The sequence below is a fragment of the Hylobates moloch genome, unplaced genomic scaffold (genome assembly GCF_009828535.3).
Source record: "Hylobates moloch isolate HMO894 unplaced genomic scaffold, HMol_V3 SCAFFOLD_4, whole genome shotgun sequence".
NCBI lineage: Eukaryota > Metazoa > Chordata > Mammalia > Primates > Hylobatidae > Hylobates > Hylobates moloch.
In genome coordinates, this window is record NW_026652279.1 from 42250372 (window position 1) to 42538729 (window position 288358).

A 288358-nucleotide genomic window follows, 5' to 3' on the forward strand; every position below is an offset into this window, starting at 1 on the left:
CTGGTTTTAAGGCATTTTTAAAAGCAGATTGGAAGGGTCTTTAGAAACTCTGCATTGGGGGATAACTGCTTACTGGACATTGGAGAGATCTGTTTTGACTGGGATATAGTGAACCCATGGCTTCAGCTGTGGATAGAAGAATTCTAGCCACTCATCACCAACATGGAAAACAAGTGAGCCACACAAGAAGAGGTGTTTAAACCGGAAACTTGCAGCTACACCTCGAAAATTAAACAGATACCTGAGGAAAAAAGAACAAAATACGTTTGATACTATATGCCTGCTGCCACAAATATGAACTTTTATGCTTATTCTCCCCTCCCCTTCTTTCCTTTTATGATCCCTCTCCATTCTCTTTCCACTTTGAGTTTTCAAGGACACATTAATATGTTCCTAAGTGGTTTCTATCAACTCTTTGCTTTACCAGTGCTAGGACTACAGGTTGTTCTGGGAATGTCAGGGTGAGGAAAAATAGGGGATATTTTCCCCAGACAGCGCTAGATAGGGTCAGGAGCTGCGTGCCAGGTAGAGTGTATACAAGGCTCAAAAGGAAATGACAGCTTGTAGATTTGGAAAATATTTGAGAAAATAAATGTTCAATGGTAAACACAAAATAAAAAGAGTGAAAAAAATTTCACAAGCTTTTCTAGGCCTAATGTCTCTAACTAGTCATGGCCTCCCAAAGCCTTGCTTTTCCTCTAGTGTACCCCATCTGGTCGAAGGTCTCCACTGCTTCCTGGACATCACCCTCTTCTCTTAAAGTATAGAGCAGCAGTCCCCAACCTTTTTGGCACCAGGGACTGGTTTCATGTGAGACAATTTTTCCATGGATGGGTAGTGTGGGGGAGATGGTTTTGGATGAAACTGTTCCACCTCAGATCATCAGGCATTAGTTAGATTCTCATAAGGAGCATGCAACCTCGATCCCTTGCATGCACAGTTCACAATACGGTTTGTGCTCCTATGAGAATCTAATGCCAAGGCTCATCTGACAGAAGGCAGAGCTCAGGCAGTAATGCTCGCTTTCCCACTGCTCACCTCCTGCCATGCAGCCCGGTTCCTAATAGACCAGTACCATGGCAGGGGGTTGGGGATCCCTGGTATAGAGAAGAGAATGAGGAAAACCAAATCAATTTTCAGAGATTGCCCACAGGGGAAAAAAAAAAAAAAAATGCTGTCTTCTCAGCATTTCTTATGCACGCACCTGTCGCCAACCAGAGTTGCTTTCACCATATAGCTCCTACTCTGTGTGTCACTAGCACTCCTAACTCTGAGCCACCCCCACCACCACTGCCCTCCTCTAGACCTGGTTTTACCTGTTCATCTAATTCTTAGTCCCGGAATTTTATTTTATTTCTCTTAGAGACAGGGTCTCACTATGTAGCCCAGGCTGGTCTTGAACTCTTGGGCTCAAAGGATCCTCCTACCTCAGCCTCCCGAGTAGCTAAGACTACAGGAGCATGCCAGCACACCAGGATAATAATTCTAATATTTATTAACTGAGAAATATTTATTCTAACTTCAACGATTGGGTGGGTGGGGCATATGGAGAGGTAATTCCATTACTGTGATTACTAGCTAGCACGAAGCTGTCTGGAAGCAGGAACCATGTTCCATTCTTCTCTACAGTCGCCACAGAACTCAGGTTAGTGCATACAGGCCCTCAGGAAAAGCCAGTGAAATGAATTAATGCAACTTTCATTTACTCCGGCTGGGCCTTTTTATTAAAGTTCTCACCCAAAGTGAAGCTATTTCAAAAGCAGTATGGAAACCAAGAGTCAGGAGTCCTGCAAATCTTACTTGTATTTGCAGTGATCCACAAGATGGACATCCTTAGCAGCTGGCTTTCCTAAGGTATCCTTTAAGTGGAAAGGAAGTTATTAGTATTAGCAGCAACAGCATTTATTGTGATCACTGTGCAGCGAGCATTGTTAAACATTTCATCGACATTATCTCATTTAAGCCTCATAACCAATAGACTCAGGAGACATTATTATTCCCATTATATAAATGCAGAAGCCAAGGCTTTGGAAGTTGAGATTTGCTCAAGGTCAACGTGGCTCTAAATAGAAGACAGAGTTTTAACTGGGGCCTGTCTGATTTTAGAGTTTAAGCTCACCTAAAGCCATGTTGCCCTCCTTTGAATTCAGATGTCACAGCCTGCAGCACACTTCACTCTGTGTAAATTATGTATGCAGAGAAGGTCCCAAGTGCTGGCTGATGGCCTTAGGGGTGTATATAGCCCATGCTCAAATTTTGTTGGGCATGCAAAGTATTTTTAAAAAAAAAGTCAAATCATTGCCAACATTTATAGGTGGTAGGATATTTCTTGTAAAAATCCAGATTTCCAATCTTTCTTGGAGAATAAAAAGGAAGATCTGGCAAACTGGGCTCTTATTAACATTTGGAACTGTTAGTATTCTCTCTTGCTCACCTCTTGACATCACCTGCTGGCCCTTGGGGACACTGAGTTTGAGATCCCCACGTACATTCCATCCACCTTAGCAGATGGTAAACTCCTTGATGAGGGGACAAGTTTTGTTTGCTTCTGCAGCCTCCCACAGTAGATGCTAACAACTTGTGTTCTAAATGAATAGATTTTTTCACATTTTTATTACTCAACAAAGTTTCTTAAGCTCACTTGCTCCTATCTGACTAAAACTGTATGAAATAATACATGCACCTCAGATTTACTTAGTTTTCTTCCAAGAAGTCTAAAGCTTTTCCTCATAGCATCCTCATATGGTATATGGAAATTTCATATAAAGCAAGTTTAGGGCTTTAATTTCTTTGATTAAGGCAAAAAGCCATAGAGTTAAGAGGAGAGTGGACTATAAACTAACGGTCCCATTTCTGGCTTCACCTTAGAATCACTTGAAAAGTTTTAAACAAATGAAGATTCCTGGACACCATTCCCAGAGATTCTGACTCATTTGATTCATTTTTTAAGCTCTCTGGTTGTATTGCACAGCCAGGGTTGAGACCATTGATTTAAACCAGGGGTTGGCAAACTACGACCCACAGGCCAAATTTGACTCACTGCTTGTTTTTGTCATGGACTAAAAAATTTTTACGTTTCAAATGGTTTTAAAAAAAAGGTAAAAGAGTAATATTTTATGACAATTTAAAATTACATGAAATTCAAATTTCAGTGCCCGTAAATAAAGTTTTTAGTTTTTATTCTTTTTATTTTTATTTATTTTTGAGATGGAGTCTTGCTCTGTTGCCAGGCTGGAGTGCAATGGTGCGATCTCAGCTCACTGCAATCTCTGCCTCCTGGGTTCAAGCGATTCTCCTGCCTCAGTCTCCCCAGTAGCTGGGACTACAGGCACATACCACCATGCCCGGCTAATTTTTGTGTTTTTAGTAGAGACGGGGTTTCACCATGTTGGCCAGGCTGGTCTTGAACTCCTGACCTCAAGTGATCCACCCACGTCAGCCTCCCAAAGCGTTGGGATTACAGACGTGAGCCACCATGCCCGGCTGTAATAAAGTTTTTATAAAAACACTGCCAGGCTTATTCATTTACAAACTGCCCATGGCTGTTGGCAACTACAATAGAGACCATACGACCTGCAACACCTACAACATTTACTATTTGGCCCTTCCTGGAAAAAGTTTGTGACCTCTGGTTTAAACCTTCAAAGTAGTGCAATATACTAGTCATAATATGGCCAGAAAAGCAATGCAAGTTTGAAAAAGGAGAATTCACATATATGCTAATGATGGCTCATGGAACTTTCTTTACATTCACCTCACCACTGAGAGGAAACCTAATCTCAAATTCTACCCAGGTGGCAATGTTCTTTAAGTGAGAATGTTCACTGCTGTAGTTCTAGTCAGATGACTGGTGATTACTTTCATAGATTTCCAGGCCTGGTTTTTGGTGTATTCTGCATCAACAAGTTTTGGATTTTTCCGAGACAGAAGAATGAGAGGATCTCGTTCTGGACTTGTCCTGTAAAAGAAACATGTGACATAAACCTGTGTGGTCTGTATTAGAATACTGTTCCCAATCCCTGAAAGGTGAGCAGGACTAGGACCCAATGCAATGACTCTGCACAAATGGACAATTCACTGGTGCCGTGACAGCAGAGGAGGGGTATACTGGGTACTGCAGCATCTAGGTCATCCAGGGCTGGTCCCCTCTGTACCTTTAGGGCTGGGGGGTGCTTGGCCCTTCTTTGCTTGCATTTGGTCTTGAAGGGTATGTTGTTCAGGTCACTGTGGTCAAATCCCAGGGAATGATTTCCCTTTTAGGAAAGTTCATGTGGCTTCTATAATCACTGGTGCTCATAACTGTGAGGCTAGGTAGTCACGACTCACTAAAACAGCTACGTGACCTTTGTTTTGTATGCTCTGTACAGTCCAGTATAATATTTAATTTTTTAAAAATGCACAAAAACCAAAGGGCTTAAAAACCTGACGACTATATGTGGAAGAATTTCTAGTGATGTTCCAAGTAGCAGAGGGTCTTGACATGTGAGGCATCATGGATTCCTTGATAATCTGTTAAGAACTATGAACCAACCCTCTCTCTTTCCCAGAAAAATGCACATATCCTCACATAATTTCAAGGGAGTCCTAAAACTCTTGAAGTCCAGACATGGTCCCCAAATTAATTTGTGACTTCAAGATTTAAGAATCAGAGAAGTTGGTAAGAAACAGGACATAGTAGCTGGATAATCCATTTACCTCCTGAAGTCTAGCTCCCAAGCGAAGAGGAGGGTGAAGAGAGAGTATAATCTCTGGCAAGGACTCACTTGCTAAAACTACAAAACCCTCCTCCCTTCACAGTCTTTTCTATTCATCTGCTCCACAGATATTTATCATATATCAACACGCTAGGAACCGTTCTTGGCACTGGGACTATGGAGCTGAACAACACAGGGTCCTCCTACTACCTTTGCCATTTTTCTCTTCTCTTTCTTCCCTGCTCCCTTCTTCATTTTCAGCAGTCTCAGTCTGTGCTCTTAACCACTATTTGGCACCACACGGTCTGATAAAAAAGGCAGTCAAGAGATACGGTGATGAGTCCTGCTCTGCATTAACCAGCAGAGTGACCGTGGCATGATCATAAGCTACTCCTAGAAACTGATCATAAGCTACTCATAGGGACTGTAAGAAGACACCCATCTGTTGTGTTTGGCGTCACATAATCAATGCCTGACACATTTGTGACACTATGTAAAATATCTGTTAAATGACTGAAATGGATGAACTTTACTTCTTTGACTATCAACTCAATCAATGGCGATTTCGGCAAATAATGTGAATTATTCTCGAATCTAAAATTGTGACTCCACATTTCTTTCTTTATTATCTTAGCTTTCCCTTTGAACTACAGAGCTTGTCATGCCCTCGAAGTTACTTACATTTTACATTACTTGGAAGAATATCTGTGTAAAATGTCAGAAAATAACTCACCTTGATCCTCGGAAATATGCTGTAGAGTTTTTCTTTTTCCATGGCCACTGTGCTGCTGACCTAAGAATATAGAATTTAATTAGTTTCAATATCTCTTTTTCAACTATATAAGAATGTGCTTTAACCATTTCTGAAGATTAGTTCAGAGCTTCATATTTCTAAATAAATCTAATCAAAGCCACTCAAAAGAAAAAGCCCTAAAGGACACTTTGTTTCCTTTTGCTACCATTTCATTGCTCTGGAGGTGCTACCCAGTTGTATCTACAAATCTACTCCCCATTAACAAGTTAACAACATTGAAAGAAAAGCCCCCAAACCCTGAAGGTTATGATTAGGTCTGTTTATAATTTGGCAAATGTGGATTTCCTCTGTACTTTAAGTAGGGTGCTACTGATGAAATTAATTATGTGAACAGAACTGCAAAAAAATTAAAAAGCATCAGAAATGGAATGAAAGGAAAATCACTCTCTAATTTTATGTTTTCCATAGGTGGGAAGTGTCATCAGATTTAGTCTGATATTTGAAAAGCACCTTCGTATTCTTAAAGCTAGACTAAGTGCTCTATAAAGATGAAGTCCTTGAAACTCAGATCTCAGTACACATTACCACGACCAGCCTTCCTTACTGAAACTGCTAGCTCACAGATGCATCATTCTTAACTTGCTTCGTAGGAACCCTCCCTGCACGGAAGTCTGCACAGCATTTTCTCTGAAAAAGGAAGGGAAGGCTGAACTGAAGTTAATGACGGATTGGTGGGCTGGATTACAGTAATGGAGAAACTGAGGATATAAACTTTCTAGGCACAGGTCCTTTTCAGATACATATAATGTCATGCTGCTCATTTTCAGCTGAGAACGCTGCTCAGTATTTTCCAGGCCCTCAGACCTCCACCTTCAGCCAACCTGGCTCATCCTCTGACCTTTTCTGGATGGATCACCTTTACCTGATTCTCCAGTCTAAGGCCAAAAATATCTTGTTTTCCCCATACTTCTTCCTGCCCAAACAGAGACACTATAGCACTGGATTTTTGTTATTTTGTTTTTAGTGGAAAATGTTTCATGCTCCTTGTGCAAAGTTCTCATGAAAAAGCATAAAGATAAAAGTAAGAAGTCATCTGGAATCTCCCTTTCCAGAGGTAACCATGTAACATTTTAGCCAAGAATTTCCTTGCAATCATTTATTCATATTAGTAGCTTTCAACCTGGGGTAATTTTGCCCTTCCCTCCCACCCAGGGGACATTTGGCCATGTCTGCAGACACTTTTGCTTGTTACTACTAGGGAACTGCTACTGGCATTTAGTGGGTAAAGATCAGAGATGCTGCTAAACAATCCTACAGTGGTCAGGACAGCTCCCAGGACAAAGAATTATCCAGCCCAAAATGTCAGCAACACTAATACTGAGAAACTTTGCTCTATGTAACAGAGGTCACACCATACATACTGTTAGGTAACAATCTTAATAGGAAATATAAATAATAATAACAGCCAACATCTATATAGCACTTCACTATGTTACAGACATTATTCTAAGTGCTTTGTAAATATAAAATCATTCTCACAATCTTAAGAGGTAGGTTTTATCATCCCTGTTTTACAAATGAGGTCCTTTAGAGGTTAAGCAACTTGCACAGAGTCATGTAGCTAATAAGAGCCAGGATTTGAACCCAGAGTTTTTAAAACCTACGCTGCCTTTCCATTCATGCACGATATTCCATTTTATAATCTCTGGCAAAGACTCACTGCAAAAATTCCATTTTATAGTCATGTTATGATTCACTTCATCCTTTACTGATGGGCTTTTAGGTAGTTTCCAACTTTCTGCTCTAAGAAACAACACGGTAGTAAACATCCTTGTACACAAATCTTTGCACATTTGTCTAATTAATTCCTTAGGATACATTCTAGATGTGAAACAGCTGGGTCAAAGGATACACAGTATACATTTCCAATTTTGATACATATTGTCAAACTATCTAACAAAAAATGTATCCATTTATACTCAAAGTTACTTCTCTTTATTTCCTTGGTTCCTGGGGAAGCTGTGGTTAATACACACAGACCCAAACTGTGTATCACTGTTCTCTCTCTTTCATTCTCCTAACCCACCCATCCTCCCTCAAAAGACCTAGGTTAGGACTTGTTTCTCCAGGCAAGTGCTAACAGTGGCCACCACAGCCTGGTGCTACTCCAGCCCTCTTTTTTAAACCCTCTCTGACAGTAACAAATGAAATATTTGATCTGTAAAGAACAATGAATTATTCTACAGAGTGAAATATAAATCAGTGGGCACAAACTCCCAAAACATCAGAAAAATAGAATGAACAGTGGCAGGCAGACGTCAGTGCAGATGGATAAACAAGCAGATTATTAAATTTTCAAGGTAACAAATGAACATCACTAGAGATTCTAAACAGAGGGTTCCAAAAAACAAAATTGTAATTCTATAACCATGAATAAATTCAATTGAATAAAATGGGAAGGTATCAAAAGAAAAATGTATTCATACAAGATTAGACTTTAAAACATTCCATCTGCCTAAAAATTGCTTACTAGTTTACATGGGGGAAAATGGTATTACTAACTACACGGTGGAGTAACTGGATAACACCTTGACCCCAGGAGTTTGAGTCCAGCCTGGGCAACATAGTGAGATCCTGCCTCTTAAAAATAAACAAACAAACAAACAAATAAATAAAGTGACTGTTTCATATGTACTGACATGAAACAAAGATATGGAAAGATTACTTAGATACACCAATAAGTTAGGGGGAAGTTGCCTAAGTTATACATATTTGTAAAATTTTATGGGCATATATAGGTTTCATAATCAGTAAAAATGTTTTTAAAGATTTTAAAAACAAGGCAGCTGCATGACAGGTGGGAAAAGAGCTACAAAAAGAAGAATGTGAAAAGAGTATTTGCAAGTACCTGGGGGGAGGGGGGAGGGAAGGATTAGAAAACTAAGGCCAAGGCCAAGAATAACTTTGGGAAAAAAAAGTTTAAAACCTTTTTTCCAGCTTAGTGTGGTGGCTCATGCCTGTAATCCCAGCACTTTGGGAGGCCAAGGCGGGAGGATCACTTGAGCCCAGGAGTTTGAGATCAGGCTGGGAAACATAGCAAGACCTGTCTCTACAAAAAATTTTAAAAAACAACCAACAAACAAAAAACTACACCTTTTTCCCCCCTCTTTCAAAATTATGTTCAAAACCCAAAAATAAACAAGAAATGACAGTCTCAATGTCAGGAAAACACAAGGAATATTAACCAGTAAAGTAGGTTGGATAATGCACTTGGAAACCGGGTCTTTAGGCCTAGATTTGCTTCTGACCTTGACCAGATCACTAAACCTTTCTGTGCCTTCATTCCCTTATCCCTGAAATAAAGGGTTGGACAAAGACAATTTCTAGTTCCAGTTCTGTAAAATATGAGACTAAGTTATTATTTTTTAAAATTTCCAAATTATACCCACTAGAGAAGTTTGTTTTTTAACAAAGGGATCTACCCGCCACTGAGGACTGCAGCCCTGTATATTTCTTCAGGAAGGGAATATTACTTTAATCCTTTTTGAATCTTCAGCCACACTTGGGAGAGGTGATACGTATTTATGGAGACAAGGTTGAATTGTTTGCTTTCCTTATACCTGAGAGAAGGCCTATAATGACTGTGTTTCTGGAAGTTCCCTAACTAAGCACCAAAGTTGTTTGAATCATGATGTAAAATGTAGCTAGGTAAGAAATATCTACAGCTTGGATGAGCTACACAATCTAAATTCAGAAATCATAGCAGGATGGAGTCAACAGGCCAAGGCATGTCTCAGTCATGAATCAGAGAGGATCTGGAATAAGCTTGTACTTGAGATGCTTATGGGACATTTATGCTCCCTCAGCCCTGCCTAAAGTACTTAGCTCTCAATTGCCAAGTACGTTTATATTCTTCCAAATAATTTTCTATCCCCCCTATGACGAGGTCATTAATTTTTTCTTACTATGAAAGAATGCACTCTTATTTAAAGAATCTCAAGTATAGAAAAATTGAAAATACTGACTGAGCACAGTGGCTCACGCCTGTAATCCCAGCACTTTGGGAGGCCGAGGTGGGTGGATCACTTGAGGCCAGGAGTTCCAGACCAGCCTGGGCAACATGGCAAAACCACATCTCTACTAAAAATACAAAAAATTAGCCAGGCGTGGTGGCACACGCCTGTAATCCCAGCTACTCAGGAGGCTGAGGCAAGAGAATCGCTTGAACTCGGGAGGCAGAGGTTGCGGTGAGCCGCGATAGCACCACTGCACTCCAGCCTGGGAGACAGAACGTGACTCTGTCGCAAAAAAAAAAAAAAAAAAAGAAAGAAAGAAAGAAAGAAAAACTTAAAATACAAAAGTCTCTGATAATCCCTTGCAAAGAGGCATTGCTGATAGTTTAGTATAGACTATTCTGCCCCTTTCTATGGATATGTAAATATTATTAGACACACACAAAATTGTTTATGTTACAGTTTTCTGTCTTTAATTTTTTACTTAAAAATTAGTCACTTAAAAGTAAATAGGCTGGGCATGGTGGCTCACGCCTGTAATCCCAGCACTTTGGGAGGCCGAGGTGAGCAGATCACCTGAGGTCAGGAGTTCGAGACCAGCCTGACCAACATGGAGACACCCCGTCTCTACTAAAAATGCAAAATTAGCCGGGTGTGGTGGCACATGCCTGTAATCCCAGCTACTCAGGAGGCTGAGGCAGGAGAATCACTTGAACCTGGGAGGCGGAGGTTGCGGTGAGCTGAGATCATGCCATTGCACTCCAGCCTGGGCAAAAAGGGCGAAACTCCATCTCAAAAAAAAAAAAAAAGTAAATAATTGGTTATATTATATGGCTTATTTCAAGAAAACCCAGAAAGAGGAAAAAATAAAACCTCTTTAAAGGACCTACCTTACCAGATCTTCTCTGAAGAGGTCCCACCGTCCAAGACCTGTAGGATAAATTGGCCAAACAGCAGGTCCCCCTTCCCAAAATGTCCAAGCAGGATACATGATATCATGGTACTCTGATGTCTTCAACAAAAACAGACAGGTCGTTCTAAATCAGTCTTGGAACAGAGTGAAAAGAGGCAACTGCAATCATGCCACAGGATCTGGACAGCCTTGGTTTAGTGTCACATTGTCAAAGATATATTTTCCCTATTTTCCAAAGTCTAGCCTGTAGACATTAAAAGGCAAAAGTGACTATGGATTAAAAGTCATGGGCTCACTGAATTCCAGAATTTAGAATCACATTAAAGGTCAGCTTTTTCAGTTCCCCCAAATTCTGTTTTTCCAGAGGATATATACTGTTAAGATTTCCAATTTAAGGAAACAATATGCCCAATTCTGAATAATCACAGAGCTCTCTCATTGTTTAACTATTACACTTAAGAGTTTACACTGTCTTATCAGTTTTTGGTTATTTCCCAATGGGTTTTTTTGAGAGCAAGAGCCAAGAAATACAGTGCAATGGTTAAGAGTGTGGGCTCCTGAGGTGCATCATATGGGTTTGGATCTGACTCCACCTCTTTACAGTGCTAGGCAAGTTACTTAATGGTTCTATGCCTCAGCTTCCTTATCACTGTAATGGGGGAAACAATAATATCAATAATATGATCTACCTAAAAGGTTTATTTTGAATATTAAATGAGTTGATACACGTAAAATTCTTAGAACAGTAGCTGGCACATTGTACATACTTGGTAAATATTGGCTAGTGTTATCTCATACTATGGCACTGTTGGGCTCACATTGATTGGTCAATAAATTCTTGGTTATTCACTGATCAGGGTCAGAAGTATGGATGAGCAAAATGAGAAGAAGAGGTGTTATCACATATCTTTTGAAAGAAGTTTGAGGCTGGGCACGGTGGCTCACACCTGTAATCCCAGCACTTTGGGAGGCCGAGACAGGTGGATCACCTGAGGGCAGGAGTTCGAAATCAGCCTGGTAAACATGGTGAAACCCCGTCTCTACTAAAAAATACACACAAAAAAATAGCTGGGCATGGTGGCAGGTGCCTATAGTCCCAGCTACTCAGGAGGCTGAGGTGGAGAATCGCGTGAACCCAGGAGGTGGAGGTTGCAGTGAGCCGAGATCGCGCCACTGCACTCCAGTCTGGGCAACAGAGTGAGACTTTGTCTCAAAAAAAAGCAAGTTTAAAGCCATATGTTCCCCCCCCCTTTTTTTTTTTTGATCCACCTGCCTCGGCCTCCCAAAGTGCTGGGATTACAGGCGTGAGCCACTACACCTGGCCTCCATTTGTTTCCCTTCTATGGTTACTTCTGTTAAAAATCTGGCCACTGATAAACCTCTAACTCTACTGTTTCTTCCACTGGAAATACATGCGCAATATGCTGTTTGCCATCTCTCAAATATGTAAAAAATGATGTGATTCATCAAGCACCTTAAACATAACAGCTATTCAATAGAAGCTGCACAATTAACTATAAAGTCGACAGTAAAACTCTCCCTTGGAAACTAGAAGTCACTGATTTAAAAAACAGGAAGGAAGTAAAGATGAACAGAAAGTCAGTATACCAATGATCGTACTTTATTATCCACAGAAACAATAGATAGATAACAAACACGAAGTCCCTACTGACTTACATGGGAGCCTCTATCTGTTCTTCTGAGTGAGTTTCATGACAAACAATGGAACCAAGCACTTTTGAGAAATGAGGCTAGACCATGGGAAATGCAACACACATGTGGCCTCTGCCCACTTGCAACACAGGAAATAAAACAAGTCTAGGGAGAAAGTAAACTGTGATAAAGAAAAAGTGGGGATAAAAGGTCCCTCTGCTTTGGACAAACCAAATCAGAGATAGTGTTCCTTTTCCCAAATTCCATGGGGTTTTCCTCAATTCACTCTTACCCCATAGAATCTTCCATCCACTCTCTTCTAGCCTTCCCACCTTCACCCCCAAATGCTTTCCTTGTCTCTGGGGAACCAAGGCCCATCCCTGCCAATACAACATTTACATGAACCCGAGCACTGACAAGACATTCCTTGCCTCCAATTCCCCAAGCCCACAGGTGTGTCCTAGCTACTCCAATCTTCCACGATGAGTCTAAAAGATCACCCTCTTGCATAGCCCTCTAGGCTATCTCCAGCCTATCCCTTCAATGCACTGCTTGCACACACACCGTGTGGAGTTATCTGGCACCTTCAGGTTCACTTTTAGCCACCCTGGGCCCCTGGAATATGGTGACAGATGGGACAGCTGATACCCAGCACTATGGCTGAATATATACATAGTAGGAGCTCAACAAACTTTTGGAATGAAGGTGTTCCCTAACCCCAAGCTTTCTTGGACCCCTTCCTCTCATGCTCTGTAGGATCTTCAAGACCCACCTCTAATTCCTGGAGGTTTCTCGGGCCTCTCACGCCCTAGCCTCCATCTCTAGCCCTATCGACACTCAAGCAATCTTACATGACTTACCAGTTCTCAACGTCTTCTCCTATGTCTTTTTGCTCAATCACTGTAATGCTAATAGAGACACAGACCCATTTCTGGACCTCAGTCCTCATCCTTACCATTACCCATCAGACTATGTCACCGGACAACGATCTCATGCTCATATCCTAGAGGACCACCCTCCATCCACCCATGTGGCTCTCCCTGTACTTACCTTACTGAAGGAGAAGACTGGGATGGCAGGCTCCATCCATTTAGGAACCTGAGGATAATCTCGTACATTGATCACCATCTCCATGTCAGGGAGACGCCCAATCACTTCCAAAATAAAGTGCTCAACACCACTACACCTGTCAACCAGACATACCATAAGTTCAGCAGAGTAGTGCCTGCAGGCTCTAGGACAAGGTGAGGTCCTATTCACATTTTAAAGTAATACAAGCCAGTATTCCAGATCATCAGCCTACTGCAAAGTGTCCTGAAAGCAATGCTTCTAAACGGGCTATTCTGCTTTTTTGTATTGTGCAAGTTCACTCCTAGCTAAGCTGCTCCAGCTTACAATACTTAATAAAATTTTCCAAACAAATCATCAAAGCTTTGAAGGGAGGATTATTGCTACTTCTACCACTTTATTCATTCCAGTTCTTTTATTTCCCTTATATGGAATAGTTTAATTAGCAGGCAAGATACAAACTCTCGTAACAGCTGAAATAGCTAATTTTCTATCTGTGTTCCTTTGGCTTTGCTCCTCACAAAGACACCATTTTTATTTCCATTTTAATTAAGTCTCCTAGTTTATGAGAACAGATAGAAAACCTTTCATTACCTTCAACCCGAGTAAAGAACATTATCAAAATCAGTTCTGCAAGCCAGAAAAAGTGTTATATACATAATCATAAATACTGTAATATAGCTTTCTGACTAGATTCCCTGGGAAATCAGGGATTTCTTGAAAGAAAAAGAAGATACACTGACAGTTTAGCTTGTTTCTGCCTCATCCTTTGAGGTCCTGACCAGCACTATGCTAGGGGCAGCATTCAAAGGCTTGATCAAAATTTTCTGGCAGCATGGAAATAACTGATTTAAAATATTGTTTTACTACTTGGGAGACTTAGGCAGAAGGGTTATTTGAGCCCAAGAGTTCTAGACCAGCAACATAGCGACATAGTAGGCAATATAGTGAGCTCCTCTAGCCAAAAAAAAAAAAAGTGTTTTATACATAGGAAAAATATCAACGGTTCATAAACATAGGAAAAGATGCTCAACTGTATTAATAATAAAGAAATATCAGTGAAACTAGATACCAATTTTACCAATCAGATTGGCAAAGATCAAAAAGTCCAATAGTGCAGTGTTGGTGAGGGTGTGAGATCTATTCACAGCATATGATATATGGGTTGTGGAAGTGTTTAGCCTCTTTGTAGGACAGTTAACTTCTATTTACCAAGATTTCTCTTTTTTTAAGGTTTTTTTTATTTGAGGCAGGGTCTCTCACTCTGCCACTCAGGCTGAAGAGTGCAGTGGCATGATCATGGCTCACTGTGGCCTCAAAAATCCTAGGCTCAAGCAATCTTCTCACCTCAGCCTCCTGAGTAGCTGGGACTACAGGTGTGTGCCATCACACCTGGCAACTCTGTATGTGTGTGTGTGTGTGTGTGTGTGTGTGTGTGTGTGTGTGTGTGTGTGTGTAGAGACAGAGTCTTGGTATGTTGTCCAGACTGATCTTGAACTCTTGGGCTCAAGTGATCCTCCCACCTCAGCCTCCCAAATTGCTGGGATTACAGGTGAGAGCCACTGTGCCCAGCCTATTTATCAAGTTGTTTTTTTTTTTTTTTTTTGAGATGGAGCCTTGCTCTGTGGCCCAGGCGAGAGTGCAATGGCGCAATCTCAGCTCACTGCAACCTCCAACTCGGGTTTCAAGCGATTCTCCTGCCTCAGCCTCCCGAGTAGCTAGGATTACAGGCACAGGCCACCATGCCCAGCTAATTTTTATATTTTTAGTAGAGATAGGTTCTCACCATGTTGGCCAGTCTGGTCTCGAACTCCTGACCACAGATGATCTGCCCGTCTCAGCCATCCAAAGTGCTGGGATAACAGGCATGAGCCACCTCACCCAGCCTATTTATCAAGATTTTAAAATGACATTAATTGCCCTAGTTATTATACTTTTAGGAATTTAGCCTACATATATATTTACATGAGTGTTCACAGTAACAAGGATGTTCACTGCAGCATTGCTTGCGTTACCCAAAAAGCAAAGTGATGTGGTAAGGGATAATTTAAATGTCCACTGATAGAGGGCTGAATAAAGAAATCCATATAATAAGTTATTACGCAGCCATGAAAAAGTGAGGCATTCTCTATGGACTCTTATGGAACAATCTCAAAATCTACTGTTATATGGAAAAGAAATCTAAGTGCAGAACAGAAGACAGAGCATGTTTTAGTTTGTTAATGAGTCTAGATGCTTGTAAATGTACAGACTATTCTAGAAGGATATACAAGACACATAATTCTAATTGTCTTTTGAAAAGAGGTCTCAGGAACTAGCGGTCTGAGGGTCTGAGGTGGAAGAGAAACTTCCTTTTCACTGAATGTCTTTTGGAGGTATCCAAATATTTTAGCATGGTAAAATATTTGGGTATTTTACATATCCAAACTGCATGTAATACTCTTTGACACTAAAAGAAAAAAAAAACTAGTTAAAAAATGTAAAAAAAAATTGCAGCACAATTTATACATTACAGCTAAAATGGTCGTATTTCTTTCACATTTGGCTTTTAATTTAATTTAATTTTTATTTTTTGAGATGGAGTTTCTTTCTTGTTGACCAGGCTGGAGTGTAATGGCGTGGTCTTAGCTCACTGTAACCTCCGCCTCCCGGGTTCAAGCGATTTTCCTGCCTCAGCCTCCCAAGTAGCTGGGATTACAGGCGCCTGCCACCATGCCTAGCTAAATTTTTTTGTATTTTTAGTAGAGTCGGGGTTTCACCATATTGGCCAGGGTGATCTCAAACTCCTGACCTCAAGTGATCCACTCGCCTCAGCCTTCCAAAGTGCTGGGATTACAGGTGTGATTCACCATGCCCGGCCACATTTGGGTTTTAAAATAGTACTCTCTTATATGATTCCATTTATAGAAAACCAGAAAATAATGTATAATTTGAGAAAGTAGTCAGCGGCTGCCTGAAGGTGGGGCATGGGGAGGAGTGGGAGACAGGGAGACAGGGAATGCAAAGAGGCAGAAGGAACGTTTTGGTTGTGATGGAACGTTCATTATCTTGGTATAAACATACATGAAGACTTATCAGTGTACACTGTAGGTTTTATTTTTAATTGATAAATAATAATTGTACATATTTACAGGATACAATGTAATGTTTTGATATATGTTTACATTGTGGAATGAGTATATGAAGCTAATTAACACATCCTCATATACTATTTTTTTGTTGTGGGAACATTTACATTGTATACTTTATATGTAATTTATGTTAACCACACCTCAATAAAGCTGTTATTAAAAAATACCATTACTCCTCATCTTTGAAATGACTTATCTCTAGCATTAATTAGATAAACCTCTGGTTCCTCTGCTCATCCTTGAAATGTGGAGTTTATATTTTATTTTATTCAAAACTGAATTTTTAAAATGTCACATAGATTTCTGATACTGGATGAGTTAAAAGTATCTAGACCTGCCTGTAATCCCAGCACTTGGGGAGGCCGAGGCAGGCAGATCACGAGGTCAGGAGTTTGAGACCAGCCTGACGAACAAGGTGAAACCCCGTCTCTACTAAAAACACAAAAATTAGCCGGGTGTGGTGGCGGGCGCCTGTAGTCCCAGCTACTCAGGAGGCTGAGGCAAGAGAATGGCTTGAACCTGGGAGGCGGAGGTTGCAGTGAGCCGAGATCAGGCCACTGCACTCCAGACTGGGTGACAGAGCGAGATTCTCTCTCTAAAAAAAAAAAAAAAAGTATCTAGACCTAGAAAGATATTATTTCTAGCTATATGGGAATCTTTGAGATATCATACAACTGTGTGCATTTCATTCAGGGTTGTGTTTTGGAATACTGCATCCTATTTGTATTTTGTCCCTCTCTGTTTTCCTTAGTTGTATATGTAGCTAGGATAGGGAACATTCAGTGTCATTGGAAATATATATTATTTTATTGCTAATGAAGGTCCTGTACTCCCTTCAGAACATTTCTAAGCTCATGATTATGACCAAAATGTTCTGAGCTCAGGAAGAAGAGAATTGTGCCTTTCAGAAACTTTGAAAGCATCTCATTTCATTTGGCAATTGTTCAGCAAACTATTAAACATTGGGTAAGCTTTCAAAGTCCAACAATGTCTATATTCTTATTTTATTTCTCACTTGTGGAAATTAAAAATTCTCCTAGACTCACAATTTGTATTTAAAGTCTCTATTATTGAGTTCCAAATAATGGAACAAATGTCTGTTTAAAATATCTTAACCGTCTTTTCCTCTACAACCTTATTTCCTCCAATATCTGATAGCCAAAGGGTAACTGATTTTCTCAGGGTTGTGAGATATTAAATAATCTTTCTTTTTTATTGTTCTTTATTATTATTTATTTGAGACAGGTCTTGCTCTGTCACCCTGGCTGGAGTGCAGTGGCATAATCATGGCTCAGGCTTACTGCAGCTTTGACCTCCTGGGCTCAGGTGATCCACTCACTTCAGCCTCCTAAGTAGCTAGGAATACAAACACATGCCACCACACCCAGCTAATGTTTGTATTTTTTGTAGAGATGAGGTTTTGCCATGTGGCCTAGGCTCGTCTTGAACTCCTGAGCTCAAGCGATCTGCGTGCCTTGACTTCCCAAAGTGCTGGGATTATAGGCACAAGCCACCGTGCCCAGCCTGTTTTCTTGTTTACATTTATTTATTTATTTATTTATTTAGACAGTTTCGCTCGTTTCCCAGCCTGAAATGCAATAGCACGATCTCAGCTCACCGCAACCTCTGCCTCCTGGGTTCAAGCGATTCTCCTGCCTCAGCCTCCTGAGTAGCTGGGATTACAGGCATGTGCCACCACAGCTGGCTAATTTTGTATTTTTAGTAAAGACAGGGTTTCTCCATGTTGGTCAGGTTGGTCTCGAACTCCTGACTTCAGGTGATCCGCCCGTCTCAGCCTCCCAAAGTGCTGGGATTACAGGCGTGAGCCACTGCACCCGGCCTTGTTTACATACTTATAAGAATAAATGTTAAATTGTTACAAAGTTATTAAATACAAATAATATAAATATTTATGTACAAATTGATAATTTTTTGCAACTCTGCACATTTATTTTACTTTTAATGACAGAATAGGGATTGTTTAGAAAGATGCTCTTACATAAGGGAATATTATGCCCTCTGAGTTTTGTACCTTCTAATTTTATAAAGATCTGAGTTTAAAAAAAAAAAAAAAACCTCCAAAAATAAAGTTTATATTTTGGTATGTGCAATGCTGCCTAAACCCAACCTCCATGCTCAGCCCATGACCCTCCCTGCCTACCACCCTGCCTTCAGCCCACTGACATGGTACCTCAGGTCTCACACCTGAAGTTCTGAAGTCCTGGCTAGTGTAATTTGCAGCACTAGTTACTCCTCTTTTTTTATTTATTTATTTTTTAATAGACAGGGTCTCACTCTGTTGTATTATTTGCCACTCTGCCGGATTATTTGCCATAATCCAACTCCTGGGCTCAAGTAATCCACCACAAAGTGCTGGGATCACAGGTGTGAACCACCAAACCCCATCTAGTTACTCCTCTTGACTCTACCACCCCCCCCTTGAATATTCAGTATCTAGAACTACACTGGCCCATGACAGACATTCAACCAATTCCTCTTCCTCCTTCAGCCCAGCTCCCTCCTGCTAGGCCTGCTAGGCCTCATCAGCCTGTGTCCTGCTACTATATCCCAGGGAAGGAGCAGAAGAGGTAGAGCCACCAACAGTACAACCAGTGATGAGCCAAGCCTCAGGAGACAGGCTTCGAGAGGAGCTCGCAAGAAAAATTCCCAGGCAAGGAGAAGAGCTCGTCACTATTTCATAGTCTGCCTGAAATGTGAGGAGGGATCTGCTTGTTAGTCCCATGAATTGGCTCCTCTATAAAAGGGTATCAAGCCCATATGTAATAAAGTCAGAAGATATATCTACCTCGTAACTCTTACCTTGAGGGGAACATGCAGTCATTTTCCCGGTACAGTCTGTTCTTAGTGATCTGATAGTGGGTCCCTAGCTTCCGTCTGACTACCTCTGCCATCGTCTTCCTGGAGATGCCTCCTCGGAAAGGAGTTAGATCCTCTTCTATGACACTGGGAAAGAATGGGAGTCATCAAGGAAAGCAGGCCAAGAGAGTGGTGCCATTCCACCTACTTCCTAAGTGCATTTAGGTTTCGTATTAGAGAACACAGTAAGTGGAAGGAAAGAATTGAGAGTGAGAATGAACAGCTCTTCCCTAGAAGCCCTGTAGGTAATTTGAAACATCAAATGCAATAAAGCAATAAAAAGTAAAAAGCAGGTCAATGTCTCTTCTTCCTCCTTCCATCTGGATTGCCCCTCCCTTGGCAGTTCTGTATTCCTCTTTCGCTACTCATGCCACACCTGTGTCCTTCTAGTCACTTCAGTCCTCCTGGCATCTCCTCCCAATCCCACAGGAGGTGAAGTTTATGCCTTACAGTCTAGCACTGACTCTCTTGTTCTGGTCTGTCTGGTCCACACTCTCCCCCACAACCCCTTACTCTAGTAGCGTGACAGCAGTAACCAAAATTACACTATTTTGTATTCCTTTTAAAGTGAGTGCATAGTAAGTTTTCAATAAGTATCATAAGCATCCAAGGAATTTTTTGAGGAGTCAAAAATAACATAAAAAGGAGCTTAAAAGACCCTGTTATTTAGCTGATGAAGAATCTGAGACCCAGAGGAATTGAAGTGGCTTGGCACAGGCGTAACCAGTGGGAGTACCGGCACTAACACCCAAATCTGTTTTCAGAGTTATCTTTCTACCATACCTCATCCCGGCCCTGATGTGCATTCTCTCTCTTTTTTGAGACAAAGTCTCACTCTGTCGCCCAGGCTGGGGTGCAGTGGCATGATCTGGATTCGATGCAACCTCCGGGTTCAAGCGATTCTCCTGCCTCAGCCTCCCGAGTAGCTGGGATTACAGGCACGTGCCACCATGCCCAGCTAATTTTTGTATTTTTAGTAGAGACAGGGTTTCACCATGTTGGCCAGGCTGGTCTCGAACTTCTGACCTCAGGTGATCCACCTGCCTTGGCCTCTCAAAGTGCTGGGATTACAGGCATGAACCACCATGCCCAGCCTGATGTGCATTTTCTAAAGATAACCATCAGGAAATTTAGGACTAGATTCAGCGATAGATGGGTTTATTTCCTCAAAAATATTTATCGAGCACGCACTGAGGGCTAACACCAGGGAGAAAACAGCAAAAAAGACACAGACCCTGACCTCAAGAAGCTTGCAGCCCAGTGGGAAAAACAGATGCACGTGCACTGAATCCCGCAGCGAGTCAGTGGTTAGGTTGACACCACCTGAGCCTTTCGCATCCCAGAGCATTTTTATTCCCCAGAAATAGAAAAACATCCTCGCCTTTCTGACCACTGCAACCAAAATCTCTCAAGGATGTTAGAATACTTCCTGTGACAGCAACTAAACTCTCAAAGACACATCAAAGAAAAGAACTCACCCATGGTAGCAGCTGCAGTTTTGACTTGAACATGGTTCGTAATTCTCCAAAGACCTGTTAATTTGGTCAATAAATACTTTCCATTTTGAACCTTTAAAAAGTGAAGTAAATGAGAGTTAAAAAAATTTTCCTGAGCGTTATTTGCTGACACCACACAGGCAGAAACAACAGAAGACCAAAACTTTCAGAAATCCCCTTCCCATCCCACTGATGGAAACGAAACGCCAGGGAGGAATTTTTGTGTGTGCAACCCCCACGCTCACGTCAAGTCTGTTCCTCTATCCGGCTGTCAGGTGTCCAAGAAACTGGAAAATTCCTAAGCTTAATGCCCAACCCTCAGAACTCTACGGATAGTGACGCGGACTCTCACTTTCTACTAATCAAATTGAACTCCACAAAGAGGATCAGTTAAAAGCTACAGACATTAAACCCCTCTTCTCTTCTGGCAACGCATATACACACACGCGCGCGCGCACGACATTTGCCCCCCTCCCCGACTCCTCAGTGTTTCAGGCAGGTCCAGGGTAGCCAAGCACGGGCGACGCCTCCTGCGGGTGAACGGGGAATTCCCTCTCCTCCCTGTCATTCTGAATTCCGGGGAATGGGTTACTCTCCAGGGTCCAGAGCAGGAGCAGAGACCCCGGGCACCTCACTCTCCGCCGCAAGCGCCCCGGTGCCTTCTGCCCAGCTCCGAGCTACAGCGGCCGCTGCATCTTCCCGGGAGCCGGCCGCGCTGGGAAGCGCCTCGGGACTCCGGCCAGACCCCGAGCCCAAGGGGCAGGCTCGGCACTACCCGGAGCCCACCTGACTCCTTCTGGCGGCCCTCCGCTGGGGGCAGGAGGAACAACAGCAGCCAGAGCCGAAGGGGCGAGCTAGCCCACCACTCCATCGCCAGCGGACCTACTGCAGATTCCCCGCTGCGGCGCTGGCGGAAGCGCGGCCCCGCACAAAGATGGCCCGGGAGCCGCAGCACGTGGGCGGCGGGTCGCCCCGCACAAAGATGGCCACCCTGGCCCCACCGCCCCTCTTCCAGTCCCCAGCCTTGAGGCGGAGTTTCTCTGAGAAGGCTGCGCCGGGAAGATGGGGAGAATAAACGAATGGACCAGTTGCCTATCCTCCCTCCCTGGCACCCCTGGAAAAATAGGTCTGCAGCCAGAAAACTGAAGGTCAGAGAGGGTATGTTTCACAGTTAGTGGCACAACCAAGGCTTGGCATAGAGCCTAGGCCAAACAGTTTTTCTCTTGACGTCAAATTGCCTCTTATCAAATAGCATAGATTTGTTGAGCGTGTGTGTGTGTGTGTGTGTGTGTGTGTGTATACACACAGCATGGTTAGACCCCAAAGGTTGCAATTAGCATAGCAGGGATCCCTTTGTAATAGGAATTTGTAACAGTTGGGGTGACTTAGACGTAGGAAAAAAAATCAATGGTGTTAAATAAAGTTTATGGGAGGTCGTTGTTTTGGACAGAACTCTGGCACTAGGCCTCAAGAGAGTAGACAAAACCAGAATGGAGGCATTTGTCCTAGGTGCCAGGTAATGAAACTCAACTTTAAAAGAGGCCAGTTTTCCAACAAATAGGAGAAGGGGCCCATATACCTGAGCTGGCATGATAAAGAAGTCCCCTCTGATGTAACTCTTTAAGGAAAGTAACTTCAAAATGACCAATCTGATTTTTGTTCTTTATCTCTGCTTTCTTCAGCCCTTTTCTGCCTATAAGCCCAACCCCTTCTGCTCAGCTCATTGGAACACTTTTCTGTTTTATAGATGAGATGCTGCCTGATTCATGAGTCACTAATAAAAGCCAATTCGATTTTTTTTTTTTTTTTTTTTGAGACAGAGGACAGTCTAACTCTGTTGCCCAGGCTGGAGTGCAGTGGCACAATCTTGGCTCACTGCGACGTCTGCCTCCCGGGTTCAAGCGATTCTTCCATCTCAGTCTCCCGAGTAGCTGGGGTTACAGGAGTGTGTCACCATGCCCGGCTAATTTTTGTATTTTTAGTAAAGACAGGGTTTCACCATGTTGGCCAGGTTGGTCTCAAACTCCTGACCTCAGGTGATCTGCCCACCTAGGCCTCCCAAAGTGCTGGGATTACAGGCGTGAGCCACCATGCCCAGCCAAAAAAAAAAAGAACTTTAAACTAAATTTGATGAAATTTTGTTTCTTGACAGTGGGCAACATGATACTGGACAATATAGGTATATAGTATAGTACAGGTATATATCTTTATACAGGTATATATAGGTCAGTGTAGATATATTTAGTGATCATAGAACTACAAATATTTATCTATTTTTTCTTTTTTTTTTTTTTTGAGATGGAGTTTCACTCTTGTTGTCCAGGCTGGAGTGCAACGGCTCACCGAAACCTCCGCCTCCTGGGTTCAAGCGGTTCTCCTGCCTCAGCCTCCTGAGTAGGTGGGATTACAGGCATGCGCCACCATACCCAGCTAATTTTGTATTTTTAGTAGAGACGGGGTTTCTCCATATTGGTCAGGCTAGTCTCGAACTCCCGACCTCAGGTGATCCACACTCCTCAGCCTCCCAAAGTGCTGGGATTACAGGCGTGAGCCACTGCGCCCAGCCATATTTATCTATTTTCTAAAATGTACATGGTTATATCCCTAAGCCTTGTGGAAATATGGAAATACAGGGAAGTACAAGATCGAATCTGTGCTTCCAGGAGTTTAGAACTAGTAGGGAAGACAAATATGCTTCCTTAGAGATAGTTTACAATTTAAGGCAATAGTTAAGTGCCACTGGTTTCAGTGGAAGAAAAGATCAATATGAAGTGGAAATCTGGAGAAAGGGGTAGGAGGGGTATATTTTGTACTGAAGAGAAGGAAATGTTACAGTTAAGGAATATTGTGCTGGACTCACTAAAAATATGGGAGCCATAATTTGCAGAAGGTGGGGATCAAATTTAGCTTGACAGTAGTGGAGGCTTTAGGATGCATGTTAAGGAATGGTGGAAGAGAAAATAATGTTGATTACCTAGGAATGGGCCGTATCAGTCACATATTACACCCATATGAGCATTTGGTCTATATTCCACCAGGGCAGAACCACCCAGTTTTTGTATGAGTGAGGCTCACTTTGGGTGAATAGACAGGAAGAAAAAATGTATATCCCAAACTATAGCATATTTCTTCTGGAATCCAAATGAAACTTTAGTCAAAACTTTTTCTACTTCCAGGAAGGTGTGCAGTACAGTCATGTGTTGTTTAACAATGGGAATATGTTTTGAGAAATGTGTCAGGCAATTTTGTTGTTGTGTGAACATCATAGAGTATACTTACACAAACCTAGCTAGTATAGCCTACTGCATACTGAGGATATTTGGTATAGCCTATTGCTCCTAGGCTACAACCCTGTTCAGCATGTTACTGTACTGAATATTACAGGCAATTGTAACACAATGGTAAGTATTGGTGTAGCTAAACATTGAAAAGGTACAGTAAGTGAGTAAAAATGATACACCTGTATAAGGCACTTATCATGAATGGAGCTTGCAGGACTGAAAGTTGCTCTGGGTAAGTCAGTGAGTGGTGAGTAAATGTGAACACCTAGGACATTATGCTACTATAGATTTCATAAACACTGTACAGTTAGACCATACTAAACTTATAAACATATTTTTCTTTCTTCAGTAATAAATTAGCTTACTGTAACTTTTTTACTGTACAAACTTTTAAGTTTTTTTCCACTTTTTGATTTTGTAATAACTTAGCTTAAAACACAAGCACATTGTACAGCCATACAAAAATATTTTCTTTCTTTTTTCTCTCTTTCTTTCTTTCTGTCTCTCTCTCTCTCTTTCTTTCTTCTTTTTCTTTCTTTTTTTTTTGAGACAGTCTCGCTCTGTTGCCCAGGCTACAGTGCAGTGGTGCTATCTCAGCTGACTGCAACCTCTGCCTCCCAGGTTCAAGCAATTCTCGTGCCTCAGCCTCCTGAGTAGCTGGGATTACAGGTATACACCATAACACCTGGCTAATTTTTGTATTTTTAGTAGAGACAGGGTTTCGCCATGTTGGCCAGGCTGCTGTCAAACTCCTGGCCTCCCAAAGTGCGGGGATTATAGGCATGAGCCACTGCATCCGTCCTATTTTCTTTCTTTCTATCTTTATTCTATAAGCTTTTTTCTATTTTTAAAATGTTTTATTTTGTTTTTAGACTATTTTGTTGAAAACTAATATGCAAACACACATATGTGTGTTTGGGTCAGGCCTACACAGGGTCAGGATCATCAATATCACTATCTTTCACCTCCACATCTTGTCCCTCTGGAAGATCTTCGGGGCAGTAACACATATGGAACTGCCATCTCCTATGATAACAATGCCTTCTTCTGGAATACCTTCTGAAAGACCTGCCTGAGGTTGTTTTACAGTTAACTTTCATTTTTATAAAATAAGTAGAAGGAGTACAATCTAAAATAACAATAAATGTATAGTATAGTAAATATATAAACCAGTAACAAAGTAATTTATTATCATTTAATATGTTATACTGTACATAATTGTATGTGCTATACTTTTATACAACTGGTAGTGCAGGTTTGTGTACACCAGGATACATTGCACTACAACATAAAGACAGCTACATCATTAGGCAATAGGAATTTTTCAGTTCTATTATACTCTCATGGGTTCACCATCATTTATGTGGTCTTTCATTGATTAAAACATCATTATGGGACACATGACTGTATTTAAAAATAAAAAAAACAGAACGGTTGTATGAGTACTGGAAGTACAGTTTCTACTGAATGAGTGTTGGTTTTGCACCATCATAGAGTTGAAAAATTGTGAGTCAAACCATCCTAAGTTGGAGACTTGTGTGTATTCCTAAGTGACAGCTCTGTGGTATATTAGGACATTAGGAATATTTGGGAATATTAGCAACTTTACTGGTTTCGATATCAGTCATTCTGGCTCTAAATTCTGGTTCTGGCACTTACTAGCCAGGCTATTTTCTTTTTTTTCTATTATTATTATTATTTTTGAGACAGGGTCTCTCTCTGTTGCCGAGGCTGGAGTGCAGTGGCACAATCTCGGCTCACTGCAAACTTGACCTCCAGGGCTCAAGTGATCCTCCCACCTCAGTCTCCCAAGTAGCTGGGACTACAGGTGTGAGCCACCATGCCCGATTGATTTTTTTACTTTTTTTGTAGAGACAAGGTTCCACTATATTGCTCAGGGTGGTCTCGAACTCTTGGGCTCAAGTGACCCTCCTGCCTTGGCCTCCCAGTGTTGGAATTACAGTCATGAGCCACCCCGCCTGGCCAGGCAGGCTATTTTCAACAAGCTACTTAACTTCTCTTAACTTCAGTTTCTTCTGTAAAATAGGAACCATAGTAGAAGCTATCAAAATGTGAGATTTAAATGAAATGTGTAAAGCTACTAATCCAGTGCCTGACACAACAAAATTCTTAATAAAGGTTAATCATTCAGTCAACACAAACAACTTTCTATTAAGGAGCTTAAAATCTCTGGAGTGAAGGATTACACAAATGCTCCTTTTGACACTCTTACTCTTCTTCTAATACCAAACTATTGGCAATTCCTGAACTCATCATGACTTGCTCACAGATCTTTACCTTTTTATCTGCCACTTCTCCAGGAGGACTGCCATTCTCCCACAAAGCCCCTATGCCTTTGTGGAGTCTTGGCTGAAACCCCAAGCTCTCTGCAAAGCTTTTCTTGGTATTGACATCACCACCATCCCACAGAATTCATTAGTGTTACATGCTATCTCTGGACCTTGGACATACTTTTAATATTGCATTTATTGTAACAAATGGTAATTACTGTATTTTCTTAGTGTCTCCTCTCTTCCACTAGACTCTGAGCTTTTGTGGTATTCACTTTGTAACCACAGCATCTGTCTAGTTCTTAGCAAACAATAAGCGCAGGGTTGAATGCTGATGCATGACTTCATGACTTGGGCTCCCTCACTTAGCAGTGACGTGACCCTAGGTGACACCTCCTAATCTACACTCATCTGTAAAATGGCGGTGATAACTTGTACGTGGTTATTACATGGAGTCCAGGAGACAGCAAGAAGGATCAGTAGCATGGTGCCCGCACCTCCTAGCCGCCAGCTGACCGAGGCCGAGGGAGGAAATGCTTTGGCCAACACTGGCCGGAAGGGGCGGGACTGCGAGTTAAGAGGAGCAGGCGAGCCCCACTGCGCAGGTGCAAACGGGAGGGGTTGGCGTGCTGGCTGGTTCCGGGGGCGCACTCGCGGCTGGGGCAGACCGCGGTCGCGTAGCTGACGTCATCACTTTGCGCTGCCACGTCTGCTCAGCTCCGCGGTAATGGAGGCTGGGGATGGGTGCAGAAGTACCAGGCTCTGGCTCTAGCTTTAGCTCTGGCACTGGAACTGCCTCGGAGTCTGGGTCTGAGTCTGGCAGCCCGAAGCCTGGACACCTTTTCTTGATTCTCTAGGCGGGGGCTGCCTGCGTCCAAGCAGCTGGTTTGCAGCGTTTCAACGCGGGGAGGGAGTTCCCTTACTTGGGGTCCAGTCTGTAAAGTTGTCGCCGCTTTCTAGGGATCCCGCCCCACCGGCTGGGACTCTTCCATGCGTGAGTATTACTGAGCTGCCGCAAGGTCCGGCTGTCCTGAACCTGCCTCGGCCCTCTTGGGTGTGCGGCGGAGACTGCTTTGTCGACCTTTCTGCCGACTTGTCTTAGGGACCAGTCTGTTGAAGTTTGTGGTCTCCTGCAGTCCACCCCACCGCATACTCTCACCTCTTCCGTCCCAGTTTTTTCCATGCACTTTTCTTTCCCTTTGCTCGTTAATGGAGCAAGGACCAGCAGCCCCTGCATCCAGCGGTTTGAATGCTTTTACTCGGGGTTAGTTTACAGCTGAAGGCTGTTAGGAATAGGGAGCATTTGAAAACAAGGGTTTTTTCCAGTGTCATCCTTGGGTTTTAGTTGTATTGTTTAGGAAACATTGGTATCCATGTTGGCAGAATCATGATTTTTGCCGTAGAATGATGAAAACAGCTTTTTTTTTTTTTTTTTTCCAGTGAGGATCTTTATCTTTTACTTGCCTCTTAATCTTGCAGTTTCAGTAATTTCTCTATGATTTTACACCAGCTTTTCTGGAGCGGGCATCCCCTTGAAGAGTTTCTTTCAATGTTTTAACCCTAACATATAGAGATACCACTTGAACAGTTTTACTTTTAAACAGTTAAAAGAACTACTGGTGGTACCCTTTCATTCCACTTCCTCAGTCCTGACAACCTCTACAGAACAGGAGACACTTCCCTCTCCACCCGCCCCCCGCCAGTGAAGAAACACACTCAGAAGTTAACTTATCCGGATGAGGTCAGATAATATGTGACCATCTGAGCTCACAACCCATATCCCTTGATAACAAAACCTAACGTTTTATAAAGTGCCGATTCTTCTATATTTCAAGTAGTTTAAGTGTGAAACATTGAGCTGGAAATGTATAAGGTGTGATGTTTCTTGTAAACTTCTATCTGATTATAATATCTTAACAGATGATACAAATCAGTTGACAAAAGACACAGGTCATCACTTGCCTAAAGCTGAACAGAGCTTAGATCAGAACTTAGGCTTTTGACCCATTAGAGTCTGAATAGTTCTTTAATTCGAATAACGTAGGTAGTAGACACTGGGAACATTCGTTTGAAAATCTTCTTTTGTAAGGCCTGCTCACTCAGTGTTTCTCGTTGTTTTGTTGCCTACTTTAAAAATAGTCTACTGATATTTAAATGTTTTTGTTGTCGTTCAGAGTTGAAACTGGTTGACAACCATTAACCTGGGTTGCAACTACAGGTGGCACTGGAAGCAGACTGGTTCCTGGACATGCCCGGTGGAAGGAGGGGCCCTAGTCGGCAACAGCTAAGCCGTTCAGCTTTACCTTCTTTGCAGACTTTGGTTGGTGGGGGCTGTGGCAATGGAACAGGCTTGAGAAACAGGTAAAGAAAAAATAAGGCTATATATAATTTTAGTGTCCTATGATCAGTAAGACTAACATAAAAGTCATCGTGTCATTCAGATATTTGCTTATTGATATTTATTCTTGATACTGAGGTAGAATCCTGCCCTTCAAGACAAAATTCAGAATTTCAAAATACTTTGGAGGTAAAAAGATGTGACATGGGGCCCACAAAGTGAAAGCAGTCACATTCTTTCTTTTGGCTGATCATCTAAATTCTGGTTATCCCCTTTTTGTCTATTAGAAGAAGGGAGAAGTGAATGAAAATACAAGGTAAGTGTGATGGTTTATCTACTTATAAGCATTCTTTTTTTAGAGGGCAAATTATAAGTCAAATTCCATCAAGGGTTTTAAATTGTCAGAAAATTGTTTGGTCTTAATAAATGTTAGCAGTTTATTAGCTGGGGTAGCCCCTGCCATCAGGAGGTTTAATAATGTAGCAGTGCAAAGAGATACTTTTACCTAATCAAGTATTTGCTCAAGATAATTTCTGCCAGCTAATTTCTCCTTCCTGCCTGAAAAAAGTTTTTCTCTTGTCTTGATTTTAATTTTCAGAGCTAGCAATCAGTACTACTGTGTTTTCAGGCCTGTCTAATGGTATTTATGCACTTTTGTTTTCTAGGCCTGACCTTTGCCCTTTTTTTTCCTGATTTTACAATCCCTATTCCACCCAATCTTTAAAATTAGTTCTGATCTCATCATTTCAGTGGAGCTCTCCCTGAAATTCCAGTTTGAAGGGATTTTTCCAGTCTCCAATTCTCATACCAATTTTTAATCTAAGTTTTGCTTATGTATGTATACAGAGTGACTAGTTTATGCTAGAGTATTTTTTACTCTGCTGTTCGTTGGATTTCCTTATTTTAAAAATGATGGTACTGTTTGCATCATAGCAGGATGTTGAAATAAATGAAGTAGTAAATTGCAGTAACTTTAAAAAACTTTACTGAATTTTACAAAATTTCTACAAATATTATTTTATGTATTTAAAAATAAGAATGAGAATATGCGAAAATGCTTTTGAAGAAAGGTACTATCTAATATAGGTATTGAGATAAAAGTTGTTTGCTATTTGAGGTACGTGCCTTAATTTTATTAATATATGCTATCAACTTATTGATTCAGTACTTTCAAATTGTGATAGAAAATCTTAGCTGTCCCTAACTAGGATTCTAGCTAGCTAAAAAATTCTAGCTTTACCTCCGTATTAACTCTAGCAGTTCTTTGTTCATTCTCTTTGACTTTGGCTTTGAGGATTCCTGTAGATAATTATGTTCTCTAGATAAAAATGTTCTCAGACTGTCCCGTGAAATCCCTCTTCAGTGTCTCAGGGGTTGCTGTAGGAGGGCTTAGAAGGGAAAATGGATCAGGCAAGCCTAACAGTCTAGGCTTGAGGTTTCCTAGTCTTCTCTTAATTAGACTGACTCATTTTCCTATGTGTTTTAAGATACTATGTAAAATATCATGAGGAAAGGAAAATAAAGTGTTCTGCTATTAAAAAGAACTGAAAGCCAATGAAAATGTCATTTGTAGATGCTTCTGCTTGCACTTGGAGTCTGCAGATAGTATACTGGGAAGAAGTAGGAACATTCGGAAAATACCTCTGCTCTTGACTGGGTTTGGTATTCTTTTCTCTGCCTTCACTGTAGCTCTTCTATCCTGGTATCGGGGTTCCAACCATGGTTGCTTTAATCTGCCTTTCTCTCCTCCTTCAACATATGTTTATTTAGCAATTAACTGGGGGGAGGGAGGGGGTGGGTAGAAGAAAGTATTTTCCAACATTTTAAAATGAAAGAAATAATTGTTTATGGTTTGAAAAGTCACCAAGACTATTATTGAGTGATTATTTGTGACATGTTTACCTAGAGAAATTATTTGGGGAAAAGAAAGCTTTATATTTGTTTCTTGGTGGGAAGCAAGCAGCTGGAATAATTTGTTATAAAAGACCTGGGGAAGAGGTATGAAAACATGAAAAAACTAGCAGATAGCTTATAATACAGTTTTAGGAAGGATATATAGAAAGAAGGAGTGTCCAGATGAGAAGAACTCACTTCTGGAGTGTCTGTAGAGTATTGAAGGGAAATAGATAATTGCTTCAGTATTACATACTTTTGGATGATACATGTGATGCTGCAAGACAGACATAGGTCAGCTGGAGAGGAGAGCATTTGTCCCTGTTTGGTAGGTGCTTATGGTCTGATTGGTGAAGTTAAACTTTAGAATGTCAAGGAGCTAGTTTGGTAACACAGTCAAGGTTGAAATTGTAGTTCCTTGTCCTGCTGTCCACATCTGGGGAGCAGGGATTTGTTCTTGCAACAGTGTATTTAAAGTATTATCCTTTTAAAAAAGGAAGATATATTGTGTATTTCTGGATTTCTTGGAGAGTTCCTGGTTGAGGGAGAATCTTATTTGAGAACTGTTGTTTTCTTTGCTTATTCCTTGCATATACTTTGTTAATAATATCACCTGAACATGTCCAAATGACCACTGCTTTCCCTGTCTCTTCTATTCCTCTTTATGCCTTTGAATCTTTCTTCCTTCATCCATTTGCTTCCCTAAATTCTGCTGCTTGCTGGCTCCATACCAGTCAGTCTCAGGCCTGCTGTGTTAACCCTTTCCCACACACAAACTTTATATACAAGGACAAAACACAGGTGTTCAGCATAAACCACATTGTTTATGTGAACAGTTTAGGCACAGTGAGCCACTCTTGTTATTTAGGGAAAGTTTATATCACTGTAGGGAACTGTTTACTAGTCATGGTTCCCAGATGTAAGCCTTATAAGCAGGCCTTCCTAAGAGTAGCTGTGTTGAACACCTGCTTTCCTTTTGGGAGTCTAGAATTTTGGTACTGCTAGAAAGAAGGTGCCCATGTGGCCAGCCCCCAATAAAAACCCTGGGCATCAAGTCTCTAATGAGCTTTCCTGGATGAGTAGCACTTCACATGTGTTGTCACAACTCATTGCTAGAGAATTTATATGGGTTCTGAATAGATTCTTAAATCTATTTTTATATTCTTTTTTTTTTTTTTTTGAGATGGAATTTCACTCTTGTTGCCCAGGCTGTAGTGCAATGGCACTACCTCAGCTCACTGCAACCTCCGCCTCCTGGGTTCAAGCAATTCTCCTGCCTCAGCCTCCCAAGTAGCTGGGATTACAGACATGTGCCGCCACGCCTGACTAATTTTGACCCACCTGCTTCAGCCTCCCAAAGTGCTGGGATTACAGGCGTGAGCCACTGTGCCTGGCCCTATTTTTGTATTCTATTAGAGGAATAATACTTACATTTTTTCCTAAATAATACCTCTGTGACTGATTTTCTGAGATATATTGACAATCTTTATTTTAGTTTTAAAAATGATCGTATCTCTTCTCAAGTTCTCAACTTCATAGATCAGATAGAGAAGACGTAATCTCATAGATTCTTTTTATATAGGAGTACTTTTTTTCCACTGATGCTCCAGATCTCTAGATCTCGTTTATTTTATTTATTTATTTATTTTTGAGACAGAGTCTTGTTCTGTCACCAGGCTGGAGTGCAGTGGCACGATCTCGGCTCATTGCAACCTCTGCCCCCTTGGTTCAAGCGATTCTCATGCCTTGGTCTCCTGAGTAGCCAGGATTACAGGCACACGTCACCACACCCAGCTAATTTTGTATTTTCACCATGTTGGCCAGGCTGATCTCGAACTCCTCACCTCATGATCTGCCTGCCTTGGCCTCCCAAAGTGCTGGGATTACAGGCGTGAGCCACCGCACCCAGCCATATCTCCTTTTATTTGACCTTGGTCTCTTTGTTTTCTGGCTTGACATTTAATAGTCAAGGCTGTATAGAGTATGACAAGTGTAGGTCTTTTCTACTTTGTTTTGAATATCTTTTTTGAGGCCCAGCATTTTACTGACTTTGTTAATGGTAAAAACACATTTGTCTACTTCACTTGGGAAAAATTCTGTAAGAACCTTTTAACCCTTAAGTCATAACAAGTAATTTAACATGTGTTCCGCCTTAGTGTATTTTTGACTGAAGGGAAATAAGAATTTTTAGTTTGTCTGGAGTAGAGGCTCGTAATCATGTAACTTCTCATCAGAGTTTTTAATTTCATAAATCAGCTGGAGTGAGGGAATAGATTGGCTTCTTGTTGTAATCCTCTTCATGCAAGTCTACCAACTTGTAAACTTCAGAGGCTGCTTTTCATGTTGTATTTTGTGGAATGGTGCCTCCTGGAGTTTTTACAGTGCTGTGGCCCACCTCAAAGACTGGTTTGTGATTGATCAGGTATGGTTCTGAGACCTACTGGTGGTTCACAATGTGTTACTCGGTAGGCTTGCTCTATTGGAGTATACTCTGGGAATGAAAAGAAGAAACTTATAATCTTTTCCATACCCTCCTCCCCCAGTTCCTGTTCTTCCCTTCTAGGTCTTCTGAGTTTCTGCCATAGTATTCTTAACTGTTCAGAATCAGCAGAGTTCATATTCCCATGGGTCACTTAAAGTACTGTAACTGCTACATACCAATTTCTGTATTTGGAAATTTTAGAGTAGAATGATAACGCGAATTTTGTTCCTTCTCTCAAATCTTCTTTGGAAGTATCTAAGCCAAGCTTCTTTTCTTTGGTCTGTAAATAATAGTAGACCCTTAGATCTCTGTAAGTATTCCCAGTCATATAAACAAAGGAAACTTTTCTCTTACCTCCATCTTATACCTTTAGGTAGCCCAGCTATTTCTGATGTGTAAAAGAGCATGGAATAAAGAACAATACGAAGATAGGGATTAAAGTCTCTGCATCTTTTTGTGTTTTAAGGGATATCTCTCTTTTTCATAACTGTATTCGTCTACTGCCTTCTCAACCTAAAGGTACATATTTGCGGTGAATTAAGAAAAGTATAGTCTCTGTTCTTAAGATTATGATCTGGTAGACAACACATAGATGCATACAAAAAATTGTGTAACAATATGAAAAGTACAGTAATAAAGGTGTAGTTAGGTATTATGGTGGCACAGAGGAGAGATGAATCAGTTTTGATGGAATGAGAATAAGCTTCCCAGAGAATGTGTTTGAGTAGCTTAAAAATCTTGAAGAATGAGTTAAAAAAAAGTTTGGAAGGATTTTGTCAGTAAATATGTATGTGAGAAGTTAAGGAAGGTGATTAGTACATTTAAAGGGAATAACATGTGCAAAAGAAGAGCATGTATGTTCCAGAAAGCAAATAGCATAAGTATCATATAGGGTACATGTGAAGGAGTGATGAGGTGAAGCTAGTCTGTTAAACTGAGGGACCTTGTAGGGCTACTAAAAATTTTTGGCTATTACCCCACTGGTAGGAGAGAGCCATTAAAGGTTTTTAGGTAAGAGTAACACTATCAGAGTTTTATCTTAGAAAGATCCCTTGAAGACAGGTTGGAGAGTTTGGTGAAAGTGGAATTGAGTATAGGAGGATTACTGCAATAGTTTTGGTGAAAATAGTGAATGCTTGAACTAAAGCAAATGAGTTCAAAGAGGAAGGTACAGATTGGACAAAGTTTTATAAAGTAGAATCTAGGAGAGTTAGAGAGTGATTGGACATGGAGAGGCAGAAGAAAAGTTTTTTTTTCTTTTTTAATTTTTTTTTTATTTTGAGATGGAGTCTCGTTCTGTCACCCAGGATGGAGTGCAGTGGCATGATCTTGGCTCACTGCAACCTCCACCTCCCTGGTTCAAGTGATTCTCCTGCCTCAGCCTCCCAAGTAGCTGGAATTACAGGTGTCCACCACCATGCCTGGCTAATTTTTGTATTTTTAGTAGAGATGAGGTTTCGCCATGTTGGCCAGGCTGGTCTTGAACTCCTGACCTCAGGTGTTCCGCCCACCTTGGCCTCCCAAAGTGCTGGAATTATAGATGTGAGCCACCGCGCCTGGCCAAGAAAAGTTTTAATATGACTCCCAGGTTTCTGATGTGGGCAGCTAACTGAGTGGGCCATGAACTAAGGTCAGGACTGTAAGAGGGAAGAACACAGAGATGTCCAGTAGGGAGTTGAATAATGTGTCTATAATTTAGCAGTGAGCTCTATGGAGAGAAATTATAGTCTTCATCATGTAGGAGATAATGGAGGCCATAGCTGCATCTTAGATCACTGACAGAAAGTGTGGAGGGAGAAGAGAAGAGGATCCCAGGATGGAGTCTTGGGGGGAAGACCAACAGTGAAGGGGTAGATGGAGGAGACAGCAGGAGCCCTTTATGTTCTGTGATAGTGGAGGTTATCACCATTTGAGTTAACCATAGTTTTCTCTTTCAGGAATGGTAGTGCTATTGGCCTTCCAGTCCCACCTATCACAGCCTTAATCACCCCAGGTCCTGTTCGTCATTGCCAAATTCCTGACTTGCCTGTGGATGGGAGCCTACTCTTTGAATTCCTTTTTTTCATCTACCTGTTGGTTGCTCTTTTCATTCAGTACATCAACATTTATAAAACAGTGTGGTGGTATCCTTACAATCATCCTGCTTCTTGTACATCACTGGTAAGTCTTACTCAGACTTTAAGTTCTTCATGTTACTTACCCAAGAAACTACCTGGAAAGCCTTTCTGTAGAAATTGTTTTTCTTAGTAATTTTTCTTTTAATAAAATGTTTTTCTGCTAGGCCACAGATTACTTCCAGAAATAAAATTTCATGATAAGATGGTTAAATTATAAGTACTACCAGAGGAAGTAAAAATATAAATGAAAATGCAGAAAACATTTAAATAATTTATTATAATAATATCACTGAAAGGTTTTGGTATTTAGTTTTCTCTACACCATTTTAAATTCGTAAGTATGAGGTGTCAGTGTTACAGTCTTAACACATTCTAACAACTCTACCCTTTTAATGGCTGAATTAGGATAATGGTAGCTTCTGTAACAAATAAACTCTGAGGCAGTTGTCCTGGTTGCCAGGAGTTCTTCAGGGGACCCAGGCTGATGGAGATTCTACTGTCTTCCAACATGTGACCTCCAAGGTGGCTGTGGCCCATCCCTGTCAGCCAGAAAGGGAAAGAGCTTAGGGCAATATAAAGGACAGTTTCTCATGGGCCAGGCTTACATCATTTCCACACATGTCCACTCCTAACTACAAGAGAAGCTAAATATAGTCCTTTAGCTGGATACATAGTGAACTTAAATAAAATTGGGAAATTGGGAAGTGAAATTGAGAAATTGGCTGTCTTTGCTGAAGTACATAAAAATATATTGTAGGTTTCTTCTGTTCTCTCTCCATTTATTAAGAGTACCATGATAGGCTGGGCGCGGTGGCTCACGCCTATAATCCCAGCACTTGGGGAGGCTAAGGCGGGTGGATCACAAGGTTAAGAGATCGAGACCATCCTGGCTAACACGGTGAAACCCTGTTTCCACTAAAAATATAAAAAATTAGCCAGGTGTGGTGGCAGGTGTCTGTAGTCCCAGCTACTCGGGAGGCTGAGGCCGGAGAATGGCATGAACCCAGGAGGCGGAGCTTGCAGTGAGCCGAGATCGAGCCACTGCACTCCAGCCTGGGCGACAGAGCGAGACTCTGTCTCAAAAAAAAAAAAAAAAAAAAGAGTACCATGATAGTCTTGATGCAGAGAAGGTTCACCATAGAAGGGTATATAAAAAAATATTGGTAAGGCCTGGGCATGGTGGCTTATGCCTATAATCCCAGCACTTTGGGAGGTGAAGACAGCAGGATTGCTTGAGCCCAGGAATTTGAGACCAGCCTAGGCAACATAGTGAGACCTTGTCTCTACAAAAAATAAACAAAATTAGCTGGCCATGGTAGTGCACACTTGTGGTCCTAGTTTCTGGGGAAGCTGAAGTGAGATGATTGCCTGAGCCCGGGAGATCGAGACTGCAGTGAGCTAAGATTGTGGCCACTATACTAAGGCTAGTCAGATGACTTGACAGATAGGTTGTTGGCAATGGCAGATTTGAATGAGTGATAGAGATAGGCTCTAGACGAAAGAAGACTATTGTCTTCTTATATATGTGTTTGGGACTAATAAAGATTAAAAAGCCTCCCTAGCATGGTGAACATAGAAAGGAAATGTGGGCCAAAATCCTTAAGATAGTATGGAAAGAGAATAAAAATTTTTGTTTTAAATATTTGTGTCATTTGATTGTTCCTGGTATCAACTATTAAGAATTTTCTTAATAGTTGACCTTATATTGACCTTCTGTCTACTTAATATCATGTGATAAGAATGTCAGTTTCTGTGTTGAAAAATTGCAATGATATAGTGCCAAATTTTTTTTTTTTTTTTTTTTTTTTGAGACGGAGTCTCGCTCTGTCGCCCAGGCTGGAGTGTAGTGGCGCAATCTCAGCTCGCTGCAAGCTCCTCCTCCTGGGTTCACGCCATTCTCCTGCCTCAGCCTCTCCGAGTAGCTGGGACTACAGGCGCCTGCCACCACGCCCGGCTAATTTTTTTTGTATTTTTAGTAGAGACGGGGTTTCACCGTGGTCTCAATCTCCTGACCTCGTGATCCGCCCGCCTCGGCCTCCCAAAGTGCTGGGATTACAAGCGTGAGCCACCGCGCCCGGCCCCCAATTTTTTTTTTTAATAGTCTTTTTTTCTTACCTGCATTAAGAGCTTATTGAGTGTAGGAACTGTACTTCATTCATCCTTTTTGGCCATGGTGTTTTAAAAAGAAGTTGGATTGGATGTTCTTTAAGGCCTTTTACAGCTATATAGTTCTATAAATACATACTATCTTAACAGTGTCAATAACAAACACACATTAAAATATTTAGTAGATTATTTACAAGTATTATCTCATTTACTCTTTATAAAAATGGATAGGTACCGTTATATGACTCCCATTTTATATATGAATGTAAGACAAAATGGGTAGGTACCATTATATGACTCCCGTTTTATAAATGAATGTAAGACCTATAAACTGGTTCAAAAATCACATAGCAGCATAGTGAGTGCCCAAGTCCAGACCACTTACTATGCTTTACTTCCTGTTTTAGTTCTACATTTATTCTGTAAGTGCTTCTTGGGTAATTCATTATAAAATTTCTACTTGGTTTGACATTTCCCTGGAAACTTCTCATTTGTTGAATTTTCAGTCTCATCGAAGAGTTCTTTGCCCAGTCTAACATATCTGACTATAGATCTTTAGAAAGTCACCTACAAATACTGCCTTGAAACAGGGAGCCAGTGTTCTTGTCATAATCAGGAACTGCTGTTTAGCTGCTGACTCCAGAATTAATGCTTCCTTTGCTTTGACCCTTACCACCAAAAATGGATGCCTTTTGCTACCTTTCCCCCTAACTTCACTCACTTCTATTCAAGTTTTATATGATGCCTGTGGTTGACAGAACCTGAATCGTATCTAGAGTCTGAGTTGCAAGAAAGTTTGGAAATGTCATTTTTAGCTTTCCAGCCTCTGCAGTAGAGGAACGCACACTTAATGGAGGTTGTAGAGTAGATTGGCTCACTTATCTGATGCACATAATCTTTGCTAACACAAAGCTTAAAATTGGATTGTGAAGCCAAGAGTAACATGTGAAATAGCAAATAAGAGTTTAGCCCATGAATCTGAAAGGAGCCTGTATCAGTGAGTTATTCAAAGATAGATTGGACTGCCGGAGATCAAGTTATTTCCCATCACTGAAGGTATTGAAGTGTGGAAGGTGGTTACCTGGCCAGGAGGCGCTAGCAAGGACTTCTGTCCCAAATATGTGGTCTGTCTTTTAAGTTTTCTTCTGTTATGAGAGTCTGGGTCAGATACTTATAATAATTTTGTCAGATTTATATATTAGGTTTTTATTTTTCCATTTCAGGACCTTAATATCAAAAAGAAAATGTGGACACCTGAATATGTGAAGTATCATTCTAGCTGTCAACCAATTAACTGAATGAGTCTTAACCCTAAGAAACAAAAAAGCTAGAAGTAGTAAATTATTCAGAATAGCCAGGAATAGAGGGCTCTGATTAATCAAATATTCTGGGTTACAAAGAGTTAATCATAAGCACATTACCGTTTTCATTGATTTGGTTTTAACATGATTTGCTTAACAAAAAGATGTATTAGGCACTTAAATATTTTGATTTTTTTTTTTTTTTTTTTTTTTTGAGATGGAGTTTTGCTCTGTCAGCAGGCTGGAGTGCAGTAGTATAACCTCTGCTCACTGCAACCTCCGACTCCCTGGTTCAGCGATTCTCCTGCCTCAGCCTTCCGAGTAGCTGGGATTACAGGCATGCACCACCATGCCCAGCTAATTTTTGTATTTTTAGTAGACACAGGGTTTCACCACATTGGCCAGGATTGTCTTGATCTCCTGACCTCATGATCTGCCTGCCTTGGCCTCCCAAATTACTGGGATTACAGGCATGAGCCACCGCACCTGGCCAATATTTTGATTTTTAAAAATGTCTTAGATGGACTTGTGATGCATTAATACGACCCAGACATCAGCCAGGGGTCGAGTGAATCTGCATGCATTATTTTGGAGGAGTAGGGTAAGCAGGGAGGAGTCCTAAAAATAGGAGGGGATAAATACTGTTAGAATCCATTATACTTAGGGAGAAAAGGAAATGATCTAAGGAGTGGAAAGCCACTCTGTTGACATTCTGGCTGTACTATCTCTAAAATGTATACTAAATTTGGCCAGTTAATTCCATATCCATTGCTACTCATGCTGTTCAGTCTGTTATCATTTTTCACTCGAATTAAAAGCAAGAGCTTCTTAACTGATCTTGCCCCACTACAATAATTGTCTCACTCCAGCCTTCTTGCTGCTTTTTAGACATACTAGGCATATATTTTCCTGTCTTAGGGCCTTTGTGATTGCTTTTTCTTCTGTCTGGGGCCCTTTGTCCCCAGAGCTTGTAATGCCAGGTGCCTTTTTTTTCATTCAGCTCTCAGCGCAAATGCCATCCTCTCAGAGATAGCCTCCCTAACTACCAATTTAAATGGGCTCTGCACCTCCTTCTTAAGTCATTATTTGTTACTGTTTTATTTCTTACAAGCAGTTTTAACTATTTACAATGCTTTTGTTTGGGAGCTTGTTTATTGTCATTACTTGCCCTGCTTCTCCAAACAAATTTATTGAAGATATGGGTTTAGCTGCCATAACAGGGTGGCTAAAACAAAATAGAAACTTATTTCCCTATTTAATAAAAGTTTAGGTGGGTGATATAACATCAGCATGGCAACTCTTTGTATTTATTGCTCTTCCAAACCATGGTCCAAGGCAAGTACTCTAACTCCAGTTATCATATCTGACCAGCAGGAAGGAGAAAGAAAAGAGAAAAGGGGACAGCTCCTTCTAGAAGAGTATGGCTTAGAAGTTGTGCATATTACTTTTTCACTCATCCCTTGGCTAAAAGTAGTTTTGCACGGGAGGCTGGAAAATGAACCTTTAGCTGGCTAGGAGTCAGTGCCTAGTTAAATTTTATGGTGATGCAGAAGGAACGAATAGTAATCTCTTCCATTTCCTTTCCCTCTCACACCACAGTAGAAAGTAAGACCCAGGAGAGCAGGAACCTTGGCTGTCATCTTCCACACTGTATCTTTAGTGTGAAGGAGAGTACCTGGCACATTGTAGATGCTATGTATAGATTTATTAAATTAAGTAATCGAGAAATTTAATGTTTCATTCTGGAAGGAATTGTGGAAACCTACAGACCTTTTGATCATCAAAATGAAAATACATTCTGATTCTGGTGGTTCCTGGGATATTGTTGCTAAAGACTTTTCATTTGCTTATTACCACAGTTGTATATACAGACTTAGAACTAGAAGGAACTGTAGACAGCATCTAGGTAATGCTATTATTTTATAGAAGAGACCAAACATAAGGCATACTTCTAAATCAAACTAGAGAGAAACACTAAATGAGTATAATTGATACACCATCTAGTAGAGAGTTTAGTAGATGCCCAATTAGATTAACATAAGCTTGCGTAAGAAACGAACAACAGTAACTTCTGAAGACTGTGAATCCCAACTGATCTATTAAGTTTGACACATTATAAATATGGCATTTTATATAAATTATTCTTGCCATAATTCTGCAGGTTATAACTTAAAGCTGCAATCTTCTCCTTTTAGTACAGTAATACTTTTGAAAAGGGAGAGGAATACATTCCAGGTAGTTTAAAATAGTGTTTAAAAACTTAAAGCAATTTGTTATGAAAGAAGTAGTAGAAGGTACGTAGTCTCTTCAAGATCTCTCATATTCCCATAATAGGATAAACCTCTATTCTTGTAGTAGTGCCGGCTGAATACACATCATATTTCTTTCTGATGTAGTTATTTATTTCTGTTGTAGAATTTTCATCTCATTGATTATCATCTGGCAGCATTCATCACAGTGATGCTTGCGAGGAGGCTTGTATGGGCTCTCATCTCAGAGGTAACAGTTCATTCACTATATTCTATCACATGTAGCTAGAGTTAGTTACTAGAATGGGTGCAGGCTGAAAACGTGACATGTCCCAGTTTAATGAAACAATAAATTACTTTACTCCCATGTGAGTTGTGCCAGCACTTTAAAAAAGGTTTCCCTGCAATGTAATTTTTTAAAATTCAAGTATCAAAAACTTAGAAAATTCATTCGTAGGGTCCGAGCTTGTGTTCCGCTATTGAGTTTTTCAGTACAATTTAAAAAATTTAAATAGTTTCAGTAAAAATAGGATGAATTTCAGGTAACTATTAATACGAAGTGTCATCTGTACACATACAGTTGCACCTAAAACATTCAGTTCCAGATAATATTCACTTGATACTGTTTATTTATATATACCATTTGAGAACATTGTTAGCAAGAAACATTTGAGTTTCTTAGAATTTTAAAAAGCAGTGAGTATCAGAATTAGTATAGGATTAATCTGAAGATTAGAATCTAAGTTTAGTGAGCAGAATGAGAAAGTATTAGAACATTAAATGATCTTTTTAAAATTAAAAGTTGTTGACAGAGCTAGACCATTGGTATCATTTTTCTTTCCTTTTTTTTTTTTTTTTTTTGAGACGGAGTTTCACTCTTGTTGCCCAGGCTGGAGTGCAGTGGCATGATCTCGGCTCACCACAACCTCCGTCTCCTGGGTACAAGCGATTCTCCTGCCTCAGCCTCCCAAGTAGCTGGGATTACAGGCATGCGCCACCACGCCTGGCTAATTTTGTATTTTTAGTAGAGACGGGGTTTCTCCATGTTGGTCAGGCTGGTCTCGAATTCCCAACCTCAGGTGATCCATCTGCCTCGGCCTCCCAAAGTGCTGGGATTACAGGCGTGAGCCACCGTGCCTGGCCTCATTTTTCATATATTTGTAAATCCCAATGAGGCAGGGAAATGTGCTTTCTTAAAATATTGTTATCTTGTGCCCTGTGATTACAAAAACAAAAAATGTTAATTTAGCTGAAGTGGCTAATAATTTTAATCTTGGAACTTATAATTCAGTGTGAAATTTTAAATGAATAGTTACTATAATCACAGATAATTGAGAGTCAACTTCTTTTTCCCAAAACATACATGGAAAGTCTGTGTGTGTAAGCTCTGATTTTCAGGAACCCTATTTCTGGAAGCAGAGTAATTGGAAATACTAAGTCAAGATCTGAAAACCATTTGAAGTTAACCAAAAAGCACAGGTAGTAGGATTCCTTGTTTTTCACAGTAGGAAAGTCTGTTTATAATCTTTTCTTTCAGAGTTTTTATTTAGAGGATGAAAATAGAAACTCACTTTTCGTTATATTGCGAAAGCATGTTCTTTCTTTAGAGGGTCTCAGTGGAATTTTATGTTTTCATTTGTTAAAATAGGAAATGATTTTGTTTCATCCCTTCAGTTACTTGGAAATGCTACTTGTACATGTCCAATTAGTATGCCTAGTTAGTGTGTAACCCTTCAAAACTGGGATTTCTACCTTGTTGCTGCAAAGATTATAACTTAAATGGCCTAAAAGTAGTATAGCAGCTTTTGCATAGCCTTAGTTGGAATAGGCTTGCAATTCTATTTTTTTTTTTTTGAGATGAAGTCTGGCTCTGTTGCCTAGGTTGAAGTGGGAGCGCAGTGGCGCCATCTCAGCTCATGCAACCTCTGCTTCCCAGGTTCGAGTGATTCTCCTGCCTCAGCCTCCTGAGTAGCTGGGATTACAGGCGCCCACCACCATACCCAGCTAATTTTTGTGTTTTTAGTAGAGACAGGGTTTCACTATGTTGGCCAGGCTGGTCTCGAACTTCTGGTCTAAAGTGATCCACCCACCTTGGCCTCCCAAAGTGCTGGGATTACAGGCGTGAGCCATCGCGCCTGGCCAAGGCTTGCAGTTCTTAATGGGAACAGAATACTTAAGCTAAATTTAAACATAGTTTTATCAAAGTCTTAATTCTGTAACTTAATGTTCATCAGTAAGGGAATGTTTAAATAATTTTGGTACATCTACATAATGGAATAGCATACAGCCATTGACAACATGAAAATGTGTTGATGTGTTGACCTCCAAGATGTTAAAAAAGCAAGGTGCAGAACAGTGTTTAAAATAAGACAGGAGGAGGGAACAAAATATATTTGCTTATATATGAATAAATTGTTTCCAGAAGGACATACAAATTAATAACAGGTTGCACAGTTGGTGGCTAGGAGACAGAATCAGCAGGTGGGAAGCTTTTCACTACAAGCACTGTTACATGTTTTGTGTTTTGAGTGATGTGAATATATTACCTATTCAAAAATTTAAAATAAGAGCTGTATAGTGATTTTCTTCCTAAAATATCTAAATTAGATGGATAAAACCTATCATAAATCATCTTTCTTTCCTTCCATTAAAATATGTTTTCCTCCTTTTTTTGCATATATCACAGAAAGGATCCCTACCCTGAGAAAGACCAGTAATATTTAAGGAGAGGCTGCTGGTAATTAATTCATAAACGGAAATGCTATTCAGAGAGGACTACCTCTCCACGTAGGTAGAGTCTGTTTATTCACTTCCAGGCCAGCTCTGCCTGTTCACCTCCAGGGTAACTCTACTTCTATACTTGCTTCACAAGACTAGAAGTAAATTTAGCTATTCTTTCACCAACCTGAAGCAACTCTCTTTTTAAAAATTGTTTTTCTAAATAGGAAAATAGTATATTTTATTGAAAAAAATTTGAAAAACACTAAAATATAAAGCAGGACATTTAAAAATTGCTCACAATCTCATTATTGAAGACCACTTTTTGGGGGGGGGTAGGGGGCAGATGGAGTTTTGCTCTTGTCGCCCAGGCTGTAAAATGGCGTGATCTTGGCTCACTGCAACCTCCGCCTCCTCGGTTCCAGCGATTCTCCTGCCTCAGCCTCCCAAGTAGCTGGGATTACAGGCGCCCACCACCATGCCCAGATAATTTTTGCATTTTTAGTAGAGACAGGGTTTCACCATGTTGGCCAGGCTGGTCTCAAACTCCAGACCTCAGGTGATCCACCCGCCTCTACCTCCCAAAGTGCTGGGATTACAGGCATGAGCCACTGCGCCCGGCCAAAGACCACGTTTTGCTATATTTTCTTCTGATCTTCATATGCATATGAAGATTTTATATTTACATTTATTTTACTATATTTGAGAATTATTTTTATACGGTTTCATATCCTGTACTTTAAAATTAATATAATGTCATGAATATTTTTCTGCCCCTCACCTAGCGAAATCTTGCTTATCCTTTAGGTCTCAGCTTGAATATCGTTTACTAACAGAAGCCATCTCTAGAATAGGATCTCCTGTTATTTACTTTCCATAGCAGCCTACTCTTCCTATAGCACTCATTACAATTTAAAAAATGATTAGATATAAGTTTAATACTTGTTTTTCTTGGTTAGTCGGCTTCATAAACACAGGGGTTTTGTTTGTCTTGGTTACCACTGTGCCCCTAGGACCTGGTAAAGGGTCTGTCACATACAGCACAGTGATTAGCAGCTTGGGGCTCTGGAATAAGGCAAAATTAATCAACAAATCCAAGCTCTGTGCTCTGATGACATTGGGCAGAAGTAGTCTTTTTTATTTCTAACCCTGAACTTTTGAGAAGGAGGTAATGGAGTAACTCCAATAGCTTAAATAACTTTACTAAGCTTTGATATGTTAGGTAAATTGGCATGAAGGTGTGTATCAGGGGAGTTATGTGAAGCTATGTGCCAGGCTATGGCTGAGAAGAGCTTGAGCCATCTTCACAGTTTGAGGCTTAAGCCGTTCATTATGGCATTTATTTAACTGCTGCTTTGCATTTTAAAGTAACTATATATTACGCATATATGCTGTGTATATATATATATATATATAGTATTCAGTATACAGTATATTGCATATATGTTATAGGTACTCCACAATATGATCTGTAAACTAAGAAACGAATATATAGGAGGGACCTGAAAAGCTCCTTATCCCCTACCATGTACTGTTGACTCTAGATAATTTTTTTCTCCTTTCTGGGTTCCAACACTACTCTCTTAGAGGTTATGGGGATCCTCCATTTTCCCCTACATTTTGCTCATTCTCTTCTCCCTAGTTCATTTAGAAAGAAAATGGCATTGCAGAGTTAAGTTTTGACAAGTACTTACTATATTTAGTCGGTTTTAAAGATTTGCAATTGAAGAAGCATATTTGAATAGCTGTGAGAAAAAGAATTGGAAGTGATTATGCATTATTTCCATGTTTGCAAAAGTTAAAAAAGAAACTTATTTATATAGGGATCTGTCAAAGAAGATTGGATTATTTTTTGGAACTTCACTAATTTATTAAACATTAATTCACCAAGCAAATTAGAGGTGAGGATTCAAAGAAAAATTAAAATATTGTTACTGCTGTTGAGGCCCTTTATAGTTTAGTGGGAAGTAAGACAGATAAATTAGTGGCTCTCCATGTTTATGTACATAAAAAATCAGGCCAGCCACAGTGGCTCACGCCTGTAATCCCAGCACTTTGGGAGGTGGGTGGATCACAAGGTCAGGAGTTCAAGACAATCCTGGCCAACATGGTAAAACCCTGTCTCTACTAAAAATACAAAAATTAGCTGGGCGTGGTGGTGCACGCCTGTAATCCCAGCTACTCAGGAGGCTGAGGCAGGAGAATCGCTTGAACCGAGGAGTCGGAGGTTGCAGTGAGCCGAGATTGTGCCACTGCACTCCAGCCTCGGCAACAGCAACAGAGCGAGACTTCGTCTCAAAAAAAAAAAAAATTTAAAAATAAATAAATAAATAAATCACTGGTTAAGTTGTTAAAATATAGGTTGCTTGGCTCAAGATTTTATTCCTTACCTCTGGAGAGGAAAGTTGTTAGGAGTTTACATGTCCAATTAGTAGCCCAGGTCATTCTGATGGAACAAAATAATATGATCCATGGAACATACATTGAGAAGCTCCAATGTTAATAAATTAGATGATATAAAAAGACCTTAAAAGAGGTCTATAGATGGCACTATCGGGGTGGAAGAAGGAAACAACTGTGCCTGGAGAAGTCTGAATTTTCAATTATCATGAAGATAAGGTGGGATGGGGCAGTTTTTCTTTTATTTCACTTTTTAAAGACACATTTTAACTTCCACTAAACCTAGTAAGTTCTTACTTGAATTACAATGCTTTTGAAGAAGATCATTTATAAAATGTTCCTTTTGGTGCTTCCAAACTTTCAGGCTACTAAGGCAGGTGCAGCGTCAATGATTCACTACATGGTTCTGATATCAGCTCGCTTGGTACTACTCACTTTGTGTGGATGGGTACTTTGTTGGACCCTCGTCAATCTCTTTCGAAGCCATTCAGTCCTCAATCTCCTTTTCCTTGGCTATCCGTGAGTACTCCAGTTTTACCATGTTATTAGTAAACCTTTTGAAATTATTTCGGTCATGTAAACGATACTTTAAGAGAGTGAAAAATGAAATTTTTCAAATATAAATGAAGCATTTAGAAAACTGGGAAATCATGAGCATGGTGAACATACAATTTGTTTTCTAAACTGGAGTACAGTTGGGACAACAGGCATAAACCAGGATTGTCCTGGGAAACCTGGAATGTAGGGTGTCTTGCCAGTGGAGAATATTTTAATTATCTCTCTTCACCAAGTAAAGGCCCCTCTTGCTATCTATAATTGGGCAAACATTAGTTAATTTTAGATGAATGCACTGGTTTGAAAACCAGTCTTACCCTTGGTTGGTCATATTACTTTGATCTTCTGGTTCCTGTAACAGAAGTACAATAAGTAGTCCTCCCTTATCCATGGTTTTGATTTCTGAAGTTTCGGTTACCTGCGATCAACCAAGGTCCAGAAACATTAAATAGAAAATTCCAGAAATATGTGACAAGTTATGTTTTAAATTGTGTGCTGTTCTGAGTAGTACGGTGAAATTCCTCGCCATCCCATTTTGTCCCACCAGGATGTGAATCATCTCTTCGTCCACCATGTCCGTGCTGTGCATGCTACCTGTCAATTAGTTGCTTAGTAGTGGACTTGGTTATTAGATGGACTGGCATGGTGTCACAGGGCTTGTGTTGACGTGACTTTTTTTTTTTTTTTTTTGAGACGGAGTCTTGCTCTGTCGCCCAGGCTGGAGTGCAGTGGCGCAATCTCGGCTCACTGCAAGCTCCTCCGCCTCCTGGGTTCCCGCCATTCTCCTGCCTCAGCCTCCCGAGTAGCTGGGACTACAGGCGCCTGCCACCACGCCCGGCTAATTTTTTGTATTTTTTAGTAGAGACAGGGTTTCACTGTGGTCTCGATCTCCTGACCTCGTGATCCGCCCGCCTCGGCCTCCCAAAGTGCTGGGATTACAAGCATGAGCCACCGTGCCCGGCCTACACATGACCTTTATTTTACTTAATATGGCTCCAAAGTGTAGTTATGCTTACAATTCAGGTATGCCAAAGGAAAGCTGTAAAGTGCTTCCTTTAAGTGAAAAGGGAAAGTTCTTGACTTAGTAAGGAAAGATGAAAAATCATGCTGAGGTTGCTAAGATTTACTGTAAGAATGAATCTTCTATCCGTGAAATTGCAAACAGTATATTGTTATAATTGTTCTATTTTATTACTAATCTCTTAATGTACCTAATTTATAAGTTAAAACTTTATTGTATGTATGTATATATAGTATAGGAAAAAACATAGTGTATGTAGGGTTTGGTACTATCCATGGTTTTAGGCATCCACTAGGGTGTTGGAATGTCTTCCTGCAGGTAAGAGGGTCTACTGTATGCCATATTCAAGTGCTGTAGACATGTATATGTATTATTATTGTAACTAACATTTTATTACAAAACCTTTTAAACATTCAACAAGATTGAAAGAATTTTACAGCTATCACCAGTGTAATCCTCACCCAGATGATTCTGCCTATTAATGTTTTACTATAATTGTGTAATACTTATCTGTCCATCTCTCCATCCCTCTATCCATTAGTCCATCTTACTTTTGATGTATTTCAAAGTTTCAGACCTCAGTTTGCTTCCCCCTCAATACTTCAGCATGTGTGTGTCATTAACTAGAGCTCGATATTTGTTGACAGCTTTTTTTCTTTTGAGATTAAATTCATATAAATAAAATTCCCGCTGGGCGTGGTGGCTCAAGCCTGTAATCCTAGCACTTTGGGAGGCCGAGGTGGGCAGATCACCTGAGGTTAGGAGTTCGACACCAGCCTGGCCAACATGGCGAAACCCCGTCTCTACTAAAAATAAAAAAAATTAGCAGGGCGTGGTGGCACGTGTCTGTAATCCCACTTACTTGGGAGGCTGAGGCAGAAGAATCACTTGAACCCAGGAGATGGAGGTTGCAATGAGCCAGGATCGCGCCATTGCACTCCAGACTGGGCGACAAGAGCAAGACTCTGTCATAAATAAATACATACATACATACATACATACATACATACACACACCCCAAATCTTGTGTATATGGAATTTTATTAACTGTGGACACACCTGTGTGACTTAATCCCCTGTCAATAAATAAATAAATAAATAAAATAAAAATAAAATTCTCAAATCTTGTGTACATGGAGTTTTGTTAAATGCAGACACACCTGTGTGACTTAATCCCCTGTCAAGACTTCAGAGCGTTACGCATACTCCACAAGATTCTGTCATGCCACTTTCCCATCAAACCCCACCACTGTCCAGAGACGGTTGCTTTTTTTTTGAGACAGAGTTTTGCTCTGTCATCCAGGCTGGAATGCAGTAGAGCAATCTCAGCTCACTGCAGCCTTGACCTCTCAGGCTCAAGCAATTCTCCCACTTCAGCCCCCAAGTAGCTGGGACTACATGTGCACACCACCATGCTCCGCTAATTTTTGTTTTGTTTTGTTTTGTTTTTGTAGAGGCAGGATTTTACCATGTTGCCCCAGGCGGAGGAGTAAGGTTTTTTTGATTCCAGAGTCTTTTGTCTTAATCATTATTATATCAGTAGTTCTCAAAATGTAGTTTCTAGAACAGCAGCATCAGCATCACCTATAAATTTGTTAGAAATTCTCAGAATCTACCCCAAACCTACTGAAATAGAAACTGGAAAGTAGGACCTAGCAAGTTGTGTTTTAACAAGCCTTTGAGGTGATTCTGATGCATGCTCAAGTTTGAGAATTACTGCTTTATATTATTATTGTGCTGAAGTGTTAGCGTGAATTTATGTGGGTAATTACAAAGTATGAAATCAAGTCATAATTAGAGATTGTGCTAATAAGGATGACAGAAACAGTCTTTCTATTGGTTATACTATAGTAGGTCTGATTACATTGTTTAAACAGTTATTTAAGTCACTCATCAACTGAATTCATTAATATTACCCTTGTTTTCTACAAAATGAATTATCTGTTACGAACATTTTTCATGACTGATTTCATATGAGGAATATATTTTACATGAATTGTTTCTATATTTATAGATTAATATTTCAGCCATTTGAGTTGAAAATAAATTTTTAGTCATTCTCCTTACTGGTTGAATCAGAAGATTAACCGTATCTAATTTGAAAGGCTAATTATGGATATATTGAAGAATATTTTGGCCAAGTTTAAGAGGATTACTATTATCAAGATGGCTAGCAAACTTTTCTGTTTCAATTTAAGCATATAAAGAAACTTACTCTTAGAGGCTCTCCACACCCCTTAAAACAATGAAATAATTATGTAATTTAAATACATTTTAGTTTTAAACATACAGGCATACCTCAGAGATGTTGTAAGTTCTGTTCCAGACTGCTGCAATAAAGCAAATATCACAAAGCGAGTCATGTCAATTTTTTGATTTCCTAGTGCATATGAAAGTTATGTATACACTATACTGTAGTCTGTTTTGTTTTATGTTATGTTATGTTATGTTATGTTATGTTACGTTGTTATGTTATGTTAGAGACAAGGTCTTGCTGTGTTGCCCAGGCTGGAGTGCAGTGGTGCAATCACAGCTCACTGCAGCCTTGCCCCCCTAGGATTGCTCAAGCAATCCTTGGGGACTGGGACTGTAGGCGTGTGCCACCATGCCTGGCTGATTTTTAAATTTTTTTGTGGAGATCGGGTCTCGTTTTGTTGCCCAGGCTGGTCTTGAACTCCTGGGCTCAAGTGATCCTCTTGCCTTGGCCTCCCAAAGTGCTGGGGTTACAGAGGTGAGCCACCATGCCCAGCCTTATACTATCTGTATTCTATTAAGTACACAATAGCATTGTGTCTTTTAAAAGTACATATGTTAATTAAAAAATACTTGATTGCTAAAATATGCTGATGAGCATTTGAGCTTTCAGTGAGTTGTAATCTTCTTGCTGGTGGAGAGTCTTGCCTCAATGTTGATGGCTGCTGACTCATCAGGGTGGTGGTTGCTGAAGGTTGGGATGGCTTTGTCACTTTCTTAAAATAAGACAACAGTGAAGTTTGCCACATCAGTTGACACTTCCTTTCAGGAAACATATCTCTGTAGCATGTGATGTGTTTGATAGATGATATGTTACCCACAGTGGAACTTCTTTCAACATTGAAGTCATTTCTCTCAAACCTTGTTGCTGCTGTAACAACTAAGTTTATATAATATTCTAAACTGTTTGTCATTTCAACAGTGTTCACAGCATCTTTATCAGAAATAGATTTTATCTCAAGAAACAACTTTCTTATCCATAAGAAGCACTCCTTATCTGTTTAAGTTTGATTGTGAGAGAGTGCAGCCACATCTTCAGGCTTCACTTTTTTTTTTTTTGAGACAGGGTCTCACTGTTGCCCAGGTTGGAGTGCAGTGGTATAATCATGGCTCACTGCAACATCCGTCTCCTGGGCTCAAGTGATCCTCCCACCTCAGCCTCTCAAGTAGCTGGGACTACAGGTGTGTGCCACCATGCCCAGCTAATTTTTGTATTTTGTTTTTTTGTAGAGGTGGGGTTTTGCTATGTTGCCTAGGCTGGTGTCGAACTCCTAGGCTCAAGGGATCCAGCCTCCTTGGCTTCCCAAAGTGCTGGGATTACAGGCATGAGCCACTGCACCTAGTCCAGGCTCCACTTCTAATTCTAGTTCTGTTGCGTTTTCTACCACGTTTGCAGTTACTTTCTCCAGTGAAGTCTTGAACCTCTCAAAGTCATCCGCGAGGGTAGGAATCAACTTCCTCCAGATTTGCTTATGTTGATATTTTGACCTCCTCTCATAAATCACAAATGTTCTCAATGGCATTTAGCATGGTGAATTCTTTCCAGATGGTTTTCAGTTTACTTTGCCTAGATCCATTGGAGGAATCTCTATTTAATGCAGAAATAGCCTTACAAAACATATTTCTTAAATAATAAGATTTGAAAATCAGAATTACTTCTTGATTCATGGCTGCAGAATAGATGCTATCTTAACAGGCATAAAAACAACAATCTCCATCAGAGCCTTTGGTGACTAGGTACATTGTCAATGAGCAGTAAGTACCTTTTTTTTTTTTTTTTTTTGAGAGGGAGTCTCGCTCTGTTGGCCAGGCTGGAATGCAGTGGTGTGATCTCAGCTCACTGCAACCTCTGCCTCCCAGGTTCAAGTGATTGTCCTGCCTCAGCCTCCCAAGTAGCTGGGACTACAGGTGCGTGCCACCATGCCTGGCTGATTTCCTTGGATTTTTAGTAGAGTCGGGGTTTCACTATGTTGGCCATGCTGGTCTCGAACTCCTGACCTCAGGTGCTCCGCCTGCCTCAGCCTCCCAAAGTGCTGGGATTACAGGCGTGAGCCACCACGCCCAGCCGTACATCATATTTTTAAAGGAATCTTTTCTAAACAGTAGTTTCAACAGTGAGCTTATTCAGTAAACCATGCTATAAACAGATGTGCTGTCATCCAGATATGTTGTTCTATTTCTAGAGCATTGGCAGAGTAGATTTTGCATAATTCTTAAGGATGGTAGGATTTTTGGAATGGTAAATAAGCATTGGCTTCCACTTAAAGTCGCCAGCTGCGTTAGCCACTAACAAGAGAGTCAGCTTATCCTTTGAAGCTTTGAAGCCAGGCATTGACTTCTCCTCTCTAGGTATGGAAGTCTAGATGGCATCTTCTTCCAATACAGTATAAGGCTGTTTTGTCACCATTGAAAAGTCTGTTAGTTTAGCCACCTTCATCAGTGATCTTAGCTAGGTCTTCTGGATAACTTGCTACAGTTTGTACATTCACATTTGCTGTTTCACGTTGTGCTTTTATGTTATGTGACAGCTTCTTTCCTTAAACCTCATGAACTAACCGCTGTTAACCTTCAGACGTTTCTTCTGTAGCTTTCTCACCTCTCTGGAAGTTCATAGACTTAAAAACAGGGCTTTGCCCTGGATTAGGTTGGTTTAGGGCAATGTTGTGGCTGGTCGATCCAGACCATATCAGCAAAACTTTCTCCGTATCAGCAGTGAGGCTGTTTGGCTTTGTTACCATTTGTATGTTCACTGGAGTAGCACTTTTAATTTCCTTGAAGAACTTTTTCTTTGCATTTACGATTTGGCTAGCTAATACAAGAGGCCTAGCTTTCAGCTTGTCTGGGCTTTTGACATGCTTTCTCACTAAGCTTAATATCTACCTTTTGATTTTTAGTGAGAGATGTGTGATGTCCTTTCACTTGAACACTCGGAGGCCATTTAGGGTTATTAGTTGGCCTAATTTCAATATTCTTGTGTTTTAGGGAATAGGGAGGTTGACGTGAGGGAGAGAGATGGGGAATGGCTCCTTGATGGAACAGTGAGAACACACATTTATCCATTAAGTTTGCTGTCTCATATGGGTGCAGTTTGTAGTGCCCCAAAACAATTACATTAGTAATATCAAAGATCACATTTCGCATAACAGATGTCATAGTAATGAAAAAGTTTGAAATATTGGGAGAATTATCAAAATATGACAGAGACACAAAGTGAGCACTTTGGAAAATGGCACCCCCCAGATATGCTTGATGCATGGTTGCCACACACCTTCAGTTTGTAATAAATACAGTATCTGGGAAGCACAGTGAAGTGAAATGCAATAAAATGAGGTCTGCCTGTATTTGCCTTTGTTACTTTTAAGAAGTTGTATAATCCACCTTTTATCTAAACTTCAATTTAAAAATCAAAAGTGCGAGAAATTTAAAATACTAGATTATGACTATAGCAACATATTTAATTTCCTGTTTATTCATAGGTTAAACTAAGAAAGAGGCCCTTTTCTGCCTCTTTTTTTTTTTACCCCTCAGTTCTCAAATAGCTTCTCATTAGGGTAAATTAGTCTAAAGTCTAACAGTTGTGGTTCCTAAGTGTATCTTGAATTGGTCCAATGCTCTCCATAGTTTTTACTACTGCATTATCAACCTTCATCTGGTCCTCTGATAATGCATTCTTATTCCCCTCCATTTCATTTTTATTGTAGCTAGAATGATTTTCACAATGGGAAATTTAATCATGTTACTAACCCTCTTTAAAATCCTTTAATGAATTATTTTCTTTACCTCACAAAGCCCTCCATTGTAGAGCCCAGTATGGGGATAGGGCAGGTCGCCTTACCCATAGAATGAGGGCCACGCAGTTATGTGGCAGTGAGACTACAAAGAAGGGTAAAGAATTGGGGCCATCATTGCAATCTACCACACACTCCAGCCTCTTATCCCCACCCCTACACCTACACATGCAGGTTGTGTTTTGGCAACATTGAACTTCTGATGACCTGCTCTAGCCATCACAAATATGCACATGTGAGAGTTTTTTGTCTAATACTTCTCTGGCTGGGTGTGGTGGCTCACACCTGTAATCCCAGCACTTTGCAAGGCCCAGGCGGTAGGATCACTTGAGCTCAGGAGTTCAAGACCAGCCTGAGCAACATAGGGAGACCCTGTTTCTACCACAAATAAAATAATTAGCCGCGTGTAATGGCATGTGCCTGTAGTCCTAGCTACTTGGGAGGCTGAGGTGGGAGAATTGCCTGAGCCCAAGAAGTTGAGGTTTCAGTGAGCCGTAATCTCGCTACTGTACTCCAGTCTGGGTGACAGAGTAAGACCTTGTCTCAAAAAAAAAAAAAAAATTAGAATTAATACTTCTACCTCTACCCACTCTTGTCCTCCCAAGGGCACATTCACAGTAGATCCCAGAGCTAATGCTAAGAATGTTCTTAATTAGTAACATCAGTTCTCCCTCTGTAGAAAACTATGGATAAGTGTCATCTGTTCATTTTGTTATAAAATGTATAACTAAATATCTTTTTTTTTTTTTTTTTTTTGAGAAGGAATTTCACTCTTGTTGCCCAGGCTGGAGTACAATGGTACGATCTCGGCTCACTGCAACCTCCACCTCCAGGGTTCAAGTGATTCTCCTGCCTCAGCCTCCGAGTAGCTGGGATTACAGGCACGCACCACCACACCCAGCTAATTTTTGTATTATTAGTAGAGACAGAGTTTTACCATGTTGACCAGGCTGGTCTTGAACTCCTGACCTCAGGTGACCCGCTCGCCTTGGCCTCCCAAAGTGCTGGGATTATAGGCATGACGGACTGTGCCTGGCCCTAAATATCTTTTTATTTGCCATTTTTCATATCTGAATTTATGTCCATGAAATGACCATTTAATTTATAATACCTAGGTCACAATGTGGAAATTACTTGATGAGGACTTGAAGTATTTTAAAAAATTTTAAGGAACCAACAGTTGGAATACTATAAGAAGTTATCAAAAGTCTCAAAAATGTTCACTTCTTTTAACCAAGTAATTTTACTTGTAGAAATTCATTTGTACTTCCAGAATTTTTTTTTATTAATGAGACATTTATTGCATACTTAAACAGTGTTACAGCCACTATCTGAGGTACCAGAGTTACAGCAGTGAATTAATTACGTTGAAATCTCTGGCTCATAGAGCTTAAATTGTGGTGAAGGGAAGATTGACTAAGAAAGAAAACAAACAAAACTACCCCAAAGTTAAAAATCGAATAAACCTGGTAAGATCTGTGGAGAAAAATAAGCAGGAAAGGAGAAGTAGGGTCGCCTGCGGGAGTGGGATGAGTGATACAGTAGGGAGGCAGGAGGGCCCCCTGCTAAGAAAGGGACATTTGAAGTAAAGAACAAGCTGTACTAAAATCACCAAACATATACAAGTGTTGGGAAAATCCTTATCACACTGTTATTTATAGTAGTGGAAAATAAGAAACAGCCCGTTTCCAACAAGAGAGAAATGGGTAAATTATGGTATTTCTGTATGAGAATACTATTGTATCTTTAAAAATTTCTATAGAAAAATATTTAGACTTGAGAAAATAGTACACAGGGAAAATACTCAATATACACACATGCACACATACAAAGTTTAAACAGCAGGATACAAGACACATTGTACTGTATGAGGCCAAACACGAAAAAAGCATATGTAACTGTAATACAAAGTTTACAAACTTTATATTGGAAATATGTGCATCTAGTTATAAAAATGATTATTGCTAAGTGATGTGTGTTTTGCCATTGTGGTTTTTCTGTAGGTTCTTAATAATCTACAATGAATGTGCACTGCTTTTATGGAAAGAAATTGAAGAGCTCCCCAGATAATGAATTTACTGTCAGCAGTGTCCCTCTTGTTTACTCATGCGGGTCCTGACTATTTTATTGACCTAAGTTATAAGTTATATTGACATAAGTTATAAGGTGTGATTTTAGGTGGTTATCTGTGGTCTCATTTTCACACTTTGTTTTACAGGTTTGGTGTTTATGTTCCTCTTTGCTGTTTTCATCAAGATAGTAGAGCTCATCTTCTTCTCACAGACTATAACTATGTGGTTCAGCACCAGGCAGTAGAGGAAAGTGCCTCGACTGTGGGAGGCTTGGCCAAATCCAAAGACTTTCTCTCCTTGTTGCTGGAGTCGCTAAAAGAACAGTTTAATAATGCCACACCCATCCCCACCCACAGTTGTCCCCTATCTCCAGACCTCATTCGCAATGAAGTAGAATGTCTGAAAGCAGATTTCAACCACAGAATCAAGGAGGTTCTGTTCAACTCCCTCTTCAGTGCCTACTATGTTGCATTTCTCCCCCTGTGTTTTGTGAAGGTAAGTGGTTATCTTACTTTTATGTGCTTCCTGGATTTGTGTGTGAATTACATAAACTGGGTATTTCTTGTTTAATCCCCCTTTTCTCTGTCTCCCCTTTGGCAGCCTGGATGGTGGAGTTCGGCTGCATCTGGAGTGCACTAATACCGCTCCTGGTTGGCGGATAGGTATTTCCATATATGTGATGCACCCGTGGTGGTTCCCTCTTTTTTTCTTTCTTTTTTTTTTTTTTTTTTTTAAGTATTTTTAGTTTCTGGGGAGAATCAAAATGTACTTATAATAGAGTCAGTATGTAGTAGCTTAAGAGTACCAAGGTTTCAGTAAAACCCAGCCTACTGTGGTTGATCTTAACATGGTTTTCAGGAGTTTCCTTGAATTTAATCTAACCTTTATCTAAACTTCAGTTTATTTCAATAGAAAAGAAAAATGGTCTGGATGTCACTTGGGCCCAAAATCTTTTGGTACATTTTAGTGCCCTTTCTTCACCCATTCAGAAGTACTTCTGCAGCTGGAATGGTCCTTCAGAGAACACTCAGTTCTTCTAGAAAGGAGACACTTAAAATATAATTGCCTCTCCCTCCCACCCCTAACTCGTACAGCCAGAAAGTCAGGTTGAAGGATTGTGGAGGACTCTGCTCTTGAACTTTCTGCACGGACAGCAGGACCACCAGTGCATGTGTGACTCAGTGTGACATTTGTCTGCAGGGCATATGTACACAAACCCATCCCTGCCTCTTTTTACCAGTGCATGGATCATTTCTCTCTCTTCTGATCTCTTCCAGAGTACCCAGTACTATGACATGCGCTGGTCATGTGAGCACCTCATTATGGTGTGGATCAATGCTTTTGTCATGCTCACTACGCAACTGTTGCCATCCAAATACTGTGATTTGCTACATAAATCAGCTGCTCACCTGGGCAAGTGGCAGAAGCTGGAACATGGGTCCTACAGCAATGCTCCACAGCACATGTGAGTAAGCTAGAGGGTAAAACCATGTAACACTTTCTACATGCTGCTGATCATGTTTATTTGCTTTGTATGTCATTCTTGTTCTTGGCTTTGAACATTTAATTTTTAGTTTTTGTCTTACATGGATGCTTGTCATCATGCTAAACTGAATACAAGGGACATTAACTCATTTCCACCACCACCCCAGCTCCTTAAATGCGTTCTACCTTTTAGCTGCCCAGTCACTCTAGAGTGTGTAATTTGTCTCCCAAGCAATGCACTTGGAGTTCTCTTTCAATCTTACCCCTTTGCCTGAATTCAAAGAGTCATGTATTTTATTTCTTTTTAGAAGACTGTAAGATTTGTCTTCTCATCTTCATTGCCACAGCTGAGTAGTTGCTAGCTACTCATCTCACACTTAGCTGGAATATGATTCTCCCATTTTTTCTTTCTAATACATGCAGCTTTGTTCTAGTAATTTTTCTTACCTGTACTTTTTTACTATTATTTTTCTAAACTCTCTACTGAATATTTCCCTGCTTCTCCTGTGTTTAAGTGAGAACTATGTCTGACTGTGAGTTCTTTGGAAGAATTTTTCTCATTGTGTCCCCCTTATCAGTCATTACTCCACATGGCTCTTATGATCCAAAATGGCTAACATTAGGACCGTTTTATTCTGTCACTTCTGAGTTCCTCATCATACTTTTCTTTCAGACCCAAACCATCTTCATCTTCCCCCTTTTGTAATTCGAACATTTCACAAATTTCATCTAGAAATTTTTCCCTAGTTAAGTGGGACAGATTGAGGTGACCTTCCCTTTCCCTCTCCCCCTGAGAGTTCTCCCTTCAATTATCTGCCTTGATGTCTGATACAGATTAGCACAGGCCTTCAAGCCCAGGAACTGAAAGAGATTGGGCCAGGCTGAAAAGAAACCCGACTGTGGGCAAAGGACAGATTTCAATAAAAATTGAAAATACAATCCACAGTACTAGTACTGTACATCTTCAGGCTACTGATGGCACATGGCCATGAGGTGTATCATCACTTTAATGCTGGTAAGTGTGAGCAAGGCCGGTGGAACATTTTCTGAACTGGGAAAGCTTTAGGGTGCTAGAATTTTTTTTTTTTTAATAACATATCTAAACTCCCTCCCAGTTCTTATCCTAGGAAACTAACCTTGCCAAAATCAGGAAGAGATTAATTAACTTAGATTTTTTTTTTTTTTTTTTTTAAAAGCTTAACCTGAAGATCCGTGTCCCCACCCAAACTCCATTATGCTGGAAAGAATGAAGCTGCTGCTTCTGTAACTTCTTTTCCCCCAGAGAAACCTCTATAAAAATAAACCACGAAAGCAGTGAAAAGTCTGTGTGTGTGTGAGATGTGTCACTGTGTTCTACTGTATACCTTCTTAGAGTTGTGAGGTATTTGAATTGTATGATAAGCAAACTGATTTCCTATAGTTTTTTGGGATGTAATTCTGCAGTAAATGTCATGCTAGATTGACAATGTGCTAATTTCTCTACTATTCTTATTACCATCAGCTTTCTCTTCTTGTTTGTTCCCTCTAGCATTTCCACCAGTAGACTCTGCTCACTTGGGATGGAGATGACAGTCAGCCTGCTTACACACTATTTTCTGGCTTACACATTTATGTCTGCTCATTCTTCTAAGCCTCTTAAGTCCTTTGACACTGAGTTAACTATATTTCTTTGCAACCTCTGTTTACTATATAGCAATGAAGTTAAAGTAACAAATCCTTTCTAAAAGTACTCCAGTTTGACCATGGAATTACTGTATTTTCAGAATTCAGGCAGATGAAGCCTTGATTATTTAATTCCTTCCATAAAAATACAGCTGGCCTTGCCAGATACTATCTTATCTGTAATTGCCAATATGCTAACATTGCATTTCTTTCTCCCTTAGTTGGTCAGAAAATACAATATGGCCTCAAGGGGTGCTGGTGCGGCACAGCAGATGTTTATATAGAGCCATGGGGCCTTACAACGTGGCAGTGCCTTCAGATGTATCTCATGCCCGCTTTTATGCAAGTACCGCTTATTTATTTTCAAACATAAGCTTAGGGGTAAGTGTTAGGAAGCCGCTCTATATGGGAGCATGTAGCATAGCGTGTAGCACATACTAGGAAATTATTACATGGTAATTATTGCTACTAGCGTAACAGTGGTCCCTGTACTTTGGAAATGTCTTTTGAAGGGCAGTTTGAAGATCATATACCGTTATTCCAGTTTCAGTAGCTTAGCTGGTTTCTCTAGTTACATTGGTATTTGTTGAATCTAGTATTACTTGAAACAAGCAGGCAGTTATCTAAGACTCCTTTTTCATCTTACCATTTTTGTTTTGTAAGAGTTTGGTTTAGTGGTATTGTTAAGATATATTGTATCTGTGTATCCATAGTGACATTTAATATATTAATAGTGTGGTGGTTTTATTTTTAGGTATTTGTCATATATATTGTTTCTTTAAAAAGGCTTTAGCTTACCCTTTGGAAGTCAGACAAATGCCATGAAAAGGAAAAAAGCTTAAAAGTTAAAAAAGGAAAAAGCAATAGAAACCCACTACATTCCATTGAACTCATGCGTTTGGTTATGATCTATTTGGTCTTGCAGCCTTCCAGAAATTGTCTGTACAAGGCAAAAGTATATACTTATAAAAGAAAGGCCAGCTGACTAATGCAGGTGGGGAAAAGCAGGTGCCTGCAGGGGACTGTTTATAGTAAAAATGCCCATAGTGCAGTGCATTGCTTTTAAAAGGGGATCATATTCTAAACAAGAATTGGAGATCTTTTTTAAGATACTTGCATCTCTTTCTCCCTCTGTCCTTCTCAGTTCCCGTGAGGGTACATGGACTTTCTGGTTCTGCAGGTGTTTGTTACTGAGGGACACTTCAATTAAATTTTGGGAACTTGCCCCAGGGCATGATGCTTATAAATACCATGGTAGGGGAATGCAGGGTGGGGCAGGTTGGGAGGAACATGGGGAAGGTGAAAGGACCTTGAATGAGAAAACAACAAGCATCTCCTTCTTGACGCCAGTGGAAATGCCTTAAGGTGGAGGAAAGGACTTACGTCACAAGTACATGAGCACTTGATTTCTATATAGAATATTTAATTCAGCCAGCTGAATTCTCTAGGCCATTAATGACTTCTATTGGTCCTTGCTGTCTCCTTGAGACCTGTGATAGCCAAATAGTTCATTAGAATTTTCTGCTTGAAAATTAAGTAGTTTCCTTGCTAGCTTTGGACAGCTGAAAAATCAGGTGGAATCCATGGAAAAAAGATTAGGCAAGTTGATTTATTACTGATTTTGCAGGACTGGATAGATAGTTAAATCAGTGCTTCTCAAAGTGATCCATGGGCCACCTGCTTGTAAACCACCTGGCCCACTATTTTTAAAAAGTGATTCAGGGCCCCTATATCAGACTCCTGAACCAGAATCTCTGGATGATCCCAGAAATTGGCAGCATTTGTGGATTTGGAAATGATTCTTAGGCACACTGAAGTTTGAAAACAGTCATTTAAAATGTGCCTATTACCTATAGCTGTCAGACTGCAGGTTAAACATTTTCTTCCTCTTGAACCTGGAAGCTTTTTAAAGCTGTCATGATAATTTGGCTTCATTCTGAGATGTAAGCTCTTAAGATCTAAATTAGTTCTTTTAGATCTGATCACTGCTGTTACTGCACTCTTGTCTTCATCTAGAGTTAGGATTAGACTGGTTACACTGAATTGTTAATGTTCTTTTACAACTTGTGGCCTATATGTTTGTATTCATAATAACTTTGTATTAGAAAACCAGAATTTAGCCTTTTAAAGTGGAGAATTTAGTGGGAGTAAATATAGTAGTAAGCCCTATTTTAGTCTAATTCTGACTCATTTTTCCTTCCTTCCTCCTTATCCTGTCTTTGTGCACCCTACTTCTCAATATCCAGAAAAAAATCAGTAATTAAACACACAGGTATATGGTGTAGAGGATTTCAGTCAGTGACCATGGTGGGTAAACAGTTTAAGGAAAAATTAAGAAACTATTGTATTGATATTCAACTTGTAACCTCTCTTTTCCCCAAACTTGTCGAGTGTTGGTATTTATGTCTTAGTTTACAAGCCAAGAATGGTTTTTACATTTTTAAATGGTTACATAAGTACCTATGTAATATCCTTAATTTTTGCCTCTTGACTTACAAAGCCTAAAATATTTCCTGTTTGGTCCTTTATCCACCTCTATCTTAGATGAATATACTTTTATGTTTATCCTAAATAAAATATATACCTAAGATACAATCTAAGAAAAATGTTCATAAGTAGTTTTCTTTTGGGCATAATCTCTTTTCATGTCTCGGGGGCATTGAAATAAAATTATTTCATTATTTCTTGAGCAAAAAGGAAAAGGTTTCAATCTTTATAGCAAGAAATAGCCTGATTGATATTAAATAAATGGATCTATTTGTTATTATATATGGGAACCTGTAAATATTAAATTATTTTAGAAAAATCAATGCAAGAATAACTACAGCCATTACTTTTATATGAAATAACATTTTGCTTTTTTAACTTCCTTACAGTTCTTATTTCATCGACCATTAAGGCTGTTAAATCTGCTTATCCTTATTGAGGGCAGTGTCGTCTTCTATCAGCTCTATTCCTTGCTGCGGTCAGAGAAGTGGAACCACACACTTTCCATGGCTCTCATCCTCTTCTGCAACTACTATGTTTTATTTAAACTTCTCCGGGACAGAATAGTATTAGGCAGGGCATACTCCTACCCACTCAACAGTTATGAACTCAAGGCAAACTAAGCTGCCTCTCAACAATGAGGGAGAACTCAGATAAAAATATTTTCATACGTTCTATTTTTTTCTTGTGATTTTTATAAATATTTAAGATATTTTATATTTTGTATACTATTATGTTTTGAAAGTCGGGAAGGGTAAGGGATATTAAATGTATCTGTAAACAAGGTGATGTGATCTTTCATGTGTTAGTATATTCGAATAATATACATATGAGAGGTATGCCTGTCCAGTAAAGAGATTGATTTGTTTGTATGGCTCTGGAATAACTCATTCGTTTATGAACACATCTCATGTATTACTTGACACAGTACCTTTGGTATGTCTGCTTTTCTTTCAGTCCTCTATCTTTAGTCCTCAGCTGGCCAGTAATTATTGCTAAAGAAAGGGAGATCAATGGAGTTGCCTACCAGCACCCACTCTCTTTTAGTTCAGCTGGCTAATAGTATTGGAATACATTGGGAAAAGAGTGGGTTAAAGTCCTAGGTGGGGTTCTCTTTGTTGCCTACCAGAAGGAAGCAGTAGGCTTCCTTTCTAAGATAGGGACTCAGCTGCTTTATTCTACCCTGTGACATTTAAATATACTTTTGAATAAGCTACTATCCTGAGGCTCAGGGTTTTGCTGCCACTTTTCCTGTTTTTCTACTTCTGCTTCCAAAGATTTTCCTCTTAGTTGTTTGAAATAATACTAACAAGACAGGAAGTCTTTAGACTGCCCACATTCATGAAGAAGATGATGTGTGGCTGGATCAGTAGAAGAAGCTGAGTGCAAATGCCATGTGGGCTAGAGTATGGGAAAGTTGAAAATTCCAAGTAACTGGGAGAATGGGCAAGTCCTCAGCTGAACAATCTTGGATGTAGTCTAGCAGCAACCCACCTACAATGGCATTATGTTTGGAGTTATGAGGGGAAGTGAAAGATAAGAATTACCTACAGCTTTGTATTCAGATAATTTATATCCAAAATTTGTGTTTTAAATTTCATACTCCAGAACTTTCATGTTTATGAGTATTAGCCCTTTAAGTTATGGGAGGTGATATACTTAGTCCATTGATGTTGTCACTTGTCATCTAAATTTATGAGACCTTGTCTTAGAGAATCTAAAATATATTGTCATTTGTTTTCTGTGCTGAGTTTGGTTTGTTACACTGTGAAGCTTTTGGTGAAACAAAATAAGACTTATGAAGTAAAAAGACCAATCATGCAGTTGACAAGCTGGCCCTGAAAATAATTCTTGCAGAAGAGTTCCTGAAAGGCTTCACCAAAGGAAGCATTGTGAGGAGTGTGTATAAAACCAAGGTACCCAATATCAGTTTTATGTTTAAATCAATAATTGTTTCTTTAAATATTTGATGTGTATACTTTTTTTTTAAGTTAACATTATTTGGTATTCAGTCTGAGTCTGTTCAACCATTCAACAAATATATATTAACCACAAGGCACTATATTAGGCCCTGGGTATAGCAGTGAATGAGAAATGCAAAGGTTCTACTTGCAGAGAGCTTACAATATGCATGGGGGTGGGGGAGTTAGGTGGTGCAGAAAATACAGCAAATAAATTTATGTATAATATAACATTCCCTGGTAGTAGTGATAAGTGCAGTAAAGGGAAATCAGGGCAAGGAAATAGTGGTAAAAATAGCACTGCTAGAAGGTATCTTTGAGGAGATGATTTTTAAGCAAAGAAAAAGCAAGACTGAATCATATAAATAGCTTTGGGGAGAATTCCATGTTACAGTAGCAGCAAGGGCGGCAGTGCCCTGAGGTGGGGACAAGTTGGTATATTGGAAGAATAACAAGAAAATAAGTACGTTAGGTTAGTTGCTTTTTAAAGTAGTTCAGCCTAAATATAGTGGTTCTTGAGGTAGGGGTGGGAAGGGTAGGGAATCTGCCCTCTCTGTTGTTTCCGTAGGATCTTGAAAATATGCTTCTCTTGGCAGCAACATTTTCATGAGATTACTCAGCACTTTAGAGCAAAATGGGTGGCATGGGCGCAGAGATATCTCATCAAAATTGCCCCAACTTGGCTCTAGCTTGGAAAAGTAACCCAGATAACCCTGATTAGAGATAACAGACCAGTCTTATAAACTAGTATGATGCCCCTTCTGGCTTCATCTGTCTTGGTCCTATCCTAAGGGAATAGCACAGAACCAGATGCTGGGTTGGCTAAATAAATAAGTAGATGTAAGAAATAAATAAAAATTAATTTTGGCTAATGGAATTGCAAAGTTCCTCCTACCCTCACCTCCAGATCTGGCAGCATACAGGGCATAAGACCGTTTAGTTCAACGTGTTCCACACATTCCAGCTGTTTTTGTTTGTTTTGTTGTTTTTGTAGGGGCCACGTTCATGGAAGAGAGAAAAATTACTAGTTACCTGGATATCCTTTTATAGTTCATGTAACAGAAGGGACACTATATTTGCTCACTGATAGTAGAAAAATGTGTAATCATTAAAGAATGACCTTTTTTTGTAACTATTTGTTGGCAAGTTAAAATTGTTTGTGGAAAGCATGGTATAGCAAAAGTTCAGTTGGGTGAACTTGGATACTGGAAAAGGAAAGAAGATACTTGACTAGTCTGAGTGGTCTAAGGTGGGTAAATAAAGGAGTAGAGAAGGGTAGTTCACAGGAATGAGCATGACAGAAGTTTTCCTCAATATCCTGTTTACTCTGATTTCATGTTTATATTCCTAATCCTCCTTTCCTTCCTGTCCCTATCAGTCACCACCACTGCCACCTGCTCTGCCATTTCTGTCTCTTTTTTTTAATTAATTCTTTTTATTTCTATTAAACAAGCTAGCCAGGCATCTCATTTCTATGTACTGGGCAATTATATGCCAAACACTGCTGGGTGCCAGAGATAGTGATGTTCGAGTTCATTAACAAATAGAAGACAGACAAGTAAACCAGTTGTCACACAAGGGTGTTCGTTAATAGAAATATGTATGAGATATGTATTAGATATCAGATCTATTAACAATCTTGAGTGTGAAGCCCAATAAAGTGCTTTTTTCATAAGTACTTCAAATAAGCAGACAGATGTCTTGGAACTTTTGTAGACAGAAGACAGCTAATGAAAGATTATAAGCTAAGAATAACTTATGATCCACTGGTTTCTAGTTCCCAAAGTAATCTCTAGATCAGCAGCATCAGCATCACTTAACTGGAAACTTGTTAGAAATGGACATTTTCAAGCCCTACTCCACACCTACTGAGTAAGAAACTACATGGAGCCCAGCAATCTGTTTTAACATGCTGTCCAGGTGATTTTCAGGAATGCTGAAGTTTGAGAACCACTATCCTCTCTTAGACAACTTTGGCAGCAGTATGTAGAATAGGTTTGGAGATGGAGCAATGTTGATGAGACTACAAGCAGGAGATTAGCCAACTCTTTTTTTTTTTTTTTTTTTTTTTTGAGACGGAGTCTTGCTCTGTCACCCAGGCTGGAGTGCAGTGGCGCAATCTCGGCTCACTGCAAGCTCCGCCTCCTGGGTTCACACCATTCTCCTGCCTCAGCCTCCCGAGTAGCTGGGACTACAGGCGCCCACCACCACGCCCGGCTAATTTTTTTGTATTTTTAGTAGAGACGGGGTTTCACCGTGGTCTCGATCTCCTGACCTCGTGATCCGCCCGCCTTGGCCTCCCAAAGTGCTGGGATTACAAGCATGAGCCACCACGCCCAGCCTAGCCAACTCTTTAAAAAGTCCATGTAAGAGAAAAAAAACAGAGCAAGACACCAGAGTAGGAAGTCTCAGGCTCCACTTGCTTTCATAGAAAGTTCAACTAGCAACTCCACAGACTAGAACATCTTTTTGAAACCCCAACACTTAGAAACTAGTCTGAGACACTAGTATGGTCCATAAAGCTGAATGAAATCTGAATTCAAAGGGTAAGAACAGTCTCACTTTGACTATATTGCGCCCTCCTTTCCCCCAAGTTGACATAATGCCAGATGGAGAATTCCCTAGGCCAGCAGTTTATACAGGGGGAAAAGAAAACGAGATCCAGTTTCCCTAGCATTCCAAGATGCTTCCCAGGAAGTGCACTCTGATCTCATCTCATGAGAAGCACTAGGGGAAACAGCATGGCTAGACTGCCTGGAGTCAGGTACAAACAAAGAAAGGAAGCAGAGGTAGTGACCAGCATGCAGATACTGGTGGTACCTCTGTGTTCCTGCTTGGCTGAGGTGCCTGATAAAACATATCAGCCGCCGGGCGCGGTGGCTCAAGCCTGTAATCCCAGCACTTTGGGAGGCCGAGGCGGGCGGATCACGAGGTCAGGAGATCGAGACCACAGTGAAACCCCGTCTCTACTAAAAATACAAAAAAAAATCAGCCGGGCATGGTGGCGGGTGCCTGTAGTCCCAGCTACTCGGAGAGGCTGAGGCAGGAGAATGGCGTGAACCCAGGAGGCGGAGCTTGCAGTGAGCCGAGATCGCGCCACTGCACTCCAGCCTGGGCGACAGAGCAAGACTCCGTCTCAAAAAAAAAAAAAAAAACATATCAGCCAATCTCATAGCCCACCTGCAAGGCTGAGCTGGTCACCTTCAAAATTTGCACAGTGGGGGCTGGGTGTGGTGGCTCATGCCTGTAATCCCAGCACTTCAGGAGGCTGAAGCAGGTGGATCACTTGAGGTCGGGAGTTCAAGGCCAGCCTGTGAAACCCTGTCTCTACAAAAAATACAAAAATTAGCTGGGCATGGTGGCTCACATCTGTAATCCCAACTACTCGGGAGACTGACACAGGAGAATTGCTTGAACTCAGGAGGCAGAGGTTGCAGTGGGCTGAGATTGTGCCACCACACTCCAGCCTGGGCAACAGAGCAAGACTCCATCTCAAAAAAAAAGAGAAAAGAGAAAAAGGACAGTGGGTAGTACAATCTAGCCTGAATCCCTACACTACTGGTCTTCCTGCCTAGCTTCAGAGCCAACTCCCAACAACCCTGCCCAGGAAGGGAGATGCCTGCCTTTTATTTTGGAGAGGTGAAGGGGCTAGACCACCTTGACCTTAGAAGTCAAGCAGCAGCTCCACCAAGCCAAAAAGCACTTCCAGTGACCCTACCCAGGCAAGGAGACTTCCACCTCCACACATCCAGAAGAAGCAAAGTGGCTAGACCTGCTTAACTCTGGATATCAAACAGCCACTGAGCCAAAATTTCACTCCATGGCTTCATCCTGACAGGGAGGCAACCCTTAATTGTGCATTTCTAAGGAGTACAGCCTCTGGTCACACATGTTATGAGTAGTGACTCTGCCTAACCTTGTATCCCAGTCTACAGCCCTGCCAAATTACAGATGCCAAATATCAGAATTTATCAGCCAGGCAGTACATCTTATGGCCAGTCTGACCAGAAGTCATTGCAATACCCAACCAGCAACTCAACAGAGCAAAAGCAGTGGCCCAGTCAGCTAGAGAACCCGCAAGAAGCTCTGCCTGCCTGGGGTTGTCATCAGCTGACCCTTCCGGAATCATAGGATAGACTAAATAGTGAAGGTCTATCCCTTCCCAGGAACACCTGTAATGGCCAGAAGAGGGGGCTGTCTCCTCAAATGCACAGACAACAATACAAGAACATACAGATTATGAAGAATCAGGGAATCATGACACCTACAAAAGAAACTAATAAAGCTCCACTAATAGACCCCAAAGAAATGGAGACTTATGAAATAACTGACAAAGAATTCAGAATAATACCCATAAAGAAGTTCAGCGAACTATTAATGTATACAGATAAAAAATTTAGTGAAATTTGAAAACAGTACACTAAAAAGAAAGTTGATACATAGAAACAATAAGAAAGGGATAGAAATTCAAGAGACTGAAAAATTCAACAGAAAGCTTCAACAGCTGACTCAGTCAAGAAGAAAGAATCAAATGCTGGGAGAACATTTGAAATTATCTAGTCAGGAGCAAAAAAAAAGAACAAAAGAATTTCTAAAATTAAAGCTTACAGATTATGGAACACCATCAAGAGACCAAACCTTCACATAATAGTGGTTGGAGAAGGAGAAGAAAGAGGTGCCTAAAAAGCATATTTAAAGGGGCCAAAAAGCATATTTAAAGAAATAGCACCTGAAAACTTCCTTAATCTGTGGTAGATGCCAACATCCAGGTACAGGAACTGCAGAGGTTTCCAATCAAATTCAACCCAAAGAGGAGTACACCACAACACATAATAAACTATCAAAAATCAAAGGCAAAAAATTTTGAGAGCATCAAGAGGCAAGAAACTATCACATAAAAAGGAGTGCCATACAACCATCGTCAGAGTTCTCAGCATAAACCCTCAGGTCAGGAGAAAGTAGAATAAATTGAAAGTGCTCAAGAGAACAACTGCCAACCAACAATACTTTATCCAGCAAAGCTGTCTTTCATAAATTAGGGAGAAGTAAAAAAAACAAAAAAGAAAAAAGAAAAGTTTGTTTTCCCAGACAAACAAAAGCTAAAAGAATTCATCATCACTAGACCTGGCCTTGTAGGAATTGCTAAATGGAGTTATTTAAACTGAAACAAAAAGCTACTAATTCATAACATAAAACATGCACGAAACTCATATAAATAAAGCAGAGTCCATTCAGAATACTATTGGATTGTAATGATGGTGTAAAAGTATAGAGTTATATGCAAAGTTAAGTTGTTATAAGCTTGAAATAGGTGGTTACAACCAAAACAAAGCAAAAATCTTTAGAAGCACAAAACAAAAATATCAAAGCATACTACTATAGAAAACAAACCACAAAGGAATACAGCAAGAGAGGAGGAAAGAAATGAAGTATGTACAAAACAATCAGAAAACAACTAACAAAATCACAGTAGTAAGTCCTTACCTAGCAACGATTGAATGTCAATGGATTAGTTTCTCCAATAAAAAGACACAGAGTGGCTGCATGGATAAAATAAGACCTAACTATATGCTGCCTACAAGAGACTCACCTCACTTTTAGACATAGACTGAAAGTGAAGGGATAGAAAAGAATACTCCACACAAATGGAAGCCAAAAGAGAGTGGGGTGGCTATATTTATATCAGACAACATAGACTTTAAGTCAAAAACTCTGAAAAAAAACATAAGGACATCATATGATAAAGGGGTCAATTCATCAAGAGGACATAACAATTGTAAATGTATATGCACTCAATGTTGAAGTACCTAAATATATAGCACAAATATTAAAGGATCTGAAGGGAGAGATAGATTGCAACACAAGAATAGTAGGGGACTTAAGTACCCCATCTCAACAATGGACAGATCATCCAAACAGAATTAAGGAAGCATTAGACTTGAGCAACACTGGACCAAATGGACCTAACAGACATATACAGAACGTTGCATCTAATAGCAACAGAATACACACTCTCAAGTGCACACAGAGCATTCACCAGAATAGGTCACATGTTAGGGCACAAAAAAAGCCTCAGCAAATTTAAGAAGACTGAAATTATATCAAATATCTTTGCCAATCACAATGGTATGAAATGAGAAAAGAATACCAGGAGGAATTTTGGAGAATTCACAAATACATGGAAATTAAACATTCTCCTGAACAACCAATACGTCAATGAATAAATTAAAGGGAAAATTTTAAAGGATCTTGAGACAAAAATGGAAACAAAACATATTAAAACTTATGGGATGCAGCAAAAGCAGTTTTAAGAGTAAAGTTTATAGCAATAAATGCCTACATCAAAAAAGAAGTTCTCAAATAAACAACATTATAGCTCAAAGAACTAGAAAAAGAACAAATAAGGCCCAAAGTTAGCAGAAAGAAGGAAATAATTATGATCATAGCAGAAATAAATAAGAGATAGAAAGGCAATACAAAAGACCAATGAAACAAAAAGCTACTTTTTTGAAAAGATAACAAACCTTTAGCTAGACTAAGAAAAAAAGAATAGATCAAATAAATAAAATCACAAATAAAGGACATTACAGCTGATACTCCAGAAATACAAAGGATCAGGAAAGACTACTATAAACAAATGCCAACAAATTGGAAAATCTACAATAAATTGATAAATTCTTAGATGCCTGTAATCTGAAGACCAAATAATGAAGAAATAGAAAAATCTGAACAGACCAATAACAAGTAAGGAGATTGAATCAGTAATAAAAAGTCTGTCATCAAAGAAAAACCCAAGACCTGATGAGTTCACAGCTTAATTCTACCAAACATTTAAAGAATTAATACCAATCTTGTTCAAACTCTTCCAAAAAAAAAAAACTGGGAGAGGAGGGAGTACTTCCAAGCTCTTTTTTGGAGGGCAGCATTACCCTAATACTAAAGCCAGACAAGGAAATTACAAGAAAAGAAAATTACAGGCCAATATCCTTGATGAACATAGAAGCAAAAATCCTCAACAAAATACTAGCAAACTGAATTCAACAACATATTAAAAGGATTATCCACAATGATCAAGTAGAATTTATCCCTGGTATATGAGGATGGTTAACAATATGCAAATCAATACATGTAACATATCACATTAACAGAATGAAGGACAAAATCTATATGATCATCTCATTAGATGAAGAAAAAGCATTTGACAAAATTCAACATCCTTTCATGATAATAACTCCCACCAAAATAAGGAATAGAAGGGTTGTACCTCAATACAGTGAAGGCCACATAGGAGAAGCCCATAGCTAACATTATACTCAATGATGGAAAATTGAAAGCCTTTCCTCTAAGATCTGGAACAACATGAGGATGCTCACTCTTGCCGTTTCTAGATTATACAGTATTGGAAATCTTTGCCTGAGCAATTAGGCAAGAGAAAGAAATAAATAGCACACAAATAGAAAGGAACAAGTGAAATTGTCAGTTTGCTGAAATGACATAATCTTATAGAAAATCCAACAGTCTCCACCAAAAAACTGTTGGAACTAATAAATACAGTAATGTTGCAGGATCCAAAATTGACACACAATATCAGTAGCATTTCTATACACTAACAACAAACTATCTGAAAAGAAATCAAGAGAACAATCCCACTTACAAAGCTACAAAAAGAAATACTTAGGAATAAATTTAACCAAGGACTTGAAAGACCTGTACACCAAAAACTATAAAATGTTGGTGAAATAAATTGAAGATGATACAAATAAGTGGAAAGAGTTCTTGTGTTTATGGGGTGGAAGAATCAATATTGTTAAAATGTCCACACTACCCAAAGTAATCTATAAAGATTTAGTGCAATCCCTATCAAGATTCTAATGTCGTTTTTATAGAAATAGAAAAAATAATCCTAAAATTCACACAAAACCACAAACACCCCCAAATGGCCAAGGCAATCAAGCAAAAAGAACAAGCCTGGAGATGCCACACTACTTGATTTCAAACTGTGCTACAAAGCTATAACAATTGAAACAGTACAGTACTGGCAAAAATAGACCCATTGACAAATGGAATAGAGTAGGGAGTCCAGAAATGAACCCACACATGTACATCGGTTGATTTTACAAAAGTTCCAAGAATATCCAACGGGAAAAGAATGGTCTCTCTAATAGATGGTATTGGGAAAACTGGATATCCACATGCAGAAGAATGAAATTGAACTCTTATCTTACACCATATACAAAAATCAACCTAAAATAGGTTAAGAGATGTGAATGTAGGACCTGAAACTATAAAACCACCAACCCTGTCTCTACTAAAAATACCAAAAAAAAAAAAAAAATTAGCTGGGCATGGTGGTGGGCGCCTGTAGTCCCAGCTACTCAGAGAGGCTGAGGCAGGAGAATGGCGTGAACCCGGGAGGTGGAGCTTGCAGTGAGCCAAGATTGCGCCACTGCACTCCAGCCTGGGCGAAAGAGTGAGACTCCATCTGGAAAAAAAAAAAAGAAGAAGAAGAAGGAAACATATGAGGAAAACTACATGACATTGATCTGCGCAATGATTTTTTGGATTTGATCCAAAAAGCACAGGCAACAGAAGCAAAAACAGACAAATAGGATTACATCAAACTAAAAAGATTCTGCACCACAAAGGAAACAATTAACAGTGTTACAATTGGAAACAACTGCACCATAAAAGGGAACAATTAACAGGAAACAATGAACAGCAGAGACAACCTATAGATGGGGAGAAAATTTCTGCAAGTTATACACCCAATAGAGAGTTAATCTCCAAAATATATAAGGAGCTCAACTCAATTGTAAGAAAACAAAAACTGAATTAAAAAATAGGCAAGAGATCAAAGTAGACATTTTTTCAAGGAAGAACTGCAAATGGCCAATAGACATATGAAATATGGCTCAATATTGTTAATAGAGAAGTGCAAATTAAAACTACAACAAGAGATCACTACACTTTTCAGAATGAGTAGGATGGTAGTTACAGAGGCTGGGGAGGTGATGGTCAAAGTGTACAAAGTCTCAGAAGGAATATGGTCTTTTTTTAGTTCTATTGCACAGCATGGTGAATACAGTTAATACAGTATTACACATTTCAACATTGCTGACAATAAATTCCAAATGTTCTCACCACAAAAATTTTAACCAGTTCAATTTATTTAACATTATATTCATAAATCATATCAGTTTGTACCCCCAATAAAAGTATGCAATTATATACTTTCAATTTCCATGCAAGAGAAAATAGTGGTGAGGTGGGTCACCAGTATGAGGGTGGTAGAAGCAGCTATGGGCATAAATAAGATAGTGCAGGGAAAGCATATGAAGTGAAAAGGGAAAGGAGGACAGAATTCTGACAAATAATAGCTTTTAAGGAAACTTGTTTTAGGGAGACAGAGTCTTGCTCTATTGCCCAGGCTCAGGTGATTCTCCTACCTCAGCCTCCTGAGTACCTGGGATTACAGGCGTGTGCCACCAAGCCCAGCTAATTTTTTTGTTGTTGTTGTTAGAGATGGGGTCTTCCTGTGTTGCCCAGGCTGGTCTTGAATTCCTGGGCTCAAACAATCCTCTTGCCTTGGCCTCCCAAAGTGCTGGGATTGCAGGCATGAGCCACAGTGCCTGGCCAGGAAGAGGAACCTTTTAAGTGAACAAAGCTAAGAAAATGAGTGGCCCTGGAAGGAGGCAAAGCAGAAAGAGTTTCAAAAGAGGAATGATCAATAGGATCACATATAACAGGGAAGTCTAGAGACTGAGAAGTGAATGTTGGATTTGGATATTAGACTACTGGTGACATTAGCAAGAGAAATTTTAGTGGAGCTATGTGGGCCGAGGTCAGGCTGCCATTGGTCCAGAATAGTGAATTGTAATGAAGAAGTAGAAATTAAGCATTGATGACATTCATGACTCTTCCAAGAGCCTAGACACAAGGTGGTAAAGGTGGACAGAATTGAGGAAGACTTTTGTTTAAGATAGAATAGGCTTTGGCATGTTTATATGCTGAGGGATTAAAGATCAAAGAGGGCAAGGCTCAATACATAGGGAAGAATAGTGGATGACAGGAGACTGGGAACACAGAAGCCTGGGAGCTCTTGGAAAGAGGGGTAACACTTCCTCTGAACTAGAAGGAAGGTTAGGTACACACATATATGGGTAAGGGGAAATAGCAGTGGGAGCTTGAATAAAGATGTCTGATATTATAAACTTATGAAGCAATAACAGTTATTTGTGGGGAAGAAAGAGTTGTCTAGGAGAGAGTCAAGAATAGTGGAATAGCCATTGTGGGTTGTGGACTAGCCATTGAAGGTTTTGGAAATGAGGCTGCTCTTGAGGTGGTGGACCACAAATATCTAAAAGCTTTTATATTGTGGTTTTATTGTTTTCTCTGATCTAACCCACAGACACAGTTAAAGGGCAGAGATGTGTGATAACAGTCCAGGTTCCAGGTTGGAGGTTTGTCAAGCAGGTGTGGCTAAAGGCCTAGTGGTTAAGGGAGTTAATGGTCCTGGTGAGAACAGTGGGGATGATGCACCTTAAGTCTGCAAAGGCTAGGGAAGGAATTACGAAGTGTGGTGGGAGTGCTGTCTATCAGAGGAGGTTGTGGGGGCAGGCATGGTAATCTTGCACAAATACAAGGAATAAAGTAGTAAGGTTAGAGAAAGTTCTGAAAAAGGAAAATGAGAATTTAGGATCACAAAATTCTCTATTGTGAAATAGCCTGATGTGTAACCCTAGAAGCAAATGTTCAAAACTGAGTAGATGTAAAAAGCTGTAAGCAATTATGGCAAGGGTATTGGGTGGGCTTTACTCTAGAACACTGAAATCATCCAGGATGATGGTGGGACATGAGGTAGAAGGAAACAGAGAGATTGGTACCCAAGACTGGGGAATCTGGGACAGTAACTATAACCATGGCCACAGATGATAAAAGTTAAAATAGTTGGATCCATACATTTTGGTAATAAGGGATTTTTGTATAGGATGGGAAGAAGCAATGGTGCAGAAGCAGAAGTGAGGACCTGGGAGAACATCCTCTGACCGTTTGTACAAGTCTGCATAATATGGGCACGTAAGCACATGTTCAGCCTTTTGTGGAGGGAAGGAAGTGTTCTCACGCGAGTTTTCTTGAAGTCCAGGAAGTGGCAACAATATTCAGTGAAGAGACTGGGACTGCAGGGGAGTTTATAAGGAGAAAGTGACTCCAGAGAACATGGGAAAGACTGGAAGTGAGGGGAACTGTGTATTGGACTGGGGTTGGGGGAAGTTCAGGAGAAAAACCAAAGAGTGTGCAGATCGGGGAGTATATAGGAGAAAAAGGCATTTAGGGCAGTAGTGAAGGATAGCAGGAGCAGGCCTGAGTAGTGCAAGGTTCTAAATAGAAAGTTGTTGCCAAAATGGCAGTGTTTTCATCCCCTTGGCAATGAAAGGGGAAATATCACTACAAGTGTTTCACTGCAAATATCACTAGGTTGTGAACCTAGGTTGTATCATTGTTCACCTCCCCCTCCCCACCTTTTTGGTCATATATCTAACAGGATATATGCCAGGACAACAAATGTTTGCCTTTCCCCCTAGAGCATCATTAACATAATTACTCAAATAAGAGTCCCCTTTGATTGATTCAAGTAATAGAAAAGTTGAGTTCACATCTGTGCAGGTGGACCCATGTGCCTCCATAAGCTGTGGAGTTTTGAGAAGCAATGAGCTTTTATTCTTCTCATTTTTCATTATGATATCCTGGACTTATGCTGGGTTTCCTGAGTGACATGACTATGTGTTTGCAACAGTAAAAGGGTGAAGTTGCAGACATCTGGCAATTATTAGTATGTAAAATAACAAAAACAAGAAAAATGTACTGAAGCAAATCATCACGCACTTTTTCTGTGAGATCAAACATTGTAGTAACAAAAAATGACATCAAACAGAACAAACTAAAACAATGAGCCTGGTGCATATAATCTACTTTTCTGATTATTGATTTTGGTGACCCCATGTACTCCTCTAGCTCATAGTTCCGTCATAAGCATTATATTTTATATCATTTATTAGAGTATTTTTAAAGCATAACAATCTGTTTTAATTACACTTAAGTGTCTCTGGATAGTTTTAATATTTATATTTTTAATCAATAGAGTTACATCTTGATTATGTCTTTGGAAATGTATTTGTAGAGCTTAAAACACAGCTGAAATCATGTGGCTTTCCAATAGACTCCTTTGAAAAAGTGCTTTACTTTGCAGAATTATAAGCCAGAAAGTACTATGGCATTAAGTTATTGCAAAGCATTGTGATTTATCCAGTAAAACACATGGCTACAGACCTTGTAAGCTTCTTATATTTAGCTACATCCCCCTTACCCTCAGAGAAAAGTAATCTCTGCATTATTAATGTACCTCAAGATTACTAAATGATCTACACAGTAGCCAGCCAATGTGTGGTGGCCCCCAATTTTATGCTATCTGTACTGGCACTGATTTCAAGCAATCACCCTTCCACCATTGCCCCCTCCTCTCCATGCTTGGAAAGATGCTTGCTCCCTCTTCTGGCCTTGTTTTGCTAGGAAAGGTTTTGGTAATAGAGCACACATTCTTTGTCATGCCACATTTTGAGCTGACCTTCCTGCTGGACATGCCTAAAATCATACTCTTAGCAACACTTAACCCCGATTCATGTGGTCATCAGATTCGACTGGCCATGGTAGAATGTGGCCCAAATAAATCCTGATGGGACTGGACTTGCTGTGAACTTCTCCCACTCTAATACTGGACAAAATAATTGTATGCTCCCCAGTATCTCTTCATGCAGGAATGGAAGGCCTGTGTAGACAAGTGACTGACCCATCCAATTTTAGCCAAATGTGGTTATCATATGCCAAACACTGACAAGAACAATTTATCTTGAACAGTTTATCTTGGGGGCCTACTGCTTCATCATTAACTAGGAGTTAACCTGCTTTGTGATGACAGAAGTCTCTAAAATCCCCTTTTCAAGCACTATGGAATACTGATCTTACCTGGCTCATTTGCAGAGATCTCACACTTCACCAAACCAATTATGACCACATGAAACCTCCGAACTACTTATTCTAACCTAGTTGCCACTTTCCAGTTTTCTAAATCAAGCGAAGTTCTCAAACACCTGAGCGTCTCACTGAGATGTTCTATTGGATTTGCAATTGTGTTCAATTTGATTATTTGAAGTCAGTAGGTCACTTGAATACCATCAACTATCCTATTAAAAGATGCTGGTTGCCACACTTTTTTCCCCTTCTGCTTTCGTTTGGCAGCTTAATGGTTCTCAACCTTGCTCCTGGTTGTTTATGGGGGTATTTTATTTGCTGCCATCCCTCCCCCTTTTTCACTAGACTCTTGAATGATTTGGGAGTGCTAAGGTACCCAGTGCACTATTACTAAGCTCCTGATAAATATTTGCTGAGGATGATGATATTTACATTTTTAATGTCTTCAGAGTCTAGAATTTTGACTTGGACAATATTTTGAATTTTAGGGTTTAGATTAGGTTAGGTGTCTTAATGGGGTTCTTGTTCAGATTTCTTCATATTCCAAGTGTAGTAGAAAATATAGGTTACTATTTTCTTAAGCAACCACTAATGCTGAAAGAAAACATCAGTACATGCATGCGTTTCACTTCAAATTCATCATTTAACATCAGCCACCCCCATTTTGAGGACTGATAGCTGATTTGAAGGAGCCCTCTGAGAATTTGATTCCATAGTCCTTTCTAGGGCACCAGGTAAATCCTCCTAAAAACAGCAGCTCCTGTTCTCTCCCTCTCCTGAATGGAAGCAGACTATCTGATTCCCATCCAGCCATTCTCAGGGAGTTCATTTTTCAGAGACTCAAATGAGTGGTGAAATAGGTAATCCCAGAGCATTTGGGGGAACAATTTGTGGGGGGGAATATGAGTTTTCTTTCTTTAGAATGGAATTTCATCAGTGCCAGGCTAGCCCAGACCACAGGAAGTTTACGAATGCCTTTGTGATGGCTGGCAGGCTGGGCGAGAGTCAAAGTGGAGGTCCGCACTTGAGCAGCAGGACACTGGCTGAGAAGGTGAGTCAGCTTCTAAGGCCTTTTGGACTTGACTAGCAAGGAAAGCTGAGAGTAGGGACTATCTCAGCTGTCAGTGTGTCTCATGATGACATCCACAGAATTGTGTTCCTGAAGGTGATGCTATAAATGTCAGAGTCTAAAAGATCTTGCAACCATTTTATAAATCCACACAGGCACCTCAACCCTTAGAACTGAAGTCACTTGTTAATATGTAAATGGTGGCTTCTCAGTCTATCCTCAAATAAAAATATATCTTATAAATGTTACCAAACATTTAAAATAATCATAAAATAGTTTACATACTTCATTATTTGGCTCAGAGTTCTGATGGTGAAGCAAAGTGCAGCTCTTTCCCTCCCTCTCATTCTAACTGGAACATGGTCCTTATCAAAGCACCGACACCGCAGGAGCACTGAGGCTGACATAAAACCTGTCTGACACATTTTCTGATAAGGCAGGAATGTACTTTTCAGGTCTCTTGAACATGGCCTTTCTCATCTGTCACCACTATATTTCTTCACTTTACTGGCCTAGGGGAAAAATACTATATTCTAGGACTTTTCTTACAGGTTCATATCTCATTGGCTGTTGGTTCAATGTCTTGCTCACCCAATGAGAAGGCCAAAACGCTGATGAAAGGCCTTGCTCACTCAGTGCTCTCAGAAGGCAGAACTCATCAGCTGACTTGCCAGTCACCCTCGCCACAGACACTGGCTTAAAAGGTACAGAACCAGATTTCAAAACTGTTTGTAAGGCTTATTGGAGGGGAGGGAGGGAGAGAGAGGGAGGAGAGAGAGAGAGAGAGAGAGGGAGAGAGGAGTATGTATCTGTTGCAGGGCATCAGCTCCCAATTTCTCACTGGAGGAGGTGACTTCATCCCAGCCCCCACTAAGCCCAGAACCAGCCTTGGTTGTGATGCCTACCCAGAGGTACTACCAGCCCTTAGAGAAATTTCTGCAATGACTGAGCTTCTGGACAGAATTCGGTCAGGCTTGAACCCGAGAAGAGATGCCCCGTGAAGTCCTTTTTTGGGCAGCACCAAAAATCTGCCAGCAGGTTTATTAGTTCTCCTTTCTCTCGCCAGCTGGAAAGGAAAGAACCATTGAAAGTTATAAATAACTGAAAAGAAAATCAGATTGGTTTATTGCTTCTGCTTGTATACAGAGTTGAAGAGTAAGTTTGAGTGAGTGCCTGGAGTGGGTGGTGGATGAGGGGAATTATGGAAGAGAGAGGGGTTCTTCAAGTCTGTTATTTTTCAAGAGATGGGGTCTCGCTGTGTTGCCCAGGCTGGTCTTGAACTCCTGGGCTCAAGCAATCCACCCATCTCAGCCTCCCAAAGTGTTGGGATTACAGATGTGAGGCACCGCACCTGGCCTCAAATCTGTTCTTGAGCAGTAGAGAGGAAAGGAGAAAGGAAGGGACCCATTGGCTAAAATAAAATACATTTTTAAGGACAACTCTCAGTGAGTGGTTGTGATGGCCACACCCTGCTAGGGCTCTTCCCTCGCCTCCTGGAGCCCCTCCCTTCATCCTCTCCTGTACTGCTGGGCCCAGCCTAGTGTGGAAGAAGAGTAAAGCTGAGCTAGAAGTATTTTCTGCTGGTGCCCCACCAATTTAAACACATTAAATTTGGAGTGTAGTTCTCCCTTTGTATGAGGCTGTTATCTATGATGACATCCTGTTCTTGAACTCTGATACTGTAAAGAAAGCAGATGCCTTCACTTCACGATTGCATACCTAAATGAAGATTTAGTACATTTCATTATGGTAATCCTCGGCTCAGCCTCCACCCTGCGTAGCTACTGGATTTATAAATTACAGTCCAGTATAGTGGCAGTTGGAGTCCCAAATTACTAAAAGCCAGAGCCAGGAAATCTTCTTGGATTGTGCCAGTCTCAGAGTTTGCTCTTGATTCTGATTTTCTATGCTGGTATATGGAAATCATCTTGGACAGGTCTCCAGGGATTCCAGGGAAAGAGCATGGGTAAGAGTGGCTAAGCTTACCCACTTGGATATCTAAGTGCATGTTAGTTTGCATTTCCAAATCCGCTTCTAATTTGGATAGTACACTTTACAAAGCTTATTAGAAAACTGGTCTAAAAGAACACATTTGAAAGAGCATTAAAAAGCACGAAGAGGAGGCCTTCTAACCCCAATAGCAACATTTTGAGGTTTGACACAGTAAGAGATTTTTCTTTCTTTCAAAGAACATTATTTCTTTCTTTCAAAGGACAGCCAGCTCTCAAGAGTAATAGATAATAGCAATAGGGGAGCAATCCAACTCACATACAAGCTCCAAAGTTCATTGGAGGCAAGCATTCCATCCTCTCCCCTTACCTAACATTCTCTCACTTGCTCACATAGACTTAACTAAATTTCATCTCTCATTTTTCCCTTGACCACTCTTCTAGCAAATGGACTAATTAATAAGTGGTCAAAAGGCTGAAGAAAGAGAAGTCAGAGGCCACAATAGGCCCAAATTTGATAACCTGTGCCTGGAATATGGCAAGCTGGCCCTGTAATAACTTCCAGATGAATCACGGTTTTTTTCAGACACCAGCAGGTGAACTGAAATCATTCTATTTGCCTCCCACTTCTTCCATCCAGAATTACTGATCTCCGCTGAGGCTGGTAAAAACAGCTGGCTGAGGTCTCTAGTCTCTGGCCATTCTTAGGGATGGTCATTTTATTCCTAAGTGTAACCCCTTCTGGTGTGACCCATGTGTTTTCTGCCAACTCTCCACAAAGAAGGCCAGGGGAAACTGTCTGGGTGGGACTTCTGATAGGGGACAGCAGGACCTTGGAATCTGTCACTGTGGATGAGGGGGGCAGGTGGTCCATAATGGGGAAAGGAGGACTGAATAAGATTAGGCTCTGAGGTCTTCCTGGCCTTGACCTGTGGAAAGGCTTAGAACCCCCAGATGGTCGCTCTAGTTTTGAAGAAAGAAGGTTGTCCCCAGACGGCTCTGTCTCTGACATGCGTTTTCTGCATTGCACTGTTGCATCCTGGGTGGAGAGCAGGTTAGACGAGCCTGGTTCTGGAGAAAGGGTGGGTCCCTCGCACATGCAGGGTGCAGTGGCATCCACTGGTGAGGACTTAATGGCTCCGGGATCTTGCTTTGGTTTTTCTTCCTTTGGGCTTTCCAGGGAGGAGGGAGAATCATCTTTGGCAGGTTTCTGAGTGGTCCCACTGGTTGAGCTGGGTTCCTCCTGGCTCCTCTCCAGAGGCTGAACCCCATTCTCCCCTGAGCTCTGAGAGGGCAGGGGCTGTGGGATCTGGGTGTACTGAATCTTGGGAGGGATGACTGGGACCGCCCTGGCCTGGCACATTTTGACCATGAAGGAGGTTCTCACAGCTGACACACTCACAGGAGCTGAGTTACGGCGGCCTGTCAGTGCATGAGCAACAATGTCCAGGTCCTGGGGGTCCTGGGGGTCCTGGGAGTAAACGCTCCAGGGGTCTGCTTTACAGTAAGATGAGGTCATCCATGTGACCTTTGGGTCTCCTGGCTCAGAGACCTGCATTCCAGGTGAACTAAAAGAGGCCACGTTCTCAAACCAGAAGAGGTCAGCAATGGGAATGGCAGGGTCCAAGTTGAGGGAAGAAGGCCTGTTTTTCCCTTTTGGGGGCCCACAATCTGTGCTCTTTAGCTGTAACTTTGCGGGGTGCTCTCCAGGCGAAGGGCTGTCCTGCACGCTGGGTGAACTCTCCTTGCTGCTCTCTGGCCCAGGAACACCACCTTGCCTAATCTGTGGACTGCTGTGCCCCAGGTGTGTCCCCAGCTCCTTTCCCTCTGCTAGGCTGATGGGGCTGGTTTCTGCTGGCTTGGGTTGCACACCACTTGGTCCCTTCTGGTTGGGAGGAGCCTCTGCCCCTTTCAGGCCAGAGAACTCTCTGAAGGACCTCAGAGCTTTCTCATCCCATCCAGTAATCTCTCTCCTGGGTGCCTGGGGCTGAAGAGGGTCAGAATTCCTCTGTGTTTCAAGATTAGCACAGCTGCTGGAGGAGGGAACCTCAAGAGTCCACTGGCTTTTAACCGTGGGTTTGCTATCTAGAGAATGGCTCTGGCGAAGGCTGGGCCTGTGGGAAAGCCTCTTCTCCAACTGGTGACCGTGAAGGCCCTGTACCTGGGCCTCGTGCGCATCTTTCAGGGTGGGAGAGTGAAGGGGACTCGTCACCCACTGGGGTTCCTCCCAGGGCTCCACCATCTCCAGGCCATGCTGGGCAATGTCTGTCACAGTGTCATCTTCATCACAGTCTGAAGGCTCCTGTACTGAATGGGTTACATCCTCCTCTTCTTGTGAGACGATCTCAACCTCCCTCGTTGGGCTTGGAAAACCACAGCCTTTCCCCTCGGAAGCAGCATTCTTTGAATTTTGCTTGTCACTGTGTCTTGGGGTTGCCTCCTCTCCCTGACAGAGGCTGGAGATCTCAGGGCTGTCTTGGGACTTCAGCTGGTCTATGTAGAGATCTGTCCTCAATTTCCTGGATGAGTCTTCTCTCTCCGGGCTGCCCTTTGAAAGCAGGACTGGAGGTGACTCCTCCAGAGGAGTTGGAGGGGGAGGAGCAGGTGGGAGTGGAGGAGACAGATTCCCTGGGCCTCCTACTTCCGCTGTTGCTTGTGGAGATGCCTTCTCAAAAGGAACTATTTCCAGAGGAGCCAGGCTGGCAAGGTCTGGGTGCAGGCCCTCCTCAGGCACCGGCTTCTCTCTGCTGGCTGCTGTGGAAGCCCCCTGTGTGCTCTGATTGGCTGGATCCCTAGTCCACACCTCCAGAGGGGCGGAGACTGGAGCAGGGAAGGAGCCACAAGGCAAGCTCCCAGGAGGCTCTGGGGGAATAAAGGGCCCCAGACTCGACTCGAGAATAGGCTGAATTGGGCTGGTCTTCAGAGAAGGAGGTGGCAACGATAAGAGCTCCTCCTCAGATTCAACGATTTTCAGCTCCTGTTGAATCTCAGGCCAGATCAGGGCATTGACCAGATCATCTTCATCCTGAAAAACATCAATAAACTGATTGTCTTAGAACCAAGTACTCTGGGTGCTGACATCAGCGTTTCCAGTGAGAGGGAAGGGATTCATAGCGTCGGCCTGTGCCAGTTCAGCAAATACAGGATGCAGCACCGATAATACCTGTGGCTATCTGAGTGCTCACCACGCACCATCACATACTTTAGCTGTATCTTGTGTAATTTTCCCAGCTACTCTAGGAGATAAACACTACTATAATTACTCCCATTTTATAAATGAGAGGTCTAGGTTCAAATAGGTTAAACAATTTACCTAAGTCATACAGCAGCACACCAGGATTGAAATCCAGTTCTGTCTACACCAGAACCTAAGTACCTAATCTCTATGCACTGTTGCCTTATAAAACAACAAAAACCCTGGTCTCGTTTAACTTCAGGTTCACTAGAAGGCACACAAGAATGAGAGTCTTCCAGTGGAATGAAAATGTTAAGTCTTACCCTGACACCTGCTTTCCAAATAAGTAAATATAGTTCTTTTTTAATTTTTTTTTTTTTTTTGAGACAGAGTCTTGCATTATCATCTGGGCTGGAGTGCAATGGTGTGATCTCAGCTCACTGCAACCTCTGCCTCCTGGGTTCACACGATTCTCCTGCCTCAGCCTCCCAAGTAGCTCGGATTACAGGTGCACACCACCACGCCTGGCTAATTTTTTGTATTTTTAGTAGAGATGGGGTTTCACTATATTGGCCAGACTGGTCTCAAACTCCTGACCTCGTGATCCACCCACCTTGGCCTCCCAAAGTGCTGGGATTAACAGGTGTGAGCCACCATGCCCGGCCTTTAATGTTATTTTTTTGAGACAGAGTCTCGCTCTATTGCCCTGGATGGAGTGCAGTGGCGTGATCTCGGCTCACTGTAGCTTCCACCTCCTGGGTTCAAGCAATTCTCCTGCCTCAGCCCCCCAAGTAACTGGGATTACAGGCATGTGCCACCATACCTGGCTAATTTTGTATTTTTAGTAGGGATGGGGTTTCACCATGTTGGCCTGGCTGGTCACAAACTCCTGACCTCAGGTGATCCACCCGCCTCAACCTCCCAAAGTGCTTCGAAAGGTGTGAGCCACCATGCCTGGCCCAGTTTCTTTCATTTCTTGCCTCAAGGCCTAATTCTGTCCCAGGGCAAGGCAGCTGGGGGACGAATCTCCATCCTGGGATGGCACAGGCCTTTGTGAAAGTAATTTTTGCTGCTGACCTCTTGTCCCTTCTCACCTAGCTCTAATCACTTGTTTCATATTACAGTTACTTTAATGCTTGTCTTATTATTCCCAATGGACTGTGAGCTTCTTGAGGTGAGGATTATGTTTATTCATCTTTGATTCATCAAGGCCAAAAGGTGCCCGGTATACTGTGAATGTGGGCTCAATAAAGGGTCTGCTGAACTGTAATGGATTCAGTGTTTTCTTTTGGATTATTTCTTTCACATATCTCTGTGGGATTACTTTGTCAAAATTAATCTGCTTCTACCACACTGCATTTATTTGTGAACATTTCTATTTTGCCTACTAGACTGTGCTCTCCTTCAGAGCCAGGACAGCCTCATCTCTTTACTCTCCTCAGCACCTACATTAACTGAGTTCTTACTAAGAAATCAATACTAAGAAACCATAAATTTAGATGAACAAATGAATATCTAAATTCCCTTCCACTTCACTCTGCCCTCTCAGTAAGCGGACCCACAGTGCATCTTTTTGCTCAAACCAGAAACCTATAAGGTGCCTTTGACGTTTCCTTCTTTCTCAGCCTTTATCTAATCCTTCAACAAGTCCTGTCCATTCTACCTTCTAAATAGTGATTGTAGCCCTTCATTTCTATCCCCATGGCCCCACACTAGTCTACACCTCCAGCTTTTCTCTCCTGGCTTACCACATACTCCCTCCTGATGCATTTGTGCCTCCTTTCTTCAAGCCATTCTCCACACAGAATAGAATGACCCATTAAAGACAAAATTCTGAACACCTCATATGCTTTCCCATTGCCCTTAGGTTAAACCCCAAATCCCTTCCAAGAAGTCCTGGCTCCTGCATCCCTCTGAGTCTCACTTTCTCCTGCCCAGCTATCCCAGCCTTGCTCCCATTCCTTGAATGGGAATGCTCTTTTCTACGTTGGATTCATGGCACATCTTATTCTTTCTGCCTGGAGGTCTCTTCTTTCCTAGTCCACCCACTGCCCCTTTCTTCCATCTAAGTTATCTGCCTAAATATGCACTCTACAGAGAAGCTTTCCCTGACCCTTGTGGCATGCCTCCTCCCTCTGACTAGGTTGGGTCCTCTTGCTATGTGCTCCCATGCACTCCATGCTTCCATAGCACCCCGGGTATTACTTGTTCAATCTTTCCCCAACTAGGCTGTTAGCTCCAAGAAGGCAGGGATGGTTAAAGCCTTGTTCACTACAGTGATGCCAGTGTCTGGCACAAAGTTCATGTTAAATACATGTTTTGAATGAATGAATGAATGAACTGATGTCTTTACTTGTTTCCTTGAATCCACCCGGTTCTCTTTTCAGCACTAACTTTACCTGCTTCTCAAAGCAATGTCATTCGTTCCTACAGGGTCCTCCCTGTAATAATTCAATCAATCCCCATATGAATCTCTTCATCTTTCCCCGTCAACAAATGCAAATATATCTTATAGAGACCCTAGCTCAGCCATCCTGAGGCCTCCATGGCACTCCACTCTGCCCTAACTCCCAGCACATGATTCTTTTGTGCACATCCTGAAAATCAAGACTCTGGAAGCAAGTTCAAAGGCATCCTCCTTTCTGGTACTCTCCTCTGGTCACAGAGCTGCCTCTCAAATGCAGGACTCTTCCTTGGGTATCCCTGGAAAACCTCCTCACACTTTCTATGGAAGGACATTCCATAAAAACCTTCTTGGAAAATTCCACCTCTAAAAGGTAGACAAGGTTTAGTCAGCTCCAGCATTGTATTTTAACTTCTCCAGAGCCCATGGAAGGAAAGAATGGATCCTGGAAATATTTATTGTTTTGGAAATAAGTGTAGACAACTGCCCATCCAGGACATCTGGAAGAAGAAGGCTGGACTCTGTGAATGATCATGATATTTGGGACTGGGGTATGACAAGCAGGTCTTGTGCTGCTTCTGGGATTGAATGTCATTACATTCCAAGGACATGTTACTGGCTTATGGTGACATCAGGTCAGGAATATTTAGAGTTGAGTCTGTATTAGGGAATCTGAACAGGATGTTTCCCCCCCATCACTGCAGGACTTCTGAAAAGTCTACTGCAAAACAAATCTCAGACCTTCATTAGAAGTTTGTCTCTTAAAGTCCCTTTGGCAGAAACTGATTTTTCAAAAAAAATTTTTTTTTCAATTTACTTTAAATTTTACCAAGAGCCCTTGGGAAAAAATAACTCCACCTGGCTGGAGCAGGTGGAGAGTGCAACTTACTATCTCATGGAGAAGCACAGCTTTGGCTGTGGCCCTGGGGCTCTCCTGCAGCGTGCTGGACTCCATCTCACCAGCCTCTCGTCCCTCCTCCACCACCTTCTCCGGATTTGGCCTCTTCTCTAATTCATTTGAATGTTGAGAGCTCAAGGAGATTTCTGGGGTTTTCTTCTCCTCCAGGTGGGCGCCTGGCTCCTGGGACAGGCCTTTGCTGCATTCCACTGTCCCAGGTGCTTCAGGTACAGGCTTGGCATCCTCAAGACCTGCCTTCTTAGGTACAGAAGCTGCAGTGAAAATCAGAGTTATCAGTTAAAGGAGACTTCATTTCAAAAGAGACTGTTCCCAACACAGTCACTGTCCTGTCTCCTGGCCCTGTTTCAGAAGGATGAAGGGAATTCCCTCAGCTCACCACCCCTTGCATTTACTCTTTTCTCCTAGCAATGTCCTGGCCTGAGTTCCCAGAGTTACAGATTGTCAGAGAAGGAAGGGACCTCAAAGATCACCTAGTCCAGTGGTTCTCAGCCAGGGACCATCTTGCTCCTACCGTTTTCTTCTTCCATTTGGCAATGTCTGGAGACATTTTTTGGTTGCCACAACATTGGGGAGGGGTGAATGCTACTGGCATCTAGTGGATAGAAGCCAGGGATGCTGCTAAATATCCTCCAGTGCACAGAACCTGTCCCATGACAAAGACTTATCCAGTCTAAAATGTCAGTAGTGCTGAAGTTGAGACACCATGCTCTATCCCAGTCTCTGACTTCTCAAATAACTAGTCAGACTTTGAGAAGTCTATCTAGGTGCCCAAGGTTACAAAAATCTATTATTCACATCTTGCTTCTTATAATTATGATTAACAACTTCCTGTGTGACTCTTCCCAGGGGTTATCTCCTGTCAGTTTGGATCTATCCAAAGTGATTAAGCTCTGTTCTTAAACATCTACGAGATCAGGAAGAAGCAGGCAGATCTCGTTTGGCCTCTATTGCTTTGCATGAAGGAAAGCCCCATTTCTTTGCATAAAGCTGTTTCCACACTCTGGATTAAAGACTGAGTGAGTACTCAGGACTGTGCTCGGCACATAGCAGGCCCTCAAGAAAAATTACCATTTACAGTAGTATTAAAGAAACCTGGGTTCAAATGCTAATATCTCAACGAATCTTGTAATCTTGGTACAAAGGCATCATAAGACTTGCTTTTCAGGGCTGATGTGAGGATAAAGTAGACAATGGAGACAAAGCATATAGCAGTGTCTGGCACACAGCACAAGCTCAGAAAAGTTTGTTGATTAAGATTGGTTAAGACCAAACCACTCATTGCCATTGTTTACGCTGGTGTCTTAACTCTGAGGTGTCTCACCGCAAGGCCAACCCAGCAACTCAGATCTAGTGACAGCATCCTGATGTCTGAACTAAAATGCTTCAGAATTCATGACAGTGGTATTTCCTTTTGCCCGTCACTTTGCAGGCTTATTTCCTGAAATTCAATTTTATCTTTGAATATGTAAAATATTTACAGAGTTCAAAAGTTAAAACTACAGGTCATTCCTTGGTGTCCATGGAGCGACTGGTTCCAGGACCTCCCCCCAGTACCAAAATCCATGTGTGCTCAAGTCCCTGGTATAAAATGGCATACATAGTATTTGCATATAACCTATGCACATCTTTTTGTTTTAAATCTTCTCTAGGTTGCTTATAATATGTAATACACTGTAAATGCCATGCAAATAGCTGTTATACTGTATTGTTTAAGAAATAATGGCAAGAATAAAATCTGTACATGTTTAGTACAGATGCAATTTTTTATTCTGGAGATTTTTGATCTGTGGTTGGTTCAATCCATGGATGTGGAACCTTTGACTGTCGGGGGCCCACTGTATATAAAAAGGCCTCTTCTTGCTGGCCCAGCCACATATCTGCTATTCTACCAGTCCCCCTGCCAGGCCTTGCACGCTTCTGCTCTGGTCCTCCCTGTGGTTGCAGTCCAACCCATTCTTCAAGACAAACCTAACAACACCTCTTTCAAGGCTTCCCAGACCAACCTCTCCTTGGTCACCCACCATGTGTTTATTCCTGTTGCTTCTGGTTTGTTCCACACTCCCACTGTCTCTTACAGATAACTACTTTTATTAGTTTATTGGTTTATTCTGCCAGAATTTATTTTTGCATATTTAAACAGATACTTGTATATATTTTTGTTTCCCATCCTTAGTACACAAAATACACTATGTGATACAGATTGTTGTTTGCTTTACATTTTCTCACTTAACATATCCTGAACCAAGCCCATGCCATGTTAGTAGAGAGGGAGATTAGTCATTTTTTTTTCTTTTTTTTTGAAACGGAGTCTCACTCTGTCGCCCAGGCTGGAGTGCAGTGGTGCGATCTCAGCTCGCTGCAATCTCCGCCTCCTGGGTTCAAGCGATTCTCCTGCCTCAACTTCCCTAGTAGCTGGGACTACAGATGCCTGCCACTGCACCTGTCTAATTTTTGTATTTTTTAGCAGAGACAGGCTTTCATCATGTTGGCCAGGCTGGTCTCAAACCCCTGACCTCAGGTGATCCACCCGCCCTGGCCTCCCAAAGTGCTGGGATTACAGATGTGAGCCATCGCGCCCGGCCTGATCATTCTTTATGATGTGGCCTAGTTTGGGTTTCCTTCAAAGCAGATCCTGAAACAGGGTCCTAGTAGCAGGTGGCTTATTTAGAAGGTGGTCCCAGGAAGCAGAAATGAGAAAGTGAGAGGGACGGAGGAAAAGTCAATAAAGAGTATTTTGTTGATTTGGTTCCCATTTTCAGCAACTGGGACTCAATCCCTGGTAACCCTAAGAAGCACTATGTAGAATGTGCCCCACAACAATCCCACCAAACGATGAGAAGGTGAGTCATTTATCCACCGATTCCTGGCTTGTATTACTTGAGAGCTACCCCAGTTAATTCTCCATGCTTCTGGGCTGCCCCACGCAAAGGCTGAGTGAGCCAATCCCTTCATAAAATGCTCTGAGGCAGAAAACCAGAAACGCAAGGCAGACATCTGAGACAGGTGTCTTTCATGTGCACAGAAACTGTCCCCGACAGATGTGCAGGAGTTTGGGGGAATGTGGTGCAAGGCTCACAAAGCTATGGACTCTATAGAACTTCACTGTGTGGATGCACCCTAGTTATTCAACCAGACCCCTAAAGGGGGGCATTTGGGTTGTTTCCAGTCCTTTGCTATTACAAATAATGCCATGATGTGCAAACATTATTTTGTATTTATGCATCCATTTATTTAAGATAAATTCTTAGAAGTGAAACTTTTGGGTGAAAGGGTAAATGCATCCGTAATTTTTAAACATATATTTTTTAACATTCTCCTAAAATCTAGTAGTTGGAGGACTTGCCAGTGTCCCTTTTTGTAGAGCTTCTTTCCATTGACCATGACCATTAATATGCACTCCTGTGTGAGGTGTGGAGGAAGGGCCCGCGCTAACCATGAGTTTGTACCTATCACTCACTCCCTTGCTGAAAACCCTCAATGGCTCCCTATTGCCTCCATTATGGCATGCGAAGCCCATCTCACTGTGGCCCAGCCACATGTCCTCTCTTCTCCCACTCCCCTAACAGGCCTTGTTCTCCCCTGCTTTGGTCCTCCCTGTGATTCCAATTGAATCCATTCCTCAAGACATAAACCTAACATCTCTTTGTAGCTTTCTCATACCATGTCCCTTAGCACTCAGTGTTATTATCTATGTGCTGCACGGTCCTCAGGTTACCATGATCTCTTTTCAGGTACATGGCTTCTACCCTTGGGTAAGTTCTTCAGAACAGAGGCAGTATCTATTCCTAAAAATTACCTGAAAATCTCCAACAAATTTTTGTTGGCTGACAGATTTGGTGGCCACTTCTAAACTACAAGAAATCTCTATAGCTCAAAAGGGAAGGGCATTGTCACGTTCCCAGCATGTGACACATTATACACAAAGCGGGTGACCATAGAGGCAGAGATTGATAATCGTTACCCAATATCTATCCTCTTCTTTATTTGGAGCTAGAACCTCCCCCACCCCCCAAGTTTTAGCTGGACACATGGCTTTCCATCTAGTGATATTTCTCAGCCTCCTGAGGGTAGTGTGGCTATGTGAAATACGTTTGGCAGATGGGAGGCAGTGGAAATGATGTGTGCAGCTTCTAGGTGACATCCTTAAGTGGAAGCTGCTTGGCTTCTTCCTCTAGCCCTTTCCCATGGGTGGGAATGTGACTGTGGGGGTGTTGAGCCTACTCTGACCATGCAGACAAGGACAACACCCCTGGGTATGGCTGAAGGAGCCTGGAACCCCAGATCTCCTGGATCACAGTCACCTTATTCTGGACTTGTGTGTAAGACAGAAATAAAATTTGAGCCGCTGTATTTTTGATTTTCTATATTATAGCAGCTTAGCCTGTACCTTAACTAATAGAATCAACTAATGAGTTTATAAGGTAGGCTTGCTCCTGATTAAAAAAAAATAGGGCAAAACAAATTTTTATAGGTGTTACAGAATCATATTTCAGATGCACTAAAATAGAACTAAGAGAATTCTATTGTAAGTTCTTTAGTAAAGGAATGAGGCAACTCCTAATATCTCTTAGGGAAATTCTGGATTTTCATTTGTCTAGTTTCTGTAAAGCTATATGTTTATTCTGATCTTCCTTAACAAGCATTTCTAGAAGCGAATGCAGAGAGTGTCAGTTGTAATTTTTAAACCAGCCCATAAGCTCATCCTTCACTTTCAGAAGGATTCGGTTTGTTGTTCTTTCTCCCCACCGGCTGAGGATGAGGTTAGCAGGACATGCTCTTGAATCAGGTAAAAGTCAGATAATCAACCATGATGATTACATTGATTAATCCTTCAATTTTTTCATTCAGAGTAATCAGTATTTACAATCATTTAACTTTAGTTAAAATGCACTACTTACTCGGTATCTCTACGCTTTGGGTCACACTGGAATTTCACTTAGATTGGCCAAAAGTGGGAGAGTTGGTTTGACCAGAGCAACTAAAAGTTTAATTGGGTAACCTGGAAAATTGCCTTAATTCTTTTGCTTTTGCCCCCTGCTACTGCACAACAGAAAGAAAAATATTTAATTAATGAAGGTGAAGTTCTCCACATGGAATAATCATGGAAGAAGATAAGACACTGAAGTTAGCCTCACCCCGTCAGAGAGCAGGGTGAGGGGACCTGTTGCCCCTGAGCTTTTCAGCAGCCCCCTTCCACCCTCAGTCTCGGATCTGCATGGCTGCCTTCCACAAGGCCCCTCTTTCTGCCCTGATTGCCCATTGGCCGCAGGTAGGAAGGCAGGCTGGAGTCTCCATTAGTGTCTTTCCCACACCAACTTAATACAAAATGGGTATTCTTATTTATAGAGAGGAGAGAGGGGGGAAAATGGATAACAGACTGTCTCTAAAAGACCCCATGGGGCCCAGAGACCCACTCTTGCAGAGAGGATAACAAATCTCACAAAAGCCTTTGGAAACACTGTTTGCCTCAAAGCCTTCACTCCCTCCCCTATCCCTCATCCTGCTGCACCCACGCCAGCCCATGACACCGTTTTCCAGACAAGGCATCACTTGATCCCCCGAGATTTGCTCATCTGTGTACCCATCCTGAAAGGAAATGGGAGGAAGGGACTAATATTTACTCACATCTGCTGTGAGCCAAACTATGGACAGGTATTTTATGGACATTTTCCCATTCAGACCTCACTACAGCCTTTGGGATAGGAGCCTCCCTAGCTTTGCAGATGAGAAACAGGCTCCAAAATTTCCCATTGCCAAACTGACAAAAAGCAGTAAAGCTAGCATCGGAATCAGCACGGTTGGGTTCCAAAACCTACATACTTCCCACAACATGTAGCTGCCCGGAATGCCCTTTCTCTTCTTTTCTGCATGGAGAAACCCTACCCATTTATGAAGGCTCAGTCCAAATGTCACCTCTTCTAAATCTTCTTGGAATCCTCCTGAGAGGACTGCCTCTCCTTCATGCCCTTGCCATCTGTTATGAACACCTCTTTCATGATGCTTTGGGTACCTAACCCCTCCCTAATTCCAAAAATCCTGAGGAGGCTCTTATGTGGCTTCCATAGGCTGACCCTGTGCTGAACTTCAGTGCAGAGTTTCAATTTCCCTTCTTAGTTTGTGAGCTCACTGTGGGGAAGGGATTACGTCTTAACAATCTTTGTAACTCCACAGCCCATAGTGAACACAGGAGGGAGTGTGGTATAGTGTTACAAGCATAGATTTTTTTAAAAGTATGGATTAAAATCCTGGTTTTTCCACTTCCTTGCTATGAGTGATTGAGCAAATAACCCATTCCTCTTTAAGGAAATGGGGATAATAGTGACTACCTATATCATAGGATAGAAGGGAGAAATGAGGTAATATTTGCAGGACACTTAGGAGAGTGCCTGACAACCTAATAGGTGCTGAAAATGACTAATATTAACTGAAAAGAAACATTCCTAAATCACCATAAACATTTGTTGGTTTGATTGTCAGCCATCCTTTCCTTTGGGGTTCTCCCTGCTTCTATTTTATGTGGCCCATGTTTGCTTGTTAATTAAAGAACCTCTCCTCACTCCCGACACACCCAGAGACTCAAGTGTGGCCAATCTCAGAATCCAATTAGCTGGGAAACAGTGATTGGTCCAAGGCTGGGCATGGGACTCAGGCAGATACAATCAGAATCCTTCCTACATTTGATATCAGAAAATTGGGAGAGGGATGCTCTTTCTTGTTGCTAGACTTGCTAGCCATGTTGTCTGCAAATATAAAGTGGAAATGAGGATGGGTGGATGGCGAGAGAAGGAGACTGGAAGAACTGAATCCCCAATTCCAGCTCTGCAGCTCTGCATTCTGTGAGTTTTTCTCCTGCCTTCTCACTCTGTGAGCAAATAAAATAATAATAGGTAACATTTATTATATACCTATTGTATGTAGACACTGTTCTGAGAGCTTCATATGTATTAAATAATTTAATATTTACAACAAACTTATGAAAAAGGTATTATTAACATAATTATTCCCATTTTACAGATTAAGAAACCGAGGCACAGAGTGGTTACATTAACCTGCTGAAGCCACGCAGTGAAATGGCAGAGCGTGGATTTGTACCCAGTCGGGCTCTAGAGCCCACAGGCTTAACCACTGCACTATATTGCCTTGCAAACTCGAAGCAAATTTAAGTCTGATTTTTCTCTCTTGCAATGGAAAGAGACCCTCTCTCCTCTACTTACCTGCAGAAGTCTCAGCTCCCAGCGGTTTCTCTTCTTCTGGCCAGCCTCCGCTCTCTGATCCATGAAAAGAAAACTCTTCCAGGCTGGAAAGAGACTGCAGCTCCTTTGGGGGTGTTCTGCACGGCGTGCTGTTGGTGCTGATGACGGCGGACACGCGGAGCGGCACAGACACCGCAAAAGGCTCGGAGATGTTCAGCGCCTTGCGCTGGTGACGCGGCGAGGGCTCCATCTGGAAGAGGCTGCTGGTGAAGACGGATTTGCTAGGGCTGTCGTTCGAAGTGTAGAACATACCCAGCATCTTTGGGGCTGTTTGCTCGCCCTCCGGATCCTCAATAGGCCGGAAAACCTTCAGCTGTTCCGGTGGGGGCCGGGCCTGAGCGCCCTGGAGATGGCTGCGATCACCGCTCACATCAAAGCCACCCTCAGCCCCCGGAGGCATCCCCTCCTGGCCCCATTCGCCCTCCTGCTTAGTGAGGTCACATGAGCTGCCGGTGCCAGTGGAGTGCATCTTTGTTGCTGGAATGAAAAATCCACCGGTGGTAACTGTTCGATTGAAATTTCCCTTGGTTTCTTTTCCTAGTAAAAAGGAACAGGTGTATGGTCAGCAGCCTGGGCACACATACAATAGCAGGCCTTCCAGTAAGGGCAGGCACACGGCATTTGAATACTAGAGAGGCACAGCATTTTAACAGGGTCATAACCGCCCAGATAAAGACAAGTAACATCTGGATGACAAAAGAGAAAGCACTTCCTCATATGCACAGAATTTCAGCATGATGCTTCGGTAGGTTCATTTGCTGTCGTGCCATACAGATCACTTTTAAACTTTGCAGGTAGAGCAGTTTTCAAAAAAAGATTACTGCTAAAGTTGCTAAACAGAGCCATCATCTACCAGGCATTAAATGTAGACCATGAAAAAATAAAGAGACAGATGGGAGGCGGTAGGATGATGTTTGCTCAAAATGAAGAAGACAAAAAGGAAAAATAAACAGAATCTTGTCTTATTTTAGAACTTTAAAACTTTTTGTTTTAAGTTTTCTCTGGCAGATGGACCCAGACAGGGGGGTTTGATTTCCCAGCAAGGAAACAAATGCTATTAACAACTAGACCTTCCCCACCTTTTCTCAGGCTTCTTCCTGTTGATTCAGAGGATGAGAAACTAGAAATGTAAATTAACTAAATGTTAGAAAGCACAGCCGTGAGGAGTGAATTTTTTTTTTTCTTTTTGAGATGGAGTACTGCTCTGTCGCCCAGGCTGGAGTGCAGTGTCGTGATCTCGGCTCACTACAACCTCCACCTCCTGGGTTGAAGTGATTCTCTTGCCTCAACCTCCTGAGTAGCTGGGATTACAGGCACCTGCCACCACGCCCGGCTAATTTTTGTATTTTTAGTAGAGAGGCGATTTCACCATGTTGGCCAGGCTGGTCTTGAACTCCTGACCTCAGGTGATCTGCCTGCCTCGGCCTCCCAAAGTGCTGGGATGACAGGCATGAGCCACTATGCCCAGACCAAGTTCTTGACTTAGAAATGAAGGCAAGGAAGAGAAAAGCCTACATGGGAAGTAAATAAGCTTGGAGGTGATATGCGAGTTGCCAGGAATCTAGAAAATAGTTTCTAACTTGGTACTAAGCACTAAACTGGGCATCTTACATAACTGTATGCTTAAAATTCTTATGACCACCCTGTAAGGAAGTGTAATGATCTTTAACACATGAGGACATCGAGACTCAGCAGTTAGATGACCTGTCCAATACTCACATGCCATGTATATAATGACCTATACGTTGAAATACTAACTCCTGCAAAACTGGGCAAGAAGTTTCCAAACCAAAGCAAATAGATGAATATAAAAGTAAGAAATGCTGAAAGTATCAAGTTAACTTAAGAAGATCTCACTGAGTATTATACAGGTTCAGAATTATTATTATTTATTATTATTTTTTGAGACAGGCTGGAGTGCAGTGGCAGAATCTCAGCTCACTGCAATCTCTGCCTCCTGGGTTCAAACGATTCTCGTGCCTCAACCTCTGCCTCCTGGGTTCAAGTGATTCTCGTGCCTTGGCTTCCTGAGTAGCTGGGATTATAGGCATGCACCACCACGCCTGGCTAATTTGTTGTATTTTTTTTTAGTAGAGAGAGGATTTCACCATGTTAGCCAGGCTGGTCTTGAACTCCTGGCCTCAAGTGATCCGCCTGCCTCAGCCTCCCAAAGTGCTGGGATTACAGGCATGAGCCACCACACCCGGCCCAGGTTTAGAATTATTTTTAAAATGTTGTTCTAAAGATTTTCTGTATTATTTTGGTCTGACCCATTTTTGAAAGAGAAAAATGTCTTGTATTAAAGGGGCTGGAAAGTCATGGGATAAGTATAGGGGAGTTTTAACAGTCTGTTGCCAGACAAGTCCTTTGCCTTGTAATTTGTGATGGTGCTTGTTGGTTACTTAACAGAAATAGAAGAGAGAGATACAGGCAAGTCAGCCCTGAAGGATACAGCTGTGAGAACAAATGTTACGTGTTATTTTGGTGGTGGGTGTTACCTCGTGTGCAACTGTAAGGATACTCCAACAAAGGATATTGTGGTTTGCACATGGCTGATACATAGCTGGTGCCTAATTAATGTTTAATGATACATAATAAATGAATGAATGAATAGATACATGAATGAACCTACCAACTGAAAATCATGACTTGACACAAAAACTAGGAAGCGAATGCATATGGAAACAGCCAAATTCAAGATACATAGGCCTCTAGGCATAAAACCATAAGGCATAAACCAATGCTTGGCTCTTTCTTTCTGCCCAAAGGGGAAGCCTCTTCTGCCTTAGGTTTCAGGTGTTGACCTTTTACCTGGTTCAGGTTTGAATGAAAAGTAGCATGGACTTCAGCTGTGGCTAGAGGAAGGATGGGCAAAGAGGATGGCTCTTTAGGCCTAGCCCTGGAGTAAGGTAGGGGAGGTTATGGGGCTATGTGAACCCCTTGAGTTAGGGTAGGGTCAGGGAGGGATTTGGGACTAGGTAGTTGTGTGTGATTGTGACTATAGAGAAGCAGGCATGACAGCTTATAAAGGCAAGTGAGCTCCAGCCTCCTAGTTGTAATCTCCAACTCAGAAACTACTTGTAAAATCTTACCTTCCACAGGCACTGAACACAGTGAGTCCATGCTTTTAGCTGGTCGGATAGTAGCCTTTTCCACTAAAGACAAAAGAAAAAATATCCTTGATAATGCATATTAACAGAAAGCATTCAGAAAAATAGGTCAGGCTGTTTAAGTACACAAGACAAAATTCTTTAGGAAAGTTTTTCAAGTATAATTGATCCCCTTGTAAACATTCCTCTACCCCACCCTAGATGTTCCTACTTTCTTAATGGGCCAGACCTAATAAACTCAAGGCAGTTATAGATCAAAGTTTTATTAATATTTTACAATAAAGGTAAATTGCAATTTTGTCAAATAGCTCATAGCAAATGAGGAGTCCTGAACCCAATTCTACTCTACAAAAAGTATTCAAGGATGAATCCAGGGGTAGAATCCATGAGGCTCCAGGCCATTCTTCGTATTCAGCAGGCCAGAGAGCAGAGAGCTGAGACCACATCTCAGCTACTGCAAATTTGGTACAGCAGATGAGAGGGCCCAAGGGAACTGGAGTTAGGTTTCTGCCGGATGCAGCTCTGTTCCTTGAGGCCTGCAGGCTGGGTGCTCCCCAATGATCTCACCCCTTAGCTTCACCCTGAACAGATCCCAGTAAAACCTTTTTTGCACACCCACTCTGTGACTGGGTATGCACCATGCATCTTTGTAAGCCACCTTAGCAGCTTTTTGGAAGAGTGTGGTTTAAGTGAGTAAAAACTTATTCCAGGCATAGCATTACATAGATGCATTCACAAACACCATCTCTTTTCAGGGAACAGAATTGGCTGAAAGGTAGTTCCTTCTAGGTCGAGCTTGTCAGGAGAGGAAAGAGGGCACTTGGAAGCAGGAGGCCCAGGACTAGTAGCCCTTAAGGTAACTCTGAATTCGGAAACTTCTGGGTTTGAATTCCAGCTCTGCCACTTTTGGGCTGTGTGACCTCAGACAAGCAGCTAAACTTTTTTTTTTTTTTTTTTTTTTAAGACAGGGTCTTATTCTGTTGCCCAGGCTGGAGTGTGGTAGAGTGATCATAAGCTCAAGCAATCTTCCTGCCCTAGCCTCTGGAGTAGCTAGGACTATAGGCACACACCAACAAACCTGGCTAATTAAAAAAAATTTTTTAGAAACATGGTCTCACTATGTTGCCCAGGCTGGTTTCAAACTCCTAGACTCAAGCAATCCTTCTTCCTTGGCCTCCCAAAGTGACAGCTAAACTAAACTCCAGTCGTATCATGTGTAACATCAGAAAAAAATAGAGTTGTTGTGAGGATTAAATGGGTAATGACTATAAGGTAATTATATTGTACTAATCTGCAATAGAGTAAGTACTCATTAAAAAGTAACAATTATTGATTGTTGTTGCTGCTATTCAGGATGGATTAGGGCTCAGCAACAAAGGGGAAGACAGGAGAAGGTTCTATGAGAAGCAGTTAGAGTTGGCTTTAACCAAAATTGAGCCGTAACTCAAGCCTGTTTTTGTCTCTTGTTTAAAGTTCCCCTGTTCTTCCTCCTTGATCCAAACCTGCTCCTTCTGGGAGGTTCTCAATTAGCCCCTTGGTCTCCCAGCTTGGGGCCTCTCTCTTTCTGGGGCCCACTGTGGGACGCCCAGCCATCTCCATGCAAATCCTTTGCAAAAGCAGAGATCGCCTTTCACCTCTTCACTTCCAATGTGCCCCAGAATTCTTATCCTTTGAAGATCTGCTATTTCCACAAATCTATAAATTGATTTACTGCCCTGAAACTACCTGGTCAGCATCCCTTTGTTTGTGTATTCTAGGAGATGCACTGCCTTTGTTTTCCAGGAGCTGTATTTCTGGAATTTCTCTGGTTTCCACGTGTCAACCTTGACAGGCAGTGACCAGGAGCCCCTGACTGTGTCACAGAGGCCGGGCAGTAGCTCTGTCTGTAAGTCCATCGGTGTCCACCTTTGGGGTTGAAGCCTCTTTCTCATGACGCAGTTCCTTGTGGCCTTGCGGAGCAGAGCAGCACATCAGAGATGTGGCTTGGGGGACAGTCCCCAAGCATTCCCTGCCCCTCTTTCTGGAGAGTAACTAAGAGCTCAGGCTCCTGTGGCCTATGACTATATTTATATTACATTTTTCTGTCTGGGACCTTGGCCTGGCCTCACAGAGGTGTACTCCCCAGTTTTCTGGCAGCCTTTGTGTCCTTGAGTCCTCCTCTCTTAGCTCCGTTACTCAAAGGTGAGCCTGGACCTGCTATAGCTGTATGGCTTTGAGATTTCTCTGCTCACAGTTCATTTTGGAGGGTTCCCTGAACTCTTCTTTCTCTTTAATAATGTACAAAAAACTTAAATGGAATCAATTAAAATACACGTATCTGGGAGGCTCTAAAGTTTATGCGTCTTAATTCAATTCTCCATTTTTTCCTATACTTTATTTCTTACCTGTTTCATTTTCTAGATATGGTTAAACACCCTCTCACCCACTCCTCCCCACCCAAAACAATCCCAATACTATTCATGGTGAATTAATTTTTTAAATGTCCTTAGTTATGGTATTTTAAAGCATGTTATTTACATATGTTAATCCACTGGTTCCCCTTTTCACATGCATATTTCAACAGCGAGCTCACGTGCCATTTACAGAGACCACACTGGTGGATTACATTTGTTACAGGGTTCAATGGCCTAACTTTAATCACAGATTCCACTAAAGTTATGACCATAAAGCCTATTGGTCTTTATTTTCCAGAGTTGCCAGCAATATTCTTCTGGTAAAAAGAAACCACTTCAGGCAATAGTTAAGGCCACAGGGAGCCACTTATATTGACACTGACAGTTCTTGAATTTCACCCCTGCATCCAGTTAGTGAAGATCTGATTAGTTTGTTCATAAGATCATAAGCCAGTGACTTTCAACACTGGCTGCATATCAGAATCATCTCAGGAGCTTTTAGAAAATTACCAATACTCAGACCTCCCCACAGACATTCTGAGGCAAAATTGCTATGGTGTGATCCACTCTGTGGGCGATTCTGAGGTCCAGGTGTGAGAAGCCCTGGCCTATGAGTTTACCACCATTTGATCCAGTGCCTTGGAATTGTTCTTTTTGAAAACCACATGCAGGTGGAAATCTTCCTAAGTAAAGATCAAAGCAAACCATTTATTTCCTTTTTGTTGTTTTGTTTTGTTGTTTTTTTACTTTTCATTACTGGTGAACCTCTTTCATAGCTGTACCACTGATTCTGCAACTGAAATTCTCTCTTTGACGTGCTTAAGCAAATCTCTTTTCATAGATTAGGACTTTCTGTTCAGGTACTCTTCTCTCCATTTTCTCCCTTAAGAATCCTATTTTCTGATTTGTATCTGTCTTGCCATACTTGTGGCAACCTGTCCTCTTCATTCAGGCTATCTTTCCATTTTGTGCCAGCTGAGTTTTGCCATACGATGATTACAGATGCAGACCCAGAATCCATTTCCCTTCTGCCCTTCGCACATAGCTCTTGTACTTCTTGGGTGTGAGTCCCATTCCTCATGCGAGGGGTTGGCTCAGGATCCCAGGCCGAAGCCAATCAGCACAAGGCACACCATTGACAATGGGGACTGAACCATGTGGCTCAGTGAAGGATACCGAGACAAGGGGAATTTTGATGAGGCCTTCTGGAAAAGAAGGGTCCCTGCTCTTAGGAGTAAGCTACCAGAAATGTTCTTTCTCCCTCTGGACCTAGTGGGATAGTCAGAGGGAAAGCCTAGAACTACTACAGCCACTTTGCCACAGCAAAGGAAGCAAGTTTGGGGATGAAGCTGACCCAAAGGAGGACACAGCTGGGGAAAACATGGAGAAATCATGACAGAGCTCCTGTATTAAACCCCCTGAAGCCTTCCCTATATCAGGGTGTTCAACTGCAGAAGCCAGTAAATTCCCTCACTGCATAAGTTGATTGAATTGATTTGTCATTATTTATAGCCTAAATCATTGTAACTGCTGTACTGTGACACCCCTCCTTACTCTAACAGGCAAACATGAAGATTTCTAACATCTGGACTTTCTGATCCTTGGCATGTGATTATCACCCGGTTTGAGGAAAGTCCTTAAAAATATTATCTCACATTTTTCCTATAGGAATTAATTTTCCCCCAATCTCTATTAAAAATTTCAAACATTTAGAAACTTACCACTCTTAAACTTACCACCTAGTTTTGATAATTATTGACATTTTTCCATATATTTGCATTATCTATTTCTATATTGATATTTATCTACCTACCTATAATTTGCTAGTTATTTGAAAGTGTCAATATTTTGCTGCTTCATCCTTGAATACTTTAATTTTAGTATATGTCTCCTAAGAACCATTAGCACACTATGAAAATTTATAATTCCTTAATATCATTTAATATTCCAGTCTATATCCACATTTTCCCTCTTTGTTCCCCAAATTGTCTTTTGTAGTTTGTTTTTGTTTTTTAGAGATGTGGTTTCGCCATATTCCTCAGGCTGGTCTCGAACTCCTGGGCTCAAGTGATCTGCCCACCTCAGCCTCCCAAAGTGCTGGGATTACAGGCCTGAACCATTGTGCTCAGTCAGCTCTTTTTTTTTTTTTCCAGGATCCAGTCAAAGTTTGCTCATTGCATTTGTACATTTCTCTTTTACACCTTGGTTTCATAACTATTGCCTCCATTTTTATCATACTTTCAATCTATGACACTAAGGATCATTATGAAAAATTTCCTTGGTCTTCTCTTTCCTGACATCATATTCAGCTGCATTGGTTAAATTCCCCACTACATATGGTTCCCTCAGTTCCTTCCTGTATCAATTTCTATTCACTACTCAGAAATAAGTCCCATGGGGTAGCATCCTTCTTTAAAAATCACGACCCTGGGGAAGAAGGGACAGGTCTTTTCAGCAGAATTCCAATTAATAGAAAATCATCATTTAGCAAATGCTATAGGAATAATTGTTACATCCATGAACCATTAGAGGATCCTAAAATTCATGACAAAGAGCACTTCAACCAAGGGATCACAGTTCTCTTCACACACAATAAGATATTGATATCATGTGCCTCCTAATATAACACACTGAGTCAGGCACAGGATCACTTCTGTAGGATTTCTGCAAAAATTCCTAACATCAGTCTAACCATGAGAAAACACTGGACAAACTCTCCCTGAGGTATATTCTACTAAATAAATGGCCAGTACTCTTCCAAGTTATCACGGTCAAAAAGACAGAGGAATTGTCCTAGATGGGCAGAGGTTAAGGAGACATGACAACCAAATGCAGCGTGAGATCCTGGATTGGATCCTAGACCAGAAAAAGAACAGCATTGGGACAGCTGGCCAAATACGAATAAGATCTGCAAATTTGTTAGGAGTATTGTATCAATACTAATTTTTGGCTTTGATAACTTATATAAGATGTTAACATTGGGAGAAGCTGCATGAAGGGTATACAGGTTCTCTGTGTACTATTTTTGCAATTTTTTTGGTAAGTCTAAAACTGTTTTGAAAAAAGACTCCTCTTCCCCCAGTTAATGTATAAGTTTCTCTTTCAGAGCTAGTGTGTTCGATATGATCAAACCAAAGACTTAATAAGCAGAGCTAGAAAACAAATATTTGTATCATAAAACAATTGCTGTTGATTCTTACCCGAGAGCCTCTGTCCTCTCACAAATACACTCCCATTTCTACTCAGTTTTGATTTGGAGTCTGATCCAGAACGTCCCAGGTTAAATATTGATTTCCACTTCTTTGATTTACTGGAGAGCTTTCGCCTAAAAGAACCAAGGCATAAGGAGTTAGTTTGTTAACTTGTCTTTTCAGGAGGACTTTTAAATTGAGACCAAATATTCCAATTATGTCCTTACTTATGAATGGCTCTGATATTTCAGGAAATTCCCCTCTAAAATCCAAGGTAAGCTTGATTCTCACCTTGTCTAGAGATGCCCGAGGTGACCAAGCAAGGCTTTCATGACTCACAGCAAACTGTATTTCCCAGGGCAAGAGGTAAAGGTGTGCTATTAAAGGCAGAGGTGGGGGCAAGCAGATGAAAGGATCGGCAGGAATCTCAGCGGTCACAAGCAAACACATAATTCTGGGAATTCTGATAAGCACTTTTGTTCTGGAATTTCAAAGACACCATTCATTCATTTCATTCATTTATTCATTTATAGAGATGGGGGTCTCACTATCTTGCCCAGGCTGGTCTTGAACACTTGGCCTCAAGCCATCCTCTCGCTTTAGCCTCCCAAGTGCTGGGATGACAGGACTGGGCCACCCACTACACATGGCCAGTTTTTATACAGGAGTAAACACTAAAGACCATATGGACCTGGGTCCTGTTAGGCTCCTGCACTACAGCCACACTGCTGGGACATCCACAGGCAAAGAGAGGGCTGGTGAAGACTTTCATGGACTGAAAAGGGTTGGATGAGAAAGCCGACCTGGAAAAGAGTCTGGTCTGGTGAGCCTGAGGAGAGTAGCAGCCTGCAAGGTGTGGTCAATGATCACTGCAGAGAAACGCAGAGGGTAGTCAGTGTGTCTCTGGCTTAGCCTCACAGCAGGCTGCTTTGGTGAGATGGGGAAAGGGGAGCACTAGGCTGGGTGGAGAGAGCCTGGCACCCCAGGGGTCACCATGGAGGCCTTGCCCTGCTGTGGCTCTGCCCAGCCATTGGAATGTATAAAGTTTCAGGATGAAAACCTGCAATCTGTGGGTCCCACAAAGGACCTATTCTCTGCAGGGCTCTCATGGAACATCCAGATCTCAAGCCCACCATGTTTGTTGCTGTTGTTGTTTTTCAGACAGGGTCTCGCTCTGTTACCCAGGCTGGAGTTCAGTGGTGCAAACAAGGCTTACTGCAGTCTTGACCTTTTGGGCTCAAGCAATCCTCCTGCCTCGGCCTCCCGAGTAGCTGGGACTACAGGCACATGCCACCACACCCGGCTGATATTTTTATTTTTTGTAAAGACTGGGTTTCACCATGTTGCCCAGGCTGGTCTCAAACTCCTGGGCTCAAACGATCCTCCCACCTTAGCCTCTCAAAGTGCTGGGATTACAGGTGTGAGTCATCATACCTGGACGCGGGATGTTTGTATGATCCATCTGAGATAGCTTTGCAGTGCTTGGTGGTTTCCTTTGGACTTGGCCTGCATTTTGTGAAGCTTTTATCCTTGGGGAGTATTTTATAGGGTAGCCTACCTTTGGGTATGGTGCACCCCAGTTGTGGTCGAAAGCACAGAGAAGATGCATTTGATAGTCTTTCCAAGGTATTCTTCCTGATCTCTGGAGGATCAGGGAGAAATGAGACTTATTCTCCAGGGACTTAGGGAAAGGAGCAGTGGGGCTCAGTCTCAAGAAAACACAATCCATATACTTTCCAGCACACAGATGGGTTTCTCACCAGATGAGTTCCAGATATGCCATTCCTATAGCATGCGGCATGACTGGCATCTCCTAGTTGTGTAAGGTGGCAGCCTGTGCAAGAGGTGCCTGTTTTCACTGACCAAACAGTGGGGATGACACCTTCAATGGAAAGGTTGCCTTTCAGCCCCTCCACCTACAATCTGCTTAGAATTTAGGACTCCTGTTCAGTCCCCGCTTCTTTCTACCATGGGGTACGAGTGATGGGGTGGGTAGAGACCCAGGTGGCAACAGAAGAAGTGACAGGGAGAAATGAGGAAAGAAAATATTCTACCAATGAAAACAATGCTTGATTTGTTTTGGAGATGAGGGAGGGCTCTGACAGGCTCTGACAAGGACACCAGGTTTGCATGTCCCCAAGTGCTGCTCACCCAGAGCTATCAGCCTAGAGTGACACCATTTGTCAACCCTATGCTTTTTGTATCATCACGTGGGGATGGAGGGTCAGGGGAAGGGGTCAAAGTTTTGTCTTTAGTAAACTTCCTTTTGTAAACACCAAGCCTGATTTGTCTACATTAAAAAGTCAGGAATTTCAGTCATGACTTGTGATGTGACCCCTATAACACTCTTCCAAAATGGTGCTTGCTCAATGGGAGATCAGGGGTCTTGTTAACTTTGGGGCAGTGCATGGATAAAGGCATCAACTGCTGGTGAGAGAGTTGTAAAGACAGCTCCCTTCTCTTCTGGAATGTTTCCTTAAACCCCAACCCAGATGGTACCTCCAACCCACACTGGCATCTTGGTCCTGAGACTGTATACCTCTCCTCCTCTTTCCTCTTCAACCACACATCTCCTAGAATTTTTTAAAAGAGTGTCACTTACTTGTTGTCTGGTAACTCAAGGACAGTGTGGAAGAGGGTGCCCATGGGAGGGACAATCTCAGGCAGGCTGTTCTCCCTCCTTTCCTTGCGAGCAGGATGGTTAGTGGCCAGGCTGCGGGCTTGAGCTTCCTCAAGGCTCACCAGCTTCATAGGCAGGGAGAGGGCTGGCAAGGTCAGGCTCTTCATGATGGGCCGGTTTTCTGTAAAGGCAATGGAAGAGCTCAGTGTTGGAAGAGGCCTGCCCATCACATCCATCCAGATTCCCCATCCACAGTCCCTCCATTCTTGATCCTATGATGGGGGCTGAGTGCCACCCTGGCTTCTCTTGGGCATGGTGGGGCCTGGGGCTGAGGCTGCACACTGGAAACTGATGACTCTCCTGGCCAGACCTGCCAGAGGACAAACAGGGGCTTCAGGCGGTAGCTGCACCTTCCATACTTTTCAGAGAGGGACCACTCACTCATTCATTCATTCATTCCTATAACAAACATTTATTGAACACTCATTGTGAGCCAGAGTGACAACAATGAGTCTTTACTCCTGAAAACTCTGCCCAGTGCTTCGGCCAGATGGGAATATGTCTGTCCAGCCACAGAGATAGCCTAACTGCCACAGTAGGGCAGGAGGCTGCCTCTCCTCCCCACAGCTGGAGAGCACATGCTCCAAGGCCATTTCAAGTTAGAACCTCTACTTTCCCAGATCATCTAGGCTTATATCCCTGCCACAGGAAGATATTTTACAGCCTATACTATTCACTGTGGTTTTTTTACTCACTACCCGGTTGTCTTCTAGTGTATGTAGCTGATCCTTTCCTATTCTATGGCATTTTTTTTTTTTTTTTTAAAGAATGGAAGTGATGATGAAAATCACTGATGCACAGGATTATCTTTTTTCTCCAAGTCAGTGGTTCTCACCTTGAGGTGATTTTGTGTACCACTCCCCTCCACACTCAGGGACATCTGGCAATGTCTGGAGATATTTTTGATGGTCATCAATGTGTGTGGCAGTGCTACTGGTATCTAGTAGGCAGAGGCCAGGTATGCTGTTAAATGTCCTGCAATGGAAAGAGCAGTGCCTCACAGTAAGAATCATCCAGCACTCAATATCAGTAGTGCTGAGATTGTGAAGCTGATCTACGTTAAAAATAATCTAAGTTTGCTTCTGTTTAGTTTTTGGTGACCTTGCCAGTTTTCTATGACTTCTGAAGTAGTAAAGAGACTCAAGGATAATTTAGACCAGTTGAAATCACTTTTGGTGGAGGACTCACTGTATTTTCAGAAAGCAGATTGATGGCACTATTTCTCTTCACAGAGCATGACCCTCTGTGGGTGGGAAGAAGTAAAACCATTGAAAAAGGGCCTCACGGAAAATGAAGACAACTGTTACGTGACAATGGGGTGTTTCGGGGGAGGACTAGCATGGCACTCATTCAGTAGGACTACTGTTAAATATAGCCTGGGATCCTGAAAACTTTTCAGTAAACTTTCTGACTTTAACACAGTATTTTGACCCAGTCCAAAGAGGGTTAAAAATATTTAAATTTAATCTACTTTGAATATTTGTTCAAAGACTCTCACATATTCTAGATTATTTGTGATTATGTATTTGCTTAAAAATACATAAAAATAAATACATACATTAACTCGCTCTGGGAGCAACTGCAACAATGGGAAGAACATGAATTGCAGGGTCAGAAGACCAAGTTTAGAGCCCACCTCTCCCGTCAGCTCCAGGCTCCTAGGACTAAGGCCTGCTCAGCATCTCTGATTAGATGGGGTTTTTTTTGTTTTTTAGTTAGTTAAGTTTTTGTTTTTCAGGTTTTTTTTTTAAACAGAGTCTCGCTCTGTTGCCCAGGCTGGACTGCAGTGGTGCAATCTCAGCTCACTGCAACCTCCAACTCCTGGGTTCAAGTGATTCTCCTGCCTCAGCCTCCTGAGTAGCTGGGATTACAGGCACCCACCGCCACGTCAAGCTAATTTTTTGTATTTTCTAAAATAGTAATGGGGTTTCTCCATGTTGGCCAGGCTGGTCTTGAACTCCTGACCTCAAGTGGTTTGCCCGCCTCAGCTTCCCAAAATGCTGGGATTGCAGGCGTGAGCCACTGCGCCTGGCCTCTGCTTAGGCATCTCTAACTTTACATTTTGTAATAGAGTTTGCAATCTGTGCTCCTCCGCTCTATTCTGGTACCTCCTCTCATCTTCTCTGTGTCAGTAGGTGGCACCATGGACCACCCAGTGCCTAAGCTAAAGCCTGGGGTTGTTATTTTTTATTTATTCTTTTCCGTAATGCATCTCTCCTTCCATATACAGCCTATAAGCAAGGCTTGTAACTCTACCTCCAAAATACATCCAGAACCCAGCCGCTTTCCTCCTTCCCACTGCTAAGATGCCGGTAGAGGCTGCCATGATTTCCCATCTGCTTTTGCCATAGCTTCTCAACTGGTCTCCCTGCTTCCAGCCTCTCAGCCTCTCCTCCACACAGCAGCTGGAAGGCTTAGATCCTGCACTGGCCTGCTCAAAACCCTCCAATGCTTTCCCAAGGCACTGAGAACAAACCCATCTCTTCGCGTGACCTAAAAAGATCTTTCACCTGCTTCCCCTTTCCTGTTTGCCCACTGGCCCAGTAGTCTACAAAAATATAGCAAACATTTAAAAATGTATACATATATATATATATTTGTAAATTATACATATATATTATATATATATACATATATGCCACTGTGTCATGTGTAATCGCAAATATATAAAAAATAATAGAAATTACACAGTGTAAGACAAAAATAAATGGAAAAAAGAAATTCGAACAGTTTCTCCCAACACCCATAACTCATTACTCTGGTCTTTGGTACCCACCAGAGTGGGGCACCCCACTTTGAAGGCCACATTGACTTCAGCCACATTGGCCAATGTTCTGCAACACTTCAAGCTTTCTGCCTCAGAGCTTTTACAGCCTCTGTTCTCTGTCTTTGGAACATTTGCTCATAGATCCTCACATGCCTGGTTCCCCATGTCATTCAGGTCTCACTTCAAAGATCACTTCTTTAAAAACCATGACCACTCTGTCCCAAAATTATACCCCCAAGTCACTGACTATTGCCTTACTCTGCTATGTTTTCTTCTTGGTATTTATTGTCTTTGAAGTGATAATATATTTATTTGTAAACTTACATATGATTGTCATCCCAACCAGACTATAGTTCTATGCCAGGGAGGGTCTCTGTCATTTTGTGCATTGATGTGTCTCCAGTGTCTAGAACAGCACCTAGTTCATAGGAGATATTCAATACACATTTATTTTTTAGTGAATATTAGAGATATCACAATCTCTTTGGCCTCAGTGTTCTCATCTATCAAATAAAAGTATTGGATTCAATGCCTTCTGCTATGCTGTGAATGTTTCTGTCCCCTCAAAATTCATGTTAAAATAGAATCCTCAAAGCAACAGAATTAAGAGGTGAAGACTTCAGGAGGTGATTAGGTCATGAGGGTGGAGCCCTAATGAATGGGATTAGTGATCTTATAAAAGAGGCCCAAGGGAGCTTGTTTCACCTTTCCCCATGTGAGAACACAGTGAGAAGGTGCCGACTGTGGGGAACGGGCCCTCACCAGACACTGAATCTACGGGCCCTTGGATCTTGAACTTCCCAGCCTCCAGAACTGAGAGAAATAGGTTTATTGCTTATAAGCTAACCAGTTCATGGTATTTTTTTTATAGCAGCCCAAATGGACTAAGACAACTTCTAAAATCTTTTCAGTTTGAAGCAGAACTCTGTCCAAATCTAAAATTACCGAGAATAAGGCTTATTGCATTTTGTGTAAATATTAAGTATGGCATTTTACCAAAGTCAGTAAGAATTTATAATAAGAACTTTTAAATGAAATGTATGTGAATAATGAGCACTGGAGGCAATCAAGAGTTAAAGGCTAAAGAGTAAACTGGATTTATTATGCAGGACAAAAAGATGGTTAAGGCAATAGCCATAAAGAGAAAAGTCACTTTCAGGTTGGAATTAGGAACAGCCTTAACATTAACAGTCATGGATGGGATTTGCTGTCCAGAAGAACATTTCCCAAAAGCCCTAGTTCTCCACAATGGTTTATTTATCTATTTTCATATTCTTTTCCCCACAGAGGCAGAATAGAGTTAAGGAAAGGGCATGGGCTAAAAGATACGGGTTCAGTAGTCCACATGCAGCGAGTTACGCACTAGGTGGCTTTGGGAAGTTACTAAGCTATTCTGGTTGTCTGGTTCTTCAGGTATAAAATAAGGTTCATAACAACTTTGTCATGTTTGCTGTAATAAATCAATGAAATGCTGCATGTGGAATACCTACAACAGTTCCTGCTGTAGAGTAAATCCCCAATAAATTTTCTGGGGGCTCAAAAGTGTGAATGAATAAATGTATGCATATTACTTCTATTTTACTTTCAAAAGGTTTTTATATAGTTTAAAAGAAAAAAATCTGTAACTGGAGAGTTGAAATAAAAAAGAAAGGCCAGCCCCTCCTACATATATCATGAAGAGAATTGAAAACATATAGTCAAACAAAAACGTGTACGTGAATGTTCACAGCAGCATTATACATAATCACAAAAAGCAGAAACAACCCGAACTAAGGAATGGATAAAAATGTGGTATATCTATACAACAGAATATTATTCAGCCATAAGAAGGAATGAGGTACTGATATATGCAACAACGTGGGTAAACCTTGAAAACATATGCTAAGAGAAAAAAAAGAAATAGTCGGCTAGGCGCAGTTGCTCACACCTGTAATCCTAGCACTTTGGGAGGCCAAGGCAGGCAGATCACTTGAGGTCAGGAGTTTGAGACCAGCCTGGACAACATGGTGAAATCCCTTCTCTACTACAAATACAAAAAAAATTAGCCAGGTATGGTGTTGGGCAACTGTAATCCCAGCTACTCAGGAGGTTGAGGCAGGAGAATGGCTTGAACCTGGGAGGCAGAGGTTGCAGTGAGCCAAGATCATGCCACTGTACTCCAGCCTGGGCAACAGAGTGAGACTCCATTCAAAAAAAAAAAAAGTCACAAAAGACCATATATTGCATGATTCCATTTATATGAAATGTCCAGAAAAGGCAAATCCGTACAAACAGAAAGTAGATGAGTGGTTGCCAGGGCCTGTGGGGAGAGGAAAATGTGGAGTGATTGCTTAATGAGTATGGGGTTTGTTATGGTTTGAAAGTGTCCCCCAAAGTTCACGTGTTGGGAACTTGATCCCCAGTGCAACACTGTTGTGAGGTGGGACCTTTATGAGATTATTAGGTCATGAGAGATCTGCCCTTCTAAATGGATTAATGTCATTATTGCAGGAGTCGGTTCATTATTGTAGGAGTGGGTTTGTTATAAAACCAAGTTCAGCCCTCACTCTCACACTCTCTTGACTTTCCATCTCCCACCATAGGAGGACACAGCAAGAAGGTAAGGCCCTCACCAGATGCCAGCCCATTGATTCTGGACTTCCCAGCCTCTGGAACCATGAGAAATAAATTCCTTTTCATTGCAAATTACCCAGTCTATGGTATTCTGTTATAGCACAACAAAACGGACTAAGACAGGTTTCTTTTTGGACTGATGAAAATAGTATGGCATTAGACAGCAGTAATGGTTGTACAACTCTGTGACTACATTAAGAACCACTGCATTTTACAGATTAACATGGTTAAAATGATGAATTTTATGTTATGTAGATAAAATAATTTTTTAAATGGTCATAAACTACATAGAGGACAGGGTAGGGATGGGAACAGTTATACAAGGAATCAAAATTTGATACTAATTGCAACTGATTATTCTGATATCTGGTTTTTCCAAAATATAGGATGAACTGGAAAGGAGTTCTTTGATCAGCTAAAAAATACATCGCAGATATAGTTTTTTATGCACCAGTGATTCTCCAAGTGTGGACCTGAACAGCAGCATCAGCATCACCTGAAAATATGTTAGAAATGCAAACTATCAGTCACACTCCAAACGTATTAAACCAGAAACTCTGGGGATGAGGTCCAGTAACCTTGGTTTAACAAATTCATCAGGTAATTTTGATTTACACTAATGTTGGAAAACCACTCTCATGTACCAAGCTTCTTGGTCAGCTGGATTTCTGGTCTTTACCAACTGGGTTCATGGGAGTTTAATTCACTCCTAGGGCTTATTATATTCATTACAAGATGCCCACAAACACACTCATTTTTGTATGCCTACTGCCTGGCATAGTGCAGAACAAAGCACTCAAGAAATTCTTGAGAAGAGAATGCATTCTGAATATATGTGTGAGTATGAACATGCTGCCTCTTAACTTGTTCCTCTAAGACTTCAAAGTGAAGGCATAAAGGTCTTCTGAAATATGGTGAAAGTAAAGATGAAGTCTAACAGTCAACGAGAATGCCGGCAGTACCTCTTTTGGAAAATAACTCAGAGTTTAAGAACTCACTAAAACCAGTAGAACATTATTCTACTTCTATTTCACCATACCACATTCACAGGGTAGGCCATGTATGTAACTGATTAGAAACATGCTAAAGCCACATGCAAACACACGATAGCTTCACTTTACACATACAGATGTATATATGCACAATCCTCAGACACTGACACACAGTAGTCAGCATACACACAACCAACACTCAGAGCTAGAACTAAGCCCACACTCACTTTCTGTTGAGTCCCACCACTAGTTGCAAGAAAGAAGGATAGGCTGGTGGAGTGTATGCTAGGAGGAGTTCTTACCATCATTCTCCAGAGAACCAGGTGCACCGTTGTTAAAGATTTGATCTACGTGATTCAATATGAACTCAATCACCACCTGCTGGACCCGGACTGCAAGGAAGGCTGCATCGCCATTGCAGCCAGTGGCTTCAATTTCTTTAGACCTACAGTGTGGAAGAAACATTCAGTGAGTGAGTTTGCCTTACAACCTGAAGCAGCAAGGGGAGCCAGTGGGCCTTTTGCACAAGGCTCATCTCCTAAATTGATACAGTTCATAGGATATTTTAATTATTTAGGGCCAATTAAAGGAACTCTCCAAAGGCTGTGAAGCCCAATAAACTGAACAAATTTGAAACAGTTACCAGGTACTCTACATTGCAATACTATAAACACTATCCTGTAAACATACAGAAATTGACTTTTGTTTCCTTTATAGTATGCCTTCCCACTCCCACCTAACTGTTCTATGGAGCAGGTCATTATTTATGAAATCATATGAAGCAGCTGATTCTGGTCGTAGCCAGCTGTGACTCCACCAAAACAAGCCAGTGAGCCCCCAAAACAATAAAGGCCTTTTCAAGAAATTGTAACATACAGACCCATAAGTTCAGCCATATTGTAGCTGTAGCCAAAAATGTCTTAGAACTCAGAGTTTCCAAGTTAGCAGGCAGAGAGCTTAGGCTATTATCACCTAAATCACCTTTAATTCATATGTGCTATAAATGACCATTTAAGCCACAGATTTGTTTTAAAGGGGGTTCAATTTGAAGAATCCAATCTTCATTTCAATCGGGGGCTGCTCTGAGCCCCCTGGGCTGGTGACAAGGGGAGGGTACAGTGGTTACCTGAGGAGGTTTGGTGCCCACACCAGGGCCAGGTTCCGGGCGTGCATGTTGGTCTTGCTGCTGAAGGAGGCGATATGGGCCAGGTGTCGAATCAAGTATTCCAAGGTCCTAGAATGGTTTGTGTTTTGACAAAGTAAGACACTTCAGTGCCCGTGTGAAGCCTGACATACGGAGATAATTTCTAAGTTTGGATTTAAGAGACTCTAAATATTTCTATCTTAATGAATTGACATTGGAAAGATGTCAAGATTGACAGAAGTAATTTTCTTGGCCCTAGGCACATTGACTCAGGGTGGGGAAGGGGGTCCATCTTGTCAGATGTAAGCAGAGGACCCTGGAGCACCCATCAGAGACAGAACCAGGGAATCACAGCACCTCAGAGCCTGAAGGCTTTTTTGTTTTGTTTTTTGAGACGGAGTCTTGCTCTGTCGCCCAGGCTGGAGTGCAGTGGCACGATCTCAGCTCATGCAAGCTCCGCCTCCCGGGTTCACGCCATTCTCCCACCTCATCCTCCTGAGTAGCTGGAACTACAGGCGCCCGCCACCACGCCTGGCTAATTTTTTGTATTTTTAGTAGAAACGGGGTTTCACCATGTTAGCCAGGATGGTCTCGATCTCCTGACCTCATGATCACCCGCCTCGGCCTCCCAAAGTGCTGGGATTACAGGCGTGAGCCACCGCACAGGCCGCGAGCCTCCATTTGTTCGTCCATTCAACCAGGGCAGGATGGCCTCCAAGCAGTTTTGAAATAGGCTCTCATCTAGGCTCGTTTTAATAAAAATTCTCCCAGCTACAGGGATCTTGGTACTTGTTAGGGAGCTAATTTCACGGATAAATAACATTTATTATTGCTAGGAAGTTCTTTCTTATACCACATCAAAATCTGCCCCCTTGTAAAAGATGGACAGGCATAGGGAACACTGGGAAAGGTGGCAAAATTAGGGGCTAAACTGAGAATGAAATGAAAGGGTGGGAGATCATGGTAGGAATGGTACTAAAGAGCAAATAGAACAATCAGCCAACGCTCAACAGGCCGCAGTCAAACTCTGTTGAAAAGCTATCTTGGTTGCCATAGATTTGGTTATGCTACAAATCTGGGTATGAACCAAGAATGCCACCAAGAGGCTAGTATGCGTCATTGGAATGACTTCCTGAGAGATTCTGAGGGGTGTTTTGCAGGTGATTTGGAGACGGGCTGCTCCTTGCTGCCAATGTCCCTGGTCAGACACCAACTCACTTTGATAATAGTGACCTGTTCACCAACTTCAAAATGTCCTTGGGAAAGCCTAAACTGGCTACTGTCCACACATTGTTTCCTTTCCATGATACCAGCCTGTCTCTTTGGTATTACACTGCATTGAGAGGCCACACGTTTCTTTTCCCAACCATTCTTACCTATAGTGGGATGGAGGAAGCTCCTGGATAACATTTTGGATTCGGGCCAGTTGGCCTTCTTCAGGGCAATGCGACACTGCCTCCTGTGGAGAAGAACACAAGACAGCCTGGTAAGTGCTTGACAGCAGGGACAGCCATCTGCATGTGCTGGGATCACTCAGGCCCTCATACTCCAGCCTTACAACCATGCCTAGAGATCACCCTTCCAAGAGGCACGCTTTACTATGAAAACAACCAGCCCACTGCAGTTTCTGTTGGTTCTGGATGTGTGTGCAGGGTCTCACCATGTGTGCACAGTGGGCAGTGGGCTGCCTGGGACTCTGAGGTGGTTGCTAGGTGTCTGGTAAGAATGTGTAGAATCTCAGGTGTGTCTTGGGGGTCAAGAGACACAGAGACTCACACACAGAGAGATAAAGAGATAGAGACAGGCCCAGCATGGTGGCGCACGCCTGTTATCCCAGCTACTCAGAAGGCTGAGGTGGGAGGACTGCTTGAGCACAAGAGTTTGGATCTAGCCTAGCGACATAGTGTGAGTGGTCTCTAAAATATGAATGAATGAATGAATAACAAGCAAGTAAATAAATGAATAAAAGAGACAGATACAGAATGAAATGGAGATGACAGGGCGATACCAAGTCCACTCAGCCAGCTGTCTTTGTGGGTGCAAACAGCTACTGCCTACCTAGCCTGTGACTACTCCATGACCTCAAGGACTCAGCTGCTGCCTGTCCTAGAAGCCAGGAAGCAGGGAAGATGTGCCTTCCTTGGCAGGGATAAGAGCGTTATCCCTGAAACCTGGTGGCCTTGCCCAGACTTGCTCTCCAGTTATTTTCTGTCTGGGTATTTTGTTCCCCCATCAGCCCAAGTGCCTTCAAGGAGAGGCAGGAATAGCAATAAAGGCAGTGTGATTACAGGCTGGCCCACGTCCATCTCTCGCCTGCTGGGGGTTGCTGCACGATGCAGGCATCCCTGGGCAGATTCCCCTGGTCCCAGCCCTGCACCCCTGTTCTGAGAATCTGTCCTGCGGTGCTCACAGCCCCTCCCACTGCAGTGTGAGTGCTCATGAACTGCCAGCATGTGAGCAGTGCCTGAGCCTAAGGTCCACGGTAACCACAGCCATCTTTCATTTTTCACTGAGATATAATTTACATATATTAAAAATGTGCAGATCTTAAGCTATAGCTCCATGAGTTTTTTTCATACGTATACACCTAGGTAACCCACCTAGATCAATATATACTTTAAAAAGGGCTCTAAGATCATGAATTCACAGGCACACATCACTTAGTCTTGTATTTCCCCCCAGTGCTGGAAACTTGTTTTAGATGGATACACAACGAAAGGTACAATCATGGAATATCTTAATTAATTTGATAAATATTGTCCCTTGCCATACAACCCAAAATAAGATCCTAACCATGGTAATGGTTTTCTTATGTTGCTCACCTCTGTTCAACCTTTAGCTGCCGTGTTCATGTTGCATGTAAATACTGAATTTCACACTGTCAGTAATGAGAATTTTTACGCACAGAAAAGTGGAAGGGAATTAACTTTACCAGTGTCTTCAGTTCCTAGGACACACCAGCTGAGTGTGATCTGTTTTAACCTAGAGGAGACCACTGAGGTCCTGCTCCAGCCTGGGCCTCCCAATCCCTCCCACTTTTTCCCCACAGGTCTCACTGCCATTACACTACAAGAATGCACTTATTTATTGGAATTATTGCTTATTGTCTGTCTCCCTTGCTAGAACATAAGCTCTGTGAGTGCAGGGACATGATGAATCCCTGTGTCTAGAACAGTGCCTGGCACACAGTAGGTGTGAGACAGCAGGCCAGGGCTTTGCCCACCAAGTTTTTTCTTTTTTACCTTTTTTATTTAATTGAAGTAAAACAAATATACAGAAGCCCACCATTTTTTAAGGCAATCCAACTTCTCTATGTGGTACTCTTGAGGTCTCGCATTTGAAGCAGAAGTGGGGAGAAACGTGGGACTGTGAGGACTATAGTCATAGGTGTCCCAGTCTTCTGGCGGGTTTGCCAGCCTGAGAACAAGCCCAGCCTAAGCAAGATCACTGCTGCAATACTCGCCGTGTGAGATATGCAGGGTGTAGGGTAGGGGCAAGAATGCGGCCTCCAGTAAGCCCCCTGACACCTCCCTTTTCTTCCCTGGAGCTGTCATTTGGAAAACATGATTGTGGAGAGGACCCTGGCTCTGCAAGGCAGTGAGAACCTCACAACGGGGAGCCAGGGAGATGAGGGAGAGAAGCTCCGGGGGAGGGAAGGGCTGCGGGAATGCTCTGTGGACTCTCCCACATTCTACCGTGCACACAGGGAGGGGTGGGGAGCTTCTCTTCATCTCTCTGCAAAGCCGGAATCATGCTTCACAAACGTTGTACCACTAACTCCACCCTCCTTTTAAAAAATGTGTCTGGGGAATAAAGGTGTAGGTCAATTTAACAACCCTCATGGAAAGTTCCTTTAATATTTTAGGAAGCTGTTAGTCATCTTTGTTCTCCAAGAGGCGGGGCAGGCTCATCCCCGGATGCCTGCAGGTCCCATTTGGGACTGGTGTTTATTTCATTATTTGCAACCTCTCCCCATCCTACCCCAACCCTCTCCAGAAGCTTTCTAAATCCATGTTTTCCTTCTGGAGGGGCCTGGCCACTGCAAACTTATTTTGAGCTTCTCTATGTTGTCCCATTAGGACCACAGAACCCACAGCTGGGGCAGTTGGAGGATGGGAGTGGAAATTTTGCCTACCCCAATTTTTTGCCTGTGAGAGAATTTCACTCAGCAATAGCCAGGCCAAGATGGCTAATGGTTAAACCTTAAAAGATCTAGGATGAATCTGTGACTATTTGTTCTTTTCAAATCAGTGTCAATAAGGCCAGCTTCCTGCCCTTGGAGGACGCTGGCAGAGGCTGGGCTCTTGTCCTCTGTGGTAGGACCCTCACTCTGGGTTTCTGTTTACTCAAAGCCACCACAGTCCCTGAGCTCAAGTCCTGCTGCCCGGGCAACCCTGTCACCAGGGTGGCCCAACACAGTCTGAGGCTCTCCCTTCCAACTGCACCCCAGGTGCAACTTTAAATTTTTATTCATTACTTTAAAATTATCAAACCATTTTTATTATTTTAAGGTATTTTAAGCTATTTACTAGACCTTTAAAAAGTAATTCATGCATATAATTAAAAAAAAAAAAAAGGAAAGCATCCAAAAGAATGTACAAGGAAAGTTAACCTTCCTTCCAACTACAGACTCCAGAGGGACCACTGTGTGTCCTTCAGGGCAGTCTTTATAGCTATGTCTTTGTTACACCTGTGGAAGCAAGCACTCCTAAGTGAGCTGGTCCCTCTGCAAATTCCCTTGCCCCATCTCCCATCATTTCCACCTGCCTTGCTCCATACAGGCCACACTGGCCTCCACATGTCCTCTAAGCAAGCTCAGCGTGTCCCCGCTGTCCCCAAAGCCTTTGTACCTGCTGTTTCTTCTTGGCACCCTGTTTTCCCCGATACTTGCAAAATTTGTTCCTTCACTTCATCTTTGCCTCTGTTCAAATGTCACCTCCTAGAGACCTCTGATTATCCTATCTAAAACAGGAGTCCCCATCATTCTCTCCCCTGTGCCCTGCATTATTTTTCTTCATAGTACTTATCAACAGTTCTCATTATGGATCTATGTCTTACATTTGTGTATCATCTGTCCCTTCCATTAAAATGTAAGTTTCACAAGCACAAGGATTTTCTCTGCTCTATTCACCATTAAATCTCCGCATCTAGAACTGTGCCTGCCAAATGTATGTAGTAGATGCCCAATAAACACTGTTGAATGGAAGGAGTAAGTGAATGAGTCAATATTTTGCTTTGTGCTTAAAAATGCTGAACAGCCACATTTGGGCCACACTTCCAGAACACTGCCATCCTGGGATCATTCCCCATCGTGATGTACACCAGCACTGCAGAGGCAGCTCCTTTTCACTCTGGGCTCCTGGCAGGATGACCAATATCCTGGTTTGCCCAAGACAGAATTTTCCTGGAACATGAGATTTTCAGTGTTGAAACAGGGAGAGTCCCTGGCAAACCAGGACAATTGGCTACTGTCCCCATTTGCAGCCGTCTTGAGCTCCCAGCCAGCCTGACTTTGCCTGTTGCAAGGTGTTAGTTGTCTGCCCTAAGTGACATTGCCTTTTTTTTTTTTTTGAGATGGAGTCTCACTCTGCCACCCAGGCTGGAGTGTAGTGGCACAATCCTGGCTCACTGCAACTTCCACCTTCCAGGTTCAAACAATTCTCCTGCCTTACCCTCACGAGTAGCTGGGATTACAGGCACGTATTACCATGCCCGAATAATTTTTGTATTTTTAGTAGAGATGGGGTTTCATCACGTTGGCCAGGCTGATCTCAAACTCCTGACCTCCTGCCCGCCTCAGACTCCCAAAGTGCTGGGATTACAGGCGTAAGCCACCAAGCCTGGCCCTAAGGGACATTTCAAATGATAGTTGCTAGTCAACAAATCTGTCAGTAAATATTTCCTAAGTAACAGTTACAACATTTTCCGGTAGCTAGCAAGCAGGGAAACACAACAATAAATAAAAAACACAGTTCCTGTCCTCGGGAAGCTTACAATTTAACCCAGGGAGACTGACGCGTAAAGACATTATTTCAGGCAGGGCTTGATGGCATACGCCTGTAGCTCTAGCTACTCCAGAGGCTGAAGCAGAAGGGCTGCTGGAGCACTGGAGTTTGAGGTTACAGTGAGTTATGATTACACCACTGCACTCCAGACTTGAGGAACAGAGTAAGAGTGCATCTCTAAAAATAAATAAATTTCAAAAAATTTAAAAGATTTAAAAATTTTTTAAAATTTAAAAGATACTATTTCAGTATAAATTAAATATACATTCTGACAGGTGAAAAGTTTAATTGAAAAAAGAAAAAAGGCAAATACATAATTTAACACCTCTCTAAATGGCCTTCTCTAAAAATCTCAAGTCAGCAAAGTTTTCCTGCTTTGGGTGTAATCATTTTAGCTGGATCAATCTGAACAAAATTGAATTTTTCCTAAAATAAATGTTCTTATTATTTTCTGATAAAAATGAAATGTAGTAGGTTGAATAATTGCTCCCGACGATATCAAATCCTAATCACTGGAACCTGTAAGTGTTACCTTATTTGGAAAAGAGTCTGCCTATGTGGTTAAATTAAGGATGTCGAGTGGGGACATTATCCTCGATTATCGGGGTGCGTCCTAAATGCAGTCATGGGTAACTATATAGGAGCAGGGCAAAGGGAGATCTGACACAGGCAGAAGAAGAAAAGGCAATGTGGCCCTGGAGGCAGAGACGGGAGTGACGAGTGACACGCCAACAATCCAAGGAACGTCAGCAGCCATCAGAAGTTGGGAGGGGCAAGGAACGGCTTTTCCTCTAGAGCCTCTGGAGAGAGCACGCCCTGCTGAAACCTTAACTTCAGCCCAGTGAAGCCGATTTCAGACTTCTGGCCTCCAGAGCTGTGAGGGAATAGGTTTCTGTTGTTTAAGTCATCTAGTTTATGGCAATTAGTTACAGCAGCAACAGGAAACTAATACATGCACTCAAAAAATAAAAAATCCCTTTTTATCACATCACCCAGAAATAACCACTACTAACCTACTTATAGGTGAAGAAAAAAAAAAAACACAAAAAACAGCAGCTTGATCAGGGCCTCCAAACACCAAACATGAACACTGGCTTTATTTCCTATTTAGTTACAGATATTGCTTTTTTCCCCATTTAACTTTATATTATGGTGTGTTTGTCTGTTTTTGTGTCACTATAAAGGAATACTGTATTAGCCCTTTCTCACATTGCCATAAAAACTACCTGAGACTGGGTAATTTCTGAAGAAAAGAGGTTTAATTGACTCACAGTTCCACAGGCTTAACAGAAAGCATGGCTAGGAGGCCCTGGGAAACACAATCATGGCAGAAGGTGAAGGGGAAGCAAGCATGCCTTACCACGGCGGAGCAGGAGTGAGAGAGAGAGAGCTAAGGGGGAACCGCCACACACTTTTGAACCATCAGATCTTGTGAGAACTCATTCATTATCATGAGAAGAGCATGAGGAAAACCGCCCCCATGATCCAATCACTCCCACCAAGTCCCTCCCTCGACATGTGGAGATACAATTCGAGATGAGGTTTGGGTGGGGACAGAGCCAAACCATATTGAATACCTAAGACTGGGTAATTTATATAGAAAAGAGGTTGAATTCGTTCATGGTTCTGCAGGCTGTACAAGCATGGTTCCAGTATCTGCTGCTGGTGAGGGCCTCAGGAACCTAACAGTCCTGGTGGAAGGCGAAGGGAGAACAGGTGATGCCACGTGGCGAGAGAGTGAGCACAAGAGAGAAAAGTGGGAGGTCCCAAACTCTAAGCAGATCTCACATGAACTAACTAAGCGAGAACTCATTCGTCTGCAAGGGGATGATGCTAAGCCATTCATGCCATTCATGAGGGATCAACCCCCATGATCCAGTCACCTCCCACTAGGACCCCACCTGCAACATTAAAGATTACACTTTAACATGAGATTTAGAGGGGACAAGCCTCCAAACCATATCATATGGTCAGTAAACATTTTTCAGAACTGTGACTTTTCATGGCTACACAGTTTTAACAATAATAGATTTATCATTTATTTAAATCATCTCCCATTGTTAGACATGTACTCTCCAAAATGTTGATATTGTATATAATATTGCAATGGACATATTTGTACATCAACTATTTGTGTGCACATCTGATTGTCACCCTAGAATGCAATCCTAGCAATAGAGTTACTGGATTAAAGAATATGAGCATTTGAGTATTCTTGACAGTAATTTCATATGACTTTCGGAGACGTCCAACCAATTTACACTTCCAACAGAAAACTATAAAAAAGCCAGTCTCAGCTGGGCGCAGTGGCTCACGCCTGTAATCCCAGCACTTCGGGAGGCTGAGGCAGGAGGTCAGGAGTTTGAGACTTGCCTGGTCAACATGGTGAAACCCTGTCTCTACTAAAAATACAAAAATTAGCCGGGCGTGGTGGCGGGCACCTGTAATCCCAGCTACTCAGGAGACTGAGGCAGGAGAATCGCTTGAACCCAGGTGGGGGAGGCTGCAGTGAGCCGTGATCACACTACTGCTCTCCAGCCTGGGCGACAGAGCAAGACTCCATCTCAAAAAACAAACAAACAAAAAAAACCAAAAAAAAAAAAAAAAAGCCAGTCTCACCATGGGCTTGCTAGTGTGAAATGATAACATTAAAAATTATTTATTTAATGTGCAACTATATTATTCTAATATATTGATACTTTTTAAATAATTCAATTTCTTTTTTTAGGAATTATCTGTCAAGGTCCTTCGCTTACTTGTTTATTGAGGTATTATATGTTTTACTTCTTTTTATTGATAGCTTCCTTATAATTAAAGAACATTAATCCCTAGTCATCTTTATTGTAAATAGTTCCTATATTTAGTAATTTGCCTTTAATTGTGTTAATATATTTTTATAAAGAAAAATAGTTTACGTGTAGTTCCGTTCTTAAGTTTGTTTTTTGTGACTTTTTTCCTTTGCTTTTATGGTTAGGAAACCCTTCTCCACCCTGAAATCTGCTAAATGGTAAAGATGAAACTTGATTTTCTCCTTTTGCAATAGATAGCCAATTTTCCTAGTACTGTTTATGGCATTGTTCCTTCATTACTTTATTTCATATTAAGTTATTTAACACTTGAGCCTTAATTAAGTGTCATTAACTCTACTTTCAAGTAGTGTGGGAGTTATGAGACAGAACTACATCTTTACCTCCACCTACTAGCTGTACCACCCCAGGCAAGAGTAACCCTGAGTCTCATTTTAATGATCTGTATAACAGAGACAATAAAACCTACCTCATAAGGTTATTTTGAGAATTAAATGAAATAATATTTATAATGAGTTTATCATATAGTAAGCACTCAATTAATGACAGCTATTATCATTATTAGTATTATTAGTCCATTAATATTTTTTCTAATTCTCTCATCATTCCATTAAGATATTCTTCTATGGCTATTATTAAAAAGTCAAAAACAGGCCGGGTGCGGTGGTTCACGCCCGTAATCCCAGCACTTTGGGAGGCCAAGGTGGGTGGATCACCTGAGGTCAGAAGTTCAAGACCAGCTGGCCAACATGGTGAAACCCCATCTCTACTAAAAGTACAAAAATTAGCAGGTGTGGTGGCGAGTGCCTGTAATCCCAGCTACTCAGGAGACCGAGGCAGGAGAATAGCTTGAACCCAGGAGGCAGAGGTTGAAGTGAGTTGAGATCACACCACTGCACTCCAGCCTGGGCGTCAAGAGTGAGACTCCGTCTCAAAAAAAAAAGTCAGAAATAACAGACGCCGGTGAGGTTGCGGAGAAATGAGAACACTTATACATACACTGTTGGGAGTGTAAATCAATTCAACTGTTGTGGAAAGCAGTGTGGTGATTCTTCGAAGAGCTAAAAACAGAACTATTATTCGACCCAGCTATCCCACTAATGGGTATATATCCAAAGAAACATAAATTGTTCTACCATAAGACACATGCACACATATGTTCATTGCAGTGCTATTCGCAATAGCAAAGACACGGAATCAACCTAAATGCCCATCAATGGCAGATTGGATAAAGAAAATATGGTGCATATATACCATGGACTACTAAGCAGCCATAAAAAAGAATGAGATCATGTCCTTTGCAGGAACATGGATGAAGCTGGGGGCCATTATCCTTAGCAAACTAATGCAGGAACAGAAAACCAAATAGTGCATGTTCTCACTTATAAGTGGGAGCTAAATGATGAGAACACATGGACACAAAGAGAGGAACAACAGACATTGGGGACTACTTGATTGGGAGTAGGCTTAGTACCTGGGTGACAAAATAATCTGTACAACGAACCCCCGTGACACAAGTTTACCTATATAACAAACCTGAACATGTACCCCGAACCTAAAATAAAAGTTAAAAAAAGGTATTATTCTACTTTAGCTGTGCAAGTAGTTTTAAGTAAACTACAGGGAGAATGTGTGACAATGTAATAGAGCTATTTCCATACCCCTGAAGGTTTACTTATATTATCTGTGATCAAAGAAATCTATTAAATGATACATTCCCCAACATAGTTAACTTCACTAGGTCCTATGTATATAGAGTTAGTTGTCATAACAAAACATCCCTGTTTTTTAGTGTCAAATGAACTGTTTAAATACAATGTCAGATTTCCTTCAAATCTGACAGCAGGTTGAAAAGCTGCCTTGGTATTTTTCAGTTGCTGTGAGAAAACAGAATGATTAGCAATATCAGGGAACAGGAGAAGGGAGAGATAAATACGGGTCTCATTCTGAGCCTGTAGACAAGGGCTAAGGAGAAATTGTATTTCTAAAGTTTCCAGACAAAGAATTCCTATCTACCCCCAACTATAATAGAATGAGATATTAGTTAAAAGAAATTAGACTGATTCAGTTCATTAACATAATGATATTCCATTCTGTCATATTCAAAGATGATAATATGGTACTGATAACAGGATTACGACTATATTGAAAACAATAAAGTCTTACACACAAATTAAAGCAACAATAAGGTATTATTTTTAGTTGATTCAGGTCAACAAATAATTTAATCAATTGGAAATACCCAGGGTTGGAAAGTCTGCAGGGGAAAGAGCATTCCTTGTCTTTCTGGAGGACAGACTGGCAACTTGTGACAAAATTTTAAACAAGAACTTTTTACTCAGCAAATCTACTTCAATGATTTTTCTCTAAGGATATAAACAAAAAAACAGTGTAAAAATATAGGTGAAAAAAATGTGTATTATAATGTTTATAAAAGGAACGTCTGGAGAAATGAAAAAGCTAAATGTCCATCAGTGGGAGCTTGGTGTCAGAAATCATGGCACATATGAGAGAATGCTGTAAACACAGTGTCTTCCTGTATTTCTTAACACTCAAAGATGATCACACTGTTGAATTAAAAGCATCCGCCAAACAGCAATATGTAGTACTGACAAGTGAGTGTGTGTGAGTGTGTGTGTGTTGAGATCTGTTAACATCTATTACTACAGATATAGTTAGTATCTGTTCGATCTGTTAATAGCAAATATGCCTGGAGTATGGAATTCCAGGTGATTTGAGATTTATACTTTCTCCTTTATACATTTCTGTATTACTTTAATTTTTGCAATAAAATTTTATTTTGATTTTGGAAAACAAAACACAAACCACAACAAAAACACTATGGAAAGAATACCCACAACATGTTAACTGTAGTTGTCTTTGGTCTTTAAGGAGACAGACCAATGGTTCCTTTCTACTTTCCTTAATTTTTCATAATGTCTTTTATTAAATAGGATTACTCTTAAAACGACCAAATACTTACATATGGTGAAAGTGATTATAATCTGACAGACCCACATGAAGCTCACACCTTTCTTCTTGGTTCCTAGGAAAGACTCTTCTGTGGTTCCATGGGTAGGGGATACCATTATTTACAACTTAGCCATGCAGATAGGAGGCTTCTTTACCTTCTGCCTTAGATCTAAAGGAGAAGGGTCCCATAACCAATGACAGCTCTATGCCAGCTGGTACATGTTGACTTCTCTAGAGGTCAACATTTATGCCCATTTTTTAATGTGCTTTGGACTATTTTTTCTTTTTTTTAATCTTCATTTCTCCCCCCATTTCTTGATTTTGTTTTTCCTTTTTTAAATTCTTTAAGTATACATAACCAGAAGATGGTTTTGTTGTTGTTGTTGTTTGCTAAAAACTAATATATTTTTAGTGGGCAAAATTATGAAAGTTAAAGAAACAGGAAAAACCGTCTGAAATCCCATCACTGAAATGAATAGCTGTTAGTCTTTTAGTCTTTTGAACATCTTTCCTTTTATTCATTTCTTAATATACAGTTGTGTGTTTAGTTTTTCTTCAATTATCATTTGAGTATTTCCTTATACCACTGAAAACTCCTAAACATATTTTTACAGCCCAAGCCCATTTTTAAGAAATAGCATTCATTTATTCCTGTATTTCCTGTATCATTTCAAATTGAAGAACCTTTCATATACTCAAAACAAATTTATTACAGGAGCCATGAGAAAGGTTCCCTCCCACTATTAGTGACTAGATCTGGTCCTTGCCCAAAACTGTAACCTCGCCATAGTCTCACTTTCAAACATCCCTCTCTAACTACCATACTTCAACACTCCACTGACTTCACTGGGATGATCTACTTTTACACTGTTACTCAACTACCTTGTGCCATCACTTCTTTTCGTATCTACACTAAATTCCATGGTCAATTATTTCAATGTCCCCAGCACAACGCTCTCATCTCCCTCATCCCTCTTTGCCAGGTGAACCGCAACCTTGGTTAAACCCAGCCCTCTGCCTACTCTACACCTTCTCCCATGCAGCCAAACGTTTAAGCCATGTTTTTCACGCTATCTCTACAGTCATCCTTTAAGCATTTATTCTTCTTTCTACTTTCCTATGGGTGTGCCCTATTTGGTGACCATACAGCTGCTACTTAGGTGTTTTGCTAATGCCCATCCATCCTCTCGACCAGTCCAACTCACTGGCCTATCCTGCTCTCCCTCTTGGCTGTTTTTCTCATATTCTTTTCTCTTCCCAGCTTTCTGACCCCTCTTGACATTTGTTTGTTCCCTCTCACTTCTCTACCCACCCACGTCTTTCCCCAACCCACAAAAGAAACACAGAGGGAAAGTTCTGATAAAAAAGCTAGCAATGGGTGTAGCATGAGGAGTCTCAGGTTCCTGTCCTGCCTCTGCTGTGTGACCTTGGGCCAGCCACTTTACTTCTGGGGTTCTCAGTTTCCTCTCTATACAATAAGGCACATTCAGTTGAATAAACATGGAGATAATTCAACCCAGCTCTTAAAACAAACAACATGATTCTGAAAATTCAAGAAAGAAAAATTTAGCAAACAGTTCCACCACCCTATTTTCCTTACCATATTATCCTACTTCCCTCACCATGCTAAGATAATGTCAACCATCTGGTGAGTGTTATTATTGTTATTTTAGTGCTGAAACTCTTCTTGGCCCATCCATGCATCCCACCCAGTAACCATAATGGAAATCCAAACACTCACCGTGAATTTCTCATAGAGCTCATAAGTCAGGAGGGGGTTGGGCAGCTCCCTAAAGTAGAGCTTGCAGAGCGAGCCCACACAGTGGATGTCCTGGAGGTACACTTCCCTTGTCAGATCTGGACATTGATCTGAGCCAAACTCTTGCCTGAAACAACACAGACGGAGACATAACAATCCCAGGGAGTGTGTGTTCCATGTTAGCAGCTGCTTGGCTGCTTAGGGGTAAAAAGACCCTAAACTGCTGATTCTGACTATAGTTTTGACCTTAATTCAAAAAGATCTTCTACTCCAGGCCCTAGGAAGTCACAGGAAGACTTCCACTTCAGGTCTGGATCTTCTTGCAAAATCTGCTGTGATTAGAAAGACATAATGCTCATTTATAAATGGATTACCCATGGCATCAGGTCTGCAGTCTTGGTTATGAACATTGGGGAAATATCAACACAATTTGCCAAAAAGTCCTATTGAGATTTCAATTTTTCCAAAATATTGTTCAAAATGAATTTCCCTTTCTTACAGAAGAGACTGAAACTAGGGTAGGTCAGGTTGTTGTCGCTCATCTCCATATATCCATGTCTACAAACTTGTTTTATCTGAAGACTCAAACCCAAAGCTTGAGAACTTTAATTGACTATCTTGTTTTTTTTTCTTTTCTTTTCTTTTTCTTTTTTTTTTTTTTTTTTTGAGATAGAGTCTCGCTCTGTCACCCAGGCTGGAGTGTAGTAGTGCAATCTTGGCTCACTGCAACCTCCGCCTCCCAGGTTCAAGTGATTCTCCTGCTTCAGCCTCTGAGTAGCTGGGACTACATGCGCCTGCCACCATACCCGGCTAATTTTTTGTATTTTTAGTGGAGATGGGGTTTCACCATGTTAGCCAGGATGGTCTCGATCTCTTGACCTCGTGATCTGACCACCTCAGCCTCCCAAAGTGCTGGGATTACAGGCGTGAGCCACCATGCCCAGCCTAATCGACTATGTTTTTGGTGCTCAATAGAACCTTCTAGGCTGCCTGATGGTGACTCCTACAGGACAGATGAATTTATAAATATCTTCTTAAACAATCTATAGTGGGATGTCTTGGAACATCATCCAGTTCCAGGCCTGAAAAACATTTAGAAAACATTTCCTAAAAACGTTACATGAATATACTACCTCAAATAATATATATATTAATACTTATAAATTAAAATCTGCTTAAAAAATGACAAATTTTAACTTTAATATAGAAGAGAAGTTAAGCTTTTTGAGAGTATTCACTTAGTCATCCAGTTGGTGACAAAGTCAACAGTACTCTCAGAACGAGCATTTTTGAAACAGCTCGCTACTCATTCTCCTGTTTTCTGGGCCTCCCCCCTTAATGAAGGGTAGGGAAATCCCCGATACTTTCAGAACCTGAAAGAAACTGAGTGGGGCTTTGAAAAGAGATCTATGCCATGCTATTTTTTTTTTTTTTTTTTAGATGGAGTTTCACTGCTGTCGCCCAGGCTGGCACAATCTTGGCTCGCTGCAACCTCTGCCTCCCAGGTTCAAGCGATTCTTCTGCCTCAGCCTCCCGAGTAGTTGGGATTACAGGCGCCCACCACCATGCCCGGCTAATTTTTGTATTTTTAGTAGAGACGGAGTTTCATCATGTTGGCCAGGCTTGTCTCGAACTCCTGACCTCAGGTGATCCACCTGTCTTGGCCTCCCAAAGTGCTGGGATTACAGGCGTGAGCCACTGCGCCCGGCCCATGCTATGTTTTAAAAGAGAACTATGCCATGCTATGTTCTCTTGGCATAGTTCTCTTTTAAAAAGAGAATGTTTTTAAGAGAGCAGAACAAGAGCAATCTAGAGCTTATTCATTTATTTAGCCAAAGATTTCTCTTGTCAAGGATAAGGTCAGTGCTGAAATAAAAAATAATTCATTACTACCCAAGTGTCCTTCCAGGATGCTACCTACTGTGTGGTATATTTCCAACCATTAAGAAGTATTTGCCATTGAAACTCTAATAAATGGAGTACTAGTAAATTAGTGAAATTATGTAAACACATAGATTCATTAAAATCTATGGCTGCAACAAACCAATTATTTTTTTTAACAGCTATGACTTCTCTAGGAAAAAAAAAAGATGCTCTTTTTTTGGTATAATTTAATTACAATCCAAATCTGGAGGAAAAGGGCAGAAACCAAACAGGAGAAAGAATATGAAAACTGAATTACCTGCACAACTTATTAAATTTTATATATTAACCTTGTAATAAGAATTTTTTTGTTTTAAAAGTCTACATTTATAACTAAAGAACATATAATAAATATAGGTAATAATAAAATGTTATAATTAAAATAACATTAAATTATGTTCCTTTTGGTGTTAAGGAACAATATGAAAAATATGTAAATCTATTGTTTAAGTCATGTAAAATTATATATATATATATATACTCTATTTTCTATATACTCTCTGTATATATATAAAACACACACGTACCTGTGTTTTGTATAAAACGTTTTGCCCTCTTTATTTAATGTGATAGAAATTTCTTCCAAATATTTAGGATAAATACATAGAATTGGAAATAGTTCACCCATCAGTAATTTATTTTTTATTTTTATTATTTTTTATTTTTTTCACCCATCAGTAATTTTTAAAATCCTAGCATCAATTAGAGACATGCACAATCATATAGGCTTCTGATTTCTCAACCAGACAAAACATCAAATTTGAGGGTGTACCAGCAGAAAAACTGACATGAATCTCAGGGTTCTGAACATTAAGTAACGGAAACCTAGTCTAACTGAGCTTTGGGCAGGCCAGCAAATGATAATAAATCACGTTTTCCTTAACTTGTAATTTAAATCATTTGAGTTAAATCAAATTCACCTAAGAAGAATATATCTAGTGCAAGACAAAGAAAAGATTGAAAGCCTTAGGAGCTTTTGTTGGAAAGAATTACATCAGGCTGGAGAGTTTCCTGATTAGATTAAGAACAGTCAGGCATCTGAAAACCACTGCATCTGATCTTCGGTGCTGCCACACTTCCCTCAGTTCCTTTGGGTTTTTAATACTCTGGACACCGGTGGACAGACGCATGGACACAGGAGGAATCATGGGAGAATTCTTTTAGGGCTATTCTTTTAGCTTACCTCAGCCGTTGTATGTTTGAGGTGACTCCTGAAAGCCGATAGATTCCATCCACGATGCCGTGAGTCTCTATAAATTCTGCACAGCTCTTCAAAACATATGGAACTATGTAAAGGAAAAGAAAAAAACAACTAGGTATTAGATGTAAGTCTGCCTGTCTTTTAAAGATTTCCTTTTAAAAATCCAGGTACCTTCAAAGAGATGTAAGCATGGAACTCATATGATTTACAAGCGGAAACGATTACTTGTAAGTGGTAGGTGATGTTCCTTTCGTATTAAAGAAAAAAAATCATAGGGCATTGCCAAAGAATTGTTTTTTTGTTTTGTTTTGTTTTTGAAAATTGCTCTGTTGCCCAGGCTGGAGTGCAGTGGCGCAATCTTGGCTCACTGCAACCTCCACCTCCTGGGTTCAAGCAATTCTCCTGCCTCAGGCTCCCAAGTAGCTGGGATTACAGGCACCCGCCATGACGCCAAGCTAATTTTTGTATTTTTAGTAGAGAACTGGGTTTCGCCATGTTGACCAGGCTGGTCTCCAACACTTGACTTCAGGTGATCCACCCGCCTTGGCCTCCAAAAGAACTGGGATTATAGGTGTGAGCCACTACGCCTGGCCAAGAATTGTTTTTTTTAAAGAATTTTTAAAAATCTTCAAAAACTTAGCTTTTGAGACCAGTGGTGAGCTTGGACATTCCACAACTCGGTCTCTTCATTTCATTGTCCTCCAAGTATGGTCTTCTGACCAGCAGCATCAGCATCTCCTGGGAAGTTGGAAATGCAAATCTTCAGGCCCTACTCCCGACCTATTAATTCAGAAATTTTGGGGTGGAGCTCAGCTGTCTGTGCCTTTTAACAACCCTCTGGGTGACTCTGATGCATGCAAAAATTAGAGAGCCACTGCTTTATTCTAAACATGAGGACATCAAGGCACAGGCAAATTTGCTTAAGTCACTCATGATTACTTGTTGCTTGTAAAAAATAATTAATACATTGGAAAATGCATACAATTCCATTTTTTTAGAAGAAAAAATCTTCAACAAATTGAATATACATTGTAAATTCAGTTTAGATTTAAAAAAATTTGAAGGAAAAAAGACTGGAAGAAAATCTGCCAGAATGTCGAAGGTGATTTAAAGGTTAAAGTGATAAAGTGTTTTTTTTTTTTAAGGTAAGAACGGCACCCCCACCTCCAACCCCCCCGCCCCCCATCATGGATCAAAACCAGTCATTGATTTAATGGACAACATAAAAAGGCAGGAACTGACAGGGCCTCCTGAGTTCCTGCCTCTCTAGAGGTTCAGTGCCCTGGCAGAAGGGTCTGGCTGTGCTGTTCTCTCCTGGCGGCTGACTTTGAGAGAACCAGCCAGCTCAGTGACCCAGAGGGGCAGATATAGGCCTTCTGGATGGTACAGAGAGAGCAGCAGATCACTTGCCACTTTGGTCCCTGGACAGATGCACTTGAGTTCCCCCCCTGTGAGAGTGCTGTGAATGGTGGTTTGGGATAGAAAAACCTAACCCACCAAACAACCCACTGAAGGCTCTGAGGTCTTCAGTGGCTTCTTGAGGCTGCCACAGTGATGTGGGACCTCCATGAATTAACGCTTGGGCTATTATTGTGCTCACACTTCCAACACATGTTCAATCCATTAATGCTGCAGATTAGACCAATGCTAATTCATTAATGCTTATTACATATACTCATGACTACACACAATTCTAAGCTGGACTGGATCTTTATGTGGGTAGACACACAAGGCATTCGGACTCAACGTTCTACCTGAATTCCCTATTATGACGTGCTCTAAGCATTCCTTTCCCTTGTGGCCTTCAAGTAACTGTAATTTTAAGTGCTCAGTAAAGTTCACCATACTTATTCTGCTGCCTCTCAAAGGCTGTGCATTCCCAGAGGGTTCCCCTCTAGCACACATCCATGGTTTGCCCCTCAGGGAATGGACTTGGAATTGGAAACATTGAGGCCAGAGACCACAGAGGTGGAACCGCCAGAGACCATAGAGGTGGAACCACTTCCTAGGAGTGAGCACAGAGTGGGAGTAGTGTGTGATGGGGGATGCTGTGGCAGCGGGCGGGGGTCCAGAGCCTCTGCCTGTCTTCAACCAGAAGAGCTATGATTTGATCTGTTTTATAAAATAGGGTCCTTGGTGAGATTTTGTTTCCCATGCTCATGCAAATAGATAGATAAATGGAAACAGTTCCAATGATACTTAAAGTCTCTCTCTCTCTCTCTTTCTCTCTCTCTCTGTCTCTCAAAATCCCTGTTGTGAACAATGATGGTTGACTCTTTCCCCACCACACCTCACTGTTCGGTAACCTGCCACCATACAGTCTATGGTTGAGAGTGCAGATTTGGATACCAAACTGCTTTTGTAACCTTGGGCAAAATATATAAGGGTTCTGTTTCTTAGTTTCCATGTGTGTAAAAGGAGGACAATAGTGATATTAATCTTGTAGCTAGGACTGAAATAATAACTTACAAATATTTGGCACAGACCCTGGCATATAAGAAGCATTCCACAATGACCAATATTATTTCTGCTTGTAACTTATCTATAATATAAAAGTATAATCTGATTTTCTTGGTGAAAACACAGCTTGCCTCTTCCCATCCAATGGGCACTTGAGGTAGATGACCAACCTCGTACAGGTCAAAACTCATCTCTACTTCCCCCTTTTTTTTTTTTTTTGAGACAGAGTTTCGCTCTTGTCATCCAGGCTGGAGTGCAATGGTGTGATCTCAGCCCACTGCAACCTTGGCCTCCCAGTTTCAAGTGATTCTCCTGCCTCAGCCTCCCGAGTAGCTGGGATTACAGGTGCCTGCTACCATGCCCAGCTAATTTTTGCATTTTTCGTAGAGACAGGGTTTCACTATGTTGGCCAGGCTGGTCTTGAACTCCTGATCTCAGGTGATCCACCTGCCTCAGCCTCCCAAAGTGCTGGGATTACAGGCGTGAGCCACCACGCCCGGCCTCATCTCTACTTCTTAGAATGGCTGTTGTGTCCTTCTTCAACACATTGTTTGATTTGAGAGTAATTTTGCTTCCATGGGATGTCTTTTCTGTGCACGTAGGTATATCTTTGCAGCACAGAGGCAGTAGGATCTAACAGTGTATGGGTTGTGAGTTAGCAGTCTGGGAGCTGTGCTTTGCCCTCAGGGTGTTCTGCATTTCAAGTCCATACCACAGTGCATGGCTGCTGTGCTGCGCAGGGCACAAGTGGACTTCAGAACTCGGAACACTCACAAGGAGGAGTCAAGCACAAAAGCCTTGGCCTCTAAGGACCTTGATAAAGAACACTTCACAAAAGGGGCAGTACAGGGTAACCAACCTGTTCCACCCCATTCTCAGACAGGGACCTCCTGGTACCATAGCTCTCAGCTGCAGCACTACAGGCTCCATTTGTCTCAAAGGTGGGAAAACACATTCTGAGACAGAGCCTCTGCCATAAATTTATTCTGGCTTTGGTACAAAGGCCTTAGAACCTATTGTCCATGACTTTGTTTAAGTGGGAGGCAATGTTAAAACAACCCAAGGAAAGAGGTCATGGTCCCAGTCACTGTGAAGTGTTAGCTTTGCTGCATTTCTCATCTTGGGCTGAGTTGGAAGATGTAGGAATTCTCCATCTTTGTTACTCAGTAATGGGAAAGGACTCAATCTCTCTGTGTAATCATCCAGCTCTAGACGTTAGAGCAGTGGTTCTCAGACTGTGGTCCCTGGATCAAGTCCTGCAGCCTGGCATCCTCTGGATGATTCTGATGTACTCGAAAGTTGAAGAACCGCCGGGCGCAGTGGCTCACGCCTGTAATCCCAACACTTTGGGAGGCCAAAGTGGGTGGATCACTTGAGGTCAGGAGTTCGAGATCAGCCTGACCCAACACTGTGAAATCCCATCTCTACTAAAAATGCAAAAATTTGCCGGGTGTGGTGGTAGGTGCCTGTACTCCCAGCTACTTGGGAGCCTGAGGCAGGAGAATCACTTGAACCTGGGAGGCAGAGGTTGCAGTGAGCCAAGATTGCGCCACTGCACTCCAGCCTGGGTGAGAAAGCTAGACTCTGACTCTGTCTTTAAAAAAAAAAAGGAATGTTGAAGAACCACTAGTCTAGACCAGGGCTTCTCACATACCTTAATGTGCATAAAATCACCTGGGGATTTCACTGATATGCATATTGCAATTCAGTAGGGAGGCAGGTGGTAGGAGTATTGAGAATTTGCCTTTCTAACAAATTGCAGGTCATGCAGGTACTGCTAATCCGCAGCTCACACTCAGAGTAGCAATGGTCTGCAAATAGCCCTGGAGGGTAGTGTTGCAGTGGCTATTGTTAAGTCTCAAAGTCTCAGAATTCTTTAAACTATTGTCCTGGGGGTCCTATCAGATTGGGGACACCCTAGGATTCTGGACAGGGTAGAAGCTTGATCAAAATAGCTGAGTAGTTATAGACAGAAAGAAAGCTTCTATTGTCGATTTAGGCATGGGAAGGACTGACGCTGGAGGTCAGAGTCACAGAGCTCATTCTGTGGGATTCATCCCGGGCCCATAGAACTTTGAGTCTCCTCCTACAGAGGTACACATAGTTGCTGCTGATGACATAATATTACAGCTTCTTAGAATCATTTCACCGATGGCCCTCTAACTCCCTTGTTTTGTTTTGTTTTTCCTAGATCAGTTATCTTAAATGTGAAATTTTAATCTGAGCACAAAATACAACTCAAAGTGGTTTCTGAGAGAAAAGAAAATCTTGCCTTTGATTGATGCTTTACAGTTTATAAAACATTATAAAGTCATTTATTTTATTTATTTACAACTAACAGATATTTTACACTTATAAATAACGTGGCGTGTTTTCCTCAAGTCCTAACCTCTTGAAGGATTTAGTGCAGAAAAGGCCAGAAGTCAAACATTTCTCGAAGTCACCCCCAGAAGTCATAACACTGCTAAGCTGCCTCAGTTCCCTGTGTGCCTGGGACCTGATCAGACCTGGAGACAGAGATTGAAAGAAGCACAGTTGTATTTGGTCATTTATGTAGTTGTGGTGGCCACATTCTTTCATAGTGCAAATGGCGTTTGTGTTTTAGGGAAACAGGCACTCCCCCATCTCCATTCTGGATTTTGTTAAGGTCTTGACTTGGTCAGATTTCGTCCCCTCCCTGGGTCTTGCATTCCTGACCTTCAAAGTAAAGTCTAGTGGTGTGTACACACAATATAATATACTTGGCAACAACAAGGAGTGATAAAGCCTGTGAGTGCAGCTCAAAGACACTCAGCTGGGTGATAGAAGCCAGACTGTGAAAGACTACATAGGGTAGGATTCCATTTACGTAAAACTCTAGAAAATGCAAACTAAATTCTAGGAAGAGAAAGCAGGGAAGAGGCAGGATAGGAATGACAAAGGAGCCCGAGGAAACATTTGGGCATGATGGATATGTTCATCACCTTGTTTGAGGTAATAAAAAGGACCAAGAGCTGCTGGTGGGCAAAGAATAATGATACTTAAGGGAAGAGGGTAAGATAATGAGGGAGACAAGACACTGCACAGGAAGAAATCCTGTGAGCATCTGTTGTGATGCACACATTTCCCCCCGAGAATCCAAGAGCTCTCTCTGCCAGCCTCTATTATTTGCTCCTGTCCCATCCTCTCCCCATCCCTGTTCCACTCCTCTGTCCCATGCTCCTCCCTGGCCTCTGCGAGGCTCTCCTTTCCTGGAGGTCACGGCCCACCCCAATTTTCCCTCTGAGTCTCCTTCCTCCTCCCTGTTTTAACTTCTTTCTAGTCTCTTCCTCCTGGCTTAATGTGGAATTAAATAAATGTTGAAAAGTTGTGGTATTTATTTAACAAAGTATAATGTGTTCTGTTCTTTAAAAAAAAAACAAATGAACCACTTTCTAATTTTCTAAGAAAAAAATTTTAAAAATATGTTGAGGCTTTGGCTTGTCCTCCTTGGAGAAAAGTTTCCTTTTAAATCTTTTATTTTTTCTTTTTAAACCTGAGATATAGGCCAGTCGCAGTGGCTCGGGCTGCCTATAATCCCAGCACTTTGGGAGGCCAAGGCAGGTGGATCACCTGAGGTCCGGAGTTCAAGACCAGCCTACCCAATACAGTGAAACCTCGTCTCTACTAAAACTACAAAAACTAGCCGGGCATGGTGGTGCAGGCCTGTAATCCCAGCTACTCAGGAGGCTGAGGCAGGAGAATCGCTTGAACCTAGGAATCAGAGGTTGCAATGAGCTGAGATCACACCATTGCACTCTAGCCTGGGTGACAGAGTGAGTGAGACTCTGTCTCAAAAAAAAAAAACAGTTAAAAACAAAAAACCTGAGATATAATTAAAATACCATGTAATTCACCCTTTAAAGTGTACGACTAAGTGATTTTTAGCGTATTCACAAGTTAAGCAACCATCACATTAATTCCAGAACATTTTCATCTCTCAAGAAAGGAACCCATATCCGTTAGCAGTTACTGCCCATTTCCCCTTCTCCCAGCTCCAACAGCCACTCATCAACGTTCTATTTTCTATGGGTTTGCCCGTTTTGGACATTTCCGATAAATGAGATCTTAAAATATTGGCCTTTGTGATGGACTTCTTTCATTTAGCATAGTGTTTTCAAGGTCCGTCCATGTTGTAGCATGTGTCAGTATTTCATTCATTTTTATGGCTGAATAAAATTCCAAATAAAGCCTTCATTTTGTTTATTCATTCACCAGTTGATAGAAATTTGAGTTATTTCCACTTTTTGCTATTAGGAATATTGTTGCTATGAACCTTTACGTACACGTTTTTGTATGGATATATGTTTTCAATTCTCTTGGATATATATCCAAGGGGTGAAATGGCTAGGTCGTATGGTGACTCTACGTTTAACTTTTGAGGCACTGCCAAACTGTTTTCCACAATAGTTGTGCCATTTTACATTCCCACCAGCAATGGATGAGGGTTCCAATTTTCCATATCCTTGTCAATACTTGTTATTGTCTATCTTTTTTATTGTCATCCTAGTAGTTGTGAAGTGGTATCACTGTAGTTTGGTTTGCATTTCCCCGATAACTAACAACGTAGAACATCTTTTCTTGTGCTTACTGGCCATTTGTATATCTCTTTTGAAGAAATGTCTATTTGGATAATTTGTCCATTTTTAGTTGGGTGGTCTTTGCTGGGTTATAAGATTTCTCTATATATTCTGAATTCTAGACTCTTATTAGACCTATGATTGGCAAATATTTTCTCCTATGCTGTGGGTGGTCTTTTCACTTTCTTGATGGTGTTCTTAAGCACAGAAGTTTTACACTTCAGTGAAGTCCAGTTTATCTACGTTTCTCTTTTGTTGCTTGTGCTTTTTGTATCAGGAGAAAAGCTTCTTATTTCTGATTTCTATCGTCCGCATCCTTCATCATTGGTTATTAGAATAATGGTTCATCATTATTCACATGCATAAAGAGTGATGTTGTAAGTAATGCAACTGTTTCTTATTGTTATAGATGAGAACATACAAATCCAAAGGAGCACTATCCTTTGAGAAACTAGACCATTATCTGGCTCAGAACATTTTTGAAACCACCCTTTGGGAACTGTTAGTTAGAAACTGTATACATTTAACTCAAGTATAACCTCCTTCCAGGAGAAAAAGAGGAAAAAAAGAGTGAGAAGTGTTTATACTGTACTTCTCATTTTCCCTACAGGATTCAAAGCGATTGTTTTATTATTATCTCACTTTCGAATTCATTTTGGGGAGAATGGGCTTTAGTTCTGTTTTCTCTTTAGTTCCTACAGACAGGGAATATATTTTATCTTGTAAAAACTGAGATTTGATTTAGAGGGAGGCCTAGGAGGTTTTCCACAATCTTGCCACACTCCCCCCTGCCAGTCTCATCACTGATTGCTGAGCTCTCCCTCCCTCTCAGCCCCACACAGGAATGCCGTGTTCCAGCCACGGTGGACAGCCTGCCACTTCCTGAATATGCTCTGCACCTTCACACCTTCCCGGCTTTGCACCCGATATTCCCTCGTCTGAGCCCACTGCCTCTTCTCCACTGCGAAACTCCTCCTGCTTATCTTTTGGGATTCAGCTCAAGCCTCAACTTCTCTATAAAGCCTTCCTCAGGCAGAACTAGGTTCTCCTTCCTCCATGTTCTCATCTCTCCTGTGCCTCCTCCCTTTGTGGCACTTTCTAGAATTATCTAAATTCAATTCCACTGCAAATTAAAACTGCACTGATATATCATTTTTCACTTTTCAGATTGGCAAAGGTACCTAAGTTTGTTAACACACAGTGTTGGCAAGGCTATCATGCACTGCAACTGGCAGGGGAGGTTGATACAACCTCTGGAGGGCAATTTGACAGTATCTATTAAAATTATAAGTACACATAGCTTTTGACCCAGTCGTTCTTCTTCTAGAAATTTATCCCATAGATATTCTTGTACATGTGACATGTACGGTATGTGCAAGGCTATTTATTACAGCAGTTTTCATAATTGCACAAGATTGTCATCAATAGCAGGTTGCTAACATAAATAATGGAAGATTCACATAGTGGAACACTATGTGGTCACTAAAAAGAATGAGAAAACTTTTATGTACAGACATAGAGTGGTCTCAGATATGTTGTTAGGCAAAAAGAACAAGATATTGTTAGCAGACCAGAATCCAGAATAATGGTATGCTAGCATCTGGTTGCTTTTTCCTTTTTTTTTTTTGAGACAGAGTCTTGCTCTGTCACCCAGGCTGGAGTGCAGTGGCACAGTGGCACAATCTCCGCTCACTGCAACCTCTGCCTCCCGGGTTCAAGTGATTCTCCTGCCTTAGCCTCCTGAGTAGCTGGGATTACAGGTGTGTGCCACCACACCTGGCTAGTTTTTGTATTTTTAGTAGAGACTGGGTTTCACCATGTTGGCCAGGCTGGTCTTGAACTCCAGACCTCAGGTGATCTACCTGCCTCGGCCTCCCAAAGTGCTGGGATTATAGGTGTGAGCCACCGTGCCCAGCCATGGTTGTTTTTTTTGTTGTTGTTGTTGTTGTTAAGAGAGAATGAAAGATTAAATATACACATCTATTTATATATGCATTCAATATCTATGGAAGAATAAATAAGAAAGCAATAATTTTAGTTGTCTGCAGGAAAGAAACTGGAAGCTGGGGCTAGCCCTTTGAGTAAGAGAGAGACTTCTCACTGTATATTCTTTTGTACTTTTGAATTTTGAACTATAGGAATATATTACCTTTTCTGAAGAAAATTGTCAGAATAAATTTAACCCTGCAAATATTTACTGCAAGCCTACTCTGTGTCTAGCACCAAGCGTGAGGTGTTGCTTGTTTCTGATTCATCTCCATTACTAAGTTGTGAGCTCCTTGGGGACAATGAGGACAGTCCCATGTCTTATTCATCTAGAATAGCCTTGAAAACAGAAACACTCACTATTCACAATAGCAAAGACTTGGAACCAATCCAAATGTCCATCAGTGACAGACTGGATTAAGAAAATGTGGCACATATACACTATGGAATACTATGCAGCCATAAAAAGGATGAGTTCATGTCCTTTGTAGGGACATGGATGAAGCTGGAAACCATCATTCTGAGCAAACTATCGCAAGGACAGAAAACCAAACACTGCATGTTCTCACTCATAGATTGGAATTGAACAATGAGATCACTTGGACAGAGGGTGGAGAACATCACACACTGGGCGGGGCCTGTCGTGGGATGGGGGGATGGGGGAGGGACAGCATTAGAGATATACCTAATGCAAATGACGAGTTAATGAGTGCAGCACACCAACATGGCACATGTATACCTATGTAACAAACCTGCACGTTGTGCACACGTACCCTAGAGCTTAAAGTATAATAAAAAAAGAAATTAAAAAAAAAAAAAGAAAACAGAAGCACTCAAAATGTTTTCCTGAACAGGAGCTTGGTCATTTTTCTCCAGATGGATTTTCTGTGCTCCTTTGCTATCTGGATTCCTCAAAGAAAATAGTTACTATGTGTCAGGCATGGTTTTAGGTGGGTTTTTATTTGTTTGTTTGTTTTATAGCATTCTCCATTCTCTAACTGTAGACAACCCATGAAACAGACAAAATGATCTCCATTTTGAAAATAAGAAAGTTGATTCTCAGAGAGAATAGATAAATTGCTCAATGGCCTGCAGCTAGCAAGTGCCAGAGTTGGGATCCAAACCCAGGTTTGTGTGCTGCCAAAGCCCATGCTTTTTCTGTGATACCACAAGTGATGAAGAATAGAAAAAGCCCTAAGTTACCCCTACCATGGTTCAAACACTCTCCAACAGGAAGGCAGGTCCTATGGTGGCAACTTTGGAGGTGTGATTTGAGGAGAGTGGATTGGCTCCTTGCCGTTGACTGCCAAAATTCCTGAAATCCTACCACTGCAGGCCTGATCTTTAAGTGTTCAACAGCTCATGGTTAATATCTATTTTTAAGTTCCTTTTGAAAAAAAATAGCAAAAAATGGTTGAAAAGTTAAAATTATATAAAAATATAGAGTACAGAATGTCTCTTTAAAACTATCTCTTTCCCAGTATATTAAATAATAAAAAATGACACACACTGGCAGGTGGATCACCTGAGGTCAGGAGTTTGAGACCAGCCTGACCAACATGGTGAAACTCCGTCTCCGCTAAAAAATACAAAAAAAAAAAAAAAAAATTAGCCCGGCATGGTGGCCGGTGCCTGTAATCCCAGCTACTCGGGAGGCTGAGGCAGGAGAATCGCTTGAACTTGGGAGGCAGGCGGAGGTTGCAGTGAGCTGAGATTGTGCCATTGCACTCTAGCCTGGGCAACAAGGGCGAAACTCTGCCTCACACACACACACACACAAACCACAAACACACACACACACACACTGAGATGTTAATAGTAGTTACTGCTAAGTGGTAGAAAATAAATGATTTTTGCTTTTCTCTATTTTTAATTTTGCTTTTCTAAATTTTCCGTGAAGGGGACATAGTAAAAATATTTTTTTTAAAAGAAAGAAATGGGATTTTGAAAAACAAATTTCATTTAGGAAGATGGAGGGGCTTCTGAAATCAGTGACCGAAGTTCTAAATGTTTGCTGAAGTCCTTTCCAGTGACCCTGTTGAAGTTATTACCCCTTGTGAAGCAGAAATATTTGCCCAACCTGCTGGCCTAGGATGGCTGAGGACTAGCTCTGCTATCCTGCTGAGCAAGGCAGCCTGGAGCCCGGTTCCCCAGCTGGGGGTCCCTGCCTTCCTCATTTTTAGGCTCTCAGATGCCAAGCCAAACCAGCACTTTCCTGCAGAGGTGTCCAGGTCCTCCTCTGGTCCGCTCTGTGACTTATCCCTGCCGGGGGCCCTCAGGTCTCTGCTGCCAACGCTGTCTCTTTCCCAATGACAGCGATTCTCCTACCAAAGCAGATGCACTGAGGGCCCATCTAGAGGAACAAAAGGTAGTAAGATCTTTGCCCTCAAGAAGCCAAGAAGGGAATGGGTAATTATTGTGAACCTAGTATTTACTGGTCCCTGAGCTATACACTTTTGTTTTGTTTTGTTTTTGTTTTTGAGACGGAGTCTCACACTGTCGCCCAGGCTGGAGTGCAGTGGCGTGATCTTGGCTCACTGCCCTTCCAGGTTTAAGCAATTCTCTGCCTCAGCCTCTGGAGCAGCTGAGATTACAGGCACGTACCACCACGCCCAGCTAATTTTTTGTATTTTTAGTAGAGACAGGGTTTCACCATCTTGGCCAGGCTGGTCTTGAACTCCTGACCTCGTGATCCACCCGCCTCGGCCTCCCAAAGTGCTGGGCTTGCAGGCGTGAGCCACCGCACCCAGCCTAGCTATGCACTTCTTATCAATTATTTGTACCCAGTGCAATCCTCACAGTCACCTTATGAGGGAGGTATTTATCTCTGTTTTGTAAATGAAGAAACTGAAGCTCAAAGGTGTTAAGTAATTTGGCCAGTATGAAAATATCAAACAAAATCTGCTAAGGGCCCTAGACAGGCACAAAAATTGTAACAAAAGTTCTTTTAAAAAGATCACAGCTGGTGGGGAAGTCAGGCAGAGCTTTTAGATGTTGAACAAGAACAGGAAGTTGTGTGCATTTATAGAGAGCCAGCTGTCTTGAGAGGGACCACGTTGGGGAGTGCTGAGACAGGACCCTCATGCTCAGGGGCTCACCATGTTGTGAGCTAAGTGGATAAAGGACAAGTCAAGGTGCTGCAATAAGAACTCTGACACTGGTGCAGAGGGATGATTTGATATGATGTGAGATACTATCATATGATGTAATTGACGTGATGGAATATACATTACAATACATGCAGACCGCTCATGTAAGTGCCTAGCATATAGTAAGTACTTAGTAAATGTCGTACACTTTCTTTTGGGGCAGGAAACAGAGAATAGTATAAACAAGGTGAAAGGCAAGAAATAATGTGGTGAATTCCAGGAATGCTGGCTAGACCAGTCCGGTGGAAGAGAAACATTAGGGAACTTGGGGGCATTTTTACTGACTGCCTGGGAAGATTGCATTCTATCTTGATCTCTACTTCCAGATAAATCTTTCTAAAACACCACCTTGATGGTAAAGCTCCCCTACACCAAAATAATCAATAGCTCCCCATTGCCTGTAGAATAATGTCCAATACAGGCAGCTTTGGGACTAGACCTTCAGCCTCCTCATCAGGGCCAACCCTGTAGTTCTTCCCTTCAAAGAAATAGGCCTGTGTGTGTGTGTGTGTGTGTGTGTGTGTGTGTGTGTGTGAAGAGGGAGGGGAGGTAATCTAGAAGAAAAGACTTGCCACTAAAAGAAAAAAATAAGGAGTCCCTTTAGGGTCGGAAGGGACAACCTCTCGTGGTTTGTCAACGAAAGGGGAAGTGAGAGGACTCACTCTTTTCTAGCTTTTGCCTGAAATTTCTTTAGGAAAGATAAGAGCCTATCTGACTCACACATAAAAGACTGGTTGAGAGTGGTGAAAGTGTCTGGGTCCACATGTCATCAGTAGCAAATGAGCCAGTGGGGAGAGCTTAGGAGGGACTCCCACAGGGTGCCTCTGGGTGTGTGTGTTTGGGGTAGGAGTGGTTGTGGCTGAGGAAGGGTGGTGCTGAGTAGAGAAAAAGGTTCAAATGCTGTGAACATAGAAAACAAACCTGCAAGATGTCCCCATGTGACCTTGGTCTTAGAGCTGGCCCTGTTCATCTTGTACACAGAAACTGTACAGAAGGGTTTTGTCCCATTGATGAAGCTGCTGGGCTTTGTGTAATCGATAAAGACTTATGTGGTTCATCCTTTCTACTGTCTGTGGAGAAAGCTTTGTTATTAGGAGATTTGTAGGGGCAGACATCACTCACTCCATGGGACTGCTGATGGAGGACAGAAAGATCTCAGTCAATCCCTAGCACATTCCTAGGCAACAACAACTCATTTAAAATCATTTAAATCCTCAGTTTAACTGCATAAAGCGCACATCAGTGGAATCACCTGATCAAGGTTTTATTTACTGGATGAGCAGCTTTCTTGCCACCTGCTCCTTGGGATCCCACTGGTGGAGGCTCTTAAGTGCTAATGGATACAGAGAATGGCCGCATGTGCCTGAGAGTGAGCCCCAGGGGAGAAGGTCGTGAACTGAGCAGATTGATGAGAGAGAAGCAAACTTGTTTCTTAAACTGTATGCTTCACTAACACTGATCATCTTAAGAATGAGGACAATGTAAATTTTTTTCTACTCTGTGTCCAGGCCACCTCTTTTTTTTTTCTTGCATACCTCATGGCTGGTTATGGGAATGAATTAACCATCATTATTTCATTTAATTCTTAAAACTCTGAGATGTAGGCATTACTACTCCTATTTTCAGATGGGAAGCTAACATTCTGTATGGTTAGACAACTTGTCCAAGCTCAAACAGCTAGTGGCAAACTGGGGTGCAGTTTATAAGTCTGTTTGAATCCAAAATTCATGCACTTTCCAGTACATTTTATAAGCATAACCTCCACACTAGGGAAACCAAGTCACAGACCAAGAATGGGGAAGACCAGAAAGCAGCAGAAGGTAGAGACTGACTTCACAACTAAGTGCAACTTGATGAGAGACAAGGACTTAGATAATGAATTAAGAAACATGGATTCTTGCCCTAATCTACACGTATGAGATTCTTGACATTTTAGGAGAGTAACTTTCCTCTTCTTTGAATTCCCCTAGGTATCTTCCAGGCAGTAGGTGCTGGGGTACCCATCAGTTACAGCAAAATGAACCAGTTGTATGTCCTCCAGCAAATCAGCCACTGCCAGCCTCAGACTTTCATCTGTGCTAGAAACAAGTTCTGGATCCAAATGATTTCTGGATCCTTATGTTTCTTCCAGGTCTAACCTCCTTCCAGGATCTGTCAGCTTCTTGGATGACACTGGGAGGAGAGGCTGGGCTGGAAATTAAGAAGGCAGATTCGATTTCTATCTGCCAGTGTTCAGGTCCTGACTCCTACCAGCTCTGGTTTACAGCTAGGTCTTTCAGGACAAAACATTAGGGTAATTTTTTGTTTGTTTGTTTTGTTTTTGTTTCTCATTTGTAATGTTAATGGTTCCCCAGCTCACTCCATCCATATAAACGGAAATTTCTGTTAAATAAAATACAAACTTCAATCTCAAGAGGTTTAGACATACCTCCTTTGGTGTGGCTAGACTCCCCTTAACCCCAAGGCTATTTTTATTTTTATGGAAGCTGGAATCCTCCAGGGACTTAGCTCTAAAAGATGCCTAGTTCTTCTGAAGGTCCTCTCCGCACTGATCTGACCATGCCCTAAGAGTGAGAAATCCCTTCTTTTGCTTATTGTACCCTCTGGTTTCCCAGGCGTAGAGCTTCCTAATGGTTTCCAGACCTACGGAAACCATTCTGGGGGCTTCTCGTTTTTGTATTTTTCTAAAATCAATTTTACTGATGGGAGATGGGGAGCATTTATAAAAAATGACGTCATCTTGGGCCAGCTACGATTATGTGAAGAACAGCCAGGTAAAGCTTATCAGTTCCTCGCTGTGCCCCAGCCCCCACCCCAGCATCCTTTCATTTCCTGCCCAATATTCCCGAGCCACAGGCAGCCATTGTTTCCAGAACCGCTTTGCTTGGAAGCCTTGGTACTGAGGCCTCCCAGCGCTTCCTGTTGTTACCAGGCCTCTCTTTCCTGCTGAAAACAACGGCACTTCCCTGCAGTTTGTAACCCTTGTCAGGCAATTCATTTCTTCCATGAGCTTGTTCAGTGTTTGCAAATACAGAGTGCTCATTACATTTATTTTAGTTAACATTTTTCTTATTCTACAAGTAGTGCAAGTTAAAAATAAAGATGAGCAAAAGAAAAAAATCACCAAATCTCATCCCCTTCTATTAGCACTGAAATCTCTTTGGTGTTCATGCTTTAAGATTATCCATCTATGTACAGAAAATTTACCACAAGACTCGGGGCTTGAATAGATGACCATTCTCAATAGTGGAAATGGAAGCAGGGAAGCCTGCCCAGAAACAATTCTCCTGGAGGTTCTCATATATTTCTGAGCAAAGGGGCCTCCCAGGAGCTTAAGAAGAGTGCAAACTCCAGAAGATTCCCCTGCAAATTCTCGGGGCTACACTTGGAGATCTTCTTTAAATAGTTCGTTAAATTTGGGAGAGGCTCATGGAACAATTGAAGAGGCCGGGGAGGAGGGACAGCCCATTGTTATCAGGACTCCAGGAGTCTCTTCAATCCAGCTGCCTGCCAGCTGCTCCAATGAGCTTTTCAAAACACAGATCTAATTGTTTGTCTATAGCAAGGAATGCTAAGTTCTTCGTGACCCCTACCCCAACATCACCCTCTCTAATCACGTAAACTCCCCACAGTTCTCTTCGGAACACCCCTTCTGCCTTTACATTCTTCGTCCAGGATGGAAATTGTCCCCAGGAGATGCTTCTCTCCTGCGTTCTTCAGAACCAGCCCAGAGAAGTCCTCCCTAGGGCTTTTACAGTAACCTCAAATAGAATAACTCACCAAAAATGGAACACCAAGCTCTGCTGCAGTGCCTAGGTTTCTGGACATTGTTTTATCATACAAATCAAGATATTTGAATTTCTATGAGCTTCTGTTTTGCCCCAGGGAATATACTTGAGGGATAAGATGTAAAATATTTTGGAGACTCACATTGGCCTCTTCTTCAATTTTCTCTCTGTATCTCTGACAGATCCCAACAAAAAGATACACTTTCTGCAGAGAGACTACACTTTTACCTTTATAGATAATATATTATTCCTTATATAAAATCAGGCAAAAAATAGTAGCAATTTGTGGTTTGTTAAAACAGCAAGGGGTGATGATATTCAAGCTTTTATCCTGAAGTTTTGCAGCTCAAAAATTACTTCGTATTCTCTGAAATGCCTCCTATGGGGAACCAGCATTCATTTCAGAGGCCAGATATTGCAATTATCCAAACCTGCTCACTCCTCTTCTCACTCACAGTTGTTATACCTTTGCTCTCAGCACTGTCTTTAGAAGTAATTTTCACCAGATATACAGTCAGCCACCCATATTTGTGGGTTCTGCATCCTTGGATTCAGCCAGCTGAGGGTTGAAAATATTCAGAAAAACAAAGGATGGCTGTGTGTGTACTGAACACGTACAGGCTTTTTCTCTTGTCATTATTGCCTAAACAATACAGTGTAACAATGATTTACATAGCATTTATGTTGTACTAGATATAAGTAATCTAGAGATGATTTAAAGTATACGAGAGGATGTGCATAGATTACATGGAAATACTACACCGTTCTATATCAAGATCTTGACAATCCATAGATTTTGGTATCCATGGGGGTCCTGGAACCAATTCCCCTGGAGTACCAGGAGACAACTCTTTTTAGGATTAAAGCTCAATGATGAAGATGATACAAAGGATTACTGTCAAATATGTGGGCGCTTCCTTATAGGAGGAGGCAGTCATAAATAATATATAAAGCAGTGGTCCCCAACCTTTTTGGCACCAGGGACCGGTTTCATGGAAGACAATTTTTCCATGGACCAGGGTCAGGGGGATGGTTTCGTGATGATTCAAGCACATTACCTTTATTGCGTACTTTATTTCTATTATTATTACATTGTAATATGTAATGTAAATACATGTATATGTTATTACATGTAATATATGCAGTGACAGATCATCAGGCATTAGATTCTCACAAGAAGCCTGCAACCTAGATCCATTGCCTGTGCAGTTCATGATTGTGTTCAGGCTCCTACAAAAATCTAATGCCATTGATCTGACAGGAGGTGGAGCTCAGCTTTGCTGGCTCACCCGCCAGTCACCTCCTGCTGTGTAGCCCAGTTCCTAACAGGTCATGGACAGGTGTTGGTTTGTAACCCAGGGCTTGGGGACCCCTGATATAAAGGACACAGACAACTAGCAAAGAGAATGCTAGTTTATCATACAGACGCTCTTATTTCTAGAATTAGAGAATCTGAATATCAAACAGATCTCTTTTGCTTTTAATTTCCAACTTTTTCTCTCCTCACCCTTTAAGAGCTTCAGAATTAGAATTTTTAGTCATTTGCTACTGAAAATGTCAGTGGTCATATCTGATTCAAGGGTAGCCCAGGGATGGTGAGGCTCATATTCTAATCCCTTTTCTTGGTACACAGAAGGTGTCAGAGATATACCCAGGGTACTCTGGGCACCCAAGGACAACAGCCTGTCCTGGGAGCAACAGCCAGGAAGAGGTTTCAAATGGAGACGGAATCTCTACTTGAGCTTGTACCCAAGGAGGCCACTGTAAAGCTTCCATGAAGACACTGGTGTTTTAAAAGCTCTGTCAGGATCATTTAGAGACAGAAAGACCCTCTGGGAAGTGATCCAGGCATGGGGTGACCCATCTCCTGGTCACCTCCTCTGGGAAGCCTTACCTGATTTCCAAGAGTAGGGAATACTTGATGCAGTCTTAAATCAGTGGGTTCGCTATTAATACTTAATTGAGTTGTTTTGTTTTAAGACATCTGCTTTTCCTCTATTCTGTAAACTGTATGCAGAGCTATGTCTGTCTTACTCAACTTACAAGACACTGCCCTTGGCCACAGTTTATAGTCCGGTAATTTCCTTGTGCCTTGAGCAGTGCCAGGAAGAAGGCAGAGCACATACATAGAGGAATGAGTGGAAGAAAAGGCTGGGCCCAGGTGCATGGGCATCAGCTGGACACCATGTAGGATGTGACAGATGACACCATCTTAGTGAGAGCACAGTGAGCCTTTGAAGCGATGACAAAGTGTACCCTAGTCTCTAGTGCTTTTTGTCTCTCCCCAGATCTATATTTATTTTCTCCTTCCCAGGGACACCATCGCCGCCCCCAAGTATCCACTCCATACGCTATCCCTGCTCTCCACTTTTTGGTCAACCAGAATCCTGGAATGTCAGAGTTGGAAGAGACCGTCAGCTCATCGTATTGAACCTGCCTGATTCAGCACCAGGAAATTAAGAACTCAGGAAGTTTAGGGACCTATCCAAGGTCACCCAGCTTGACAGCAGCAAAGCCCCTAGAGTTGGAAAGAGACTGAGACAAGGGGACCAGAGTGATTTGAAAAGTGATTAACATTTCCTTTTTTCTCTGATTTTCAGGATTAGGGCTTAAGTACCTGGGCTTCTTTCTGTCCCAGACTAACTAGCACTTTGGTGTCAGAAGTAATTTAGAATATTTAAGCTTAGACACGCCCTTAGCAGTCAGCTCAAATGAATTATGTTTATTGGATTCCCAGAAGTAAAACACTGTGCTAGACTTTTGGGATTCAAAGAAGTAGCTTATACTTATAAGACACTGCCCATAACCTCAGTTTACAGTCTAGTTAGTTCAATTACATGCAGTTAAATCGTGGGTGGAACAAAAATGCCAGAGAGAGCCCTTCCTTGTTCATTCTACAGCTGTCAGGCAAGAGTCACTGGGTTTAATGATATCTTTGTGGAGAGACGGGACAGCCAGCTGCCAGAGGCTGTCTCTCCCCTTCTATAAGTTTGCTTTCTCTTCTTAAATAGTGAGTAGCTGACCCTCAGCAAGGAGGGGTTTGTTTATTGTTCTAAAGATCTCATGATTCCTGTTTAAAGAGGGTGTAGGCTTGCAGTAGATCGTTGTAGGCTTAAATTCACTGAAGAGATGGAAGTAGCAGGCTTTGTGGGTGCAGTCAGAGCTGCTGGGAGTGGGTAGTCAGGCTAGGGCCTCCGGTAGGAACACAGAGGAAAGCAGTCCTGAGCTGGTTAAGGAGATGGAAGTTGAGGAGACTTCCCTGGGGGTCAGCTCATCCAGAAGACAGTACCACTGGTGCTACAGGGCCCAACAGAGGGCAGTCAACTGGTCAGGATGCAGGAGATGTGATGGATTCTAAATCTATAGGATCTGGACTGGAGAGGGCAGGCAGTGAGCATCTGAGTGTCCATGTAAAAGAGTCAAGTCGGGCTAACAGAGTCCTTCATGACTTAGTTTCTAGAATAGGTGTCACCTTTTTATGTCCCAGAGATTTGGTTTGCAGTCATGTGCAGAGCTCATTGAATGGCCCTCTCTCACTGATCCTGCCTCAAGCACCTGGGAAGAGGGACAGAGCCAGGACGAGAAAGAGGTCCCTGTACAGGTCCGCTCCATTATTCAAGCTCTGCTCATATCCTACTCTCTCCATAAAGGCTTCCCAGCTTCATTTGCTCATCAAGTGCTTTTTGGCACCCACTCTATGCTTGGGTACTGGGTGCTGGGTGCTAGGTTCCAAGGACACAGTGGGAAGCAAAACAGGAGGCCCCATCCCCAGAAGCTTAGCGGCCAATGGAAGGAAGTGCCTGTTGATCAGTCTCCACTCTTACTGTTCCTGATTAAGGGCATGAGTTCTGGAGCCATTCTGCCTCGGTTCAAAGCCTCCCACTGCCCCTTTCTACCACTGAGACCAGGCATGCCTCCTGTAAGTAGAATGCCATAACCCCAGTGTGCTGGGGCAGCTCCAGAGGACACCTGCTGCTCTGTGTAGTTATGGATTGTGCTCCCTTTCACTTAAATACACATCTCCAAAAAATTTTTTAAAAAATCCCACCGGGCCGGGCGTGGTGGCTCACGCCTATAATCCTAGCACTTTGGGAGGCCGAGGTGGGCGGATCACGAGGTCAGGAGATCGAGACTATCCTGGCTAACATGGTGAAACTCCGTCTCTACTAAAAAATACAAAAAAATTAGCCGGGCATGGTGGCGGGCACCTGTAGTCCCAGCTACTCAGGAGGCTGAAGCAAGAGAATGGCGTGAACCCGGGAGGCGGAGCTTGCAGTGAGCCGAGATTGTGCCACTGCACTCCAGCTTGGGTGACAGAGTGAAGACTCCGTCTCAAAAAAAAGAAGAAAAAAAATCCCACCACCAGTGAAATTTCTCTCAGAAATAAAAATCAACAAAACACATCTCAATTCGGATAAAAAAACTGTATGGTTGGTTACCTTACCTACAAGGTTCAGTTTCCTTATTTGAAAACTGAAGCTAATAATACAATCTACCTCATAGGGTGGTAAAAATTAGCCAGGGTGGTTGTACATGCTTGTGGTCTCAGCTACTTGGGAGGCTGAGGTGGGAGGATCACCTGAGATGGGGGAAGGTTGAGGCTGCCATGAGCCATGATCACGCCACTGTACTCCAGCCTGGGCAACAGAACAAAGCAAACAAACAAATAAAACAAAACAAAAACATAGATAAAATAATCTACGAAGTGCTTGGAACAGTGGCCCAATAAGCTCTCAATAAATATTAACAACTGCTATTGTTATTTTAGTTGTGATTACTGTCCCATTGGGCTTTGGTCCTCCATTAGTGAGTGGGTCCTTAAGTGAGGGGCTGTTGTACACCTCTGCATTCCTAGCACCCAGCACCATGCCCTGCACGGTGGGGACTTTGACTCAATGTCTCCTCAAAGAGACTAGGATACAGGCTTCAGCCATATGAGGGTGTACTTGCAGAATGGGTAGACTATTCAGAGATACTGTGTCCTACCTGGTTTCAGACGGAAACACAGAGAAAATGGTCGATGTTCTCCTCCTTCCCTTTCTGATTAGAGTTGACAGATAAAATACAGAACATCCACTTAAATTTGAATTTCAGATAAATAATGAATAACTTTTTGTATCAGTATGCCCCCAGTATTGCATGGGACGTAGATTAAAACATGATTTGTTGTTTGTCTGAAATTCAGATTTTAGTCCAGGGTCTAATATTTTTATCTGCTGAATGTGGCAACTCTGTCTCTGAGTTCCTTTCCCACTCTTTGAGGCCCCCAGCCAGCAGCAGTGCTCCCTCTCAGTATCACACTCGCACAGCCACAATCACAAATCTTTCCGACTCCTATTTGCCCTCCAGGGCCAACCTGAGGCCTACTTGTGGGACACCTCTCAGATTTAGCTTCTTCCACAAGGAGGAGGAACTGAGAAAGGATGGGCAGCAGCTGAGAAAGGTGTGTCAGGGAGCCAAACTAACCACTGGGTTAAGAGGCTTCTAGACGTCCAGGAGTGTCCCTGAGCTCCATGTCCTACAGAGATAAGAGGAAGCTGTTTTCTTACCTGGTCTCAGGGAGAAAAGGGAGAGCAAGGATGAAGCCAGCCTTGAAATCCTCATCAGGTTTTCCCTTCCCACAGGTGTCTTTGTCTTCTAATCCTGCCTCTGCATGAACCTCCTCCTGGTGGCTCTGCTCCTTGGCTACCAGCCACATTTTTGATGGTATGAATATGTACATGGGCTGGGGCAGGGGGATGTACCTTTGGAGCACTCTTCTAGAAAAGCGAAGAGGAAGATGCCAGGGTATCTCTGAGTTTAGGAAGTATGAATTGTGAGAGTACCACCTCCCCTGGCTCCTCCCTTTTCCTCAAACATTTACTGTGGGCCAGGCACTGGGCTAAGTATGTCACATACATTACTTCATCCAGTCCAACCTTGCAAGGCAAGTTTAACAGTCCTCATTTTACAGTTGAGAAATCAGGGGCTGAGGGAAGTTTACTCCCTTGCAGAACATCACTCAGTTTGTAAAGTGGTAGGGCAGGTATTTAAGCCCAGTCTCTCTGACTCCCAACCCCACTCTTAACCAGCTTCCTATACTGCTCTTTTTTCAGAGTTCCCCCTGGCACCTACTAGGAGCTCAATAAATACTCCCTGGATGAATGCATGATTGAATGTACAAATGAATGTGTCATTCTAAGGTCTACATTTATTTCTGTAGACTCACTTGTCAATGATAATCAGGAGAATGATTTGTTCTGACATGTTTATATATTTTTGATTTTGAAAAATTCATCAAATTATAATTTGTGATCAAATAGTTCATGGATGCTAATTTCATTATAACATTGTGTGTATTTGTCCTTTTTTTTTTTTTTTTCTTGAGATAGAGTTTCACTCTTGTTGCCCAGGCTGGAGTGCAATGGTGCAATCTCGGCTCACTGCAACCTCCACATCCTGGGTTCAAGCGATTCTCCTGCCTCAGCCTCCTGAGTAGTGGGGATTACAGGCATGCACCACCAAACCCCGCTAATTTTGTATTTTTAGTAGAGATGGGGTTTCTCCATGTTGGTCAGGCTGGTCTCGAACTCCCAACCTCAGGTGATCTGCCCACCTCAGCCTCCCCAAGTGCTGGGATTACAGGCTTGAGCCACTGCACCTGGCCTGTATTTGTCTCTAAATGAAAATGTTTTGGTTCTAGGCCCTGAGTTCCATAGGCCTGGAGGCTCTTACTTATTTTTTTGGCATTTATCACAGTTTTTGGTGGTACATATTCCCTGTGTAATTCAGGATCCAGCCAGTTTTGGGGGCAGTCATCCTTGTGGGATTCTCAAATCACAGCCTCTGGTTGGTCCCAGCCTTTTTAAGAACCTTACTGAAACATGCTCTGACTTTCAATTATATGTGAAGCAGCAGTGACCAATAGTCTCTGCATAGCCCCGAGTATTCCATTGAGAAATTTATTTTTTCTTTTGATCTTGATGTACATTTGGTATTAATTTTTTTCTTGGTGTATTTCCATTTACACATGAATGACCTCAGTCTGTTTTTAGCAAAGCATTGCTAGAGCTGGATGAGGATGCAGGGCTCATTAACAAAAAATCATTGGGAGGCCTAGGTTGTAACTGCTCTTTCAAAGCTCACACAACCATAACACACATTCTGTTACACAAACACACACACACAGTCACAGGACAGCAGGTTGTGAAACAGAGAGGGACTCTACTTTGAGGAATGTGGCCATGAATATGAACAAGTAAAACAACCATGATCTTAATAAAAAAGTGGTAGGGACCAGGTTAGGTACAAGCTGTGACCTATGGTCTGCTATGATTTTGATCAACATTTTAGAAGTGCCCAGAACTTCTAAGTCTCATGTCAGAAAGTGAGAGGCATGCTCACTTGGGCAGTGCATATACTAAAATCGGAACCACACAGAGATTAGCATGGCTCCTGCGCAAGGATGACATGAAATTTCACGAAGCATTCCATATTAAAAAGAAAAAAAGTGAGAGGATGTCTGGGAGACCCCTGAGAGGTAGCAGGAATGTCTTAACACACAGATTTTTGGTTGTCACATAGTATCAGTGACGCATTTTTTACTGTGAGTTACTACGACCATTCTAAGTGTGCAACAAGAGTATATATAGTAGCCCAGTGAAGTCCAGCTACTCTTGTTTATAGATATATATTTAAGAAGATGGGAGTCATACTGTTATCAGAGCAGATGGAACTCCCTTGGCTTTCCTAGAACCATATTTCAAGGGTTCATAATGCTAATTTTGGGGAGATTTTCTTCTTACAAGCTATGTGACCTTGAGCAAATTTCTTAACCTCTTGGTGCCTTAGCTTCCCCATCTGTTAAATTAGGAGAATAATAGTAACTCCCTCACCGAGTTGCTGAGCAGATTAAATGAGTTAACCTGTGGAAAGCACTTAGAATAGTGCCTGACATAAAAAGTGTTACATACTAGTTTGCTATTATTATTATCATCAGCAACAGCAACGCCAGCTTAAGACAACCATGTCCTCACTGAAGCTTTTCCAGGCTTCCTCAGTTGGATGCACCCTCTCCTCCCCACCCCTTTATGACCATCTGTCTAACTCTACCTAGACTAAACTATGTGCCCTACCTCCCTGACTATCTGCTGTCCTTGACTCCAAATATTTTCCTGGCTAAGAGAATATATGGGGACTCCTGACTCCCAACTCCTCTATAGCATCAAGACTCATTCATTTTTTTCATTCAGCAAATATTCATGGGTACCTTCTCTGTACAGGCTCCACTGCATGAGAAAAACAAAATCCCATGATGTTTCCCATGTTAATGCACACACTGAAGGAAAGCTCATGCAGGCATTTGCTCAGCTCCTCTGGCCAGCTGGATGACCAAGGGAAGAAGTCGGGTATAGTTAAAGTGATCTTGTGTTTTGAAAAAAACAAGATATGTGTTCGGACAAACATTAGCATACTTAAGAGAAGAGCAAGGCAGAATAACAGATTTGGGATTTTTTTCAGATACTCTCAGCCACATGGTCAACAAAATTAAATCACTCCGGAAAGAGACTCACTTAAATCTTTCCTGGAGACCGCAGCCTTGGCTTGTGTATGGAAACAGCACCCACAGCCACACTGCGCACTAGGCTGGGTACCTCGTATCCATGGTGTTTGATCTAATTCTTACAAGACCTTGTAAGGGAAGAACTGTCATTCTCCTTTTAAAAGGAAGAAACTGAATCTCAAAGAAATACGTGTCTTGTCACATAACACAGTTGGCAAGTGGCCCAGGCTCTGCCCCACATAAGGTCAAATGGTGCTAATTTTCAAAGACACTTGAGCTACTCCCATATCTACTTGGTCACTAAATCCTGCTGGACTTAGATGTGGCATTTGGGAGAGCTACCTCTGGAGACCTTTGTGGATCTTCAAATTTGGGAATATCATTAGAACACTTGATGACAAAACGAGAAGGGAACAAGTCACTTTAAGAGACAGCCACTGGCATCAGCTAAGCTCTTTTACTGGATAAATTATTAATTTCTAGACACTAGACCCTTCGTGTGTGCCATAAATGTGTGGCCCAGCCAAATTAGAAATGACCAAATGACATGTGTCTCATTGTGGTTTTAACTTGCACTTCCCTAGTGGCTGATAATGATGAACATCTTTTTGTGTGCTTACCATTTGTCTGTCTTCTTTGATGAAATGTCTGCTTACGTCTTTTGCACATTTTCTAATTAGATTGTTTGTTTTTTACTGCTGAGGTTTGAAATTTTTTTAAACATATTCCATATACTAGTCCTTTGTTGGATGTGCAGTTTGCACCTATTTTCTTCCTCTCGCTATCTGATTGTTTCACTTCTTAACAAGGTCTTTTGCAGAGTGCATTTTTAACGTTGATGAGGTCCAATTGATCAATTTTTCCCTTTATGGGTCATGCTTTTGGTGTCAAGTCTAAGAACTCTTTGCTTGGGCCCAGATTCCAAGGATTTTCCTTAATTTTTTTTCTAACAGTTTTATAGTTTTGCATTTTATATTTAAGTCTGTGATCTCTTTTGAGCTAACTTTTATATAAGGTATAAAGTCTACATTAAGATTCATTTTTTTTGGCCTAGGAATGTCCAGTTGTTCCAGCACTATTGTTTGGAAATGCTCTTTTTCGTTCATTGCATTGCTTTGGCAACTCTGTCAAAAGTTGGTTGGTTGTACTTGTGTGGGGTCGGAGATGCGGGGGGTGGGGGGGAGTTAATGGATTCTCTATTCTGTTACATTGATCTGTGTTCTTCTGCTAATAGGACACCACCTTTATACGGTAGCTATATACTAGGACTTAATACTGGGTAGAGTGATTCTTCCCACTTTATCTTTCTTTTTCAAGATTGTTCTAGCTATTTTAGGGCCTTTCCATATATGTTTTAGAATAAGCTTATCTATATCTACAAAAAAACCTTGCTGGGATTTTGATAAGGATTGCATTAAACTTATAGTCAGCTTAGGGAAAAATAGACATCTTTACTGTGTTGTTTATAAGATCTCTTTGATTTGCTCCTTCTCCATAACTGCTACCCTCAAGGAGAATGTCATTAGCTAATGCCTGAATTTACTGACCAACCTTATAATTCGCCTTTCATTGTGGTCTTCTGTTGTTCCCACTCATGCTGTGTGTTGCTGCCAAAATGATGAAACTCTAGCTCTCCCCCACCAAAGTTGCTGTCTTGTTTGAGAATCTCAAATTGCTTCCTACTCCAGACCTAGGCCCAGGTTTACCCTCTTATTCAAACTCCCCAAATTTCCATTTCTCATCCAGTCTTCATATACCCAAGTAATTCATGACTCTGAACTGCTCCCTAAACATATAACTTAGCCAGGAATTCCTTCCACTCTGCCAATCTGTTTCCATTTTCTTCTGTCAATTTAAGCTTACTCAATACAAGAAATATTTCCTAAATAACTTGGTCATCTTGTACAAGTTCATACACAGTGGCAGGCCTAGCATATCTGACATCTGGAACAGACGATTTTTAATGCTACCCTCCTCTACAGAATGGATTTATGTTCAGTAATAAGTGTATAATGCAATAACAGCAATCATTGGTATTTTCTGATTCTGCTTTTTAGTTTTAAAATAAAACTAAAACTCTTTTCAAGCTTAACTTGAATAAAATTCTATTTTTAGCTTTGAATTCTGAGCTTCAATGAAAAAAAGAATTCTACTTTAAAGATATTAAAATTCAGTAAAATATGTCATGTATGAACTAAAATTTGTACTTATGAAACAAAAATATTATACCTTGAAGTCTGCACCCTATGTCACTGTTTTAAATTTAAAACACAAACAAAAACCTCAAGTGGTCATATAATGACTTAAGTTCTGATTCTTTCTGTATTTACTGTGCTATTTTTGTTTATTTCACATCTACTGATTAAATACAGGAATATGTAGTACCACAGGAGCTAGAAACACACACTGCACCTGAAACAAGGTCAAACTACTTAAATGAGCATAAGCTAATTGTTAAATGAACACTTAGTTGAGTCCATGTGTTACGTGGACATGGTTTGGGACTCAACCAGGAGTAACATCCTTGTAACACCCTTGTGTTACCTGGTCATGGATGTCACTATGAGTAGGAGTTCTCCAAGTAACATCCATGTTGATACAATATTTATTAAAGGACAAGGAATGAAAATGTACTAACCCATGTTTATTAAAGGATAAATAATAAAAGTGTACTAATATACTAAATATATTCACATACATATTATTAAAACTCACAGTCCCTCAAAATGTCAATACAGTGTCACAGTGTTACCCTATGATCCTGCAATTCCTGCCCTAGGCATATATAGACATTAAATGAATAAAAACATATATCTGCATACAAACTTGTACCCAAATGTTCATAACACTGAGAGGTGAAGCTGGCTGGGCTTCTGGGTTGGGTGGGGACTTGGAGAATTTTTCTGCTAGCTAAGGATGTAAATGCACCAATCAGCACTCTGTGTGTAACTAAAGGTTTGTAAACGCACCAATCAGCACTCAGTAAAAACGGACCAATCAGCATTCTGTAAAACGGACCCAATCAGCACTCTGTAAAACGGACCAATCAGCTCTCTGTAAAATGGACCAATCAGTAGGATGTGGGTGGGGCCAAATAAGGGAATAAAAGCACGCCACTGGAACCAGCAGTGGCAACCCACTTGGGTCCCCTTCAACACCGTGAAAGCTTTGTTCTTTCGCTCTTTGCAATAAATGTTGCTGCTGGTCACTCTTTGGGTCTGTGCCGCCTTTATGAGCTGTGACACTCACCGCGAAGGTCTACAGCTTCACTCCTGAAGTCAGCGAGACCACAAACCCACCGGGAGGAATGAACAACTCCGGTCGTGCCAACTTTATGAACTGTAACACCCAATGCAAAGGTCTGCAGCTTCACTCCTGAAGTCCGCGAAACCACTAACCCACCAGAAGGAAGAAACTCTGGACACGTCCGAACATCAGAAGGAACAAACTCTAGATACACCATCTTTAAGAACTGTAACACTCACTGCAAGGGTCCGCGGCTTCATTCTTGAAGTCAGCGAGACCAAGAACTCAGTTCTGGACACAGCACCATTATTCACAACAGCCAAAGAGTAGAAACAACTCAAATGTCCATCAACTGATGAATGGACAAACTGTGGTATATCCATAGAATAGAATATCATTAGGTAATAAAAAGGACTTAAGTACCAACACAAGCTTTAACGTGGATATCCCTTGAAAACATTGTAAATGTAAGAAGCCAGAAACAAAAAGCCAGATGATTCCATTCATATGAAGTGTCCAGCATAGACAAATCTATAAAGATAGAAACTAGATTCATGGTTTCTTAGGGCTGGGGGAGTAGGTGGGAAGGTATGGGAATGGGAAATGGCTATTAATGGGTATGAGGTTTCTTTTGAGGGTGATGCAAATGTTCTAAAATTGATTGTGGTCACTGTTGTATAGCTCTGTGATTATACTAAAAATTATTGACTTGTATACTTTAAATAGGTGGCTGTGTGGTGTGTTAATTATATCTCAAAAAAATTAAAAATAAAACCAGCAGTAAATGCAGCAATTGTTTAGAACTTAGACCAACAAAAGATTTTGTGGGGAGGAATATTTTATCACTGTCAAGATTAGAAATTATCAGTGCTTGGTGATTAAAACCCACTCTTGGTTTTATTGTCATTTTTAACTTTTCTGCTGATGACACATCCCCTTATTTTGGGTATGCAAGGTGTCCCTCTCCCGCTGCTGCATAATGGTACATCCCTGCTGACATGGTCAGTGTAGATCTACACTATGGCCCATCTAGCGACGGGCTGATGTAAATTGCTTATATGTAGAGAAAAGTCTAATTTGGGACTTATAAGAAATTCTAAGAATTTAAAAAAATAAGGCGATACCCATTTTAGGAAGTCAAGAGCCATTTCAAATGAAATACAACCTTTTATAGTTAAATGAATCTTCTGTAGACTTCTTACTCAGAACCAGTATTTTTGTTTTGTTTTTTTGAGACCAAGTTTCACTCGTCGCCCAGGCTGGAGTGCCATAGTGTGAAATTGGCTCACTGCTACCTCCGCCTCCCAGGTTCAAACGATTCTCCTGCCTCATCCTTCAGAGTAGCTGGGATTATAAGCACCTGCCACCACGCCTGGCTAATTTTTTTATATTTTTAGTAGAGAGGGGATTTCATCATGTTGTCTAGGCTGGTCTCGACCTCCTGACCTCAAGGGATCCGCCCACCTTGGCCTCCCAAAGTGCTGGGATTACAGGCGTGAGCTACCGCTCTTGGCCAGAACCAGTTTTTAAACTCAACCCAGGATCTAGATTTCCTGTGCACTCTCAGGCAGCTGTTGATGCCCATTTGCAGAGTGGCTATCTTCACGAACCATGAACAATCCCTAGGTAGAAATGTCTGTTGCTCTTTCCAACCCCAAAACCAGAACAGCTTCTGACAGCTGTGGAGACACTGCCCCCAAGGCTATCTTACCTTGCAGCCACAGACCAATGCCCCTGCTCCTCAGAGTGCAGACCCCCACTGCTGTGTGGCTGCCACATACTCCTCTTCGCCCAACTGGGCCCCAAATCCCTGTGGAAGCCTGTGTTCTCCTCCCCGATACCATTCTCTTCCTGTGTTTCTCACAGCGCCACTGGCTTCACCAAGGAGAACGCATTTCCACAGACAACCCCTGGCCTGCCCTGGCCTGGTCATCCATCTTCCCGCTACCCCATCCATCCCATAGGAGTTTATGTCTCCACTTTGAGGAGCGGGGTTAGGGTTCTCCAAAACTTGGCTTGCGTCCTGGCAATGTCATAAATGGTGGTCAGTTCCTACAGTGTGATAAGTGCTATTTTTAAAAACTCTATGTACATTATCTCCTGTGATTCTTGTACTTTTTAGAAGCTAGACATTATCTCAATTTTGATGATAAGACTGAGGCTCAGAGAGATTAAATAATTTGTCTCAAGTCACATAGCCAGTATGTGAAAGAACTATGATAGAAATCTATGGCTTCTGCTTCCCCTGCCAGTTCAGTATTACATAGAGGAGTAGGCCACAGTGAAATTATAGTCTGCATAGACTTTTGTTGGCTGGGCTTGGAGCCTAACCACCATTTTAGATCTTTTTTTTTCCCATGGGAAAATGAATTTCAAATTCTGAGCAATCAACATACAAGTGTTCTTCTACAGCATAACTCATTTTTAATTTGGAGACTATCTCCATTGTCTCCCTACTGAAGGGTTTCATTTCCATTGATTCCTTTATCTTACTGGTCAGGACCCAAAAGGAGGATTGAAAAGTAAAGGCTTTAGAGTCAGACTAGGGCCTACCACTTAATTGATGTGACCTCAAGCAAATTACGTAACTTCTCTGGGCCTCAGTTTCTTCCTTTGTAAAATAAGGGCAACATTACACATATAGGATTATTGTAAGAATTAAATGAATAATGCACGCTTGTAAAGTGCTTAGTGCAGTGCTTGGTGCAGAGTCAGCCTCCAATAAACGTGGACCTTTGTTGTTCAATGGGAGAGTCAGGCTGACTACAACCTGGAACATATCCCCGCTGGCCAGGGATGGTCCTTGTTTATTCCTATCGTGCAGATGAAATTATTAACAGCACTCCCTTCTACTCTTAAGGTGCCCCAACTTGGATGATAAATTATATGGGTCACCCTACCTGAAGATGGGCCCAGAAGGCATGACTTCGAGGGGACCACAAAGCCCCAAGGCTGAAGCTCCCTAATCACAGGGAAATTTGGCCTTTGTCAAGAGCATCTCACCAGGGAGCTGAGAGCTACTGTTTGGATGTTTCCAGAAGCAGCATCTGGGTTCCCAGTGAGGGTCTGAAGCCAGGAAAAGAGCCTTCAGGGATAAGGGAGCCCAGCCAAAGGCACCAGCAGTCACGCAAGTGTCTGGTCCGACAGGAGCTCTGCCAAGGAACCAGGCCAAAAGGACAGGGTGGGGGCTGGAGTGGGGGCCAAGACGGCAAGCCACACAGGAGATGAGGGGGAGCCGGGAGATGAAGTATCAGGGACACCACTAAAGGAGGTCAGCAAGGTGCCAGAAGGGCAAGAGGTCTCACTGTGCCTGGGGGAAGGGGGTCCCTGGGCATCAGTCCCCCTCCAGGAGCCTATATTCCACTCTTCTTTGTCTTTAAAGGAGTTGAGGCACTGTCTAGGGCACATCTGGGTCATATCCTTCTCCATGATGCTGTGCACATGTGCCAGGGTTGATCAGTGACTCTGAGACTGTTGGTGATAACAAAGACCAAACATAAAGCAGGCAATGTCATTTAAACCACCCACCACATTTAATGAGCAGGATTGGCAGCTTATTTCAATTTTACTTCAGTACTTAAATTCTCACAAAGTAGCAGTCATAAAACACTTCTCATAATGAGGTGTAATAATTGAAAGCCCGAAGAACCAAGAAACAGCATGGTGAAAAGAAAGGAATAAAATGGTGAGAGTCAGAACTAGGTTCTATCCTGCTTCTGTTCTGCCTCTTCCTGACTCTGAATTTTTAGGTAAGTCACTTCACCTCCCTGAGCTCACCTGTCAATGGAGGTAATAACCGTTGGGAAGGAAAAGTGTGGGGAGGCATGGATTACAAAGGCTGTGGAGTGCTACACAAATCTAAGCTAGACATCTCTCTAATATGATAATGAAGTAGGACTTTCTAAAATAAACATTTATCACATGTATTAAGAAAAAAGCTCAGAAAAGACGAAATACTTTTAAAAAGAATATAGCTGGAGTAAACGTAATGAACAAATTCTAGTACTACAGCAAAATCAGAACAGCTTCAGATACTAAAGAAATGCTCCTTTACACAGTGGGTAATATGCTAGTGGGAGCTGCTGACCTTGGCTCCTTCTAGAAATGTGCAACAGTTAGAAAACATCTTCTCAGAAAGTTAGGATACATACACAGATAATAGGTTCATAGTGGAAAATTAATATTAATGAAAATTCAGAGTCCCTTTTTGAAGAAGAAAGAGCAATATTTCTTTCCAACAAACATGCCTGGTTCAAACCCGAATGCTGGGTTGGGCTGTTTGGGTCCAGTATTTCCAACATATGGAACAAATAGCACCTTTGATGAGGGCAGCAAAATGTGATAGATGACGCTTGGGCTCTGGAATCCAAGTTGGCCCTTAGTCTTCTATATGACTTTAGGCAAGTTATTTAGCCTCACTGAGCCTTGGTGCTCTCAACTGGAAAATGAAGATAGCAGTATCTACTTAATAGGTTGAATTAAATAACATCTGCTATACTTCAAGTATAGTGCTTGGCACAGAGGAGGGACTAGTAAATGGAAGTTCTCATTATCACTGTGAAAGTACCTTGACCTCTGCTTAGCACTGTCAGGAAGTCAGGGACAAAGACCATGACAATTGCCTGCTACTTGTCAACATGAGTGAGCAGCGGGGCAAAGCTGCCAAAAAAAGGCTCACTCAGCCAGGCTCCATGAGTAATGAGTACCACTACAGGTCTGGAAGTCGTGATTGCATGTGTGTGTGTGTGTGTGTGTGTGTGTGTGTGTGTGTGTGTGTGTGTGACAGAGAGAGAGAGAGAACGAGCCAGAGAGAGAAAAAGAGATCCCTGTGCACTCTGCTCCAGAGAGACTACATCTGGAGGATTGGCTACAGCTTGTAGAAGCACATCTTAAAATGCAGGGAATCTGCCCGGTGCGGTGGCTCTCGCCTATGGAATCCCAGCATTTTGGGAGGCTGAGGTGGGTGGATCACCTGAGGTCAGGAGTGCAAGACCAGCCTGGCCAACATGGTGAAACCCCATCTCTACTAAAAATACAATAATTAGCTGGGCGTGGTGGCGGGCGCCTGTAATCCCAGCCACTTGGGAGGCTGAGATGGGAGAATAATTTGAACCTGGGAGACAGAGGTTGCAGTGAGCCGAGATCATGCCATTGTACTCCAGCCTGGGTGACAAGAGCAAAACTCTGTCTCAAAAAAACCAAAAAACAAGGAATCCAGAGGAAGATGAAGAGAATCCAGAGGACCTAAACACTAGCTCATCTGGAGAATGGTTGAAGGAGCTGGTGGATTTAACCTGGAAAAGAGAAATCTAAAGGCGAAGTAATAACTTTTAAAATAATTAAAGGGCTTCAAGCAGAAGGAGGTGGAAACATATTCTTTGTGACTTAGAAAGCAAAACAGGACCCAAAGACAGAAATGAGAGAGGTGCTGTTCAGCTCAGTAGTAGAAAGGACTCTTAGTCCCGTGGAGCTCTTCACCTAAGGGAATGGGCGGTGTAGTGAGGTGGTGCAGGCAGCCACGCACTGCAGAAGCTGAGCAGAAACTGGATGACTCCTGGGTCCAGGATTCCTGTACTGGGTTGGGCTGGGATTAGCTGCCCTATGAGGTTTCTTCTGAGTCCAACTTGAATAGAGCCCTGGTTTTCATAATCCTGCTAAAATGGTTTTCTCCGTATTAAATCATATTTTATCAATCTCAAGTCCCTCAAAATGGTTGAAGAGGTGATTATGCCTGAATACATTAAAAGCCAGAGGAAATAGTGAATTTAGGGCTCTTGGAGCTGTTTTCTTTTTGTCACTAGATTCAGAATGTTTTCGATGATTTTCATTCTAGCCCAGGACTCATGAATATTTATGAGAGTTTGCAGGTACTATATATACACCTTCTTCCCTCACTCCTTTTCAAAATCCAACATGGAGTCAGAGTTTTATTTTTTCCTGTTTTGTCTAAAATTTAAAGTATTTTTAAATTTAAAGTCTAAAAGTAATTAATACGGCTTCACTTAACCTATTCCATTTTTATTCTTTTCTCTCAAATTGTTGAGAACATATACTCTACCTACACACAGAAGAAAAGCAATTAAAGGGCCGATTTTGATGGCCTTTTTTTCCCAAATACAACCACGTAAACTACATTAGCTATCTCATCTCAATCATGGAGTGCTACAGAAACGTGACTCAGGGCTGAAACAATGTTTTATTATTTAGCATGGGGACCCTGGGGCGGATTTGTGGACCTTATGGTCTCAGCCAAGCACCCCTGGAACTCATTTGACCAAGGGCAGGCCATCAGAAGTGGACATTTGAACCATGTCAGCAGTTTCAGAGAAGCACCCTATGACATTTTAATCTGAAAGATTATAAACAACCTCACTCCCACCACTAGCCATGCCACCTCCTGAAGAATGTGCAGCGTGGTGGATCTGAAGGAGCCATTGATAAGGAGGAGAGCAGCTTGAAAGCACCCTGGTGAAGCAAGAGTTTGACAGCTGAGATTATTTTTAATGCTTTCAAAGGCACACACTTTATAAATATATCGCACATATACAGAACAGGTCTGTTCCTATACTTAATATGTGTATGCAACAGTCTATTTAAAAGCATTTCAAAGCCCATTTAGTTACAGTCTCTCCTAAGTGGTGTGGGTAAATGATAAAGAGATAAAGAAGGACAAGGGCCCTCCCCACAGAACCATAGAAGGCTCTAGCTGACAGTCACTTGGAGACAATCTCCATTTTCTTCACTGTTTAGATGAGGAAGCTGGGATTCCAAGGGGAAGTGACTTGCTTAAGGCTCACCAGAAAATTAGCTCTAACATAATAATAAATCCAGGTTTATGGTTCCAAAACTACAGTTTACTGATTGATGGTGGAAAGAAACCATCCACACTGTAAACAACCACAAAACAACCCTAAAAACAAACAAAGCCACTGAGAGCCAGGAGTCATGGTTCTTTTCCCAGCGAAGGAATGCACACCCTGCCTGATTTCCTGGCCACTGCAACACAGACCATCGGGTCATGAGATAATCATGCCGTTGGTATGGAATACAAGATGGCTGGTTTTTCCTATGATGCCCGCACGCTGAGCTGATGGCATCACCCTGCTTTGTAATGGTAGATCTAGCCATGCCATCCTCTGCAGCTTGGGCTGCTCTGGGTTCTCTAGGACAGCTGAATTGATCCACTAAAGATATGAAGAGGCACATGGGAAAATATACAAATCCCACCCCCTACATTCTCCCAACTGCAGCTCCTGCCTTTGAGCCTCATTTGCTGTTTTCCTGAAGGCTCTCTCCACAACACTAACTGGGGTGCTTAGATCAGTTCAAACAATCAGATGATTGAATGGAAATATCTACCACACTAGTTGGTTTTATGAAGCAACTGGCTAATGGAGTCACTGATGATAGTGGAAACTCACTCCGCATAGACACAGACTCATTCTCTTCTCCACTTTGACTTCTTCAACGTCTTTGTTTGTTTACCCAGACAGGGTCTTCATTTACCGGGTTTCTCGGAACCAATGAGGACTCACACAATGAGGCTTGGATAACACTTTGGTGGGGACACTGCGGACAGACTCCTCTCAATACGCTCATGGTTCAGTCACAGAACAGTCTGTCCTTTCACTGGGCACTGTGGAATGAGCGTGAGCTCTGTGAGCGGGCAGGAAGGGCATCTTCTGTTTGAGAGCCAAGTCCTGTTTCGAAGTTCCCCACTGTAACCTTGGATACAGCTGGCTGGGGGTGGGAAGGCCCTGTGAGAGGCCTTTGTTTATAACTGGAGACTCCGTGGAAGGAGGTTATGGACAGCTAGATTTGGGGCCTTGCAAAGGAGGAGGGGAGAAAACTAGAAAGAGAAACTTCTCTTTTCAGAACTTCTGCAGGCTCACAAAGAAAGGATCCCAGCCAGGTATAGATCCATTGCAATAAGCATTCTGTATTTTCTAGTTCTCCGTCAATACCTCCTGAATGTTTCATTTTTAGCTGCTCCCACTCACAAAGGCTCCAAAGATTTTACAGAGGACTTCCAGGAGCCTGTGGTGTTTTTGTGGCATGTGCGTGTAGTTCTGGCCATGAAATGGCATGTTGGGCAATTCTAGGTAACTTGCTGCAGGCTATATTGACATGTGGCTCAAGAGAATAAACCATGAAGAAAGATGAGCTTGGTGGCCATTGGCCACCACGATCTAGAAGGCAGCAAAGTGGCAGGGACCCCTAAAGTCTCTAGTTCTGGATAGCCTTTGCGGACTGTGCACACTGGACTCACTTATATTCTCAGACAGACTGGCTTGCCCTACGACTTTTAGGTCCCTTCCAAGGTACATGAGATGGCTATATGATCATGTCATGAGGTTCCAACATAGGTGATTTAATTGTCTGTTATCTTTTAGAATCATAATAATGATTATTCTTTTTCTATGAGTTATTTAAAGCATTTATCATATGCCACATATTTACTTACATGGTTTCATTTCCTCTCCTCAACAATCCTGGAAAGTGGGTATTATCTCCTTTAATAAATGAAAACACAGAAGTACAGAGAGGTTGAGGCTGCATAACCAGAAAGGGTCAAGATAGTTTTCATTCCTAGGCCTGTCTGATCCCAAAGCCCGTATCTTTCTAATGATGAATACAGTTGAGAAAGTAGTAAGCAAACACCACATTCAATTTAAAAAATCTTATAAATATTTTATATTTAATGTGATATAGTATGCTTTCCATTTTGAGTATCACTTTTTCATCTCTGAAAACACAACTCATTGTCCTCCTGGCTATGGCAGACAACAGGAAGCACACTATGTCCAAAGTGTGATGTGGCTGATAAAGACATTGATGTGTCTAAGGCTGCATTAGAAGCACAGTGTCTAGAAAGAGGAGGGAGAATGCTACTCTCTGCACTCCTCAGTCCACACCTGGAACATTATGTCCCATTCTTGGGGACACAGTTTATAAGGGGCATAGGTAAACTGGAGTTTTAGAGGAATCTGAAATGTTCAGAGGAGTATGACCCAGAAGGTGAGTGGACCCTAAACCTATGTAGAAAAATTGAGAAGCTGAGATTATTTGGCTTTAAGAAAAGTTGGAGGCCAGGCACGGTGACTCACACCTGTTATCCCAGCATTTTGGGAGGGGAGACTGAGGTGGGCGGATCATCTGAGGTCACAAGTTCGAGACCAGCCTGGCCAACATGGTGAAATCCCATCTTTATTAAAAATACAAAAAGTTAGCTGGGTGTGGTGGCATGTGCCTGTAGTCCCAGCTACTCCAGAGGCTGAGGCAAGAGAATCGCTTGAACTCAGGAGGCAGAGGTTGCAGTGAGCCAAGATCGCACCATTGCACTCCAGCCTGGCCAACCCAGCCAGACTCTGTCTCTGAAAAAAAAAAAGAAAGAAAAAGGTGGAGTTTCTGGTGATATATAGGGGTTTGGGTAGGCAGGGAGGAAAAGGGATAAATAGGTATCTTCAAAGTTTGAAATACTGTCCAGAAGAAGAATGAAATTCCCCAGTATAGCAGCTAACAGGTAGCTCTAAAACCAGTATAAGGATGTTGCTAACTGCTCAGAAGAAAGAAGGGCCCTCCAGTATTTGGAACTGCTCACAGATGGAATCGTCTGCTTTGTGAGGTAGGAGTTTCCTATCACTGGAGACGCCCATGCAGAGACAAGAGAGTCAAGCATCAGGACCCTTCAACCTTCACAGTCCCTTCCAACCCCAAATTCCACAATCCACCAGTTAATCTACCATCAGAACTGTCTTCTTAGGTTCGGTTTTCCCCCCTTTTAATGTCTCATTTGCATGTAATCTGCTATACTTGGTGGCATTTACTCTTTCCCTTCACTTGAGCCACAATTGTATTTTAAAATAGTTCAATATCAAGCTAACCTAATCATTGGTAGCTTTATGAGGTTTTCTTAAACGAATTTTTTTAATCTGATTTTTTAAATCAAACATTTTTCCTGCATTTCTAATATGAGACATCTAAAAACAACTCTCTGATCCTTGGGAAGGCAATTTATTTTCTGGAACATGTTATTCAAAATTTTTCTATCTAATGACCAAATAGTGCTATAAGTGTCTCTTCTAAAATTAAACAGTAGCAAGATGGATTATTTCGGTTTCTCCCGCCTCTGAATGTTGAATTTACTTGTGCTGGCAACGCCAAAAGTAATATGCATTCAATTCAATATGCACTGTTCATTCATTCAACAAATAATTGTGGAGTATCCAATATTGTTCTAGGCGCTGGGGAAACCGCAGTGAACAAACAAACAAAATTCTCTGCTCCTGTGGACCTGCTTTTTAATGGAGGAGATAGACAGTAAATAAGATAAAGAAGTAAATATACACAAGATAAAACATACATGAACTGGTGACAAACACTAAAGGGAAGACTAAAGCAGGAAGAAGTGCGTGGGAGAGGTGGGGGAAGAGAAAGAGGATGTTGTAATTTATTTTATTTTATTTTATTTTTTTTTGAGACATTGTCTCGCTGTGTTGCCCAGGCTGGAGTACAGTGGCATGATCTCGGCTCACTGCAACCTCCACCTCCTGGGTTCAAGCGATTCTCCAGCCTCAGCCTCCCAAGTAGCTGGGATTACAGGCACATGCCACCATGCCCAGCTAATTTTTGTATTTTTTAGTAGAGACGGGGTTTCACCATATCGGCCAGGCTGGTCTCGAACTCCTTGACCTCAGGTGATCCGCCCACCTCAGCCTCCCAGAGTGCTGGGATTACAGGCATGAGCCACTGCACCCAGCTGATGTTGCAATTTAAATGGAGTGGTCAAGTCCCTTTAAATTATATTTAAATAAAGGGAGTCCCACTCAGAAAGTGACCGTGAGGTTTTTTGTTGTGTTGTTTGGTTTTGCTTCTGTTTGAGACAAGGTCTGGCTCTATCGCCCAGGCTGGAGTGCAGTGGCGCCATCTCACCTCACTACAACCTCCATCTCCTGGACTCAAGCCGTCCTCCCACCTCAGCCTCCGAGTAACTGAGACTACAAGCGCGTGCCACCATGCCTGGCTAATTTTTTGTGTGTTTTCCGTAGAGACAGGGTTTCACCATGTTGCCCAGGCTGGTCTTGAACTTGTGAGCTCAAGTGATCCACCTGCCTTGGCCTCCTAAAGTGCTAGGATTACAGGCGTGAGCCAACCCACCTGACAGAAATTGAGGTTTAAGCCACAAAGGAAATCAGCGAGTGATCAGGGTAAGTATCTGTCAGAACATAAAGGGAATAGCAGATACAAATGCAAGACTCCAGTCATGTTCTGAATACCTGCTGAATGCTTAGCATCACGTGTGGCAAAACGCACTAAAACACAGGTTTCTGAACACCAAGGTCTTGAAGAGGGAAGAAAACAAATGCACCCAAAACAATAGCTAGTTAACTGCCAAGTGCTAAATTTGGAAGATCAGATCTCTGAAAAACTTCACCCCATCAGTTATACTGGACCAGCAGGGTCCCTTGAAACATACCTTGGACATTTCCACCTCTAGGCCTCTGTCTCATTTCCCAGAGGGGAATGCTCTTCTCATACTTTCTTAAGTTTTAGATCTTACACAATGTCCAAAGCCCACCCAGACTTGTTCTCCTTCACAAAGCTCTTCCTGACCACCGAGCACCCAGTGTTAACTTTTTCTAGATCTGTACAGTAGTACGTCACGTCCTCAGCTGACTGTACCGGACCCTAATTTTAACAAGATCCACAGGTGATTGAAAATGCACACAAAATCTGAGAATCGCTGTAGGCCACTTGTCTTCAAATGTGGCTACACACTCTAAAACCCTGGGAATCTTTTTTTTATTATTATTATTTTCAGTTTTGAGACAGAGTTTTGCTCTTGTCGCCCAGGCTGGAGTGCAATGACATGATCTCGGCTCACTGCAACCTCTGCCTCCTGGGTTCAAGTGATTCTCCTGCCTCAGCCTCCTGAGTAGCTGGGATTACAGGGGCCCATCACCACGCCCGGCTAATGTTTTGCATTTTTAGTAGAGCCTGGGTTTCACCATGTTGGCCAGGGTGGTGTTGAACTCCTGACCTTAGGTGATCCACCCGCCTCAGCCTCCCAAAGTACTGGGATTACAGGCTTGAGCCACCGTGCCCAGCCCTGGGAAGCTTTTAAAAACACCAATGCCTAGTTCCACCTTCAGAGATTCTGATTTAATCAGTATGGGTGAGAGCTAGGCATCAAAAAAATTTAAAAAACTTCCCAAGTGATTCTAATATTAAGCAAAGTTTGAAAATTACTGGTAGCTCCTCTCTCTTTTCCCTCAGTTTCTTCTCGCCACTGTTTTGCCCTAGCTGTCAAACAGCCTGCCTTCAGGCTAAGTCATTTCCGCCCCCCCTCCCCGCTACCCGCCACCCCCACCAGGTGGATTCTTGGGTATATAGAACTAGGAGAAGCCAGCTTCCCCTCCACCCTTTCTCCCTTGGTTCAAAGGCTCTGGGACTGGCCCATAGAGGCCTTCCCAGAATACAGGACTGCAGCAGCGTGAGTGGGAGGAGGCAGACTCCCCACCCAGCAGTGTGGCCTTAGGTAAGCCTCCTTGGGCAAGCCACTAAAATATCTTGTCTGTAAAGGGGAAACAACAACATCTCTGAAATCAGCCTGTAGAGTCACAGGGTGTTGGGAAGATCAACAGAGATGATATGTGAATGTGTTTCTAAAATATTAATGTGCATGACAGCTGCGATAGTTTCCTATCCTAGGACAACCATTTCAAATTTAAAAGTCTTCCTTTCCCCTACTTCCCACACAACTAAGTAAGAATTTTAAGCAAAATTTTATCTTAGCATCCAAAAAAGATGAATACGCATGTGTAGTATCTGTGTTGATATAGGTAGGTATAATTCAACAGTTACAGCTTGCTGCATCACTAGTTACTAGAAGGCAGTGATTCTGTGACTTGAAGATATTTTAATTAGCACCAAACACACTGAGAGTGTTCAATAAATATTAACCAATGAGGCCTAATCTAAGACGGCATCATGTAAGTCCACACTATGCCACTATTGACATGAGGAGTACTGCTTATTGCTTACCCAAATCACCACATTTTCACCTTTTAAGTAAAGTATAGCACCTTCATTTAGCCATTCCACTGATCTGCAAACTGAAAGACCAAGAGACCCTGGCTTATTCAAAATAGGTTCTCTGTTTTACTAAAAGGAGTCGTCTATTAAAAGTCATGCTCAATACTAAATACCAGTTAGAATGGATACAACTGTGCTGCCTTCACCTACACTAAGGGCTAGGGTTTGAGAGTAGAGAAAGATTCCTCTCCCCCATCTTTGTTTTTCCACGTCTATCCTTATACTTTGAGGATCCGATTCTCTAAAGGGTTTTTGTTGTTTATGTTTGTTTGTTTGTTTCTTTTAATAGCTACAAATCTCCTTGGGAGGGACAAGGAACCTTGATGTGAACCACATGTGGAATACAGCAATGGTACCCAAGCTTTTTGGATTTCACAGATCAAGTTTAAAAGATTTTGGAGGATCCACCTAGGACTGCTAATTTTTTATTTTTCTGAGAGAGGACATCAACCAACAATAACAACTATCATATTTCATAATAGAATGGACAATTCAAAATAACTAAAACTATGAAGCATATAGTCTTAGAGTAAAGAATTGTCCTGTTCAAGAAAGGACAAGTGTAACATTAAAATTGTTATAATACATCTGGATAAATTTATTACATAGATGGCCCTACATTTCCTGTGGGTCTGCAGTTGTGAGCCACTGTTCTAGACGGCTGGGAGGGTTTGGAGTGAGTCGAGAACCTTTACTGTCCTGAAGATGGGGTAGGGGTAGACAAGGGTATATTCTAAAAAGAGGAAAGCGCTACTGTAATAATCTTGCCTAGGATTACATACAGATGCGGATAACAGAGTCCCAGGACTTCACTCCTTGGGTATAGAGCAGGGATAGCAGGGATGGCAGGGATGGCGAGAGCCCCACTTAGGATACCTGGAAAAAGAAATCACTGCGGCAAAGGGTCCTTGTGTTGACTTTTCTTTTTCATTCACGAGTGTACCCTCTGTCTCCTTGGGGGCCCACCTTCCTATTCCCAGGAGGAAAGGGGAAGGGGGAGGACAAGAAATGTGGAAACCGCATTAACAGCCTGATTGTGAACCAGCACTGCGACTGAGATGCGAGGAGGGAAGGACAAAAGTCCCTCCCTCGCTTTTCAAAAAGTAAGCCACAAAAGTTATAGAAACATTTTCTATTAAACATTATCTCCATTTTGCAGAGAACCTAAGGCTCCGAGGACTTGCCCAAGGCCATACAGCTGGTGAGCCCCAGGGCTCAGCCGCAGCCCAGGTAACGAGGGCAGGACTTGCTCCAGCCACCATTGGCTCTCTCTTCAGCCTCCCTCTCTCAGGTGAGACAGTATGTCAGGTGAGGCAACTGAAACAATGTCCCTCACTTCGGACGCATCCTCCCTCTTCGTTTCCTGTCATGAGACAGGTTTCTCCTCTTCCTGGATGTGGTTAAAAAAAAAAGAAAAAAGAAGAAAAGGAAAGGAAAGAAAGGCAAAGCAAAGCAAAGCCCAACGTCTTGGCTCTCAGGGTTGCACCTCCTTTCTCTACCCGCGGGGTCTGGCCCGGCGGGGTGTGGCCGCAGCCCTGGGGCGCGAGAGGCCCATTCGGGCCCGAGGTGCTGGCGGCCTGGAGCGCTGGCTGGCCTCAGGGCCGGCGGCTGTCCCTGGGGTTTCCCCGCTTCTGGGCTCGGTGGCCGCGCGGGCGGGCGCCAAGTGACTCAGCCGTCCCCGAGGGCGTTCCGGGAAGCGGCCGGGGGCGCGGGCTTTCCCGTCGCCGCAGCGTGTGAGTCCCCAGAGCCGAAAGGGGATCAGAAACCGCTGGGCGGAGCAGCGGGAGGAAGCCGCGGCGCGCAGAGCAGAGTCAGCGCCACCGTCTTTCGAGCTGGAGCGGAGGGAATGTGGCCTTGACGTTGCTGAAGCTGAAGCGCCGGGCGGGCGCCCGGACCCCGGGGCGGGGCAGAAGCGAGTCCGTTCCCGGCTGGGGGGCGGGGGCAGGGCTGGAACGGGAGTTCAGGAGGGACAAGAACGTGGAAGGAGCCCAGCAGAGGGCACCCGGGACTCCCGCGGCCGGGCCGAGTTTGAAGGGAGCCCCTCTCCCCCTCCCCCTGGCAGAGCCCCCCGTAGGGTCTGACCCGGTGCCCCACAACAGGCGCGGGAGGAGCAGCAGGCCCAGAGCGGCCGGGCCCCAGCTAGGGGGGCGCTCGAGGGGAACCGAGTGAAGTGAGGGCTCCGCCAGAGCAGCACCCCCTTCCCCGCCGTCCCTCCCGGGCTAAACGGTTCTCGTCAGAGATTCCTTTGTCTTCGGCGCTGGTCCCCCCACACCAAGGTGGGAGACTGAGGTGGGAGGTGGCGGAGCGGTGGTAGTGGGAGCAAGGCCGGAGCGTGGGTGGAGGCGCTGGCCGCGGGCTTGCAAGGATGGCACAAGAGAGACATCCAGGAGAAACCATGGGGAACACAGCTGCCACTGAGAGAAGCTGCCTCCAGGAGGAAGGGGCTGCAAAGTTCAACCACCAGGCAAGGCAAGTCCACGAACAAAATCCCGGCTCTAAAAACAGAGCAGCAATTGTCACTGTGGGTTAGACGCTTTGAGTTACCTCTATTTTCATTTATGTCTAAGATAAATGCTACTACCCCAGTCAAGAGACAAGGAGAAAGTCAGGAGGTTAAATTCCAGCCTCTGGTCCCAGCTCCCTAAAGCCAGCTCCCTTCTTGTCTTTGCCAAAGTTTCCTTCCCCACTTTTTTTCTTATGTCAGAGTTCCTTCACTCACAGCCAAGAGAGTCCTCACTAATAACACACCTTTTAATCCAGCAATTTTACTTCTGGGAGTTTATTCCAAAGAAATATTATTACATAACAAAAGAGCCATATGCCTCACAATATTCACTGTGGGCTTGTTCATAAAATTAAAACAATCATAAATACAAATGTCCAGTAATGGAGGCAGGGAATAAACTGGCATATTTATATGATAAACTACTATGGGCCGGCTGTGGTGGCTCACGCCTGTAATCCTAGCACTTTGGGAGGCTGAGGCGGGCAGATCACCTGAGGTCAGGAGTTCAAGACCAGCCTGGCCAACATGGCGAAACCCCATCTCCACTAAAAATACAAAAAAAAGTTAGCTGGGCGTGGTGGTGTGCGCCTATAGTCCCAGCTACTTGGGAGGCTGAGGCAGGAGAATCACTTGAGCCTGAGAGGTAGAGGCTTCAATGAGCCGAGATTGTGCCACTGCACTCTGGCCTGGGCAACAGAGCGAGCCTCCGTCTCAAAACAAAACAAAACAAAACCTACAGAGCCTTAAAATGTTATATGTAGGGTTTTATAACTTGAATAAAGACTTCGGTTATAAGGAAGCAAGATACAAAATCATATATATATGTATATATATATATATACACACACACACACATACACAGAGTGTAATCACAATATGAAAATGTACATAGAAAAAAAACACTTGAACGAAATCCACCAAAATGTTACATCTTTGGGTGATAGAATTACATACAAGTATTTTTTTCTTTCTAAAACATTTATGTATTTCCCAATTTCTCCACAATGAGGATAAGCATGTATTAAATTAAAAGCATTTATTAAAATATGAAAACACTGATTTCAAAATTTTACATATATAGTAGATAATTATATATATAAAATACTATATATAATACATTATATAAATAATACATACATATATATATATATATGAAATTGCTGCTGAATAGGAAATCACCAGGCCTGGGTGAAAGATGATAAAATTTACTTGAGCAATTTTTCCACTAATTGAATGATTTTTCTGCAATTTAAAAAGGGTATATAGAAGTTAAAGAGGATGGGTCAATGTTTATATGTCTGTATTAGTTCGTTTTCACACTGCTGATAAAGACATACTGGAGACTGAGCAATTTACAAAAGAAAGAGGTTTAATGAACTTACAGTTCCACATGGCTGGGGAGGCCACACAGTCATGGTGGAAGATTAAAGGCACTCAAGAGAAGAGAGAGCGTTTTCAAGGAGACTCCTGTTTTTCAAAACCATCAGATCTCCTGAGACTTACTCATATCACAAGAACAGCCCGAGAAAGTCCTGGCCCCATGATTCAATTACCTCCTGCCGGGTCCCTCCCACAACACGTGGGATTCAAGATGATATTTGGGTGGAGACACAGCCAAACCATATCAATGTCCAAGATATTAGTGAAAGGGAAGGGCATGCCACAGTAGGCCAGAGGAGAGAAAACATCTGAGTTTTAGAATACACAAAAAGAAAATGATGAGATCGCAGCTGATTCTTGATTGGTGAGGACTTGCTGGTTCGTGGGCAGAAGGAATGGAACTTTTAATGGCAAAGGGAAGAATACACTCATAAACATTATTTAAGATAGGAGGTAAGGGAGTAATGGGTAAGGTTACAGCATCATGAGAAGTTTTGTTTACAATGGGTTTACTATCTTTATCAGGATAATATTTTTTAATCCTGAAGAACAGGTGTGCAAAATGAATTTAACATCTTCACATTTGGCCCAAGGTTGTTGATACCAGTATTATTATCTTACCTTAGCAATAGGATGATTATGCTTATTTTGGGTTGGAAAATGCCTAATGATCATGTAGCCCCTTATTTGGGGCCTATTCCTCTTCTATAGGGAGGGAAGGGAAGAATATCAGGAAAGCCTCATGTCTAAGTGCGCCGTATCCCTGGAGATCTTTATGTAGCAGCAGAGAATAGACACTAATAAAACCAAGTTTCCCTAGTTTGAGAACTGTTCAGTCTTGTGGGAGGATCTGGTAGAATGGCGAATGCAGCAATATCCTTCAAGTAATACGACATACCATACCTTGAACAAGGAATGTAGCATAAACTGGTGAGGACCTGTGTTATGATAGAAGGCAAAGCTTTTGCTCTGGGATTAAAATCTAGGACTCTTCTGGGGGGTAGATACAGAATTTACCAAGCCCCACACAGAGAGCTGTGGGTCTGCGCTTAAGGAAATCTTGGGTCATTCCAGTTACCCTCCCTTGATTCTTCCCCTGCCAGGAGAGATCCCTTGCTGGTCTCACCTTGTGTGGGCTTTTTATCATTGTCCCTCCCTCACCTATTGAAAGCTGTACATGTTTTACTGGGAATGAAATGGGAGGTCCCACTAGGTTGAGGGCCAGACCCTGGACATTTGTGGATTCACGGCCTTCCTCTAACAACTTAACCATCTCACCAACCTCATCACCCTGTTTTCCAATCACTGAAATAGGTTATAGGGAAGGAGGGGGAACCACTCACGGTTCTTTTTAGACTTTTAAAATTAAAGTCTGTTAGAGCCAGGAGATATGATGCTTAAGTACTAGGAAAATGTTCAGTTATCTACAGATTCTTCTTGGTTAAATGAAATGAGCGCAAATGTTTGGGTTGGATATGACTTTGTGTTGGCATCTAGATGGAAGGTGGGAACTGTCCTGCTTGATATCCTGCAACTTATGGAATGCAGTGAAATGTTATCTTCTTAAGACGTCTTATGCTATAATGTACAGTGGTTTCTTAATATTTTCCACAAAAATAAAAGAGGGTGGCAGAGAAATTATCTTTTTAAAAGTTATTACAGCAGAACAGAAAGCAATTATCTTTGCTTTGTCTAAAATCAGAACACCAACATAAGTATTTGTATGATACTTGGGCTCACAAAATAGAAAAATTTTCTGACCCATCCCTAAAAAGAAACAAACAAAAAAAAAACTCTAGAGATTTTTTTTTTAATATATGATGAAATCCAGAAGGTGCTTTTATCTCATAACACCCATACCAGAAGATTAATCTCTATGGTTGGTGTCTTGTTCTGGTTGAAAATGCGTTTGAGCAGAGCTTTGGAATCCTCACTAGTTAGAACATCTGTTCCACAGTTGTTAATGTTTGTTTGGTATTACCCAAAAGAAGGCAGCAGAAGGGAAGAATTTTTAACAGTGAGTCCCAAGATAGACTAGACCAGCAGCATTACTTATTTTGAAAAGGCAATTTTTTTGTTTTTTTGGAGCAATCTGACCTGTATGTAAAAAAAAATGAGCAGGTTGTTGGACTGAGAGATAGAGGTCCATCTAATACTGGAATGTAGTTTAGCTTGTTTTCACCTTCTCGGTTTTTTCCCAGGAATATTTGTTTATTGAATTATTGCTGCATTCTATACTACCAGAGCTTAGATTTTGAATTTTTAGAGATTTAAATGTTTAACTCAAAATAATTATAAGTAAGACACTGATTCTACAGTATTAAATTAGAATTATGCAAGGGTAAAAAAGTTCTAGCTGTCTTAGAGAGAAAGTCTAGGTAAAGTAAGTAAATACATTATTTGTGAATTTCTACCCTAGCCAAGAAAAGAGAGAACTGTTCCTTCTATAGGCTCTGTGAAACAGAATAAAATTAATCAGGAAGTAAAGTATCTCCTTAATTTGCTGACTAAGGTAAGGTTTAAGAAAAATCAAGCTGACCTGCATCTACTGGGTAGAAAAATTATATTTAAGGCAATACTCAAATTATTAAATGATGTTTTTTAAAAGATCAGAGCACAACCTGTCAATAATGCCATCTTTGAAATATTCTTATTACACCTTAAAGAGTTCAAATGGAGATAACTTAAATCAATTCTGAAAGTCACCCAGTGAAAAACCATTAGACCTAGCATTTGAAAACTTTGTAGAAACTGTTGAGTATTATTGAGACAGGGTCTCGATCTTTCACCCAGGCTAGGGTACAGTGGTGCGATCATAGCTCACTGCAGCCTCGACTTCATGGGTTCAAGCAGTCCTCCCACTTTAGCCTCTTGAGTAGCTGGGGATACAGGCATGAGCCACCACGCCCAGCTAATTTAAATTTCTTTTTTTTGTACAGACCAAGTCTCAGTATGTTGCCCTGGGTGGTGCTCCAAAATTAAATAGAAAGAGGGAAAGATCCTAATCCTTCAGATCATCTATTTAAAAACAGTGAAAAAATTGACAGGACTCTTCAGCTGAAAGAACAGCAATTCCCTGTTTAACTAAAGTCCCTTTCCTATTCACTACTTCAACTGGTCCTCACAATATCTCTTTTAGGTCTATCAAAGCAAGTATTTTTATCTCCATATTCCTCAGTTTCCAGAGAAGCAAACTGAGGCTTAGATTAGAATCTTACCCCATGTCACAGTAGTACTTCCACTTAGTCAACTACTTCAAAAATTCTAAATTACCTTGTACTTTTCTGTACCAGCTTCTAATTCCATTCTTCCTATCCTCCTTTCTTTCTTTTTCTCTCTAATTTCTTCTTTCTTCCCTTTCCTCCTACAGTAATTGGGATGCATCTGTAGTGTTAGGAATTATTCTGTGTTGTTAGTGTTCACATAAAAAATATTTATACCCATAGTGGCAAGACGGCTGAGAACTATTCATAGAAATGCTGGTATTAAGTGGCATTAATATCAGCACTTCAATTCTGCCTTATTTCTTTACTGCTTCTATTGAAAATAGAAATGTGGCCGGGCGCAGTGGCTCACGCCTGTAATCCCAGCACTTTGGGGGGCCGAGGCGGGCGATCACGAGGTCAGGAGATCGAAACCATCCTGGCTAACACGGTGAAACCCCGTCTCTACGAAAAAATACAAAAAATTAGCCGGGCGTGGTGGCGGGCGCCTGTAGTGCCAGCTACTCGGAAGGCTGAGGCAGGAGAATGGCGTGAACCCAGGAGGCGGAGCTTGCAGTGAGCCGAGATTGCGCCACTGCACTCCAGCCTGGGTGACAGAGCGAGACTCCGTCTCAAAAAAAATAAAAAAAAAAAATAGAAATGTGACATACCATACAAAACATAAAACATCACATTACATATTAGTGCTGAGCATTTTTTATCAAACAAAAATACACATGGCTTTGCGTATGTGTTCTGCAGGCTATTTACAAAATGTCTTACGCAAAACAAAACACCTGGACTGCCCAGAGGAGAGGTTCCGGAGTAAGCCTGATCGCAGAAAGCAGGTATTAGTGAGGTCAGGCAGAGCAAAGACAGGAGGGACATAGGGGATAAATGGTTGGCTGGGTGGGTGACCTGCGGCACAAAAGAGGTTTTGCTGATTTGCAGATTCAAGCAGCAGTGGTTTTCAACTTATTTTTTTAAGCATGAAGTGCTTTGTTCAGATAAATTTCACTCCAAAGCATAAAACAAATAGCACTAAAGAAGCAGAGTTCTTTGGCTGAAGCAGGGTGGGGAACCCTAGAGCCTTCCCTCCAAGGCCCCTCTAGTGGCCCCTGTGATGGGAAAAGCATAGCACAGACTTGAGGTTTTTGTACTTAACCATCCTTTAAAATAAGCAGGCAAACACAATTTCTTAAGATTAAAGTATGGGCCCCACAGCAACCATTTCACCAACAGCCCCCAACTCAAGCTCACTCCAGCTCAGGGTTTCAGAGAGAAGAGGCAGCTGGCCAGGGATTCCTCTCTTTCCTGGAAACCTGGTTACCTATCTTTAAAGCTGAGTGTACCCTACACAGGACAGGGGTGTAAAAATAGGTTTGGCTTCCTAGGGAAATGGTGGGGGTTGTAGGATTGTTGTGGGCTGTATCAAGTTTATCCAGTCCTTAAACAACAGTTCTGTTTAGAGAAAGTTATTCTCAACCTATATCCCTCAGTACTGCACTGGGAGATTGATCAAACTTTATATTCCTTTAACAACCCACTATTTTCAAAGCACACTATTTTTGCATCCATTGTCTTGTTAGATCCCCACTCCATGAGGCAAATTAGACAGGTATTATGATCCCATTTTACAGATGAGAAAGCTGAGGCTCAGAAAGATGAAGAGAATGCTGCAAGGTCACATGACTAATACATACTTCTGATTCCCATCCACAGCTTTAAACACACGTGCTGTGTACATAGATCTTGCACCCTAGGGAGGTAGTAGTAAAAGCCACAGATTTGGTGTCACCAGCTTTGTGTCCTCAGGGAACATCAGTGCCCTCATTATACAGCATGTGTGATAATTACCTGCCTCACGACTTCATAGGATTTTGAAGAACAATGAGAGGATTTGTAAGAGTACTCTGTGATGTGCTCTCTAAGGATTACTTTCTCCCTTCCCCACCCCAACATTTTGGCAAGTTCTCTGTCCTTCTATTAACTTGGACCTCACTTTTACAAACCAAATAAAATTTGTTTCACACTCTCTGTATTGTGCAAGCCTCTTACTATTGTCAGCTGCTGGTCAGCATAGCATCCACAGCAGTAGCTAGCTCCCCTTTTGCACCAAACCAAAGCTCTTTATCTCTCCACGTCAGAGATGTGAGTATGCACCATCAAAGGTTTGTAAGGCTGCCTTACCACCCCTAGTCCCAAGCAGTGTCCACAGGGGCTGTGGGTCAGGCTGATGTCTTAGCGAGGCCTTAAGAGGTGGCAGCGGGGAAGCTGGGCCTTTGCAGAGTCATCACAGGCCAGGGTCTTGTCTTTTCCTTGGCAGAATCATAACCTGAATTTGGCAAGTTCACTAGAAGGTGATCATTGTGCTCTGCTGGTAAGTTCAGAGGGGATGACTTTGTAATGTCAAATGGCAATTGCATTATTTTGTATAGAAGTTCAAAATTGGGTTTGGGCTTTTTTTTTTTTTTTTTGAGACGGAGTCTCGCTCTGTCACCCAGGCTGGAGTGCAGTGGCGCGATCTCGGCTCACTTCAAGCTCCGCCTTCCAGGTTCACGCCATTCTCCTGCCTCAGCCTCTCCGAGTAGCTGGGACTACAGGCGCCTGCCACCACACCCGGCTAATTTTTTGTATTTTTAGTAGAGACGGAGTTTCACCGTGGTCTCGATCTCCTGACCTTGTGATCCGCCCGCCTCGGCCTCCCAAAGTGCTGGGATTACAAGCGTGAGCCACTGCGCCCGGCCTGGGTTTGGACTTCTTATAGATGGAGGCCTCACTGAGAAGAGCAAGTTGCAGATAATAAAATTTGTTTGATAAAAATGAAATCAAAGTAAAAGAAAGTTGGAATAATTTAGGGAATAGGTATGTTTTATAAAATGAAAATATCCTTGTTGGTTTTTCAAACTATAAACATTATACATGTTCATTGTTACAAAAAGCAATTCAGACAACACGGTAACAGCAGTATACACAGAAGAGAAAAGCATCCATCCAGAGAAAGCTCTTGCTAATGTTTTTGAGTATTTTCCTCCAGACTTTTTCTTATACATATAGTTACCCAAATGGAATTACACTGTATATGCTGTTTTGCAAACTTTTTAACTTAATATGTCCTTGGACATCTTTTTATGTGGTTAAGTATGTGTCATCTTTGTAACTAGTTGTATAATAAATGACATTTTTCACAAGCTGTGAGATAGTCTTACTTTTGGAAATCTTCTCTTCTAAAGGCACCATCATCTTATCCTCCTCCCACCCTTTCAGATGTCCTTGATGCTGGCTGGTTCTGAGAAACACACTGGCCTGTGATTTCTGACCAGCACAAACAGCCAGCCAGAAATGCGATGAGCCAGCTGCATCTTCTCAGGCAACTAACTCAGCCAGGGTCTCAGGTTCTCTGCGTGTTAAATAAGAGTTCTGGATAGAGATTTTCTAAGATTCTTTCAGCTCTAAAATGACTTATTAGCTCCTAGTTCGTTTATCTCTGTGTTTATCTTGGTACTGAGTGAAAGGGAGTCCCCTGGGGATCCCCAGCTATGCACCTGGACAATGTACTAGAAGGCCCTGAAGGACCTCTGCTGGTAGCAGATGGCTGAAGCTGTCAGGGCTGGGGGGAGGCACAAGGGTGGGGAGGAAGGTTATGTCAGGAAAACAGCTCTGCCAATTTCCTTCCACTGTGGCAGTGAGGGATGTCTACAAGGACTCATTCCATTCACAGCCTATCAGTAAATACAGGCTCTGGGGCCATTAGCTCTTCCTAAAGACAAATGCCTAAACTGCAGTACAAACATAGTATTCAAATTCTATTTTAAAAGTCCCTTTTAAATTATCTCACCTAATTCTCACCCCTCTTTTAGATGAAGAAATTGAGAAACAAAGAGTATGATGATTTGCTTAAGACCAGATGACGATTATCTGCAGAATGAAGACAATCCTGACCTCCATCAGTGGATCCCTTCACCACCTCCACAGTCTCCCCACTGGATGGACACAGACACATGACAGATGGACAGATATGTGCAAAACACTTATAAAGAACACACTCCTCCACCTCCACCTCCACCTCACTACCACGCAATCCCAAGACAGCATTGCCCTTCTCTGGACCCAGCCACTCAGTCAACACATATTTACGAACATTATGCTAGGCACTGGCAATAAAATAATGAACACCAGAAGACACAGTTCCTGAGTCTCACAGAGATGACCCAGGATCATTCAAAGTCTAGGATGAGGCAGGGATTAGGTGGGGATGAGGATGATAAGAGCAGCATTGGGGAAGTACAGGATAAGATGAGAACACACACCAAGGGCACCTAACTCTTTCTCTGGAGGACCAGGAAAGGCATCCTGGAGGATGAGACATCTGAGCTGAGGTGCAAAAGATGGGTTGGAGTTGGCAAGGCCCAAAGTGAGGCTAAAAAGAGAGTTGAGGAGAGTGTTCCACACAGAGGGAGGAACATGTACAAAAACTTGGAGGCAAGAGCAGCATGGCACTTTTGAGGAACTGCGAGAAGTGGAGTATGGCCAGGGATAATGCTCTGGTCGGGAGATGTGTCCATTGAGGCTGCAGAGGAAGCAGGTGTCTGCATGTGAAGGTGGTAAACCTTGTTGGTGTTGATGGAGTTGGTGTTTGTCTTGCAGGCATTGGAAAGTCATTGACGGATTTAGTGAGTGCCACTGGTGACAAGCTCTTATTAAGACATTCTCATTTTGCCCACTATAAGAATCTATGGGTATAAATGTTTTCTGATCCTACCTTAAGATATACTCTGGCTACAGCATCTGCAAAAATATAGATACTCAACTTCAGGATATGTTTTCAGTTTAGGCTGCCACCTCCATTTCACCTGCTTTTGCCACTCTTCTTGGGTCTCTGTGATCTGTGCCAGGTTGGCCTGGATAACCACTGTGACCAAGATGCATGGATATGCCAGTTTGTGGGCCAGACAGCTTCTAAGTCTTCCCTGCTCTCAGCCTCAGCTTTACTCCAGGGCCTAAACTCCAGCTGTCCAGCTGACAGAATATCAATTGACCAGACAAAATCCCTCACGAATACTGGAAAACAAGTTTAAACTATAATTAGAAGTATGTGGGCTAGCAAATTCTACCCTCATTCCTTCAGCAAAGGGAAGCCATTATTGATATTTAACAAGTTATAGATAATAGAAATTATCAATGAAAATGATACATGGCTCATATATTCAACAGATAAGTGATCAATATTTAGATAATAAGTGAAGTCTTACAGGAACTTGTAAAAAGAGAAAGCTTCATACACAAAGAAATGGTGAAATAAATTATGATTAAAAAAATAAAACTTATGTATATTTGCTTGTATATACACAAAATATCTTTGGAAGGATTTCCAAGAAAATAACACTAGTTGATTCTGGGAAGAGGAACAGAGAAGCTGGGGACAGGGATGGGAGGGAAATTTTTTTACTATACTCTTTAGAGTCTTTTACATTTTAAACAACAATAACGCGATATCTGATTTGAAAAATAATTAACACTTTAAAAACCATCCATTCAGTAGAATCCCATCCAGTGATTAAAAAGAAAGAAACCAACTATAGTTACGAAATGGATAGTTCTCCAAGGTCTACTCTCACTTGAAAATAGCATATTTCAGAACATGTGTATGATATAACTTTATTTTTGAGGGAAAAGAACAAAGAATGTCAATCTCCATGTGAATTTTTAGTAAATACACAGAGAAAGGTCTCTGTGCTATCCAGTGTAACTGCCACCAGCCACATTTAAATTAATTAAAATTAAAATTTTAGTTCCTGGGTAGCACCAGCCACATTCAAGTGCTCAACAGACACATGTGGCCAGTGGCTGCCACACTGGGCAGCACAGATAGAGCAAGTTTCCATCTTTGCGGAAATCTCCATTATACCGAATTAGATGAATCTGTCTAGACTGATAATTGACAAATGGGGCTACAAGGATGTGGGAAGGGACTTTATACTTTATAAATCACATTGTTGTTGTTTTTAACAATTACTTTTGCTATTTTTTTTTTTTTTGTAATTTTACAAGAGAAGATGGCTTGTACTTGTGTCAGGTGTTTATTCCTTATTAAATCACATCCTGCATTGTTTCTCAAACTGGGGAAATGACAAAGATGAAGAGAAGGCTGGAAGAAAAAGAGATGGGATGGAGTAGAAGCATGACCAGGAGGCGGGTGAGAAGGAACATTACAAAGTTTTTCACCTCAAATAAAACTTGGATTTGAAACGTTAAACATCCTTCTAGTTATCATCCATAGGACTGAGTGAAATGAAATTTCCTAAAATTATAAATAAATGGAACAAACTTTGAAACTCTGGTTTAGAATTGCCCCAGGTACCTCATTTTCCCTCCACCTGAAATAAGTTTATTCTCTGACCGGGGTCCAATTTTTTCTCAACAGCTACAACGAAAACAACAAAAAGGACAAGGTGGTTTTAAATGTGGCTCTTGTGAGCTTCCCCTTCCTTTATCAGTCTGGAATTTAAACGGACACATTTGTCTTCACCACCGTCTTTTCCCTGGAAGATTTAAAATGGTCACTCAACTAGCCATTTGTTCCTGTAAACAGAGAGTTCAGGCGGATAGATACTGTCACCTTTGTTCTCTTTTGAGAATGCTGATCCTGCTGTACTGTTTTTACCACTCTACCTTGATTTATGTTGTTACCTCTGTCTGGAATATCTTCCCTTCAGACAGAGACTACTCAGATTCCACTCATCTTTTAAGATCCCACTCTTCTGAGTCAGAACTGATGTCATCTACTTCCTATTGTGGTTTGTGTGAGAATCTGTTGAAGATATGTCCATCATACGGGATTGTGACCCTGTCTCCTACATTCCCTCCCCAGGACAGAAAATACCTGTTCCTCCCAGTGTCCCAGCTGACCCAATGCCTGGTAAGTGCTTAGCAGATGGTGGCATTTGATGTCCATCTCTTCCTCCACTCCCGTAATCACCACTCTATTCTCTTCACTTAAGTGAATGCTATCTACCAGCCAACCATGTCCTGTGGGAAAACAAACTGTGGTTTGTTGAGTAATGTCCCCCCAAAGAGGTCCACATCCTTATTCCTAGAATCTGTGAATGTTACCTTATATGGCAAAAGAGATTTTGCAGATGTTATCAAATTAAGGATCTTGAGATGGGAAGATTATTTTGGATTGTCTGAGTGATCCTAATGTAATCACTTCATAAGAGAGATGCAGATCAGACAGAGGAAGACAATGTGAGGATGGAGGCTGAGGAGCAAAGGTGACATGAGTCAAGGAATGAGGAAGGCCTCTAGAAGCTGGAAATGGCAAGATTCCCCCTTAGAGCCTGCAGAAATGAGCCAGCCCTGCAGACACCTAATACACAGAGGAACAGAGGATGGGTGCTGGTCAAGGAGCTCATTTTCTTCTTACTCAAGGGAGGAAACTATGACAGCGTTTGGAAGTGAGAGGTAACAGAGGTCTACTCTAGGGCAGAAACACTGGGAACGGAGACGATTGGTCAACTGGGGAATCTACTGGCATTAAAACGGACAGGAGTGATGGGAGCTGGAGGCAGATGGAGGGGAACATAGGCTGTCACTTCTGTGCTCTTCATTGACCACTTTCTGCCTTGTTGGAGGTTAGCACCCCACCAGCCCACCCATTTCATCTGCATGTCTATCCTTCAAAGCTGTCTTTTCCCCTTTAAAAGCCTGTTTCTTCAGTTAATTCCAATTTTGGGTTGGGAAAAAGGAAGTTGATTAGGTGAATTCCCGCTGAGATTTAAAAAAAAACGGTTGGTAGTGCCTTTAATCTTCCCAGGCGTGTGAGCATTTACAACAGGCATTACCTAACTCAAAGTGCTCTCGCTAAATGGTGGTTGTCTAAGCCAGTGGTCCCCAACCTTTTTGGCACCAGGGACCAGTTTCGTGGAAGACAACTTTTCCATGGTGGTGATGGGTGGCGGGGAATGGTTTTGGGATAAAAATGTTCTATCTCAGATCATCAGGCATTAGGTAGATTCTTATAAGGAGCCTGCAACCTAAGTCCTTCATGCGCAGTTCACAGTAGGATTTGCGCTCCTATTAGAAATGCTGCTGATCTGACAGGAAGCAGAACTCAGGCAGTAATGCTCCCTTGCCTGCCCTCACCTCCTGCTGTGCAGCCTGGTTCCTAAGGGACCATGGATCATACCTGTTTGCAGCCTGAGGTTTGGGGACCCCCAGTCTGGACCATATTACCAAGGCAAGAACTCCCTGGAGGGTGAATCACTTGGTTAAGAATCTGTTCTGGAGTCTGGTTCTCCTTTCTTGCACACCACTGGGTGACCACAGAATGTTGTTGTGTCATCTCTGGCTGCTCTCCTGGAAGCTTTTCCAGGCCAAGTCCCTAACTGGTTTTCTCTTTTGACCCTGGAGACTGAGCCTGGGCTCCCTGTGTGGCCGAGGCATTCAATTACCCAATGTGATCTATTGTTCTCTAGCTGCTTCTCCTGTGAATGCCGGTCAGCTTGACGGGAGGATAATTTAGAAAGGGACCATGTAGTGTGACGGACTGAGACAGGACTTAGATTGAACCCTGGCTTTGCCAAGTACCAGCTATGTGGTTTTGGGCACATCGTTTCACTTCTCTGAGATTCTATTTTATTTTGTTTTCTTTGTTGAGACATGAGATTTTAAAAAACAGTTGATAGTGCCTTTAATCTTCCCAGGCATGTGAGCATTTACAACAGGCATTACCTAACTCAGAGTGCTCTCACTAAATGGTGGTTGTCTAAGCCAGTGGTCCCCAACTTTTTTTGGCACCAGGGACCGGATTCGCAGAAGACAACTTGTCCATGGTGCTGGTGGTTGTCGGGGGGGATAGTTTTTTTTGAGACAGAGTCTCACTCTGTCTCAGGCTGGAGTGCAGTGGCATGATCACAGCTCACTGCAGCTTTGACCTCCTGGGCTCAAGCAATCTTCCCACCTCAGCCTCCTGAGTAACTGGGACCACAGCCCCGCGCCACCATGCCTGGTTAATTTTTGTATTTTTTTTTTTTTTTTTTTTTTTGTAGAGACAGAGTTTTGCCATATTGTCCAGGCTGGTCTTGAACTTCTGAGTTCAAACATCTCTCCTGCGTCAACCTCCCAAAGTGCTGGAATTACAGGTGTGGGCCACTGCACCCAACCTCTACTTTCTTCTCTGACCTCCTAGGGCTGTTTTCAGAGATACATGAGTTAACATTTGTACAGGGCCTGGCAAGAGGCAAGTTCTCAATCGATGGGGGCTATGATTCCAGCACTTCTGTGGCTTCCTCAGCAGTCAACAGGGCTGAACACATATTACTGACAGGCCAGCAGCACTTTACACTTGCAGTCTACAAACTAGAGACTCATTTAGTAGAATGACATGTTCTTCACAAACCCTGACATACAGGGCTTTCCGTTTGTCCATTTTGTTTCAAGCAATTGGAAATGGAATTTAGGGAGTATTTCTAACAGTGTACCAAATTGGATTAATTGGCCAGGCACCCTGGCTCACACCTGTAATCCCAGCACTTTGGGAGGCCAAGGTGAGTGGAATACTTGAGTCCAGGAGTTTGAGACCAGACTGGGCAACATGGTGAAACCTTGTCTCTACAAAAATTACAGAAATTAGCCAGGCGTAGGGGTGCATGCCTGCAGTCCCAGCTTCTTGGGGGGATGAGGTGGGAGGATCACTTGAGTCCAGGAAGTCAAGGCTGCAGTGAGCCAAGAGTGCACCACTGCACTCCAGCCTGGGTGATAAAGTGAGACCCTGTCTAAAATTTTACAACTACAAAAAAAATCATATAATGACCATGTTTAGGAATTGGGGAAGACTTCAAAGGTCATCAGGTATAGGCAATTTGCCCAGTGCAACACCTTTCTACAGGGCGGTAAGCAGTATGATGCCCTTCAAAGATGTCCATGCCGTAATCCCTGGGACCTGTGAACATGTTACCTTCTATACAAAGAGCCTTTACAGATGTGATTAGGTTAAGGACCTTGAGATGGGGATAGTATCCTGGATTATACAAGCAGGCTTAATCTGATCACATGAGTCACTGAAAGTAGAGAAGCTTTCCCAGCTGTGGGAAGAGAAAGACATGACTTTGGACAAATGGTGGAAGAGATGCAATATGGCTGGCTTTGAAGATGGATGGGGGAAGGTGCCATAAGCCAAGGAATGTGGGTGGTTTCTGGAAGCTGGAAAAGGCAAGGAAATGGATTCTTCCCTAGAGCCTCCAGAAATACATCTTGCACCTTGACTTTAGTGACAGCTGTGTTGGACTTCTAACTTACAAAACTGTAGGATAATAGATTGGTATTGTTTTAAGCCATTAAGTTTGTGGTAATTTGTTATGGAAGCAATAGGAAACTAAGACAAGGGACAACAAACACAACAACCCAGCGAGGCCAGCATGGTCATGTCTGCAAAGGAAGCAGCTTTTACTTGTCTATAATAAACATTTTCAGCAACTTCATTTGTCATCTGTAGCATTTTACAATGCTTCACTCTTCTGATCACCTTGCCAAATATAATTCCGTGTACAAGCCTGCATGTTAAAATGCAGCTCCAGAATAAAGACAACGCTCCATGCGTGACTCCAGTCCTGAAGAGTGCAGGATGGATCCCTTGATCTATACGCTCTGTCGCTGTTCCTACAGCTTAAGATTGAGCTTTTTTTTTTTTTTTGCCGTTAATTCATACTTGGATTCACTCTCAAGCCAGATTTACCTCATTCCGTCAACTTTCAAAATGCAGTTTTGGGGCAAATAAATAGGCATATGTGAGATGTCATATGGCCCAGCAAAAATCCAGGACTTAGATTGTTCCATCAATGATGGAAACAGACTTGATTGCCAGATTTATAACTCCCCCCGAAATGCAGATGGAAACTAGCAGGCTGGATGGCTGTCACTGTGATTATAGCCTTTTTACCATAACTTTTATAAGGGAGGAAGAATTATTTTTAGATTATTTTCTTTTTCTAATTGCTAAAGAAATATAAAACTTAGAAATTTTGCCACATTCCCACCCCAGATATATTTATCAACAGATTAGAATCTTAAAACTAGCATTTTTATACATCCACCCAAGGGAAATAAATAATTGTGTACATATAAGATAATTTCCTAAAGAAAGAAGCCCCTAGGGATAGATGGGGGCCTTGGAACATTTGTTCTCAGCTTTCTCAACTTCCACATCTTTAGCATAACCCAGGAACCACACTTTTAGTAATAAGGCTGAAACACAGTAAGATTTCCAATCCTCAAGGAAATGATAACCATAGTTAACATGTATGGAAGGTTTACTAAATTCCAAACAGTGCACTAGTTGCTTTAATGCTCATAATGACTCTATGTGGTAGGTACCATTATCATCACAATCTCCACTTTACAGATGAGGAAACTGAGGCATAGAGAGGTTTGGTAGCTTGTCCATGGTCACAAAGCTAGCATGTGGTAGAGTTGGAATTTGAACCATGGTAGTCTATCAGCAAACAAACCATATGCTCAACCACCCTGCTACACTGCGGAAAGGTTAATTGGCTTCACTATACTGCATCTATTAAGGCAGGAAAAAAAAAAACTAACAGACTTAGTTTTTTTCTAAAAATAAAGATTGAAACAAAGGGCATTTATGAAAAAACCAATGACTCAAGACACACTATTCCTACAATAATTTTAGAAATGTTTCTTTCTGATTTAAAAGACAAAAATATATCTTCACTGTTGAAATGTTGGGCAATATAAAAGTATAATGAATAAAAATCATGTCATTTCACATAGCTGCTTCTTTCTACGTGCTAAGTCAGTGTTTCTCAAAGTGAGATCAGTAGGCCAAGGATATTAGATCACCTGGAGCTCATCTTTAAAATGTGGATTTCCTACCCCAGACCAACAAAAGTAAAATCCCTGAGGAACTGGACCTCAGAATCCTGACTTGCAGCAGCACTTTACAGCTTGCTGCCCTATAAACTATGGAACCCATTCAGTAGAATCGTATGTTCTCCATGGACCCAGACACTACACAACCTATGCAAATACCCATTTGAAAACTTTTTTTTTTTTGAGACAAAGTCTCACACCATCCCCCAGGCTGGAGTGCAGTGGTGCGATCTCGGCTCACTGCAACTTCCACCTCCCAGGTTCAAGCAATTCTCCTGCCTCAGCCTCCCGTGTAGCTGGGATTACAGGCACACGCCACCATGCCCAGCTAATTTTTATAATTTTTTTAAATAGAGACAGCGTTTCACTATGTTGGCCAGGCTGGTCTTGAATTCCTGACCTCAAGTGATCCGCCCGCCTCGCCTCCCAAAGTGCTGTGATTACAGGCCTGAGCCACCGCACCCAGCCCCATTTGAAAACTTTTATTAGATGTCCATTTTGTCTCAAGGAGTCCAAAACTGGATTTGAAGAGTATCTCTAGCAGTATACTAAATTTGACTAATATTTAATTTTAAAATTAAAATTTAAAAGCAAGAATTACATTGTTAGTCTTTCTTATGTCCAGCAAAGTTTGAGAAATGCTGCCCAGGAATTAAAAGAGAGGTCCAGAATTCTTGGACTCTGAATTCAAAACTCATACTGTAACCAGAGAACTAGCCCTCCGATTGTCTTTAGAGGTACTAAAGAAAGGAGAACTGAGGAAACCATGCCCCATTTGGAAGTCAGGCTTAGGAGGGGGGAAAACAGGACCTTTACAGATTACTTGAAGGGATAGTCTCCTGTCCTTTAGCTATAGGCTCTGTGCCCAGGTCAGCTACAGCTTTAATGCAGCCTCAGAGGGCCCCCAACCCAAGCAGCGTTTCTGTCCTCAGCTCTGAGCTTGATTCAGAGACCTGCATTTGGTTTTGCTTTTCCAGAAAGCAAAATGGCTCTTCTCCATTAGCACCAAGCTCATATTCTAGCTATTAGCCAAACAAAGGATTTTCCAAATATAGGCCCCAAAAAGCACGTGCACTTTGAAGGCCACAATAAAGCCTAAATAGCTAAAACTTGTTAAAAAGAAAGATTAAAAAGGAAGCCAACAATTGTCGCCAAAAGCATGAGTCCTTAGCAGAACAGCAAGACAAAAGCCAGAAAGAGGAACAAAAATATGCATTGTAGGGGAGGGGCTGGCAGGGAGGTGTAGATTTATATGGAAGAGTTGACATCATTGTTTCCCAATAATACTCAGCATGCAGGAAACAGATGGGAAAGAAGTGGTGGAAGGGGCTACTTATGGTAACAGGGCATGCTCTCTGTTTAGAATCCTGCCATTTGGAACCTAAGTGTTCTACTTTGAAAAACTGGGGATGGGAACTCAATTGCCAGAAGTTTTATTGAGTCTAACTAAATCCTACTGAACTTATCACCTTGGCAATGCATGACAAAATGGAGCTCTGCATATCAGACCTGTTTTACTGCTAGCATAGCTGTGTCTCGTTGGGTCAAGAGCAGACAAAGCCATGGAAGGTGAATTTAATGTTGGACAGACACCGCTGGAGTCTTGCTTCTACCGCTTCCTGGCTGGGTGACAGGAGGCAAGTTACTTAACCTCTCTGAGTTGGTCCTTCTTTATAAGATGGGGACAAAACAGAACTTTCCATATAGTGGAAGACTCTGCAGTTGGACATTTATGCCATACAGATAGATTTAATCAAGAAACAGAGGGTCAGTTAGCATCATTTTTTAAAAGTTTTATTTTATTTTGGTTTTTTTTTTTGAGACAGGGTCTCACTCTGTCACTCAGGCTGGATTGCAGTAGCGCGATCTTGGGTCACTGAAACCTCTGCCTCCCGGGTCCAAGCAATTCTTTTGCCTCAGCCTCCCAAGTAGCTGGGATTACAGGCACCCAGCACCAAGCCCAGCTAATTTTAACAGAATTCTCCATTCTTCTGTGCTTGGGCAGGGGATAGACCAAGCCAGGGTAAGCCAAATCAAAGGCCACTCTTGTTATTATCAGCTGGTTTGCCCTCTCCTGAGGTTAAGTTCACTCCCCAGCAGCTGAAGGGAGGCTTCTGTCACCGCAGCCAATCTCAGCCTCACCACTCTAAGTACCCTCGGCTGCCTTTCCCAGATTTTAAGCCTGTTCTTCCTCAGGGTGCAGAAGGGTGTGACCAATTCCAAGTGTCAGGCAAATCCCTGTGGTTTCCTGCCTCTAGAGACCCATCCTCCCATCCTCCCATAGCTCTGTCATAACTCAGTCAGATGATGTTTGTTTTATAATTTTACTGATTTTTCCCCCTGTGAAAACAACCCACTCTGTCTAATGGTCCTTTCTCACTTGGCTGCCTCACATGTGCACATCCCCTGCTTGCTCATCCTCTACAGCCCTCATTCCATTTTCTTTGTACTTCTTTCAGTTGTTTTCCCTCTTTGAATCCTTTAGGTCAGGAGCAACTTGAGAGCATCTCTGTAAACCCAACAGTGTCTGGCACGTTAGAATCCCATTACATACTTGTTGCATTGAACTGAAAGTTCCATTCCAGATAGGATCTGATTAAAACATGAAAAGAGGCCGGGTGTGGTGGCTTACATCTGTAATCCCAGCACTTTGGGAGGCTGAGGCAGACGGATCACGAGGTCAGGAGTTTGAGACCAGCCTGGCTAACATAGTGAAACCCTGTCTCTATTAAAAATATGAAAAATTAGCCAGGCATGGTGGTGGGTGCTTATAATCCCAGTTACTTGGGAGACTGAGGCAGGAGAATCGCTTGAACCCAGGAGGTGCAGGTTGCAGTGAGCCGAGATCACGCCATTGTATTCCAGCCCGGGTGACATTGCGAGACCCCGTCTCAACAACAACAACAAAAAAAACATGAAAAGAGCTGGGGAAAGAAATAGGCATAATCACACAAATTAGCTCAATTGCCTTCACATAGCCTATAGATTTATTTACAGTGTGCCAGAATCCTAGCTTATATGTCAAGCTGTTTTCTAGTGTCTATAACAGTGAGAGCTGGTATATGTTGCTTTTGGGGGGAGGGGTGACATTCACCCCTCTCCCTCCAGTGGTGGTGGGAAGGGGGCCTACAAGGCATTCTGGGCCAGCATCAGGCCATGGGCGTGGTACCAGGGCCTGGTATGCATCAACCAAGCTTAAACGAGAACAAAGAGTGCCTGAGACTCGATCCCAGAAACTCAGTTGGTTCTGGGGCCTGGCCAAGAATGTGGTTCATACCAAAGAGTGACTGGTGAGGAACTAGGAAAAGGCAGTGTTTCTGGGGAGTTCTGTGCAAAGCCTGGGTCAGTTTCTATTTGGGAGCAGCTATGAACCCCTGTGGGGACCATTAAGCAATTGGATTCCTGATAATCCAGCACATCAGCAATGTGCCTTGTCCTGAGCTTCCTAGAAGGGCACAAACACTGGTTTTCTGAAGAAGGAAGTAGGATCAATGAATCAACTGCTGCATGTCCCACATGGGGCTCACCCTGAGAGAGCCACAGTGAGCTACCAGATCTGCCTTCAGGGGAACTCACCATCGATTTGCATACATAAAATGTTAGAGAACAAAACAACAGGTAGAATGCATAACAAATTGGGTACCCCTGACCCTAAGGCAGTGGGTATTCCAAGAGGTGAAGAAGATGTGGCTGCAGTGGGCAAGGGACCTGGGAGGAAAAGATAGGGTCCGGCTGGGCTTCAAAGCTGGTAGGTTTAGATCCATGTGTGTGAAATGCACCTTGCAGAGGGTAAAGTGCTATGCAAATGTCCATTGTTACTATGACTCTTCATGGTTTAGGCTGTGGGAAAAACAAAGCAAAGGGAGAAAAATCACTTTTCATAGGTTGTGGCAAAACTGTTAATGCCAAATTATGAAATATGCTATCCTAGGAGATGTGATTCGTGCCTGAGACCATGGCCTTAGGAGTCATACAGATCTTGATTTCAATTCTGCCTTTCCCATCTCCATAATCTCGGCATCACTTGGTTAAATCACTCAGTTTTCTCTTTTGTAAAATGGGGATTAAAATGCCCAATTCTTAAAGATACTGAAATATTACTTTGCATGTATAAAACGACTGGCACAGAGTAAGAAATCAACACAGATAAGTAGCACTTACTACCAATGAAAATAACAACAAGGCCTGATGTGGGACTCAGACTTCCTAAGTCCTTTCTCTTCCTCTAAGAGACCTCCTCTTCCTCCTCCTCCCTTCAGCTATTCAGCAGCCTGATGTTTTCATCTTTCTCTATCAAACTCTGCTCTTAGAAAAAAAATCTGGTACCAATAATTATTCTCCTCTGAATTACAGTCAGCCTGTTTGTTCCCAGGGGTTTTAAACGTGAAGCCTTAGTTGAAATTGTATACTGCGGCAAAGCCTAGAGAGACAGAGAGTGCTATCTAGACTCCTGAAGTTCCAGCAGGCTGTGGCCCTCACTCAATCAGTACTTGAGGCCAGCCCCTTGGGGGAGAAATAGCAAGATCAGTTTAACTCAAGAGTGACATTTCTGTTGGTGCATAGGGGGAAACAGCTCAGGAAATTGGGTAGGACACGTACCCATAGGCAAAAAGAAAAATAACTTGAAGCTTGGAGATTAAGTAGGAAAATGTCACATTGGCTTAAATACACTGTAAGCACTGAAATGGGAAGAAAGCTAACTCTATGTTCCTGGGCCTCAAGGCTGGTCTGAAGGAACCGCTAGAAGGAAGTGGAGTCCTCAGACGCAGAGGCCAGGGTGGGAAGGTGGCTCAGAGCAAGTGTGTTCTGTTCTGGAGGAAATGAGCAATGGGTAGCCCCAACTAAAAGAGTCTATCGCTACTTTGTTCCAGAATCTTTAGCTAGACTTAGCTAACGGCAAGGGAGGTGGCAGGGCAGTGACAGTTCTTATGCCCAGAGTCCTGGAACTTAGAGCCCCATCCCCTTTCTCCACCCACTGCTGCAGAGCCTCACCCACAGCCACAAAAGCCCAGGAAGCCTCTCTGCAGCGAGGTGATTCCTGGTAAAAAACAGTCCCCATCAAGTGCTTGAGAACTTGAAGCAGTGATCAATCAACTTTTGGAATTCGGAATGTGTTTCCCCTCACGCCTGCTTCCACCCTACAGAAAAGGTTCCCAGGCTAGCCCACAGATGCCTAACAGGCTAAGGGGAGGAGGATGAAGCAAATGCATCAAAAACTACAGCTCTAATGGCACTGGAGAGTGTGTCCACTGCTTACAGCATCAGCTATAGGAAAATGTGTTCCTAGTTTCAACATGTTTCCCTCTGTCCCAGCACAAGAGCAGGCCTTCAGCTCTCCCTCACCCCGCAGACTGTTCTTAGCTCCAGGGTAGGGCTGAGGCAACAAGGGAGTGGGCTTCCTTAGCAGCCCCAAAGCCTGGGCCTCCTGAAGCTAGAAGGCATCTGGGTGGTGGCCAGTGGGGGTAGACAGGGGGAGGAGAAAGGGTGAGGCTGTCCCTGTGGCCCAGGGGCTCTTGGCAGAGGTCTAAAGAGTGGGCAGAAGGGAGGCATGTGGAAGTGGCTGTTTCTATTCTCTGTGTGGGTTGTCATCTCCAGACTACACAGAGTAAGTTACAGCTCGGCCTCAAGTTAGCCAGTCAGTTTGCTCCATGTTTAAAGCCTAATTCTCCTTTTTCGGTTCTTCCTGTTTCACTCTGGGAGCCCAAATGCGGGGATGCCCCTCTAAACTCAAGCCCACGAAGTTGCTGTTCTTGCTCCACAAGCTCCACATCCAGGACCTTACTTCTGCTTCAGTTCTGCTGGACTCAGTAGTGGCTGTGTCTTTCTTTCATTTTTTTTTTTTTTTTTTTTTTTGAGATGGAGACTCGCTCAGTCGCCCAGGCTGGAGTGCAGTGGTACGATCTCGACTCACTGCAACCTCTGCCTCCCGGGTTCAAGTGATTCTCCTGCCTCAGCCTCCCAAGTAGCTGGGATAACAGACCCCCGCCACCACACTCAGCTAATTTTTTTGTATTTTTAGTAGAGATGGGGTTTCACCATGTTGGTCAGGCTGGTCTCGAACTCCTGACCTCAAGTGATCCGCCCCCTTTGGCCTCCCAAAGTGCTGGGATTATAGGCGTGGGCCACCGTGCCCAGCTGTGGCTGTGTCTTAGGCCTTTTGAGGGCTCTTTAATTTTAGGGTGACCTTTAGTTGCTGAGTGTAGTGACTCTGAGAAATCCTTGCATAAATTGGCTTCTTCATTCAGTAGGGCAAGCAACCTGCTTCCTGTCTTTTTGGTGATGGATTAGCTCCATCTTATCATATCATTTACTCATTTAATTGGAGCCTCATCCACTCAGTCCTGGATGGTAGGTGGTGATGCCAGAGTAAACTCAGGGTGCCATGTAATAGCTACACTTATGGTTCACCATGTGCTTGCCCTCTGTTAAGTGCTTTAACCATATTAACTCATTTATTTTCGTAACGATCTTATTATCATCATTTCATGAGTGAGGACACTGAGACCCAGGGAGGGTAAATAACTGGCTCCAGGGTCACTCAGCTGGGAACAAGCAAAGTTGGGCTTCTATTCCAGACAGTAAGGTTCCAAAACTCCTAATGGGATCCTCCAGCAAGGGCATCTGCCTCAGGAGGATCGGAGGTTTCCAGAATCTTCCAAAGCTGAGACCCAAAGGATGAAGAGTTAGTCAGGGAAGGTGTGACCATGATGTGCCAGGCAAGCTGCTGGAAAGGAAGCAGCTAAGCCAAAGAAAAAATCCCTGCCTTCGTTCTCCATTCAAGGTTAAATCTTTTCTTGAACAGAAAATATTTACCTTCTTTGCTAAGACTTTGCTGCTGTTGATGTTTGAGTGTCTTGTCTATTTAATTGGAGATCAAAACTTTCGAATTTTCTTCTTCAGCTTTTCCTTCAGCTATGACAGCTAACTTCAAAGCTTAATTGATCTGAAAGTTTGTTCGTATCCCTTAGACTGTAACTTTCTTGAGCTTGCAGCCAATCTTTTTTTTCCCACAGTATCTACCACAGTGCCTTAATAAATATTTGTTAAATAAATAGATAAACAAAGAAAGAGAATCATTTAGCCTCAGAAATGTAGAAGAGTCACATCTAAAAGTTCCCGTTGCTTTATCCTTGGTCTTGGAAATACCGGGGCTTACTCTCATCAGGCTTAAAGTCTTATTTGTAATGGGCACTTATTTGTTATGAACCCTCCCTCTGTCATGCCTCAAATCAAACATATACATTATATATGAAAGATATGTCATATATATGTTAATGTGTATTTTTTCAGTGCGGTAAGAACTAGGAAAACAATTTTAGGAATAAAAAGGCTGACGGTTCTTATCAAACGTTCAGAAGGTGCGTTCTGAATGGCTAAGGCCGCTTATCCAGGGGAATAAGCTAAGGCCGCTTATCCAAGGAAAAATATAACCCTGCCTATGTATCCACATCGTCTAGGAAAGATTCTGATTTCATTGTTCTTAGAGGGGTCTGAGCATCAGCATTTTTTTCTTAAAGCTCTCAGGTAATTTTAATGTGTTGCCATCACTGACAGCCATGGGGCCAGAGCAAGCAATATCACCTTTTAATTTTTTTTAAGTACAACTTCCGTTTTATTTTTCTCGAGAGGATAGTTTTTCTTTAGCCCTTAAGGACTCAGCTCCTTACATGGGCTTTGGTGGAGGCCGTAGGGCAACACCTGCACATCTATATCAGGGTGGGAGTGCTTGGTCCTTGCAGGCTTCACAAGATCAATTCCTGACTACCTTGCTGTGAATGGCACAACTCACACAGTAATGTAGCTTTACATACAGCTTGGGAAGTACATAGGCGGTGAAGACGCTTGCTTCAGAAATGTCCCTGACAGTGGTGGCCTCTACTGTGTTTTGGATGAAGAACTTCTTAATAGCCTTGTCCTTGGGCACGCATTGGGTGCAGTTTGTGCAGTGAACAGGTTGCACGTGGCTGCAGCCCTTTTTGGCACAATCGTCGCCCCTTCTTTTCTTTGTCAGCTTGGAAGCTCGGTATCACTTTTTACCAGGGAGTGGGTAAAATAAACAAAGATTGCTCAGAGGAGCAAGAAAATCCTCAGCCATTAAAGTAAAGTCAACCCAAAGGAAGAAGATAATTTTCCTATAACACTCTCTTACTTGTCTCTTGGCTCCTGGCCCCAACCATCTCCAAGCTCTAATAGAAGACCCAGAACACTTGGCATATGAAGGAGAGGTAGGAAACGACCATGGGCACATTATGACCTCGCAGAGCTTCACCCACAACCTCCCAACCACAGGCAGCAACATGATGTGGTTTTCATTATACAGCTGCAAGCAAGGGCCTTCTTATTCAGTGGTCAAGAAAAGAAAAAGAAAACTATACTATTTTCAGCAGCAGCAGTAAGGAAGGGATGATCTCCCTTTATTCCAGACAGGAAGAGAAAGTTAGCTGGTTCCCAGGGGAGAGCTGGGGGTTGGGGGTAGCAGCCACTGTGTTGGAGGGGAAGTACAAGAGGCTCTTGGCAAGTCTGCCAGGAGCCACTTCGTGCCATTCTTGAGTGTTCTTACCAGGCTAAGAGTGTTCATTGCTCCCTTTTTACCAGGCTAGAGAAAAGTGGTCAAAGAAGAGGGAAAATTGGTCCTGGATATCAGGCCCCCCTGTGTAGCCAGTGAGGGGTGATCAGAGCAGGGTCTGAAATTGGCATCTATGTAGATACCTGCAGAAATTGCATACACGGTGTTTGTGTGTGTGTGTGTGTGTGTGTCTGTGTGAGATTCTAAGGAAAGGGTTTCTGTTTTTCATCAGCTTCCCAAAGATTAAGGTTGACAATTGGCCCTGAGCAATGTCTGCCCTAAGCTGAACACCTATTTGTAAATCACACGCCCAGCCTTGTCAGATTTGTCCAGCTGAAAGTAGCAGGGCTGAGCCTCAGCAAATTACAGAAGCACACGACATTCATTCTCTGTCTTCAGCCTTTCTCTCCCCAGAGTTCCCACTCAAGCATGTGGCGTCCCCGTGTTCAGATGCCCTGAGCATAGCTCATCATCACCCCGCTTTGTCCTCCACTCCAGCTCAGGGCTTTCCTTCCCTGTCCAAGGACAGGGGCTCTCTTTGCCTCCCTAAATCTTTGGTCTTCTCCCCTGGTACTCCCAAACCTGAACCTATCTTTCCTGTCTCAATGCAGGTCCACTGCACCACCCTTGACCTTCAAAGTTCAGTAACCATGATGTCAGTCCAGGGAGCCCTTCTCCAGCCCCCTGGCTCCCAGTTACCACACTGACTTGTCACCCCCAGCATTCTGGGCTGATCTTCCAAGGTGGTGGGCCAAGGGCCAGTGCCCAGCTCAGCTTTTCCTCCCAGAAGCAGAGTCTAGGCCTTGTCTATGAATCAATACATGTTTCAGAGAGTCCACAAAGAGGCAACATTACTTTAGAGAAAACCATTAGCACTGACTTTGTTCACTGATGCTACACTATCAGAAATACATGGAAAAAAACCATCCAACTAGTTTTAGCTGTGGGAAAAAATAAATTCTAATTACTCTTATTTACATAAGCAGTATATTATGCATGTCTAATTTCCGTGTAGCACAATCACAGTGTGTGGATCATTAAGTGGGTCAGTTGCCTTTCCTTTCAAAGCTGAACTCTCATCAGGTATGTTCAGTCTTCAAAGTTTGCTGATCCTGTAACAGGGCTGTCTGCTTTCAATTTAGGGGGAAAATACCACTAGAAGAGAATGTTGGCTTAGACACAGAAGCCAGGGAGGGCAGAGGAACCTAACAAGCCAGGGAGGGCCTTCTGATCCTTCATGATTAGCTGTACGACCTTAGGCAGGCCAATTTACCCCTCTGGGCTTCTTTTCCTCCTCCCCGGGGTGGGGAACCCGGGGTACTGGTTTGTCATTCTTTTAAGCAGTAGTCTCTTTCCTGGTTTTTTTTTTGTCTAAATGAAACATATGCAGAAGCCCAAAATACAAAGCAGGTGAAAGAACAGCTGCCTAAAGCTGCCTTTGAGGTATCTTCACAGAACCCTGGAGTTCTGGCTCATCCTATGATCTATTAGTTTGTAAGAATGAACAGGGCTGGCAAGCACCCCTATGCAACTCTCATAGCTTTGAGGGAGGGGCCAGAATAACACCCGCATGGTGAAAGGTGGCATCCCAGGAGCATTCCTAGTGTACCTGGAGGTTTACTTGAAGGCCCCTGCAAAAATAGGTGAAGGGGAAACTTTCACTGTAAATTTCTGATGATAGTGGTTAAGAGGCATACGTAGAGTTTTCTCACACTCAAAAAAACTCAAACCAAGTGATTTTTATCTCAAATCTACCTCTCCAGATGGTTGGTGAGGATTCAATGAAGTGTTAAGTTATGCATCGATTTCAAAAGAGTCAGTTTTGAAAACTGTGGTTCTCCAAGCTGTAAAATCCTAAGCTATTTGTCCTAATGACACAGCAGACTGAACTCTAGAATACCACAGGAATATCACACCACTGCAAATTACTAGGTGGTGCTGAGTCTCCCAAAAACCAGAAGTGAAACAAAAGCACTGCACTGTTTTTGAAATGCATATTCGATAGGGACTAATCAAATAGGTTTTGAGATTATTTTCCTGGAGGCAGAATTATTCCGCACAGTTACACAACCCTTAGTTTTCCGCTTTGTTGTATCTATCTATGTACAAACACATGGCCCATATAGTAGGCTATTTTCCTCTCGCTGAAGCTTCTGAAGACAAGGCCTTTTTGTCATGGGTAAGTGCAAAACCAGTCAACCTTACAAAAGGAGTCATTTAATGCTCAATTTTCCAACTTTCCTATGATTAAACACTTCTAAGCTCAAACGCTGTTATTGTAATCTAGATGGTGTTTTCTTTCCCCCTTCCCCAACAAATGTTTAAATTGTCTCCGCTGGATTCCCCCATCCCCAACTTCCCCCCTACCCCCATCTGACCTTGAAAACAGAGAAGTTTTCCTTTTCTCTACTTACCCTAAACTATTTAAAAATCGAGGCCCTCTGACCTTTTTACAACACTCTTCTTGTCTGAGACACCAAATGTTAATCCGAAAGCCAAGAGGAGGGAAAAGGTCTTGCAGGGCGGGGAGGGGTTGTGGAAAGGGGGTGGAGGTACTATATATTTGGCATCAGCTCAGAAATTCAGAAATGTTTGTGCAACCACTCCCCCAGCCAGGATCCTCCCCCACCCCCACCCCCAACTGCCTTCTAACACATTAATAAAAAAAGATGTGAGCAGACGAAATTGGAGAGCCCAGGAGGGACAGCTAAGGCGGTCATGATTTTGTACCCAGGGAAGCCCACTGATCACCATCCCACATGTCCACCCCTCCTCACTCCCTTCCAACATGCCAAGTTTAGGATTGGGACCTCTGCAGCTTCCACCCCCATCCCCTGAGGTGGCCCGGTAAACTTGCGGCAGTACCACCCATTAACAGCTTGTGTGAGGCAAACGGAAGGACTGACACAGCAGCCTCTGCGCGTCGGGACGGCAGCGCTGTGCACCTTAAGAATCGTTTATGTTCTTCAAAAAAAAAAAAAAAAAGTACAATGAGTGCACAGGCCTGGAATACATTAACTTGTGAACCGATTCTAACACAACTCGAGAGAGTCCATCTCTCCCTCAAACAAAAAGAAGGGGGGTGGGGGTGGGGAGAAAGGCCAAGGCACATTACCATCCTGTCCCGAGCTTTCCAGATACTCCGTCAGGTCACAGCCAAACGCGCTGGCGGCTCCCTTTCGTTTCAGCTTCTGCTTAGCACCCTTGTTCTTCATGAGTTAGTCCCAAAGAGGCTGCCCCTCCGTCTCTGCCGCCCCTCTGCTTGGCACCGCTGTAAGATGGGCTCCCGAGCTAGATCACCGGCTGCCCCGCGGCTCTGGGGGGCCGCATCGGAAGATGGAAGAACCTGGGCTGGGGGCCCTGCGCATGGACACCGCGGGGCGCGGGCCGGCACAGCCTGAGATCCACCCCGCGCCGCTCCGGGGCCGCCGTGCCGAGGCCGTGCAGACTGGCAGCCGCGGGCCGGCTCGCCTGGGAGTGTCACTTCCTCACTTGGAGTCCCAGGGACTTTCACAGGCTCCTGCGGTGTCTTCGGGTGTTTCTCCTCCGCTTAGGAGGGAGGGCAAGCTCTCCCTCCGCCTTCCTAAGTGCCCCGGAGAGGACGCGGGACGAGGAGACTGCCCAGGGGGCTGCGGTGGGTTCTGGGCCCTGGGCCCGCTGTCTCGCCTTCAGACGGCTTTGGTAGAGCGAAAAACAAGCATCCTGTCCCTCCTGCCCGCCCTCACGCCTTCCTTTTTTTCCTGTCTTACAAATCCTAGGATCATCCAGCTCAGGAAACGCTGGAAGGAAGTTAGCTAGGGAGGGGGGCGGAGGGTGGAAATTTTTGGCAGCTCCGTGCTTGTGAGTGTGTAGAGCTGGAGGAAGTAGGTGGGTGGGTTGAGGAGCACGGGGTTGGGGTAGAGAACGCGTTCTCCCGAGAGCCGTTCTGCGACTCCAGAGATAACTGGGCAGCCCCGAAGGAAATCGCGCTCTCCTCGCAGGACCCGCAGCGGCAGCCGCCGCTTCCTGCCCCGCCGAGCCGGCTCTTTGAAGCGGCGGGAGGAGGTGCGCTGGCATTCTGCGGGGACCGTGCTTGTGGGGACTTTCAGAACCCTCTGCCCTGGTTTTATCCTCATCGTCATCGTATCTTTGACAATTTCTATTTCGGTGCCCGCCTGTCTGCTACGCAAATACTTAAAGAGTAATGACAGAGACAAAGAGGGGACTCCAGCGGAGAAACCTGACAGGCAGTGGCTTCACGCCGGCCACTCCCATCCCAACCTCCTCTGCAGCGTTCGTGCACCCCCACCTCAGCTCACTCCCCTCCCACGCTGGGGTAAAGATACCCCTGGGCAAAGAGAGGCTGCAGCTTTGTAACCACTGCCCAGGAAATCAGATTTCTGGTCACATATTCAAGACACACACACACACACACACACTACTGCAAAGTTTTCTAAATGGAAGTGATTTGGGGGGAACAAACCAGGATTTAAGATGCCTCTGACACATTAAATGTGAAGAAAGCAGTCTCCCAGGTTCTTTCATAATTTGTTTCAAGTTGTTTCAAGAGGGCATGTTTTTTTCTTCTCCAGTTAGATTTTAAATTCTTTAACTTCTGTGTACTCAGCACACAGAAAGCACTCAAATTCTTGTGATTTAACCATTTGAGGATTAGGTGAAACTTCCTGTATAAATTCAAATCCATATACAGGCTTGAAGGATAGGGGCATATGTCATACAGCTCAGATTGCTGGCAAAGCTGCATCTGTAGCATTTTAGGTACTGAATCCCTTTACAGTCACTGTCTCTCTGTGTATCACCTTAACAGTCTGTGAACTTTGACCTTTGACATTTTCTCTATGTCAGAGGTCACAACTTGATAGTCAGCCTGTCAGATCTGGCCCATAGATGTGCTTGGCTGGCAGATACCATGTTTTAAAATGTTTTAAAATTAGTAGCTAGCATTAAAAAGTTAAGAGATTTCACATAAGATCTGAATTTCTGGCTTCTCTTGAAAAAATGGAAGATCTAGTTACATCACAAGTACATTCCCATATGGCAAGGACCGCTGATGCTGAGTTGTGGCAGGCCCCTTGGAAGCACCCTCTTTAGAGAGACGACTCTTGCAGTTTTGCAGCCCCCACGGCCTGTCTTTCCCCTTTTGCACCTGCCTGGCCTCTGCTGCCACTTGAGTTTGCAGCCCAACCTCTATGAATTGTCTTTCCTGTTTTTCATTTTCCATCTCTCAGTGACACTGAGAAGCATTTGCCCCAGTTATCTTGGTGAAACGTCTTCAAGTAACCACAGGCTCATTTGTCTCCTTCCTCTCCCACTCCAAGGTAGTCCCGCCCAGACCATGAGTTCTTCACCATGCCTCTCAGCTTGGTTTATTCCTTTCCAGGCCCACTCAGTGAGGACCATCCACTCCTCAATTATTAAAGTAACCCCTAGTGGGATTTGTTGAGTCCCATCTCCTCCACTTCCTCCATCCCATGTATTAAAAGCTTGAGGAGTCATCCTGAAGGATTGCTGTTGTTATATGCCTGCCCGCCTTGCTGAAAACCTTTCAATAGCTCCCCAAGTTCTACTTTTAGGGCAGCAATTTCTAAGCATTTTGTAAACTGCTTGGAGAGTGTCTGACAGGGTATTTGGTCCAACGGCTTGTTCCTCCCTTTATTTATAGAGAAGCAGCTCCATATGGGACTGTAATGATCACTATTAACATTTGCTTAGCAGTTTACTTCAGCAAGGACTTTTGCATCCATTCTTTCATCTGACTTACGTGGATTTTATCATCTTGTCAGCAAAAGAGAGAGGCTGAAAGAGCCACTTTTCTGAGTGCAAATAATGGAGAACTTGCCAAGCCCTGTTAATTACCTTTTTAAGTATTTTAAAACTTTCTTTTAATGTTTCATTTTCAAGTAATTCCAGCTTATAAATAATTTACAGGCCGGGCACGGTGGTTCACGCCTGTAATCCCAGCACTTCGGGAGGCCGAGGCTGGCGATCACGAGGTCAGGAGATCAAGACCATCCTGGCTAACATGGTGAAACCCCGTCTCTACTAAAAATACAAAAAAATTAGCCGGGCATGGTGGTGGCGGGCACCTGTAGTCCCAGCTACTCAGGAGGCTGAGGCAGGAGAATGGTGTGAACCCAGGAGGCAGAGCTTGCAGTGAGCCGAGATCGTGCCACTGCACTCCAGCCTGGGAGACAGAGCGAGACTCCGTTTCAAAAAAAAAAAAAAAATTTACAAAAAAATAGTCAAGGAATTCCCATATACCCTTCACCCAACTTCCCCAAATATTAATATCTTATGCAATGAGAGTATAGTTATCAAAATTAGAAAGTTTATATTGATACAATAATAATCAATCAACAGACTTCATTCAAGTCTGAATTAATTTTTAAATTACATACAATTTTTATTGAATATGGTCTTTCTCATAATGAAGGCTATCAGTTAAGGATGCAAACAATAATTTACAAGTAATTCTCAAAATACTTCAAAAATACTTCATAGTATAACTTTAGCTATGTACAAAATCCCCATAATCACCATCAAACCCGGCAGATGTAGTTTGTTGAAAAACAGGGCTGTCTAGGTGAAGCAGTGAGGCCAGTTAGTGACCTTAACATAGCCCTGAGATTCTTCTATGCTTTACTTAGAATTTCCCCAAATGCCTCTGGCATCATAGGATTTTCAACCTGGAATGGCCTGATGGACCTTTTGATCCCTGCTTCATGTTAAGTTGAGTTCAAGTTTGTAAGAGTTCAAGGTGGAGGTAATACTGAGCACCTAGCAAAGTGTTTATTATTCCTGTGCTGATTAAACAAACCTTATCTGAAATGTACACGTGATGTGCATTTCAAGGTTATCTTGATGATAACTCAGTTATTCACACCAAATGGTGGGATGAATTCACAATATATCAACCGAGATAATGAAGTCACACGGTGACAACCTGATTTGGGGAGTTGGAAAGCTGTCCCCCTCCTTGTTTGTTTTCTGCCCCCTCTTAATGTTGAGTATGTCCTGTGATAGATGCCAAACTTGAATCTAGTGCTTGTTTTAGATTTTGTTTTTCCAATTTTTCTTTCTCTTTTCTTCCTCTACATATCTCTTTCTCTTCCCACTTTTTTCTCTTTCTCCTTGCTTATTCTAAGCAGAGTCTTTTCTGGGGCTATAGAAGAAAATCTGATTTGGTTCCAAAATCTGATTTCTGTTTGGCTGAGCATTACCTAAGAAGCAAGTTGGTATGGAGATAGTGTAGGAATGTTAACAGAAGGACTAATTGAGAAGCCATTTGGTGATCATATAAATTATGCCTTTAGCAGACTGTCACGGTGCAATTTACTGGAAAATCTCTTTGCTCACACAGAGATACTTCAGAATTCTGTTGCTACCTATGATCCCTCTTATCTGCACTTATTGAGGACTGATGCCTATCAACATGTGCTATCTGTTTCCTTCATCACCAAGGATGGTAACAACCTTCTGTCCTGTAAAGAAAGAGATGTAGAAAAGCAAGATGACTGACTAGAGATGCCTGGCATTCATCCCCCTGACAATAAAGCACCAAGGCAACAAATAAACAGCTAAGATTTTACTGAAGTGTCAAAAGGAGAGTGCTGGAGTGCAGTGGGGGAGTGGAGATGGACCTGTGGTGATTGGAAGTCCAGGAAGACAGCATGAAGGCACAGAGCCTTTGCATCTCCATCTCTTTTGCCCAAATCTGATCAACTCATAGACAGGAGGGATTTCCTATTGCAAGGAAAAGGGAAGCAGATGATCTCTATCAGCCCCTATTACCATTGCAAACATCTGCAGTCTTTTTTTTTTTGGAGACAGAGCCTCACTCTGTCACCTAGGCTGGAGTGCAGTGGTGTGATCTCAGCTCACTGCAACCTCTGCCTCACCGGCTCAAGCGATCTTCTCGCCTCAGCCTCCTGCATAGCCAGGACTACAGGCGTGCACCACCATGCCTGGCTAATGTTTTGTAGAGATGGGGTTTTCTCATCTTGCCAAAGGTTAGTCTCAAACCCTTGGACTCAGGCGATCTGCCTGCCTCAGCTTCCCCAGTGCTAGGATTATAGGAATGAGTGACAAGGCCCAGCCTACAGTCCTTACAACAGGAGAATTCCACAGTCCTCACAAGCCCTGAGCCCAGTTGGGAGAGCTGATGGAAATTCACACAACTACGTGGCCCTGATTAAGAGCACAAGGTATGCACTCCTCATTCACACCCACCCTCTGTGAGCCAAGCTGCTGCAGCATGGTACCATCTTGAGACCAGAGCTACCTTTGGACTGTGCCCTGCTCTGATGGCCAGTAGCCACTGCACTTCCCTAGCACTGGGGCTCCATCTTCATTGTACCAAGCCCATATGAGTGGCTGAATGCCATAACCCCAGCTGTATGGAGATTGGGCCAAGGATCAGCTGTGACTCTGGTCCTACATAGCAGGGAAACCAACCCCTGCCACCGCAATTCTAGAAGGAGGAACTGTCTGCCAGTCCTGCCCAGAGTGAAACCACCCGTGAGACAGCCAAACCGCTACATATCCTCCCCTGAGTGGGAGAGGCCCCCGAGCCTCCAAGCATCTGATACATTCCCAGGCCAGTGAAGTGGCTACACATCCATGCTCAGGACCTGAGAAACAGCCCCGCTGTGTCTCCAGAGCCTCTACCCTACCATGCCCCAGCCTGCCCAATGGCCCTGCACTCCCTAAAAGGGCCTGAGAAATAGTCCTGAAGGTCACTCCTGGTAAGCATGCCCCCAGAACAGTCAAGTCACTAAAAGTCTATGTCTCAGACCTGAGAAATAGCCCCATGGGCTGCCACTGGCAGACACACCTCAGACTGGACAAGCAGCCATACATTTGCATACTGGACCTGAGATAAAACCCTATTAGCTGCCTCTAATGGGCATGCCCCTGAGCTAGCTGAGCAGCCTTGCACCTGTGTCCCAAATCTGAGAAGTTTCCTATGGGCCACTCCTTGGCAACACACCCAAGGCCAACCAAGCCTGAAAAACAGCCCCATGGATTTCCCTCTACAGACACGCTGACCAAGCAGCCCTGCACCTATATACTAGGACTGAAAAAGAGCCCCTTGGACTATCCCTGGCAGGTACATCCTCAGACCAGCTGAGCAGCCTTGCACCCATATTCTGGGCATGAGAAACACCCCTTCTGGCTACCCATGGCAGACATATTCCCAGCTCAGCCAAGCAGCTGTATACCTGCATCCCAACACTGAAGAACACTCCTGGCAGGCATGCACTCAAACTGGCTGAGCAACCATGTGTCTATGCTCCCAGCCAGAGTAACAGCCCTGTGGCCCCAACCTTAGTGAGCAAGACCACAAACTGACAAACTCATCATGTGTATACATGTACCCTCAACCTGAGAAACAGCCCAGCAAGCCCACTCCTGGCAAAACCACAGCACAGTCACCACATACTCTCTCAGCCTAGGCCACTGAGAAACTTGCAAATGCCACTAGTATGGATTACAGCTGAAGAAACTACACTGAGGTTATACTACTGTGTCCACCTACAGTCAAGGTCAACATACCCCACCAAACTGACACCCAAGACCCATCCATACAAATAAGTCTTTCCCTATGAAACCTTCTCCAAAAAAATAGAAGAGGTGACTTTTCCACCAGATGCATAGAAATCAATGTAGGGACATATCAACCATGACAATAAGAAAACATATTACTCCTAAAGGAAAATCGCAATTATTTAGTAACAGATCCCAATCATAAGGAAATATACAAAATGCCAGAGAAGTAATTCAAAAATAATAATCTTAAGGAAACTCAGTGAAATAGAAGAGAATACAAATGGACAATTCAGCAAAATCAGGAAAACAATTCATAATCTGAATGAGAATTTCAGCAGAGATAGATATCATAAACAAGAAGCAAACAGAAATTCTAGAGCTGGAGAATTCCATGCAAGAACATCAACCAAGAAGATATTCCATGCAAACAGAAACCAAAAGCAAGCAACCAGACAAAAAGGACTTCAAGTTAAAAGCTATAAAAAGAGACAAAGAAGGTCATTATACAATAATGAAGGAAATAAAAAACGCAACTGAGAGCTTCAGCAGTAGGCTAGAAGTCGAAGTTATGTCTTTTGAAATAATACAGGCAGGAAAGAAAGAAAAAGAGAAAGAAAAAGGAAAGAAAGAAGAAAAAGAAAGAAGGAAGAAAAGAAAAAAGAATGAAAAAGAGTGAAGGAAGCCTATAGGAGTTATGGAACACTATTAAGTGAACAAATGTTTGTATTATGGGTATTCTAGGAGAACAGAAAGAAGAAGGTGAGCAAAACATATTTAATGAAACCATAGCAGAAAACTTCCCAAGTCTTGGGAGACAGATGATGGACATTCAGATCCAGGAAGCTCAAAGAACCCCAAAGAGATTCAACTTAAACAAATCCTCTTTGAGGTACATTATAGTCAAATTTTCAAAATTCAAAGACCAAGAATTTTAAAAGGAGCAAGAGAAAAGTATCAAGTCACACATAAGGGAATCTCTGTTAGATTATTATAAATATTAGTGGATTTATCAGCAAAAACATTATAGGCCAGGAGACACTGGGGTGATCAATTCCAAAAATTCCAGTTTTGAAGGACAAAACTGCCACTCAAGCATATTGTACCCAGCAAAGCTATCCTTTACAAATGAAGGAAATATAAAATTTTCACAAACAAGCAAAATTTAGGGAATTCATCACCTCTAAACTGGTCTTACAAGAAATATTCAAGGGAATCTTACATCTGGAAGTGAGAAGATGATAACCACAATCATGAAAGCCGGCAAAATTTATGTATAAAAAACCTCTGTTAGAGCCAATACACTAAAGGGTAAGCAAAAAGGAATCAAATCTTATTACTACAGAAAATCACCCAACCATAAGAATAAACAATAAGAGAGGAAGCAAGGAACAAAGGATATACAAAACAATCAAAAAGCAATAAAATGACAGGAGTAAGTCCTCACCTGTCAATAATGACCTTAAATGTAAATAGATTAAACTCCCCATTTAAAAGATATAGATTGGCTGAATGCATTAGAAACCCAGACCCAACTATATGCTGCTTACAAGAAATTTACCTTACCTGCAAAGACACACATAGCCTGAAAGGGAAGGTATGGAAGAAGACAGTCCATGCAAATGGAAACCAAAAGCAAGCAGAAGTAGCTATATTTATATCAGACAAAATAGACTTCAAGTTAAAAGCTGTAAAAAGAGACAAAGAAGGTCGTTATATAATAATAAAGGAATCCATCCAGCAAGATAATATAACAATTATAAATACATATGCACTCAACACTGCAGCACCTAGATATATAAAACAAATATTATTATATCTAAAGGGCAAGATAGACCCCAATAAAATAATAGTTTGGGACTTCAACACTCCACTCACAGCATTGCACAGATCTTCTAGACATAAAAACAAAGAAACATCAGATTTAAACTGCATCATAGACCAGGTAGACCAAACAGGCATTTATAAAACATTTCACCAAACAGCTGCAGAATACACATTCTTTTTAGCAGCACATTGAACATTCTCCAGGTTTGACCATGTATTAAGACACAAAACAAATCTCAGAAAATGTTAAAAAATTAAAACCATATCAAGTATCTTACTGGACTACAATGGAATAACACTAGACACTATAACAAGATGGATATTAAAAACTATAGAAATGTATGAAAATTAGGCTACTTGCTCCTGGAGAACCAATAGATGAAAGAGGAAATTAAGAATGAAATTTAAAAATTCTTTGAAACAAATGAAAATTGAAATACAACATACCAAAACCTATGGAATGCAGCAAAAGCAATGTTAAGAGGGAAATTTAGAGTACTAAACACCAGCATCAAAAAAGTAGAAAGAGTTCAAATAAACAACCTAAGAATGCACCTCAAGGAACTAGAAAAGCAAGAACAAACCAAATCCAAAGTTAGTAGAAGGGTAGAAATAATGAAGATCAGAGCAAAATATTTAAACATTGAGACTAAAAACAAAAAAAAAGCCAATGAAATAAAAAGCTGGTTTTTTTAAAAAAAAAAAGAGATAAAATTGACAAGCCATTAGCCAGACTATTGAAAAAAGAGAGAAGAGCCAAATAAAGAAAATCAGACATGAAAAATGTGTCACAATGGATACCACAGAAATACAAAGGCTTATTAGGGACTCTGAATAGCTATATGCTAAAAAATTAGAAAACCTAGAGAAAATGGATAAGTGCCTGGACACAAACAGCCTAGCAAGATTGAATCCAGAAGAAATAGAAAATCTGAGCAGGCTAGTAACATGTAATGAGATTGAATTAGTAATAAAAAAAAACTCCCAACAAGGAAAAGTCTAGAATGGGATCCCTTCACCACTGAATTCTACTGAACCTTTAAAGAAGTAGTAATGTCAGTTATCCTCAAGCAATTAAAAAAAAATTGAAGCAGAAGGAATTCTTTCTAACCCATTCTATGGGTATAGCATGACCCTGATACCAAAACCAGACAAGGTCACAATTTAAAAAAAAGAAAACTGTAGGTCAATATCTCTGATGAACATAGTCACAAAAATCCTCAAAAAATAGTAGCAACCCGAATCCAACAACACATCCAAAAGATACTACATCATGATCAAGTGGGATTTATCCCAAGGGTGCAAGAATGGTTCAACACATACAAATCAATAAATGTCATACATCACATCAGTTAAATGAAGGACAAAAACTATATGATCATCTCAATAGATGCAGAAAAACATTTGATAAAATTCAACAGTCCTCCGTGATTAAAAACTCCTAGTAAATTAAGTATAGAAGAAAAGTATCTCAACATAATACAGGCCATATATGACAAACCTGCAGCTAACATCTTACTGAACAAGGAAAAGCAGAAAACTTTTCCCCTGAGAACTAGAACAAAACAAGGATGCCCATTTTCACCACTCTTACTCAAAATAGTACTGGAAGTCCTAGCTAGAGCAATTAGGCAAGAGAAAGAAAAAGAGGACATCCAAATTGGAAAGAAATAAGTCAGACTGTCCCCATTTGCAGATAATGATTTTACATATAGAAAGACCTAAAGACTCTATCAAAAAACTTTTAGAACTTATAAGTTCAGTAAAGTTACAGGATACAAAATTAACATACAAAAATCAGTGGTGTTTCCATACACAAACAACAAAGTAGTTGAAAAAGAAATCAAGAAGGCAATCACATTTTCAATAGCTACAATAAAAAATCCGAAAATAAATTTAACCAAGGAGGTAAAAGATCTCTACAAGGAAAACTACAAAACACTGATGAAGGAAATTGAAGATGGTACAAATGGAAAAACATCTTATGCTCACTGATTAGATAAATTAACATTGTTAAAATTGCTCAAAGAAATCTATATATTCAATGCAATTCCTATCAAAATACCAATGACATTCCTTATAAAAGTAGAAAAAAAATCCTGACATTTCTATGGAACCACAAAGATCCCAAATAGCCAAGGCAATCCTAAGCAAAAGAAACAAAGCTGGGGGTATCACACTATTATATCTCAAAATATACTACAAAACTGTAGTAGTACAGATTTTTTTTTAACAGTAAAACAGCATGATACTGGAATAAAAACAGGCACGCAGACCAATGGAACAAAGTCAAGATCCCAGAAACTAATCCGTATATTTATAGCTAACTAATTTTTGAGAAAGGTGTCAAGAATACTCACTGGGTGAAGAAAAGTCTCTTTAATAAATGGTGCTGGGAAAACTGGATATCTACAGGCAAAAGAATGAAAATAGACCCTCACCATATACTCTCTATAAAAATCAACACAAACTGTATCAAAGACCTAAATGTAAGACCTGAAACAATAAAACTACTAGAAGAAAACACAGGGGATGTGCTTCAGGACATTTGTCTGGGAAAATATTTTGTGAATAAGATCTCAAAATCCTAGCCAACAAAAGAAAAAAATAAACAAATGAAATCACAGCAAACTAAAAAGCTTCTGTACTGCAAATGAAACATTCAACAGAGTGAAAAGACAATCTATAGGATGGGAGAAAATATTCACAAATTACTCATCTGACAGGGAATTAATATCCAGAATATACAAGGAACTCAAATATCTCAACAGCAAAAACAAACAAACAGACATTCCAATTAAAACATTAGCAAATGATCTGAACAGACATATCACAAAGGAAGACATAGAAATGGACACACACCCAGTAACTTCTATTTTAAAGGTGCTTGAATTAGTCCATTTCACACTACTATAAAGAACTACCTGAGATGGAGTAATTTATGAAGAAAAGAGGGTTAATTGACTCACAGTTCTGCAGGCTTAACAGGAAGCATAACTGGGAGGCCTCAGGAAACTTACAATCACGGCAGAAGGTTAAGGGGTAGCAAGTCACATCTTCCTGTGGTGGAGCAGGAGACAGAGAGTGAGCGAGGGAAGTGCCACACTTTTAAATCATCAGATCTCATGAGAACTCACTTACTATCATGAGAACAGCATGGGGGAAATTTGCCCCCATGATCCAATCACCTCCCACCAGGTCCCTCCCCTGACACATGGGGATTACAATTTGACATGAGATTTGGGTGGGGACGTAGAGCCAAACCATATCATTCTGCCCCTGGACCCTTCAAAATCTCATGTCCTTCTCACATTGCAAAATCAATCATGCCTTCCCAACAGTCCCTCAAAGTCTTAACTCATTCCAGCATTAACTCAAAAGTCCAAGTCCAAAGTCTCATCTAAGACAAGGCAAGTCTCTTCTGCCTATGAGCTTGTAAAATCAAAAGCAAGTTAATTACTTCCAAGATACAATGGGGGTATAAGCATTGGGTAAATGCTCCCATTCCAAAAGGGAGAAATTGGCCAAAACAAAGGGGATAAAAAGCCCATGCAAGTCTGAAACCTAGCAGGGCAGTCATTAAATCTTAAAGCCCCCAGATAGTCTACTTTGACTCTATGTCTCACATCCAGGCCACACTGACACAAAAGGTGGGCTCCCAAGGCCTTGGGCAGCTCCACCCCTGTGGCTCTGCAGGGTACAGTCTCCATAGCTGCTTTTACAGGCTGGCATTGAGTGTCTGTGGCTTTTCCAGGTGAACAGTGCAAGCTCTTCACGGAGCTACCATTCTGGGGTCTGGAGGACAGTGGCCCCCTTTTCACAGCTCCATGAGGCAGTGCCCCAGTGGGGACTCTGTGTGGGGGTTCCTACCCCACATTTTCCCTCCAGACTGTCCTAGTAGAGGTTCTCCATGAGGGCTCCACCCCTGCAGCAGACTTCTACCTGTACATCCAGACATTTTTGTACATTCTCTGAAATCTAGGCAGAGGTTCCAAACCTCACTTCTTGCCTTCTGTGTACCTGCAAGCCCAACACCACATGGAAGTCACCAAGGCTTGGAGCATGCACTCTCTGAAGCAACGGGCTGAGCTGTACCTTGGCCCCTTTTAGCTACACCTGGGGCTGGAGCAACTGGGACTGAGGTGCCATGTCCCAAGGCTGCACAGAGCAGCGGAGCCCTGGGCCTGGCCCATGAAACCATTTTCCCTCCTAGGCCTTCTGGCTTGTGATGGATGGGGCTTCTGTGAAGATCTCTGACATGTCCTGGAGACATTCCCCATTGTCTTGGCTATTAACATTTGGCTCCTCTTCATTTATGCAACTTTCTGCAACTGGCTTGAATTTCTCCCCAGAAAACGGGTTTTTATTTTTGACCACATGGTCAGGCTGCACATTTTCCAAACTTTTATGCTCTGCTTCCCTTTGAAACATAAGTTTCCATTTCAGACCATCTCTTTGTGATTGCATATGACTGTATCCTGTTAGGAGCAGCCAGACCAAATCTTGAATTTTTTGCTGTTTAGAAATTTCTTCTGCCAGATACCCTATATCATCTCTCTCAAGTTCAAAGTTCCACAGATCTCTAGGGCAGGGGAAAAATGCCACCAGTGTCTTTGCTAAATCATAGCAAAAGTGACCTTTACTCCCAATAAATTCCTCATCTCCATCTGAGACCATCTCAGTCTGGACTTCATCGTCCATGTCACTATCAGCATTTTGGTCAAAACCATTCAACAAGTCTCTAGGAAGTCCCAAACTTTCCCACATCTTCCTTTCTTCTTTGAGCCCTCAGAACTGTTTTAACCTCTGCCCGTTACCCAGTTCCAAAGTTGCTTCCACATTTTCAAGTATCTTTTTAGCAGAGCACCACTCTCCAGGTACCAATTTTCTGTGTTAGTCCGTTTTCACACTGGTATAAAGAACTACCTGAGACTGGGTAATTTATGAGGAAAAGAGGTTTAATTGACTCACAATTCTGCAGGCTTAACAGGAAGCATAACTGTGAGGCCTTAGGAAACTTACAATCATGACAGAAGGTAAAGAGGAAGCAAACCACATCTTCTCATGGCAGAGCAAGAGAGAGAGAGGGGGCAGGGAAGTGCCATATGTTTAACCATCAGATCTCATGAGAACTCACTATCATGAGAACAGCACAGGGAAATTCACCCCCATGATTTAATCACCTCCCACCAGGTCCCGCCCTTGACACATGAGGATTACAATTTGACATGACTGAGTGGGGACACAGAGTCTAATCATATCAGTTCTTATGTGGTATCTAGTATTGAGATCAATTGTTAGATGATGCTCTCCTATTAGAGAGGACTTATGCACCCCCTTAGTCCAGGCACCAATGTCATGGGATTCTGAAGCTACTAGCTTCAGAAGATGCACTTGACCAGAGCAAAAGATCTTCTCAAAAGTTGTGTATCCCAAGTCCATTATTGCATTTCCCTGTGCATCAGTTTCCAGATTACACTGCAAATTGTTGCTTCTAAGTTGCCAAATTAAGCATACTTAGTGGACTGGAGCAGGGAGGTCTACATTACCAATCCCTAGTCAAACAGTACTGAGTGGAAGAGAAGTTAACTTGATGGGAGAGAAGAAATGAGAATCAGAATCCGTTTCCTATCCTGACCACCTGACCTCCCATTGCTCCACCATCTCTGCAATTATTAAAGCCAGTTTTCCTTCTAAAAGGACTTCCAAGATCAAGCAGGTGCCATGATAAGAGTGGAGAAAGAGAAGGGCTTTAAATGACTTCACTCCCAGCCTAAAAGTTGAACAGATCTAGTCATTATTAAACATAATTTCTTTATCTCTTTCTCTCTCCTCTCCCTACATTGAATATTATAGTTCCCAGAGTTGCAAAGCTGCATTAGTTAGGGCAAAAAAAGCACTGGGAGACTGCTTTATATCCTCACTTCCCCAGCTGAGAACGTAATTCAGTTACTTTACTATCAACTACCAATTTTGGGATAGGAAGGGCGATGTAAAGTGAATAGCAAGAAAGAATAAGACTAGATGTCAAATGAAGTATTATTTTTTATAGTAACCGTGCATTTATCAGAGACCCTAACTGCTAACTCAAAATCTCAGACATTTATTTAAAAGACTAGATGTAGGAGAGAGTAGAGTCCAAAACCTCTCCAGGTTTATAAGACTGGGGACTGGTAAGAGTAAAAACTGTTTTTTTTTTTTTTTTGGAGAATGATAATACATACTTCTCTAAACATCAAGGGCCATATCAGAAATTTCAGGAGGAAATGTCCTTTGATAGTATAAAATGCAAGACTGAGGAGAAGCTGAGAAGTTAGGACTAGAGATTAGATGAGACATCAGCATAAATTATTTGAAATTATTTGAGAAATAAGTTTTTCCTCACCAATATTTTACTTATGCTGTAATTTCTTTGTATTGAATAGTATTCAAAAATAGAGGTTTGGAAATCTTTTGTGTTCTATAGTGTTTAAAAAACCATAATGACATTTGACCCATATGCACAGTTGTAGCATTAAATCAATCTTCAGTGTTTCAGAAATGAACAAACCAGGCAGTACAAGACCCCCTTGTCCTACTCCACCATGGGCACTAGACACTGCCAAACAGCAGCGGGACACTTCCTTCCTAGAGTCACATGTGGACGGAGACTTCACAAGGCCCGAAAGAGCCAAGTGCCGTGAGTGGAATTATTATTATACCAATGCCTGAATCTGCAGAAGGTCTGGCATTAGGCTTTAAGTCTGAATCTGGATCCATTTGGGTTGAGATTTGTGTCCAGTGGCCCAGAGGGAAGGATGCAGGGGGCTGTTCCCCGCAGCAGCAGTCCCCAGAAGCCTGGCAGGGTGTGTCCCAAGGACCTCACATTGGGTTCTGGGGTCCCTCTCAGCAGCTGGGTTTGAGACGATTTCTCTTGCCTCTTGTGCTGTATCTTTGCAGTTCCCACACTGGACAGGGTCTTTGGGTAGAAAAACCTTCATCTCTCACAGAATACAGCAGTCCTCAGGAAAGAGAATGAACTGCCCATTTGACTTATTTTTAATAATCTTGTTATGTTTTGTTGCCTCATTCTGCCCTGCTCCCCCTCTTGCTCTGTTTCGCACCCCTTTGGGAACGTTGCCTCTTTCTAGCTCCGAAAAAGACAACCAGGGAAGGAGCAGAACCCTGAGCTCAGTCTGTCTCCCCCCAGGGTCTCTGAATACTGGAGCCAGCGATTTTCTTAGGTGGGTGGGGATCTGTCCCCGCCCCGTTCATTGTGTTCCATGGTTTCCTGTCCACTGCCTGTAACCCTTTACCAATCTGCCAGGCGCCTCTTAACACAAAAGGGAGGAGATGGGGGAAGGGAGTACTGAGGAAAAACATCCCTATAAATAGCCCTCTTGAACAAAATTGTTTTCCCCAATACACAGTTGTTGTTAGGCCTTGATGCCTAGTAATCTGCCTCTGTACACTCTTCCCCTTCCATTTCAGCCCTCCCTGCAGGCCTGGTTTTCCTACTCAGTCCGGTCTGTGAGATGGAGGTGCTGTAAAGGTTCGTGTAAACATTCGTGTCCCCAGAGGCTCCTCCCCAGCTCTGGGCACACAGACTGTGGACTCAGGCCAACCTGGGCTCCATGCCTGACTCTGCCACTGATTTGCCCAGTGGTTGGACACATGACTTAACCCCTCTGAGCCACAGTTTTCCCATCTGTTAAATTGGAGTGATAATATCTACCTTGTTAGGCTGTTGTGAGGATTAAATAAGACAATGAAAATGCCTAACACTTTGTTTATACCGAGGTAGAAGCTTGATACATAAACGAGAGTGATTTTTATTGTCTTCTCACTAAGCGATTCTTCCGTTTCCTCCATCATTATCTAGTTTATTCGTGTCTTTTTCCCGTTTCCTTATCCTGATCCCTTGTCCCATGTTAAATATATTTATAAGACTTTAAGTTTATTTTATTTTCATTAATTTATTTTTACCATTCCCAGTTCCAACATAGTTTGAGATGATTTCCTTTACACGTAAGTGCTTAGAACCTGGGAAATTTTTCAGAAAGGGCAAGACTGTTTCTTGTAAAACAGTTTTCTTTTCCTTCTTTCTTTTTTTCTTTTTTTTTTTTTGAGACAGAGTCTTGCTCTGTCACCCAGGCTGGAGTGCAGTGATGAGATCTCGGCCACTGCAACCTCCGCCTCCCGGGTTCAAGCAATTCTTCTGCTTCAGACTCCCGAGTAGCTGGGACTACAGGTGCGTGCCACCGCCCCCGGCTAATTTTTGTATTTTTAATACAGACAGAGTTTCATCATGTTGGCCAGGCTGGTCTCGAACTCCTGACCTCAGGTGATCCACCCGCCTTGGCTTCCCAAAGTGCTGGGATTACATGCCTGAGCCACCGCATCCGGCCATAAAACAGTTTTCTAACATGGAGGGCACATTGCTTTTTGTGGGCTATTTGGGAAATGGTTTTGACTGTGGCTCACACTTTTCTTACATCTCTGGTATCCCAGGACCTGCTTTCATTCCCATCTCGGGAATACAGTATGCAGAAGTTAGTTTGGAGACAAGAGTTATAATAGGTCAAAGATACAAATTATGCTCAATATATATTCGCTCCCCTAAAGTTGTGAACATTTGTAAGTTGGATAATATAGGCCTGTTGTTTTTCATTCTACCTTTTGGATATATGTTTCCAAGCTTGTGGTGGGGGGGCGGGTAGAAGTGGGGAGAAGGGGTTCCACTTTGTAATCAAAATCACACTTGAATCTTAACATTTATTTCAGAGAACATCTTCTTTTTTCAACCTTCAATACACAAGTATTTTAATCTCCATTTTGATCTTAAAAGAAGCTAGTCAAATACACATATATCTCATTTACTTATGTGCTTTCTCAAAGTAAGATGCATATGTATGTATGTAGGTATGTATATATCTGTATCTATTTCTAGATCTGTATAGCTCACATTAATTTGATTTTGTGGAACCTGATTATTTAAAGCAGCCACAGGTTTCTGTTCTAATTCTAGGTATTCAGCAGAACTTTTTCTTATTTAAAAATTTTTTTTGAGACAGGGTCTGTCTCTGTCACCCAGTCTGGAGTGCAGTGGCACGATCTCGACTCACTGCAGCCTCCACCTCACAGGTTCAAGCAATTTTCTTGCCTCAGCCTCCTGAGTAGCTAGGGCTACAGGCCCATGCCACCACACCTGGCTAATTTTTATATTTGTAGTAGAGACAGGGTATCTCCCTGTTGGCCAGGCTGGCCTCAACTCCTGACCTCAAGTGATCCGCCCATCCTGGCCTCCCAAAGTCTTGGGATTCCCAGCATGAGCCACTGCACCCGGCCAGGTATTTAGCAGAACTTTTTCAACTGGGTATCCACCCGGATGTTTTAAAAAATTTTCTATAATATGAACTTGCCTAGATTTACTCTTGAAAAGGATTTCCCCATACACCTACACTGCTCAGATAGTCTTGATTTCAAACATTCTGCCCTATAGTCAAATCATGTGCCAAAAGATGTGTTCTGATTTTTGCTTTAGAAAACATGGCTAATGTTTTGAGTTGAACTGTGTGCCACCAATTTCAAATGTTAAAGTCCTAACCCCTAGTACCTGAGAATATGACCTTATTTGGAAATAGGATGGGTACTACTAATTAGTTAATATGCAGTCAAACTGGAGTAGGGTGAGTCACTAATCCAGTATGGCAGGTGTCATTATAAAAGGGGAAATGTGGACATCCTCCCTGTCTACTTACACAGGGAGAATGCCATGTGAAGACGTGAAGATGAAGGCAGAGATTGGAGCGACGCCTCAAGCCAAGGAGTGTCAGACGTTGCCAGCAAACCACCAGAAGCTAGGGAAGAGACATGGAACAGATTCTCTCTCACAGCCCTCAAAAGGAACCAACCCTGCTGGCACTTTGATCTCAGACTTCTAGCCTCCAGAACTGTGAGATGATAAATTTCTATTGTTTAAACCACCTGGTTTGTGACACTGGCAGCCCTAGCAGATGAATACAGCCAACATAATTAAGGAACAGAACTAGCCCCCAGTCCTGCACTGGAATCTATTACTTTAATAATCAAATTGGTAACAGTCAAACCTCTGAAGTCTTTCTTGGTGGAGCCCCCAGTAAACACCTGTATCTCTAGCTGGCACTAAGATTAAGCAATTTTATACAAATGCTGGTTTCAGCAAGGAGCTCCAATGGAGGTAAAGGAGGAGTTTCAGACACAGCCAGGGATTCACCTGACTATAGAGGTTGCTGGGAGGTGGGAGGTCGCGGGGCTCCTTCCCACACGCTTTCATGTTTTCAAAGACTGTTCTTATAGCACCAGAGACAGGAAGCTCTGTGGAGCCACTCTATCAGCCCTGTAGCCTCCCTGTGCTGGCTTCTCTGGCTCTGGCTCCCTGATCCTCTATCCCCACCTATGCCTCTGCAAGGCAGTCAGTGAAGGAGCTCTCTCCCTGCTATATTCTGGGACCTGAGCACTGAAATTTTTAGAGGAAATATGCAAAGTCTGTTTACACACATTTATACATTTATTTGGCCAGCCAGTCAATAATTTACTAAGCATTGTCTGTATGCTAGGCCTTGGATTCGGTGCTGAGGACACAAAGTTGGAAAGACACCATCCGGGCCCTCATGAAGCCCTCGTTTTTGTGGCAAGAGAGAGGTGCACTGTGCAACAAATGGTATGATGGGTATATTGAAGTTGGAGTAAGAGGGCCTGGCAGAGTAAGAGGGCCTCTTAGAGAAAGTGATCCTTGTGGAGACTTGAAGAGTGAGTAGTTGCTCCTGCAGATAATAGGGGAGAGGGTTTTCAGGACAGCAAGAATAGCATTTCTAGAGTCACAGAGGTGTGTGAGATCAGGACTTGCTCAGGGACTGGAAAGCAAATCAATGCGGCTGGGTGTGAGAGAGATTGGTGATATACCAGCTTGTCCGTAAGATGGGACTGTGTGTGTGATACCGTTGATAGAGGTGATCCTTTAGTGGGGAGCCACTGGAGAATTTTGAGCAGTGCAGGCTCAACTACATCTGGCAGCAACGTAGGAGCCTGGGGAGGAGGGCGGAAAGCTACGCATTCTTCCTTGGCGCCTTCCCTCTCACGTTAGCGGAGGGTTGAAAGGCATCCTGGATAAAATGCCTAACTTCCAGAATGGGACTACTTAGGGTCGCATCCTATCCCCATCACTTGCTTTACTCCCACAAAGTTACGAAACCTAGATATGAAATCAGATGGTCTAGTAAGGAAATTTAATTTACCTGCATTCATACTGTATTTTGCGTGGAAAATAAATCACAGTAGGTTCTGGAAATGGTGGAGTTATAAGTTTAGCCTCTATTCCTAGAAATGATTTGTAAGACCATCATCACAAAGCTAATTTGCATGCCCTTTAAACTGTATACAAAATCTTGGCCTTTTAAGAATTGGCTTGAATTATTAAAGTGCCCTAGCCTTCCAGAAGGGTCACGCCAGTAATGGTTAACATTTGAGATGTGGGTTTGCCATCTAGTGGGCATTTTTGAATGTGTATGTGTTTTAAATACACACGCATCACACGCGCGCGCGCGCATACACACACACACACACACTCAGTTTCCATCAGTAGTTCCTAATCTTTCTACCTCATCCCCAGCACTTAAAGGTCAGGATGGTACTTTGGACACACCCGCATTTGTAAAAGTGACTTAGTTTACATGCGGGAGGTATGAGGATGTTTTATGATGTGGGAATACTAGCATCACATGGAGGGTCTCTTCAAACTTTATGTACGTCACATCTGCCTTTCTTGCTCCCCTGTGGCAATTACTGATCTAGAAAAGGAGAGAGATAGAGACACTTTACCACTAGAAAGGCACAGTGACTGCTCCATAGCAGATACTCGTAAAAATTAGCTTCCTTCCTCTTCTCCCTATGACCTCTCTCATAAAAGCTATAATTCCAAATTACAGCTTTAATAGTTCCGTGTGCACTTGGTGTGTAAAGCACGTTGCAGGCCCAGTGAATGCAAAGATGAATAAAACCCAGTCCCTGTCTCTAAGATGCTTAGAGGAGAGAAATTCGTAGTTTTACAACTATATTCTAGCAGGCTATGTCTCAAATCTTTGACTGTGGTAGATTTTTTAGAAATAAGAATTTGGTTTTTCTTTAGAAGTAATAATACAATGATGCTGGCCTAGCATGGTGGCTGATACCTGTAATCCTAGCACTTTGGAGGCTGAGGCAGGCAGACTGCCTGAGCTCAGGAGTTCGAGACCAGCCTGGGCAACATGGTGAAACCCCATCTCTATTAAAATACAAAAAATTATCCGGGAGTGGTGGCACGCACCTGTAGTCCCAGCTACTCAGGAGGCTGAGGCACGAGGATTGCTTGAACTGGGGAGGCAGAGGTTGCAGTGAAGCAAGATTGCACCACTGCACTCCAGCCTGGGTGACAGAGTGAGACTCTGTCTCCAACAAAAACAAACAAATAAACAATAATGCTAGTTTTCCCAGACTAAGAAGAAGGATCCTTGTGATAAGGGATAAAATGAACATCAGGGGCAGCTTGATTTATATTTGAAAGGACCGAGACTTAGAAGACAATAGGCCCAGAAAGAGAAGGGAGAGAAGTGGGGAATAGAGGAAACTGGAGACAGTGTGGGATGCATTCTGTAAAGGTTTGAAGATGGGGGGAGAGAGTTTTAGAAGCAGCTACCATATGGTGTGATATTGAGAGGTCGGGCAAGAAGATTTTAAGAGGTTTTGTTATGTATTATAAATGGAATCCCCCTTTGATGCTTTCATGGCACTGAAGTAAAAATTTAAATTGCATTTCTGTTATTTTTGGATATGGGTTAGTGTTTCTTTGGAAAATAGTACCATGCAGAGACAGGCTATGAAGTGGCTTAGCTTTATCTGGAAAACATAAGTGTTCAGACCATAAAATGTTAAAAATAGATACATTATACTTTCCTCATGTGCCTTAAACCTAAAATTAAACAAAACCAAAATGATGAAATTGTATAAGGAACGTCCATTTTAACAGTAATACATGTACTTGGTTAAAAAATTCAAAAGTACAGAATGGTATTAAATGGAAAAAGAAAAACATTTCCTGCTTTATTCTCCAAACCTCCCTTTCACCCCCATGTCTCACCACCCAAAGGTAACTAGCTTCAAGAGTTTGTTTTTAATTCTTTTTTTCCCATTAAGAATTTTTATTATTATATATTTTTTAAATTTTACTTTAAGTTCTGGGATACATGTGCAGAATGTGCAGGTTTGTTACATAGGTATACATGTGCCATGGTGGTTGTTGCACTTGTCATCCGGTCATCTAGGTTTTAAGCCCCGCATGCATTAGGTGTTTGTCCTAATGCTCTCCCTCCCCTAGTCCCCCACCCCCGATGTGTGTGTGATATTCCCCTCCCTGTGTCCATGTGTTCTCATTGTTCAGCTCCCACTTATGAGTGGGAACATGGTTTTCTGTTCCTATGTTAGTTTGCTGAGAATGATGGTTTCCAGCTTCATCCATGTCCCTGCAAAGGACATGAACTCATCCTTTTTTATGGCTGCATAGTATTCCATGGTGTATATGTGCCACATTTTTTTTATCCAGTCTATCATTGATGGGCATTTGGGTTGGTTCCAAGTCTTTGCTATTTTAAATAGTGCTGCAATAAACATACGTGTGCATGTGTCTTTGTAGTAGAATGATTTATAATCCTTTGGTATATACCCAGTAATGGGATTGCTGGGTCAAATGGTATTTCTGGTTCTATATCCTTGAGGAATCGCCACACTGTCTTCCACAATGGCTGAACTAATTTACACTCCCACTAACAGTGTAAAAGCGTTCCTATTTCTCCACAGCATTGCCAGCATCTGTTGTTTCCTGACTTTTTAATAATCGCCATTCTAACTGGTGTGAGATGGTGTCTCGTTGTGGTTTTGATTTGCATTTCTCTAATGACGAGTGATGATGAGCTTTTTTTCATATGTTTGTTGGCCACGTAAATGTCTTCTTTTGAGAAGTGTCTGTTCATATTCTTTGCCCACTTTTTGATGGGGTTGTTTTCTTCTTGTAAATTTGTTTAAGTCCCTTTTAGATTCTGGATATTAGCCCTTTATCAGATGGGTAGCTTGCAAAATTTTTTTCCCATGCTGTAGGTTGCCTGTTCACTCTGATGTTGGTTTCTTTTGCTGTACAGAAGTTCTTTAGTTTGATTAGATCCCATTTGTCAATTTTGGCTTTTATTGCAATTGCTTTTGGCATTTTAGTCATGAAGTCTTTGCCCATGCCTATGACTTGAATGGTATTGCCTACGTTTTCTTCTAGGGTTTCTATAATTTTTGGTTTTATGTTTAAGTCTTTAATCCATCTTGAGTTAATTTTTGTATGAGGTGTAAGGAAGGGTAAGGTGTAAGGAAGTTTCTGTTTCTGCATATGGCTAGCCAGTTTTCCCAGCACCATTTATTAAATAGGGAATCCTTTCCCAATTGCTTGTGTGTGTCAGATCTGTCAAAGATCAGATGGTTGTAGATGTGTGGTGTTATCTCTGAGGTCTTTGTTCTGTTCCATTGGTCTATATATCTGTTTTGGTACCAGTAACATGCTGTTTTGGTTACTGTAGCTTTGTAGTACAGTTTGAAATCAGGTAGCATGATGCCTCCAGCTTTGTTCTTTTGGCTTAGGATTGTCTTGGCTATATGGGCTCTTTTCTGGTTCCACATGACATTTAAAGTGTTTTTTTCTAATTCTGTGAAGAAAGTCAATGGTAGCTTTACGGGAATAGCATTGAATCTATAACTTACTTTGGGCAGGATGGCCATTTTCATGATATTGATTCTTCCTATCCATTAGCACAGAATTTTTTTCCATTTATTTGTGCCCTCTCTTGTTTCCTTGAGCAGTGGTTTGTAGTTCTTCTTGAAGAGGTCCTTCACATCCCTTGTAAGTTGTGTTCCTAGGTATTTTATTCTCTTTGTAGCAATTGTGAATGGGAGTTCACTCATGATTTGGCTCTCTGTTTGTCTATTATTGGTGTATAGGAACGCTTGTGATTTTTGCACATTGATTTTGTATCTTGAGACTTTGCTGAAGTTGCTTATCAGCTTAAGCAGTTTTTGGGCTGAGACAATGGGGTTTTCTAAATACACAATCACATCATCTGCAAACAGAGACAATTTGACTTCCTCTCTTCCTATTTGAATACTCTTTATTTCTTTCTCTTGCCTCATTGCCCTGGCCAGAGCTTCCAATACTATGTTGAATAGGAGTGGTGAGAGGGCATCCTTGTCTTGTGCCGATTTTCAAAGGGAATGCGTCCAGCTTTTGCCTATTCAGTATGATGTTGGCTATGGGTTTGTCATAAATAGCTCTTATTATTTTGAGATACGTTCAATCAATACCTAGTTTATTGAGTGTTTTTAGCATGAAGGGATGTTGAATTTTATTGAAGGCCTTTTCTGCATCTATTGAGATAATCATGTGGGGTTTGTCATTGGTTCTGTTTATGTGATGGATTACATTTATTGATTTGCGTATGTTGAACCAGCCTTGCATTCCAGGATGAAGCTGACTTGATCGTGGGGGATAAGCTTTTTGATGTGCTGCTGGATTCAGTTTGCCAATATTTTATTGAGGATTTTTGCATCAATATTCATCAGGGATATTGGCTTGAAATTTTTTTTGTTGTGTCTCTGCCAGGTTTTGGTATCAGGATGATGCTGGCTTCATAAAATGAGTTAGGGAGGAGTCCCTCTTTTTCACTGTTTGGAGTAGTTTCAGAAGGAATGGTACCAACTATTCTTGTACCTCTGGTAGAATTCAGCTGTGACTCCATCTGGTCCTGGGCTTTTTTTTTGGTTGGTAGGCTATTAATTACTGCCTTAATTTCAGAACTTGTTATTGGTCTATTTAGGGATTTGACTTCTTCCTGGTTTAGTCTTGGGAGGTGTATGTATCCAGGAATTTATCAATTTCTTGTAGATTTTCTAGTTTATTTGCATAGAGGCATTTATAGTATTCTCTGATGGTAGTTTGTATTTCTTTGGGATTGGTGGTGATATCCCCTTTTTCATTTTTTATTGTGCCTATTTGATTTTTCTCTCTTTTCTTCTTTATTAATCTTGCTAGCGGTCTATCAATTTTGTTGATCTTTTCAAAAAACCAGCTCCTGGATTCATTGATTTTATGAAGGGTTTTTCATGTCTCTTTCTCCTTCAATTCTGCTCTGATGTCAGTTATTTCTTGCCTTGTGCTAGCTTTGAATTTGTTTGCTCTTGCTTCTCTAGTTCTTTTAATTGTGATGTTAGGGTGTCAATTTTACATCTTTCCACTTCCTCCTGTGGGCATTTAGTGCTATAAATTTCCCTCTAAACACTGCTTTAGCTGTGTCCCGGAGATGCTGGTATGTTGTGTTTTTGTTTTCATTGGTTTCAAAGAACTTCTTTATTTGTGCCTTAATTTTGTTATTTACCTAGTAGTCATTCAGGAGCAGGTTGTTCAGTTTCCATGTAGTTGTGCAGTTTTGAGTGAGTTTCTTAATCCTGACTTCTAATTTGGTTGCACTGTGGTCTGAGAGATAGTTTGTTATGATTTCTGTTCTTTTGCATTTGCTGAGGAATGTTTTACTTCCAATTATGTGGTTGATTTTAGAATAAGTTATGTGGTGCTGAGAAGAATGTATCTTCTGTTGATTTGGGGTGGAGAGTTCTGTAGATGTCTATTAGGTCTGCTTGGTCCAGGGCTGAGTTCAAATCCTGAATATCCTTGTTAATTTTCTGTCTCGTTGATGTGTCTAATATTAGCAGTGGGCTGTTAAAGTCTCCCACTATTATTGTGTGGGAGTCTAAGTCTCTTTGTAGGTCTCTAAGAATTTGTTTTATGAATCTGGGTGCTCCTGTATTGGGTGCATATATATTTAGGATAGTTAGCTCTTCTTGTTGAATTGATCCCTTTACCATTATGTAATTCCTTTCTTTGTCTTTTTTGATCCTTGTTTGTTTAAAGTCTATTTTATCAGAGACTAGGATTGCAACCGCTGCTTTGTTTTTGCTTTCCATTTGCTTGATAAATGTTTCTGCATTCCTTTATTTTAAGCCTATGTGTGTCTTTGCACATGAGATGTGTCTCCTGAATACAGCACACTGATGGGTCTTGAGTCTATCCAATTTGCCTGTCTGTGTCTTTTAATTGGGGCATTTAGTCCATTTACATTTAAGGTTAATACTGTTATGTGTGAATTTGATCCTGTCATCAAGATGGTAGCTGGTTATTTTGCACATTAGATGATGCAGTTTCTTCATAGTGTCATTGGTCTTTATATTTTGGTGTGTTTTTGCAGTGGCTGGTACAGGTTTTTCCTTTCCATATTTAATGCTTCCTTCAGGAGCTCTTGTAAGGCAGGCCTGGTGGTGACAAAATCCCTCAGCATTTGCTTGTCTTTAAAGGATTTTAATTCTCCTTCGCTTATGAAGCTTAGTTTGGCTGGATATGAAATTCTGGGTTGAAAGTTCCTTTCTTTAAGAATGTTGAATATTGGTGCCCACTCTCTTCAGGCTTGTAGGGTTTGTGCAGAGAGATCTGCTGTTAGTCTAATGGGCTTCCCTTTGTAGGTAACCTGACCTTTCTCTCTGGCTGCCCTTAACATTTTTTCCTTTGTTTCAACCTTGGAGAATCTAATGATTATGTGTCTTGGGGTTGCTCTTCTCAAAGAGTATTTTTGTGGTATTCTCTGTTTTTCCTGAATTTGAATGTTGGCCTGTCTTGCTAGGTTGGGGAAGTTCTCCTGGATAATATCCTGAAGTGTGCTTTCCAACTTGGTTCCAATCTCCCTGTCACTTTCAGGTATACCTATCAGTCATATGTTTAGTCTTTTCACATAGTTCCATATTTTTGGAGGCTTTGTTTGTTCCTTTTCATTCTTTTTTCTCTAATCTTGTTTTCATGCCTTATTTCATTAAGTTGATCTTCAGTCTCTGATATCCTTTCTTCTGCTTGATTGATTTGGCTACTGATACTTGTGTATGCTTCATGAAGTTCTCGTGCTGTGTTTTTCAGCTCCATCAAGTCATTTATGTTCTTCTCTAAACTGGTTATTTTAGTTAGCAGTTCCTGTAACCTTTTATCAAGGTTCTTAGCTTCCTTGCATTGGGTTAGAACATGCTCCTTTAGTGCAGAGAAGTTTGTTATTACCCACCTTCTGAAGCCTACTTCTGTCGATTTGTCAAACTCATTCTTAGTCCAGTTTTGTGCCCTTGCTGGAGAGGGGTTGCAATCATTTGGAAGAGAAGAAGCATTCTGGGTTTTGGGATTTTCAGCATTTTTTTGTGCTGCTTTTTCCTCATCTTTGTGGACTTATCTACCTTTGTTCTTTGAGGCTGATGACCTTTGGGTGGGGTTTCTGTGTGGCCGTCCTTTTTGTTGATGTTGATGTTATTGCTTTCTGTTTGTTAGTTTTTCTTCTAACTGTCAGGCCCCTCTTCTGCAGGTCTGCTGCAGTTTGCTGGGGGTCCACTCCAGACCCTGTTTGCCGAGGTATCACCAGCAGAGGCTGCAGAACAGCCAAGCTTGCTGCCTGCTCCTTCCTCTGGAAGTTTCATCCCAGAGGGGCACCAGCCCAATGCCAGCCAGAGCTCTCCTTTATGAGGTGCCTGTCGACCCCTGCTGGGAGGTCTCTCCCAGTCAGGAGGCACAGGGGTCAGGGACCCACTTGAGGAGGCAGTCTGTCTCTTAGCAGAGCTGGTGTGCTGTGCTGGGAGAATCCCTTTTCTTAGGATCAGCTGGTCTCTTCAGAGCTGGCAGGCAAGAATGATTAAATCCACTGAAAGGGCGCCCACAGCACCCCTTTCCCCAGGTGCTCTGTCCCAGGGAGATGGGAGTTTTTTCTCTAAGCCCCTGACTGGGGCTGCTGCCTTTCTTTCAGAGATGCCCTGCCCAGTGAGGAGGAATCTAGAGAGGCAGTCTGGACACAGCCGCTTTGCTGCGCTGTGGTGAGTTCCTCCCAGTCTGAACTTCTGGGCCTCCTTAGCACTGTCAGGGGAAAACCGCCTACTCAAGCTTCAGTAATGGTGGATGCCCCTCCCCAACCTGCGATTGTTCCAGGTCAAGTTCAGACTGTTGTGCTGGAAGCGAGAATTTCAAGCCGGTGGTTCTTAGCTTGCTGGGCTCCGTGGAAGTGGGACCTGCTGAGCGAGACCACTTGGCTCCCTGGCTTCAGCCCCTTTTCTAGGGGAGTGAACGGTTCTGTCTTGCTGGGGTTCCAGGTGCTACAACTCCTGCAGCTACCTTGATGCCTGCCCAAACAGCCGCCCAGTTTTGTGCTTGAAACTCGGGGCCCTGGTGGTGTAGGCACATGAGGGAATCTCCTGGTCTGCAGATTGGAAAAACCGTGGGTAAAGCATAGTACATGGGCTGGATAGCATAGTCCCTCATGGCTTTCTTTGGCTGGCTCCTTGCGCTTCCCTGGTGAGGTGACACTTGAACCTGCTTCTGCTCGTCCTCCATGTGCTGCACCTACTGCCTAATCAGTGCCTAATTTGTTTAAGTGGGCCTACTGATGGCTGTTAGTCAGTTTCTGACTTTGCTATGACAAATTGATGCTTCATTGACTATCCATAGACACATATGCTTGAATATCTGTAGAAAAAAAATCTACAGAAGAATTGTTGGGTCAGAGGCAATGTACATTATTTTACTTTATTTTTATTTATTTATTTTAATTTTTAATTTTTGTGGGTATATATAATAGGTATATATATTTATGGGGTGCAATGTGCATTTTTTTTTTTTTTTTTTGAGACAGAGTTTTGCTCTTGTCATCCAGGCTGGAGTGCAATGGGACGATCTTGGCTCACTGCAACCTCTGCCTCCCAGGTTCAAGCAATTCTCCTACCTCAGCCTCCCAAGTAACTCGTATTACAGGTGCATGCCACCACACCTGGCAAATTTTTTTTTATATTTTTACTAGAGACAGGGTTTCACCATGTTGGCCAGGCTGGTCTTGAACTCCTGACCTCAGGTGATCTGCCCACCTTGGCTTCCCAAAGTGCTGGGATTACAAGCATGAGCCACCACGCCCAGCCACAATGTGGTTTTTAAAAGTTTAATAATATTGACAAATTGTCCTTGACAGAAGTTAAACTAATTTACATTCTCACTAGCTATCTAAAAGATTGCCTGTTGTTCCACACCAACATCAATACAAGTTTAAAAAAATCTGTGTCTCTGATTCTCTCAGTGTAGTTTTAACTGACATTTGAATTATATTAATCTTAGTAGAAAAGAGAGTGAGCTTCTTATCATAAAATAAAGATGTTTTTACATTTCCTTATCTGTGATTATTCCTTCGGATACTTTGCCCATTTTACTACTGGTTAATTGATCTTTCTTACTGACTTCATGTTATCGTAAGTGCCAATATGTAGAAATTCGATTTGCTTTTGTATATTGATCTTGTTCCATCAATCTCACTAACCTTACTTATTAGTACTAGTAGCTTTTTTGTGTACCCTGTTGGAATTTCTACAGAGACAATGGCGCCATCAATTAATACAGTTTTTCTCTTCCTTTTTAATCTAGATTCTTCTCATTTTTCTTAAACTATGGTTTTATATGGATTTTCTTTTTAGTTTACAAATATGATGAATGACATTTATGGATTTGTGGGTATTAAACCAATACTTATTCCTGGAATGGATCTTACTTAGTCGTGATGTATTATTCTTTTTATACATTGTTGAATTTGTTACAATTGTTAGAAATTTTGCACCTATGTATAATGTTGGATAGAAATAATGACAGAAGACATCCCTGTCTTGTTAATGATCTTAGTACAAAAGCAGTCTTTCATCATTCAGTATGATGTTAGTTACAGATTTTTATAAGTGCCTTTTATCAGGTTGAGGAAGTTCTCTCACATTCCTAATTTGCTGAGAATTTTTATCAGAAAAAGGAAATTGGATTTTGTGAAATACATTTTCTATATCTGTTTAGATGATCATATGTTTTTTTTGTTTGTTTATATAATGAATTACATTGAATAAATTTTGAGTGTTAAACCAATCCTGCATTTTTGAGATGAACCCCATTTGGTCATGCTTTGTAGTATCCTTTTTATATTATTGGATTCAATTTACTAAAATTTTGTTTTGAATTTTTATATGTATGTACAAGAAAGATATTGGTCTTTAGTTTTCATTTCTTATAATGTCTTTGACTGGCTTTGGTATCAGGATAATGTTGGGCTCAGAGTGAGTTGGGGAGTATTTTCTCCTCTTTAACTTTTTTGGAAAAGTTTATGTAAAATTAGTATTATTTCTTCTTTTAAAATTTATTTTTATTTTTACTTTCTTAGAGATACAGTCTTGCTCTGCTGCCCAGGCTGGAGTGCAGTGGTGCAATCATAGCTCACTATAACCTTGAAGTCCTGGACTCAAGCCATCCTTCTACTTCAACTTCCCAAAGTCAGGGAACCACAGGTGTAAGACACCATGCCTGGGTATTTTTTCTTTAACTGTTTGTGGAATTCACTAGCTATCTGGGACCTGGAGTTTTCTTTGTGGGAAGGCTTTTACCTATAATTTAAATTTCCTTAAGAGATATAGGGCTGTTTAGGTTGTCTATTTCTTCTTCCTCTTCTTCTTTTTTTTTTTTTTTTTGAGACAGAGTCTCACTCAGTTGCCCAGGCTGGAGTACAGTGGCATGATCTCAATCTCAGCTCACTGCAACCTCCGCCTCCCAGGTTCAAGCAATTCTCCTGCCTCAGCCTCTCGAGTAGCTGGGATTACAGGCGCGCGCCACGACGCCTGGCTAGTTTTTGTATTTTTAGTAGAGATGGGGTTTCACCATGTTGGCCAGGCTGGACTCAAACTCCTGACCTCAGGTGATCCACCTGCCTCAGCCTCCCAAAGTGCTGGGATTACAGGGGTGAGCCATCGCGCTCAGCCTATTTCTTCTTCAGTGAACTTCAATAATTTATATCTTTCAAGAATGTGTCCATTTTATCCAAATTGTGGAATTCACTGGCATAAAATTATTCATAATTATCTCTTATCTTTTTAGTATCTGTAGAATCTATAGTGATGTCACTTCTCTCATTCCTGATATGAGTAATTTGTGTATTTTCTCTTTTGTCGTGATCAGTCCTTCAAGAGCTTAATAGATTTATTGATCCTCTCAAGAACCAGATTTTCTCTTCTCTTCTCTTCTCTTCTCTTCTCTTCTCTTCTTTCTCTTCTCTTCTCTCCTTTCTCTTCTCTTCTTTTTGAGATAGGATCTGGCGTTTATTGCCCAGACTGGAGTGCAGTGGCATGATGTTGGCTCACTGCAACCTCCACCTTCTGGATTCAAGCCATCCTCCCACCTCAGCCTCTTGAGTAGCTGGGACTACAGGTGTGCACCACCACACCCAACTAATTTTTGTATTTTTTGTAGACACAGGGTTTCACAATGTTGCCTAAGTTGATCTCGAACTCCTGCGCTCAAGCAATCTGCCCGCTTTGGCCTCCCAAATTGTTGGGATTACAGGCATGAGCCACCGCGCCCTGCCTTTTATGATTTCTTCTATTGAGTTTCTCTTTTCTATTTCATTAATTTCTACTTTGATCTTTATTCCTTCCTTCTGCTTACTTCATGTCTAATTTGATCTTCTTTTTCTACTTTTGTATAGTAGACACTGAGATCATTGCTTTGAGAACTTTTTTCTTTTCTAATATAGACATTTAATGCTATAAATTTTCTCTTAGAGACTGCTTTAGTGGCATCTACAATTTCTGATATACTGTGTTTTCACTTTCATTCATTTCAAAATATTTTTTGATTTCTCTTTTCAGTTCTTCTTTCATCTCTGGGTTACTTGAAGGGTGTTGTTTTGTTGTTAAATATTTGTGGATTTTCCAAAGATATTTCTATTATAGATTTCTAATTTAATTCCTCTGTGGTCAGAGGATATACTTTGTAAAACTTTAATTTCTTTGAATTTATTGAATCTTGTTTTGTAACCCAGAAGAGTTCTCTGTGCACTTGAGAAAAGTGTGTATTCTGCTATTCCTGGGTACAGTGCTATAAAATTGTCAATCAGGTCAAGTGTTAATAGTATTGTTCAAATCTTCTATAATCTCACTTATTTTCTTTACACTTATTCTAGCAACTATTGAAATAGGTATGTTGAAATCTGTAACTATAATTGTGCAGTTGTCTATTTCCTTGCGTAGTTCTAATAGTTTTTACTTTATGTATATTGAAGCTTTGTTATTAGGCTCATAAGTGTCTAGGATTATTATTTCCTCTTGATAAATTTACCTCTTATCATTATAAAATGATCTTTATCCTTGATAATATTGTTTGCTCTGCAATTTATTTTGTCTGATTTTAAAGTAGCCTGTCTTGTTTCTTTTGACGAGTGTTGGCATGGCATAGCCCTTTCCATTCTTTTAATCTATTTAATATATTACTTTTATATTTATAGTATGCTTTTGTAGGCAGCAAACAGTTGGGTCTTTTTTAATCTAATCTGACAATCTCTGCCTTTTAATCAGGGTGTTTACACTGTTTACATTAATTTGATTATTAATGTTGTTAGGTTTGACATGATCTTGCTATTTGTTTTCTATTTGTTCCATCTGTTATTTGTTCCAGTTTTTCTCTTTTGCCACCTTCTTTTGAACTAATCAATTTTAAATGATTTTGTTTTATCCCTTTCATTGCCATATTAGCTATAATTATTTATTTTGTTTTTTTTTAGTAGTGCTCAAGGGTATATAGTATATAGGCATATATCATTTTATTGCACTTTGCTTTATTGCATGTCACAGATATTGTGGGTTTTTTTTTTTTTTTTGAGACCGAGTCTTGCTCTGTTGTCCAGGCTGGAGTGCGATGGTGTGATCTTGGCTCACTGCAACCTCTGCCTCCCATGTTCAAGTGATTCTCCTGCCTCAGCCTCCCGAGTAGGAGTAGCTGGGATTACAGGCGCCTGTCATCACACCCAGCTAATTTTTGTATTTTTAGTAGAGACAGGGTTTCTCCATGTTGGCCAGGCTGGTCTAGAACTCCTGACCTCAGGTGATCTGCCCACCTTGGCCTCCCAAAATGTGCTGGGATTACAGACATGAGCCACCGTGCTTATCCGATACTGTGTTTTTTGTTTGTTTTTTGTTTTTGTTTGTGGTAATCCTGTACCAAGCAAATTTATTGGCACCATTTTCCCTACAGCATATGCTCAGCTCACTCCACTAGCATTTTTAGCAATAAAGTATCTTAAAATTAAGGTATGTACATTGTTTCATTAGACATAATGCTATTGCACACTTAACAGACTACGGTATAGTATAAACATAACTTTTCATATGCACTGAAAAACAAAAAAAATGTGTGACATACTTTATTGCAGTATTTGCTTTATTGCAGTGGTCTGGAATTGAATCTGCAGTATGTCTGAGGTATGCCTGTACATGTTTATCTATCACAGTCTACCTTAAAGTTGTGTTATACTCACATTGTATAAAACCTTCCCATATAGTATAGGAATCTTACAATAGTATACTTCCATTTCTTCTCTTCTGGCATGTATGTTATTGTTGTCATGGATCTTTTCATCTCTACAAGTTCTATTTGGGTTTTTCTTTATACATAAATGTTTCTAACTTTTTGAATATATGAAGTACAATGAAATTAACTGTCTTACCGTCCTCTGTGAATTCTAACATCTGCGTCAGCTCTAGGTTGCAGCTCTGGGTTGCTTTCAATTGGTTATTCTCTTCACTATTGATTATGTTTTCCTGCCTCTTTGTGTGCCTGGTAATCTTTGAATGCTAGATATTGTGAATTTTATCTTGTGTACTAGATATTGTTGCATTTATATAAATCTTCTTGAGCTTTGTTCTGGGAGACACTTAAATTACTTGGATAAAGTTTAATCCTTTTGGGTCTTTTTTTTTTTTTTTTTTAGACAGAGTCTGGCTCTGTCGCCCAGGCTGGAGTGCAGTGGCATGATCTCGGCTCACCACAAGCTCCGCCTCCCGGGTTCACGCCATTCTCCTGCCTCAGCCTCCCAAGTAGCTGGGACTACAGGCATGTGCCACCACGCCTGGCTAATTTTGTGTATTTTTAGTAGAGACGGGGTTTCACCATGTTAGCCAGGATGGTCTCGATCTCTTGACCTTGTGATCCACCCGCCTCGGCCTCCCAAAGTGCTAAGATTACAGGCGTGAGCCACCACGCCCAGCCTCTTTTGGGCCTTGTTTTGATAACATGTCAGGCAGGTCTGGACTATTGCTCAGTGTAGGGCTTATTCTTCATTACTGAGGCAAGACCATCCTTAGTACTCCACCTAATGCCTTGTGAATTATGAGTTTTTCCTGTCTAGTTCCTGGAAGCACATTATCCTCAGGCCAGTGTGAGTGACAGGAACTGTTCCCACTAACCTTTACAGATGTATATTTCCTGGCCTGGGGTGTTTTCCTTACATGCAGGCATTGATCATGCATATTTGGGGGCGTCTACCTGAAGATCTCCAGGATTCTGTCTGTGTGCATCTGTCTTATCTCTGGTATTCTGTCCTATGAACTGTAGCTGCCTAGGTCTCTCGGACTCCAGGGTTTGTCTCTTCAATTCAGGGAGTCTGCTAGGCTCTGCCTCGGTTTTCCCTCCCTCTGTCACAGTTTGGAAACTCCCTTGAGGTAGTAAGATGAAACAACTGTAGGACTCAACTTGTTCATTTCCTGTCTCTCAGAAATCAGTGTTCTTTGTTGCCCGATATCAAATGTTTTGAACATTGTTTTATATGTTTTGCCTGTTTTTTTTTTTTTTAGATGCTTCAGGTGGGATGGTAAATCTGTTTCCTGCTACTTCATCATGGCCAGAAGGGGAAGTCTAGTCATTGCTTTTTCTTTTTGAGATTGAATATTTTCTCCCTTTTTTATTTCAGCTTTTTATTTTGAAAAGTTGTAAAAATTATCAAGGAATGCCAGTATGCATTTTCTCTAGATTCACCAATCGTTAACATTTTTCTATGTTTGTGTGCTCTCTCTCTATCCCTCTCCTCCCCATTTCTCTCTTTCTCTCTTTCACACACATTAGCTAAATCATTTGAGAGTAAATTGCAGACATTATGATACTTCATCATTAAGTAACTCTTAAGAACAAAGTAATTTTCCTATATAACCACAATATAAGATGAATTTCAGGAAATTTAACATCGAGAGAATATTATCTAATATATGTTCTGCTTTGATTGTCTATTGCTGTGTATCAGATGATCTCAAAACTTAGAGGATTAAAACAACTTACTATTCCTGTATCATGCTTCTGCAGGTCAGGGGAATTCAGATATGGCACCCTGGGAAGGGCTATTCTCCACTATATGATGTCTGCAACCTTAGCTGTGGTGACTCAGTGCCTGGGGGTCTGGAATAGTTGGGAGGTGGCTGAATATCTTTTTTTTTTTTCCCACATGGCTTCTCCACCTGGCTATTTTGGGCTTTCCACAGCACGGCACCTTCAGGATAGCGGAACTTCCAACATGGTGGCTCAAGTTTCCAAGCATGAGTGCTTCCAGGGGTCATTAATAATACAAATTGGCATCCCACACAAGGTGATGCTCTGAGGACATAACATTACCTTTATCATATTCTTGCCCAAAATACGTAATTGGTATTTAATCATGAGAAACAATCAGATGAGTCAAAATTAGGAAATATTCTATGAAACACCTGGCCTGTATACTTTAAAAATGTCAGTGTCCTTAAAGATGAGGAAAATGACAAACTGTTTCAGATTAAAGGAGACTGTATCTATGTGCTAGTGTGTTGGCATAACAAAATACCATAAACTGGGTGGCTTAAACAACAGATATTTATTTTCTGACAAATTTGGAAGCTGGAAGTCCAAGCTGAAGACATCAACAGGTTTGGTTTCTTCCATCCTCTTTCCTCCACTTGCAGGCAGCCACCCTCTTGCTGAGGTCCTCACACGGCCATGTGGTCATCCTTCTGTGTTATCTGTGTCCTAATCTCCTCCTCTTATAAAGACACCAGTCATGCTGGATTAAGGCTCATATTTATGACCCAATTTTAACTTAATTACCTTTATAAAGACCCTGTCTTAAAGTGTAGTCACATTCTGAGGTACTAGGTGTTAGTTAGAGCTTCAGCATGAATTGTGAATTGTAGGGGCTGGGAACGGCAGATGAGGGACACAATTCAGAATTCAGCCCGTGACAGAGACTAAAGGAACTTCTTTATGTGTGGTCCTGGATTGGAAATAAAGTTGCTATAAGTATATTATCAAGAACATCGGAAATAAATATGTATAGTACGGTAGATTAAAAATAGCCTCCATTTTTTTGGCATTCCTTTCACTCAGGAATGGGGGCATATTTCCCCTCCTTTTAAATCTTGACTGGTCTGTGACTGCTTTGACAAATGGAGTAGAGTGGAAGTGAAGCTATGCCAGTTCTGAGCCCAGCCTTTACAAGGCTGATTCTGCTTCCTCTTTCACTATACATTTGTCAAAGCAGTCACAGACTACCAGCCAAGATTTAAAGGGAAGGGAAATCTGTCCCCATTCCTCAGTGAGAGGAATGTTAAATAATTTGAGGCTGTTTTTAATCTACCACTCTGTATGTAGTTATTTCCAATTCTCAATAATGTACTTTATAGTAACTTTTTTTTCCCAAATCCAAGACCAAGTATCAAATTTAGATGTAAAATCTCCTTAGTCTCCTGTAATCTGAAACTGTTCCTCATGTTTCCATGTCTTTTATGACACTGACATTTTTGAAGTGTATGGGTTAGTTGTTTCATAGAATGTTCCTTAATTTGAGCTTGTCTGTTTCCTCATTACGGGTATGCATTTTTGGTAGGAGTGCAATAAAATAATGTTATATCCTCAAAGTATCATCTCATGTGTGATGTGATGTCAATTTCTACTATTGGTGAAATTAACTTTAGTGCTTGGTTAAGGTGGTATCTGCCAGTTTTCTCTGAAGGAAAGGTCCCTGTTTCCCTTTGTAATTGGTAAATAATCTCCAGGGAAATTTTTTTTCTTTAAAAATTTCAAAAAAATAAAAGCTCTTCTGTATTCTGTGTCAGGCAATCCCAATGTCTGTTGTCTGTTAAATTAAATTTGGCCTTGAGGCTGTCTTTATATTTTGAATCTTTTTGGAAAATGAAAAGAGAAGGCTCATTTTAAAAAAGAAAAGAACAACAACAACAAAAACATATTTTGAGTCCTTGCGTAACAAACTTCAACCTAATTTAGTATGTAAACAAACTGAAACCTAACTTAGAAGCACATTTTTCATGTAGGATAACTGTTTCTCAGCCAATCACAAGCAGCTGAGCTTCAGACAATTACAGGCTGCCAACTGTTCAGACCACGTCCAAATAAGGCAAGTGTCTAGCTGTAACCAATCAAGCTATTTCTGAACTTTACTTCCCTGTTCTGTCTATAAATACTCACTGCCCCCCTTCAGAGTGGAGCTCTCTGAATCTTTTCTGGTCCTGAGTGCTGCCTGATACATAAATTGCTCTTTCCTCAAACAAATTGTTAAATTTAGTTGGTTGAAAGTTTTTATTTGAACAGATCTGGCGTTGTTAAGGGAGGAGACCACCCCTCATATTGTCTTATGCCCAATTTCTGCCTCCAAAGAAAGAAGAAATAAAAACTAAAAGGCAGAAATGAAATCCACAGGCAGACAGCCCAACGCCGCGCCCTGGGCCTGGTAGGTAAAGATCAACCTGTGACCCAACCAGTTATGCTATATATAGATTCCAGACATTGTTTGGAAAAGCACTGTGAAAATCCCTGTCCTGTTCTGTTTCTTGCTGATTACCGGTGCGTGCAGCCCCCAGTCATGTACTGCCTGCTTGCTCAATAGATCATAACCCTCTCATGCGGACCCCTAACTTAGAGTTGTGAACTCTTAAAAGGGACAGGAATTGCTCACTCGGAGAGCTCAGTTTTTGAGACGTGAGTCTTGCCGACGCTCCCGGCCAAATAAAGCCCTTCCTTCTTTAACTCAGTGTCTGAGGGGTTTTGTCTGCGGCTCGTCCTGCTACATTGTAAGTGAGATCCAAAGGTGCCCTCCTGATGACGACCTTTAGGAGCAATGAGCAGACAGTTGTAGGTATCTTCCTAAACCCCTTATGCTCACTGTTTCTCACTGCACATTTGGAGGTTGTCATCAGCAAGTCCCATTTGAATATGAGCTCCATAACTTGTGTTGTGATCCCTGAGTTTATCTGAGCATTTTAAATCCAGACTGGGTTCACAAGTTGGACTGGGTTTTGTATCAGATTGGATTCAACAGAAACGACTGGGTTCCGTAAAAGGCCTCTGGTACATAAGGTTACAAGAAGACCGGCAATAATGGGTTCATCTGAATCCAAGGCTCCTGGGGCTTCTCCATTTTGAAACCTGTGCTTTTCTAGAGAAATGAGTCAACCTTGTCTAAAATAATTTAGAATTGTACATTGACTGACTTAACTCTGATTGCACTTCTATCTTTCTCTTTATTTTCCTCAGCATACTATCTGAGCCTTCTAAACTTTTCACTCTGTTAACTTCTCATCCCAAAGGAAAAAATAAAGCCAGAAAAATGCCTTATAAATTTAGGCCCTCAGATCAACCATGTCTACTTCTTTAACCACCTTTATCCCTTGTTCAAAATCTGGAGTTCTGAGCAATATTGAAATATTTCTCTGTCCCAAAGGAAAACTCCTAGAAATTTGCTAAGAAATTTAGAATTCTAATTGGAGCATCTCATCCAGGACTCCTTGATCTTTACTAATTTATACACATGACATGGGGACCTGAAGAAGCCCATAAATGGAGGGCTGAGGCCAAATGAGAGGTACCCAAGGAAGATATCAAAGATTCAACTCCTGTTTCTTTTAGGGATGGACGAAAGAGACTAGGAAAATAGCAGATGATCTCTTAGAATTCATCCCTAAAGTATTTTTTGAAAAACAAAACAAAAATAAAAAAAAAAACAAAAAACACAAAACCAGACTCATCTGCTTTTTGAATCTTACAAAGAGAAAAAAAGAATGAACCAATCTGACTCAATAATCTAGTTAAAAAACCGAAACCGGGTTGGGAAGCTGCCTCTCTAGCAGGATTGGTCTCCAAAATACGCATTTCTGGCATTCAGCTGGTTATTTTGAGACTCTTTGGTAAGATAAATTTACATCTATAAAAGAAATTTCAGTTTTTAAGTTTGCCTATCTCTCTGCATCAGGAGAAAGAGGACTGAATCATAGGAAACTCTTTTAATGGGGAAGGAATCTGGTTTAAATGTACATAACAATTAATGTACATAACAAGCCTTACCTTTGTTTAAGGTACTTTTCACCTTTTTTTGTTTTGGAAAATGCTGGTTTTCAGCCTGAAGCATGTGCCTTTGAGATGTCAATTTTCTTTTCTTTTTCTTTTTCTTTTTTTTTTTGAGACCGAGTCTTGCTCTTGCTGCCTAGGCTGGAGCGCAATGGCACGATCTCGGCTCACTGTAACCTCTGCCTCCCAGGTTCAAGCGATTCTCCTGCCTCAGCCTCCCGAGTAGCTGGGATTACAGGTGCCTGGCACCACGACTGGCTAATTTTTGTATTTTTAATAGAGACGGGGTTTTGCCATGTTGGCCAGGCTGGTCTCAAACTCCTGACCTCAGGTGATCTGCCTCCCTTGGCCTCCCAAAGTGCTGGGATTACAGGCGTGAGCCACCACGCCCGGCGGAGATATCAGTTTTCTACCTCGTCTTACCTGAGAGCCCTCCCTTTGAAAATGCAAATTTAGGGGAGATGACTCTGGGGAAGAAAAAGCAAAATGAGAAAAAAGGGAAATATAAAAATTGCTGAATAAAAAATGTTAAAAGTCTTTTTTCCTCTCACAAATATTAGTAAAAAGTTTTGGCCATTGATGTGGATAATCTTGCTCCATTGGCTGGAAACATAATTTTTTGTGATCTAAGTATTCTTTTATAAACTAGTGAGTTTTGTATTGCTGTGCTTGACACATGGCTAAAATTTCAGAAAAAAATCTGTCAAATCTGCTTCTGCCTGTATGTTTATGTAAGTCTTCATATGTATGTATGTGTAATATTTTTCCACCTCCAGATGGTATTGCTACAAATCATTTATTATTAAAGTTATTAAATTTTATAAATTTATCACATTTATTAAATTAGCTTAAGAAACAATATTAAATTAATTGTAATTTAATTTGCTTAAATAATAGTAAGCACGAATGTAAATTAAGTATTCCTAAAACTCTTAGAAGTATAGGAACTAACCCAGATGTTTACGAATATAGAACTGTGAGTTCAACCTACGAACAAATGTCCAAATGGAAATACAGTGTCCATTATTCCATATATATCAAGCACAGCAATAAAACAAACAAACAAAATCACATAATTAACTTTTAAGTTCTTGCCTTTGTGATGACTGCCTAACATACGTGTACTAACAGGGAAATAATGATGGCTAGCTTTGTTTTAATAGACATATTATAAAGTCTGTTTGGTAACTTACACTTAATGGAGTTTTGCTAGGCTAAGTAATGGATATTTATTGAATATTTAGATCATTTCCGAGTAAGATAAAATGCTGAAATTCTAATTGCTGAATATAGGCTTAACTTTATATGCTTTTGGCATCTTGTTTTAATACGGTTATGGAGAAGTTAAATATATTTGAATTTGTTAGTAGATATGAACAATTATACTATGAAGAAGCACATTTCTAAAAGTTATAAAACAGTGTTACAGAATGCTTGCTCACAATTACTAAGGATTAAAATTCTAATTAATATGTGTAATGAAAACTAGAAATCACAAGGGAAACAATTCTGTATGCAAATATAGAAAAAAAGGTATTTTTGATAAGGAAAGTTCTAAGGCATGAGAGTGTGTTTTCTGTTAAGGGAAAAAGGAGTAATTAATTCTGTACTGAAGTAGAATGACTGGTTGTTCCAGCATGAGAGAAAAAAATGCAAGGGAAAAAAGCTGATTAAAAAAAAGATCATGGAAAGAAATGTTATCTTTCTTTCAAAGCTGGCTGAGATTGGATGAATTCATTTAAAAGGCTGTACTAAAATTAGCTTTAGCATTTATAGTACACTGATGCAAAACTATAATTTACTATTCTTGGTTAAAATAACATTTTCTTGGAGTATTAGTCTGATAATGTAAAGATATCTTTACCTGTTAAGTAATTGGTTTAGGAAACAAAGACTTGAGTTTTATCAAGATACTTTCTTGTGCCTTATGTTATCTTTTATTAGGTCTTTGATTACTTAAGAAAAGTGAGCCTTCTCGTATTAGAGCTAAGGTTTTTGTTTCATTTTGTTTTACAACTAACTAACTTTCTGCATTTTGCTTTTAAAATATTTTGTCACTGTGATATTGCTTTACAGTAACTTGTGATCTTTTAAAATTATTTTAAAACTTCTGACATTTTTGACAACTTTCCAATATCATATTCTAAATTAAGTTTTTTAAACCTTGAACTAACTTTAGAATGTTCTAGAGGGCATCTTGAATGTCTTAAAGGATTGTTTCCCTCCTTATAAAACAAAATATTAAACTAATTAGGATTATATATTAAATTATATAGGAAGCATTTTCTTTTACATTACTTATGTTTTAGATTTTTAGAGATGGGGTCTTGCTTTGTTGCCTTGGCTAGTCTCAAACTCCTGGCTTCAAGTGACCCTCCCACTTTGGCCTCCCAAAGTGCTGAGATTACTGACATGAACCACTGTGCCCAGCTGTGAAGCATTTTCAAATAAGAAATAATGCTAAGCCTTCACTGAGTTATATTTGTATGGATGTGTTATTAATATGTATTCCAGAAGTTGTATGAAATTCCTAGAAATCTGATCGTCTTAATATAATATTCTAGTTACAGTCCAGTCATGATTCTAGTTATTATCTTAAAATATTGTATGCCACTGAAATAACCAAAGTTCCTTGTCAATTGTGTCATTGTTATGATGAACTCTCAGCAAATCTTTAACGGGGCCATTTTAAGTGTTGTGATTCACAGACAGTTAATTGTTTTACTCTCGTACTTCCCTAAAAGCTGTTGCAGGCAACTACAGTATAAACCTAAAGTATTTTATCTATTAGAAGATTCATGGAAGAGACTCTGACAAGTACAGCTTTCTGATAACTTTAATATCATACCACTGGACTAAGAATTTCCATAAGTCTAATGAGGAAACTGATTGGTTCATAAAACTACTAACCCAACATCAAGTAGAACAAGAATTAACTGAAACCAAAGAAATGCTTTGCCAGATTTTCACGCTAAGTGAGCCAGTATTGAAATTGTTAAGGTATGTGATATTGTTTGGCTGTGTCCCCACCCAAATCTCATTTTGAATTGTAGTTCCCGTAATCCCCATGTGTCGTGGGAGGGACCCAGTAGGAACTAATTTAATCATGGGGGCAGTTACCCTCATGCTGTCCTGGTGATAGTGAGTGAGTTCTCATGAGGTCTGATGGTTTTATAAGGGGCTTTGCCCTCTTCTGCTTGGCACTTCTCCTTGCTGCTGCCATGTAAAGAAGGATGTGTTTGCTTCCCCTTCTGCCATGATTGTAAGTTTCCTGAGGCCTTCCCAGCCATGCTGAACTGGGAGCCAATTAAACTTCTTTCCTTTATAAGTTACCGAGTCTCAAGTACGTCTTTATTAACAGCGTGAGAATGGACTAATACAATATGCAATTTGAATAAATTTGGGTAAAGATTGATCTGACTCAAATTACATTCATTAACCTATTTAACAAACAGTGCTATGCACTAAATTAGAGAAACAAAACTTATTTATTTTAAATTTTATTTCAATACTTTTTGGGGAACAGGTGGTTTTTTGGTTACATGGATAAGTTATTTAGTGGTGATTTCTGAGATTTTGGTGCACCCAACACCCAAGCAGTGTATCTATACCCAATATGTAGTCTTTTATCCCTCACCCCCCTTTCAACCTTCCACCCAAGTCCCCAAAGTCCGTTATATCACTCTTATGCCTTTGCATCCTCATAGCTTAGCTCCCACTTATAAGCAAGAACATATGATAATAGGTTTTCCATTCCTGAGTTACTTTACTTAAAATAATGTCCTCTCACTCCATCCAAGTTGCTGTAAAGCCCATTATTATGTTCCATTTTATGTCTGAGTAGTATTCTGTGGTGTCTATATGCTACATGTTCTTTATCCACTTATTGGTTGATGGGCATTTAGGTTGGTTCCATATTTTTGCAATCGTGAATTGTGCTGCTATAAATGTGTGTACATATGTCTTTTCCATATAATGACGTCTTTTCCTTGGGGTAAATACCCAGTGGTGGGATTGCTGGATCAAATGGTAGTTCTACTTTTAGTTCTTTAAGAAATCTCCATACTGTTTTCCATAGCAATTGTACTAGTTTACACTCTGACCAGCAGTGTAAAAGTGTTCCATTTTCACCACATCCATGCCAACATCTATTATTTTTTGATTATGGCCATTCTTGCAGGAGTAAGGTGGTATCTCATTGTGATTTTTATTTGCATTTCCTTGATAATTAGTGATGCTGAGCATTTTTTCATATGTTTATTGGCTGTTTGTATATCTTCTTTTGAAAACTGTCTATTCATGTCCTTAGCTCCTTTTTGATGGAATTATTTTTTCCTTGCTGGTTTGTTTGAGTTCCTTATAGATTCTGGATATTAGTGCTTTGCCAGATCTATAGTTTGCAAATATTTTCTCCCACTCTGTAGGTTATCTGTTTACTCCGCCAACTATTTCTTTTGCTGTGCAGAAGCTTTTTAGTTTAATTAGGTCTCATTTATTTATTTTTGTTTTTGTTGCATTTGCTTTTGGGTTCTTAGTCATGAATTCTTTGCTGAAGCCAATACCTAGAAGAGTTTCTCTAATGTTATCTTCTAGAATTCTTAAGGTTTCTGGTCTTAGATTTAAGTCTTTTACTGATCTTTAGTTGATTTTTATATAAGGTGAGAGATGAAGATCCAGTTTCATTTTTCTAATGTGGCTTGCCAGTTATCCCAGCATCATTTATTGAATATGGTGTCCTTTCCCTGCCTTCTGTTTTTGTATGCTTTGTGAAAGGTTAGTTGGCTGTATTTGGCTTTATTTCTGGGTTCTCTATACTGTTCCATTGGTCTATGTGCCTATTTTTATACCAGTACCATGCTGTTTTGGTAACCATAGCCTTGTAGTATACTTTGAAGTTGGGTAATGTGATGCTTCCAGATTTATTCTCTTTGCTTAGTATCACTTTGGCTATGAGGGCTCTTTTTCAGTCCTATGTGAATTTTAGTATTGTTTTTTCTAGTTCTGTGAAGAATGATAATGGTGTTTTGATGTTTTCTAAATTTGGAAGCTCCAGCGTCAGGTGCATATATATTTAGAATTGTAATATCTTCCTGTTGGACTAATTCTTTTATTGCTATATAATGTCCTTCTTTGCCTATTTTTACTGCTGTGGCTTTAAAATCTGTTTTGTCTGATATAAGAATAGCTACTCCTCCTTGCTTTTGATTTCAATTTGCGTGAAATATCTTTTTCTACCCCTTTACCTTAAGTTTATGTGAGTCCTTATGTGTTAAGTGAGTCTCCTGAAAACAGTAGATACTTGGTTGGTGGATTTTTATACATTTTACCATGCTGTATCTTTTAAGTGGAGCACTTAGGCCATTACATTCAACATTAGTATTGAGATGTGAGGTACTGCTGTATTCATCATTTTAGCTGTTGCCTAAATACCTTTTTTTTATCATGTTATTGTGTTATAGGCCTTGTGAGATCTATGCTTTAAGGAGGTTCTATATTGGTGTATTTAAACATTGTATTTTAAGATTTAGAACTCCTTTTAGCATTTCTTGTAGTGCTGGTTTAGTAATGGCAAATTCCCTCAGCATTTGTCTGAAAAAAACTTTATCTCTGTTTCATTGATTAAGCTTAGTTTTACTGGATACAAAATTCTTGGTAGACAATTATTTTCTTTAAGGAGGCTAAAGATAGGACCCCAGTCCTCTCTGGCTTCTAAGGTTTCTTTTGAGAAATCTGCCGTTAATCTGATAGGTTTTCCTTTGTAGGTTACCTGATGCTTTTGTGTCACAGATTTTTTTTTTTTTTTTCTTTCTGAGATGGTGTTTCACTGTTGTTGCCCAGGCTGGAGTGAAATGGCATGATTTCAACTCACTGCAACCTCTGCCTCCCAGATTCAAGCAATTCTCCTGCCTCAGCCTCCCAAGTAGCTGGAATTACAGGCATGTGCCACCATGCCTGGTTAATTTTTATATTTTTAGTAGAGATGAGGTTTCACCATGTTGGCCAGTCTGGTCTCGAACTTCTGACCTCAGTTGATCCTCCTGCCTTGGCCTCCCAAAGTCCTGGGATTACAGATGTGAGCCATCACACCCAGCCAGTCTCACAGCTTTTAAGATTCTTTTCTTTGTCTTGGCTTTAGATAACCTGATGACTATGTGCCTTGGTGGTGGTCTATTTGCAATGAATTTCCCAGGAGTTCTTCGAGCTTCTTGTATTTGGATGTCTACATATCTAGCAAGGCCATTGAAGTTTTCCTCAATTATCCCCTCAAATAAGTTTTCCAAACTTTTAGATTTCTCTTCCTCAGGAATACCAATTATTCTTAGCTTTGGCCATTTAATATAATGCCATATTTCTTGGAGGCTTTGTTCATTTTTAAAAATTCGTTTTCTTTCTTTTTTTTTTTTTGTTTGATTGGGTTAATTTGAAAGTCTTGTCTCTGAGCTCTAAAGTTCTTTCTTCTACTTATTCTAGTCTATTGTTGAAACTTTCCCCTGTATTTTGTATTTCTCTAAGTATGTCTTTCATTTCCAGGAGTTGTGATTGCTTTTTCATTATGATATCTATTTCTCTGAAAAATTTTTCATTCATATCCTGTATTGTTTTTAAATTTCTTTAAGTTGGTTTTCATTTTTCTCTGGCTTCTCCTTGAGTGGCTTAATTATCAACCCTCAGAATTCTTTATCAGCATTTCAGAGATTTTTTTGTTTGTTTGTTTGGATCCATTGTTGGGGAGCTAGTGTGATATTTTGGAGATATTAGAGAACCCTGTTTTTTCATATTATCAGAATTACTTTTCTGGTTCCTTTTGGTAGACTATTTGTTCAAATTGTCCTTGAATTTATTTTTGATTGGATTGTGCTTTTTTAATTTATTTTTTCCCTCTTAAGGATTAGACCTTAATGTTTATTTCAGTCTAATTTGATTCTTGGTGCTTGTAGGGGTGAAGACTCTGTATGAGTGCCTTAGTTATAGAGAGTCTTTGTGTGCTGGCTCTCCTGATGCTGGTTGTAGTAGTTATGTACTTGGTATGTGGGCAAGTTCACTGTCTCCTATGAAGTTGGAATGGCAGGGATCTCTTGAAGCTTATCTCATTCTCTTGTGGTCTATATTTATTTGTTTAATTTTCCCCCAGTATTTTATTTACTGAGTTGATGATTCAGGCTTCAGGCCAATAGGGGAGGTATTCTTGGGTAGGTACTAGTTGTAGCTAAAGCAGGTGAATAGATATAATCCCAATGGTGGGCTCAGGCCTCAGCCTTGATGAAGGTGGCTGGGGGAGCTCACAATTTGATGTCCTGAGGTTTTTTCAGGGTGAGGAGTAGGAGCTACCTCCGTTCCCTTCTCAGGTCAGCAAGCTATTCACCTCACATTCTCATTCCTGTCCCAGTGTTTCAGCTATTCAGATCAGTCAGGCACCTCATTTCATCTATAGGAATGTTGATGTTTCAAGTAGGGAGGAATTGTGACTCTGCCTCTTGTGCAGGCTTGAATCTGGGGGGTGATTCTCCTGTGGGGCTTGTGCTCACCCTGGATTGTTCCAGCAAGGCTGTCTATAGCTGCCTCTATGCTGCGTTCCTGTGGAGGAAGCTTCAGCTATGTCTGCAGTGGAGTGCCGGGGGAACAAGGATCCCTTCTCCAACGCCCTTCATAATCACAGAGGCCACCTGCCTGTTGGGGGTAGAGGGGCAGACTTTCCCTACTGTACCCAGCACTGCAATTGTATCTCTGCTGTGAGAAACTTCCCACCAGTAGAAAGATCTGGAACTCACGGCCTGGTGTTCGGATTCTTTTGTCCCATGAGGTGACCCCTTGATATGGTGCTCTCCCTCTTCCCCTAGGAATGGGGCTTCCTGAGAGCCAGGCTGAAGTGATTGTTATTCCGCTTCTGGGTCTAGCCACCCAGCTAGGCTCTGGGCTGGTGCTGGGGAATGTCTGCAAAGAGTCCTGTGATGTGATCTGTCTTCAGGTTTCCCAGCATGGATACCAACACCTGTTCTGATGGAGGTGGCAGGGGAGTGATGTAGTCTGCGGGATTTCTTGGTTGTAGATAGACTCAGTGTATGGGGTTTCTTGAATGCTGGTTATGCTAGCGGTGAAATTGTCATGTGGACAGACTCAGGACCTTTAGTTAGCCAGGGTGTTGCAGGGAGTGGTGTTAGCTGTTGTTTTCTCCTTCCTGGAAGAAATGTTATTCTGCCAAGAGTTGCTGTAATGGCCTGAGTTGGCTGGCTTCCAGCCAGGAGGGGACACTTGCAAGAGAACACCAGCTGTGGTAGTAGCAGTGACATTTGAGCTTGGCCTAAGTTGTCTAGGGGAAGTATTCTGGTTTCCCAGGCAATGGGCAGGGCCATAACGCTCTCAAGAGTTTATGTCTTTTGTGTTAAGCTACAGGGCAGGTAGAGAAATACCATCAGGTAGGGGCAGGGTTGGGCGGGCCTGAGTTCAGATTCTCCCTGGGCAAGGCCTGCCGTGGCCCTGTGGGGGATAGGAGGGGTGGATCTCAGGCCAATGGGGTTCTGTTCTAGAGGGGAGTATGGCTGCTTCTGCTGTGCAGTAGAGTTTGCAAGGGGAGTGGGGATTAGCTCACAGTGAAAGTCCTCATCCAGCTCCCATAGAGTTGGCGAGGCCAGTCTTGCTCCCATGGTGCCCCGCTAACAGCACTGAGTTTAGATCCAGGCAGATGGTGTGCAGAACTCAGATCTGCCCTGGGCCATGAGCTTCCCTGATGAGAAAGAAAGCATGGCTTTCAGGTCACCCCCCTCCCCATCTGCCTGCAATGCTGGGTGCCCAGCTTCTGCCCTTGTATCTGCATTAGTTTCCATTTGTCTGCCCACCCCTGGATTCTGTTCAAGGGTGTTCATGCCCACTTGAAATTACCACAAAATTCAGTTGGTAGCTTCTTTAACTCTCTGACTCCTTCCTAAGTTTGGTGGCTGCCTTCTCTGAGGGCCCCTGTGAGATATGGTCAGGGATGGCTTCCCTGGGTTCGAGCTGGAGACTAAGAATGCCTCCAAGGCTCTTCTTGCTGCTGCTTCTACTTTTATATTTTGTGCTGCTCCCTAAGTCCATTCCAGCTCTAGGTAAGGCTAAAGCCTTCTCCCATCATCTGGATTTTCAGATTCTCCAGTAGGAATGTGTGTTCAGAGGTGGGCTCTCCCTTTTTCCTCTGCTGAGAATTCATAGTTTTTTGCCTGTCTCACAGAGTTTGCTATGGTGTGCTCCTTCTTTCATAGGATCTGCGAATTCTTTTGGTTTCCTGTAACTTCCTGCAGTGGTTCTTGGAATAAAAGTTCATAGTGTTAATTGCTACACACTGTTCTGTCCTTCCAAGTGGGAGAGGCACACTAGCACTGCCTACTACCTGCCGTCTTAGAACAGACAAACCAAAACATATTTATTTTATTTTTTATTTTTTATTATACTTTAAGTTTTAGGGTACATGTGCACAACGTGCAGGTTAGTTACATATGTATACATGTGCCATGTTGGTGTGCTGCACCCATTAACTCGTTATTTAACATTAGGTAACCAAAACATATTTAAAAGGATGTAAATTTATTGCTAAGTGTGGACTCATGGAGGCCCCATATGGCCACCTGGTTCTTCCTGGGTCCTTAAATCTTCCATTATTAAAAACTCTGTACTCCATTACTCATCATGGAGTAGACAAAAAACTAGTTCTGGGAAGACCTATATCCTTAATAATAGAATCTCATGTATCTCCTGCTCTTATAAGCTTTGCTGTAACTAAATACTGCAAAGCTTTATTCCATTATATGAAAGTGTATTTTCACCAGGTAAAAAGCCTTTTGTGATACACTGAGTACAACCAACCTTTCACAATCTAGAACTCAGAGATTGAGTCTTCTGGAAATAACATCCCATCTGAGAAAAACTGCTCTTTGTACCCCATTAGAAGAGATTATATCACATACTTCTCTCACCACCCACAGTAAAACTTCAGGGCCTCGAGTCTTGGGTCCATACCTTGTAACTCAAAAGAGCCCCTTCAAACTCTTGGAACTATACACCGGTTGGAGACCTGAAGGTAGGGAAGTTTCTACTCAGAAGCAGATGGCATCCTAGACATGGACAGCTTTCTCAAGATCATGGATCAAGACTTCTCTGCTATCATGACTATGTTATCCTTTTTTCTATTTTTTCCTTATTTCCTGCTGGGAAATCCATGGGACCATAATTTATAGATGGCTTTAGCTAAGGCTCATGCTCTAACAAGAAAATCTAGAGCAACTGTTGGGTTTCTGAACTGATGCCAAAGGAAAAAAAACACCCTAGGAAACAATTTTATTGATGCCAATGCCTCTCTGTGAAATGAAAGTCACCCTAAAACCTGAAAAGCAGATTGGAAAGCTATCTTTGATTTTGTAGATATCACTGCTACTTGCTTTCCTACACTTACTGAAAGCAATAACCTAACTTTTGCAATTAATAACCTACCAGCTACCAAATATAGAAAAGCTGAGTGATTCTTGCAAAAGGTATATTATACTTCCAGGCATCATATGCTCAAGACCTGGGGACTATCTATGTGGGTACAAGTAACTGATTGTATAATGTCATTGGATTAAATCCAGTAATGTCCTTTTTCACTAAATGTGGTTATACACCCTTACAGCATGTTACAAAGGGAACACAAAAAAGTAAGTTTCACACTGGACCTTGTTCAGGAGCAGTGCTGACCTATTTCACTGACCTATGCTCAGCTGCCACTAGGTGGCCCTCTTTTCCAGCTTCCAAGAGCCTACGTTGGGCCTACGTGGCCTCAGCATAGCCTCAGATTTCCTGCTATGAAGCTTAATGAGCCCAGCACTGGCTCTAGCTATGGTTTGTTCCTTTTTGGGTGGAGTGGATGTGTCGTTCTTGGAGAATCTACTACTTTTCCGTGAGTGCAGTGAGAGGCTGTCTTGGAGAATCTGGCTATCCCGACTGCCTAAACAGAGCCTACCATAATTTTTCACTCAAATCTTTAGTATAAATATAATCGTCTTGGCCTTCTGTAATAATATCTTTGAGGAAATAGATTTAAAAAAATTCATTTAATATTCTCAGTAGACCTGCAACATGGGAAAAATACTATTATTATTATTATCATTTTTGCAGTTGAAAGGGCTGAAATCTCGCAGGGTGATTAAAGCAAGTTTATTACCGTCTCTAAAGTCTCAGTTTCCTACTCTGTAAAATGGAAGGGTCCCTATCTCTTTCCTACTGCTTTGTGAGTATTTAAGGGGATGGAATTTGGGAAGCGCCCAGCACCTAGTCTACTACTGGCACAGGGTTTTAAAGCCACCCAGAGGCCGAGGCGTCAATCCTCCGTTTCTCTCCCGGTGCTCTTTCCAGCGCCTGGTGTGGTCGATTTGGCGGGGGTGGAGCCCCAGGCGCGTGCAGAGCCGGGCGGACCCGCCCCTCGGGCCAAGGCGGGAGGCGGAGCTCGTACTCAGGAGCCGCCTCCCGGGCGGCCGGGGCGGTCCCCGAGCTGCTTTCCACGTCCTCCTCTTTCCGCGGTCTGTGCTAGCTCGCCGCGGCTGCCTCCAGGGTGAGTACACGCGGCCCTGACTCCGCCGGCGCCCGGGAAATACAGTTCCCTGGACACGGGCGCCGTGCGAGTGTAGCCGGGCGACGGCCGGGATCAGTCCCAGGGCTGTAGCGGGGCGGGCGTGGGGATGACGCGGCGGCCTCCGTGGGGCAGTCCCGCGTCAGCCGGAGCGGTGGGCCGGGCCGGGGGCCTACGGAGGCCGAGCCTGGCGGGAGGCACCGGCTCAGGTGCTGGCGTCCTGCGCGGCGCCGTCTTTGCTGCGGGCCGGGGGAGCCAGACGAGGTGCTGCTAGGTAGGAAAAGATCCAGGGGTCACTCATACCCCAGGTCACGATTCTGGGGTCGCCCCCAGCACCTCTCCGCCGGGTGCATCAACCTGAAAAAGCCCGTTCTTCCTGGAAACCCTCCTTCTCCAGCGTTTCAACGGGGGAAACTGATCAGCTGACCCCAGCCCCAGTCCTGCGAGGGGCCGGCGACCTTTGACCTTTCTCCAAAGGGGTTGGTCACCTGGATTATAAAAGACTCCGGAGACAGCCATTCAGTGTTTATTGAACTGTCTCCCTTGATGTTCTGTCTTCCATTAGATAAGGGCTGTTAATTCTTGGTTTGAAAAAAACAGACAAGTCCAGGGGACTCTGGATCGAGAAGAGGCCTATGGGTTGGTAGCCTTAGGAGAGTAGTTATCAACAGAGGGTGGGTGTGCACCCTGTTGCAAAGTGTTCCAGAGTGGGTGAGGGATGGGGACATGGAGGTGGTGAGGGTACTGGTAGACCTCAGCTGTTTGGTGATGAAAAGGAGGAATAAGAAGACGGTAATTTGAGCGTGGAGGCGAGTTGTGGCTTTTTTTTTTTTTTTTTTTTTTTACACTTTTTAAAGAAAGGAAAATAACACCTTTAAGATGCAAGAAAATCAAGGAGAGATCAGGATGAATAGGATTCAGGGTCCGGATTGAGAAACTGGGATTCAGAAGAGGAGGGCTATTCCCGAGACCCAGGCAGGGAGTGCTGGAAGGTCTCTCTTGGGAGAGGAGATAATGCTTGATTGGATATAGTTAAGAAGTTTTTGGAATTTTGTCTTTACAGGTTTGTTCTTTATGGAAATTGTAAACCCCATGAAATTGCAATAACTTTCGTCTACCTATAGCTTTGATCAGATTGAAAACATACGTTGTGAAGAAGTACTGACCTGAATTGAACTGTTTGACTACATAATCTGAGGGGAAGTGGATAGAGAGGGCAATAAAACCAGCTCTGTAGTTATAGTTTGTATGTTACTTAATAAGTATTTAGTATCTGCTTTAAGCCGAGCTAATAGTAATGCCTGCCTTTTCCAGAGATGCATGCAAATGTTTTGGGAACTAACCTTCTCTTTGAAGATCTTTTATTCAGTGGAAACATCCAAAGCAAATCAGTGATGGTTTTCTATTCTTTGTTTTAAGCCATCAATGAACAGTGGTTTCTAAAACCTGGCTGCATGTCCCAGAGTTACCTAGGTTCTTGTTAAAAATATAATTTTTTTTTTTTTTGAGACAGAATCTGGCTCTGTGGCCCAGGCTGGAGTGTGGTGGCACGATCTTGGCTCACTGCAACCTACACCTGCCAGGTTCAAGCAATTCTCCTACCTCAGCCTCCCGAGTACCTGGGACTACAGGCCCAGGCCACTACTCCCGGCTAATTTTTGTATTTTTAGTAGAGATGGGGTTTCACCATGTTGTCCAGGCTGGTCTGGAACTCCTGACCCCAAGTGATCCATTTGCCTCGGCCTCCCAAAGTGCTGAGATTACAGGTGTGAACCATGGGCCCAGGCAGAAATATCAATTTCTTGACCTCACTTCAGGCCTTTGAAATAAAAATCTCTGGGGCTGGAGCCTGGGAATAGGCATTTCAAACAGAGACCACAGGGTTCTCTGGTACTGAAGATTACTAACAGCCTCCGAAGTTTTTCTTTGAGATTGGGGCTTTTTGGCCTATTTAGAACAGGTTTTCTTAAAGGTTATATGAATGAATTGTCAAACTTATGTAACTAAAAGTTATAATTCCTGTCTATGATGTTATCTTTAAATTTTAATGTACAGTCATCCTTATTCTTGGGGGATATGTTGCAAGACTGATAGTGGATGCCTGAAACCATGGATAGTGCCAAACCCTACATACACTGTGTTTTTCTATATATGCATACATATCTATACTAAAGTATAACTTATAAGTTAGGCACAGTAAGAGATGAATAATATCTAATAATAGAACAGTTATTACAATATGCTGTGATAAAAGATTTGAATGTCATCTCTCAAAATATCTTACTGTATTTTATTGCGGTTAACTGAAACCGCAGAAAGAAACCAAGGACTACTGTATTTTAAAGGAAAACTATGTAGTCATTTTATCAGAAAACAACATTGTTTCTGTTGATGAAAACTCCATTTTAGAAAAATTAGAAGATACAGAAGAAACAAAAGTTTTTCCCTAATCCTATAATTAAGAGATGACCACCAGTGACTGTCATTTTGTATGTAAAAGATATGCAAACACACATGTATTGCATAATTGGTATTATATTTTATATACTTTTTTTTTTTTTTTTTTAGAGACAGGATCTCGCTCTGATGCCCAGGCTGGAGTGCAGTGGTGTGATCTCGGCTCACTGCAGCCTCCGCCTCCCTGGTTCAGGTGATCCTCCTTCCTCAGCCTCCCAAGTAGCTGGGACTATAGGCATGCGCCACCATGCCCAGCTAATTTTTGTACTTTTAGTAGAGAAGGGGTTTCAACACGTTGGCCAAACTGGTCTTGAACTCCTGGCCTCAAGTGATCCGCCCGCCTCGGCCTTCTGAAGTGCTGGGATTACAGGCATGAGCCATCACACCCAGCCTATATTTTATATACATTGTTATATCTTTTTTTCTACTTAGCTATTATGAGCACTTTTCTATGTAGTTATTGTAAACATTTTAATGAAAGCATATGTCCCATCATATGGATGTATTGTAACTAATTAAATCGGATCGCTATTGTTAACATTTAGACTCTTCAATTTTTGGTTACTTTAGCAATGTTGGTTTGAATATCGTGGTGTACCTCTCTGATTATTTTCTTAGAATGCATTTCTAACTGATGGAATCAAAAACCTTTCAAATGCATTTTTAAAATCTCATTTTCACATATCTTCTTACTGCTTTTCCTTACCAGAGGGAAAATTAACATATCTGAAGGATCTATTGCATTCCAGGTCCATTCTCTTATACCAGTGGTTCTCAAACTTTAATGCAGATAAGAATCATTTGGGGAGCTTGTTAAAATTTCATTTTTCTGAGTCCCAGAGGCTGCTGTTCTGACCCGTTGGCTTTGGAGTGGGGCCCAGGAATCTGCAGTTTTAACACATTCCCTTATGTATTTGATAAAGGCACTCTTGGAACCAGATGTTGAGAAATGCTTTTTAAATAAATGGCCAAACAGACTCAAAACATTTAGGTTACTTGTCAAAAGCCATTCATGCATCTGATAACCAGAATTTGAACTCATCTCTTTGTGACTTCAGCGCCCTGTTATACCCCTGACCTCAGAGCTTTTTAAACCTTCTTAAGAAGGTTTAGGGTGAGGTGCCCCTAATGACTGCAGAAAGTAAACTCCTACTGACTCCACTGTTGGTTTCTTAGGGACAGCTGAAAGTAACATTTAAGTACACAGTATTGAAACCTTCCGTCAGAAATTCTGGTGAATTCTGTATTATGCTGCATAACATATACTACATAAAATAACTTTGGTTGTTTGGGTGTTGCAGGACCACCTGGCTTCATGTGTGGATTTCCATGGCTCTTGCCCAGAGGCGAGTACACTGTGTTCCAGTGTGCCACGGAACTCACGCAGTGGCACTTTGTGGCTTCATGAAGGAAGAGGCAGGCCATGCAACACTTCCTCCTCAAGCCAAGGAGAAGTATCACTTTTAAAGGCAGAGGAGCAGAAGGCAGTGGGTGTGACCAAAAGTGCCATTTATTAAAGGTGAGGACCCTACCCTTAGAAAAGTGTTGATACTAGTGAACTGAAGGGAGCTAGTATCAGGGTGAGCCTTTTTACTTTTTAAAATCTTCCTCAGATGGAATTTTGTACTCATTTTATTAATCATTATTTCCCACCTTCTTTTTTTGTGTTTCATTCCTTTTAGCAGGAGCCTGGAATTATGATGTGTCCTTGTGTATTTCAACTAGTATATCCTAGTCGGTCATTTGTTACTAAATTGAGTACCTGCTATGTGTCAGATTGGTTTGAGGCACTAGGAATACAAAAACAATGATTCTCCTTGAGAATTAAGTTAACTTACTATCATTTGTTGACTTGGGTTATACCTAGTCTCTGACTCTTTATTTTTATTTTTAGTTAATTTTAGACTTACAGAAAAGTTGTAAAAATGATACAGAGAGTTCACCTAGCTTCCCCTAATATTAACCCCTTACATAACCGTACTACATTGATCAATACTATTAACTAAACTACAAACTTTATTTAAAATTCATCAATTTTCCTACTAATGTCTTTTTTTTTCTGTTCCCACTGTATTTTATCAAGGATCCTGCATTTTATTTAGTTTTTCTTTCTCCTTAGTCTCCTCCAATCTGAAATAGTTCCTCAGTTTTTCCTTGTCTTTCATGATTTTGATTCTTTCGAAGAGTACCAGTTAGGTATATTGTGGAATGAACTTGTGGGGAGCAATTGGGTTTCTCCACTACAAAGTTACTGTCTTTCCCTTTGTAGTTAAGAATTATCTTGGGGAAGATACGTTGAGACTATACTGTTTATCCTCAGATTTTTGCCTATTAGTTTAGCATCCATTGGTGAACCTTATCTGCAATGGTTATTAAGTGGTGTTTGCTGAGGGTGATTTTTTTTCCATCTCTCACTTTCTTACTAGTTGGAATTTAAGAAAAGAGCCACCCCTTCTCTTCTATTCATTTATTTGTTTGATTGTTTTTATCAGTGTAGACTAGTGGATATTCACTTTATCCTATGGGTTAAAATACAGTGCAGTCTATTTTTTTTTTTTTTTTAAATTACTCAAATGCTTCTAGGTTGGGCTATTAGGAGCTTAAACTTTGGGTTTAAATGACTTGTACATGTAAATGGCTGTCATCATTTTTATCCCATTCCTTACCCTGCCCAGGGAACCACAGCCCCTTTAGGATCCGGCCAGTGATCATTCAGAATCCTCCTAAAGGAGCTGTAATTGGGATAATGAATACCAAGACCTAAGGAAGGTGGGGCAATGTGTGTGTAAAAGGTAAAAACTCCTAGGAACTCTGCAGGAGTAAAAAGAGTAGCAAAATAATCAGTCTTTCTTCTGGTGTTGCCCCAGGGAGCCCCAAGGCATCAGGATCATGTGCCTGGGACAACATCAAGCCCACTCACATGCCCTGTGTCTGCAAAATTACCTGATAGGTTCAGAGATGTTGGAATGCTGATTTTGGTGCTCTTAGCTGCCGAATGAACACACCCTTTCTCCTTGGTGCAAATGCTTAGTTAATATTTATAGAGTGATACATGGTGTCCTCCCCTCCCACTTTGGTGGAGTAAAAATGTGTGATTCTCCAAGAATGATACTTAGCACTTAGGTTGCCTTTCCTTTTGTTATAGCTTATCTGCCTTGCCAGATTTTAAAAACTATTATGGAAAATTTCAAGCATACACAAAAGTAGAGAGAAAGAAAATAGACTCTCAGGTACCTATCACCTATATTCAAGACTTCTCAGTATTTTATCCATCTTGTTTCATCTGTTCTCCCACTTTGGGATGGAGTTGTTCTCATATTTGACAGGAAATTGCAGACATTGAGATCTAGAAAAAGATAGAAATAAACTCTGAATACAAAGACTAGGCTTTAATTCTCTTTATATTGTTTTCCCTTTGCTTGAAAATAGCAGGTAGTCAGAAAAAGACTGGTTGAATTGAGTGGAGAAAAACCAAATATGAAAACATGATCATTTTTAACTAATTACAGGGCAGACTTCTAGAAAGGAAAAGAATGGTAAATCTTGCCCTAAATAACTTCTTTCGTGTTGCCTGAATTTGTTCTCAATACTGATGATGTAGTCCCTTGGCACTTCAAGACAGCCTTGACTGAAAAAGAAAATAACTCTGAGACTCTTGTGAGAATTAAGGGTCTCTCAATTACTTAAATGTTAGTGTAAATAAGTCCAATATGATGACACTTTCCCAAACACCAACCAGGATTCACTTGCCCTAAAAATAACTTTCTTTAAAAAGTCATTATATTTTCCTAATTATAAAAATATTACATACTCATTAAAAGAAAAAATGGAAATTACAGAGTTAGAAAGTAAAAATCATATCATTAATTCCAGAGATAACATTATCTTGGGCAATATTCTGATAACATTTGAACATGAATCACATTGGTAATTAGAGCCAATAAATACATGTGTTCCTGGCCAGGCACGGTGGCTCATGCCTGTAATCCCAGCACTTTGGGAAGCTTAGGTGGGCACATCATTTGAGGTCAGGAGTTTGAGACCAGCCTGGCCAACATGGTGAAACCCTGTCTCTACTAAAAATAAAGAAAAATTAGCTGGATATGGTGGCGCATGCCTGTAATCCCAGCTACTTGGGCGGCTGAGGCAGAAGAATTGCTTGAACCTGGGAGGCGGAGGTTGCAGTGAGCTGAGATCGCACCACTGCACTCCAGCCAGGCCGACAGAGGGAGACTCCGTCTCAAAAAAGAAAAAAAAGAAAAACAACTTGTGTCCTGGAACTTACCAGAACTTGGGTGCATCATCTCATTAAATTCTTAGAGCAACTTTGAGAGATAAGTATTTTTCATCATTTTATAGCTGGGACACATGCTGAGAGGGGTTGCCTCCAGTCACTTGGCTGGTCTCTCTTGAAACATAGATGGACAGACAGATGACAGACCCTTCACACTTCAGATGTTTACTCACAGGAGCCAAGGAAACCTTACCCCTGAACTTCCTTATGCTGGCTCTCTGTACAGTTTTTGGGAGAGCACTTAGACTTAGAAAGATTGGTAAGAATTATTTTTAACTGGGTCAGATGTCTCAAAAGCAGGATTAGTAATGAAGGCCTAATACTTAAGTAATTATTAATAATGGCTCCATGCTTTTAGAATAAATGTCTTACCTTTGAACAGAGTCCATAAGCTGCAGTTGAGCAATATTAGTTAATGACTATTCACAGCTATTCTTGGGTAGGTTTTTTTGTTTTTGTTTTCTTAAATTACAGTCATCTCTCAGTATATGGAAGGGATTGGCTCCAGGACCCCTACATCTACCCACATCCGTGCATGCTCAAGTCTTGTAGTCAGCCCTGAGGAACCCACATATTGGAAAAGTTGGCCTTCTGTATACACAGGTTTTGCATCCCGGGAATATTGTATTTTTGGTCTGCATTTGGTTGAAAACAATCTAAGTGGAGCTGTGCAGTTCAAACCCATGTTGTTCAAGGTTCAGCTGTATTTTTTAGGACAGTTTAAATTCTCAACCAAACTGAGCAGAAGGTACGGAGATTTCCCATGTACCCTGTGCCTTCCTTGGGTAGGTTTTTAAATCTCTTCCCCCTCTGTAGAATGAGGGAGGTGGATGCGTGGTCTTTAAGATCTTTTCTGATTTCAACACTGCAGTAATTTTATGGTCATAACCTCCTTCCACTCAGCGATTCTCTCTTCCAGGGGACTCTCCCTCTAAAAATAGCTCTTAGAAAAGCCGTGTTCCCAGGGCTGGGTGCGGTGGCTCACACCTGTAATCCCAGCACTTTGGGAGGCCAAGGTGGATGGATCACTTGAGGCCAGGAGTTCAAGACCAGCCTGGACAACATGGTGAAACCTCGGCTCTACTAAAAATGCAAAAATTAACTGGGCATAGTGGTGCATGCCTGTAATCCCAGCTGCTTGGGAGGCTGAGGCACTAGAGTTGCTTGAACCAGGAGGTGGAGGTTGCAGTGAGCTGAAATTGTGCCACAGCACTCTAGCCTGGGCAACAGAGCGAGACCCTGTCTCAAAAAATAAAAATAAAAATAAAAATAAATAAAAGCAATGTTCCCAGTCTGAATTTTCTAAGATTGAGATCCTTATTTTAAAAATTGCCAGTCCTGGCATTTAAGCCTCCTATAATTAAGTCCACAAGAGGTTGTCTGATTGGCCCCAGGAATCTGATGACTTACTGTCACCAGGTGGGAAAAGAACAGACCTCCAGGAAGGCATTTGATCAGACAGTCCCTAGGAAACAGAAGGCAGATGTGGGAGAGAGGTAGAAGGCCCCCAAGGGAACCTGAATATTCAAGGGTTTGTGTTGGGACTACCCAGGCACCAAGGGGAGAAAAGAGGAAATATCCATGTGAAGGATGTGGAGCTGAGCACCTGGGCAGAGACCCCACGCTACCGTTTACTAGTCGTGTGGGCTTTGGCAAGGTACTTAAATCTCTCCAAACCTTCCTTTCCTTTTCTTACCTGTAAGATGGGAGACTAGTAATTCTTATATCATATGGCTAAATGAGAATTAAACAGGTTAATATAAGTGATTTTATACCAGTGCATGGCACGGAGTAAATGCACATGTAAATTGCCCTTTTTATTAGTTATTACTGCCTTCAGCATTGACTTCCGTGATAACTTCATAGGACCGTGAACACAGGCTATACTGTTTAATTGCTTCGTGGGTCAAACATTGCCCAAGAACTAACCTGCCTTTTTATCTATAGCATTGTGTTTAGAGAGAAATATTTTCTAGGTTTCCTTCAGACTAACCTGAAACTAAATTTTTGGAGTTGTATCCTTTAGTAAGTGTGAAACTAACTATCTTGAGAGTTTCTGAGGTGGTGGTTGTTTTTTTACAGTTACTTACTGCCTCTCTATTCACCATTAAAAAAAATTCACTTTGTTTTCATTGTAAGAGTGCCATATTATAAAACGATATATGTAAAATATATGTAAATATGACAATATGTGATATACAAAAATATATACATTTATATAAAATATATTAAAAATTCTAAAAATATAAAATATATTAAAATATAAAATATATTATTAAAAATCATTAAATAAAAATAAAATTTATAAAATAAATTTTATTATTTTTTTCTTTTGAGATGGAGTCTCGCTGTCGCCCAGGCTGGAGTGCAGTGGCACGATCTTGGCTCACTGCAAGCTCTGCCTCCCGGGTTCACGCCATTCTCCTGCCTCAGCCTCCCGAGTAGCTGGGACTACAGGCGCCCGCCACCACGCCTGGCCAAAAATAAAAATTATTAAAAATATATATTATTAAAAATTCTAAAAAGAGAAAAAAAAACCACCCCAGCTAATCCCATTCTCCTAATATGATTATTATTAGCTTTCTAGACTTTCCTTAATTGTATATATCATTAGTTGTAATCATAGCACAGATATAGGGCTTACTTTCTGTTTTTCTTTTTGTCATTTAAGATTTAATCATAAGTGTTTCCATGTGATTATTTAGCATAGAAAATATTTTGGTCTCCATTTTATTTATTTAATTGAGAATATGTTTGTCTATGGAGATTATCTGTGCCCTAGCTTTAGCATTTTCTGTGTTCTTCTGAGAACATGTTTAGAATTTGAGGAGAGACGTGATTTGTCCACACAGAGAGGATATAGTGGATGTTGCTGGCGGCAAACCAGGTATCCTTGTCAGGTAGCCTTTACCACTTTAGTGTATTTTCTGTGGTCCAGGGTGGGCCCTCAGCTAGGTGGTCTTAAAAACATGATTTTTGTCAATAAAAGCATAGCCCCCTCTTAGAAGTGAATTCATATTATCCCATCTTATGCTACTGAAGTATGAAATCAGAGTGGCAATTTATTGCTGACAGTGAGAAATACAATACAAAAAGTGGTGTTTCAGTGTGTCTGCTTGTTGGTCAAGGTGGGATAATACTTTATGTATTAATAAACTAGGTCATCTAAGCCCCACAATAACTTTTCTAGGTAGATAGTATTTTTATCCCCATTTTACAGACAAGGAAACTGAGGCTTAGTTAAATGACTGGCCCAAGGTTATGTAGCTGTTATGTGGTAGAGTTATAGTTTCTGTCTAAGTCCAAACTCCTGATCTTAAACGCTGTGCTGTAGTTTTGTTATTCTTATAGATAGATTGTTGACCTCCTGTTTGGGATTCTCTATGTTTCTTGACAGACTCCCTCCTGGCCCCCATTGCAATGTGCCCTGTGCCAGTGCCTCTTTGAGAATTTAGCATTCATTACCTGTTGTTGAGGACCATGTTTTTCTAGCTCTCACAGGGGAGAAGAACTTTTCCCTTTTCCCTTATTTTCTCTTTGGGTCAAAATGTGCTTCTGTAACAAGGCTTCACATTTTTTAAATCCTCCCTTAAAACTGTGCCAGGAAGGGGCAACTGAGGCAGAGAACCATTAGCGCTATGTCTTAGGCTGTGTCCAGCTCAGGTCTTTGCAGTCTCCCTTGTCTCCTTTGCCTATTTCTTCTGTCCAACATCTGGAAATGGCTTCCCTTCTTGGGTGACAGACAGCCTGGCTGATAACCTAGAGAGTGCTTCTGTGATGTATCGATGCTTGGAACCTCTAAAACCTCTGGTTTTCAGATCTCTAAATGCTAAGTGGGAGACCTACCATTAAGGTTAGTCAAGGTCCGTCAGGGATGGGTTTTCAGTTTGTGCTGGAGTGAATCATTTCAGGATAGAATTTCCATTTGAAACAATGTGTCTTTTGTGATTGCGTTTTAGATTGTTGGAGCAGAACTACTGAGAAAAAGCAGGCATTGTATCTTCAGTTGTCATCAAGTTTGCAATCAGATTGGAAAAGCTCAACTTGAAGCTTTCTTGCCTGCAGTGAAGCCGAGAGATACATATTATTCACGTGATAAAAAACATGGGCTTCAACCTGACTTCCCACCTTTCCTACAAATTCCGATTACTGTTGCTCTTGACTTTGTGCCTGACGGTGGTTGGGTGGGCCACCAGTAACTACTTCGTGGGTGCCATTCAAGAGATTCCTAAAGCGAAGGAGTTCGTGGCTAATTTCCATAAGGCCCTCATTTTGGGAAAGGGAAAAACTCTGACTAATGAAGCATCCACGAAGAAGGCAGAACTTGACAACTGCCCTTCTGTGTCTCCTTACCTCAGTAAGTGTTCCCTTTTTCCTTTGATTAAGTAGTATGCAAACTTTTTATTTAAATGTAATATGTACTTGCCTGTATCAAAACATCTCATGTACCCCATAAATATATATATCTCCTGTGTCACAAAAACTATAAATTCAAATAAAATAAATATAACATGTACAAGAAAGTACAAAACTCAGAAGTGTACCACTTGGTAAAGTTTCAGAAAATGAACATACTTGTCTAACTAGCATGTAAATTAAGAAATAGAATCTTGCTGGAACCATAGGAATTCCCATGCTTCTTTCAGTCACCCCTCTGGCTTCAAGAACATTAGATTTTTCCTATTTTGAAACTTTACAAATTGGAAGCATATGTTACGTACTCTTTTGTGTTTGGCTTCTGTTGCTCAACATTATTTTTGTGAGATCTGTTCTTATGGATGCGTGTGGCTATGGTTTGTCCATTTTCATTGACGTATAGTATTCCATCATAGGAACAGACCCACTTTTATTATCCAGCCACAAAAGTCTCAGCAGCACACATTAATAGGGTCCATTGATCTAGGCTGGTGGCTCTGCCCCATGTGCCTCCTGTCCTCTTCCTGAAACTAGTGGGCTAGCATGGGTATGTTCTCCTCATGGCATCAGCAGAGCACCAGAGCATGAGAGGAGAAATGCAAGCACATTCAAGCCTCACCGGGGTCATATCTGTTGTATTCCTTTGGCCAAAACTGTGGAGTCAAGGGACAGAGACTAGGTAAGTTTTTCAATGTGGTCTTTAGTGTTTATTTCTTAAATATGTTGTATATTTTGGTTCACCTTTTATGTCTTGCCTCTCAACTTATGTTAAACAGTAAATTAGTCTTGAGATCAGGGTGCCAGCATGGTCAGGGCCCTCTTACTGGATGTTGTCCTCACGTGCCTTTCCTTGGTGTGTGTGCGTACACACATATGGGAAAGGGAAAGAGAGAGGGAGAGAGAAAGAGATAGATAGATCTCATGCGTCTTGCTCTTTTTATAAGGGCTTTAATCCCACATGGCAGCTGCACCCTTATGATGATCTCATCTAAACCTAGTTACTTCCCAGAGGCCCCACAGTGGGGATTAGGGATTCAACATGAATTTCTGGGGACACAGACATTCAGTCTGTACACCCCTTTCCTAGTTGAGTCACAGTCCTGTATTGTATTTATATTGGCATGCTGCTTCTCTTTAGTCACGGAAGAGCCAAAGTGTTATTCCTGATTGTGTGTTCCTTCACAGATTATACAAGCTGAGATGTAAAAATGAGTCAGGGAAATTCAAATTTTACTGGCTGATTATTCCCCTTGCTTAAAATGCTCACAGTATATTTAAACAGTAAATTCATTCATAAAGAATAGAGGGGCAGTGATGCATTATTGGGCAAGTACTGGACTAAAGGTGATGTGGTTGGTGATGACTTAAAATGGGCCATTGGTGACCCAAGGAGGGACAGATCTTGAGAAGATATTGGGGTAGGGGGAGTGATAGGGAGACTGATAGAGAGTAAATGGAAGCAGATACTAGGTTAGGGCACGTAAAAAGTTATGACGATGAGAAGGTGAGCTGGGGGACTAGTTTATATTAGACCTGTTGTGTGAGGCTCTTTGAGGGTGCAAGAACAGAGACACAGTCAGGTTAACGATGGGGATTGTGAACAGGCCACACAGGAGACTGTCTCAACAGCTACCCCATTATCTCTGGTAGCTCAATAGCCCAGCATCAGCTCTAGTACTTGTCATCTGTGTAACTCCATTCCTTACTGTTTGTTTTTAGGGCATTACTGACTGCTGTGTCTTGCATGTAGACCCTGCAGGAAGGCTCTCGTAGGCCAATTATTCTCTTTGGGTGGCTTGAAGAAGTTACTTACCTTGCCTGCTGTTGAGCAGAGCACCAAGGTGCCATTAGACACGTGAGCCTGGTCTAAGCAGCCGTGGCCAGGGTAGGGGATGGTTACATGGAACAAGGCATGGCGACTTATGCACAGGGAGGGCCTCTGACTGCTTTACTCAGAAGGGGATAGCTCAATTTGCAAGCATCTTGAGATTTTACAGCCTGACCAGTATACGTGGAATTTAGAAACAAACAAATAAACAAAAAAAAACCTAAGCTATTTCCTCCTGTGGATGGCTTTGGGTTTCATCTGTTTGGATTGCTTCCAGCCACTGAGCAAATGCTGTGCTCGATTGGAAACGTCTGTTGTGGTGGCATAATGGGAGAGTTGTTGCAGTGCCACACATACCTATTACAGCTGGGTTAGGGAGGGAGACTGGTTTCTACTTCTTTTTAGTGCTTTGCTTACAGGGAGCCAGGGTAGTTCCAGAGTTTAGGGAAGGCGTGGGAAGAGTGCCTTGTCCAGGAGCTTGATTCTGTGGAATGCTGTTGATATTTAAGAGATTTTCCCCTCCTCCTGGAATTTGGAGAAGGAAAAGAGGACAGACCAAAGTTGAAGTTACTCTATCTAGCCTTGCCCTTTGCTCTTACCAGGGTTCACCAGGATATTCCCTCTTACAGATGGATCATAGAGCAAGTTAATTACCCAGCCACAAGGAGATGCTTTTATTATATATCCGCCACTTGCTTTTGCAGCCAGTAACCTTTGTGACATGATGCTCTGGCTATCATCATGACTAAATGAGTGTTTAATCATAATAAAAGCTGACATTTGTAGTACTCACTGTGATCTGGGCAGTGTTCTTTCTATGCGTATTAGCTCGTGTAAACCTCAATGCTTTTTGAAGTAGCTATTATTGTCTGTGTCCTATGTTCATTGTAGGAGGCCAGAGCAAGCTCATTTTCAAACCAGATCTCACTTTGGAAGAGGTACAGGCAGAAAACCCCAAAGTGTCCAGAGGCCGGTATCGCCCTGAGGAATGTAAAGCTTTACAGAGGGTCGCCATCCTTGTTCCCCACCGGAACAGAGAGAAACACCTGATGTACCTGCTGGAACATCTGCATCCCTTCCTGCAGAGGCAGCAGCTGGATTATGGCATCTACGTCATCCACCAGGTGAGCGTGGGGGCAGACCAGAGCCTGCCCTCGACCCTCCTCTCTCTGCCAGACTTGGCCATGTGACCGTTTGTCTGTGTTGGGTAAAAGGAACATCATACTATCATCAAAAACGAGTTCTCTTACCTCATTTATCCTTGAAAGGAGTAGAGGAGATTCTTGTCTCAGAGTGTGGAGTTATGGGTTCAAGTTCTGGGAAATTTTACTGCCCTTAAAGGAACCTCTGGAGGAAGCCTGCTTTGTGAGCCCTTCCATGTTAGCCAGTGACTGCCCTCAGATTTCCCCGGAGGCTTCCTGGCCCCTTCTGTTTCTTTCTGTGTGTGCCGTGCACTATATGATGAGATTCTGGAATTGTCTGTCATTATTGACCCTAGCGACTCAATGGGGATCTAGACAGTGGATTTGAAAGAATATTCTGTATTAGTAGCTGTGGTGCTCTATGGCTGCCACCACATTTCTGCCCTGAACTTTGCCACTATTTATTATGTGAAACATGTTATGTTTGATTTAAACTTTCTGGATTCATTTATTTGGCTTCCAGAAGCATGATTTGGTAGGAGCACAGCATAACTATCGGCTGCTTTTGAAGAGCTTACCTCTGAGGTCAGTGGAGTGGGTGATTAAAGATACCTCTATTTGGCATTAAAGTTTATTGAAAGAAAACTAAGACATCAGTTTAAACATCAGTGTCTAAACTTTTCACAGTTATCCTTGGCCATCCAAAGACGCCAAGAAGAGGGATAATTTCCCTTCAAATTCTTACAAATTCCAAGAATGTCAGCAAAATCATGACTACTGTTAGAACTGGTAATATTTCTTTTAGGTAAAACTTTGGACAACTCAGAGGACCAGCTCTGCAGTGTAGACTTGGTGATAAACTGAGGCTCTTGAAAATCAGTGTGCTTATATAGCACACCTATGTCTGTATTTTAGTACTTGGAACAAAATGTTACTATTATACTGTTTTATAGCTATTTTTGTTTTTAAGGTTGTTGGTCATAGGTTTGATTTATTTGATTCTGAGTTCTTGCTCAGGACAGTAACCCACAAGGTATAGTACTATTTTTATGAATAGAAAAACATGTCTGCTTTGGGCCAGGTCTGGTGGCTCATGCCTGTAATCTTAGCACTTTGGGAGGCCAAAGTGGGTGGATCACTTGAGGTTAGGAGTTCGAGACTAGCCTGGCTAGCATAGTGAAACCCTGTCTCTACTAAAAATAAAAAAAATAAAAAAAATTAGCTGGGTGTGGTGGCACATACCTGTAGTCCCAGCTACTCAGGAGGCTGAGGCAGGAGAATCACTTGAACCCAGGAGGTGGAGGCTGCAGTGAGCTGAGATCACACCACTGCACTCCAGCCTGGGCAACACAGCGAGATTCCATCTCAAATTAAAAAAAAAAGAAAAAGAGAAGGAGAAAAATATGTCTGCTTTGTGTTATTCTTATCAGGAAAACATTGTGGTAACTTCTGAGAAATACTTGTACTTTTATGATAACCACTTAACTGAAATTCATTCTGAAGGAATTTGAACGAAGCAGCCATGAAAAAATTATGTAATTTTTTTATTACAGCTTCAATCATATTACAGGTCAAACTGTGTTCTTTTATTACCCAGCGACGAATCTACCTCCATAAGGCCACTGTGAGGATTAGCCTCCACCAGTAGCATTATAACAGGATTCTCTTACAGGGATTTCTAAGAAACTTTAAAGTAGCTTAGAAATATTTGCAATAACCTTCTCTTTTTATAGGTTGAGATTTCTTGATCCTTTCTGGCAAGCTATTAACTAAGTCTTTTAGAAGCTTAGTGTAAATTCATAACAGAGGGTAAGATTGGGATTACCTAGGATTGAACTGTGAAGCAGTAATACTAATTGACATGACTAGTATATAAGAAAGGTTTTGTAGTTTTATACAGAATACGTAAAGGTATTTGTAAATTTTAAGTGAAAATTTTTTTTGTTAACTGGTAAGAATACTTCACATGAGATCTATACTCTTAATACATTTTAAGTGTACAATACATTATTATTGATTATTTGAGTTATTTGTATTTTAAAGCTGCATTTAAAAAATTTTAAATTGTAAAACACGATGTAAAATTTACCATCTTAACATTTTTTTAACTTTTATTTATTTTTACTGTCTTAACCATTATTGAGTGTACAGTTTAGTAATGTTAAGAATATTTACATGCAATGTATCTATGCATAATTATGCAATATACTGGTTGCATAAATATATGCAGTGTATTTATGAAATCAGTTCCAGAACTTAATCTTGCAAAACTGGAACTCTCTATCATTAAACAACAACTCTTTGGATTTCAAGGAATGTTTCTAAGTTCTGGAATATAAGTATGTGTGAAGCACGAAGAAAAAATCAAATGGTCTTTTATTGTCATTGCAGCTTCTCTGTCAGATCTTTATGCCACAAGTATAGTCTTGTGCGTAGAATAATATCACCTCCTGAATCCTAACTAAGAGGGGAACAATATGAAACTTTATCTCAGGAGCTTTTCAAGTTTTAATTTTCATACCTGTAGGCTGGAGGTAAAAAGTTTAATCGAGCCAAACTCTTGAATGTGGGCTATCTAGAAGCTCTCAAGGAAGAAAATTGGGACTGCTTTATATTCCACGACGTGGACCTGGTACCCGAGAATGACTTTAACCTTTACAAGTGTGAGGAGCATCCCAAGCATCTGGTGGTTGGCAGGAACAGCACTGGGTACAGGTAAGGTGGCTCTGCTGAGGGTGGCTTAGGTCGAGAAGCTCAACTATTGTGATCAAGACTGGGTGGAACAAGCATCCAGAGTGTCTTAAGAACATGAGAAATAGAAAAAATGGTCCATGATATATATACATCACTTGAAGTGCAAAACAGAAGTTAGAGACTGTAGTGAGGAAAAAACCGTACAACTTCGGCAGAGGATCACAAAGACAAGGGAAAGCATTGGAGAGAAATATCCAAGCATTGCAGGTGGTGACCAGCGTCACCCACAGCGCCCCTGTCGAGGGGCTTTTGCAAGCTTTCCCACACTGACTAGAATGCAAGTAACTTATTTGTCTATTCCTGACTCCCCCCTCTAGGAGGCAACGAGCTGGTGTCCCTTAGTGAGACCTCTGTCGAGACATCACTTTCCAGACTGTGGCCTCTTTCTAGAGTATGGGGAGAGGTGGGGGAGGGCATGTCCTCTGAGTAGTCTTCTCAGGAGCCAGGACACCCAGGACAAGTTCATTTCTCTCAAAGCCACTGTGAGAAGTGCCAGATGCCATCATCTGTGTCTTCATTCCCATCGCCTCCACCCCTAAGAAGGGCGTAGCTGTTTTGCAGCCTTATTTGATTCACCAGCTCCTATTCAAGCACAACCAAGGGGAAATAGTGACACAGAATGTTTCTCTGCAGATGAAACACTGTATTCCCTCATTTGTGTGCACACTTACCTGTCAGCTTTCCCCAAGCCCTGCCGTTCATGGGTGCTCATATCTGTGGCGCTGACTGTGCTGGAGGCCATGAGACCAGTTTGAATAAGGCAGAGCACCTGCCCTCACAGGGCTCCCTGTTGAGTGTCGGTGTGGGGAGACAGGTAGCTACAGTGGAGTTACGTTAATTTTGCATTTCTGCAAATACAACTATAAGCACTTGGTAAGGAGGGGAGAGAGGGACAAATGAAGAGAGGAAGAGGAAGGCAGAAGGAGAGAGAGAACTGTGAAACTATCCAATAATGCTGGAGATTCCACCAGTATGTACTCTACGTGAGTGTGAAGTGGAAAGTGAGTCTCTTGATACCTCATTTGTTCTGGGCTTCCGTGTTGCTCTCTCACATTGGGCAATTTAAGAGAATTCTTAAGTAACATTGATGGAGGTGACTGCTGCCTCAGGTACTGACTTTAAACCCAGGCCATGTGTAAGCTGCAGGACATCAACACCTAGAACAAACTGTGGTGGGTGAGAGCACAGTGTCTTTAAGAAACACCTTGAAGGGAAGGGTTTAAAGCTGTTCCCCAGGTAAGGTGGTACCTTAATCTTGTGGAACCAACAAGAGCTTCTCAGCAGAGTTCCAAGACATGCCAGAGAGCACAGCGCAGTTTTGGGGAAAATGCAATAGTTCCCTGGTATTCTAGAAGGAATGTCTACGAGGAGAGGCAAGAACTGAGGCTAGGCAGGGGCCAGATTACACAGGCCTTGTTTAGTCTGATAAAGAGTTTGAATTTGCTGTGGCAGGGGTTGGGGAGCTGTTGACACATGTTACAGCTGGGGAAGGATGGGAGAAAACTTGGTTCAGCTGATTTTGAATGTATCAGATGAAGCAAGGGAAGAGGGGAAAGCTGAGGGGAGAGACGCCACATGTCTGAGTTAGGGCAGGGGCTGTGGATCCAGTGGGCAAGGAGAGAATCCCACGATTTTTCTCTTTGGGGAAACTTGATCTTTGGATCTAATCTTATTATCTAGGGGTTTTGTTTTCTGGTTTCTTTGAGTCACTTCCGCATTGAGGAAAGCAGTATCATGGCTGGGCAACTTGGTTTTTTCAAAAGCATGTCACTGTCTGTTCACTTATTCTGTAGTAAGATGTCACTATTTACAACACACAACACCTGTACCTTAGACACTTACCATAGATGATAATCTTAAACTTCCCATTGCCCAGATTTTTTAAAAAAATCTGGTTGCACCATTCATTTCTAAGCACTCACAGAGGATTGCTTAAGGACAGGTTTTTTGCTGGGATTCTAGATTTTATCTTTCTATTAAGCTGAACCATAAGAAGGCTGAGCTCTTGGACATTCCTGCCAGGAACTGATTTTCACTCATGCTTTGGTGTCACAGTCGTGGATTTCATCAGATGCCGCTCACTCTGAGAAACAGCATATGTATGACCCTTGCTGTTTCTAACTTGCCATTCTAACTGGCCAGATGTTTCTTTTATAACTAGGTATCAGAAAGCCTTTGTTGAGTAACTGACTGGTTTTCTTAATATGATTCAGGTAATTGAATGTGTTTCCCCTTTTGATTGAGAGGCTCTGAGCCAAATCCATGACCCTCTTTTAGAAATTGAAAAGAACCTTATTTGCAGATCAGAGTTCTAATGTATTTCCCATCTTAATTTTCTATTCTGATTTAAATGTTTCTAGGGTCCTGGTTTATGATTTATGATTTTCTGTTTTTTGTGTATCATGTAAGCAGCCTCATCTTTTGTGGCTAGAGAGAGGTATGTGTAAGTAATGTAGGTAGGAGTTGCCCTCCTCCTGGACTACTTTTGCTGCTATGGGCAAAGTCCTTGTGGTGGGCAAGTTCATTTCCAGGCAGCTGAATGTCTGCCCCGTGCTGGCAACTGTGTGCCCCAGTGCCACAGAGCTTATGGTCAGCATATGCTTCATCACTGTCACACCAGCCCCATGAGTACAAGCGCAAGAAAGGTTTTCACCTTACACACATGCAGAGGGAAGAAGTTAAAGTAAGTTGCCCCAAGTGTCTCAGACTCTGATGAAGCCAGAAACAAATCTTGTTTCTCACTGCCAGTGGGATCAGTGATGAAGCTCTGGACCAGCCGGTGGCAAATGTTACTGGCAAGAACTCCTTTGGTACCAGCCTCCTTCCTACAAGGATTCTATTGTTATTTTATGACTACGTTTTCCCCACCGTTGGGCCTTACAGTGCTTTAAAAATAAATAAAACTGTTCCAGGGCCATTTAAATACTTATGGTTTTACAGGTAAGAAGAAACACCAAAAGCAAAGATCAGTAAACACAGAGGTAGTTGCCATCTGACAGGCACCTGAGAAACAGTTCTTTTTTTTTTTGAGATGGAGTCTCACTCTGTCGCCCAGGCTGGAGTGCAGTGGTGCGATCTCCGCTCACTGGAACTTCTGCCTCCTGGGTTCAAGGGATTCTCCTGCCTCAGCCTCCCGAGTAGCTGGGACTACAGGCACGTGCCACCACGCCTGGCTAATTTTTTGTATTTTTAGTGGAGATGGGGTTTCGCGGTGTTAGCCAGGCTGGTTTCAATCTCCTGACCTCTTGATCCGTCCGCCTCGGCCTCCCAAAGTGCTGGGATTACAGGCGTGGAGAAACAGTTCTTTAACCCTTCTTGCTGACTTGTCTTCTTCTGCCCCTCCCCACTCCAGCTCACCCCTCTCCAGGTGGTCGTCAGGCAGCCTGTGTCTTTCTCCCTCCTGTGCTTTGCCTCACAGAATTGTGGTCACCAGGAGATTCCCCATTTTTCTGCCTATTTGAATCCTTCCAGTCCCCCACCTCCTGATGTGGTGGCACCTCTCTCCTCAGAACCCTGATAATGTTCACCTCTTTTGTTCAGTTATAAACTGAGGGCAGGGCTCCCGCATTCACGTGTTTAGCCAGCCGTCTTGCACATGGTGGATATTGGTTTTGATAAGCTACCACATCATTTCCTTGTTCTCATGCTGATTGCTTGTTGGTGTCAGCAGGTTATGCCTGCCTTATTACCACATCCCGATCAGGCAGCTGGTGTTCAGGCAGCTACGAATCCCTCCCCTCTATAAAATGCATTCTGATAACCATGGTAATGGGGCACTGCTATTAGATGTCTTGGTCAGTGATATTTACCTTCTAAGCACTTTATTTCCTTTTTTTTTGTTATAGGCTGCAAAAATTCAATTTCGCAGAATTTTAAGTTGGGGCATATAAGTAAATCTGCCTCTCTTATGGGTTAAACAGAGTCTCCAGTCTTTTCTCAGAATGTAGAAAGAAACAACTGAACTACAGATTAGCTTTTGGGATGCCACTTGTTCGATGGCCAGTGTCTACATGTTTGTTGATCTTTCCTTTCGGTTTTTCTTTTTATCTAGAAAATCATAAATATTTTATCGGTCCTGGAACAGTTTGACCTGAAGTTAAAGTTAAAAATCCTCTAGATATTCACATCTTTTTATTTAGTAATATCCAAGTTATTAAGCTACCTTAACTTGGCGTTTCTGAATTGTTGAAATATTATATTTAAGGGATACCTTTATTTCTGAGATTTACAAATTCGTCCACTGATAAGAAGATTCCTATATAACTGGGAGGCTGGGAGGTGCTCTCTGACTTTTACCTCCTGATCTTTCTCCTCTTGCCTCTTTTTCTTTTTGGTATTCCTAGGGTTCCACAGAGCTGAGCCCCTTGGGTCTACCCTTTGTACTCTTCTCACCAACTAGATTGTTGGAGATTTCTCGACCTGTGCCTTCAGGTACTACATGATAACAGCTTATCTCCAAAGCCATATCTGTAGTCGCTCATCTCTTGTGAGCTTGGACCCTGTATCCTTTTGCCTACTGGCAAAGCCCCAGGTGTATCTAAACTTCAGCTTATCTAAAGCATGATTCACTGTCCTTCCTTTCAAAACCTAATTCTTGTTCTGTACAGCCTATTTTCATGAAAAGCACTACCTAGACTCTGTCTGGTTGGCAGCCCAGAAACTTCAGAGGGTGTTGACATGTGTTGGGTTATCCAGGAAACAGACTTTAAGCTGGAGATGCATTTTGAGAAGTGGAGATTTGCATACAGAGTGTGTGCATGCAGTGTGTGTGCAGGAGCTGTCTCCTGCCTTCAACCCTTCCCAGCAAAAGTGAAAGTGAAAAAAAAAAAAGGTATATTCATCATGACACGCATTCGTGCTGAACCCGGATGCAGCCTCAGAATCCTTCTTAACCCCAGTGCCCTTGGCAACTGTTACCATTCCTTGGATTGGCACATGAGATGAAATCTTATCAATATCTGATGGTGTGGTTCACATTGACAGGTATCTCTATAGGCCTCTACACACAAATGTCACCATTAACAGCTGGGTGGCACCTTGCTCAGTGAGCAGAGGTGAGCATTTGTCTAGATAGAGGAAAGAAGACAAGACAGGGAAGGTCAGGAGCATTGGGAGGTGGGTGTCAAGCAGGAGAAGCAGGAGTGGGTGGGTGGAAGTACATGGTCTCCCAGGTGTTCCTAGAACGCCAGCCCTGAAATCAGAGACCTTTGGTGCAATATTCTTACCATTTCTCTCGTCTCTTTTGCTCCAGGTTACGTTACAGTGGATATTTTGGGGGTGTTACTGCCCTAAGCAGAGAGCAGTTTTTCAAGGTGAATGGATTCTCTAACAACTACTGGGGATGGGGAGGCGAAGACGATGACCTCAGACTCAGGTGAACAACAGAGAAAGGTCCCCTTCACGGGGCTCTGCGATCAGTGTGGCTCTGGAGATCTGCATTTATATTTATTCCTTTAGATGCCAGTCCAGCAGGTCACTAGGCTGCAGATTTGGGCTTGAAGGGTGCAGGGGGTGGAGGGAAGGTAGGATGGCCCACATCATTCTGTGCCAGTAGCAGTTTACTTCTGGCCTGGGGGCATTTGGGGTCCAGAAGTGTTGGTGGAGGCCTTGTGGACTTGTCAGTGGGGAAGATTTACTGAGACACCAGTGAGTGAGAAACCCCAAACTGCAAGGTGTCTGCTGAACTGCAATTTGGAGACCGGGTTGTTAAGAGCCTCATGCTTTCTGTCAGACCCCAGGGGGACACAGTTCCCAGTGTCCCCTGCAGGGAGTGCCAGCAGCCTCCGGGGAGCTGCACATGTTGAAGCAGGCAAAGAGGTCCTCTCAAGCGTTAGGCAGCCCTGGCAGCCCTGCACACTGTGGGGACTGCAGGTGGCCTGACCCCAGGCCTGACTCTGGGCTGTTGGCATTATCCTCGGTTCTCTTGGACTGTTTTCTGCTCTGAGGGGCTCAAAGGGAATAAGTTTGGCCTCCACCCACAGCTTCTTTCCCTCAACTTGGATTTGGGGGCCAGATAGTTATAGTTATCCCTACCTCCCAGAAATAAGTAATTATTCAAGAGCTTGGGCTGGTATCTTTAGACTTGTAATCACAAGGCCCTTCTGGGTGTCAGGAGACCCCCTTCCATCCTGCTGTTGCCTCTTGGAAAATAAATTTCTTTCTTTTTTTTTTTTTGAGACAGAGTCTCACTCTGTCACCCAGGCTGGAGTGCAGTGATGCGATCTCGACTCACCACAACCTCTGCCTCCTGGGTTCAAGTGATTCTCCAGCCTCAGCCTCCTGAGTAGCTGGGACTACAGGCGTGTGCCGCCGTGTCTGGCTAATTTTTTTGTATTTTTAGTAAAGGCCAGGTTTCACCATATTGGCCAGGCTGGTCTCGAACTCCTGACCTCAGGTGATCTGCCTGCCTTGGCCTCCCGAAGTGTTGGGATTACAGGTGTGAGCCACCGTGCCTGGCTGGAAAGGAAATTTCTAACCTGGGGCTCTGAATTATTAGTTATGTCACTGTCAGAAATTTTTTTGTTGCCTCATGATAAAGAACCAGGGGCTCCATGCTGCTCTTGTTCCCATGTCTAGGCTGAGAGCCTCTGGAATGTTTCTAGCAGGAGGGAGTGGATTTCCCTGACCAAGGGCTCTACAGAAATGGCCGTAGTGATGGGCAACAGCTATTCACAGCCTATGTGGTCATGGCTTCGGAACTGGACAGAGGGTACCTGCTACATTTCAGGACAAGAGTAGCAAAGGCTAGTGATAAACAATTCCCATTATCTTCCCCAAATCTACTTCACTGGGGTGATTAGTAGAATTTTGCCGTGATCACATATCTTCACTGTCTTCTTTCCTGCTACGCTTCAGCTTCAAAGTAGAGGGGAGCCTCCAATTTTGCTTTCATTTGAAAAGACTATCATGGCCTTCAGAATGGTTTTTGACTAATGTGGTGGATAAACTAAGATGATTTGAATATGAAAGTTGGTTGAGATTTACTTCTTATTTTTTCGCCTGTGCAACAGGCACCACCCTTCTTTGTACTTACATAATACATATAATACATTGCAGAGTACAAGCATGTTCCATGCAGATTATATCATTTGAATCTTTGAAATCAACTCCCTATGACCATCGCCATTTTACAGATGAGGGAACTGAGACCTGGAATTGTGAACTGATTTACTGAGGTTGTAAATAACAGAGTCCAGATTTGAACCTAGCATTGTAGCTTTAAAGCTTGTGACCATAAATGGCCATTCCTTTCTTTGTTAAAAGAAGGCAACTCTGAGTAAATTGGGGATCCTAACAGACTTGATTCTTCTATTCTTCAGGATGTTTTGAAATAAGTACTTTATCGTTTTTTTTCTTTTTGAAAATGACTAAGTATAAACTAACACATCTCCTTTGTACCCCAGTAATAAATGTTGAATCTCATTCTTTTTTGGGCTTATTGCCTGAAGTTCCACCATTATAAGAAATTGGAAATTTTAGAAGTTTTTCTTTTTTTAATACTCCAGTAATCAAGCTGCTTATGACACTGTGTGTGTGTGTATAAATTTTCGCAAATGATGCTTTTTATTTGCCTAGTAGTAGATAAATAGGATGGACTTAAAAAAAAATCTCTATTATTTTTCTAGGGTTGAGCTCCATAGAATGAAAATTTCCCGGCCCCTGCCTGAAGTGGGTAAATATACAATGGTCTTCCACACTAGAGACAAAGGCAATGAGGTGAACGTGGAACGGTAAGTCCTGGCTTCACCTGCCTGGCAGGCTACCTCCCCAGTCTGTTTTGTCAGTAAGGACTATGTTGAATTCTATCAGATTTGAGCCAGTTCATTGTGTTAAAAGATTTTTATTAAAGAAATTTTCAAAGAGACACAAAAGGAGGGAAAGTGGTGCACTGAACCCTCACGTCTATAGTTCTCAATTCGTGGCCTCCCTTCTTTCCCTCAGTTTTTTTCCTACCCCACTGGATTTAGAAACGTGTCACAGATGTCGTAGCATTTCATGTGTAACTGCTTCAGTATGTATTCTTAAAATATAAGCAGTTTTAAAAAAGGAATCACAATACCATTATCATACCTAGAATAAAATTAACAATATCTTCTTAATGTCATCAAATGTCTAGTCAGTGTTAAGTGCTCTTTTATTTTTAAAACCAGTTGGTCAGATCAGTGTCTAAACAAGGTCCACATTGCATTTGAATGATCTCTTTTAATCTGTAGGTTCCCTCTCCCCTTCTTTATTTGTTCCTTGATATTTATCTGTGGAACAAGCCAGATTATTTGTCCAATAGGATTCCTTGCATTGTGGATTTTTCCAATTGCATCCTGGTAGTATAACTTAATATGTTCTCCTGACCACTATTTTCTCATAAACTGGGTGTATTAGTCAGGGTTCTCTAGAGGGACAGAACTAATAGGAGATATATATATATATATATATGAAGGGGAGTTTATTAAGGAGAATTGACTCACACCATCCCAAGGTGAAGTCCACAATAGGCCGCCTGCAGGCTGAGGAACAAGGAAGCCAGTCCGAGTCCCAAAACCTCAAAAGTAGGAAAGCTGACAGTGCAGCCTTCAGTCTGTAGCCAAAGGCCCAAGAGCCCCTGGCAAACCACTGGTGTAGGTCCAAGAGTCCGGAAGCTGAAGAACTTGGAGTCTGATGTTCAGGGGCAGGAAGCCCAGGAGAAAGATGAAGGCCAGAAGACTCAGCAAGTCGGCATCTCCCACCTTCTTCTGCCTGCTTTATTTTAGCCACGTTAGCAGTTGATTAGATGGTGCCCACCCACATGGAAGGTAGATCTGCCCCTCCCAGTCCACTGACTCAAATGTTACTCTCCTTTGGCAACACCCTCACAGACACACCCAGCAACAATACTTCACATCCTTCAATCCAATCAAGTTGACAGTCAATATTAACCATCACACTGGGATTTCTCTGCATTTCTGGAGACTTGAACAGAATCTTATTTATGGGCAAGAATTTTCATCTATGGTGTTGTGTACTTCCTCTAGTGTCACAACAGGAGGATGTAATGTCTGGTTGTGTCATTTTGTGATGTTAGGATTGATCTATGGGTTTCGATATTGCCAGTCTAATCTATGCATTGTGAGATTCCCCATCAGTTTTTCACCTAATGACTTCAGCAGTCCTTGATGCTTGATTTCTAAATTTATTATTTAATTAAGAGTTGCAAAGTTGTAATATTCTAATTCTGTTGTTCCTTCTGCATTTATTAGATTTTTCTACAAAGTACTTTCCCTTTTCATGTATTTGGGTACCCTGGGGTATACTTTTTAAAGGAAAGGCAGAATAAAGAGAAAGAGTCAAGCAGTGATGAAAAATTTTTCAGACTAATGACTTGGTGTTTCCTACCATCCTTCAGGATGTAGTTCTTGTACTTTTTGGTACTCATATTGTCTCATCTTTGGCCAATGGGATCTTCTTCAAGCTGGGTCCTGAATCCCAGTAGTCCTCGAGAGCTTGCCTCCCTGTGCTGTGCTGTGATGAGATGTTCTAGGCTCTTCTTATGCTTTTCCTGCCTTGGGAATTGGCCTATTTACCAAGGAATCCTGGCAGATAAGGCAGTTCTTATGAGGCTTTGAAGAATCTATATTTCTTTGTTTTGATTTTTCCCCTTAAATTTTCAAACAGTCTTAAGGGGTTTTAGTGCTTTTGTTATAGTCTACATTTTAAAACAATATTAAAGTGCTTTTAGCCTGATATTAAAGAGTCCTGTTAAAGTTTATTTATTTATTTTTTTTCCGAGGCAGGGTCTTGCTCTCTTACCCAAGCTGGAGTGCAGTGGCGTGAACATGGCTCACTGCAGCCTCGATCTCCCAGGCTCAAGCAATCCTTCAAGCTCAGCCTCCCAAGTAGCTGGGACCACAGGCATGTGTCACCATGCTTGGCTAATTTTTTTTTTTTTTTTTGTAAAAACAGGGTCTCCCTGTGTTGCCAAAGGCTGGTCTCAAACTCCTGGGCTCAAGCAATCCTCCTGCCTCAGTCTCCCAAAGTTCTAGGATTATGGCATGAGCTACGATGCCTGGCCTAAAGTTTATATTTTAAAGCATTATTAAATGGCTTTTCACCCTTTTGGTAGAGTCAACCACTCCAACAAAATAGCTACTTCTATTTTCTGTGTTTTTCTAGTCATTGTCCATAGGTGTAAATTTTTCTCTTTATAGTAAAAAAATTAATTGTTGAGTAGATACAAAAGAGTATTCCTAAATTGTATGAAAAGTATGAAGATTCTTGATGCCATGAACACTGCTGGTATCTCCCACCCCCACTTTGAGTGCATGACCTGTGTGGTCCTCCCTAATTCTGTAGTCTCCTCCTTCGTGTCTCCCCTATCCACCTACCCAAGTAACACTTCTCTGAATTTTTGTGATAAGTATTTGTGATAATGATAGTTATTTTGGCTGTTTCTTGGTTTTCTTGTTTTCCCATATGTTTGTATCCCTAAACAAAAGATTGCTTAGTTCTGCATGTTTTTCAACTTTATGTAAATGAAATCACTGCATTTATTCTTCTCCGACTTGATTTAGCTGAACATTATGCATCTGATCCCCATCCATATTGTCATGGGTAACCAGCATTTATTGTTTTCACTGCTGAGCAAGTAGAACCTATTCAGTTCACTGCCCACTTGTCTTCCCAGACTCCATGGCTCTGGCTACACTAGTGACTTCTTTAAATGCATCCTGCTCTTCTGCATGTTTTTGCCTCTTGCCCAGGGTGGTCTCTCTGCCTACAGTGCTCTTTCCTTCGCCTTCTTCACTTGCTGAATTTCTCTCTTTTAGCCTTACTGAAATTTCTCTTCTCCCTGACACCTCACCCGACTTCCTCATGAAGTTAGGTCCCCCTTCATTCATCCTCATCTACATACATTCTAATTTTTTTGGAGGCTCGTGAAAGCTATGTACCCACCTACAGACAAACTTTCCTTATAACATAAGAAGATTCAGAGATCCCGTGAAGCTCAGCCAAGGATCAGTTAGCAGTGGATGCTACATATCCTGTTGTATCTGTGTTCCTTGCACATCCTTCTGTCCTGTAGACTGGGGGCTCACTGAGTGGTGTGATACTTTTCATCATGAGTCCCCGGGTTCTCACATGGAGTCGGACACATGAATACATGGCTATCACATTTGTCACCTTCAATGGGGAAAACATTACAAACTTCGTAATAGTAGGAAACACACAGGTACAATAATTTACAAAAATATGTTTGCCACATTTCAGGGCAAGGCAAAATGCGGTGGAGACATACGTTAAATTCTTATCATTCACATTTGTTCTTTTTATCTTTAGGATGAAGCTCTTACACCAAGTGTCACGAGTCTGGAGAACAGATGGGTTGAGTAGTTGTTCTTACAAATTAGTATCTGTGGAACACAATCCTTTGTATGTCAACATCACAGTGGATTTCTGGTCTGGTGCATGACCCTGGATCTTTTGGTGATGTTTGGAAGAACTGATTCTTTGGTTGCAATAATTTGGCCTAGAGACTTCAAGTAGTAGCACACATTAAGAACCTGTTACAGCTCATTGTTAGGCTGAATTTTTCCTTTTTGTATTAGCAGAGCTCCTGGTGACGTGGAGTATAAAACAGTTCTAACAAGACAGCTTTCTTAGTCATTTTGATCATGAGGGTTAAATATTGTAATATGGATACTTGAAGGACTTTATATAAAAGGATGACTCAAAGGATAAAATGAACGCTTTTTGAGGGCTCTGGTTGAAGGAGATTTATTTAAATTTGAAGTAATATATTATAGGATAAAAGGCCACAGGAAATAAGACTGCTGAATGTCTGAGAGAACCAGAGTTGTTCTCGTCCAAGGTAGAAAGGTACGAAGATACACTGTTATTCATTTATCCTGTACAATCGTCTGTGAAGTGGTGGATGTCAGGTGAGAAGGCGGCCACAAAAGAGGGGAGAAAAGGTGACGAATCAAGATGCAGTGAACTTGGGAATGAAGAGGTAGCAGGAGGGCGGAGTGTCGGCTGCAGTGGCAGCAGTAGCTGAGCTGGTTGCAGCTGCTGATAGCCTTCAGGGGAGGCACCTGCCCAGGTATGCCTTCCAGTGATGCCCACCAGAGAACACATTCTCTATTATTTTTTAAAGAGTTTTTGTAAAATGATTTTGCACAAGTAGGATATGAATTAGCAGTTTACAAGTTTATATATTAACTAATAATAAATATGTCTATCAAATACCTCTGTAGTAAAATGTGAAAAAGCTTTGAGTGTTCCTTCGTGTTTTTTATTGTTCTTTGAGGCCTACAGATATATTCATTTCAGTATCCATAATTCTAAAGAGCTTAAAAACAGAACAAATGAAACAAAGCCCTCCACTCCCTCTGTCTCCCATCCTTCTGTCCCTCTCTCTTGTTTGTCTCATGTGTGACCTCCTTATGGAACCAGCTCCAATCTCAGGATAGACCCATCTGTGTCTCACTCCCTGGGCCTCTCCATGAATGCATTATGCTTATCATGCAAGCCCTAGGGGTTCTCAATCCATCATTATTGTATGACACCTCAACAGTTAAACTTTCACATGAGTGAGTGCCAGCCAGGAAGTTTAAATAATATCTAATCCTTCCCAAGCAGGGAGAGGGAGTAGGAAGTTTTGGTGCTCCTAAGATAAAACAGGAGTTGTCACCACTCAAGTGGGGAAGGAGAATTTGAAAGGACAATACACTTTATGGACATGAAAGGTTTACCTAGGGCTAGCTTGGTTTAGCATTTAACTCAGCACAGGGAGCAAAAGAGCAAAAGTGGTTTTTTTTCTTTTCCTTTTTTTTTTTTGCGACAAGGTCTTGCTCTGTCACCCAGGCTGTAGTGCGGAGGTGCAGTCTTGGCTTACTGCAGCCTCCACCCCCCAGACTCAAGTGACAAGCCTCCCCCCTCAGCCTCCTGAATAGCTGGGACCACAGGCGCACGCTACCATTCCCAGCTGTTTTTTTGTATCTTTAGTAGAGATGGGGTCTCACCATGTTGCCCAGGCTGGTCTTGAACTCTAGAGCTCAAAATCAATCTGCCCGCCTGGGGTGCCCAAAGCGCTGGGATTACAGGTGTGAGCCACAGTGCCTGGCCGTGTTATTTCTCTACTTAGCAGAGAAATACTCAGGGTTTTCATGTTTTTTGCTCAAACTTTGTAAAGGAGCTTCATTCTTGGGAGATTCGCTAATGGGGCTGTAGTGTATTGAGTAAATCTCTCCCTTACTGTCCTTCTCTTTTCTGTAGAAACTTTCTCCAGAGCTCTGTCCCAATTTGCTTGACTATGACCATATTAACAGATGGTAATTGAGAGGTTGTAGGTCCCTCGCTCATCATGGTTGGGAAGGGCAATGGAAGAGAATGGTGTGTGCAAGGAATTTGAAGATCTGTATTTGAGAACTCAATTTCCTACTCAATGGAAATGGAATATAGCTAGTACCATGCAGAAATTGTGTTTTTTTGACATCTGCAATTGTTAAATGTTGGAAACCACTGAACGATGGCTTTTACTTTTCTTCAGGTAATTCTTTCAACCAATATAATCTAAAAGCCCCTTAAATGACTTGTTATGAAACTTCTTGAGGTGGAAGATAGTTTTTTAAGACCTTGACACTGCCATTGTGGCACTTTTCCTGCACTGGGGCATCAAAGGCTGTTGACATGGGGCATGAGGCTGCCTGCCCACTCACTGCTGCCTCCCTCCCTGCTCTTGCCTCCCCACTGGGTAGGGGGTTTGGCTTCAAAGGAACTGGCTTCCTCCAGTTCCTGCCTTGTGCATTTTCTCGTAGTTGCCACAAAGAGGCCTACCGTCTTAAATATTGTAGAGACAGCTATGCCTACTATAATTGCTAAGGATTATATGGGGGCAGGCTATTTCGATATCACAACTACCTAACACAAAGTGTGTGTTACTTTGAAGTTTTCATTGATTTTTTTTTTCCTCACCTATACTGGCATTCATTTCTATAGTGCTTTACAGTTCGTGGTATCTTTACACACACTTTATTGGTGCCACTTACTCTTTTTTTTTTTTTGAGACAGAGTCTCACTCTGTCACCCAGGCTGGAGTGCAGTGGCGCAATCTCGGCTCACTGCAACCTCCACCTCCCGGGTTCAAGTGATTCTCCTGCCTCAGCCTCCCAAGTAGCTGGGACTACAGGCGTGCCTCACCATGCCCACCTAATTTTTGTGTTTTTAGTAGAGACGGAGTTTCACCATATTGGCCAGGCTGGTCTTGAATTCCTGACCTCGGGTGATCCGTCTGCCTCTTCCTCCCAAAGTACTGGGACTACAGGCATGAGCCAATGTGCCTGGCCGATGTTTCTGACTCTTGAGGTAAGAGGGCAGATGAGTAAGTAGAGGTCCCAGCCAGGAGGGTGACTTGCCAGGAGTCTTACAGGCAACAAATGGCAGATTCAGAGCCAAACTCGGGCCTTTTGACTTTCAAGACCATTACATCATATTGCCTTCTTCTTGGCTTCTCTTATTCTTTGTGGTAATTTTCCTGAATGTGTGTCGTTGTCCTAATTGCTACAGAGAGTGAGTATTGTCTGGACCCTGGAAAGTGCATTCCTTTTCTCAGCTGCTCTCAGAACTTTGTCCCCAACTCCCTCCCTAGTTTTTCTGCCCTTACCCCTGTCACTTCCACTCAAGCCCCAATGGATAGATTTCCTGGGAGCCCCAAAATGCTCTGTGAATGGACTTGAGTGAGATAAAAGACATTTTCTCCCAGACTTGAAATTCACTTTCCCCAATCCTATGCATATATGCAGTCCTTACCAAAAACCATTAACATGTTCTGCAAGATGAAGCATATTCAGGTACATTTCATAAGTTCTTTTTCACCAATCACATTCTATAACTTAAAAAAAACCCTTTATCCTTAGTGCCTTCGATATTTTATGCTATTTCTACCTTCGTTGATTTTTTTGTATATGCACAACCATCTTATACCTGCTGAGAGGGCCTGATCATTCTAAAAATATACACAAGGGAGTGGTTTAGAGGTTCCACCCCTAGGAAGTACACCTGTACAGGTAAAGGCTCCATTGTTCATTGATAATTGTTAAGATTTAAATAAAATTATCAAACCTTGTGTGCCCATGTGTGGAGTGTGTGTGAGATTTTGTGTGTGTGTGTGTGTGTGTGTGAGAGAAAGAATGAGAGAGAGATGTGGGGGCTTGGAGCAGAGGTTGGTGAAGGGTGGGAAATAATAATAAGTGCTTGCTCTGTATCAGTTTCCCTGATATAACTTCCCGATTGGCATCTCTTATAGGCTGATGCACACTTTATGTATCTTACTGAATCCTCCCAGTCCTGTGTGAGGAGAGACCAGTTTTTCTGAAGCAGGCTCCAAGAAGCTAAGTGACTTGTCAAAGAGCTGGGATTTGGAGCCAAGTGCTTTGATTCCAGAGTTCATGTTCTTAACCACTTCATGGTGATGGATAAATAAATATACCTACACCAGGAAGGAATAAATAAACCTTATTTCCTAGAGGAAATAAGGATTGGAAGACTAACTTGGAGAGTGTTAATGCTCTTCAGCCAAAATCTCCCAGGAACACATTGCAGATAAATTAATTGGGTTAGAGTTGATCAAAGGGTACAAAATTTCAGTTGGAGGAATAAATTCAAGAGCTCTATTTTGAAAAAAATTGGGATTGTGACTAGTTGCAATCGTTGCAGTGAGTGAGAATACACCATGGGGGATCCATGAAGCAACTCAGTACAAGGAAGTTAGAATTATTACAGCATTTGGGCTTCGGTTGGGTCATTTGGGGAGGGTCCAAGAAAGGGTTTGCTCTTTTGGATATTATCAGAAAGCAGGGGCAAGTCCATGGTTGTGTATTTCAATAAGTTTTATTTGTAGGGAGGGAGACTAGCAAGAGAGTAAAGCTGTAATTGGGAAGACATAGCAATCACTAATTTTAGCCAAGAAAGCAGGCGTTTGGTTTTTTTGTGGGTGGCACAGTGACCTTGTTTTTGTCTATGCATAGACAAAATTATGCAGTGGCCTTGGCTTGCCTCATTTTATCATGGTCTCAGAGTGACTCTATGAGGCTGTTATTCTGTGAGATTGTTTATGTCTAACAGGATAATAGTTGAGCCTAGTTGTGAGTGCCTCACCAGCATCTGTTGCTCTGTAGTTCTTTTTCAAGAGGAACTCAGGGTAGAAACCACTAGAAAGTAGGGCATGACAGTACCATTTCTCCAAACTCCAGGATTTGGCCATTTGTGTCTTAACAATGTGGAGTGAGGGTATGTGCTGGGGGAAGGGTTGGTTGGAGAAGGGTATGGGATCTCTGTGTTTCTTGGCAAAGCTGCCTTTCTCTACAATGTTTCTGGATCCCTTCACGGGGAGCCTTACATTTGAGCCTTACATTTGAGCCTTACAATAGCAAACTCAGTAGTCTACAGCTACCCTCCTTTGGGGTTCTTCTTTGATTCAGTCTCACTTATACAAGCTGAGAAGGATCTGGAAGAGACACTAGAGGAAATACTAGACCCAGAAGGAGAAAGGAAATTGTTCCATCAATAGAAATGAGAAACCAGCTTAGTTTCTAATTCCTCAACCACAACACAGGTTGTCAGTCAGATTGGTTGGGGTGGGGGTGTGAGATTGAGAGGAGATTAGATTTTCAAGTTCACATGACTAGTATTCCTTTCCTTTATGGGTAGCCAGAAAATACCTGATCTTCTGCTTAAAATAGAAGCAGTTCCTGTTTATTCCAGCTAATGTAGAGAAAGAAAAGCTGCAAGGCTGACAAGTAGGGGCAGTGAGCTTTTAAACATTAAATGACAAACTGTTTCCCTGCCAGGAGCCTGTGGAGCAATCTAGGGAGGGAAATGGCCAGCCAAGAGAGCATGATGACCCACCTGGTGTTGCAATCAAGTAAAACTTACGGGAATTAGCCTGACACATTTTTGGTGTTAGGTAGTAATTATTCTTTGCCCACCTGATAAGCAGGTGTTGAAGAGGGAAGTTTCACAAGATAGTTGTGTCTGGGCCTGTCTCACACTCAGCAAGCTGCCAGATCTCTAGAGCCAAGCCGCCTGGCTCCCCTTTGCCTCCCTGGTTTGCTGGGGCTGGGGCTGGGGCTGCCTGAGCATTGGCTTGGGGCCACTTCCAGTCCCTGGAGCCAGAAGAAAGAGGGGCAAGGCTGGGCCTCCAGGGAAGGTGGAGGGAGATGGGAGCAGGAACTGGGCAGAACAGAAACTGTCCTGAGGTTAAAACAGGAGAGCCCTGTAGAGGGAAGTGCAGGAGTCCTGAATGGCCAGACTCTGCAGGGTGATCCTCAGACCTCTTTTCTGTCTTAGCTGAAAGGTGTGTCCTCCTCAAGTGTTGGAGCCCCAGGACATAGTGGGTGCCGGTGTTTAGGACCTTATTTGGTTTTGGAATGAGCAGAGCCTGCCCCCATTTATAGTGGACTTTGCACCTTCTATAAAGGAGGAGGCTGAGGCTCCAGGAAGGAAACTAGCTGGAGAGGGGGCAGGGGGCAGTGACTCACTGAAGTCCCTTTCTCTTTTAGTTATTGCTTGGTAAGGAAGTCAGGGGATAAGATTTAAGGAGCAGCAGGTGGGCCATCTTGTCCCACAATGGCTCTTTCACGCTCCCACTGCTGTGCTGGATTCCGCCAACTAGAGATCAACCTCAGTTATCAAGAAAACGTCATAGAGATTGAGACAGTGGAGTTGAGTTGTCACCCACTCCTTAGTATGAATTGGTTTCCAAAAAGGCCTTCCCCTAACCTAGCTGAGATCCAATCATAAGAAGGGAATTTTGCTACTTGGGAGGCTGAGGCAGGAGAATTGCTTGAACCTGGGAGGCGGAGGTTGCAGTGAGCCGAGATCGTGCCATTGCACTCCAGCCTGAGCAACAAGAGTGAAACTCCGTCGCAAAAAAAAAAGGAATTTTGCATGTATAGAGAATTTTGGAGCATGAAGCCCTGCAAGGGAAGGCAGAAGTGGGTTTGGGGCAGGAATTGCTCAGGCAGTCGGGAGGTGAGGGCACTGGAAAGCCCAGTGAGTGGTGGAGGCAAAAGGCACCAGAACACATAGGAGAGTGTGTGCAGAGGGAGATGAGAGCACGGCTGTTTCAAAGCTTTGCCCAGAGGAAGCTCCTTCCCTCTCCTCCTGTCTTCTAAAGGACCACAGAGAGAACCTTCTCAGCCAAGCACAGGTGTCATCTATCTCGATATCCCATGATCTTCATTCAGGAGAGACAAGGCGGGCCAAGGAGAGGTGAACTGGCTGTGCTGTCAGGACACGGACCTTTGGTTCTCTCTCCTGGGAATCAGGGATCAGGCTCCTGCGCCAGCTTTACAACCGAGGCAAGTCCCCTCCAATCCTCCTTGTCCTTCCCCTACCCCCGCGCTCAGCCTCACTCACAGGTACCTGGTGGGGGCATGGGATGAGGGTGCTGCCTGCGTCTGAGTCAGCTGGGAGCAGGACGCCAAAGTGACAGGTATGTTTTCTTCATGAAGGACACACAGTTCTGCAGTTAGCATTGGCGAGGTTTCCACTGCTTCCAAGTGCAAGAGGAAAATGATTTGAAGAGCATCAGTCTCATCACTGCTTCTGGGGTAAGTGTAGCAGGAGCAAAAAGTAAAAGTGAGCGTAGACGTTCCCACCATTTAACTGTATGGCAGGGTTTGCCAGCATCCAGCAGGAAGCCACACCCTGTGTCTGCAGTTTCTACCTCCTCCACTTTAGTTCCCATGCTTTAGGCTTTTCTGTTGGAAAACCCATTTTGTTAGACTCATATATGACATTGGTAAAAATGAAAGTGAACAGATTTTAACGCTCTCTTTACTTATAAGACCAAACAAATGTTGAGTTATAAGAATTTCCTTCAGGACCACAAATGGAAACATAGTTCAGATGAGAAATATTTTGACAGTAAACAGAAATCCCTGTAAATCACCCCATTCTATTGGCTGGCTTGCTTCTCTCCAGTTTGAAATGGTCTCAAGCTGAGACTATTCAGGGCAAAGACTGAGTAAATATAAAACAGGCACCTTGTTTGTCCCCAGAAGTCCCCATGCTTTTTTGTTTGTTTGTTTTGAGACAGAGTCTGGCCCTTTCATCTAGGATGGAGTGCAATCTCAGCTCACTGCAACCTCTGTCTCCCGGATTCAAGTGATTCTCCTGCGTCAGCCTCCCAAGTAGCTAGGATTACAGGCACCTGCCATCACGCCTGGCTAATTTTTGTATTTTTGTAGAGATGGGGTTTCACCATGTTGGCCAGGCTGGTTTTGAACTCCTGATCTCAGGTGATCTGCCCGCCTCGGCCTCCCAAAGTGCTGGGATTACAGGCATGAGCCACCACGCCCAGCCCACACTTTTAATTAATGGAGAATTGAGGTTACTAAACAATGCTTCAAGGTATGAAAGGAAATTTGAACCACTGTTAAGAATTATTCTGGAGAATGAAAGGATCTGAAGGTGGCATCAAGAGAATCACCCATCTCCATACATGGGAGCTACTCTAGAAACAAATGCAAAAGGTATATTTCAGTAATCTTTTCCCAACTTCTCTGTTCTCCTGACAAGAGAAGCTTTGGAAAGTTTCTTTTAGATAATAGTGAGAGATACAGGCAGATTGCTAGCCAAATACAGCTCTGGGTTACTGTGATAACACAGGTTCCTTCGAATGTATTTATTTTCCCAAATTAAAAATAAGCAGGGATGGAAGTAGTTATTATGCATTTTTCAAATTCTCCTTTCAACAGTCTATATAAATGTTGCAGAATGCTAGACTAGGATGAGAAGTAGGAGTCATGGGAACTGCAGGAGCCTGAGATCCTAAAGGAAGTTCGTACCATCTGACTTGGCAATGTAAGACACACATGTTAGTGTGGGGCACAAACGTGGAATATTAGGAGAGAGCTGGTTCCAGCACCAAATCCAGAGTCACTCGGGGAAGGAGGTATGGTGGCAACACTTTATGCTTAATATTCAATTCTGCTCCAGTAGAACATGGTACCCAGGAGAACCCAAAACTGCAATAGAAGAAAGGAAAAATAAACAAGGGATTGTTTTAGAAACATCTCATTCTTGGAAAAAATGGATGTTAGGTTCATTCAGGCTTAGGTGACAACAGATTTTTTTGTTTGTTTTTATTTCTTCTAAAAAAAAACCAAAAATGGGATACATGTGCAGAATGTGCAGGTTTGCTACATAGGTGTACGTGTGCCATGGTGGTTTGCTGCACCTATTGACCCATCCTCTAAGTTCCCTTCTCCTCACTCCTCAACAGGCCCTGGTGTGTGTTGTTCCCCTCCCTTTGTCCGTGTGTTCTCATTGTTCAACTCCCGCTTATGACAGAGAACATGCAGTGTCTGGTTTTCTGTTTCTGTGTTAGTTTGCTGAGGATGATGACTTCCAGCTTCATCCATCTCCCTGCAAAGAACATGATCTCATTCCTTTTTATGGCTGCACAGTATTCCATAGCGTGCATGGACCACATTTTCTTTATCCAGTCTATTGCTGATGGGCAGTTGGGTTGGTTCCATGTCTTTGTTAGATACAGATTTTTAAGAGTAATCTCATTATAAGCAACATCACTGGGCCAGATGTGACACCAAATCCATCCTGCTCCAAAGCATCACTTACTACCTGCCACTCAGAAGCAGCTTCTCTGTTCCCCACATTCTGATCCCAGTTCTCATCCTAGATTCCTTGTCTTCTGGGGTTGCCCTTCTCGTCTGTGCTAAACTCTTTTTGCCATCAAGGCCACTTATCCTCCAATGCCTTCCTGTTTCTAGTATGTACCATTTTGGGGTAAGCATTCCCTGCTTCTAGTATTAAATTTCTCCCAGGGAACTTCTCTTTTTTCCTAAAATGCTTGTGACCTGGAATGGCTGCCTCTGAAGAATGCCACAGAACTCAAGATATCTGACTTAGGCAAGGGCTGAGTTTTATTTTAGTTTATTTGGGCTCTGTTTTAGATCTGGCACTTACTCCTGGGTAACTTTAGCCAAGTCACTTAAGTTTCCTGAACTTCAGTTTCTACATTTATAAAATAAATATAACATCTCTACCTACCCCAGAGCTAGAGCAGTGAACGAGATAATGAAATAATAACAGGGTCTAATATTTATTAGAATACCTTATTATGCATCAAGCACTGTTCTAAGTATTACCCGTATAACTGAAGTTAATGCTTCCAAAACCCTATGGAGAAACGGAGGGACAGAGAAGTTACTTACCCAAGGTCATAGAACTAGTAGGTGGTGGAGCTGGGATTCAAACTCAAGCAGTCAGGTTCAGAGCTTATCTAGTTAATCACTAAGAAAAAGCCCCTTGCAAGCAACAGTGAAATGGGCATGCTTAAGAGCTCTTATTAAGCACAATTCTTGAGAGCCCCACTGAATTTCTCTGCT

At 41.9% G+C, this 288358-nt stretch overlaps 5 protein-coding genes, 1 long non-coding RNA gene and 1 other non-coding gene across 12 annotated transcripts in view; 3 read left to right on the forward strand and 4 right to left on the reverse strand.

Annotated features, from left to right (window-relative positions):
- The window catches only part of POGLUT1 (protein O-glucosyltransferase 1), a 25603-nt gene extending 4074 nt beyond the window's left edge, over window positions 1-21529 (reverse strand). The window contains exons 1-9 of the mRNA XM_032150101.2: window positions 21386-21529; window positions 20582-20672; window positions 19047-19190; window positions 13078-13213; window positions 10352-10473; window positions 5428-5487; window positions 3859-3958; window positions 1801-1859; window positions 74-241 (exon numbers count right to left, since the gene is read on the reverse strand). Of these exons, the coding sequence (XP_032005992.1) occupies window positions 74-241; window positions 1801-1859; window positions 3859-3958; window positions 5428-5487; window positions 10352-10473; window positions 13078-13213; window positions 19047-19190; window positions 20582-20672; window positions 21386-21470 (965 nt within the window). The 5' untranslated portion in view covers window positions 21471-21529. The remainder of the gene's footprint in view (window positions 1-73; window positions 242-1800; window positions 1860-3858; window positions 3959-5427; window positions 5488-10351; window positions 10474-13077; window positions 13214-19046; window positions 19191-20581; window positions 20673-21385) is intronic.
- Window positions 21530-26876: 5347 nt separating this feature from the next.
- On the forward strand, window positions 26877-64765 carry TMEM39A (transmembrane protein 39A). 5 transcript variants are annotated; one of them, XM_058437455.1, is made up of 9 exons: window positions 26877-26895; window positions 28346-28532; window positions 34822-35044; window positions 40824-40907; window positions 46140-46294; window positions 55611-55959; window positions 56742-56929; window positions 58833-58953; window positions 61488-64765. In XM_058437455.1, the coding sequence occupies exons 2-9, from the start codon at window positions 28420-28422 to the stop codon at window positions 61719-61721; spliced, it is 1467 nt and encodes a 488-aa protein (XP_058293438.1). In that variant the 5' UTR covers window positions 26877-26895; window positions 28346-28419; the 3' UTR covers window positions 61722-64765. The 5 variants fall into 5 exon arrangements, 3 of the variants coding, with proteins under 3 accessions (XP_058293438.1, XP_032005993.1, XP_032005994.1); XR_004247676.2 differs by lacking the exon at window positions 61488-64765 and adding an exon at window positions 57784-57964 and having other exon boundaries at window positions 26880-27165; window positions 58833-58947; XR_004247675.2 differs by lacking the exon at window positions 61488-64765 and adding an exon at window positions 57784-57964 and having other exon boundaries at window positions 26880-27165; window positions 58146-58926.
- Window positions 64766-74819: 10054 nt separating this feature from the next.
- On the reverse strand, window positions 74820-200703 carry ARHGAP31 (Rho GTPase activating protein 31). Its single transcript, XM_032150106.2, has 12 exons — window positions 199936-200703; window positions 128395-128497; window positions 125271-125415; window positions 113121-113203; window positions 111727-111834; window positions 110903-111045; window positions 104151-104349; window positions 101558-101682; window positions 95947-96009; window positions 92816-93391; window positions 85572-85852; window positions 74820-82128 (listed from the first exon to the last, which is right to left on the reverse strand). Exons 1-12 carry the CDS (start codon window positions 200033-200035, stop codon window positions 79711-79713), a joined length of 4344 nt encoding a protein of 1447 aa, XP_032005997.1. The 5' UTR covers window positions 200036-200703; the 3' UTR covers window positions 74820-79710.
- LOC116467642 (U6 spliceosomal RNA) lies at window positions 151771-151872 on the forward strand. Its single transcript, XR_004247858.1, has one exon. It is a non-coding gene; the product is annotated as a U6 spliceosomal RNA (small nuclear RNA).
- An 18149-nt stretch (window positions 200704-218852) lies between the features above and the next one.
- On the forward strand, window positions 218853-279215 carry B4GALT4 (beta-1,4-galactosyltransferase 4). Of its 2 annotated transcripts, none has more exons than XM_058437456.1 (8): window positions 218853-218874; window positions 253840-254057; window positions 260792-261189; window positions 263968-264200; window positions 266746-266933; window positions 272224-272346; window positions 274598-274702; window positions 278283-279155. In XM_058437456.1, the coding sequence occupies exons 3-8, from the start codon at window positions 260937-260939 to the stop codon at window positions 278413-278415; spliced, it is 1035 nt and encodes a 344-aa protein (XP_058293439.1). In that variant the 5' UTR covers window positions 218853-218874; window positions 253840-254057; window positions 260792-260936; the 3' UTR covers window positions 278416-279155. The 2 variants fall into 2 exon arrangements, with proteins under 2 accessions (XP_058293439.1, XP_032005999.1); XM_032150108.2 differs by lacking the exon at window positions 218853-218874 and adding an exon at window positions 249980-250063 and having other exon boundaries at window positions 278283-279215.
- On the reverse strand, window positions 255772-264522 carry LOC116466915 (uncharacterized). The gene is made up of 3 exons (XR_004247678.2): window positions 264327-264522; window positions 260679-260891; window positions 255772-255884 (listed from the first exon to the last, which is right to left on the reverse strand). It is a non-coding gene; the product is annotated as an uncharacterized LOC116466915 (long non-coding RNA).
- Window positions 279216-285764: 6549 nt separating the features above from the next.
- The window catches only part of UPK1B (uroplakin 1B), a 29485-nt gene continuing 26891 nt past the window's right edge, over window positions 285765-288358 (reverse strand). The window contains exon 8 of the mRNA XM_032149118.2: window positions 285765-286975. Coding sequence (XP_032005009.1) covers window positions 286925-286975 — 51 coding nt within the window. The 3' untranslated portion in view covers window positions 285765-286924. The remainder of the gene's footprint in view (window positions 286976-288358) is intronic.

Excerpts from the sequence above, each read along its gene's own strand:
- TMEM39A (XM_058437455.1), top strand. The coding sequence starts at position 28,420 with ATGCCCGGTGGAAGGAGGGGCCCTAGTCGGCAACAGCTAAGCCGTTCA. Across the intron at positions 46,295-55,610 it reads CTCCTTTTCCTTGGCTATCC|GTTTGGTGTTTATGTTCCTC; the intron begins GTGAGTACTCCA and ends TTTGTTTTACAG. Across the intron at positions 56,930-58,832 it reads AGCAATGCTCCACAGCACAT|TTGGTCAGAAAATACAATAT; the intron begins GTGAGTAAGCTA and ends TTTCTCCCTTAG.
- ARHGAP31 (XM_032150106.2), bottom strand. The coding sequence starts at position 200,035 with ATGAAGAACAAGGGTGCTAAGCAGAAGCTGAAACGAAAGGGAGCCGCC. Across the intron at positions 128,498-199,935 it reads GGAAAGCTCGGGACAGGATG|TTCCATATGTTTTGAAGAGC; the intron begins GTAATGTGCCTT and ends TCCTTTACATAG. Across the intron at positions 111,046-111,726 it reads TGGGCACCAAACCTCCTCAG|GTCTAAAGAAATTGAAGCCA; the intron begins GTAACCACTGTA and ends TCCACACTGTAG.
- B4GALT4 (XM_058437456.1), top strand. The coding sequence starts at position 260,937 with ATGGGCTTCAACCTGACTTCCCACCTTTCCTACAAATTCCGATTACTG. Across the intron at positions 266,934-272,223 it reads AGGAACAGCACTGGGTACAG|GTTACGTTACAGTGGATATT; the intron begins GTAAGGTGGCTC and ends CTTTTGCTCCAG. Across the intron at positions 272,347-274,597 it reads GACGATGACCTCAGACTCAG|GGTTGAGCTCCATAGAATGA; the intron begins GTGAACAACAGA and ends TTATTTTTCTAG.